The sequence below is a fragment of the Clarias gariepinus genome, chromosome 14 (genome assembly GCF_024256425.1).
Source record: "Clarias gariepinus isolate MV-2021 ecotype Netherlands chromosome 14, CGAR_prim_01v2, whole genome shotgun sequence".
Lineage (NCBI taxonomy): Eukaryota > Metazoa > Chordata > Actinopteri > Siluriformes > Clariidae > Clarias > Clarias gariepinus.
The window spans coordinates 15,534,397-15,774,619 of NC_071113.1; the positions used below are offsets into that span (position 1 = coordinate 15,534,397).

Genomic DNA, 240,223 nt, shown 5'->3' on the forward strand with positions numbered 1-240,223 from the left:
GCGCACCCAGTACGCGACACACTTAGGACCAGAGCTGATGATTCAGACGCAAAGTCACAACTTCCAGTGTATCTATATACTACCAGTAATCAGGCAACGGGAAACGCAGCGAGCAGCGAGACGTGCTGGGTGACGTCAGGAGGTGCGGTGCGGGGACGCGCATTTCTCACTCCCAGTCTGTGTCGCGCACCTGTCAAACTCACCTCGGCGTAACGGCGCCTGCACGCACAGGCGTGATGAATTTCAGCAGGTCTCTCTCTTTCGCAGGCACACCGAGGAACAGCAACGCGGGCTCCAGCGACGAGCTGGTGATCACCTCCACGTTTGGGACGCTGCTCTCGCTCGTGTACGTGGTTGGCGTCTCGGGAAACGTGTACACTCTGGTCGTGATGTGCCACTCGATTCGCTTCGCTACCTCCATGTACATCTCGATCATTAACTTGGCGCTGGCGGACTTGCTGTACCTCTCCACGATCCCTTTCGTGGTGTGCACGTACTTCCTCAAAGACTGGTACTTCGGGGACGTGGGGTGTCGCATACTGCTCAGTCTGGATCTCCTCACCATGCACGCGAGCATCTTCACGCTGACAGTGATGTGCTTGGAGCGCTACTTGGCCGTGACGAAGCCTCTGGACAACGTGAAGCGCTCCAAAAGCTATCGGAAAGCCATGGCGTGGGGGGTGTGGATACTTTCTCTGCTCTTAACTCTGCCTATGATCATCATGGTGAACCAGACGAGTAAAAAGGCCGCGGACGGAGGCGTGAAACGCATGTGCGCTCCGACTTGGGCTCCCCAAGCGTACAAGATTTATTTAACTGTCCTGTTTTGCACCAGTATTATGGCGCCTGGACTTATCATTGGCTACCTGTACACCAAATTAGCCAGGACGTACCTTGAGTCACAGAGAAGCTCTGCTTTAAATAAGGGCAATAAGAGATCACCTAAGCAGAAAGTGCTGATAATGATATTTACGATCGTGCTTGTGTTCTGGGCCTGCTTCTTGCCCTTTTGGATATGGCAGCTTCTGCCCCTCTACCACGAACCCCTGGCCCTGGCTCCTCATATACGCACGTGTATTAACTACCTGGTGGCGTGTCTGACCTACAGCAACAGCTGCATCAACCCGTTTCTGTACACACTGCTCACCAAGAACTACCGAGAGTATCTGAAAAACCGCCACAAGAGCTTCTACCGCTACACGTCGTCGTTTAAGAAGCGGCCGCCGAGCTTGTACTCGTGGGGAAAGTCCGCGTCGTCGAGCAATCAGTTCGAGTTCAACTCCGAGATGCTGGTCATGGCACAGCTGAAGGTGCAGTGAAGGGGTGAGGAAGAGGAAGACGACCACGAGACATGTGAGGAAAAACATGGCCATGACCAGGTAAATATTTTTAACCTGATCATTAATCTGAAACACCTCCTCTAACCTTGCTCCCTCATTCAGCAGCATACAGGGGAAGAACAAGTTCTGTAATAAATCTCCAACACATCCACAAACAAGTACTTAATACAAATGTAACATTGGTTATTTATATAAATGTGCCATATATTTCTTGTTATTAATAACGTAATTTGTATGCCCCTCCTCCCACCATGAACATGATAGTGTTAATTTATATCAAAGTTAAATACAACGAAAATGTATACACACAAAAGAGTTGAAGTAGAGATTTGTTAACATTTCTGGACTTACTGCATTAGCACCTTGAAAGATCTTGTTCCATCCATTTAGCTTTTTTTCCTTTCTATTATGACAGGTTGTCATGCATGTATTTTGTGAGATTTTTATCACAGTGATCAGTGTGTCATTAAAATATGATTTCACACTTCATTTCCTGGACACGACTGAAAAATTCCGGTTTTAACTCCCAGTGTGACGTGATCTCATTAGTGGAAATGCAGAGTGACACAAATGTGATGCTTTTCCCTGGAACTAGTGGAAATTGTGAATGTGGAATAGTTGAGGTGTTGAGGTCTATAACAATTTCTTCCTCCTAGGCTAACTTGTATCAATTAAATATAAGGTGAACTTGTCTCCTTTAACAAAGCATTTCACTGGATTGTGTGGGTACATCTGTAACTGTCACGTTTAAAACTCAGATTTCGCTTAAGCATGCATTAAAGCACTAGTACACATTCATTCATGTTTTCCATACAACACCAACATGAATGGATCAACATCTACTGAGCTTAGGTCTGTCTTTTAAAAATGCATAGACCAGAAGGGAAAACAGCATAAACAAGCTGGGCAGCATCATAAAACTCTGAATCAGAAAAACAAATCGAAATAATATCAAACATTTTGAGAGCTCAGTTGGAGTTGGCAAAATTATATCAATAAAACAGCGAACCACATCTGGTCATAAATGAACAGTTTTTGTGCACTTCAGTCTTAAAGCACATTTCTCTCAGTACTATCGAGAAAATAAATCTACTCTTTATTCTAGAATGTTCTTTTCTCGCAGATGATAAAAAGAATAGAGGGGGGAAAAGATTTCATCGTTCTCCAAGTCTCTTGAGATGGCAAAAGAACAAAAGCTTACAGCTAAAACCTGACACTTTCATGCAGCCATCAAAATTAAAATGGGATAAAACCTAGTCCAGGGTCAAAGTAATGATTTGGATTTAAAGCAGTGCTTGGTACTTGGCCTGTCACTAGCAGAGAGTTTAAGCATCATTTATTAATGCCAGGCTGGAAAGAAAGTGGAACATCTGAGTCAGACATACATGCTGAAAGTCAGCTTTTACAAAATCGCTCTCTTGGGAAGACTTATTAACTGCAGGTACATTTAATAATATATTAAATGGGCTGTAAAGGAGAGTATGTTGTGGAAATTGTCTTACTTTATTAATTTTTATATTATTTCACTCTTACAGTAACAGCCTCTTGGATATTCCTGGAATCTATTTTCTATGTTTTATTACTATTTCGAGCAGTAAGCACTTTTATAAACATGCCAGTGGGAAGCTTTGGTTACTTACTACCTCAGTGCAGCCATGTAACTACCAAGACAGCCATTAAGTCTGATTGCTGTTCAAGAATTACAGAATTTGTTTTCAATATTGGAGTACGTAACTCATATTTCTGAGTAACATAAATGATGTAAATATTTGATCCTGGCATTACTGACACTGTTCTCTTTCTGCACTGTTGTGCTATACAACACTAAATCAAATCTGGATATATGCATGAAAATCATGTATTTCAACTTAAACCCATACTCCAACAAACAACCTAGCAGTTAGCTAGTGATAGAAATTGTGATGCTATCTGCTGATGTCAATCCTGAATTACTACAGGGATGTACAGAGATTATTAGAAATCTGAATTAGAGTTTTTACTACTCAACAAGAGACAATGCCTAGAAATGCTTACTATCAAAGCCTGAATTGTGATGTTAGGACAATTTTTTACTAGGACGATTTTTACATCTCCATTCTTCCGTGACAGGATGCAGGAGCTGAAACTTTACCTCTTTAAAGATAAATAGTTTCATAATGGAAATTAAAGACCATGTTTTAACACGTATCCTCAAGTAAAGACCATAGCTGTACCCCCACCATATCATGTACATCCACATAAAGAACGTCTAGACAAGATTCCACCACCATTGTCACTACTTATCATCAACGTACAGTAAATAGTTATTTAATTTTAGTTTTTAACTTTTAATAGTTATTAATTCTACATTATTTACTGAATTATAGGACTGTTTATTAAGTAATATTACAGAACAGTGGAAACAGAACACCCTGGAGCTCAGTCCATATCCATCAAATAAATATAATAAAACCCAAGCAAATTGTACCTGCTTGCTACATTTTACATGGGTTGGTACAAATTGGTTTCATAAATAAAGTATGAATAATAAAGTAGTAATTAGTAAAGTAGAAACAGAACAAGAAACACGTGTCACCTGAATAAAACCACCATGATATTTGATGATGATAAACGCAAATAACACACAGTACAATACATTCATGCATAATCAATAGCTTCATTCAATCCAGAGTTAAGCAGAGCAAAATCTCACTAAATTATATCTAGCAGATATTAATTACTGGTTACATGTTTGCTTTTGAAGTTTAAAAAGGAAGTAATTATTTTACAGCATACCAGATGTAGCAGCATAACACTGTCATCATGCTAAAATAACTAACTTATATAATTCACTATATACCTACAGATGCTTTTTGTGTTGACTTAAAAGATAGGTATATGAAGCGGATACTAAGAATAAACTTTGGACAGATATGCTGCTATAGATCTAAGAGAAACCTTTAGATAATCCTCTATAAATAATTCAGATGTTTCCAGGGATAACCTTATATCAATTCAATCTAGTTGATGTATTTCTCACAGAACACTTTCCTCTCAGAATCTGACAGGCACAGCTCTGCTCCATCAACAGTAGAGAAAGCAAAGGCCTTGAGATCACTTCAGTTTTTTGAGTTTACCTTAACATTTCAATCATTCACTCAGCATGCTTTATCTCCATCAGCAAAGCCTGGGCTATAGTACTGGATTTATATCATTCTAACTGAAATCCACTGCTCGGTAATGGTGGAAAAAATGTTACTGTCAAAAAATCCCCTTCAATCCAAAAAAGAAAACAACTAAAGATTGCCTAAATTACTAGAATGGAGTTAAGAACTTTCTAATGCATTAATAAAACCTGTAGGGATAAACGGACTAATTCTAATGCATTAATAAAACCTGAAGGGATAAACGGCCAAAATAAATCATGACACCTGGTGAAGTTGCATTGTAATATATTTACAGTAGAAATCAATGCTATGGTGAAAATAAGAGCATTTCCATATAATCAATGTGATTAGAACTCAAGATTAGGTGAGTCACAAACATCTGTGTGGCCATAGAAATCCACTTGTAAGTGAGGGTAATGTAAAAAAGACCTTATTTTTGGTGGGAAGCATAAAGATTGAACTTTCATGTTGTCTGATGAATCCAGATTGGCCTTGTTCCAGGCCAATGGGTGTGTCGGAGTTAACACGAAAAATTTCATTTTAAAAATTTTGAAGTGATGCACCAATCATCCATAGTGCCCACTCTACGCACCTTTACAAGCAGTGTTATGGTCTATGTTTTCTTTGGTCAGGTATAGTATCATCAATATAATAGGAAAATAAAATAAAGTCAACTAGTGAGTTTAATCTACTGAATGGCCAAATTATCACATATATGCTTTTTTCCCCACAATCTCCCATGCATATTACAGAACAAACACTCGGAGTCACTAATTGTAAATTAGTGGTTCTGGGAGTATGAAGACTTTTTGGGGTGGTTCTCCCATTATTAATACAAGGTCTTGGCTAAAAATCAATGGAAATAAATCTTATGTTGTTGCATAACAATGTTAAAAGAACAATGCTATGGCAAATGTGTGCATAAATTCATCCAGAATAAAGCAGACAGAAATAGAGATAGATCCTTTATTGATCCCAGAGGAAATTCCAGAAATCTAACACACTATTAAATTATGCATTGACCTCAACCAAATGATCCACATGATGATCCACTGAGTTACACATGATAAAACCTGACTTTACGTACTGTAGTTTGTAACATATATGGGGATGACAGTTTAGCAAATCTGTCATTGAGTATCTGTGTTTTAAACCCTGACATGTGCCATGGTTCTCCTGATCCTACTGTATGTAGGGTTTCAAACGTTTTATATAAACCCATTCAAGTCAAACTGGGACTTGTGAAAAATCTTTCTTCCCTGATGCACTAGTGAAATGCTGGAATAAGTGCATTAGTGTAGCAGAGATTATGTAGAGAAATATAGGTATTGTTTTACTCTCATAACTGTGTTCTGTTATTCTGCACAATCAAAAATCCCAGTTTGACTTGAAATTTGAACACCCCTAGTATTTATGAGTATAAATCTGGGAGCTACATCTTAATCCTTTGGAGCAGATCTAAAAGGTTAAGAATAAATGTTGCACACAGTACCATAGAATAATCTAGGAAGATGATTATTTCCAAAAAAAGGCTAATATCTGGACAGCTTTAGCAATTTTCAGCCTTTTTTGTGGCCCAAGCATAGAGAATTACACAGTGGAGACTGTGTTTCTGTGCAAAGTCAAGCAATGGAAGAAAATTATTTTTTACAAAGAATCCTGTTGAAGTCTTGAACCTGATGTTTAATTTTCTAAACTGATGACGGCAATATAACAGTGTATTAAGGCATATCTCTGCTTAATTAAGCCTCAACTGCTGAGTTCAATAAATTACATTTATTGCAAAGACTATTTATCCATTATTTGAATGGACAGTATTAATTCAGCATCAAGACAGAGTTTTCAAGGAGGACACAAATTTATGTTTTTCATGCATGTCATGACATTTAAAGGTCTGGTTGGAATATTTTGCATTAATACAACTTTCTAGCTTGTTTAGCCCTTATGCTTTTGCTTTCGTAGAATGACTGTGATTGACAGTCAGATGCCGCAGTTCTACTCTAAGACAATTTTCTCAATTATTTAGATATGACATACTGTGGTGCCACTGTTCAGGCATTTTCACTCTAACAGACACAGTGCAATCTGGGAAAGGTATTGAAAGCTAAACCCTTTCAAGTGCATTTGAAAAGCTCCCTCAGTAGGCCATGAGCGATTTGATCTTTATGAGGAATTTCATTTATGCCACCTGCTGAGAATTTCTACTTGTGCTGTTTGGCCAATCTGTGATAACTGATTCAACTGTGACAAAAAGGGATACAGCCAAAAGACGCTTACATGCAAGAAAAAACGCAAGCAGAGATAGTTAATTGTCACACAGGGGATGAATGTATGTCCACATGAAATATTTTAACAGTGTAAAATTTTCTTTTCAACAAAATAAAGAACTCATGCAGGTCACTACGTCTGTTACATCTTCCCCAAATAATAAAAAAAAGGAATGTCAAACTCTTGATTTTCAATCAAACACTAAAAAGTTCTTCTCATCTTGTCATTTTCTCATGTATTTTTTTTTCTTTTGTCCCAGGGCTCCAGACATTATCTCCGGAGGACCCTATGGTAAGCTGGGATCAGCTATAGCATAATCGGGGTCACAAGTGAAGGACACAGTGATGGCGTAACGCGTGCCCCATGTCACCTTCTCCACACGGTGGAGGTTCTCTGAGCCTGAGGAAAAGAAAGAGACTCGCCCTGCAAAGAGAAAAAAAAAAGAGTGTGGAGTTTTAGATAATTCCAATATTCAACAGGGAGAAATGAATCGTACCTTGTTATAAGATTGTATTTAAACATACTGTATGTGGTGTGTTAAGCTTTAGTAGGCAACCAATCAGAAACTGTGCTTGTCATGACTCTGTTTTGAAGAGCAATGATAGAAATCCCCAGTGTGTCTCAGGACTGTATTCACACATTAAAATGCTGCTTGCTTACTGGCCACACTCGAGCATCCTCAGAACCAATTAGACAAGTGTGTGTCTGTTCAGGGAGAACTGTTCTATTTAAATAACATGATCTCTGGCACAAAAATAAGGCATTTACAAAAGTAACAATATATTTATGTAAATGGCCTCTGCTATATCTGCATGCCTTTAACCTTTGTACTCCGCTGTTCAGCATGGAAATAATTTTGAACCTTGTTTAAAAAAATTAAATGGAAAATGGAAAAAGTGGTTGTGCATTTACTGATTAACTGAGGAAACACAATTTTGTCTTTAATACTACAAAAAAAAAATTAAACGAATTGAGAGGAAATTTGTAGTCCAAATTGCATAAATTATTAACCTAGATTGTATTTTATGTGAGTAGCAGCAAGAAGCAACAACAAAACCCAATAGCCATTTCAGTACATAGAGGTTCTTGCTTAATGTTTAAAACCATAATCACCTGTTATATAGTGGGAAAACTAAAGATTTGTAATGCATTAATAGTATGAATAATGTAATCACATGCTTGATTTATACTGTGTGTTATGACCTTCATATGACTACATTATGAAGTAAATCAAATCGTAAAAAAAAAAACAGTAAAACTCACAGTTTTGTTTAATACTGAAAGTATTAATGAGTGTAGATTTACCCTGGTTCAGATTGATGGGTGCATCAGAGTAAGATGAGCATTGATCATGCCTACATAACCACCGTACAAGTCTGTGGGGGTATTGTAGAGTTCTGATCTGCGGTTGCTCTTGTCGGTCAGGTCTAGGTTCCTCAATCTTAAATGCCCCAAAAAATTAAGTCAGTTGTCTACCTTAATATACTAAATAAAATACTAAATAACTAAGTTTTACCATCAGTGGATTTATTTCTTCCCTGATGGCATGGACATATTTCAAGGTGCTGATGCCAGGATTCATTGGGCTCAAATTATAAAAGAGTAGCACAAGACGTTTTCACAAATGGATTAGCTACAACAGAATTCAGACCTTAACCCCATTGAGATTTTTTGGGATGTGCCAGAGAAGTCTTTATGCAGCTGTCAGACTCTCCCATCATCACTACAAAATCTTGGACAGAAAAAATGTGACTCTGGATGTAAATAAATGTTTTAACATTGCCTAAATGTAGTGTGTGTGTGTGTGTGTGTGTGTGTGTGTGTGTGTGTGTGTGTGTGTGTGTGTGTGTGAGCCATTCCATCATATCCAAAATGGACATAATATTTTCATGACCTCCTCTCTGCTTCATGTAACAGGCAGAAACACACTTTTCACTTCCTATAAACATAGTGAGTGATGAAGGAACGAGGTTTTCCATCAGGACGATGCCAGGTCGTCCCCTGCGGCGTCGGCTGTGATTCACCAATCTGCGAAAACAGCTGTTCTCCCGCCTGCATGCCTCCAGCACAATGTCCCAGTTTCCTTGCTGTGATCTGGCCTTTCATTTAACACTTTTAGTGGTTCCACTCCTGTTAGGCCTTTTATTTCACCTTCACATGACTTGTATCTACTTCATTCCTTGACCTACCGTATCACCCCTGAAGCACATATCTGTACCATCCTCCACCCACGTCCCGTTTTTCACTTGGTTTCTCAGCTGTCTTTAACGCCTGTCTTTTTTCCCTCCTCCTCCTCAGAGGGAGGCTGATTACCAGTCACACCATTGCTGAGTTTACTGCCAGGGTTGTAATTACCTTAGTGAAGTTCATAGGTTCATCATCTTCCCATGATTGCTAATTAACACAAAATGACTGTCTCAGCATAGCTGTGCACAAAACGGTGGCTCTTTCAAACCAACACTTTAACCCTGTTGTACAGCAAATTATACCTGTACAATAACCTGAATATAAGTGAACAGATAATGTTCAAAGTTCTTTCAAAACTGAATTGTTTGAAAAATATTACAGCATTTTATTTGCAAGTTTATCTGTTTTTCTGCACACTGAAGAACGCTTTGTGTGATTGCGAGAAAGGGTTAAGGAAAAACACCACCTAACCTGCATTCATCCATCTTCTCCAGTACCTGCGACTTTCCATGCACTCATTAAACTGTGAGTGACATAATACGTCTCCTTAGTTCTCTCCTGTGTAGTATGTGCAGAGCGAGATGCAGATTTTCTGCCAAAAGACACCTTGGTCTTTAAACATGTAGTTTCCATAAATAGAGCAGCTTTAGCACTCTAGCGAGTGAATGGCAGTCATTATCAGTACAGATTACATCAATGTTTGAAAAATAAAAAGCGCTTTTCCTAAAAGCATGCCTTTCTACATGGTCAGAATAATCAGCTGGCTATTTGTGGATCATGTCAACATGCTGGTTTAGTGAAAGCATATATACAAGAAAAGGTACAACCAATGAGTCATTCACATGGATTTGTTTCCACAACAATCAGTACTCCAAAGATTTATAAATGGTTCACAATAAAACTGGCGTATACTAGTAAGTATGACTAATATCCTTGTACAGTGCATCCGGAAAGTATTCACAGAGCTTCACATTTTTATGTTACAGCCTTATTCCAAAATAGAATAAATTCTTTATTTTGCTCTAAATTCTACAAAGAATACCCCATAATGACAATGTAAAAGAAGTTTGTTTAAAATATTTGTAATCAAAAAAAAAAAAAACAACATGTATTTAAGTATTCACAGCCTTTGCCATGACACTCAAAATTGAGCTCAGATGCATCCTGTTTCCACTGATCATCCTTGAGATGTTTCTACAACTCAACTGGAGTCCTCCTGTGGTAAATTCAGTTAATTGGACACGATTTGGAAAGCCACACACCTGTCTATATAAGGTCCCACAGTTAACAGTGCATGTCAGAGGACAAACCAAGCCATCAGAGAGACCATTGGGTTCTTGGACACCTCCCTGACTAAGGCCCTTCTCCCCCAGTCGCTCAATTTGGCCAGAAGGCCCGCTTTAGGAGGTTTCCTGGTCGTTTCAAACTTTAAAACACAAATAAATTTGCAAAGTCATACTACAAATTTTCAAACAAACTACTTTTATGTTTTCTATATGGTGTATTGTTTGTAGAAAATAATGAATTTAATCCATTTTGGAATAAGTCTGTAGCACACTGTGTGATACTTTCCGGATGCACTGTATATTAGTGTAAAATTACAAAAGCAAGATGACAACATTGTTTGTGGTTCCCAAATATTATTTGGATGAATGGATATTTTAATCCAGAATATTTTCATGATTAGTATAAGGGTACATTTAATGCTACTTATAAATATGGTAATTCATATACACAAAAGAATAAATTCGTTAAATTCGCTTGAAACAATTTAATAACCAGAAAACCAGAAAAAGGTCAAATAAGTAATCAAAATCTACTTCCAAAGTTTGGGCTTCTCAACATCAGATCCCTTGCACCTAAAGCACTTATTGTTAATGAAATGATCTCAGATTGTTGCTCTGACGCACTCACTCTGCCTCACTAAATGAGACTACTCTGTCAGGATATTTCTATAAGCACGAGCCCTGTCAAACTGGTCTTGGTTGTGGTGGCACAACTATCTACAATGATGTTCTCACTGTTACTCGGAAAACAAGCCCAGGTTTAACTCATTTGAAGTGCTTATCATTAATGTTGCACTCAGTGAAATACATAGTAAACCCTTGCTATATTTTAAAGAGTTTGGACAACTACTGTCAGACCTATTGAACTCTGACAAAGTGTTGATAACAGGATACTTTAACATTCATGTAGATAATGCTAATGACACATTAGCACTCACATTTATGGATTTGCAAAATTTCTTTGGGGTTAAACAAAATACAAAAGGAGCGATTCACCGCTTTAATCATACTCTCGATTTGATTATACTGTATCTTATGGTATAGATGTCTCTAATATAGAGATTTTACCACAAAGTGATGATATCACAGATCACCTCCTAATATATACTCTACCTGTAAAACAGATTAGCTGTGTCTCCCCACGTTATCAATTTGGTAGAAATATGAATCTGACTACTAAAGACAGATTCACAAGTAATCTGCCGGATCTGTCCCAATTTCTTATTAGACCCCTAAATGCAGACGATCTTGACGAAGTGACTTAAAGCATGGGCACTATTTTACCAGTACATTAAACACTGTTGCTCATATCAGATTTAAAAAAGTCAGAGATACAGTAAAAGAGATAAAAGACTTGCACCATGGTACATTCTCACGCCCTAAAGAGAGCAACCCGTAACCTCGAGCAAAAGTAGAGAAAAACTAAATTAGAAGTTATTTAAATTGCGTATAAAATAGTATGTGCAGCTATAGACAGGCTCTAAAAGCTGCTAGAGCCGAGCATCTGAGCCGACTGTTAGCAAGAAACCAAAACAATCCCAGGTTCTTATTTAGTAAAAACTAACTAAACCTATGATGTCTGCAGAGAGTATCCCATCACAGTTTAGAAGTGAAGAATTTATGGACTTCTTCAATAAAAAAATCGATAGTATCAGGAAGAAAATAACAAAGGTTCAACCTCTAATAGCATCTCATTATCCAGTCCAGTCTAAAGCTTCACATTTTGATTTTCAGTGCTTTACAGGTATAGGACTGGAAGAGCAGTATAAACTTATCACCTTGGCTAAATCAACAACGTGCTTGTTAGATCCAATCCCAACCAGATTTTTAAAATCCCAACCAGATTTTTAAAAGAAATGATGCATTTCTTTGCATTTCTTTTTGAGCCGCTTCTAAAAATGATAAATTCTTCATTATATCTAGGTCACGTCCCTAAACCTTTTAAGTTGGCAGTTCGTAAGCCTCTTCCTAAAAAATCTAATTTAGACCCAAATAAAATAACTATAATTACAGATCGATTTTTACAAATTACAAACCTTCCGTTTATATTATAAAAAAATAATAGAAAAGCTAGTATCAGCTCAAATATGCACATTCTTGCATGTAAACAATATCCTCAAAGAATTTCAGTCAGGTTTCAGGCCCCATTATAGTACAAAAACTGCACTAGGTAAAATTGCAAATGACTGGTTTTTAGCTTCGGACCCAGGCTGCATCTCAATACTAGTCTTACTTAATCTTAGTGCTGCATTTGACACTATAGTTCAAAATATTCTCATAGATCGCTTACAAAATCACATAGGTATTCAGGGACAGACATTAAAATGGTTTAGATCATACTTGTTTGATCGATACCATTTTGTAGATCTAAATGGAGAACAGTCTGGTGTAATGGCATTAAAATATGGGGTGCCACAAGGGTCAGTTTTAGGACCTCTGCTGTTCTCAATATACATGCTTCCCTTGGGTAACATCATTAGAAGACATGGGATTAGTTTCCATCGTTATGCTGATGATACCCAATTATATATCTCAACAAAACCAGACGAAATACCCAAGTTGTCTAGACTAACTGAGTGTGTCCAGGATATAAAAGATTGGATGACTAATAACTTTCTTTTACTAAATTCAGATAAGACAGTACACAACACCTTTCACAATTCAGCTTGCATTTAGAAGGATGTACTGTACTGTTATCACCAGCTCGACGGTGAAAGACCTAGGCGTAATATTAGACAGTAACTTGTCCTTTGAAAATCATACCTCCAATATCACAAAAACAGCCTTTTTCCAGCTTAGAAATATTGCCAAGCTTAGGAACATCTTATCCGTTTCTGATGCAGAAAAGCTAGTTTATGCATTCATGACCTCCAGACTGGACTATAATAATGCATTACTAGGTGGTTGTCCTGCATCCTCAATAAACAAGCTTCAGTTAGTCCAAAATGCAGCTGCTACAGGGTTCTCACTAGATCCAGAAAATATGATCATATAACCCCAATATTATCATCCCTGCACTGGATACCTATTCAGTTTAGAATTAATTACAAAATAGTATTACTTACATACAAGACTTTAAATGGTTTCGCTCTCACATATCTGGCCAGTCTTCTGATATGCTACAATCCACCACGCTCCTTAAGATCACAAAACCCCCAGGCTTCTGGTAGTTCCTAGAATATTAAAATCTACAACAGGGGGTAGGGCATTTTCATATTTAGTTCCAAAGCTTTGGAACAGCCTTGCAGACAATGTTCGGGGTTTAGACACAGATTCCCAGTTTAAAAGTAGACTCAAGACGCATCTCTTTAATCTGGCATATGTGTAACTCATCCCATAACTTCATAGTCCAGTTCACCTATCCTGAATGGAAACTACACTAATTCTCTCCTTCTGTTTTCTATTTTTCTACCCAATCCCGAGGCATCTGGAGATTGTGCCAACTTCAGTAGACAAAGGTCAACCCTGCAAAAATCCTGAGGCATCCAGAGAAGGACCAGCTCCAGCTGGATTTTGCTTTATGATGGTTTGGAGCTACACATGTTGCTCCTGTACTCCCAGTGATCCAGACCCAATCTGCCCTCTGCACCTGCTGACTCATCCCTGTGCTGAACTGGACTTCATGTTAATTTAAAGAACTTCTGAACTTTCAGCTGCATAACACACATGATGTTATATCATTTCTATCCGTTATAACCCAAATGGTAATGGGTTCCCTGTTGAGTTGCCATCTCGGGGAGTTTTTCCTTGCCACTGTCGCCTTCACCCTTGGCTTGCTCATTAGGGACAATCTCATTATAATCTAGACACATTGTTCTCGCACATACACACTTTCATTTTAGTGAAGCTGCTTTAAGACAATGACCATTATTAAAAGCGCTATATAAATAAAATTGAATTAAGCACTATACACACATTGCTAAATTGGTGCCAAAAGGAATAAGAATACTAAATGAGATCGAGGTATCCACACTGGCTTGTGTAGATATTGTTTTCTTTCTGACAAAAGCCACCACAAGTATAGCAAGATAATATTTCATCATGCATATCTGACAAATGTTAATACAGAAAATGCAGTTAATGTAGCTCTCAAGACAGGAAGCTAAGATAATCACCACTAATCACAAATAATTGACACCTCCTACAGACTCAATGGCTCACAAGTAATATAGCTCGGACCAATAATTACTACCTGTGCGAATACATTACTTGGAAACAAAGGAACCATGAATCTACTACTGTTTAAAAACTGCCAGGCAAAAAGCAGTGTCGGGAAAACTGTAAATATGCAACACTTTGATACGCAATATCAACCTAGTGTAAATGGTAGACACTTAAATTACAGGTTTCTTGATAACTGATCCATTATCCTGCATTACTGTCAAGATGTGAAGGACTAATTCACAATTAATCCACTTCCAAAATGATTTAACACACATTCCCATGTTTGACTTTACAATTCAACAAAATCATACAACACAATGGCATGTACTGTACCTGAGCGAGGCTCCACTGTTCGGTTGCTATTCGGGTCTATAAAGATAAATCGACCCCCTCCAAAATCCACGCCGTAGTCTGTTAGGTAGAGTAATGAAGTGTAGTCAAAGGACCCGTATGTCACCTGTAGAAACCATACATTTGCTAAATCAGTCTTTCTGACAGACACATTCCAAGTTTCTTTTTCCTCAAAAAAAATTTCAAGGTTAAATTGAATAAATTACACAGAATGATTTGCACTGTGGAACATTTTTTTCCTTAATCTAACATAAATACGTTCTCATTTTTCTTATCATGCACTGACAGTCTCCTGCTCTTCTGTGTCCCTGTGATTTTATTGGACAGGAATGTCCAGCCAATCCAAGGTGAATAACTCTCATATTTCTAGATGTTAGTTCAGGTTTAACTTTATTAAGAACTCCACATGGATAAGACCGGTCCTGCTTCAGCTGTTCCTAGAACATATTTAAGAAAATAGTAATAGTTGAAATCCCAGTCGAACAGTTTTTAATCATACTCCACAGTTAAAATGGTCTTCTCTAATCTTACAGAAGCAAATGGTGCAGCATATAAAACTGCTTCATGTTAACACCAGAATAGTGTCATAATTTTTATGTAAATGGAGGTCTGGGGCAGTTAGAACATTCGTGTCAGTAAACGACAGGTGATTGGAGAGAGAAATTTATGCAGTTGTGTCATGAATACACAATAGCCTGAAATATTAAAAGACAAAAATTGGGACCCTGTCACCTGTCCTTGTGGCCCTGTTTTCGTACATCCTAAACTAGTTGCATTACTCACGAAATAAACATCACATTTCAAGCATTATAAATACAGTACTGTACACACAGGTTGTTCAAGTCAAACCGAGACTTGTGATGAAATTTCTCCCGAATGAAGGCATTAAACTGATTGACATTTACAGTATAGACGAGTATTTGAGTAACTTAGACAAATAAACACACAAATTAACCGACTGTGTTGTAAACCTATTCATTACTGCTTACATTAAAGGGTTTAAGACGTAGCTGAGCTCATTTCTCCGGACCATGCTAAAGAGCATCCTGTATAAGCACTGAAGGAAACATCTGCTCACTACATCCATTAACATGATTTTCGCACAGACAGACTGTAGTGAGTTCTGGCAAAAACCCAATATAGTAAGAAATCATATATTACATCTAGAATGAGCCTTTAAAAATGTGAGAGGATTCAGTTATGAATGTTCACTTCAATAAACAGATTTTTTTTTTCTTTCGTGTGGCTCATCGACTGCTCTGATTATCTCTGGCGATGATGATGCTTTTGAAGTCAGGCCAGAAGTCAAGCAATCCTCATCGCCAATTAGAGTGGGAAAGAGAGAGAGAGAGAGAGAGAGAAAGAGAGAGAGAGCAAATTGCATGTCTACGAAAACACGCTCCGAGTTCATTCTAAGCTGTACAAGTCAAACAAATATCAGGGAATATTAAGACGCTGCATTTAAAGCACATAAGGAAAGATCACAAGAAAGGAGAGGCTATAGGATAAAAAAAAAATGGTCAAAACATTGGAAGGTTAATATGATGCTTCATTGACAGCAACATTATTAAAAACAAATCACTGTGTAAAGGTTTGAGGCAGAGCTGCTGTTCACAAATATTCTCATATCATGTGTATGAGTGACACTGAAATGCGACAGACGTAGTTATTATAGAATACATTATTAGTCCCCCCATGCTGCTGATGTTCCCGCTCTAAAACACCCATGTTGACTATAAAAGGAAGGTTTTATTTCATACATGTGAATCACTTGGATATACTTCCTTGAAAGCATGTTCAAACTGTCATGAAATGACATATCGCAGTGTTTGCAAATAAATTGCTAGAACGCAGCCAAGTTTACCGTTCTTACTGTTCTTACCTCATACAAAATGAAACTGCATAAAACTTCTCGTCACGGGTAACCTTCTCTCCAAAACTAATTAGTAATTGTTAGAACCACTTCTCCAACTGTGAGTGTATTCTTTACACAACATTTCCTGGTGATATGCCATGTAATTCTGTTCATCAAGTCTACTAGTTAACGGTGAGAATAGTGAGAGTGCTTTTCTCAGTTTTGGCTGCTGAATTCGATGGATTTCTGACTAATACACAAGATTTGCATTCATGCAGCCACTCTTTAAATTGTCTTGAAGTCAAACACAGGCTTTTGTATTGGCCAGAGCCTCAGTGTGTAAAGACGTTAGAGCAATAATTACAGTAAGCACAGGAAGTCAACATGTACTGTAGCTATTGAACACATTATAATGTTGCCATGGAAGCATATAACATATAATGGGTGTTGGTTGTGAGCTATCAGTCTTCACAAGTGCGGTGCATGTGATCATTACGCTCTCTATACTGTATATATTAACACTATGGATTGTGCAGATTCTGACCTCTAGTGTTCACACAGTGTAATTTCATTAAATGTATAATTAATACAACACCGGTTTGTGGATATACTATCTGATATCACCCAAATAAGAAAGAGTCTTCTGTTGAGTCTGGTTCCTCTAAAGATTTCTTCCTATTGTCATCTCGCTCGGGGAGTTTTTTTTCCCTGCCATAGTCATCCTCAACTTGCTTATCAGGGACAAATTGATAATTATTGTCTACATTTTTTTTTTGTTCTATTTCTAGTTCATTTCCCTTTTTTTTATTCTGTAATGATGCTTTAAGACAATGATCATTGTAAAAGCGCTATACAAATAAAAACGAACTGAACTTCCAGAAGTCAATCAGTGTGTGTGTGTGTGTGTGTGTGTCTGTGTGTGTGTGTGTGTGTGTCACCTTGTCAATATGTGGGTGCCAGTACTCATCATGAGTGGTCTTAGCACTGGTGCTGTTCATACGGGAGAAGAAGGTGGGTTTGGTAAGGTACAGTTTATTGAAGTCCAACCCAAAAGTTTCAGCAATCACCTTCTGAATTCTGCCACGCACAATCCTGATTTGGAGCAGGACACATTTATGAAGAACTCACAAGTATATTTCTATTTTTATGTACATCATATTTCTATTTTTATTTTTAGTTCTATTTTTCCTAGCACATTTCTATTTTTATTTTAGTTCTATTTTTCCTAGTCTAATTTAATTTTTCTATTTAATTTCTATCGTATTTCTTTTTATTCATATTTATTTCTTATTTGTAAACTTTAATTCTCTTTCAGGATCAATGGCAGTCGTATAAGCATTTCACTACATTTCGTACTGTGTATGACTGTGTATGTGACAAATAAAAATTGAATTTGAAGTTTTACAGGATAATTATTTTTTTTTTTTTTAAGTAAAAAAAAAATGCAAAAATTGCAAAAAGTGCAAAAATGATTGTGTAAACAATGCTTTTTCCCTTAGGAGAAAATTATGCTATTTTTTTTCTGCTAGTTTTTATTTTTTATCAGTATACAGTACTACTATATATATACTACTATATATATATATATATATACTACTATATATATATATATATATATATATAATAATATATATATATATATATATATATATATATAGAGAGAGAGAGAGAGAGAGAGAGAGAGAGAGAGAGTGTGTATTTCACTAATGTATTAATAGAATATGAAATGACAGTGATGAAGCAGCTTGCCCCATAATGCCCCACACTTTCCTTTCTGACGTTGGGTATAAATATGCCAGATTGCTTTGTTGACTTCCCTATTTGTTGTGACATATCTATTATAAATCTAACAAATGTTTATGATCTTTATCAGATTAAATGTTAGGACAAAAATTCTCTTTAATTCTCTTCTTTAATAGATTTTACCTCATGATTGATATATTTGCTATGCTGTAAAAATAACTAAAATGACTGTGAACCTGACACAAGCGTGAATGGCTAAATTAATAAAATTGGAGATATACAGTACTGTACCTGTAAAGCTCAAAATCGTCTTCAGTGAAGATATCTCTTATTTCGTTACTATAATACCTAGAGAAAAAAAGCAGATGAACCAAATAAAATGTATTGACCCTGACAGATCCTGTTATTTAAAGAAGACTGGTTATCATATGTAAGATCATAGGAGCATCCTGAACGCAACAACAATGGCCACATGGTGAAGTGAACAGTGTAAGGTTACAGAGTGACTCTGCAAAACAAGGGAAAATCCAGGTGTTACGAATAAAAGCAAGCACTTTCTAAAATAAAAGTATTACTCGGTTTTCCAATGAAAAAGGCAGAGATTAGACAGACTTTGATGTGCAGATGAAAGTCACAGTGAGATACCCTATGTTAGCTTGGAAATGTAATAAACTAGCCAAACAGACGTGAGCCACATGCACAAGTTTATGCCCCCCGACTTGTTTGCTCACCTGTAGATATTTACGAACTTTTTTCCCATCGACAAAGCTCCAGAGTGCAGATCCAGAATGGATGCCTACACGCGCGCACACACACACACAGAGTAGATCAAATAAACAGAAACAGACAGATTAAAATATTTTATAAAAGTAATATCCTCTGTTGAAAAACACAGAAGAGCAGAAAGGGCTTCTAAACGAACACTCCAGAAAAGAGAAGAGTTTTGGTAAGGCAGTGTACGGAGTTCAGCACTTCAGTGCGTTTAAGTCGTTTGCAATGGCTTGTCAGATGGGTGCATGGTAGCTGTGGGATTCTGTGCACTTATTCTCAGCACAGCACATTAATAAATCCCAATGTGCCTGGCTTGTTCCCAAACACACAGCACTGCTCCACCAACAGCTCCACACAATAACATTTTATAAAAAAGATAAGGCAGTGAAGATGGTTAGTGTCTTGAACCATAATCCTTCTGAAGAGCTGACAGGATTTTGTGCAGCCTAAAAAAAAAAATAATAATCGCTCCTACCGCAGGAATGCAATATTTCTGAAAGGTGCTCTGAAAGCTTTGGTACGAAATAAAATGTCAGAGAACTTTTGCTATTCTTCTACTATACCTCATTGATTTTTTAAAACACTTATCCCAAAGCTAGGATAAAAAAGATCTGCAGCTTTAATAGTGTTGCTTTAGCAGCAGGAAGAACCAGTTAATGCTTGTTTTATTACAGTGACAAGCTCACAAACGCCAAACATTTCCTTATCTCTTTGTAAAAGCAGCAGCCATGATGAATATCGGCAAAGACATTTCCAGACATTTCAAGTTTTAGACAGAGCAAATTTTGTGCCATTAATTCTGATCATATATATATATATAAACTGTATAAACTGTGTGTATATACTGTATATATGCATCTCAATAAATTTGAATGTCATTGAAAAATTTATGTATTTCAGTAATTCAATTCAAAAAGTGAAACTTCAAAGTGAAAATTTGAATACTGTAAAAAAGTTAAATATTGGAGACTCATGATGTCACACTCTAATCAGCTAATTACCTCAAAACACCTGCAAAGGTTTCCTTAGCCTTTAAATGCTCTTTTAGTCTGGTGGAGTAGGCTGGCTGTTCACAGAGTGCTGTATCCAAGCACATCAACGGAAAGCTGGATGAAAGAAAAAAAGTGGTAAAAAAAAAAAAAAAAGGACCAAAAGCAACAGGGAAAACCGCAGCCTTGGGAGGATTGTGAAATGACGCCGATTCAAGAATTTGGGAGGGATTTACAAGAAGTGGACTGTTGCTAGAGTCAGTGCTTTAAGAGCCACCACGCACAGATGTATCCAGGACATGGGCTAAAACTGTCACATTCCTTGTGTCAAGCCACTCTTAAACCAGAGACAACATAAGAGACGTCTTCCCTGAGCTAAGGACAAAAAGGACTGGACAGTCGCACAGTAGGCGAAATTCCTCTTTTCAGATGAAAGTAAATTTTGCATTCAATTTGAAAGTAAAGGTTCCAGAATCTGGAGGAAGACGGGAGAGGCACAGAATCCAAGTTTCTTGCGGTCCAGTGTAAAGTTTGCACAGTCAGTGGTGGTTTGGGGAGACATGTCATCTGCTGTTGTTGGTCCACTGTGTTTTATCAGATTCAAACTCAGCACAGCCCAACATGTCTTTGTTAAAAGTCTTCAATTAAATAGCTAAATTAAAATCAACTTTTTCGATAATGTTCTAATTTATTGAGATGCACCTACATGTACATACATGGTGTGTATACTTATATACGTATTTTAAATGCTATGGCTCATATCGCATTTTCTAGTACTTATATTTTAAAAGAGATCCTTTAAATCAGACGATTCGTGATTACAGAAACAACGTTGAGTCTAACAATCTAACATCTGACAGTCAGTCTGATTAACCAAGCGTTGCTTGTCAAATTAATTGCATTTTTAAGTGAATGGTCTAGTGGTATACTGCCCCCTTGTGTATTTTACAATGATGCACAGAACAGATCAGATTTCCGCTTCAGCTATCACAAGTCATGGTAAAATTAATCATGAAAATACAGAATAAATCTAGAACTAAAAAAAAAAAGAAAAAGCCTCTACTCACACCACCATCTGAACCACCGAGGGCCAGGCCCCTTTCTGCTAGCCTGTGGAATCCAAGAGAACATTTTATTAAAAACGTGTGTGCAGTTTTCTTGGATGTCTTTCATACTGAATGTGTGCGTGCATACACTTACCTCTTCAGTGTACGTGCCTCGTCTGTGGTTACAACACTGTCTAAAACCACGCGGCCACATTTGGTAGGTGTGCAGCCTGTAGACAGAACATCTTCCATACATTAACACATACATGTAAGAAGTAAATGAACTGTTCTGCTTTAAACTGAATTTTAATACTATAATGTGACAATTAAACAACATCTCAAATTAACATCCCTAACTTATTCTTTGTGTTTCCAGGCAATAAAGGATCTGGCCTGCAGTAGTTTCGCTTCTTCCAGCTCTTATCCACATGCTGATTTACAGCGTGGGGAAGATGCAGATGCTGAACTGGGCCGGGAAACTCTCGCTAACCGGAGGGTTTCCTTTGTTTGGGGTGCGTGAATCTTTCAGACGCCTTTGTCAAAGTCTGTAATGACTTCCACATGGAGCATTCTCAACTGAATGACATTCATAACCAAACTTACTTACTTCATATCTAAAGGGTGTGATCATATTTTATTTTTATCATTCAAATTTTATTCATCACATAAACAACCATAAACAGTATGATATGCAGTTAAATGATATAGAAAAGAAATTCACTACAAATGAAAAAATTGCACTATAGAATACAATAAAACTAAGATAGAATTTGCAATAAAATGCAAATTTAATCTGGGAATTAAATAATTAAATAAAATAGAAATATTAATTAAACAGAGTAAACGAAATTTAAGGGTAAACTGTGAAGTACAAAAATACAGGTATAATAATATACAAGTGTAAAAAAAGTGTGTGTGTGTGTGTGTGTGTGTGTGTGTGTGTGACAGCAGCAGTGTGACTGTCCATACCTAAAGTTAAAATCCTGATATTAAATTCAGCAGCCAGGAAAAAAATTTTATATCTTGCCAGAAATAAAAATAAGTGTTAGAAAATCATGCAGTAAAGAATATAAAGTAAATTGCTATGTCAGTCAAGCAAAACATTAAGTTATTTTATTAGGATGGGTGCTGGTCATGTGAAAGCAGTTTGTACAAATTCTATTTAAATTGAATAGTATTCTACATCAACTGCACACAACAAAACTAATAGAGTCGTACAGATTTATACAGCAATTTCACAAACTATAGGCTGGGTCAATAGAATCACTCTCGACTGCTTAATCCACAGTAGTCTTTTCTAAAACTTTTGTCCCCAGATCTACATCAGTCATCTTTGCCTACAGATTTTTTTTAGCATGTGTGTTATGTGGTAGGCATTTTGCACTAACAATTGCATTATTGTATATTACACCATATTTACTGCCAAAGTTATACTATTGTGAATCGCAATTAAGTTGACTTTAACTATAGATGCTTTTTCATTCATTCATTAATCTTTGATCAGGGCTGGCACGGAAACACGCGCAACAAGGCCGCCACGCATACCTATTAAAACTCATTCACGCCTATCCGCAATTTATAATCACTAATCCACCTATGAGCAGGCTTTTGAAAATTTTTTTGAGAGAGGAAACCCTGTGAACCTAAAAGAAACCCACAATATCACAGGGAGAACATACAGTACACACACCCACACAGAAACTAATCCAAGCCCAGGATCAAAGCAAGGATCCTGGAGCGGTAAGATGTCAACACAAGACTCCTGAGTTTGCTGAATTTAATTAGGGACAGCTTTAAATAATCATGCGTTTATAACATGGATCAGCGTAAACAAGACTAGACAGTTTTGAATCGCTGCCTAATAAGCGAGTAGGTTCAAGCCACACATGTTCCAGGAAGCTTTTAAAACTGGCACAATTATATACACATGTTGTAAAATCACCCTGACCCCGTTAAGAATCCTAAAAAATCTTCTTATAGAAAGGTATTTTTTTCCTTAAACATTTAAACACATTTTTAGAAGTTGTCCCTTCTGTCTCAATTCATCAAAACTCAAAACACAAAATCAAAAAAACTTATCTACTTTGTCAAACTCCACAAATCTCTTGCAAAATTATGTTCCATGCTCTCTCTTCTCAAAACTGATTTGTTTTACAAAAAACGATATGACGTACCCATGCTATCGTATGTTCATCTCTTAAATACAAACCATCAAATAAAAACTGATAAATGTGATCAATTTTAAACACTCGCAACATGCGTGTACATGTATATATTTGGGCTTCATGAGGCATATTCGAGTGTATACAAGTGTGTGGAAAAAGTTACATTGTAACATACAATAAATTACACTACAAAGAGAAATTAGCGCACAGATACAGAAAGGTAGCAAAATAAATATTTTTGCTTTCCCTGATGACATTGTTTTCCAAAACCAGAGGAATTATGGTCTCTTGCTCATTATTAAATTTCTGGCCTCAGCCACCTCTATCAGGGCGTCTTTCTGTGAGAAGCATACAGACACTTTATACTTTAATCTTACTATATATATATAAATGTGGAAAAAAAAAACATTGCACTATATGGTACATTTCTATGATCATTGTAGGCATGCAGTAATTACAGTGGAGGGTACTAAAAAAAACACTGAAAAAGTGGTTACTTGCCTTTTCTCTTCTCTAAAGGCCTAAATAACTTGCTGCTTCATCTTCTTGCCTAACACCTGTATAAATACCTCGAGGCCTCTTTTATGCTCTGACACAAGTGAAGTGTTCTTCCATTTGAGTTTTTACAGATGCGACGTGAGTGAGAATAATTAGTAATCAGGGTGTTGCATTTTGAAGGTCAGTGTGTCTAAGCGAACACAGTGCACTAAATGAGGCAATTTGTGTACAGCCTGTGATTTAAAATAATTTTAAGAATGATTTTGAGTGAGCTTAGCAGCTTTTATGTTGTTGATATAAAAGCAAACCTAACTCCAAGGTAGTGCTTTCTTTATAGCGCTACTCAAGACGTGGATTGCTCTTGTGCTGAAGTATGAATGAATGGATAAAATCCTATTTTCCTAGTTCTATACTCAAAACAAATATGGTTAGAAAATGATTTTTTTATTTCAAGTTCAATCATACAGTGGAAATAAAAGTTCTCAAAACAAAACCAAAAAATCTATTACGGCATTACTTCAAATGCTTCCCTTAGAATAGCTTTTGAAATGCTGGAGAAATAAACAGTGCTCCTTCTCTCTCCGTTCCTGCTCTCCAGCTGCTGATGATTGCGTGTCCCGATATATCTCCCCTTTCTCATCAGCATGAGAGCGCTCAATTACCTCAGAAAACACAATCCGGGTATTCTAATCAAATTTGCATGCATGGTCAGAGAACCACATTAATCCATGGAATGATCATTATTAGCAGATCTGGGTCGGTGCGTGTAATGCCACTTAGAGCAACATTTTAGTGTCAAGTGGCAAAACAATTAATAGAAGTCGAGGAAAGTACTCCTTCACTTAGGCCATGAATTAGGAGCAATTACCAGAAGCTCTTTAGGATCAAGAGTACTCTAAACAGCGTTTCAGGAGTGCCTTAAAGAGCAGCGGTGCTTTTATCGACACACAGCTGTGCTTTTACTTACAGATTTAATCAAATCAAAAACAAGCTATCTGGATAAATTCCATTTCAGACTTGGCACATTGGAATGCTCTGTTCATTTGATCTCAAGAATAAAACAGCACGAGACTGCAGTTTGTACATTGTGAATATAAATAAAAACACATTTCCATTATGAAATCCTTCAGGCCCAGTTATCCTGCATTTAGTCACATTCACCAACAATAACACTCATTTTAGCTCTTACACTATACTAATCAGCCATGAACAACTTATATTAAACTTTTAAACACTAAGCCTTTATTCTATATTTTGTTCTATTTTCTATTAACTTTGGTAACTAGTTCTCTAAATTACCCACAATGCTCTTTAAATGCATGCATATGGCAGGTGGTCATGTACAGTAGGAGTAACGGTGCAGTGCTTTAGTAGTCTGCCCAGCCTCCTAATCTGTACTCATCTGAGTTTAAACAGATCAGCTTCCAGAGTGTCAAATGTCATCAACACCATAATGCTGGTCATCTTATACAGCGGATCACTTGCGGAGACTCTGTCATAACTTGCGTCATATACTGATCAGCCATAACATTAACAACCCATAATATTGACACAACAACATTTATCACTAACTATTCACCAGCAAACTGGTGACAGGATCACAGGCATCCAAGGCTCAGCCATGCCCGCAGTGAACAAAGGCCAACCCATTCAGTTTGATCCCACAAAAAAGCCAATTCAGCAGAAATTAGCAGAAAAATCAGTCCCCAGCAGAATAGAAAGACAACCAGAGCAGTCCAGGCCACCGCGCAGGGCAAACAGTGCAAGACTACCGATCAGTCTCCAAACTACCCGGATCCCAAATCGAGCAAGCATCAATGGGATGCACCAGACAAACAAGTCCAATCCATAAAGGCCCCACCCTGCCACCCACATCACCCAAAGGATCCGCTGACAACCTCCTGGTGACAGACACCACAGTCATGCCCCAAGGAGCAACAAGGGAAACCCAAAACCTGTGTCTTATTAATGTTAATGTTTTTTAATGTTATAGAGGTTAGTGTAAACAACGGGTGCACTGCAGCCTGTTTTCAGTATTTTCAACTTTTATTTCAGTAAAAAGTGTCACCACCAGTTTAACTAAGCAAATAGCTTTCCATTAGATCATTACTGTGGTGATGATTAATATGGTTCAGCTGCACCAAGCTATTTAACCCTAACTGATGCAGTGAGTAGCTTCTCATTTCTTAAACAACCATGTCAGAAGACATATCCTGTGGTCACGGCAAACACGTTACTCAAATAATTGGTCAAGTAAGGTCAAATAACTGTCCTGCATTAAGAAAAGAAAACAACTATGGAGAATGAGAAGGAGATTAAGAACTGAAAAATGCATTATGAAAAAACGGAAGGATAGCGATGTACCAGCATGTTTGAGGACAAAATGTGCAATAGTTAGAAAATGAGCATGATGGGAGATAACCGCTTAGTAAAATCAAACCATAAAAACGGTGCACAATGCTGAGATAACTCAAGGGACTCAAACTAAACAGTTGGGTAGCTTAAAAAAATGGCTATGAGGCTATTCAGTAGAAGAGGCTCATAGCATAAATATGCTGGGAAGCATAAAGAATGGAGCGTGGAGCGTTAGATAAAGGGGTGGGCTGATGAGTCCAGATTTACCCAGTTCCAGAGTGATGAAACTCTGGGTAAGAAGAGAGGCAGTTGAAGTGGTGCATCCATCATGGCTAGTGCCTATAATACAAGTTTGTTGGTTTATGCCCCCAAAAAATAATATACTGAATCACCAGATTTTTCCATCAATTTATTTTTTCTTCCCTGATGACTCAGGCATATTTCAAGATGACCCTGCAGGATTTAAATTGTGAAGGAGTGGTTCAGAGTGGTCACATTCACACAGTGGCCTAATCAGCCAATCATGCTGTGTCCCAATGCATAATAATCCTGCGGATAAAAATCAAGAGCCCGAGCAAAGTGTCATATCAAATATCCGAACAGTGTGTGCTTTAATCAATGGGATGGATGTTGGTACCAGATTAATCTGTTTCAACAATTGAACAACTGAAGACTATAGGAGAGGAGGGGGAAAAAAACAGACTTAAACAGTCCTGAGATGATTTCCTGCTCACCACAGTTGTAAAGAGTGCATGTTTGAGTTAAAATCCTACACATACAGTGGTTTTAGAAACTGTTTCTTTAATATTTAGGTTAAACCCTCCCCGAAAAAAAACTTAGATGGTACTTAGTTAGTAAGCTAGTAACCCAGTGTAAAGATCTATCCAATAACAGAAGCTTCAGAGCACAGTCCTCTTGGTATGGGCATCGGCAAAATGCCTAAATATAAATGTTTTTGTTCACACATAGACTGTAGTGTGTGAAAATGCGAAGAGAGCAGCAATTACTAAACTGCTTAAACCATTCCATTTAACACCAACGACCATGCCACTGTCTCAGACCTTTCCCCCTTTTTTTATTACCATTAACAGAAGCTCTAACCTGGTATCTGCATCATTTTATTTTTTGCACAGAGAATGCTGCCACATGATTGGCTGATTGGATAATGGCATAATTTTGCAGTCGTCAGTGAGGGTTTCAATAAATTATAAAATATGAGACAAAACAATACAAACAGTTTAATTATCTTTAATCACCTCCACCCTCTCTATGAAACACTGTTTACTTGCCTAATCAGGTTGAACAAATTCACCCTCTTTTCTGATTTGATTTTTCTTTTACACTAGCTCAGCTTTTATTTGTATTTGGTGGAACATTTAGAAAAACACAGGACAAATGGATATCACCAGTTAGACAGACTAAGCCTTGCACATCTCTAGATTAAATATCCTCTGTAAAAGTGTCAGGTCTGTTATTGGTAATAATGTAGCGTATTACCTTTATTTATTTGTATTATTATTTTTATTATTATCACAGTTTAACACAGTTGAATATGTCTTGCTTATAGATTACCGCTTGTGCAGGTCTATTTACACATACCACAAATGTGGTGCTTTTTATTTTATTGATTTCTGAGATGAAATTTACTCCTAGAATGATCTATACAGGATAAAGGGGTATAGATAATGAGTGAGTGATTGAGTTTCACTCCTGGTTTTTAACCCCATTTTTCCTTTGTCTTAGTATACAGTATGTTTAAGAATATACAAATACTTATGCTGCATAATTTTATGTTGTACTGTGGTACTTCGGCATACACACCTCGGCATTACAAACTCGGCCTTGCGTATTTTTGCCTTAAAAAATATTTAGCTTTCTTTTTCTTTTTTTTTGCATGCAGAACTAAAAAGCTTCCAGCTCCATATGTATGTGTGTATATGTATGCATATGTATATATATATATGTATGTATGTGTATATATATGTATATATTTTTTCTATTTTTCTCCTGTTTTTTAGATGCCTGGCGTCTAGCCTTTCTTATACATGTAAAGCTGGCTTGGAGTCAGGGAGGGGTGGGGTGGGTGCTATAGGGTTTATAAGGGGGTCATAAAATCTATAGTATATTGAAACTTTACATGTTTACCCTGGTATATCCCTGTTTAAAATCAATAAAAATATTGTTGAGTCAAAAAAATATTTAGCAAAGTATTAGTCATGGAATGCAAATCTTTATTAAAACCCATTATGTGGCTGTGTTACATGATTTCAAGTGTAGGAGCAAGAAGAAAACAAAGCCACTTTCAGCAGCCAGTGGCAAAAGGAATCAGAAATCCGCTGATATGCAGATTAGGCTCACTGTAATTTGCAAATTGCCCGAAGTGTGTGTGTGTGCCCTGCAATGGATTGACACCCTGCCTTGTGTCTATTTATTTCATATTTAACTACATTTCCATGTTTTTAATGTTTTTTATATGCAAAAATTTAGTTATAGTGTTGTAAATTGGTAATATTGGCTAAATTCCTTTGGGTGGCTAGAAAGGATTATTTGCATTTACATTATTTCCTATGGAAAAATACAATACAAATTCTCGCCTTAAAAGCTCGCCTCTGAAACGGATTAAATTCATAAGCTGGTACCAATTTATTAGTAAAGTAATGCATGAATAGTGCAATCCAGGCCCCGTCCCTTCAGAAGACATTAATGGAGCTGGTCAAGTGTGTTAGAAAAGGGCTTGAGCAAAAATTGACAAAAAAGGCAAATAATATTAATAAAATAGATGCTTGCGATAATACCTGGGAAGTGCTTGTATTTTTTATAATCTTCAGAGCACTGGATCATGAACACTCTGGGCTCTGTAAGTACTTCCCCTCTGGAAACCATAGTGTGCGTGATGTCATTAGTCCAGATGGACCACAGCCAAGTCAGCAGGGCACATGTGCCAACCAGGGCCACCAGAACAGCAGCAAACCCTCTGTACGATGAAGCCTGTCTCTGTGCAATCCCCCTGTCCCAAAAAGATGCCACAATCTAATACACTGCTGATCTCTTCCACACACACACACACACACTGTATACACATCTGTTAGAGATGTAGAGCATATAAAACCCTTGCAATTATTTTTAAACAGTGTTATGCATAGTACAGGCACCCTTATGCAAACTACATGTAGGCTGGTGCACTAGTGCACTCCAGTGTGTAGGAAGCCATTCAGGACTGAACCCAAACTCCACACAGGTGAGGTTTAGCACAAAGGACTGTGTCACTCAATGATGCATGCTGCAGGAGGGGAAAGAAATTTATTACCTTTTAATTTTTTTCTCAATGCTACTTGTGTCTGCGGTTTTAACGTTTCCTCGGCGTTGCACTGCCATTGTGAACTTCTACTGCAATGACAGCGGAACACCTCTCTTCCACTTTAGTCTGATCCTCCGCGAGCAGGTTGAACACGGAGCACTAACTCTACTTCCGCCTCTGTATCACTTCAAAATAAAAGTCTCCAAACAATTATAGCGTTGATGAACAGAAAAGTATTGGCTTGAATGTTCAATCTTTAACACTAGTATTTCTACAGAAAATATAATTTAGGCTGACTTTAATTGTCATATTAAATCATTTATACACAAATACGAAGGCGAGTCAAAAAAAAATTCTGCACACTGGCTATAGAATTTATTAAAATTAATTAAATTAATTTAAATTAATTTATCTTCGTCCCTGGAGAAGATCCACTACTCAATCCGTTATTCAGACTTAAAATTCCAACCGGTGTGGGGGCCCTTCCTTCGCTTTTTTCATATACATTTATAGTTTGATTCCCTTTTTATTTAATCGTTTGTTTGTTTGTTTTCTTTTCCCTTTTTGTTGTTGTTGTACGCAAAACTTTCACCTCCAGGTCTTTTTTTCTTTTTTAGTTTCTCTCCTTTTTTGTTATGCCTGGCATCTACCCTTGCCTTATACTTGTAAAGCTGGCTTGGAGCTAGGGAGGGGTGGGGTGGGTGTTATAGGGATTTATAAGGAGGTTTTAAAATTCTGTATTAAAACATTACATGTCTACCCTGTAATATCCCTGTTTTAAAATCAATAAAAATATTGTTGAAAATAAATTAATTTATCTTCTTCGGAAACAGCTAAAAGTCCGATGGAGCAAGATCTGCAGCATAGGGATGCTTTAACACATTAAAACTGAGTTTTTTTTATCAGTCCTCTGCATCAAATCTGAAGTTCAGGCTTCAGCTCTCACTGTAAAAATTACTGTTGATTGTTGAACCTTTTTTCTGATAATGTTCCAATATTTGCCCTTGAGAATCCTAGGAAACTGTTAGCATCGATTTTCCAGCTGATGGTTGACTTTTGAATATGTTCTTGGTCTGCGATTGAGAAGGACGATTCTGTTCCATACTCTGCTGTTCAGTCTCAGGCTCATAGCGATGAATCCAGGGCATGCTGCTCTTCTTTCGTGCAAATCACAGTGAGGAAGGCACATTTGCTCACACTGCAGTTACAAATGAACTGATGTTACATGTTCACACCTGTACAGCAGTGACTGGAGAGACAGTGGCCTTGAACAGAAAGTTCTGATAGGACAACAGGATTTTGAATATAACTGGAGTGTAGATTATTTTAGACTCACCCTCGTGATATAGGTAAAGGATTTTGTGAAGAAAATCAGTTTGTTTCTTTAACATTTATCCAAAGTCTCTAGACTCAGCAAAATTAATTCCATGATTTTTTTTTTTTACTCATTTATCAAGAACATAAGTTGCCTTTTTTTTACTTTGTTTTATTGCCTTAAAGAGAGAACTGATTGTTTAAAGAAGCTTCTCTTAGTTAATGCTGGAACAAAATTGTCTCATGGATGTCGCTGATACAATAGCATTTTGAACGAAGAGAATACATATTGCATACACCCATTTGTCTATATTGCATAGACAAATTGATGTCACAGTATAAGTGGAATAAAACACTTAAGGACAACCAGCTTTTGAAAATTAGTCATTGTGTTACATGTTTATCATAAACATTTCCCCACATTTGTCCCAAACATTTTTATTGTGATGCATATTTTCATATTTTATTAAAAATGCTAAGAAAACACAGTATTGATCAGGACTGCTGGTTAATTCATGACATTTATGTGAAAAAAGGACACAAGTTATGACTTGGCTTGTTACGAAGCAATTCATTTCGATTTTCACTCAAGGCTTCATAAGAGTGGATTTTCCCCATTCAGAAAATGTTGTTAAAGAATTGCAAGAAGTTACACTTGATCCATTGCCTCTGCTGGACTGTTACACAAATTAGCAGTGACTGGACTAGGTCTAATGCTGAATACATACATTTATATGCTGAATAAAGTTTATCAACCCACACTACAGCAGAATGTGACATGCAGTCTCCAGGTACACATGAAAGTGAGGTTAACTACTAGACAAAAGATACTTAGATTAATCAAATGCTGCTTTATAAATACATATGTCTAGACACCATGGCCTAGACACACCGGGCCTTTCCCATTTGATTCAGATGTTTGTGACCAGCAATAGCTGATGTAATTTAAATTAATCTAAAACACTAGATGAATGTAGGTCAAAAAGAATCACTTAAATTTTATACTGATTTCATCATAGAACATATGTTTGAAAGGTGATCTGATTATAGATAACTGGTCTGCTCAGTGTTCTGTACAAAATAAGCATCTCTTCTGCTTTTCTAACCCTACGCTTTTTACTGTTGTTTCATTTAATAGGAATCAATGATAGCAATCAAAGCATGATATAGAAGCTGTATGCTTCAGTTCAAATTTCATCTATTCATCTACTGAATTTATCCTGTCTAACGCTCATGTTAAAGGCCTGTATTTTTGCTTACACTGTTTACCATGATGAAAAAAAAGCCCTCCACACAAAGATAAAATATTAATTGGTATATTGATCAGTAACCACATGTTTAGTAGTCATGTTTTTTTTTTCTTTACAAAAAAAAAAAATTAAAATGCACATCCCAATAGAGAGTGAGCAAAATGAGCAAATCAATTCCTAACACCTTAAAGTGAAACTTTTTTGGCGATTTGTATTCCAGGATATCTACAAGTATTCACGCACACCTTACCATTTTAGGTACAAAAGCAAGCATGAACTTCCGAAAGTATAAAATATTCAAATAAATCACATAAGACATGCAAGAAATCTTAACCTGGAAAAAAATCTGTAAAAATAACGTATTGTCTGGCCTGTGTCACTCCCACAACACAAAGAAAAAATCAAATGAGATCTGAGTTTTAACACATGGAAAAGAAATCTCAGAAAAATATGCAGATTCTGGTGAAAGTACACTCTGTTTAGAAGGAACTTTTATAATGGAGCTTTTAAAGTTCAGTGGAATAAAAAGAAATTTATTTCTACTGCAGTCAAACGTTAGCATTTGTAATGCTTTTTTTTTATATAACAGGACAACTCCAGGGCGCTTAATACAGCAGACATGTTTATAGATTTAAAGACAATGTGTATAATGAAAAGTATACTGCCAGAGCAAATGTTAAACTGTATAATACATAATCTGAACAAAATGGCTGTGACTGGTCTGACTGCTGGCAACTGTGCTTGCTACAGATCTATCTAAGGCCCTAACCATGCAAATGTAATAAATGCCTGGTTATGTCACTTCCTAATGGTATCTTTTCCTGTATGTAGGATAATAAATGTTCCCATAAGGACTAATGGAGACAGCCACAGTTACCCACAGTCCCCCCTTTACCCACAGTGAGGTCAGTATTGCACCTTAAGAGGCTGTAACTTAAACCGTAGAAGAGTTATACAATGCTATACGGTGACTTTATGAGACTTTATTGTAGTTGTACAATATTCCCTGATGGCCATGTTGGCCGATGAGAGATACATCGGGGAGGAAAAAAAACATCAAAATTAAGAAGAGAAGGATGAAATTGTCCATTGAAAGAGGAGTTAAAAACTCAGTTGGAACAAGTGAATCCCGTTGAAATTTGTGATTCTTACTCTATAATTGTCCCTTCTCGCCGTGACAAAAAAAAGGTTCCACATGTTGGCCACACACATGCAGACATACACTCACACACATCCATTCTGCAGAGCAGCATCCTTTTGTGTTTGTTCTGCAGGAGAGATAGAAGAATAAATTACTAAATCAAACTCCAGGTCAAAAGACAAATAAAGACTTATAACTTTACAATCATTATAAATCAGATATAATAGCACTGTAAGATTTTAGAAACAAACCTATGTCAACTTCTTAGCTTTGTTGTACAGCGAGTCCACAACTTTGCTCATGTTCTGGATGGTTTCGAGGGCTGCCTCATAGGTCTTATCAACAGGAGGCTCCTCAAATATGATCAGGACCCCTTCACCTTGGTCAAGAATTCCTGAAATAAAGAGAAACATATCCACAATGCTGGGGGGGTGGCGCCAAGTTACACTGTATGTTACAAATGTTTGTAGACATCTAAACATCACACCCATATATGTTTGGTTAGTATTTTTTAAAATTTCAGATTTGATCCTCCTTTTCTGATCTAACCTCCATTGGTTTGAAAAGACTTTGCACTAGATATTGCAGAGTGGCTGTGAGGATTTGCCAAGACCAGTAGTGAGATCAGTCACCGATGTTAGGTGAGGAGACCTGGGGTGCAGTTGGTGTTCTGAGGGCTCCTACTGCAGCAAATCCTGACTTTACAGAGTTAACTGCTTCTTCTTCTTCTTGGTGATTATTACTGGAGTTGGCATCAACCATGTTGCTCTACCACCACCTCCTGGTCTTCATCTCCCTTATCTTCCGCTCAGATTAAATCCTACTACTTAAATCGCCTACTTTCGCTATTTTCTAAAATACTTTTCACACTGTACTCAACTGTTTTAAATTCCCATTACTATCTGTTTTCTGCCGAAGTACAGCTCAGTTTAAATGCTTGTGCTGTGTGCAACCTCTAGTACTGCTATGTATGACTCCAAAGCTATGAAGCTTCTGTGCACAGGTGCACCGTCATACCTAATTAGGTTTAGGCCTCTCGGTCTCAGTGGGAAAACAGTTTGGGAAAAGACCCGAATACAAGTGTAATAGTCATGTGTCCAAAAGCTTGTGCATGTGCCAATAAAAACTTATTTTATAACAATAATTTAAAAAAACTGTAATTAATAATGTTGAATTAATAATTAATAATAAATAACTTGCTTAACTTATTTATTTAAGGAAAAAAACCCTAATTAGAATTTAATTGAAAGACTTACCATGAAACTTCTTATCCAGGATCATTTGCGACAGCTTTCTCTCAACATCACCCTAAAGGACAAAATAATTAAGCTCCCAGGTTTACAAGATCAAAAGGTTGTCACATGTCAACTTCTACTTTTTTTTAAAAAAGAAGATTCTCATTTCATATCAGTAACATACAAGTAATTTGTGAATTCATAAAAGCCTAATATGGCCTAAGCTAGATACATAACTTACCTTTGAGAGTTTGATGAGATCTGATATGTGTGTTATCTAAAAAGACATGTAACAAAATAATACCATCAGAGCCAGAAACCAATAAAACCAAACAAAACTAACAAAAACAGGATCCGAGTTGTGTTATAGCTTCAAGTTATGTCATATGCACCAACAACATTACTGCTGAAACCATTTAATTAATAAGCTTGTATAAACTGTTGATTATTTTGTAAATTTGTTATTTATTATGTGTGCACTACCTGTACTCTGGAGAAGGGCTCAATGACACGGATAAGATTCTGCTCCAACAGGTTGTCATAAAGTTTGGCCAAGTGTGTGTTAATGATGGGATCATTCCTCAGCTCTTTTGTGTACTCAGTCAGCGCCTTCATGTGTGGACGTGCACAAGAAACAAGCTTAGGCAATAAGCACAGAAAAAATGAATAAACAGTCCTGTCTATGCAAGCCATCAGCAAGTCTTACCTTTTCAAAGTCTGCTAATGATCTGTTCTTGCTGGCTTGCGCTACACACTTTAGTGCATCTGTCTGTTACAGATAAGGCAGAAAAGAAGCAATGCACATTCTGTCCAAATATAGGAAAACAATGCAACAAAGCACTTAAATATTGACATGAAACAAGGCTTACTTGTCTCCCAGCATAACGCAGGGCCAGTTTGCCACTGATCAAGGCTTGGACTTCCTCCGGCCTGAGAAAACAAAGTGAGATTTTCAGGAGTGTACTGACTTAGCCAACAGTATGATGCTACATTCACACGAAAAAGCAACAATTTGAAAAAAATAAAATAAAAATAAATAAATAAATCTTATTTGCAGCTTGTCTCTTATGAATGGTTAGCGCCATGTATAGGTGTCACTTGGGCCATGCACTGTTCAGACATTTTTGTGAAAAATGACAATTTAAAATATTTTACAACATAGTACCAGTTGTTTACATGTGACATGCAAGGCTTCTTAAACTGAGTAGCAATTTGACAAGCGAGGTGTATTGACTTGAGGCATTAAATATGCCATTATTCCATGCTCTTCTTTTCTTTATAATGTTTCCATACATTTAATGAAAGTTTGTGTATGACAGGATACTTTTTCTTAAATTTCTGCGAGTCAGAAAGTAAACTTGTAAGAGGAGAAGCACTACAAAACTTACATTGAGACAAAACATAAAATTTAGGCTTCCAAGAGGGCCTCAAGTATTTAAACATGCTTAAAAGAGGCTGCCCTTTTACTTACAAGTTGAGCATGATTTTGCACAGAAGCATGTATTTTAGCGCAGTGATGGCCCGGGGACTATCGATGGAATCATAGCCTTCAAAAGCCTCAAAGAAGTAGGAATACGCTGTCTTCCAATCCTTCTCTTCAGCAGCATGGATAATGCCTAGAAAAACATATATTAATACATTAATATTAGACATAATACAAATTCAAAGTATTTTTACATATTTTAATTCACACTGTTACTGTTTTGATTGAGACACTAGTGAAGAAGAATTTTTTTCTGGGTTTAAATTAATGAAGTGCAAAAACTATTATTTAAATAAAATTTGCTTGTAATAATCATAATTTAAAGAATTAAAACATTACTGTGAAAGTTTATCAAGACTGATGGGGCTTATGAATGCAGTCCAAAATCATAATATTTACAATGTTCAACCATGACCATGCAAACTTTAAGGTCCATGCAGTATGTGTTTAAGACTTGCCTGATTGCATGTCCAAAGCTGCTTGAAGTTTGGGTGGACAGTAGATGGCATTGGCTGTGGTCCTGGCAGAGGTAAGGGCAGCCCTGGCCTTGGGCAGGTTACTGAGTGCATGATAGGTTTTACTCTCAAGCAGCTGAACTTCCACCAGTAAAGCTTTGTCATCCATCTTTTTTAGCTCCTGGAGTAACTGGGAGCCTGAAAAACAATAAAATAGATTATTTAACAAATCTTTGCATTATTTAAAAAATGTTTTTTAATTTTCAATTCCTTAACACTCAAATGTAGCAAGGACTTACACTGCACTAGTTTCATGGTTCATAACTAATGTTTATTAACAAACTTGAATCATATAAGATGGAATAATGGGAAGACACAGAACTTGCCCAATTACAAAACCTACAAAATTCATGCGTTAATCAAGGTGCATTATAAGAAGAAAAAAAAAAAACTTTCTGTAACATTACTCACCCAACTGCAAAGCCTCCTGGTACCTCTTAGTGTCGAAATAAAGCGAGATCAAACGAGCCTATTGGACAAAAATGATAAATCATACTCGAGTCTTCTTATATCTTACAATACTGCTCAGCCTCTCTACATCAAAGTCAAAGTGTATATAGCAAACAGTTACCTCCAGAGCCTGTCGAAGGAATGTCCTCTTCTCTGCTTTGGCCCACTCGATGCACTCCAGACAAAGCTCAACCTCCTGTCCTGTGGCTGCCTCCATGTCCAGGAAAAGATCCAACAGAGAGCGCACCAATCGTGCTGCCTTAGCCTTGCTAATGGAGATCAGGAAAGGTCTAACAAACTTCAGGAGCCCTCCAAGCTCTGTAAAGACATACATAACATATATTATATTGATGTTTGATCAGAACACTCATATAACATATGGGGTCTTAATACTAACTTCCCAAATACTGAGACCGGCCTAAAACACTGAAGAGAATTAGACTGAACTCATCTCATCTGATCTACCAGAGTATTTTATGGCGTAAACACATATCAACTAACAACACAGATCTTGACAAAACTTGTCTCAAAGCAGTGCTGATGTTTTGCAAAAGCGTCGGGTAAGTTTCACTGACGGTGCCAGGATCAGTGACATGACACCAGTATCATAGTAAACGTGCACCCTTGCTGCTAAATCATGAAAAACAACCAACGAAAGAATTGATCTCCAAGGTTGTTGTAACAGAAGTGATGAAGACACGTGTTGATACCAGGGTGAAGAATCTTACCTGCGGCTTGTCCGGTCTTAGCCAGGAGAGTGCCAAGCTCCAGGATGCTCTGTTCTTTGACACGTACCGCCTCTTCATCATCCTGCTGAACATCTCGCCTGACTGTGGAAGCATCACGCAGAAGTTAGGTGATTGTTTATAGTGTAAGCATAACTGGAAGAATGAAATAAGCAAATAACAATAAACAATAATAACCTAACCCATACATGTGCAACTTTAAGCACACCGGAAACTCTGGCAGTTAAAAACACTAAAATAAGAGTACAGGTAAGACCGTGCTTAAAGTAATGGCACTAATTTTTTGTTTAGCTTATAAACAAAAACCTTAACTATGGAACTTTTTTGATTATTTCACCAATATCAGTACGTTGTGAATTTTGAATATAGAGATAGTCAAATCAGCAAGTGGTTATGCTCACGTTTAAGACGAGAAACTGTAACACAGCAACCATCTAGTGTATTAACGGTAGCTGTCGAGTTATTCAGCTAGCTAACTCATTTAGTGACATTAGCATTAGCTAGCTGACATTTACTTTACCGGCTTAATATTGTATATAGGAAACTAAAGTGGTGGCTTTTTTACAGAAAGTCAAAGTCTATGTACTGACATTATCAAGACAAAATATAAAGACAAGCAACAAATCTGACCATGCCTAACACAAGCGTTACTCAGCTAACGTTATAACCCTAATTAATGTTAAACTTTAACTAAACCGCGGACTCACGCTCCCTGTTTGAGTAGCGTTAGCACTAACCGCTGCTGTTGAGGTTTAGCGCAAATCTAAAATGGTAGCTCGGAAGCTAACTAGCTGACTAGCTAAATCAGAATGCAAGAGCATCCTCTGTCTTTCTCTAAAACCCGGTACAGTAGAAGTTAATTAACAATCGCAGCTGCTGTGGTGTAACTTAGACACTTAATCGGTCACAGGAACAGCCAAAATGTGAGAAAAGATTGATAATTACGTAACTAAACAGATAACGTTTGCTCTTTTGCGTTCACATTACACAGCGTTAGCTAAATATCATCTCTGTCATCGCGGCCTTGAGCAGTGCGCTGGTTAGCAGGCTAAGCTAACGTGGAGTACAGGGCTAGTCTGTTAGCATGATTACAGCGGCTACACAGTGCAGTGAGTCAGCACCGCCTCAGCCGGCTCGCGCCCGGGGAAAGACTACCACCCAATCGCAAATATAGCTGTAAATGAAAATACTGAATATTTACCAAATACCTACAACGACTTACCTATTGAATGTAAAATATCAATAGACGCGTCTCGGTCCGTACTAATAAGAGACTGAGCTCTCTGAAACTCAACCACTGCCGCGGCTGCCATCTTCCCTATTCAAAACCTGCCTACCCACAAGCCCTTGCGAAAAGAAGCACAAATATGTAATCAGGAGCGAGAGCATTCTGGAGGCTGTAGTGCCTCATGGTGTCCTCCTCTGGTCGTATAATAGTATTTCACAATACAAGTCGTGCAGATTGATTTGGCGTGTTTATTCCAGCCTTAAACGAACACTTTTCTTTTTCTTTTTTTTTTTTTTTTTTTAAATGTGAGCACATGATGGTCCATGGTGGTCACAACTAGTCTATATTAGATATTTACACATTTAGTGCAGGCAAGGCCTCCTATTATATGAATTTATTATATAAATTTATTATATGAACATAGTCCATCTATTTAATTATTAGGCTGATTAAATAAATATATACAGTGATCATTTTTTATCATGTTACTAAGACTATCTATCTATCTATCTATCTATCTATCTATCTATCTATACAGAGTCAGCCAAAATGTATACATATTTCATGAAAAGAAAAATAGAATGATGTATATTATATTAATACAATAGTAACAATATTACTATAATATCATCATAATATTATCATATAGATTTCAATAAATAACATAGCAAAATATTTAGTAATAGTATATATATATATATATATATATATATATATATATATATATATATATATATATATATATATATATATATATATAAAGAAATAATTTTGATGAGATTTACATTGTCATAATTTATAGACCAACTCAAAACTCAAAACTTAATATTGATATTAATATCTTCATCTTATATATATATATATATATATATATATATATATATATATATATATACTAAACAGTATATATATATTTTGAAATGCAAAATACAGATATATATATATATATATATATATATATATATATATATATATATATATATATATATATATATATCAGATGAAGATATCAATATCAATATTAAGTTTTGAGTTGGTTTATAAATTATGACAATGTAAATCTCATCAAATTTATTTTTTTATCATTTTATCTCTCTATCTCTGTATACATTGTACATTGTGAAAATAATCTAGCACCTTTCTTTTTGTACTTTTTATGTGTATATATAGGCCTATTTAGGTTTAGATTACACCAACTCAACACTTAATATTGATCTTGTGTATCTTCACCTGTATAACTATCAAAAATGTCCTTATTTTATGCATTTAAGTATTTTTACGGAGATCTTTAGCTTTATATAAATGTGATGTGCACCCTCTTTGTTTTTATTTTTTTGTGTGACACAAAAAAAACATATCCCACTTCAGCATCATTCACCATATAACTCTCCGTACATGACATAGAAATAACTGAATTAATTAGATTACTGAATCAAATAGTATTGATAACAGGGAATTTTTCCAGTGCAACAAAATAAAAATAAAAAATCTCACTTGAGAACTACAGACTTAAAAACCAGTCTTGAAAGGGAAAAAAGTAGAACATGGTGAAACCCATTAAAGATATTTATAGTTCACTATAATATACTTTTAGGGAACTACTTAAGAAAAGGTTTGTATTGTTAGAACCCTTAAGAAAGCCATAATAAATTCCTCATATGATATTTAAGTATGTACACAGTCTCTGACCTTATGATTAATCTCAACTGGAATGTTACACTTGCAATGTTATAGGAGAAACAATAGGTCCCAAGTTACATTTTAGAATCATATAGGCTTCACACGATTAATGTAATTTTTTTTTTTTTCAGATATGATTGCTTTCAAACGGATCATTTATTTTCACATTTGATTTTGTGATTTAAATTATGTGATTTTTAACTTTTTTTTTTTACATGTAAATTTCTCACACAAATAATTTATTTATTTTATTTATTTATTTTATGTGACTGCACAATTTGTTCATTTACACCTGTTTTTGTTTATTTGTTACATAATTTATTTATTTAAACATGTGATTCTTACAAAAATCTGTGATTTTTTAAAATCCACCCACCCAACAACAAACATAAATTCCAATTCCCCTGTCATTCGTTTCCATATGAGGGGCATTTTATTTACCATATTTATTTACACGCTATCACGTGTTTGATTGAGATCACGTGAGTTTGCTTGAGCTCAGAACCTGTGCTATACTATGTTGAAATTCACCTTCACATGATCACATATTAATCACAGGTCCAATCCCTATATATAAGATATGATATTTTTTCCATTATGGAGCAAACTGTTGAAATGCAAAATACAGCACGCATTGCATGGGGTCAGATGAGAATATTATTTGGTTTTGTTAAAGCTCTTTGTGGTGTGTGTGTGTGTGTGTGTGTGTGTGAGAGAGAGAGAGAGAGAGAGAGTGTGTGTGTGTGTGTGTGTGGGTGGAGCTGTGTGGAAGCAGGAGCAGGGACAGAGCACAGAGAGGCGCTCCATCACTGCAGTAAAGCACAAAGCTGAGGTGAAACTCGGACCAATAGCACTGCTTCATCCCTCCATCTCAGCATCTCTGATCGGAAGAGAGAGGGGGAGAGAGAGAGAGAGAGAGAGAGAAAGAGAGAGAGACCAGCATAAGCACCCGAGCACATCACTGACTGCATGCCCACACCTCTGGGAAGACTGTACGGATTCTCCTTGTTTTTATTTTTTTGTTGTTGTTAACGCCATTTTCTTTTTGGATTCGTTTTTTATTACATTATCCGTGTTTTTATTTATTTATTTATTTATTTAATAACGCATTCCTTGATATGGTTGTTCGAGTATTACCTTGATGCGCAGCATATTAAAGGATATACAGAAGCAGCCATTACTGCAGTTCTTGTTTTCTCACATTGTGGTGGGCAACATCGGGCGGTAAGTACTGAATATTCTTATAGATTACAGCTATAAACAGAAGGCTAAGATCAGCCAGATGTCGAATGAACTGTAAAAATGGAAGATCACAATCTGTTAGACTAATAGCCCGATTTATTTGAATGTGCCTCAGTTTGACTTTACTGCATTCACTGTAAACATTGGCTGCTAGAAATATTACCGAATACTGATGGTTGATGAGCTGTGAAGAAAAACATATAGCCTAGAAGGAAAGGGAATATCCGCAGGCCTACACCCATCAGAGGGTTTTATGAGCGCGGCACATTTTCAGAACCTTGGACAGCCGCAGCTCATCCCTCATCGCCCATCCGCAGGTCATCAGTTACTAATAAACATCACAAACCCGAATGTTTAGTGTAATGCAACGGATTAGCTCATACAATAGGATAAAGCCCGAGCTGCCTATTCCCGAGAGCAGACATAGATGATGCAGAACTGTTCGAATTATCACTTTTCCTCAGCTTAAACCCTTCCTCCAACATTAATATCAAATTAAATATTCTTATATTGCAGATTGTTTAGATGTCAACATAAAAATCAACAAAGTCTTTGTTCTCTAAAAAAAAACACAATTTTACAATTTTACAGTTATAAAACTGTACAATTACCAAATGGAAGTTAAGGTGTTGTATCGTATATAATTACTTATATTGTAAGCGTACAGTTATTATTGGTGAATTTTATGGCATGGCACAGGACATAAATTTTCTCTTAGACAGCAATCCCATATCTTTATAGGTTTATTTTAAAACCCCAGTGTTGAGGTACAGGGATTTGTTTTTTGGTGCAGATTTTAACAGAAATACCCAAATAACGAAATTTGCTGTACAATAATAAAAATGTATAATATTTTAAAAGCCATATACGAAGTCAGCAGTGAGTCAGCAATTATTAGATCCACTGTACTATTTAATGCCTTTTTATTCCGAGCATGATATCTAGATTCGGTATCTCTTACATATTAGGCCCAGTATTCTCAAAGACAAAAACAACCCAGTGATACCCTATACTTGCATCTTGCTCATATGTTAAGTGGTTGTCCATGTAATATCTTACCTTAGATCAATACCATTTATAACTAAAAATAGCTGTGTGTTTAGATATCACTACAAAAATTTTAAAAAAAAATCTGTAAGAATGATGATGTTCATTCATTGAAAATGTGAACACTTAATAAATTTTAAATGTAATTTCCTACAGGGAGTGGAGTAAAAGAATCCTGGAGGAGGAAAAGAGCTCCTTCAATCATTCTCCACCCAGACACTATTGTTGTCTAGGCTGAACACGAGATCATATTTTGATGCCGATCTTACACTAAGCCTGGTGTCTGGGTCCCCAATTTTGGAAGCATCAAGCTGAGATCCTCAGCTCCAGTCTCAGGCATATTCTGTGCATTTTCTGTGTGGACTGTGTGGCACATTTATCTTTGGCATCATGGGAACCGTCCTGTCGCTGTCTCCCAGCTATCGGAAGGCTGCCCTGTTTGAGGATGGCCCAGCCACAGTTGGTCCATACACTGCGGTTCAAAATAGCAAGAATGCCAAAGACAAGAATTTGAAGCGTCACTCACTCATAAATGTGTTACCGTGGAAGCGGATAGTAGCTGTTTCAACCAAGAAAAAGGGTTCTAAGAAGGTGCAACCCAACACAACATACCAGAACAATGTCACCCATCTGAACAATGAGAACCTAAAGAAGTCACAATCCTGTGCCAACCTTTCCACATTCACTCAGGAGCAGTCAAGCCCATCCAACCAAGGCTCTAAAAGCTCAAACAATGTGGTCTCATCTCTCAAGAAAGCACCTGTGTCCAACTCTAGTGTGGCTCCTGGTACACCCAAGAGGGTGATCGTTCAGGCCTCGACCAGCGAGCTGCTGCGCTGCCTTGGTGAATTCCTTTGTCGAAGATGCTACCGCCTCAAGCACCTTTCTCCTACTGACCCAGTGTTATGGTTGCGCAGTGTGGACCGTTCCCTGCTGCTGCAAGGCTGGCAGGACCAAGGTTTCATCACCCCAGCTAATGTTGTCTTTGTTTACATGCTCTGTCGAGATGTGGTCTCTTCAGAACTAGCCACAGAACACGAGCTGCAGGCAGTGCTTCTTACCTGTCTTTACTTGTCCTACTCCTACATGGGCAACGAAATCTCTTATCCTCTCAAGCCATTCCTGGTGGAAAGCTCGAAGGAGACCTTCTGGGACCGCTGCCTGTCCATAATCAACCTGATGAGTGCCAAGATGCTGCAGATCAACTCAGACCCACACTACTTCACCCAGGTGTTTGCAGACCTCAAGAACGAAAGCCAGAAGGAAGAGGAGAGGAGCCGTTTACTCATTGGGCTTGACCGGTGAGGGAATGCTGAAGAGTATAAAGCGGGCTTGCACCCTAGTCTGGCATTTTCAAACAGGATTCCAAAAGTTTTACTAGTCAGCAGTCTCTGTATTACCAGAATGCATTTTAAATCAGTACACATTTCCCATTAAGGAGGTATGAATGATCACTGGCATGATTTAGATGTTGACAAAGCTACTGAATTTTACCAATCTACTTTTCAAAGTTTCACCAGGATCGTATTTGGTGATGGTTTAGGGCAAATATGCCAGACTTGGGTGCACCCAAGTAGTCTTGTATAATTAATATTTAAATTCACCCACCAAAAAATCTAAAGACATCAAGAAGATCAAAATGGAAAAACACAGCAAGAAAAACAGTAGGAGTAGAAGCATCAATTTACAAGTATGAATGTGTATGAAGGCCTGTGTGGCCACAGACTACTGAAGATGTGCACTGCCTTTTGTGTAATGGTGTCTTACCATACTGGTTTGCTGCGGAAAGTGAGGACTAAAACCGTGACTACAAGGCAGAGGACATCAAAACCTACACTGCAGCCACTCTATTGGATGCTCATTAAATAAAACACACTTTGGCTTTAGTAGCATTGCATATAAATATGTCTTGTGATGACAGTAAGGAGAAGAGGAGCTCCAGTTATACATATATTTTATTGATGAATTTTGACAATGTGGCAGCACTGCACAGCAGGGTTTCAAAGACAACATGAGGTAAAAGGTGTTAGGCACACTGTTAAAGGCCTACTTTATTTTCATCAATATGGAATTAAGTTCCTCTGCAGTGCAACTCTGGGACTCTATTCATTACTTGTTTCTTTTTTACTCCGAAATGTAACCGAATGCATGTTAGCCATGCAATTTTGTATGGTTTTTGAAAGTAAAAACATTTTATTTATTTACTTCCATTCAATCTTCAGCACCAACTGCATCTGCGATTAGGGAATGCATTTTTTTTTTTCAACAAAATGTACGTTTATTTAGCTATGCTTGCTACAGTGAGCCATGATTGTACAAAGTATCTTCTGTTTTGTGTCCCATTGTTTCCCTGTCTAGTTGGGCAAGGATCCATATAGACAAAAAAAAAAAATCATAATGTAAATTTTGCATAACCAGTGCCATACCTTTGATGAAAATCATGTAGGTCTAAAAAATACACCAAAGGGGGCAATTAATGGTTCATTAATTCTAAGTAAGAATATCTATTCAGTCTTAATTTATTGTTGTTTATTTATTCTCTTAGCACATCCATTGTATTTAAAAGTTTATTACTGTATCGTGTAAATGACTAGTACAATGGCTACTTTTACATGATGTAGCATTTAGATGTAGGAGATTTGTGATAAACCTGGTTACCTTTGGTGGAAATGAAGATTGTGGTTGATGCATTTTGAAGGATTTACCTAGGGATATTCCATCTAAGAGCTTCATTTATAACTAATGACAAATCTGAGGATCACCAAGGGTATTCATATGTGCAACTAAGAGGCACTGTTGGTTTCAGTCTAAGGGAAATACAGTACCCGAAACCTTTCTTTCTCCAGATATTCCACATTTTTAGTCAAATAAAAGAAAGGTAGTAGAGATAATCATTCACAGGCAGTTTAGTTTTGGCATTTTATGTCATGTAAAATTACTGGAGATAATGAAAGCCTGAGAGGGAAATTGCATCATGCACACAAACCAAATATGAAGAAAATGATTAAAGCGTGAATGAGTTTTAATCCTCATCAAGAATTTTAGGAGAATTTTTGTTTTAAAAAATCTGATGTGGATCTTCAGGCATGATATGACAATGAAATGGTTGATCAGGGGAGAGACTCTATTCAGAGTGAATACTGAAATAATGTGATACTATTAATAATAAATTATGTCATGAATTAGTTCTAAATATGGATAACTGACATTGCCATCCTGTCAGTTTTTTTTATTAGGGCAGAAAAACCTTGCTGTAATTTTGAAACCTGCAATTGCATTATGAATATTAGACTGAAACCTCAAAGTTGATCTTTCTATACATCTCAGCAATGATAAATTACGCATGCTTTCTTTCAGTAGAATATTTCTTTACAGACATAGGAAAAGTGTTACTCATCATCTGTACAGTATGTTGTTCCATGTTGGCTATTTTCTCGTGATATGATGGTTGAAGGCTTTCCCAAACCACTTAACCACTGAGAACTGAAGATGAATGGATGGAAGGGGAACTGTATGAATACTTGCCCTTGCTGCTGCATTGCTGTGTGTGACAGAGGGCATAACGGAACCAAGAGGAGAATGTGACAAGTGGTTGTTAATGTGCAATGAGTTGACAGATATTACAGTCAAATAAGGACAATAAGGCCATAAGGACTTGCACTTTTCTCCAGATACTACTACTTTGGGAAAAATTGAAGGGGCTTTCAGAACCTGGGGACTAAAACAGAAGCGTTCCCTTCACTGCCTGCTTGCCATCACTTACCACTGATCACAATAATGTGCCATTTCCCCCCAATTACATTAATGGCTTGTCATTTGTTACAACTTTAAAAGAAAGAAATGAGAACATTTAATTTTTTTTCAGTATCTTGATATATTTCTTTGTAGATCAAAAAGAAACAGTGTTTCAAAACAAAAAAGGAAAGGCTCTCTCAATGACTGCATGTGTGCGTGAGAATGAGAGTTCATTTGTATAGAAGAGTGTGTACGGTATTTTTTCCTATGGGGGCTGGGGACAATGTAAGGCAATGCTTTTAAGATGAGAAACCAACATGGGCTGGTACTTGACACTTGGGTGGGCAGGGTATTAAACTGTTACAAGTACAAAACAAGCTGTTGCTGTAATAGATTTTTTCAGTTTAGTTTGGCTTATTTTTATTTATTTTTGTACTGTGATGGAAAAACATGCACTGATCGTTAAAGATGAACAACCGTGTGGCTGTCATTTTTTCATCAAAGTGTAAACCCTGTATTTATTGCCTCCTGAGTGGCACAGTGGAGAAGAGGTCGCACAATGGTTGGGAGATCACACGTTCAAATTCCATCAATGCCACAGCCTTCTCTGGGTGGGAGAGATGGCATCATAATTAGATCCATTGTAAATCAGTCTGGCAGATGTTGTATGGTGAGGGAGAGCTGGTGACTAAAATGAACCGTTGTATTTACAACCTATAGTTACAATTCGGAATAATAATTTGGAATTATTTTGTAGCATCATTTATGTCTCAAAAAGATAAGAACTACTATACTGAACTATTTTTTTTTCTTTCTTTTAGAAATGTAATGCATAAATAGGTCAGTGGAATAAGTTTGCGTTTCTAACTCAAATAAATATAATCTTGGTCTTAGTCGGTTATAAATCAGATCAGAACAAACAGAAACCTCAAAACGACTAAACTTTATAATATTTTGAAGAATGCAAATCAAATATAGTATAAGATTAATGCATCACAGTTCACTGAACAGGTTGTTCTTCAAGCCAGGACATGACTGAAGCTTAGCCTGGAAGCATTGTTTTAGCACTGAAACTGATCAAGTGTGTAATATCAATTTCTCTGCATCCAGTCTGAATCCAAAACTGGTAAAATGGTTGTTATTGTTGTGTGAGACGGTTCAGAGTAGCAGTATTAGAATAAGCTGCGTGACCTAAATGTACAATGAGACTAAATGATCAGCCAACGATAGTGCAGACATTCTGATTCATATTGTTTATATCCTGCAGCAGTTTTCCCATACAATATTTTACACCGAGAACAAAAAACATCACCGTATATCACTGGAGGTTTATTGAGCAGTGAGATTTGGTTTACAATATATCATATTCCCAATGGTTTACCGTTATCAAAATAAGGCAACAAAATAGCGCAGGTTACTCAGTTTTTTTAACCCATGTTGATTTTACAGTAAGAAATTATAAACTGAAAAATAAAATCTCTTTTCTTTAGTGTTTGGATGACAAAACTAAAACTGTCAGATACTTGAGCAAAAGATAACTAATATACAATTCAAAAAGCCCTAGTCAGTCCATTTACCAATAAAGCAGACAAAATGCACATTGATAATATTCTTCTTTCATTTGGTTCAATTACGTATAGCAAAATTAAGCAAGTACAGTAATTAATTAAATAAATGAAATATAAAATTAGGCACATACATTTTCTGCTGAAAGAGCAAAATTATACAGATCTGAACTAGAAACTAACATATTTGTCTATGCGGTATTTGAACCAAATCATGAAAATTCACAACAAGGAAGACCCCATAAAGATGACCTGAACAAAGAGAAGATGATGGCTATATTTAAAGACTAATAGTGTATATAACAAGATTTCAACAACTTTAAAAAGGGATTCGAAAGTGTTAAGCATGTAAAGTACAGTACTACTTTCTGAACACAGCCAAGAGTAATGAATATCAAATAAAACAAAGATTTCTTAATTGATATCCATACGGGGTCTACACAAAATGAAAAATCAAAAAAAAAAAAAAGGGAAAAAAACAAAAACAAATGAAATCAGGGACAAAATATACCACATTTTAATTCAGAATGCAGAAGGCAAAATGATGGGATGTTAAAATTAGTGTTAGATTATAAAGCTCTGGCTTGGATTTTCACTCCTGAGCAGAGGAAGTTGCTGGTGATTAGCACCTGGCTGATAAAGAATCTGCATGCTAGCAGAATGCTGTCTTTATACCAGATAGTGTGTGTGTGTGTCTGAGTTGACATTTATTAGGGATACTCTATGTGTACTGTATATACTGTGTCTGTCTTTGACAACATTAGAAATTAAAACAGATGATGATTAGATTATATTTGGATATCAACAAATCTCCTCTATATGCAAAGCTATCTAAGAAAAAGAAACCAATTAGATTGAATAGGCTGGAAAAAAAAAAAGAGCCAATGATGAAAATACATTAAACGCTACATGCTTTTTCTGTCTAAGCCACAGCAACTCACTTATAGCTGACGTATAAATGTTAACAATGTGACTGTTAGGCAGTAAAGTTAGTGCTGCTGAACAGTATACACAATTAGACCATATTAATATCAGCATAGTGAATATTATACTATAGACGTGTGCTGGCCCATCAATCCCCAGGAACTAAATGGTAATTATAAAACTGATTTATGCAGCTCTGCTTGAAATGACCAGCAGCACATTTCTTCAGTACTTTATCACTACTTTCCTCAGCCACTTTTCAATCGAGGGCAGACATCCTGGGATTTTCCACTAAAATACACACTCTGGATGCAGTTATTATGAATAACCAAAGGCTTTACATTAAGTATTGAAAGTTTAATGGAAAAAAACAGCAACTTTCTCGTCTTTGAAACTGTCTCTTTCCTTGGAAATGTAAAAATAAGCTTTAAACATCTTTGCTAGAAATTATTATTGCACAAGGAAGAAGTTATGATCATTAATATATTTTCAAGTATGAGCAGGTGCAGAACTGAAAAATGAACAGTCTGGCTTCCTTTAATTTCCCCCCAGAGCAGAGCTACACTTTAAGCTATGGATATAGCAAAAAAAAAAAAAAAAAACTCGTAAAAAAAAAATAAAAGAATAAAAAATGCCTATCTTGGCAGAATGTTACAAGTGACTTGGAATTTGTATATAAACAGTATATAATTTATATTAACTGTGTTTCACTATCTCCTCTATTTGCATCCACATACAACACCTGCAAGATATCCTGATATCCACATACAACACCTGAAAATATGCAGGAAAAGTATTTAAGTTATGAGAGATTTTAATGCTCCTCTCTGAGCACTCAGTAAGCTTCTGGATATGCTCAACACATCCTTCTACAAAACTTATGCTGAATATGTCTAAATATTTTCTATATGGCCACTATGATCTGTAATATTCATAAAGCTATACTCTAGCGACACTGGATCCCAAATGAGTGCTATATCAAAACAAAAATATTTTCTTTCCCCAACAAAAAACAAAACAAAAAACAAAACAACCCACTTTCCAGCATATCAAAATATTCCTTCTGTATTCCTAAGACTTGCATTTTATATCCTTTATAAATATGGCATATAGTTTTCCCTTCATTTGGCTGAAAGTGCAATTAAATAAATCTACCCTGGCATCATTGATTTTACTGATGCACTTTCCAAGGAGGTTTTTTTGTAATCACATAGAATTATTATTATTATTTTTAAAATCATTTATCCTGTGTTTCATGATTATACCAAGTGGAAATGTGAAATTTAGAGACATGGTGTTTACTCTCTAGATGTACAATTGTAGAGAAACTACTTTCTCTAACACATTCAGTATGGCTTACATTCAGTCAATTAATTGCCTGGCACTGCAAGTATGTAGCCTGAATGGCTCTTGGTAAAGTCAGGTTGTGATTGGTTGATCTTGGTCTCCACCACGATGGAACACTTTCGACCATTCATGCTGCACTGAATGGGGCTGACAATATTCACCTGGAGCTTCCTCTTCTCACTAGAAAAAAAATAAAAATAGATATTAGGACGAAGAAAACAGAAAACGCATCAATAGACTTGGTTATTCCAGTCAGTTGAGCCCACCAGTTAGTTTAAGAAAATATTTTTTACACCATTATGTCTCGCTCATCCTCTCAAGGCATGAAAAAAAAAAAATATTTGGGTGTTTTTCAGAGTGACATCAGGGGCTCACACATAATTGGAAGTATGGAAAATCACAGTTACAAACCCTGCAGCTTCAAGCAATAATCTTTCATAGCAGTACATCTCAAGTGCTTATAAAAGAGGTAATCAGATTTAATTAAATCCACTCAAGAGTAAAGCCATTAAATTGTGACTTCTTTTTAGACAAATACTAATAATATAAATTTATTCCAGATCACGTTATATAGAAAGCATGCTAAAATGAAGAAACACAACAGGAATGATAATAATGACAAACGCAATATTAGTAAATAAGACCAACAAGTTGAAAAATGCAGATGGACTAGTAAAAAAGGCTTGAGCTTTATAAACAGTACAAGATGATCTCTCAGGGCTGAGCTTCGCAACCTAGCATTCCTCTTGTAAAAAGAACCCCCCAACAATAAATCTGCCACTCCAGCTACATCTACCCAAGTTACAACACAAGCCAGGTTAATGTAGCACTTATCTCTCTGGCAACCCAATAAACACCTACTTTGTGTTATACTTGCTGCTGATAGACAACAAGATACTATCATCTGATAACTGTCTCCTCTTACAACAAACCATTCTTGTGCCACTTGCCATCTCATCACTTCATTTGGAAATTCTGAAAGGAAACAATCATCTATTATAAAATACGCTTAAGCGAGCCTCTTTGATGCACACAAACAGAATAAAAAGAAACTACAGACTTTACTGCTTAAAATGTCTGCAATCCTTGTTAAAATAAGCCATTTTTTTAGCAGCCTGACTTGTCACTGTAATACAATAATTTTATCCACAGCACAAATCTTTAATTTCTCCAAACAACAATAAAATATGGCATATAGTATTAGCTAGTTATTATGGATGCCAGTCCATCAGAGTACATCATACAGTAAGCACACAGACAAATGCATATTAAGGCAATTTAACGTAATCAAGCAACATTCAAGTTTAAAAGAGTTGGGAAGAAATCAGAGACAATTAAGGAAACCTAGTGCAGATTATTACCAAGTAAGACTACCTGCTGGGCCACCGTGCTGCCTTTGGTCATGATAATACGTACATTTTTAAACAGTAATGGATATACAGTATAAGAAGGTCCACATACTCAAGTCTATGAGTATGAGTATGTTCATGAATAGGTTAAAACATATACATTTTTAATTTCAAAATGCATAATATTCATAGTGTTAAACAGTCTGTAGCTGTAACCACCAACTACCCATAAAACAAATAAAGGTTTCATCCATTACCCCAAGGGATTTTTGATTTGTTCTCTATTAGATCGTTAATTTTTTTGGTATAACAGAAGCTTTCGAGTTCATACGAGCAGTGTTTTCCCACACATCGAGTATATTTGGGCTGGTTGCCGAGGTATATTAACAGCCAGCAAAGCATATTTGCTGACCCTTTTAAAAAAATCAGAACAGAGAACGATGCCATCTGCGATCAATTAATCAGGAGCGGATAGTACACAGCTAGAAGAATAAACAGGTACATGAGTGGTAGCGCAAGAGTGGTGTGAGAGTGTCCGCTACTAATGAATCGATTGCAGGTGGTAAAAAGAATAAGAAGGGTATATTGATGGTCATGCATGATCTGTAGTGATACACAGTTTGACACAGCCAATCAGGGGTGTCTGTGAGATCACGCAAGCGGAAGAAGCGGATAGCACTGTCCTCCAAATGTGTTAAGTTGCCTTTTATCGGTGCGTGAGTGAGCAGTTTGAAAAGATACGGTCGGCTGGTGTCACGTGATCCAGAGTGGTACTAGTAGCCTTAATGTGGAAGCCCCCTAGTGACTGGGAGAAATTGGACACCACTAAAGTAGAGAGAAAATCTGAGGGGAAAAAAAAAAAAAAAAAGAACAGTTGGACTCGATCAGAATGAAATTTCAACCAGAATAGTGGAGAGAAGTGGTGTGGACATCTGATAATCTATTTAATAGGTAAGCAATTACCATGTAAGTTCTTTTCCAACACAAGAAAACTGATCATATTCTTGTTATGAACATGTTGGGGTAACATTCGTTTTTGGAAAATTTTAACTTACTTTCATTCCTGATCGGTAAACACATGAAAACTACTTTCACTAGCCTTTACTTTCATCCACTTGGTCTTTGGCTAAGAGAGAGGAACTGATTGACCTGCATTTTACATGTAGGAAAGCATCTAACAAATCATAGATGAGGCTAAATTCTTTTAACCAATCATAACATCAACAAAGGCAGGATTTCTCAGAAAAAAAAGGAAGAAAGATCTTCCACGTAAACAAAGCCAGTGACATCCATTACTATTTAAACTCGTTAACCCAAATTCCTCAACTGATCAGCTGGACAGATAATTAGCAACAGGAACGTCTGCAAATCAAAGTGGAAGAAAGGCTGTGAACTGCCCACTCAAGAATCACTTCCTCTGTGCCAGACTTAGTCACTGATGAACAGGAGGACAGCACGCCACATGGCCCACTGCAAAATCAATTCTTTCCAGTTCTCTTTTTCTCCCAATGCCTGTGTCCTTCATTGGTTCAATAAGACCAAAAGTGGAAACAGCGGACAGAGAGAGAACGAAAGGGCATTGTATATCTTTTCATCAGCAGGGGGGTTATGGACGGTGCTACTCCAGGACACTTTAGATGAAAGTCAAAGAAAGAACCTCATACTGGCTCTTTGAGAAAGAGTCCTAAAAGCTGATTCCTATCCTTTCTGATTTCTATCTTTTACTAACACACCAGCATATGCTGCTGAGAATTAGACAGATCTAAAACACCACCCCCGTCTGATCAATACTTCCTGACTGTGCCTGTGGGTTATCGGCATCCAATCGGAGGGAGACCAGGTTTACTTTGGAAAAAGAGAGAAAATAGCGTAGACATGGGGAAAAGATAAATGCCCCCTCTCTGCTCCTTACTCTCCAAATATAACAGATATGCTTCAGGCTAATTTGCCCCTCTACTTTAAAAAGAAAAGTATGTGCTTCATGGGAGTTGGGGAGCAGCTACACAGCATCCTTTATTTTAAGATCCTTCAGGAGCGAAACTCCTGGCACAGAACTATCTCTTTGATGTGGTTTGGGTAGGGTATACTATATATTTTCCCCAATTCAGTCCTTGCATCAAAAGGTAATCAGTAATATTTTTTTATGGATTAATGTTTATGATATACTTTGTTGTGAGTTAGATTTATTTGTGGAATTTACAGCGATAGTATTTCAGATTTCATACTAAACTTAAGATTTCATATTAAGAAAATATAGAAAACCTGATATACAGCAACTGATAGTCAATGGATTATGTTAATGAGTGTACTAGATGTATGTATTACATGTAATTTTCAGATCGTGACAGCAGAAAGTCATTAGCACTGTAAATGATGTCAAACACAAATATAAGGAAACCCAATTCTGTCCCATGGTTTCCTTTGTTTAAAGCATGAAAATCTTTGACTTTCTACAGGTCCTAAGGCATACAACTTTAGGAAAAATCTCTCTCTCTCTCTGTCTCTCTCTCTGTCCCCGAAAAGAAGCAATAAGAGACATACTACTGTATAATTAAGAAGTAGGTCATTTATAGAGACATAGAGAAAACAGCTTAACAGCAAAAAGAACAAACAAAAGAAGAATTTTGAGAGAATGACTGTTACTGAGAAAACAGTGATAAAACTATATACACTCCTGCCTATAAGCCAAATTGAGTATGTGTGTTTTAAAGGGATAATTACTATGGCACATGGCACTGTGTAAGCACTGCTACATTTACTTAATAAGAAGGTACAGTATGGTGAATTATCTACACTTAAAGTTTGAAATACACATTGACTGCCAATTTGCTCTACATTTCCAGTAAATTCACTTACAGGTCTCTCATATTGTCAGCTTGCAGATTTAGATTTTTTTTTCACCCCCAAAACAAGTAGCACGTTATTCACAGCTGTGCACAAGACAATCTGTTCCTAACAGTTACTGCACAATGGGACAGATGACCCCGCCCCAAAATAAGCACACAAAACATAACCCTCAGTTGTAATTCCCTTCCTCAGCACAAAATGCTTTTAATTCCCTAAGTGTTTTTTTCCTAGGTACGGTTCAGTCATAATGATATTCATTAACAATCTGCATTAATAAAAGATTTACTCTACTCTAGAGGTCTTAGGATGAGATCGACACAATATGAGAGTGAGTTAAAAAAAAAAAACCTTTAAAGGGTCAATTGAATTTCTTTCTAGAGAAATCCAGAGACTTGTTAAATCCTAAAAAACTGGCGAAATTGACTGAAATAGATAAACAATGAAACATGAAACAAAAATGAAGCATAAAAAAATACATTTTATTTGATTTGAACTACCTTTATGAAATATTTAATTTTTATGTCGCCGATGTTAATGCATGCTGGAGCAAAAAATACCTTGAGCTGAAAAATTCATAAAAATAAAATAAAATAAAACTCCACTGTATACTCCACTATATATTTTTTCATAGAAACTTTATCTACTGCAAATATTTAAAATATTTTAATATATACTGCTCCTACTACCACTATTACTGCTGCCACTACTTCTACTGCTCCTACTACTTTTACCATCACTGCCACCATCACTACTTCCACTACCACTGCTACTACTACCTCTACTATTGTTATTACTTCTCCTACTACTACTACTACTGCTAATAATAATAATAATAATAATACTTTTTTTAAATGCCCAGACTATTTCACTTTCTTCATAAATCTCTTCAGCTTAGATATAGCTTTCCAGGTCTCTTTACTTTCCTCTCAAATTAACTGTTCCAACAGATTTTATGAACACAATGTAACAAAATGTACATGCTTGCCACAGCTGTATCAGATGCCAGTCCACTGCAGGACACCATGCACATTTAAACACTCACTCACATGCATTAGGAATGCAATGTGGCCAAGCCACCTACTGGCAGGTTTTTGAAAGGCAGGATGAAATTGGGAAGCCTGGAGGACATTCAATGAACTTGGTATTAAAAACAAGAGAACAGAATATCGTATCTGGAGTCTTATTGTTTACTGACTGCCACAACAACTGTGCTTAGACTTCTATTATGAATTGCATTAACAAACTGTATATATCTGATCTTACGTATATCAGTATAGTAAAAATGTCAAAATTATTATCCAAGGTAATCAAACCCTTACTAAATACAGTCGGGTAGACAGTGGTTAGGTTAAGAAATGCTTGTGAATTATATTATATGCTAAATGTTTGAAAAAAAAAAAAGAAGAAAAAAAATCAATAACATTAGAGGAGAGAGAACTGTCCATCACCAATTTGTTCTTAATTCATCCATGACTAACAGCTCAATCTCTCAATCTATTTCATCAGTTGACTAACGTCAGAATTCACTCCATCTATGTTAACGAGGCTCACCAGTGATTAATAGATGGTGGAATAAAATGCAGAAAGAAACAGAAAGAGAAGCAGTAATTAATGTCTGTATTTGTGTGAGGTACAGACGACTTATGGGGATATGAATAGGACAGAAGGTTAGTTATCCTGTAGCTGCAGTGTTAGAAACACACATACTAGGAAAGTATGAATGCATCTTGCATGAGCTCTAACTGCGTAGTGGGATAACAGTGCTGTGTTTCTCTCTTTGTCTCCGGTTTGCATGCAAGGCATGAGGGAGAAAGAAGCTGAGGTGTTCTAAAGCAGGGGTTAAAGTAAGTAGGTCATATTCAGACACTCATGTACATGTGTGCTAAACCCTCTACACTAATGCTTTATTGAGAAATCCCCTCCCTTATAAATCTACACACTTTTAAGAAATGAATACGCAGGAGTAAATAAATATACATGGGGAAATTGGCTGGGTAAACAAGGTGTGTATATATGTATATATATATGAACAGATTTTACAGACTGTGAAAGCAATGTAACAGAAGACTAATGCATTGTTCTGTAGCAATATGTTTGTACAGTAAGACCAGCTTGATGCAGAAAATACCACTCTGACCTAAATCAAGCCTTGTGTGAATTGCAGTACAAAAAACATTTAATTGTTCAAACGTGTATTCATATTAAGAGGCATGCATTTAACTGATTACTTGAACATGGAACTATTTAAAGAAAGTGCACACACACACACACACACACAATATGCCATTAGCATTCTTTGCCTGGATAGCTTACTAATGGACTAATATCAGCCGAGCATGGATTGACTGGTTGCTATGGGAACTGCATCTGCAGCAGAGATGGAGAGGTGGGGTGAGAGAGTGCAAGAGAGGAGGAGGGTGTGAGGTAGAAGAAGAAGAAACCAGGCAAAGAGAAGAGAGGAAACGGGGGAGGGGTGGTGAAATGGAAAGGATCAAAGAAGTGAGTGGAAGACTGGGGGGGAGGAAAAGGAAGAAAAGACAAGGGGGCAAGGATCGTAACTCTTTGGAGTCCATGTTTGGGATTCAGCACAACAAATGACCTTGCTGAAGGAAACCTGAGCTTAGGCCAGCATGCTGATGACACACTTTTACTGGCACGCACAACAGCATGGACGCATGGATGCGTGGACAAACACACACACGCACACACACATACATACATACATACATACACACACAGAGATCACACTACTGGAGTCATGTTAATACACATTCACTGAGGAATAAACACCATCACCATCGAAAGCTGCCACAGACAAGAATGTTGAGAAATAAAACGCTAGGTTCTTTCTAAAAGGCATCACTATGGATGTTTATAAAGCAATGCCAACTCACCTGCCACCTACTTCACATTTTTTATTACCTCTGCTCTGAAAAGAAACCTCAAGGACACGCTTATACCTTTCACTACAGTGTTTTTTTTTGTTGTGTAAAAAAAGGAACCAAACTTGATTTTTAAACTGCTAATGCATTTAAAAATGGGAGACAATATGCTACTGTAAACATTCACATTTTAATTACCTACAGAAATGGTAGAACAGTACAAAGTTGACATCATGAGCAGACTAAAGCAGCTATTTCTGTTTGCATGGTAATGTACAATGGTAATATTCTACGCAATTTATGAGTATGATCCATATAAATAAAAGAAAGACTTTGTCTGGAAATTGGTCAAAACTCTCTCTTAAAATGATATCTTAATGTTTCATACATTGGAAGTCACCAAACCAGTTTCCGAAAATTTCCGGTCTGTATTTTTGTCCAGGCAGATTTTCCCACAGCATCACGTAAAACTGACTGGTCAGATTTTTATGAAACTCTGGCAGTACTTTGGCATTTCCCTAAAGTTAAAGCTGCGCCATGAATGAAATCAAAATGTTTAGAAGAAGTAAAGGGTTGCTCCCCCCCCCCCCCCCCCTAATTTAAAGCTTTTTCCCAAATATCTATTATATTATAATTTTATCACATAAAACTGACTTGACAGAACTTAATGAAAATTTATTTAAATTGTGATATTTTTAATGTGAAAACTGGCCAAAAATTTGTGTATTAATTTAGCAAACTCAATTGTTATAGAGTTTTATTAGGAACTAGGGTAAACATTTTTTTTTAAATAAAATAAAAAATGCCACTGCCAAATGACTTGGTATGAAAGTATTGCTCGCACACTTTTGAATTGGATATCAATGCTATGTCTCCTAAATCTTGCAAAGCTATGAGGGAAGGTCTACCAACTACCAGGATTTTGTACAGTACAGTATATACATTATATGCTTATGAAATTGTCTTCTACCTTTACACTAACAAATATATTAGAACTTCTATTGAGCGCAAAACACTTGATTGTGGGGTTTTACATATGAAGGGCTCCAAGTACATTCCTTTTAAGGAGCTTAAAACATTTAAAAATTTACTTTTTTATTTTACTGTATCCTTTACCGAAAGTGACTGCAAATTTTAAAAAATTTCTTATAGCAGTGGTGGTAGTAGTAGAATGGGAGAAACATTCCCCTCTCTTTACTTATTAAAGAATAACTGAAAGCCCGTCTTGCTGTTAGGAAATACTAAATAAAGGCAACTGCAGACTAATCCTGAATAAGTCCAGGTCCAGCATTAGTGTGTCCAGGTTAGATCGAGCATGTGTGCTGAGAGTTTGAGGCAAAGGCTGCAATGTTCACATTCTGGGAAACAGAGTTCTGCGAAGATACTAGAGCTGATCTCACTGAAGCTAATGGCCTGTAGCTAACATCTGGCAGTTGTTTCTTCCCTTTAACATGGATAAGGATTGTTCATTAAATGCCTTAGTTCACAGAAAGGAGCCATCTGAAAGGCACTACATGTGACTAACCACAAATTAATGGATAGAAGGTTTCTATGCCAACCTGTAAAAAAAAAAAAAGGGTTTACAAAGATCTCTATGCACAATAATATAGCAGTACTGTACTCTTTGTTTTGTATATTTTTTTTCTCTCTCTATTATATTGTATATGTATGTATATACATATGTATGTGTGTATATATTTACGTATATACACACAAACACACACACACATACATATATATCATGGTAATTTGTAATTCTTATGACATTACCTGCTTACTGTATATTCCTTTCCTTTTCCACTTTATGCATTATGTATTTTGTAGTTACTGCATATACTCACTGCATAGCCATGTTGTACAGTATTTACTGAAATTTACTGCTGTGTTTGGTCTGTACATTGCTGAGGGATCAACCATCCATCTTCATAGTAGGCTAGGGATGCTAGGCATACTAGACAGATCCCGACTGTCTTCAATGACTACTTTGAGCTCTAACCAAATGTCCAGTCTCCTCATCCTACGGTATAAGACTGCATGTGCACAAAGAACCATTGGCTCAGCTGTGATCATGTGACGCTCGGCAGACAAAGAGCATGTGTGCTACTCCTATATCAAGACCTTGTTTGTTTATCAAGTTAAAAAAATTATCCTTTTTGCATCATCACTGACCAGGATAATGCAGTTATGGAATTAAGTTAAATGTTGATGAATAAATAAACATAGCGTCCGTTGAAAATCTTAGTGGTGTTGGCCGAATACACAGTGATGTGGATAATCCATGAAATTGCAACTGCTATTTATTTATTTATTATTTTAAAAGATAAGTGGGTGGAGTTTCCAAGGTTAAGATAACCCACTTGGTGGCCTGCAGGCTAGGATTTTAGTACTCCACCCAATTAAAGAATCCTAATGCCCTCTATTTCCCAAGATTAGGTAAAAAAAAATCTTCCATAATGCATGTGGATGACAAATGCGACTGGAAGACTGATAAACATGATTCATTACACCACAAAAGTGTTATAATAACAGACATATAATAAATTGACTTCTCAGCCTTTAGATTTGGTGCCAGATATCAATGGAGACAGGGTTCTTATTCAGCTGTCTGAGCGTGGGAGCTGAGATTAACAGAAACTGAAGAGCTTTGTGAACAGCCATGTTTAAATACACACTGAAACAGATTTAGTGCAGGTGGGATTTGACAGCAGGATTTTTTTCACACTGGAGAAATTTGCATGCAGATATTTTATTGACTGCAATATCAGTCAAAAGAGTAAAAAATGTTTTACCCCAGCTCAAAAGTCACAATTTTATATGGAAATAGTGTTACTTTACTTAGTATCTGACGTGTTATTCCAGTCCTACTTGAACAATGCGGTGTTGTTGAAGGTGTGTGTTAGCAGACTAGAAAAAATAATAAAAGGAAGAACATACAACGAAAAAGCAAGTAAGTAAGTAAGTAAGTAAGCCAATCTTATTTGGTGCACATCTCATCGCTGAGCATCTAGCTAAACATACTGTAGAGCTGCAACACCACTAAATAATTTATTTCCACCAGGAGGAAGAGGAGAGAAAGTAAAGGAAGTGCAAGAAGCAGAGAGTAAATGTGAGTATGGCGGCCAAAAAGGAAAACATTGAAAAGAAAAAGAGTTAGATGATGATCGTAATATAATCCATTATTTTTGTATAGAGCAGGGAGTGTTATCAGAGACGACAGTATATTATCACTAGAGGTAATAAAATTATGTTCTCACCAACATAAGTGTCTTTTATTCAGATTCATCAAAAATTAAAAACACAATTCAGTGTTTAAAATCCAGTTATAATTTTATAAGCTAAAATACAATCCAATCTGCTTAACTATAATAAGGAGCTACAATTAATCCTGGTACAAATTGAATACTAGGTGATATAACACAAAGGATACGTACGAAATATGAAGATGTATGTGGTGCGGTGTGCTACAGGGCCAGAGGCTGTAGCTGCCTTGCAGTCCCTGTTAAAGAGGCTGAAGCTGCAGTGATGCTGGTGAAGGAGACCTAAAGGTTAATTATGTATCTACAGAGAGCAGTGTGTAGTCTCTGCACAGAGTCTTTTGCTCAGCACATGTATCATCATTACTCAGATAGACACCACCACAGCGAGGGCATTTTACTGCTGGTCATTAGCACAGAGGTGTAATGAAGGTGTTTTCCACACAGCTGCTATTCAACCTGTATTTAAGACCGTGTAAGATTCAAGTTAAGATCATAGTAAAGGGTAACAATTTAAGTTTTTTTTTTTTATAAATTAATGAGCTTCATGGTTTTAAAGTGCATATAGTTATATTTTAAGCAGTTACTTTTAATGTTTTAGAAAATACGAAAGACAATACATGATCAAGATCTGTTTACATAAAGCATTCAATGTTGTTGTTGTTAATGAATTTTATATATAAAAGTATATTATTATATATTATATGAAATTATATTATTATATAATAGTTTATTATTTATAGGTATGAGGGGGATCATATGCCAGATGAGTTCTATTGAATAAATTAATACAAATTAATTAATATAATCTTAAAATGTATAGTTTCATAAAACAATTATATATTTTTGTTTTTTCCGCCTCCACCTTACTACTGCTTATGTAACCTGCTGCTGTGACACAGTATATATATACAGTATATATACTCAGCATAAAAAGAAACGTCCTCTGACTTTCAACTGTTTTTACTTTCAGTAAACTTAACGTGTAAATATTTGTATGAACACTAAAAGAGTCAACACCATAAGACATAAACTAAAAATGTTTCACAATGTGTCCCTGAATGAAGGGAGGCTCAAAATCAAAAGTACCAGTCAGTATCTGGTGTGGCCACCAGCTGCTTGAAGTACTGCAGTGCATCTCCTCCTCATGGACTGCCTATTGCGGACAGTCTGAGCACTGATGGAGGGATTGTGTGTTCCTGGTGTGACTCGGGCAGTTGTTGTGGTCATCCTGTACCTGTCACGCAGGTGTGATATTCGGATGTACCGATCCTGTGCAGGTGTTGTTACACGTGGTCTTCCACTGCGAGGATGATCAGCTGTCCTTCCTGTCTCCCTGTAGCGCTGTCTTAGGCGTCTCACAGTGCGGACATGGCAATTTATTGCCCTAGTCACCTCAGCAGTATATATATATACTGTATATACACACACTCACCTAAAGGATTATTAGGAACACCTGTTCAATTTCCCATTAATGCAATTATCTAATCAACCAATCACATGGCAGTTGCTTCAATGCATTTAGGGGTGTGGTCCTCGTCAAGACAATCTCCTGAACTCCAAACTGAATGTCAGAATGGGAAAGAAAGGTGATTTAAGCAATTTTGAGCGGGTATGGTTGTTGGTGCCAGACCGGCTTGTCTGAGTATTTCACAATCTGCTCAGTTACTGGGATTTTCACGCACAACCATTTCTAGGGTTTACAAAGAATGGTGTAAGAAGGGAAAAACATCCAGTATGCGGCAGTCCTGTGTGCGATGCCTTGTTAATGGTAGAGGTCAAAGGAGAATGGGCCGACTGATTCAAGCTGATAGAAAAGCAACTTTGACCGAAATAACCACTCGTTACAGTACAACCGAGGTATGCAGAAACGCATTTGTGAAGCCACAACACGCACAACCTTGAGGCGGATGGGCTACAACAGCAGAAGACCCCACTGGGTACCACTCATCTCCACTACAAATAGGAAAAAGAGGCTACAATTTGCACAAGCTCACCAAAATTGGACAGTTAACGACTTGAAAAATGTTGCCTGGTCTGATGAGTCTCGATTTCTGTTGAGACATTCAAATGGTAGAGTCAGAATTTGGCGTAAAGAGAATGAGAACATGGATCCATCATGCCTTGTTACCACTGTGCAGGCTGGTGGTGGTGGTGTAATGGTGTGGGGGATGTTTTCTTGGCACACTTTAGGCCCCATAGTGCCAAGGGACGACCTGAGAATTGTTTCTGACCATGTCCATCCCTTTATGACTACCATGTACCCATCCACCAAACATATACCCACATTTATAGTATATAGTGAAAAGCTATTATCAGAGTACGCTTGCCAGAGTTTTGAAATCAAGGCATGTACCTAATGCCAAGTAAATGTTGGGTAGGGATTGTAAAGACAAAACAAAGCTGCGATTTTATGTAATCATAGATAGAAAAAAAGAATGCTTGGAAAGAAAAAGTAATATACAGCACATGAATTTTCACAGGCTCACAAATTAGATAAAAGAATCCTTTAGAATACTACCATCAACATTATCATGAAATGATTTGTGAAATACAGCACTGAGCAAAAGTCATAGCTGGTGGAATAGTTCTCCAGGATTCCTGAAGGGCCTTTTTTTTGTGCCTCTTATTTTTGCCAAGTGTAACTTTTTCTGCATTTCAAAGATCCCAGCCCGATACAAAGCGATAAAAGCTTGTCTAAAAGAAAAAGGTTCATTCAGAACAGTGTGTTCATATACTGTTCTATACATGAAGAAGAAAAAAAAATAAATATGTCACACTCCTCCTCACACTGCCTCAGCAGAACATTACTGTAAGCACTAACTTTGTAAATCAGTGTGCACTTTAAGAATATGGGTGCAAAGAGGTCATGGCTATGGGAAAAGGCTGACAGTCTGATATGTGTGCCAGTGTGCACTGGTTTTGACCGAACTGGTACCTTTTGAAATGGCTGAGCAGGGTTCCAACCAGCTCGCCAATGCGGCTGTCGCCTACTGGCACCATGCCCTGCAGGCACACGATCAGGTCCCGGTTGTCCTTGGTGTGGAAGACCACCAGCTGGTCCTTCCCTGGGGACACACTTACGCCCGTCACCTGGGAAAACAAGAGCAGGGGGAGAGGGAGGGTGAAAATGGAGCACAGTCTAATGAGCTCTGCTGTTGTTTTCTCTGAACGTAGAAGTACAGGACCAGAGTCACACTGAACAGGGATAAAACACAAGACCTAAGAAATATTCATTCTAATATCAAGCCACTCCATATGTAGTTTATTAGTGATTAATACAGGCAATCTGACATTATTGCCTTTAACTGAGAAAGAAAAGAAAACTTATTGGTTTAAAACCTGCTACAGTGGGTGGTTACAGTAGTTTTTAAATATTAAATATATCAAAAAAAGTCACCACTTTATATTGTTTGTATGTACACATAAATTAAATATGCCTTTTTCAGTACATGAAAATTCTTGCTGGGTAATAGTTTATTACATACTGATACCTTTATTTTTTAAAACCTTTATAATTTTTTTTTAATGCATTATTTATCTTAAGATACATTATTACACTGTAATTACAGTAATGTATTTGGTAATTATAAAGAACAAAGCAGTCATCTTATACATTATCATGCATCATGGAACCTGAAAGTGTTGTGTAGAAAAAATGGCATAAGGCTTAAATATAAACTCTGAGATGATGGGCAGTGAAGCTGGTGAAGATGGGTTAGTGTTTGGTATCCTGTGAAGTGTTTAGCATAATTTATGTCATTCTTTATTCGACTATATCTCAAACTTAGCATAAAAAAAGTCCAGAGAACAGCTTAATGGACACTGCAGTGGATCAAAATCATTATGACTCAGCAAGAAGGAACAAGACACCACACTCTGAACACCATTTATCCTCTCTTTCAACTGAGACCAAACCGTTAGATGATATCAAACAGAGCAGTCGATATGGACGGTTTGTTAGTCCATGGATTAAAATGCTCATGCAGTGTATGTGGATACAAGATGGCTATTATGGCCAAACTGCATTCATAAAAGGATGTACAGTAGTCAAGATCGGAGGGACCTTATCCTGGATGTCAAACAAATCAATTCCAATGGAATGTTATAGGGTAAGGAGGAGCGGGAAGACCTGCTGAGCAGCCTGGACTATTCCTGTCCTGTACTGCCAGTAATAACGGTTGCAGTAATGGCAGTAAAGATCAGTAACCTCAATCTCCCTCCCTCCCTCATCCATTCTTGAGAAAATGTGTTACATAACAATTGACTCTCTCTCTCTCACTCTCTTCCTCTGTGTTTTTATGTGCAAGAGAAAAAGCAAGAGGAAGCAAAAATTATACTATGATGCTAAGCCTACTTTAACATCCTATACTATTCATTTTCATCGCAATAATACCAGTATTATTTCTAAAAACAATAATAAAACATGAAATATACAGTTATCAGTCTCAGTTGATGTTTATGATCTTTCTAAATTAAACAAACAATAATGTGAAGAAGAAAAAAAATTTAGAGTAAAATTTTAGCAGACACTATAATAAACTAAGAAGTCAAACAATGAGAAAGAGAAGACAAAGAGACAGATCTAAGAAAGAGCAGAAGGAAAACACAGAGGAGGCAAATCTGTGCACATGCCTGAACGCTACCAGACGTCAGCTGATTTCTCTTCCCACTCCGTCGTCATGACAACCTCATCTCCAGGGATGTTGGCATGACAACAGCAGAGAGGGAAAATGGATAGTGAGGAACAGGGTGGAATGTTGGAGGGTGAGGGGTAAGAGATGAATTAAAATCAAGATCGTTTTTAAAATCACTTTGCGTTTTGCTTTTTTTATGTTTCGTAATAGAATAAGAACTCTGTGACACAGAATCCTTCTGCATCGCAAATCACCACAAATCATCCTAAATCACTGGTACCATGACAGTATCATTGCACAGAGCCATGTTCCTCAGTGGAGCAATAAATAAATATGGGGTCAGAAAGGGGTTAGTTAGTGCAGAAGCATTTCCCTATTCAAGAGCCATTAAGTGATATACTTATTTGACTAATCTTTAATTATTAAACATGCATATATCATCCTGCTAACTACATCAATTATTTTTTCTTTACGACAGGCAACTCAGATTTTTACCATACTGATTATTTACTTATTCCTTGTTAAATTAATTTAATAATAAAAAACAAATACATGCACAATCTTGCCAATTTTTCCAAACAGGTCTGACGGATAATTTTGTAAGGATTTTCTACAGGATAGAAGGTCGAACACACAGCCTGTAGCCATACTTTGTGCTAAGAACAGGCGCCAACCCCCCTCCTTCACTGTCAGCCCAGTATTGTAGAGCTTTGCTAGAAATATGGCCTCAAGCCCACTGCAGCTCTGAGACAGCCACGCCACACACTACAGATGGATTAGAACTGCAGGTTACAGCTATTCCTATATCTCATCGGCTATAACTCAGGAAGGCAGATTGTCTGTGGTTGAATAATTGCATTTTTTTATTTGAAGTGGTGGAAAATGCTGTAGTGTGTAGGTCAATCTTCCAGGCTTAAGCCTGTTTAGTGACAGCTAATCTTCGAGACAGGTGAAGGGCACAACCCGAGTGCTCCTCTGAGAATTTAATACTGCACGAAGATGCACAATGTTATGCTAAACCTGTTATGCATGGTTTAAAAAAAGGTTATTTCAAAACTGTTCTTCCTTGCAAAAAGAGATAAAAATAGATGTACTGCAGGTACTGTAGAGATGTAGAAAAAAGTCTTATCCAAAGAATATATCTATACAAGCACAAAGACTGGTTTGAATGAACAAGGAAAACAGTGTGCAGATCCAGATCCAGTTGGTTTATAAAATGGGTATGGAGGGATTTGTTTATTGTCATTTATAATGTCTAATGCCTAGGGAAAGTTAAAACAGGAACTAACTTAGGTTATACCACCTACAAAAAAATCTTTTTTTTCTTCATCTTGAAAATTATTAGACACAAAAAAAGTTAATGATGAACTTGAAAGAACAAAGTACTCAGCCCTAAACACTTTTCTTAGGTTGAAAATCCAAATTTAAGTCAATTGATCTATTTTGGACCTGAAATGAATTGCACTAAGGCTAGAATTAATCACACTGAGGTTGAAATTAATCATATTAGAATACTACCAACTTGAAGTGTATCGATTCATTGTTTATCTGAATCGCTTGTATATGACACATGTCAGCAAGCTTACCAACTTATCTGGTAGGAAAGGATTAATCTCACATTTTGTATGTGAATGCATGTTGATACATATCAGGACTTTGTCAAGCAGTGTATGCAATAAAGTAAAAGAGGTTACTGTATGTTAGTAAACATGTACATTGTAGAGTGGGGTGCTCCTCATGGGCTTGTACTGTTTCATTGGGTCCATCTTGTAGAGGTGACGATCAGTGATTAGCAATGCCCGGTTCTCTGCTTTATTGAAGTGGTTGATCTACAGAAGCAGAATTAACATTCATTATAAATTATACAAGAATGGAGAAAAGACATCAATTATGACAGGCATTCAATTCAAACCAGGACTTTTGATGACTTCAAAATGACAAAACATAGTTATGAGAGTAAAAATACCATTAATTGTCCCTTAAAAACATATCCCCTGCTACACTAATGCACTTATCCCAGCATTTCACTAGTGCTTAGATACCACCAAGGTAGAACGTTTTCTCAGTATGTCTGAGCCATGATTGAACTGCCTGATGTCTGAAACGCTGGCCTTCCAGATATCCCTTTAATGGCAAACATGTGGAAATCACCAGGACTGTAAAGGGGATGTGCAGGTAACTCCCATCCAAGTTCCTTTAATGTGCAAGTGGTGTTTGTGAATGATTAAATGTGCAGTTTCCACAGAAAGATACGTCTTTTCTGCAAGTTGAAGACAAGTTATTTGCTGTTTTTTTAAGGAGTGTTCACGAGAATGACGGTGGGCTCCGAGCTACCTTAGCCAGGATTGCCATTCACAAATATTAAAGAAGGTAATTTTTTTAAATTTTAAATTTGCACCAAACATTTCAAATGTTTTACGGCAGCTAAGAGTCTCATCACTGTATTGTGCCTAAAGTCTTTTGTAAAATTCAATCAACTGTGTGACGCCATTTATTATCACAAGTCCTGATATGACTGAACACTCCCCATACAAATACATGATGAAAAGTATGTTGTACCTTACGAACGTTGCAGGAGAAGAGGACCCTCATGAACTTATCTCTTCTCTGCAGCTCACTGGACACCAAGGTGAAGGAAGATGCTGTCTCTGGACTATCCCGCTTCTGAGCGTCAATACACAGTGAAGAATAGTAAAGAACAAAATTAATTCACTATTTTAATACAATTTTTCTCTTTTATTATTAAATGCCTTCATTAATCCAACACTGACCAAGTAGTTGCCTTCCCAGGCTCTCTGCAGGCCAAGGTCTGCCCTTTGACCCTTCAGACACTCCAGCGTGGCCACTTTAGCCCTGACCTGTAGCATCTCCTCTGGAGACAGATTTTTAATTAGGGTCCAGGCCCACCACCTTCATAACATAGACACAAAAACATGGATTAAAAAAAAATTTACATTTCAATCTAAACAGACTTACAGGTCAGAATTACTCATGAAAGTCCATCAGGAGAAGGTTAAACCCCACTGTTTTTCTTAAATCATTTGCATGGAAACCTTCTACTTTATATATTAGCGTTTTTTATTTTTTTTTATTTAAATGTCATCATAATTGACACCCTTAAAGAACAAGTAAAATTAAAGCAAACAGACTGTCAAACTAGCTCATTATTTATATGCAAGCTTACAGAAACCCTATTGTTTGCTTTGACCAACTATAATGTTGTTCACTTATCAAATCCACACAAATTACAGGAAAACTAAAAAGCCCTCCAACAGAAAAATGAAAGCGTATGGCCAAAGATAATTTAATCTTGTAACACTTTACAGGAAGGAACATATTGCTGTTATCCAAGAGAAGCATTAACAAATCTCAACTGCGGAGGTGTAGCTAATTAGGCTTACATTGTTATGTACAAAATATTGTACTTAAAAGGTAGAAAAGCTAGAAGAAAAACTAATGTTGAATGTGATGCCTCATCTGCAAGCATGCTGCATCTTTTTCTGTAAAAAAATTATATGCCTCAAATACATTTAAACTATAAAAAGAAAGGAAGCTATTGAAGAAAAACTACTGTGGACATTTAACCTTGCTTTTATGTGGCATACTAAGCATAATCTGGCTGCTTTTACCATATAAAAAAAAAATATATATATAAAATATGTAATCATGTACATATCTATCTATCTATGTATCTGTCTATCTATCTGTCCTTCCGCAGAAACGTAAGAGAAATAAGCCTGGGGTCATTTTCTTTAAGAGCTAATGGATGACAGTGGTGGGTAACATATGACATCACAGGCCATGCTCTATGAGTCAAGTTATTACGAGAGTAGAGTAGGTTTTAACCATGAGCTAAAGTCATAATCAACTCCTACGTTACAGCAGAGCACTGACAGAAATTCAGCTCCTGAATTGTTGGCATCTGTGTGTTTTTGAGGCAATGGGATACAGAGTAAAACAGCTCATGTGTTCTGATGTGTACTATGGCTCTGACCTGTTGTAGATGTTTCTCATCGCTTCCTCAAACCTGCGCAGTACTTTGGGAGGTGTGGGCCACTTCACGTGCTTGCCATAGTCCTTCATGCTGCGTACGTTGTGGAAGCGCCGGTTTACCTCTCGGATATAGGACTTGACCTTGTAGCGCTGGTATGCACGCAGAATTATGAATGCAGCCCGCATGCGACGGTAACGCATCCTAGCAATAGTGCCACGCCAAACCTTTAAGAAAATCATAGGAAAAAATTAAAAGGACAACCAATTAATTTTTATAATAATCATAATAAAAGTTAAGATAATGAAAATTGTGCAAGTAAAATAACATACATGCTCACACACACATACACAAACAACAACAAAACAGAAATAAAACAAATTCTGATCTGTGAAGGCCAAACTGTCTAGTCCTTAACTTTAACCTTAACAGTGCAGGGTAATGGATCTTCAGGGAGCTGTTCAGGCTGCTGAGCTCTCAGTACCACTTGGTCCATTCTGTCCACAACCACTTACTCTCTTGCTTGCATGAATGTTTGTATAAAAAGAGACATATTGTTACTTTATTTTATTTTTGGATATTATTTTTTGCACAGCATGAAAAAGCAAGTATAATTGGATAGTCATATCTTGAAATTCTGCTAAAACTATTTACTTGTATTCCAGACTAGATTTCCCTTTCCTCTACTTTTTCAATAATGCAATCATTGATTCAAGCAGCTAAATGCATTTATCCTTGTTTGTATTGTGACCATGACAGAATTTAGGAGGTTAGGGAGTTCGTGCTAGGCCCAAAACTCATTTTTAAAAAGTATTTTAATACTAATGATATTTAAACAATACATGGAATGTAAGATACTAGAGTCCAAAATCATCCAATTACAAAAGTCTTTGCTTGATTTTGTTTTTAAAAGACATTAGTTATCCAAACTACTAATGTGGTGATTTTGCTGATTTCCTAAAGCGCTATAGCCCATGCCAAGCACTGAACTGCAATAGTATTTAAGAGACCATTATGAAATTGTCTTATTGGTGGTATATACAGTAAATATACTTGTTTAGTCTGATTTTTGGGCAGTTACTACAAAAATATTACATGTTTAATCTGATCTATGTTAAATCTATTACTATACTGAAGAAAACCATTTGCGGGTCCATGTATTTAAATTAATGCAAGAATTATTTATAATGCATCTTCATATATTAATATAATGTCAATGTTGCTACAAAAAGTTTGCAGGTATTCATATTTAATGATTTGTTTTTTTGGGTGCTTCCCACAAGGGGTTAACAGAGCAGACCCTTGGAGCCGCACACAACTTGGCACATGTTTTATGACAGATGCCCTTCCTGACACAACTCTCCCATTTTATCTGGGCTTGGGACCGGCACTGCATCCAGTGGCTGGGGTTTGGGCACTGACTGGGAATCGAATTCGGGCCTTCCGCATGGCAGAAATGGCACCTATCTTTGAGCCTCCAATGCCCAGTATTTGTATTTTATGTGTGTATTTTATATGCATATGCATGGCTGTAAAGAAAAAAAATATATATAGTACAAGACAGACCAGTTTTCAGATGGAACAAAAAAAAAAATCTAATGTACGCTTCTGGGATTTGCATAAAAATAGAAAGAAGCGAGGGTGACAAAATTACCAGAAGAACTCATTCTCCAGCAAGCTCAGTAAAACCTAACAACTATTTTACTTACAGTCTAATACTGTGCAAAAGTCTTGGGCACATACAAAAATATGGCATAAGCAAAAAATGCTTTTGAAAACATTTCTGCATAAAAGAAACTTTTATAAAAAGCCTTAAAGAGTAATAAAATAAACAGACAATATTTGGAGTGAAAACTCATTGCTTGAAATCAGGAATTTTAGACTGTACTATATTTTTTTCCTTTTCAGCCATGCATATATTCTCCTCTAATGTTATTTATGTATACATTTTTAAGTTATATATGGAAATATTGCATGATTTTGTACATAATTATGCGGACATGATAAATGTATATAACAAAATTGGTACAGCATATAATATGGTGCCCAAGACTTTTGCACAGTACTGTATTATGTGAGTTTTTTATAAACTTGTCATTATGTCCTTATTTACGTTATCCCATCTTTGGCAATAATATGTGATAAACACCTTTTTTACTTGTTTTGTCAAATGATTTTTCTCTGACACACAAGTTTGTATCAAAACATTTAATTTGAAAAACTGTATAAAACCTTATTTTATAACTTACATATAAAAAAACATGGACACATTTTTAAGAAAAAAAAATTAACAAGCCAATCACATCGCTTCATTCGGTCAAATGATTAGCAAAGCAGATGCTATTCTGACTTCACAGAATAGTGGCTGCTGTAAGTAAGGTAAAGACAAATATTAGGGAGCTGTTTAAAGTAAAATTAAAACTGGGAGAGGAGGAGGCAGATGATGCTGTGAACTGAGGTTTTTGTATTGTTTATAAATTTTTCATGATTTTTAACAATCTTTGTGAATAACAAGTTTTTTTTATGTGAACTTTTTTTTTTTTTGCCTTGATCTAATTTCTTGCCAGTACTTTATGTTTGTCTCACTACAAAATCACAATCAAAGCATGGGTTTGCTATATTTTGCAATTACAACTCAATCAACATATTATGCATACCAAGTTGCATATGTAAACAACCACAAACACAACTGCAAGCTAATTTATCCATTGTGCAAAAACTGTGGGAGATGAAGTTAACTTTTTGCAAAATCATACAAAATGTACACTGATGTAACCCAAACAAATTTAGCAAAATATTTTGCCATTTGGGCTTTTTAACACCCCTTTGACTCAGAAAAAACATGCTCAACATATTCTCTATTAAATTGCAATACTTCTTGCTTCTGTTGCAAAACAGTTTTTTCTTTTGCAAAAATTGCAAAAATATCTACTTCTCAGATTTACATATTTTGCTGCCTTTAATTCTGAATTCTGCCCTTAATTTAAACATGTTGATCCATTAAACATTTTGTTCAGTGTAACTGTATTACATTTCAACATTTTAAAGTACTGCATAAAAATATACATAAATACATAAAGAATAATGATTTCGAATATGCAAAGGCATTAGTACTCATTCCTGCAAAAAAAATGATTTCACCTTTCACTACCTAAATGAGTAGATTTGGAAGTCTCATGAGAAGGAAAGATTGCAAATAGGAAACTCTACTTGTCATCATTTCATTTAAAGCTCATCTTTTGTTTGTCCTATTACACAGAATTAGGCTTTTGTTGTAGAAACCAATCAGTACTCAAGTAATAACCCATTTGCATTGTTAAATTTAAATTTGAAAATAAAAGATCAAAACTGGTTGGTGGATCAATCATGCTTTGATTTCTAATATGTGAAACCATTTTTCCATGGGGAAAAAATAAAAACAGTCCTGCCACAGTACGGCATGCATGGGAGGCAAAAGTGTGTTACTGCTGTAACAAACAATTAGTCTAATTATTAACCAACCAATCGCTATGTGCTAAAAATGTGATCTATTTGTCATGATGCAGGTCAATGACAGCTAAATGCTGTTATGAGTTATGTTCTGCTTTGACAACTGAATGTAGTTCTAGATTTGCTTTTGACAAAAAAAGAGAATAATTAAAAACGTCAAAATAATCCATTGCTGCCATTAAAACTTACTTACTGGTTATTTACTTCTGTTTAAAAGAGCATTGTACAGTAGGTTTTCTTAGCAGTTGGATTGCATTTTGAAAATTATTCTCATCCTTTACATCTGCGTGCTAGTCTCAGTCAGTGCTAATATAACACCCATCTTTATGAGACTTCTATAAGGCCTATAATAAGATTAAATAGGCTAATAGAGATTGCAGAGAAAACTGCAATCTCTCTCTCTCTCTCTCTATGCCTCTCCTGTACGCGTGCCTCTCCCTCATCGGAGATCGGTGTGAGTCACTGCTCCACACAGTACAATCCAAACTGGTGACACAGTCACGCTACATCACATCTGTTCCTGACACTCCTGTCATAATATTTTCTGTTCAAATCTGATATACCGCGATACTCTTCTCATTTTAAATTGAAAGTTTCGAGCCGGATACTCGTTGCTTGAGCACCAAGTCTGTGTTGACAATCGAGGAGACATTTAAACAGGAGTGTATCCAGACGGGCTGCACCCAGGGGAATGTGGGTAAATTAGGCCAGGAGCAGCCCCGGTTCCCCCTCCCCTCCTATAAGCCAGTGAGACTGGTGTGTTAACTACTTGGACATACTGCTGCATTGCTTCTCTGTGCTTTTATGCTTCAAATTTACAGCAAGGCTGCAGAAGTCTCACAGCAATAATGTGTGACAGATTGCTATGCTAACTAGCTCTGGTGTGCTTCTTAATTGACTTATTGGCTGAGAAGACATAATAATAGCCAGTTAGCCTGTTGTTATACATCTGGTTGCATTCTTAGGAATCAATATAATTTCACAAAATTTTATGATTACAAATAACCACTGTAAATTTTTCTTTCTTGGTTCACAAAGGAACTGCGACTCTTAACATAAGCCTTTATGCGCTATGTGCTTTTTAAATTCAGGTGTCACTAGACAGTTACAGATGACTGAGAAAATGCATGCTGGCTTATCATTAATCAGCCGGACAGCCATGCAGTGCAGCAAAACCACCCCCACAATCAGGAGTCAAATCCAAGCACACAATTCCTACACGTGTGATACCTCCTGGGGAATAGCTGTGGTTCTCCGCAAAACACTTGATGCAAGGGTTTAGGCCTGATAGCATCACAATCTGACAGTGTGACATGGTTTAGTACAGTCACAACAGAATCCTAACCCTAATCACCAGAGACTCAGGAAAGAAAGGGGAAGAGCAGGAAAGAAATCGTTCTGTTTTCATAAATCAATATTGCAGGGCTGAGCTGCATGCAACTGTGAAGGAGACCACCGTTTTTTTTCCTGTGACCTCTAAACAGAATGCTGGCATGAGGTTTTGTGTGTGTGTGTTTGTGTGTGTGTGGGGGGGGGCTGTCATTACTGCAACAGCATGGCCACTGACGTAACTGTCACTGCCTCCACAGCCACCTAAACACTGTTCTCTCTCTTTTCTGACACAAATAGTAATTAGTCATATGCCCAATTGGAATCGGTGTACTTTCATTTTTGACAAATGTTAAAATCATAACCACTATTGGGTTTTTACTAAGAAGTCTTTATTTGTATTGTGTCATAAGATAGACATGACACTCAACATCCCATAAACTATAAAAGTCAATGTTTGATGCTGTTTGACAAAATATTTCACATAGAACTAAAATCAGAAAGTCACGAAGTGTTGATTAACTACTGACATTGAGCAACTGGCACTGAGCCTCAAGAGATCGCATTTAAAACTATTATTAAAAACTATTTTAATCTCTCAGTGGGTTATTCAGCAGACCTTGAGAGGTGCTCATTGAATAGGCTATTTCATTGATTAGGGTTAGCACCTTTTCTTTTTCGCTTATAGTCAGTCATGACAGACTGTGAAATTAGACACGGCGTACAGATTCAAAAGTGAGGGGGAGAAGTAAAAAACAAATAAAAAAGGGTAAATTATTTACCAGGGTAAATCATTTTAAATCTAAATTATTCATCATGGTAAATAATTTTATCTTCATATATTTAACAGACCCAAGTATTTAAAGTATACAATTCATTTTTATAAAGTACACTTAAGCATACTGCTAAATAAGCTGGACTATTCATTAAAAAATGAAGCTTCTATTATAATCTGCGACTTAAATATTCTCCTCTGAAAAAGTAAGGACCGGTCACTGGGGCAGGAACAGTATAAATGAAAAATGAATACAAAATAAATAAATAAAAATAATAATCTTCATAATTTCTTGGTGTGGCAATTCATGTATCGCCACGCTGACTGCAAAATTGACTTAATTTTTTTTTTTCTACGTTCCACTGCCCATGGTAAAATGCTGCAGTCGATATATAATCCTCAAGGTGGCGCACTTTTAATTGTTCAACCAATTGGCAATCAGCATAGCATCCTGTGTTCTACAAGCAAGTTTGTTTAAAACTGTAACTTCATCTTTGAAAAAGTTCTCAGTAGTGAAACACATCTAATTCTACAGAGACATAAATAAATGAATAATTAAAATGCCTGCACTTCAAACAGAGACTTAATCCTGTAGGGACACCAGTAAAATCTTGGGCAGAGAGCTTAATTAGTTGTGTTAAATTTTATTATTTGTTAACATCTTGTGTTTTGTTTTATGCCGCTAAGAACTTAAATTTGATCGTGTCAACGCTAGCATTATCAAGTTCTAATTGTTGTCCTTGTAATGAATGAATGTTTCAATCAATTGAAAATGGAAAGCCAATACAAACACATGTGCTTTAACAGAAATGTAAGATATCAAGCATGACATTGCATTTTAATGAATTTGCTTTATGTTCGTTGAGACCCCCCTATAGCCTAGCTACATAGATAGGAAGCTAATCTGTACACTTAGCAAACAGTATTATCAGTAAGACCTATAGACCTAGGGTAAATTTACCTGGGTTTTACTCCACTACTTGGCAACTGAAAGCAACTCTTTTGTGAGTACTTTAAATTAAATCCTAATCTTATCTGGCAATATCTGTTGGAGACCATTTTATTTTTAAGCTATTAACATCTGATTCTACAGCTGCAAGGCACCATTAACATCATGCGTCACTATATACAGTATATATATATATATACAGTATATATATATATATATATATATATATATATATATATATATATATATATTTGTATGCTACCCACTGCAATATTTTTTATTAAGTCTTCAAAAAGAAAATGTTTATTGAACATTTGTCCATCCAGGCTATAACTAAGCTATAAAAGTCATCTGACTTCATGTTATTGCGACATAATGCTGCTGAGCTCAGACCTGAGTGATCCAAACCTCCTGAGTGATACTCCCAGGGGACTCGGGGCAATAGGAGGGGAACATCCTGGACACCTTAATAATCTAGTGCAGAGCACACAACCATACACACACACACACACACACACACACACACTGTACATACGCACACACATACACACACACTACTGGCAATTTGAAAATGCGAATAAGCCTAATTTGCATGTTTTTGGACTGTATGAGAAAATCAGCGCACTCACACCTGAGATGGGGTTTAAATCCTTAACCTTGCTAGTGCAACCCCACAGTGCTCATCACTAGTCTCCTGGATAATACCCAACATGAAATATATTTATTATATTTCTTATTTTAATATATATATATATATATATATATATATATATATATATATATATATATATATATATTCTTATTTTAATATATTGAGTGGTGAGACCAGCGATAGTGGTGAGACCAGCAATGCTCTACGGCTTAGAGACAGTGGCGCTGAAGAAAAGACAGGAGGCAGAGTTGGAGGTAGCAGAGCTGAAGATGTTGAGGTTCTCTTTGGGAGTGACAAGAATGGATAGGATCAAGAGTTTATCAGAGGGACAACCCATGTTAGATGTTTTGGAGATAAAGTCAGAGAGGCCAGATTGAGGTGGTTTGGACATGTTCAGAGGAAAGATTGTGAATATATCGGTAGAAGGATGCTGAGGTTGGAACTGCCAGGCAGGAGGTCTAGAGGAAGACCAAAGAGGAGATTTATGGATGCAGTGAGAGAGGACATGAAGTTAGCTGGTGTGAGAGAAGAGGATGCAGAGGATAGAGTTAGATGGAGACAAATGGTTCGCCGTGGCGACCCCTGAAAGGGAACAGCCGAAAGACAAAGAAGAAGATGAAATATATTTAATAGTAATTTTACAAAGAAATGCTTCTTTAAATAAAGTTCTACAGATAAATTCGACAAGTAAGGGGCTTTTGGGTTTAAAATGTCATATTTAAAATCTTTGAAAAAAAAAGAAAAAAAAGAAAGCCTTCATAGGTTTCTGAATAAACAGAAAACAGATCAGGATGAGCCAATTTCTTCAGTCATGCTGCTCAGAGCATTTAGATTCAATATACATTGAGATATACCTATTTAACTTTAATTGTTGTATGGTAAATTTATGATATTGAACTATATATAATCTTGTATTTATGATCATTATTCATAAACCTCTATGCATAAACCTTTGTCACTGAAACAATCATTGTAACACAGAAGTTAATTAAAAGATTAGCATAAAAAAAAACAAAGCTTTTAGAGAACTACAGGCTGACATTCCATGTGATGTGGACAGCCAGCATAAACATATAAATGAATAATTTAAAATAGAAAAGGATTAATGAATAATGCAGATGATGTTTGTATTTGGTATCAACTAATCAATTTTGCTAATCAATTTTTTTTTTCTTTTTTCAAAACCATACAAGATGGGTATTAGTTTTGCGAGTCTTTGAGCATTGGGAGCAGAACAGAAGAGGAACAGCTCAGGGACGATTGGAATGGCACAGTAAAATATGCTGTGAAGAAGCAGTGAATTGAGACAAACTGAAGGTCAGAGCGAGGAGGATGTTTATGCAAATCACATCTCTTTTAGCTCAGAGCTCTCTTGCTTGGTTGTAGGACTGAGAATAGATGCAAGATCTAAATATCCTTGGGGGCTTATTCTTAATCAAAAGAGAAAAATCGATTTTTAACAAATGACAGCTACTCTGTGAGCCTGTATATTTTTGTCAGTGAGCTTGTTATGGGGGATGTGAGCTGTGGCACAGATTCTGCCAACACTAGTACTCCTGACATGGAGGATTTTAGTCTGGTACGTGTTAATAAAAGGACAGATGATCTCACACTGACAACACACAGAAAAAGACAGAGGAAGAAGCATAGAGAGACATCATGCAATGGCCTTTTGTGTAATTGTGTGTGTTCAGCACCTCAGTGCCCATCACTCAGCTCAGGCACCGATATTACACTCTGTTGAGATAGCTATTGCCTGGGGGTGAACAGCGTGCTTAATAAAGTGGCATTGTCCCTGAAGATGGGTCATTACCTTACGGGAGAAGGTAAAGCACAGCGATGTCAAGCCAATATCTTTGTTCGTGAGCCACAGCATTGTTGTGTCAATACAAAGGTCATACAATCAGTTTCAGATATTGGCAGAGGGCAGATTCAACATTTTGATGTCTGCTACTACAGGTTTATGGACAGCCATATTACAAAGTCATGTACAGGAAAACTAGGGAACTACCAGAGAAGATATATATATTAATAAAATGATAACCAGATGAAGATGCTCGGTTACAGACTCTGCATCTCAGTTGGATAAAGCAGGATAACAAGAGTAAAAGTGAAGTTTGCAATGTGTAATAATTATAGGGTGAAATTTGGAAAAGTGGAAGACTTTCTTTTACTTTACATGACACCTGCATAAAAAGCTTAAAATTTCCCTTGCAAAGATCAAAGGCAAAAAAAAAAAGAAATCACTGATTAATATACAAGTAAAAATACAGGCTCGATAAAAAGTGCCCTACTTTTACCAGTATTATCCCTACAAGTTTTAAAATATCACTGAAAGACAATGATGTGCAGTATTGTCATACAGTTACTAATGCTTTATGCTTCTGCTTACATTTCTGTTTAGGTCTCTGTTCTCATTTTCACTAGGTTAGATTTATACTTATTTTTAACTACGATTATGCAAGCAGCAGCATGGATTCAACTTTTTCAACTATTCAAGCATCTTCGTTAGGTTATGCTCTCACCTTCTGTAGAAAAAGGACAATCCTCTGCACCATCTGGGCTCTTCGCTCCTCCAGGCTAAAGATGGTGCGTGGTGTACGGATAAACACTTTGGTCTTGCCATAAGCCACATCATGCTCAAACCCACATCCTTGCAGCAAACGTCTCACTGCCTCCTGATCTGAGGGCAGGTCATGGTTCGGCCATGTGAACTCAGAGATCATCTTATACCTGAAAGAAAGGGATAGCAGTGAAAAGGTTAACCAATCAAATTATAGGCATCAAATATGCATCCACCTTCAAATATGAAATCTTTTGAAAAAGGATTTGTGGGGGCTAAAGCAGATATCAGCTTCAGTGCTTTATTCAATTAAATCATTTGCATGGGTGAAATGGCACTTAGAATCTTTGGGATGGCGGTTCCAATAATTATGCATGAACCAAAACCAATACAGGAGTGAATGTACCAGCGAGGGCCTAGACTTTAAACTCACTAAATGTCTGAGAGACCAGAAAACTGTCATTTGATATTCCACTGACATTGACATTTCACATGCTATTCTAAAGAGAATGAGACATTATATTACATAAGAGAAAAGGAATCGAATCCTGGTTGTACAAAGCTGTCTAAACTAAATAGGTCGAGGGTGCTTCTCAAATTGAGTTATAGGTCTAAACACTAAATTGACTTAGCCTATTATATTGATTCAGTTATTTATCCTTAATGTGCTGTATTTACAAAAATATTGAGAACTCATTTGGGAAAAAAACTAGATAGTGGTGATTCATAATAGAATAAAATCAGGATATTTTTTCACATAGCGGATGCTTACCTCTGTAAGAAGCGAGGGTACGTTTGACGGTTAGCAAAGCCAGCACGACGCACACGTACATTCTCCAGCAGGCCTAAATACTCTACTTGGTGCTTACAGCGTTCATACTCAAACAGCAGTGGGGACTTCATGTCATTAGGTTTGATGCATCGCACATAGTAGGGTTCCTGTAGACACCACCAAGTGGATGACAGACAAAGCATTAGTGTCCATGCATTCACTTCCTTAACAACCAAGCAGGTACAACCACTCTCTAAAGTCTGACCTTAGAGGCCAAGTTCTCCACCAGTGAGATCATTGAGCTCTTGAAGAGTGTGGCTGCGGTGAGAGGACGCTTGGTGACCTCCGTGATGCTCAACTTTCCTTCTGGCCACATGGCCTTCAGAACAGGGTTCGAGCTGCAGCACAAGTTATAACAGTCAAATGAAAGCAAAGCAGGCATCCTGGAAATGATTAACTGTGCAGACTGGTAAGGATATCGACCTGTTGTATAACAGCCGCTTGAAGTCCTGAAAAAGGGTGTCCTTGTTCTTGTCCATGAAGCCCACCACAGAGTAGCTGGCAAAGAAAGATTTAGAACACAGTGAGACATTAGTTTAAAAATTCTATAAATAGACGCACAAAATGAGAGCTTTTAAGCTTTCCCTTCAATGCAAAAACATTATAGACGTACAGTATCTGACGCCTAAGCTGAGAAAATGAAAGGAGCTGGGTGGCAGATTTATTTGCCACTCAATCTCAGAGTTCTAAGTGCTACACATTAAGTGTTTCAGACGCCTGAGAAGAGAACAGTATCATGCTGATGACTCACAGAGTGCTCTATTTTTCATGCACTTTCACTAAGAGAGGTATTTTTAGCACCATTTCTAATACACATGCAGTACACATTAAGTGCTAACTCGGCCAGGTATTGAAAAAGGCAAAATTATGAATACAGACAGCTTACAGTTTGGGTTCCTGAGACCTTGCCTTATGAAAAGAAAATCAAGACGGGTGCCAAATTAAAGAAAGAAACTGGAGGCCCATTGCCATTGATTTGGAATGACTTTAGTCTACTTGTCTCCTTAACTCTACCTACAACAGTGAAGGGAGTTTGGTAGAGCCGAAAAAACAGGGAAATGTGCAGGACAGGGCTACAGAGGGTATTCCAGGACCTGGGTCATAGGGTCGGTGCAAATTAATAGTTATTCCGACTGATAACCTGCATCTTACTTCTATCCTGATGGGAGTGCTCTAGATCTTAGCTCTAGATCTTTCATCCTTAGAAAACATGGGCTCACTGAATGATTTGATGAATATGCAAATGTTGTAAAGCATATGCTATAGCTCTCACAGTCACTCATGCAACTTTTTGTTTGTTGTGATGGCCGGATAACATCACTGTCCATCACCATCAACAAAACAGCAATTGAGGAAATACATTTTATATGAATTACAATAACTTTATTACTTTACCATGTCAGTGCACACTGGTTTTCCAGTCTGTATAATGTTACCATCCATCCCAACATTATTCATACTTTAGTGATTTTTTCTTTAGCAGTATTTAGTTAGTAATAACACTTAACTTGCCAATCCTCCTAGAGAAACTAGGAGGATAAGGCACTTAAGCTTTATTCATGTCTACTTACTCCACGTCACCAGCATAGTGGCGAATGCGAAAGTCTCGATCAAACTCGAGGCTCTTGTCGGTGGGAGTGAGCTGTAAAGAGACAAATTTAAAAGAAGGGATAAATATTGCTTTTCATTGTTTTATGACCATTAATTTTGTGCAAGATATGGTAAGACATACTGTAACATGACTTTAAGGTAGTGTATTAGTTAAAGGCACAAAAACACCTGAAGATCACAGTGCAAAAAGAAGAAAGCCACAGAGACTTGCATAGGAACAGAGGAAGTGATGATGAATCCCGAAGGCCTGAAAGAGAGGCCTGTAATTTTCATCATGGGTATACCTCAACATGATGGACAAAAAAAAAAGAAAAATAAATCGAGAAAATCACATGGTAGGACTTTTAATGAATTAATTTGCAAATTATGGTGGAAAATAAGAGATTCATGACACTGTCATTATGAGCTGAAAAGAGACTGTGTCTCTCTGTGTCATGAAACAAAATTTTATCTCAATACTTTGTTATATACCTTTGTTGGCAATAACAGGTCAACCGTTTTTAAAACATGATAAAAGTCTGCAATATGTGGCATTAAACAAACATGCTGAGAAGACGTCATACTGTATAAATATGCAAGAAAAATGGGTTTGAAAGGCAGAAAGGTATCCAAAAGATTAGTCTTAGCCCCAGTTAAACTTATGGATTATCTAATATCTTTTGTGCACTTTTCTGTCGACAGGTTCCAGAATCCTGAGAATCCTGCTGTATTGTAGTGTATGCTGGTTCTAAAGAGAAGATTATTGAATGTGTTTTGATTGAAACAGAAGCAAGTAAACATTGCCGGTCTGTTGTGAGTAACAGAGTCTTGTTTAGTGATGAAGCATACAAACCTTTCTAGCAAACTGTCAACACAATTATAAATTACTGTAAGAAATAGTATATAAAAGGGAATAGCTAAACGGCTTGATAAAATAGCAGTAGACTCTATAATACAAACAAAATAAGGCATTAAATAAGTGCTCCTTCACTAAGAGGAACATTGCATGTTATATACACTGATGGGGTTCCTTAAGGGTTTTTCCCTCCTTAAGGATGACATCAGGGAGGAGTGGCTTGGCAGGTGGGACTACAGGGAGGACACACAGCCATTCACACAACTCTCAACATTAAAAGATGAAACACGGTTTTTGGCAATGACACAGCTATATTTGCAATTTTTTTATTTATTTTTTTTAATATCACCAATTGCTATTTGCTTTTTCTGCCAGTACTGTAGCTTAAGTGTCCTTTACTAAAGTGGATTGTAAGTTCAGTGTTATTTGGAAAATATCACTGCTCTTGACCCACCAGGAAATTGCACTGCACAATAAATTTTGATAAAATTGAATTTATGACAAGCACTGCATCTTATGCAACAGCAATGCCATCCTCCTCCTAAATACAACAAAACGGGAGCAAAGCAGAACAAAGAGTGAAGATGCAGAAGGTGTTGTAGGTTTATATATACATCATTCTTTTTCTCAGTCCTAGCATATTCCTTGCTGCTGTCTTGTTCTGCTGCAAAGCATCACTGGCACACGTCTGGTGTCTGTTTGGCCAAACCGCAGCAGACTGTAAGCTTATTTCTGAGGGTGCAGAGCAAGCTCTCATCAGAAGCAGTGGCACTACTTTTCAGAGCACTTCACAGAAAGTGGGACAATCAAGGAGCTGAGTAAAGTCCAATATATAAACACCAATGGGAAGGATACCAAAAGACAGATTTTCAATGAAATTTTCAATGAAAATAAGAAGCCTTGTGGATTATTTATATGTCTGAAGGCCAGAGCCAGATCACATTTCTTTTCTTTGCCCTCCCATCCCATCTGCCTGCACGGCTCAGACAACTTCACGGCTGGCCAGCAAAGGCCAGGCTTCAGCTGGATCAGACAGAGCTTTCTGAGCAACCTGCTGAGGTTCCTTCCTCGCCAAATCTATCTCAGTCACAATCTGACATGCATGCATGCATGCACGCACACACGCACACATGTACACGTACACACACACACACAGTATATAAACAAAGAACATCAAAGTTTATGAGTACAGTGCAGATGCACAATGCCAGACAAAAAAGAATGAGAGGACACTGATAGAGTTAAGTCAAACAGTGTAAACAGGGAAACGTGAAAAAGGAGAAGAAAGGTTTTGCACTTCATCTAAATGTAAACAGCATCCTTAACACAATGCCTCCAAGCCACTAACACACCCTGTTTTTTGTCAATTCAAAAAGAATATACAAGTGACATGTAACAGCTGAGTGAGAGAAGAATACTTCCCAAGTACACGGCTATATTAAAAATCAGAAAAAACATTTTACATGATATTTTATGTATTCAGCATTCCGGTTATTTTTATTTTTTTTATGTCAGAGTTTGTGTAGTGTAAAAATCAAATACGTGAATTATGTTCAGCAGACATGTTTTCCTAAATTGCAAAAAAAAAAAAAAAGTGAGCACAGCTTTAAGGTTGTGTCTTAAAGGATCAGCCAGGCCCAGCAATTCCCCCACCCCCTCCAGCTCCACTGCCACCCCCAACAGTGTGCCATTCTGCCCACCACCTGTGCGTTTTTCAGCAGCAGGATGATTACGATGGCACCAGAATATATTCAGAACCTTCAGAACTCAAAACCTTCAATACAAATAATCATCTGATTACAGACATGATGCTTGTTTTAATTCCAGTTCTCAACTAGAAAAAGCAAATCTCTCTAGCTAGGGTAGGACCAATCAAAACAACCATTTTATCTGAACCACAAAGCAGATGCCAAATCAGTTTGAAAAACATACTATCTCACATACATATTATCTCAGAATTAGAATCTCGGTTACTTGCTTCTCTGCAGATTTTGTGATTTTAGTGCTTTTAACAATAAGAATTATCACAAAGCAGCTTTAAAGAAATTCATATATTTCATTTAATATCATCACTAATGAGCAAGGCTACAGTGGCAGGGAAATACTCTAAAACCACAAGTAATAACTATCCATGTACACTGCCCCATCACCACCTGGATTTAACAAAGCAAATAAATAAGATCAATTCATTGGATAATTATTAAATGATTAATATGTCAGAAGACATATCCCCTGGGCATGGCAAAAATGTTTCTCGGTTTCAGAAGGGTCAAAGTATTGGTCTGCATCAAGCAAAGAAAACAACTAAGGATATTTAATTAAACATTTGGTGAAATCAAATCAAAAACAAAACAACAGTCGAACTCACTATGTTTAATAGCAAATATAAGAGGATTTCCACATGCACAATGTGAAGAGAACTCAAGGGACTGGGACTAAACAGCTGTGCAGCTTTAAGAAAATCACTTATCAGTGAGGCTGGAAAAAAATGGAAAAAAAGGCCTCAATTCAGGAGCATAAGAATTAAAAAAAAAGAAAAAAGATCCTGTGGTCCAATAAGTCCAGATTTACCTTTAATGACCTAGTTCATATCCTATAATCCTGAAGGGAGCAGTATTATGATGTGGGGTTACTTCTGCAGATGAGGTCATTAGAGCATGGATTTTTTTCCTTCCCTGATGACACAGGCATATTCCAAGGTGACGATGCCAGGATTTATCGAGCTAAAATTGTGAAAGAGTGGTTCAGGGAGACTAAGACATCATTTATGTTTTTCTGTAAAATCCTTTCCATTGCTGTGAGACTGCAGTCTCAATAGATCCCATTGGTTGGCAGTGAGATCAGTATAGAGCCAGATACAAGGGGGTCTTCCAATGATTATTTTCACATATGAATTGTCCATCACAGAGTCCATACAGTAACTTAACCCCTTTGAGACTGAATGGGATGTGCTGGGGAAGGCTTTTACATAGGACTTTGACTCTTCCATTATCAATACAAGATCTTTAAAAGATAAATTAATGTGACTCTGGATGGAAGTAGGTATATGGATAGGAACATGGTGAAAGAGGTTCACCTGTAAATGCATTACTAGATCCACCAGCAGAGGCCAGTACAGTTAGTGTAGCAGACATTTTTACTGTTAAAAATAACAAGGATAATATGACTAGCTCCTACATACACTTACCCAACCCATTTAGTGTCTGAACGTCCTTTCCATAAAAACATTTGTTTGAATACACAGCAGTTATCACTCACTTATCTTTTTTTGGCATTATTATGTAAATACACAAATCAGGAAAGCCATAATAAAACTGGGCAAAAAAATCCTTAACCTATTAGACATTAAAAACGTGTACTAAGTGGCTACTACATTTTGAACCGCTCTCTAAATTTATAATTAAAAAACCCATTAATCCTCAAAATGTGTGATTAATGAAGTAAGATGTTTTTACAGATGGTAAATCTTTCCCCAAAACACAAAGACACATTAGCACATCCATGTGTCTAGTTCCATAGAACAAACATTAAAAATCTGTTGCAAAGAGTCATTAAAATCATGTTCTGCAACACAGTGAAAGCATATGTTTTCACACCCCACATAGTAAACAGCAATACTATTTTCCCATGATTTAGTGGTTTAATAAGTGGTTCTCTGGTGGCTCTATCATACCCAATGCAGCTCAGAAATCAGCCACTAATGGGCTTCACTGGGCTGCCCTGTCTAATTAAAGCTTTGTGAGTTAATGAGCATGCTCTCGCTTCCATCCAGCCATCTGCAACGGTAGACCCTGTCACACGCCTGCACCTTCACTCACCATGTCCTCAGGGAAAGGAAAAAAGAACAGAGCAACATGGAAACGCATGGGAGGACTGATGCCCACCCACCTTTCCGCAAATATAGAATCCTTGCGTGAACGTCTGTGTCAGCAAATCACTATAATTAAGAGCTGCTGGGAAGCAAGGCATTAAAATAACGCACATCTGGGATGATCAAAGCTAATGTGGAGGGTCAGAGTAAGACTGTGGGAGACACTGAGAACATGGTGAACATTTTTAAAAGAAAAAAAAACAGAGTACTGTATTTCAGCTCAATAAGGATTAGAAAAACAGGCTATTGTGACCGAGTACATATCTAATGTATTTAACATTACATACAGTTCGCATGCTTAGTGCCTACGGTACAATATCACTAGCATAAACACAGTTTCAACAAGTCAGAAATAGATTGGACTATATTGAAATCAGGTATAAATCACACCTCTGAAATGTGACTTTGAACACGGGATGAAGAGGAGAATGGGCAGACAGAATTTCTAAATGCACAACATATCGGGCTACAGCAGCAAAAGAAATTCAGCATTATTTACACATTAGCTACAGCCTACCTGCGTATTGTTGCTAAACATGTCCATCCGTGTGGTCCATGACCACAGGATAACACACCATGTCACAAAGCTAAAATCATCTTAAACTGGTTTCTTGACCTTGACAATGACTTCACTGCACTCGAATGACCTCCTCAGTCACCAAATTTTAAACCAATTTGTGGTGGAACGTGAAAGTCGCATCATGGATGTGCGGCCGAGAAATCTGCAGCAACTGCCTGATGCTATCATGTCAACAGGGAGCCAATAGTTGAACCTATGCCACGAGGAATTAAGTAGACAAAAACGAGGACCAACCAAGTACTGACAAGGTGTACCTGATGGAGTGGCCAGCGTGTAATTGTATTATTTAAAAAGTCGCACAATAAAAAAAAAAATCTATACCTGCTGGTATTTCAATTTTCTTAATAAGATCCTGTAAAGTATTTTTAGAGAGTGGTTACTGTGGTAACCGCAGCACTTCAGTCTCGTAGCAGCGTCACTTGCAATATGATTCTATGTTAATTAATTCCACCTCTGTTGACAAATTGCTTAGGTTGCCAGGAAGCTGACACGGACAATCGTTCTAAGAAAAGGAATGCCCACACAGTTTTAAGCAGTAGGAGTTTCTTTGTTGAGGTTCTAACCTCTTACACTCACAGCATCTGTCAGAGAGTTCAGATATTATCACTTATGCAACTACAAATCTTTCCTATTAGTGTCATTGCAGTTAGTGATAATATATAAGTAAGTATATTAAGTAAGTTAGTATATTTCTAAAATACTTGACAGGTTTTTACATATTTGAAAGCTTGTTGACTAAAGATTCCCAAAAGCACAACACATATACTGTAATTATCGGTGCTGTGAGCAAGGTGCATGTCAGTATGTATGTCTTAACTCATATTAAATAGGAACTTCCTGGTAATAGGCTTTCCCTGATGATTTTTCATGAAAACAAATGAGGATACCACAATACCTCTTGACAGTCGTAAAAAGGCCATTAAAAGTGGTTTCACTTGCTATTATGAAAATAGGACGACCAGCAAAAAAAAAAGCTTTAAAAGCAAGGAGGAGGCATTTAAGTAGTGCTCCAGGCTACAGATAATGCAGGTTAAAACAGTGTGAATTCTCTTAAATGTACACACACTCAAAGGCATAGACTAAGCATCTGTGATGTACCTTTCCCTTGCTCACTTTCTTCTCTTGATTTCATTCCCTGAGCGCACACATTTTCCAATTAATGGAAAAAAAAATCAGTGCTTTAATAGAAAGGCCTAAAATCATCCAGTGTGCAATGCCTTAGCACATTTAGAACCAGTGAAGTATGTGATTGTCCTGTAGGAGGCAGACTGCAAAGAAAATGTAATGAGCAAAACAAGAAGGGGGAAAAAAATCAAATCCTCTATAGATTTGACTGTAGCCTTTTAAGGAGTGTCCTTTAATTATGCCAGGGTTAAATCATGAACAGTTTAAGGAAATTAAACACATAAAATTACACGGTATGTGAGGCAAGAATGAAAAAAAGGGTAGTGTGATATGGTCTTAATGTCAGTATCAGAGTACGTTTATCAGCAGGTCTGTTTTTTCACTTTTTACAAACACCACTCTATTGGTCTTGGAGGAGATGAAGTGACAATTTTAACAATGAATGTATTTAAATAAAATATGCAATCTTTACATCCAACACCCACATGCATACACATCACCGGAAGAAGTGAATCACTTCCTCTCTCTTGATTGATGTAGCTGCAGTAGGCACTTCTACAGTGGGTAGTAATCCTCTGCATTAAAAATGAGTAGTCTTGGCCAGTTGCTCAACACACAGCTAGGTTTATATATATATATATATATATATATATATATATATACATAATTTTAATAGTATAACAGCATGGTCATGTTCCAATTCTACTTGCAGACAGACATCACTGCAAACATGGATGAACTTTGTCAACCAAAACCGGCATCAGAACTGGTCAATCCTACATGTAACTAAAAACTAATTTCTACAGTGTTCTAGTTTTACTATTTAGAGCCAAGTAAATCTGAATCTCTATCTCTGTTTTTCTGTAAAATCCTTTCCAAGGCCGTGAGACTGCAGTCTCAATAGATCCCATTGGTTGGCAGTGACATCACCCAGAGCTCAATATAGAGCCAGATACAAGGGGGTCTTCCAATGATCACTGATGCCCTCTTCTGTCCATTCAGGGTAACATACTGTACTGCCATGGACAGAACAAAGTATGTTTAACCAGGGATTAGACATTAAAACATCTCCAAAATTTTAATTGTACATTTTCTATTACTCAATAAGTTGACGTGCTTAGTAACGCAGATGAGGGAAAAATGGCTTGTGAGGGCACTGTAGCTTATAACTGTGATAAAGTGAACGCTTTTGCATATAAAAACGCTTTTGTCAAGATTTCCTTGATTCGAAACTAAATCCCTGTGTGATGAATCTAGAAACTAGTTCTATCCTAAGCCATACCTTGCGGCTGGTGTAATGGGCATGCTTGGCCAGCTTGCTGTTGAGCGCTTGCAGGAACACCTCATCAGTCACCTTCCCAACATTCATACATGCCTCGTCCAACACGGCAAAGATCCCCTTATGCTGCTGCTCCACTAGGTCCACAATGATCTGATTATTGAAGTACTCAATCTGTCCAAAAAATACAGAGACAAGGTATAAATTTATAATGTCATCATACAATCTTAGCAAACTTATACAAAGGGTGTTGAAGTAAAACAAATATTTTTTATTGTGCAGAATGACAGAACACCTGTTATAAGAGTTAAAACTCCCTTTAATACTCAATATAATCCCCTGCTACACTAATGTACTTATTACAGTGTTTCGCTACTGCTTGGATACCATAAAAGCTGAAAACTTAAACTCTGATTGTACGCCAAAGCTATGATCAGACTACCTTCTTCATGTATGAAACGCTCATCTCCCATGAACTCCTTTAATATCCCAAACATGTGGAAATCTCTTATTGTGAGGTCAGGATTGCACAGGAAACGTAGCAATAACTCCTAGGCGAGTTCCTGTAATGTTCATGAATGATTGTGTGTGTACAGTTTCCACAAACAGATGCGTCTCTTCCGCGAGTTGGTGACAAGTTATCCATTGATTTTAAACGATCAGGTGTTCCACTCGCTGAATGCCACCTTGGCCAGGATTGACACTTACAAACATACAATCTTATTTAATATATTTGCATCATTCAAATGTTTTACTGAGGCTAAGAATTTCATCATCATACTGTGCTGGAAGTCTTTCGAAAATGTCAGTTTCTTTTACACGCTCATTCGGGGGGAAATTTCATCACAAGTCCAGTTTCACATAAACACCCCTTATACAATCGCATTATACACAAATGTAAGATATAATTAGTCACAGCCATACATGTTTCCATGGAATGCCCTCTCGCAGGTACTCCTCCTGCTCTTGCTTGAGCACCAGCTGGATGAAGAGCTGCTGAAGTTTTTCATTGCAGTAATTTATACAGAACTGCTCAAAACTGGAGAATGTAAATAACAAAGAAATAGAAAGAAAAATGTCAGAAGCAGCATTATATCAGAAAAGTCAAAGTCATTATGTGGAGATTATAGTTATAACACACACCTGTTGTTTTGAAAGATCTCAAAGCCATAGATGTCTAGCACACCAATCACTGTGTTCTTCCCATGGATCTTGGCATCATAGTTCTTTACTTCAATAACGTCATTAATTCTTCCCACAATCCAGCAGAAGAGGCGCTCATAAATGGCCTGGGTGGAACACAACAAAGGTCAAAACTAGATTGGTCAATGTAATCATTAATTCTTAATTCTTAATATGATATATATAACATATAAAACTCACAGGTTTAGTAGGAACTTATTCATAATATTCTCTGGCACAGTACTGTATCATTTGGAATTTTTAAAAATTCATGATTCTGGTAATATGCTTCTGTTTCTATCTTCTTTACTACAATTCCCAGCATGCATTGTGCAAATGCGTAATTAGGTATCCTCGGTACAAGCAGGTAGTCAGTATTCACATAGACTTTGTGAAAGTGTTAAAAGGAAAAATTAGGCAATTGTAGTACAGGAGGTGCGATAAACCCTGAAGTTATACATGAATTTCTAAAAATAATAATCATCAGGGTGTTTATTTTGAAGTTTTTAGACCAAACAGTTTGGTTTTAGAGACTGCTTTACAAGTGGGAATGTGTACAAAATTTGCGTTGATTAAACTGTTCATTGTTCAGTGTGTCCGTTAAAACAAGCATTTTACCAATAGAAAATTAATCTATTAAAGTTATTATATGTATCTAAAAGGTACTCAAGTATCTAAATGTATCTAAGAGGTACTCAAGAAGCATGATGGGCTAGAGCAGTTGACACTGTAGTTTTACACTGCAGTTTATTTTATAATATGCCAAGACCACATATTTAAATTTTTCTTCTAATTAACATTATGATTTAATGTTCACAGCATATAGAAAGTGTAAATGTGTTCAAGACATATTAATAGACTTAAGTAAAACTTAAGTTATATGCTTATAATATAAATTTTACATATTTATGCAACTTATCGTATAAATGTCACTATTAAGCCACAAAGACCTGTGACAAAATGCTAAATAGGTCTCTACGCCAATAAAAGACTCATTAAATGTAAATGAATGCATGTGCTATAGTTAATTTTACAGTTACTTAAAACTGCATTTTGCTTACAAATTCTGAAACACATTGCATAAACACACTTGTGGTGGCTAATTTAAGTATATATAACAACTGAGCTACAAAATAAACCCATTGGTAAACGATAAACTCAACCAATCCATCAATCAGGTTGCTCCCTGAGGAAGATGGTTAAAGCAGGTTTGGCTGTACCTTGGCCAGAGCGTCCCGGCCGTAACTGGCCTCTTTGTCTGTGTGTTGCTTGTCAATGACATCACGACCGGTTGACACAGTGCGGTAAAGCAGTGCCTTTTCCACGTTCTCCTCTTTAGTTGACAGCAGATTCCCAATCACGGCAACTAACTTTGAGTTCTCAATCAAAGTCACATCACCATCACTTCCAAACTTCAAGTTGCCCTATGAGGAAAAAACAAACATAATATCCAGCAATAAGAAAGCACCATATTTAACAGGATTAACTTGTTCCTGAACATTTGGGTGTGAAAATAACAAAGGCTTATGTTTATTCAAGACTTTAAATAACATGAGTACCAGGTGCAGGATAGTAGCAAGGATCTTGTAGACAGTCTGGAGCTCATCAGTGGTGAATCCTATCAATTTCATTGCATCTGCTACAGCTTTGAAATCCGCACTGTCATTGATGGAGGACTACAAAAGTAGCACAAAAAATGGATGAAGGCGCAAATCACAAATCACACCTGTACAGGACCAGTATGTGCAGAATGATAAAACACCTGTTATAAGAGTTAAAACTCCCTTTAATACTCTATGTAATGCCTTGCTACATCAAACGTTTTGGCGTTTTTGCCTGATTTCTATTTCCTTCTACGTTGTAAAACAATGCTATAGACATCAAAATTATGCAATAATCTTATTTGAAGAGTTGATATTTAGATGTATCTGCTACGTTTGCTCTGTAAAACCTTCATAACAGCTCAAATTTGAGGTGCTATAAATTGGTGATCTTTGAGGGTAATAACTACTAAGGATGAGTAAATCTTAGGTTTGGTCTTGTTTCCAGAGACAGCATTCAGTTTCATATTGATGCTTTTGCAAATGCACTTAGCAATACTGTTCTTGTAAGAACTATTCCAGAACAAAAATCAAAAAATAAAATGTCTTAAAATAATGTGTTTAATTTAAATTCAATTTTATTTATATAGCGCTTTTAACAGTGGTCACTGTCTCAAAGCAGCTTCACAAAATTAAAGATTATGTAAAGCAATAATCGTAGGAGCAAGTAAAAATGTTTATAGGTTATAATGATCAGATTGACCCTGATGAGCAAGCCAAGGGCGACGGCAGCGGTTGGTGTCTTTACTTAATAACCTTATTTTATATGTATCATTTTATAGTTTTGAAATCTCCAGTATTGTTCTAGAATGTAGAAAATATCATGGAATTAGAATGTGTGTCTGGTACTACAGTATGTATTATATATAATGACCTCAATCAAGAATCAATGTAATGTACAGAATCAATAATTAAACATGTACAACAGAATAGACCAAACATTTCTCAGTTATACATACTGTATGTATATCTACTCTTTATTTTTTATGTCGAAATTCTATGCATATATGCCAAATAGACATTCAAAACACTTTTGGCATTAAATAATAAATACGAGTCCCCGGTAATTCTCCTTTGCTTGTTTTTATTCATTTTAGATTAATGATAAAGCTTAAGTAACAGACCAGTTTAAATGGCTCAGGTGTGCGAGGCCAGACGAGTACAATAAATATTGTTGATAGTACTGATTGTGCCAATGTGTATTATGTGATTTTTAAAAAGAAGCAGAGTAATGTTAGATGAGCAATTTTAAATGATGATAATAAAAAAGAAAAACGTTTCCATGTGCAGCACATAAAACCTCGATTTCTAGTGTGCCAGGTAGAGACAACTTGAATTTTTCCATTATTATTTTATATAAAAAAGTAATTACTCTTATTTTAAGATGTTTAAAAAAAACTAACAAAACCCAAAACCAAAACTCATGAAAAAAGGCATGCAACATATACTGTACAACACTCTCTTATACAGAAGTTTTTTTTTCTAATTAAACTTGCTTTCTATTAATTGTACTGTAGCCATTGTAGCAATAGTTACTGAATATCATTTTAGGGAAATAACCAAACAATAGCTGAAATTTTAGAGTGTAGGTGTTTTTAACATTAAATATTAAGTTTTTGTTTTTTCCCCCCCGTGTAACAGAGCATACAGTGGTATCTCACATACAAACGACCCACCTTGCAAATTTTTAAGAAATAAAATTTAGCAGGAAATTTGCCTCTGCATGAGAAGCATTTTTGGTATTTCTGACATTTTATTACATTACAATTTATTATTATTATTTTTTTTACATGTCTTTTCTAAATGTGTTGACTGTTTTTACATGTAAAAATGTAATTACTGTATAGTATTGGAAATTGGTGATATCTGTAATATTTTGAGTGACTGGAACAGATAATTTGAATTTACTTTATTTTCTATTGTAAAATGTGTTTTGCGATACAAAATTCCGCCTTAAGAACTGTGTATTTATCCTGTTACTTACAGTGCTGCTTTTGTGCTAAGAAACTGATTTACATGATATATAACTGATGTGTTACATTTATAGCACATTTATAGCACCACAATTAAAGACAGAGAATCGCTGATGTAGAAACTAATTTCCCCATCTCCCCATGTCTCAGAGAACAACAACTCTAGACTTTCTAATTGTTCTGTTCCTCTGGTGGCTAATGTTTCCTGCAGTCTGGAGTTTATTTTCAACAGGAAATAACCCTGGAAACCACAATCCTTTTGGATACAGAGGGAAGCTTGACCCAAAAGTGTTCCTATTTAGAAATAAAAATAAAAGTTTAAAACCACCTCAGTGTGTGCCACAGCTCTTTTAACCACACAACCCAATATGTTCCATGATGTCAGATTGTTTGTTGCCATAAATTTGTTTTTGTTCTCTCCCATTAAACGCTCATGTGGAGACAGCTGAGCCACCTCCTGTTATTCTACTACAGTACATACTCATCTTGAGAGAGCCATGAAAGGCTTAACCGTCATGTAATAACTATGACACATAAAAACAGTTTGAACACTGATTGTTTAAAGCTACAAAAATATTTAAAAAAAATAATAAAAATTAAGACACTTGATTAACCTGGGAAATATGCATTGCAATACCTTTATATGTCCTCCAACTTTAATGTAATTATACGCTATTGGGTCTTTCTGGATGTGCAGGGATCGCAGCAGAGTCTCAGGAGCTCCTTTCACCAGCTGGAGCAAGTAAAGAACACAGAGGTCAAACACCAAGATGACAAAGTATGCTTCTGTTTGTGCTCATTTCTTGGAACCTTTCACAAATTTGTCCACTATGACAAATGGAAACACTTTCCTCACCTTTTATTGTTCAGGATACTATGTAATAACTAAGTATTGTATGGAAAGCTTGTGCAAGCTTGTAAACACTTCAAAAACAGCATTTCATTCATGAGAAAACAGTAATTTCCTTATGGTAGCGTAAGACAGAGTAATGGGTTATTTTTAGTAGATCATGACTTTGGAATTATAAATATACGTTTGGTAGCATCTGGCTAGAGTGAGTCATCCCATCCCCTTCTACAAAGACAAAAACAACCCTATTCGTTTTTTTTTTGTTTTTTTTTAACGGCTCATGACTTACCTGGTAAAAGGAATGAAAACTTCTTTCCCCTTCTTGCTGGAAGATCACTCTAGACTAGGAGCAAAAGGTTTGGCTGACATGAAATACATATAATAAAAATATGAATTACCCAACAAGATCATGATTAAAATGATGACTCCCTTGTCTTGCTTGACATGGAGCTGCACAGAAAAAAAGTCTGGTAAGAAAAAGGTGTAAGCAAGAAGGTGGAATAACTTAGCAAAGATGTACCTGTGGCAATGAAGGTTTTCACCCAGTTAAAAGCCACCTAAATCTAAACACCTTATAAGGACTTCACTGACATACTACAAGCATGGTGCAGATGGGATTGGCTGGCGTTCTGACTCAGATGTCATTCGGATGTCACTGCGTTTTGCTACGTTTTTGCTACCTTTTCAGATTTGTGTTACGACAATTCCACACTGTACAAGACACCATGTTATAAGCATAAGACGTTCTCCTAGTGCTTACAATGTTTACCGTGCACATGCAGCAGGTTATCATCGCATCTTTATCAAAATAAAAGATTAAACTCCTCACACCGGTGCAGAAAAGCTCTATTTACACCCATCCACCATGCACAATGACAACATAGTAAGCTCACAATAAGGCCCTGGCACTGACACATGGAAAACCTGACAGGAACATGTCTAGGATGTTTATGGTGATGTTTAGGATGATCTCTATAAATGCAATATTTATCAATAATATCTTGATATTTTTAGGATGCCTTGGGAACTTTGTTGGAGTGTGATGGCCCCTTAATATAAGATGGTTATTTTAAATATTAACACAATAACATAAAAACACTGATTTCTTATGTCTTTAATATTTAGTGTGTTTCCTGTCTGTCACATTTAAGTATTCTTGGTTCTTGATGGTAGAAAATTATTAAATATCTGACAGAATATCAGCTTAACTACTTTCAAATCTCATAATTCAAAACCAAATTGATTCCAATCATAACTGTTATCACCATACATTACACCAAGGTGTTTGCCAAATTCTCCCACTTGCACATCTGATTTGGTTAAACGGCGATAGTAATGAAATTAAATCTGATGTGGCAGGTGCCTGAATCCCAACAAACATGTGGCTTAATTGCCTTGAGGAAATATTTGGGAAATAATTACACTGCCTGGCCCCCTGACCCCTTTTCCCCCCAATTAACCTTACTAACAAGCCTTTTGACCACGCAGCTGTTTAGTTACAATCATGTGAATTCACGTTGCAGCAGGGTGCTGCATAAAATCTGAGTTTTAGCACAACTTTCATATTTGGCAAACATATCATATCAGTATTCGAAATCAATACTCGAAAATGTGATCTCAGTGAACCAAACTGTGGCATGGTTGTTTGTGATCTCAGTGAACATGAGCTTTTTTTAAACTCTCTTGATCTTTATGCACAGAAATCTCTAGAGTTTATATAAAACTGTGCAAAAACAAAAACTATACAGTAAGCAGCAGTTCTGTGGGTGGAAACACCTTGCTACAACAGAGAAAAGGGTCAGAGGAGAATGGCTAGGCTGCATCGAGCTTAAATGGAGGCTTTAATAACTCAAATTACTGTTCTTTACAAAAGTGCTAAGCTAAAAAGAATCTCGGAACGTATAACACATCACACGTTGAACAGACAAAAGCCCATTGGGTTGGAGTCCAGTCAGCCTAAAGCAGAAATCTGAGGCTACAGCGGGCACAGGTTCACCAGTACTGGACAACTGAAGATGGGCCAATCTTCCTGTCCATTTACTGTGATCCCGTGCCCACTGTGGCCTCAGATTTCTGCTTTTGGCTGACCGGTCTCCAATTCAATGTGCTTTTGTAGCTTTTGTCTGCTTTGTCTACTTCCCTTTTCAAAGCAGTGGAACCCAATGCGATCCATTCCTATCCACTTTTCCCCCTATTTTGCCGCTGGATGTGAAGCTCTCTTTGCATGATTTTATGCATTGAACAGCTGCCACATTATTGGATGACTGAATAATGTTATGGGTAAGCTGGGCTACAGGTGTTTCTAATGAAAATAATCAGTGAGTATACTGTATAACGGTATATTACAGTTATTAAAGTTGATATAACTTCTAAAAAAAAAAGTCTAAACCATTTCTTGGCCTTTTCTGCTTTAACAATTATAATTTTCCTTACCTTCTCTAGCAGGTAATTATTGATATGGCCACCAATGGGGTCTCCTTTAAAGTCAAAGTTGATATCCATGTATTTTCCAAAGCGGCTAGAGTTATCGTTGCGGTTGGTCTTGGCGTTTCCAAAAGCCTCCAGGACACAGTTGGATTTCAGCAGCATGTTTTTTACTCTGCAAAAACACACAAAGTTTTAAAAAAAATTCTGCAGCTTTTATTAGTCTCTTGTGGATTACTTAACCACTCACTGGGCCACAGTTGTTTCAGTATGGGCTAAAAGATCTGACTGTTGGCTACATCCTAGTCTTAGCCACTATGGACAGGTACCCATGTGTCCAGGACCGTATATGCCTGAAATATCACTATCATATTCAAGTGCTGTTCCAAATAATGGAGCACAGTGAAAATGAGTACAGTGAGTGCTGTTCGGGGTGGAAAATGTGCTCTGCTATAAGCTTTATGGGTCAAACCACAGTCTACATATCACCGCCATGACCTGTATGAACTCCACCTTAAAACACACACAGGAAACATCCACCTGGAAATTTCAACTAAGGCCTGGGTGAATCCTGTGTCGTCAAACTTTATTATAAATGTAAAAGCAAGGCTCATGTACTAGTCGAAAACCTGATCTTTTTTTTAAACTGACTTTGTAGTGCAAACCTACTTATATTATAACCACATATACACATATAATAACAGTAGAGTTATCAGAATATTCATGCGCCCAATCCACCATTCTCAAACTGTACAGAAACTAAACTTAAATTATACATTTGAGTAAAACTAGTGCTTGGTACAGCATTTTGCCCTGTTTTTTTTTAGCCTAGGCATATTTTCACTGTGTTCTATTTTTCACTTCCATGAAAACCCCTTTTTTTAGGCCAAAGCTAATGTATTATTTACTTCTGAGCTTGAGCAACATTTTTCACTTCAAAAGATTCAATCTGAGACTAATCCTCCTCCAAAACAGCTAATGTAGTAGTGCTTAGATTATTGTTAATGCAGTACCTACAAATAGATGCATGTCCACAAATAAATTATTATTACATAATAATGCTGTCATAATGATGCATTTCCTTATCTGCTAATAATTCACACATGTATTCTCTCGTCTGTAAAAAACCCTGTAGATAATCTTCCTTAGTTAGTTAGTTTCTGTTAATTTATTCTGTAATTTATGTTAGGTCAATATGTCTTGTCTCTGCTAGCCAGCTAACTAGGCCTTTTAGTGGGCTAGTTTAGTTTTTTGTTAATTTATGTTGTAATTTTATGTTTAGATGTAGAATTTTAGAATTTTATGTTGCATGTAGCACCTTGGTCCTGGAGGAACGTTGTTTCGTTTCACTGTGCACTAACTGTATATGGTTGAAGTGACCATAAAGCCTACTTGAACTTGAAATCAGTATGATAGCATTATTTATTAAATACCTGCTTTTTTTGGACCTTGTAGTAAATTTAGTTGCTATTATTAAAAGCTATTACACCATAAACTAGAGATATGGCAAAATGAGTAACTCACCTCTCCACCTCTGCTCTTTGGCTAGGATTTGTAATAGCAGCAATATATTGCATTATGTATTTACTGGCTTCTGTTTTTCCGGCTCCACTCTCCCCTGCAAATTGAGAATAGCACCACAGAAGATCCAAACATTTGATTAGTAGACTCTGTGGAATGAGCAAACACTTTAATTCACTTATGCATTAGAGGCATTGCCCAGCATTCACAGAATATTCAAGTCATGACTCATATGATAATGCTTAATTGCAAAACTAAACAATCCAATACCTCCTCTGACCACTAGATGACACTAAATAGCTCAAATATTTTTGCAATGCAGTCACAAACTGTGGTTACTCTGAATCATCAGTGTTTTATCAGTGTTTTATATAAACAATGTGTTATTTAAAGCTGCTCCTTCGTATCCCCTGAGATATGCGTCCCACCTCAGAAAACTTTCCACAACCAAAAATAAATATGTACAAATGAATCACTGAGACAGTTCTGTGGAAGACCCACAAACACTCTGAGTCACACAAAAGGACAGTTTATGAAGGAATCCAATCTGCTCTGCGTGCGTTTTGGATTTTGAGGGACATCATTTTGTTGTTGGTGAGGAGCCAGTACTACACCAGCGCTGAGTAATTCTGCTCTAACCATAGCTCTAATCACTCCATAATGCCATCATACAAGCATACATACATCATGGACTCTGCTCCCAAGAAAACAGACTAAAATACGGTGTATTGTGAGTAACTTGGTCTGTGAGCGTTTTGCAAGACGAGTGAAATTTGACAATAAATTTTAACTTGATAAACAAGTGAGGTCTTGACCTACGAGTAGTATGCATGCGCTTTGTCTGCCAAGCATCACGGGATCACAAATAAGCCTATGGTTTTTCTCTCTTGCACGCTGCTGAATTATGGCTAATTGTCTCTCATGCTCTCATGTCTCAGTCTGCACGCGTGCAAAGCATTATTTTTATTTTGCGTAGTGTAGGGACTGTTCCTTAGTAACCGTACTGCAACAACAGCCCCCGTGAAGAAAAAGGTTAAAATGTCTGTAGCAGTGCAGGAAATTAATCTGTTTAACGACAATACATCACATTTACAGGGAATTCCTAAAAGAAGGCGAAAGCAAGTGTCATTAGAGAGAGGTTCGTTACTAAAGAAGTTTCCCGACAGAGCAATGTTTTTGTGTGTAAGAAAGTTGTCATATGCAGAAGCCCCACTCCCTCCTCCTCTCCTCTCTCTTTTACTTCAACCATCATTCTTTTCAAAAATAAAGTGCAGGTTAATTTGTTTTATTTTGACTTCATATTTTGTATTTATTATTTTTATATGAATATTTTTGGGTTGTGGAACAAATCACCAGATTTCTATTATTTTTCATTAGGACATTTGATATTTGATATATGAGCGAATTATGCTTGCAATCCAAGGTTTAACTGTACAACTCTGAACAAAATAGGTAGCAACAAGATGACAGGCACTTAAGAGATAAAATTAGATAATCTATATTTATTTAATTAATAACTTACCAACCCTGGGCAATGCCAATAGATTTTATTTTCTTTAACAATGTAAGTGTATCGAACCTGAGATAACAATGCAGGTGTCTTTATTTCGTCTCTTCATGGCTTTGTACGCGGCATCGGCTATTGCGAAGAGATGAGGTGGGCGTTCATACAGTTCTCGGCCCTTGTACTGCTCGACCATGTCCCGACCATAGATGTTCATGGCACGGTAAGGATTCACGGATACGACTACCTCACCGATGTAGCTGTAGATGCGACCCTTTTCAAACCTACAGTGGAGAAAAACCTGGTAAGTAACTGGATCTGATTGTTACTGTAAAATAAAACATTCCCACAGTTTGTGTTTAATTACACTGAATTGTATTTTTTTTTTAAAGAGCATTGTACATTTGCACATAATCTAAACAGGTCTTTGTCTTCATTATGTTTTAAGAGTGTAGAGATTTATTTATAGTTGAATAAAAAAAAAACATTGCCATTAACTCTATGGCCCTATCCAGAGATACAAATCCTTTGTAAACACAGAATGCCATCAAAGAAAGGTTTTCTAATAGGGCACACAAACCTATGTATATTTATCATTGCGAGCCCTATTGCAATTGTGCATTGTACTCAATGTTTGGTGATAGCAAACTATATCACACAGCAAGCCACCAGCTCCCAGTCCAGCTGTAGCGCGTGAAGAAGTATTGGTTAGAAATCGCCCTGTCTAGCTGGAGCAGGCTGTTTTGGGCTCAGGCCCCTGAAGAATGAAAGCCTCACTTCCTTCCTCCACTGAGAAGCCCTGGGTCATGCTCAGTATAAAGCGTTCTTTCTTCTCTACCAGCACCTTTGCCAAGCTCTCTCTGCCCCATCAGGATGTGCAGTGGTTTAAGGCATCACAAGCTCTGTTTATCCAGGCATGATGATTGCCTTACTGCACATTTACAGAATGCTGCATATTTATTTGATCTTAGATCATTTTCAAGCCAGGTTTGTTGGAGTTTAGGTTTAAAACAATCCTTAACCTGTTACATTGATCCAGTGTTGTTACAGTACCAATGGTGCTGATATGGATAAAAAAGAAACTGTAAAAAAAAATATTCTTATTTAGTCACACAAAATAAATCACCAATTACATCTCATGTTTTATTTATATTAATCAAGAGTTAAGCTGGAATTTAAGATAAGAGAAAGCCCTACTTTCTACTACACCAGGAATGCCATACCTATACAATACCGCTATTAAATTAAATATTATCTGCACTTCTCAACAATAAAATGTCTGATTCTGCCTTCAGAGTATTACTGAACTAAATACAATTTAGTAGTGCAACTACATATAATCGCCAGACATCATGTTTTCAGCAATACATCATCTTACATAAAGCAGTGTGAAACAGAATAACATTATACAGTATTACAATTTCAAAAGAATATTATTAATATTATACCACGCTTTCATTACTACTTGCATTGAATTACAGAAAGAAAGCAGACAGCACTCAGCTAAACATTGGGAGTAAATCAGTTAGGTCAGCGGATTTATGACTTTTTAACGTAACATGTTTTAATACTTTTTATTCAGAAAAGTTAAGTGCTGCACAATTAACTGCATACAAATCTAAATTGCAATATTTAACCACAAAAATTCACAATTTACAGGTAATATAAGCACAGTCAGGAATTTATATGAAGATTGTTCATTTTTTTTATTATTTTGAGTTAATAAATAAAAAAATTGCAAATCTCCATCTTTTACGATAATTTTTAATGCAAAGTGGTACATTTAATAGTTAAATATGGCAGTTTATGTGATATTTGTCAATATGTGTCAAAATAATCGTAATGTAATTTTATTTTTATTTTTTATTTTTTTATTAAATCACACAGCTGTAGCCCTGATGTTATAAGATGCCACTAGGGAAACATACAGCACTGTACAATCCGCAGAACTAATATCTTGCACTTGCCCAAATCTGAGTTGTAAGGTACAGTGGCATTTACTGTAAATGCAAAACACAAGGAATACACATACAAAATCAAACTGAAGTGCAAAAAGTAAAAACAAAAAAAAAAACATGAAACAAATTTTAAGCACTAAAGTGTGTTTTTTTTGTGTAAGTGCAAAAAAAATACAAAAAAAGGAAAAACAACAACAAACAAACATGACACCAAAAACCAACAGTCCAAAAATGCAGCTTAATAATTATGGAAATATGTCAAGACTAACGCTATCAGACATCCATCTATTATTTTTCAGAGGATTGAGAGAACTTTAAGGTGGTGCCATTTTGCTTTAGTAAGTTCTTTTTTAAAGACATTTTTAAATCATAATTTTAGTCAGTAAAGTCTTTGTTGTTTTGCAGTGTAGTAAACAATGGATGGATGTGGTTGATGACATCGGTCATGACTGTAGTTTTATAATTATCAGGCAGGACCTCAGAACTCCTGGTTTTTGGCGTCATGCTTTTTTTCATGTTTTTGGGTTTTGCACTTCAGGGTTGAGAATTTTGTTTTTTGTTGTGTGTGTTTGTGTTTTAGACTTCGATGTCACAGTATCAAAGTAATCTCGAATAGACTTGCATCCGTTGTTGTAGCATGACAATTCTTCAAAGTATAAATTGTTTATAAAAAAAACTATAAATAATATCACCATGACAATGATTACTTCCTTTGTTTTACTCTGCTCAAGTCTCACACACAATTTAGAAAGCCTGGTGGAAGGTGGAACTGTAATTTGAATATGTAAAACATGGAAATATTTTGTTTCCTAATGCTCCCACAGAATTATTTAATTTATTTTGAGGCTATTATGTTATTATTGTGACATGTGTCTTGCATTTAGAAGCCCTGATCAACAAATCACAGGCTCCGATAATAATCATAAGCTTCATAACCCAGTTTGTTAGCTTGATTATGAACTTGATCCAAATCAAACCATGCCTGCTCAGTTCCAATATGATATTATTTAACTCTTGGTGTAATTAATTTGGTTATGTGTACACAATGACATAAACTAAACTCATACTGACAAACAAACTGCAATATCAAATTTTTTTTTTTATGCAAACTAAATAATGCAGATGTAAAAGTACACCTGTAGTCACAGTATACTTTAATTTGCCTACAGTTTGAATAAGTTGTATTCTTTCTAAATTCTTTTCTATTTCTTTCTAACAAATCCCCTCAATAACATTAAGAGATAATCCTAAAAATTTCCCAGTGCTTAACAAAAAAAATATGCATAGTCATAGGTTTAGGCATCAAGTTAGCTAGAAAGTGCAGAATGGCTTGTGTGTGCTGGTGAAGCACGGAGGGGCAATCAGTGGGCAAGGCTTTGTGGCCTGATGCTTAGAAGACTGGTTAGATTTGTGGTACTTTACACTTTTGCTTCTACCAAGGTGCTTTAAGTTAATTTCTTCGCTTTGAGCTTCACAGCTATATAAACAGAACAAGGGAAGCGTACACACTCCTATAGGAGGGCAATGTGCTATTTGCAGGTCTAAATCCTTACACACCCGCCTACACGTGAGCTTTTATGGAATCTCAAACAGACTAGCTTTAATTTTTCTTTGTCAAATAATCAACAGCACACTTCACTTCCCAGCACTCACAAATATGGCCATGTAGAACTATACTCCCAAATACCAGTGACCACTGTTACATCATCATTTAACTGATTACTGATCACCCACACCTACAATACACTCAAGCTCCTGCACACAGTATAGAAGAACATCATAATGCAGGGAGGAAATTCACTTGACAGAGTTTTTGAACATGCACCAGAGATTAAAGAACAGGGGACCAGCTACTCACCCTGTCCCAAGGTCAACACAGAATGTCCAAATGCCCTGAGCCCATCCACATGACTCCCCATGGTAAGTCCATGGTAAATATGTTCTCACCAGTCCTCCTTGCCTGTTATTATTACAAATTCAGGTAGGGTTTCTGGTTTGATATTGCTTGACTCACTCAAGAGCAGCTGGTAACTTTACTGAACACATCAATGCAGAGAAACTGAACATTCCCACACAATCGCTATCTCAACCTCCATGTCTTCATATCATTGATGGGTGCCCAGGGAGAAACTATGATATGGGAAACCATGAGCTGCTGGCAATCAACCTAACCTTGACACTAGCTAGAAAACTAATCACCTAATTACTATTTTTACTGACCATAAAAACTTGGAATATCCAAGTCAGCAAAATGAATTATCTCCAATCTACCTTACCAATCTCCCAGTGACTCCTGACATGCATCAGAGTAGACTTCATTTCTGACCTACTGTAATCTAACAGAACACTGTTATTATGGTAATTATTGACAGGTGGTAAAATTTCTATAACTAGTGGGAGAAAGCAATCAACCAACTCTATTTTAGTGGGAAGTAAACACCACAGTCATTATCTAACAACGAGTGCTTTAAGTAGAACAACAGGTGTGGAGAACACACAATGATTCCCAGAGCCCATGCCAATAAAAAGCAAGTAAACAAATATTAGGAAGAAACACATTGCTACAGTACCTATCAGGTGAGGTGACCGAGTATGGGCCAACAAAAGAACTTTGTAACCCCCAGGGCTATAAAAAGCCTAACGCTATGTACACTGGTCAATTCAAGATGATCAAACAGATCAACAATGTGACCCATTAGCTCAACTTATTGTATCACTGCAAGTTAGCAACCTCCTTCCATGCATCTTAGCTTATGCTGAGCTAACAGGACCATAAGTCAATTATACTCCACAAAACTACAAGGTGGTCCTTTGTAGTGATTCACCTGCATCACATAGAGACTTCACTTCCCAGCACACACTTCAGCATACAAATATAGTAGTCAAGAACTACACTTCCCAATATCCACAAACACTATTAATGAGCAGCTCTTTTCTTCTGTTTTATTGTTTGACTGATTATGTACCTGCACTAAATTTAAGTCTTAGTGTAAATTATATGATTATGCATAAACAAACTGAACTCACACTAACAAACATATGAACTATTACTGTACATCTGCAAACCAAATAATGCAGATGTAAAAGTTCACCTAGAGAGGTAGTATATTTTAATTTGCTTAATGTTTGAATAGGCAAAATGCTACCTAATGCTTTACAAATGGTTCCAAGGGACGATTTGAATGAGCTTTAAACATTTGATGAGCTTCAGGATTTCTCAATGCTTAGGGTTCATTATTGCTTAACAGTTACAATCTTTATAGTTGTTCATTAGTGTTTAAACATTGAATAAAGTGCATGTAGAAAGACTGTATGCTGCTACAGAAGGGAGGAGCTAGCAGTGGGTTGCGTGGCAGTGCTGAGATGCTGGCACTGTACTGACTAATGCTCGGGAGGCTGGCAGTCGTTCAGAGAGAGTTAAAGGTTCTTTTGTGTCTGTGCCCTACTCCATTGTATTCCTGTCAAAGCAATGTCTGTCCGTAAAGTGGCTTAGGTCAGCCCTACACAACAACCCACCACAAGCCCTATGGTTGAGCATTAGTGTGCCATTGTGCACCAAGGCTATGGAAAGTATACAGAATTGTAGCTATTGAGTGAAAAAGCAGGGTGCTGTATGTGTATGTATGTATGTATGTAAACATTGTATTACTATATCACTTCTACAAACATTTGTAAAAGAGTGAGTCACTCTCAGGAGCTCAGCGTGATACCATGATAGGATGCCACCTGTGGAATAAGTCCAGTCATTAAATTTCCTCGCTACTAAATATTACATAGCCAACTGTTAGTGGTATTATGACAAAGTGGAAACGACTGGGAAGGACAGCCACTCAGCCATTAAGTGGTAGGCCATGTAAAATCATAAAGCACGATCAGCGGATCCCATAAGCCTAGTGCAAAGAGGTTGCCATCTTCAGAGTCAATAGCTGCAGACTTCCAAACTTTATGTGGCCTTAAGAGTAGATAAAGAACAGTGCAAAGAGAGCTTCATGGTATGGGTTTTCATGGCCGAGCAGCCGCATACAAGCTTACATCACCAAGTGCAATACAAAGTATCGGATATAGTGGTGTAAAGCCCGCAACCGCCACAGGACTCTAGTGTCTGGGTTAGAGTCTGGGTTTGGCGGTTGCCAGGAGAATGGTACTTGTCTGACTGCATTGTGCCAAGTATAAATTTTGGTACAGGGGTGATTATAATGTGGGGTTCAGTGAAAGGAACTCTTAATGCCTTAGCATAATGAGCCATTTTGGACAACTTCATGCCCCCAACTTCATATACATGTGAAGGCAGAAGTGCTTTTATTAAACAGAATGTGAACAATTAATCGCTGGCAGCATTCACACAACACACATACAATTCATACAGTATCCCTAAGTTGCCATATACTTTATGTATAATGAGACTCTTAGACTAATAGGCTTCAAACTGTATAATTGGGATCAGTTAATGCAAATGTTTATATGGATTGTTCTGTGAAAATTAAAAATAGATTTATCATATTTCTATATCATACAAATGAAATAAAAGCATTTTTTAATAACACATTAAGAAAAGTGACGATTTCCTGCAAAAAAAAAAGAATAATTACTGTTGTCTACAATAATTGACATATAAGAGTGGAGGCAGAAGCACTCAGGTCGACTACATCTTGTGTCGACGTTGTAACCTGAAAGAGATCAGTGACTGCAAAGTGTTGGTAGGGGAGAGTGTAGCCAGACAACACAGAATGGTTGTGTGTAAAATAACCCTGGTGGTGAGGAAGGCAAAGAGGACAAAGGCAGAGCAGAGGACAAAGTGGTGGAAGCTGAGAAAGGAAGAATGTTGTGAAGTCTTTAGGGAGGAGTTGAGACAGGCTATGGGTGGTCAGGAGGTGCTTTCAGTTGACTGGACAACTACAGCCAATGTGATCAGGGAGACAGGTAGGAGGGTACTTGGTGTATCATCAGGTAAGGGGAAAGTGGACAAGGAGACTTGGTGGTGGAATGAGGAAGTCCAGGAGTGTATACAGGGAAAGAGGCTAGCTAAGAAGAAGTGGGACACTGAGAGGACTGAAGAGAGTAGACAGGAGTACAGGGAGATGCAGAGTAAGGTGAAGGTAGAGGTGGCAAAGGCCAAACAAAGAGCATATGAGGACTTGTATGCTAGGCTAGACAGTAAGGAGGGAGAGGGGGATCTGTACAGGTTGGCAAGGCAAAGAGATAGAGATGGGAAGGATGTGCAGCAGGTTAGAGTGATTAAAGATAGAGATGGAAATGTACTGACAGATGCCAGGAGGGTGATGGGAAGATGGAAGGAGTACTTTAAGGAGTTGATGAATGAGGAAAACGAAAGAGAACAAAGAGTAGAAGAGGTGACTGTTGTGGAACAGGAAGTAGCAAATATTGGTAGAAGTGAGGTGAGAAGGGCGTTGAAGAGGATGAAGAGTGGAAAGGCTGTTGGTCCTGATGACATACCTGTGGAGGTATGGAAGTGCTTAGGAGAGGTGGCAGTAGAGTTTTTGACAAGTTTGTTTAACAGGATCTTGGAGAGTGAGAGGATTCCAGAGGAATGGAGGAGAAGTGTATTGGTGCCAATTTTTAAGAACAAGGGAGATGTGCAAAGCTGTGGCAATTATAGAGGTATAAAGCTAATGAGCCAGACAATGAAGCTGTGGGAAAGAGTAGTGGAAGCTAGGTTAAGGGCAGAGGTAAGCATTTGTGAGCAGCAATATGGTTTTATGCCTAGAAAGAGTACATCAGATGCAGTATTTGCTTTGAGGATGCTGGCGGAGAAGTACAGAGAAGGTAACAGGGAGTTGCATTGTGTCTTTTTAGATTTAGAGAAAGCGTATGACAGGGTGCCAAGAGAGGAGCTGTGGTATTGTATGAGGAAGTCTGGAGTGGCAGAGAAGTATGTTAGAGTGGTGCAGGACATGTATGAGAGCTGTAAGACAGTGGTAAGATGTGCTGTAGGTGTGACAGAAGAGTTTAAGGTGGAGGTGGGTCTGCATCAAGGATCAGCTCTAAGCCCCTTTTTGTTTGCTCTGGTGATGGACAGGATGACAGATGAGGTAAGACAGGAGTCCCCATGGACTATGATGTTTGCAGATGACATTGTGCTCTGTAGCGAGAGCAGGGAACAGGTGGAGGAAAATTTGGAGAGGTGGAGGTATGCTCTGGAAAGCAGAGGAATGAAGGTTAGCCGCAGCAAGACGGAATACATGTGTGTAAATGAGAGTGACCCAGGAGGATCGGTGAGGCTACAGGGAGCAGAGGTAAAGAAGGTGCAGGATTTTAAGTACTTGGGGTCAACGGTCCAGAGCAACGGGGAGTGTGGAAAGGAGGTGAAGAGGCGGGTACAGGCAGGTTGGAATGGGTGGAGAAAAGTGTCAGGTGTGTTGTGCGATAAAAGAGTATCAGCGAGAATGAAAGGAAAGGTGTACAGGACAGTGGTGAGACCAGCGATGCTCTACGGCTTAGAGACAGTGGCGCTGAAGAAAAGACAGGAGGCAGAGTTGGAGGTAGCAGAGCTAAAGATGTTGAGGTTCTCTTTGGAAGTGACAAGGATGGATAGGATTAAGAATGAGTTTATCAGAGGGACAACCCACGTTAGATGTTTTGGAGATAAAGTCAGGGAGGCCAGATTGAGGTGGTTTGGGCATGTTCAGAGGAGAGATTGTGAATATATCGGTAGAAGGATGCTGAGGTTAGAACTGCCAGGCAGGAGGTCTAGAGGAAGACCAAAGAGGAGATTTATGGATGCAGTGAGAGAGGACATGAAGTTAGTTGGTGTGAGAGAAGAGGATGCAGAGGATAGGGTTAGATGGAGGCAAATGATTCGCTGTGGCGACCCCTGAAAGGGAACAGCCGAAAGACAAAGAAGAAGAAGAAGAAGAAGTCTACAATAAACAACCCACTACAATAGCTATGCTATTACAATTTTGTGCACTACAATTGCAGTTTAGTAGTTTTTTCTACCGTCCCAGCTCTGTGAGCTTTGCCCTTTATAGAGTTTTGTGCTGTCAGTAAATGCAAATCAGAAAAGATTTACACACACTTTGCTAAACAATTTATAAATGAGGCTCAAGCTATGCAAAACCTGCTAGGGAAAGTTTAGAGCACTGTTTTTATGTGTAGCCGGTGTATCTCAGTGTTGTGTTAAATATTTGCCTTGAAAAATGTAATGTTACACTACAAGTCCTTCATTATAAAACTCCTCTAAAAAAAAGTTCCTGTAAGCTTGAATATGCACTTTAAGCCCTTTATTTGAGATTAAGATCAATAAGCAATCACACTATTAAGATACTGCAAGTTAAAGGTCAAGCTGTCATGAAATCCCTTGGTTTCGGCAATATGCCAAAGACATCCTGGTTGCACAGGACATAGCGGAATATGGAACCAGTTCCATGGCTTTAATCCATTGTTTCCTTCTTCTATTCATCTGCATAAAATGTCAGAAGTATCAGGTGACTGAATCACGCCTAAGTAAATAGTGGCAATAATCCAACCCTTTAAATGACATCCTAACTTTCCAACAGCACAACAACAATGGGAAAACTGCACCTGCTTTTATAACATTAGAGCATCCTGTCTAAAATATAATTAGGTGTCGAAAGATAAATCCTGTACATTAATCCTGTTGATGCCATGGTGTAAAAATAGTCATCATTAATTTCCAAGCTCTTCACCACTACCTCATTTAAGAAGGCAGGAAGCCAATGCAGGACTAACTGTACAGGAAAAAATGATGATAAAACATACCTGCTTAATCTCAAAGATATTCAATGCATAATAAAAACAACAGATTTGAAATAAAATATAAACTAACATCACAAAAAGTGCTGGGTGCTAAGCAATATTTTACATGCTACTGCAAAAATGAAAGAAATGATATGAAATAGAATATACCCAAGATAAAAGTGGTGCAAGTTGTGTTACACTGGAGAAGTGAAAAAGGGGGATTAAAGTAGTGCATCATCCACCCTTCTCATGGTACTGTTTTTCAACAGGCTTTGGAGTGGCTGCTGTGGGTATGCATTTTTTTTTTTTTTTTGAACAGCTAACGCTTTAGCCACTGCTCACCTACAGTAGGATCAGGGGCAAAATCCCCATTGCAGGCCATGTGAGAGGCATTCTGTTTTTAGAGTGGAATTACAGGCCAGGCTGAAGATAACTACTGCTTGCTGCCTTGTTTGGGTGGGTCTCTTTTGTGGTTATTTGTCCATCGTTATAAAGGGTGGAGAACAACCAACATTCTGTGACATGAGTTAAACTCCAGCAAAAATGGAAGCAGTGGGAAAGTGGTGCGTGTGTGTGTGCGCATGTGTGCGCGTGTGTGTGTGCGCGTATGCGTGTTTGACTTTACAACAATAGAATGCCATGGGTTATGAACTCTCAAGCTTTAGCATGTTCTGTGGTAACGTCAAATATCAAATTGTTGTTTTAAGAATCTAAATCATATGATATAATGTGGCCTGAGGTTTACACCCTGAGCTAGAAATATTTAAACAGTAGGAGAAAATAACTTAAACTGCACAAGCTTTATATTGTCCCATCATTTTTAAAACCATGACTTAAGACACAACAGGATTCTTTGCTGAATGAAAAATTATATATATATATATATATATATATATATATATATATATATATATTTTTTTTTTTTTTTTTTTTTTTTTTCCAATAGTATTCTTGGGAAGAATTAATAGGCTTATTTGAATGAACACATATTAAATAATCTTACAATCATGTTAGGTTTAATAATCCAAACCAATGAAGGATTGATGCATGTTTTACACCCTTATCAGGCAACACACAAAGATCTTCTTTAATCTTAACTGTATCAACACTTTTCTAATCTTTCTCTTATGACCCTAAGCAAAGTGCATGACGGGTCTTGACCTGATAATAAGTCCGCCTCTGTACTGTAGCCAGATTTAAATGACATTTATGGTTTCCTGTATTTAAGGATTAATCATTAGCAGAGTTACTGCTTTGTCTTTATTTAATTGAGTGATGACTGCACGTATGACCAGACAGTCTTAAGCGTCATAGTATTTTTAGCACAAAATTTGTAATACATGTTTTGAATAAAACTATGCACTACTTGAAAAATACATTTTAAAATAAACAAAAAAAAAATTCATAAATAACATTACAGAAAAATGCAACATAATACACTAGTTTTTAGATAAATAAAGGTTTCAGGTAAATAAAAAACCTCAAGTTGTCTACTGGGTTTTCCATGAAAACATGAAGTAAGTGTGACTAGGTTTATTCTAGTACTTTTTATTGCTCTTTATTAATGCTGCAACTAATGATTATTTTGATAATTACTCAATAGCTATTAGCTTCGCTAGCAATTAGCTATCAGCGTTTAAATTTAGCTTGGGGTTGTTTTGTGCATGTGGTAACTAACAAATCAAGATAATAAAGATGAATAATTCATTTAAAATGTATTTTAATTAACTTTCCTGATTAAACAAACTCTAAAACCAAGGAAAGGCACAGTAGATGCAATGAAATATTAATATTGATTAAAGTTTAAAGATGGAGAATGGTAATTATGAGGGTTAGGTTGAAATGTTAGGAAGACTGAGATTAAGTCTAAGTGAATGGGCGCGGTCAAGTGAAGTAAAGTGTAAAGGACAGAAGGGCAGAAAAGTGAGCCAAGTGTGAAAAGACACATCTAAGGAAAAAAATTGCTAATTGGTGTTTGTGCATGTATGTGTGCGTGTGGGTGTGAATTTAACTTGAAAAACTTAATTAAGGAGAACTGGAAATGAAAATTCTGACTCACAGAAACACGCAGTTACCAATTCTTAATGTTATCTTCAGGTGTGAATCGTTTTCCCCTAACCTTACTCTCTCGTCCCTCACAAAATGGCCACGCCCCAGCTAGAGATTTTCCCTCAAATTTGGCAGCTGTTTTGCTCAGGAAATTTTCACACTGGGGATTTTTGTTCGTGAAGGTGTTTTCTATCGCATTGTTACTGATTTTTCTTCAGTAACCTTGTCACAGTGTTCACAGTTTGCGCAAGAATCAAGTGTGAAGATTTTTATTATGTTATTTTAGTTGATCACGTTGATTAATCGTTGCACCCCTACTCTTTATAGAAGCTTAGTTTTGTAGAAATTTTTTAAAGGCATATTTGCTTTTTTTGTTTCGCACAGAAATAAATGTTGTGACATTGCAGAAGCTTACTGAAACGATGCCATGGCCGTGATAAAAGCAGAGGAAATCCAATAAAATATTAGAGCAACTTCTTTTTGGGCCAGGCTTACACAGACACACACACACACACACACAGGTGCACATTACCATACAGTATGTGCGCAATAGCATAACATGCAAAATTTCAGCTAAAAGCTAATCACAGGCAATGCACTGTTACTGGCTTTAAAAAGAACAAAAAAATCTCTTTTTACTCATATTCTCTACATGAGTGATAAAAAAGTGGATAGTCTATTGTTTATTTATTTTTTATAAGTTTATTTGCTGTGGAAATGTTCCAAAGGTTTTCTTAAGAGTGTGTGCAATTTCCAAAGTTTTAGATGTGTGTGCCAAACATTTTACATCAACTTTATCAATCAGCAAGGGACAGTTCAAAGTAGGGGTAGATGATAAGGAACAAAATAGTTTTCCACTGTTCTCAACAGGGGTGGCACTTTGGTGTAGTGGTTAGCACTGTCGCCTTGCACCTCCAGGGTCTGAGTTTAATTCCCGGACAGGTTTGATTCCTGTCTCTGTGTGCATGGAGTTTGTATGTTTTCCCTGTGCGTTGTGGGTTTCCTCCCACAGTCCAAAGACATATATATTAGGCTAACTGGCGTTCCCAAATTGCCCGTAGTGTGTGAGTGTATGCGCGTGTGCCCTGCAATGGATTGTCACCCTGTCCAGTACCCACCTCATGCCCTAAGCCTCCTGGGATAGGCTCCAGGTCCCAGCGATCCTAAATACAGGAATAAGCGGTATAGAAGAAGTGAGTAAATGTTCTCAACAACAACGGATTGGTTCTAATGCAACAATAAAAATGTATATAGAATTAAAATACCAATAGACCTTATAGCGCTGATGAAGTAGTTTCCTGAAGATTATGTACAAAAGACGGTTTCTTGACTACTGCCTTCTTCACCATTATCTAACAGTCTTCTATTGGGTTTGGGTCTGGAGATGGCCCAGGCCATTGCTCCAGAAGCTGAATGTCATTGTCACAGAGACAGTTTTTCCACAAGTTTTTCAGTGAATTTTCACTACTCTGGTGAAAACTAATTAGTGACATCACCTGCTTTGTGCACAGGGAGAACTTGAATACATAGCATGAGTTGTCTTAATATTTTTGGCCACCATTCTAAACTGTATAGATAATACAGAAAATGATTTATTTATTTAGCCTTTATGTATTGGCTTTCACTAATTAGATTTTATTTCAGTGCGCAATATGGAGACATACACATGGTAGACAAGCGGTATTCTACTTTTACTGCCACGCCTCACAGCGACAGCATTTGGGTTTGTGCGTTTGCTGGCTTTTGCCGCTGAGTGGCGCTATATAACTCTAGACTGAGGGCTCAGGCTATAGTTCATTCTCTCCAGGATTCATAAGCCGCAGCTCGTCTAGAGCTGCACGTAGTCACAGATAAAATCAAGTGAAACATTGTAATTAAACAAATTCATAATCATAATGCTAAAATTACAGTACATATTTAGAATTTTAATTAAATTTAATCTTTTCAAGATCGAATTTAAGCAACGTAAACATTAGCCTCACCCTTACAGTGAGCCTTAGATTTTATTATGTGTAGTTAAAAAAGCTACGCGTTGGGTCTCGTGTCATCTATTTTGTGTTCTTTAAATTTGTAGTAGATTTATTAACTGAAATAAATGAAACTAAATAACCATAAAATTAAAACATTGTCAGGACGGGCTACTGAGTCCGCAGATGTTGCTGTCATTCAGCCCCGCTTGTGTTTTTGTGTTATTATAAGAACTCCCCCTCCCATTGCGCTGTACCACCACTGGCAAAACCCTATGAAATACAAGTCACTGTACTAAAATTAAGAGTACAAATTTAGAATTTAAATGAAATATAGGCGTTTCTTATTTGCATTAAATTTAAGCAAAGTAAATATATACCTTTATATCTAGCTTTTAGATTATATCATGTGTAACACTAGCATATAGCCAGAAAACCGACTATGGGTGTGCATCAGAAAAAGTTTGCCAGATTAATATGCAAAAACTATATAGTAAAACTACATAAGCAACATAGCCTTTATGAGGCTCTACTTTTATATAAGTGCACTCACAATGACAAAAAAAACGGAAAAAAACGACAAGATGACATGATCATCTTCATCACAGCCGATACCAAAGAAATGACCGATTTATCAATGAATTATTAAAATGGTCAGATTCAGTTTCCTTGCTGTTTTTCCGCCCCTTCCGTTTTTTAACTTTGTGCGTGCGGCTGAGCGCTGATTAGACTACGTAGGAAGTTAAAGAGGAGGATCACGATTCCAGATCAATAGATCCAGATCACATTTAGAAAACATTTAGAAATTCTTTCCGAGATGAGGCTGCGTTGGGCGGTGTTATGCGCAGAGCGCCAGGAGATTTTCTGAAGCTCAAACCTCTGAAATCATTGGGACATTTTTTCTAAATAGATGCCATCTTTAATAAACGATTGATGTTTTGAGCTGTACACACATGCATTCTCGCCTAAACAACTCTTAAAACTGCATTTGTAACACAATAACAGTAATATTTCAAACATTTTACAGGCTGCCATTTGGAGAAACCGAAGAATAAAGAATAAACTAGTTGTTGGCTCAAAATAACCCAACCAGGTGTTCATTTGTAAATGACTCACTACATCTCATTTGACCCAACATGAGCAACACAATGTGTTTAAAGTACCCAAAATAACCTTTTTTACTATCCATGATCACTACATGGCTTTGTAGTATACATGATATTTTAAACAAACTTTCTTTGAGCTCAGACAGTTTTTCAGGCACAAAGTCACTTTTTGTCCTGCTGTTTACGGCCCTGATAATCCTCTCCTGAAAAATATACTAATCATCATAACTACTATCACAACTTTTTACTAATACTATCGGTTCGCATTTGCACGATAGGTTATTTCAACAAGGCTGCACAAATCATGACTGGGTTTACACACAGTTGCAGTGGGGGAGTAAGAGCAGGGTTGTGTGAGGATTGTGAGAAAAGAGATCCAAACACTGGCACAGCTTCACGCTAAATATATTGATAAAACCTAAAAAAATCTATACACTGCCCAGCACTAGTTCAAAGCTGGATTCATTTAAATGCTCAAGAGTGGATTTATTCCAACTCTCTATGACTCAGCTTTAAATCCTGAAGCTGTTAATGTTGCTATTTAAGGTTTAGCATGTTAGTTTGTTAAACAGGCACACTGTGTAATGTTGCTAACAGTAGCTTGTAAAGCACCCTAAATAGTATAAATGTGACATGGAATTTGTGTGTAACTTTTTAAGCTAAGTTGCATTCAGGCCAATTTATTATATCAATTCTAGTAACTAATATGAAAACATTTGGGGAACAGATAAAGGTTTCCAGTAGCAACAGATCTATTGATTGTGTATATTATATATGGTCTAAATGTTAATTTGTGATGACATCCCTGATGTTAATCATACGACACTGTTCAGACAACTGTTTAAACTGTTGGTTTCAGTTTATGCTAAAAAGAACATTTTACTTTACTGCATGTACAGCAGCTTCAACACAGAATAAGGGATAAGTGGTATTTTGTTCTGCACTTATTGTTTCTTGAATTTTTTTTAGCCAGAAAAAATGCATTCCTGCAAAGGAGCATGAGATGAAGCGACAAGCTTGCATTCTAAGGCTACAGGCACTAAAATGAAATCAAAAGTGAAACAGACGGAATTTTAGGGATGCAGAATGAACCTGTATTTCAGCTTGAGCATTAAATAAGACATTTTAAAAACCTCTAAGTCTTGTGTTCACTCATTTAGGTATAATATGTAATCTTTAAATGGATTAAAAAGACATCCTATTATTACATTATTTCTGTATGTATGCAAAATTTTATCATTAAAATAATTTATTTCTGAACAATAAATGAGGAGGCATTTCTCATCTTTAAATAAAATTCAATTAAAATACACAGGTGTGATGTGACAGATCAATCCTAATATTCAGGTTAAATAACTGCAATCTTTAATGAGTCTTTCAAGAAGTTCAACTCTTTTCCAATGTGTAATGCAGAGTCACTGCATTATACTCAACCTGACCTTAGACAACTCTTTTTCTTGGCCTTGGAATGTGATTTCAGTACCAGTCTCCTACACCCATTTTCTGTCATCAGCCCTGTTTCTCTGACACATCTGGGAGTCACATTAGTAGCAGGTCTGCCAGGTTAACACCCACTTAGTGCTAAACAGCAGCTCCCTCACTACTGACTGCTACAGCAGAAAAAAAATCCCACCACTGACCAACTCAGACAAATCAATCTCTTATGAGTTCTTATGAGTCTTATGCCTTCCTGCTAGTCTAGACTCATTTAATCAGGCACACTCCTGACTTAGTGTTCTCCTTTTCTGAGACATCGATGTAGACACATCACAATAGGCCAGTGGTTGGGATAAAAGGGTCTGCTTTTCTCTTGGATGAGCTAAGGAAAAAAAGGGTCATGCTTTGAAATGCAAATTACTATTTTAAGAACTAATAGTAAAAATACACAAATTAGTCACCGGTGTGTTTCACAGTGTTTGGGATTAAAACTTTATTAACGCTATATTGATAGTTCAGAAATTTTATCCTGTTGTACCTTTGAGCCAACTATTTGAAATTTTTTGCTTTGGCCAGAGCCTTCTTCTGTAGAGCTGAGATCAGAGCTGCTTTTGTTCTTCTGTCTGCCTAACAATGATCAGAAAAGGGGCAGGTTTCGGGGATCTAGTTTCAGAAGTAAGTAATAAAGTGACCTGAGTAGATCTGGTGGTAGCATTTGGACACAGGCCAACTTCTCTTTAGCACACAGGTTTGCTCCTGACCCAATGTAAGTAGAAATAGGTGTAGATGGGGCAAAAGCCAAAGAGGAAAAAAAGGGGGGGACAAAAAGATGAGAGGCCTTCCAGCAAACTCAGACATTACTTAGCATGTTATTTCAAGAGAGCTCAAGAATTTTGATCATGGTAAAATGAAAGATGAGAGAAAAAAAACAGCAAAGGCATAGAAAGAGAGATGAAAGGAAAAAAATAAAAAAAAGAGAGAAAGAAGCTTTAGAATGGTATCAATTCAACCCAATACTGTAAATAAATAACTAAAGAAAAGGGTAGAGAAGCAAAGTGGTCTTAAAATGTAATAAGTTTGAGTCAAATCCAGAATACTGCACTCAACCTGGCTGTAATACAATATCACCACTCTGCCAGCAAAGCTCAGCATCAACAGGTAGACAGGCAGCCACTCAAGAATGACGTAACCTGGTTCCGCATTAGCAACATCTCACAATAACACATCATACTTCTCCATGCCCTATTCCTAAACATTCTCCTTAACCAAATTAAAGGCTCACTTTTCAACATATAGTCAGTGCAACCACAAGGCCTTAATATCCAATTCAAATAACATAGGGGGAAGAAATTACTAGAAAAGTATAGCCATAATGTCATACATCAGTGGTACGTAAATAAATTCTCTAAAAATGGAACTGGCCAAATCACACACACACACACAAACACACACACACACACACACACACACAGACAAGCCCAGCCAAAAAAAAAACAATCACACACACTAATATGGACCACCTTTTGCTTTGATTACGGTGGCATGCTTTTTATAAACTTATGCAAACCATACAGAGTCATATTAAATTTCTCTCCAGGATCCTGTATTGATGATTCAGACTGATTGAGAGTCAGACTGCTATGTAAAGTCTTCTCCAGCACATCCCAAATATTCTCAACGGGGTTAAGGCCTGAACTCTGTGGTGGCCAATCCATGTGTGAAAATGATGTCTCATGCTTCCTTAACCACCTCTTTACAATTTGAGCCAGATGAATCCTGGCATCGTTATTTTAATATATACTCGTTTCCTCAATTTAAAAAAAAGTAAGTGGTGGAAACACCTGATAATTCATATTATATATCAATTAAAGAAACAAATAGTTGATCACTATTGCATGTGTCAGTATAACAACAGTCTATTCCTCAGTACAAACCTGCAACAACTTAGAAACTTGAGAAAGGAAAACAGATACCAAGGAAGTGAAGAATCAGCTGCCACCCTAAAAATAGTGAAACCATAAACACAAAGGAACAAAGAAAGGGAAAGGGGAAAAGAAAAGAGAGCATCTCACTACCCATCTGCCAAAGCTTGTAATCCACAAATGAGACGTCTGTGTGTCTTAAATCATATTTTGAAAAGAAATAAGGGCCAAAATGCACATGCCTGTTTATGTAAGGGCAGTAATGTGTTTCAGATTATTAGGGGTGTATGGAAATTCTTGTGGTGAGACTAACCCTTTTCTTAGCTTGAGAGTGAGAGAAAGGGGCCTGTTTTTTAAAAAAAAAAAAAAAAAAAAAAAAACAGCCCCTAATCTGGCCTTTCAGGAAAAGAGAAATATTTTCACCATTACAGGGCAGTCACGTTGCTTTTTTTTAACTTTTAGAGTGAAGAAATTGGTTACGGTAAAAATACCAGAGTTGCACATGTGAAAGTGATGGGAAAGAGAGTAATCAAAATCACATCAGTCTTTGTTCTAATATCTGTAGTACAGCTGTGGCAAAAATGCCCCTACATAATCAGAGCTTTAATATGGGTTGATATTGTGTTCAAAATGCAAGTAATGAAAAAACCTATAGGTACTGACAATTATGACTTTTTTATCAAAATAAATTGTTACAACGTACACATACGTTTTTTGTTTTAGTAATTTATTTATTTATGCAAGCTTCAGCACTGCAATGGACATTGTGTTCTTTATCTGTCTGAGTTTATTGCTGTAAGAAACAAAGAAGGGACTATGGGAGATTTGGCCAATGAAGAAGCCTTCATTTGGGCAAACATGCCACTGCTCCAGACTCTAGAGAGTAGATAGATCTCTGGGCCAAGGATCTTAATGTGTGAGGGCAAGAGGTGAATCCCTCGGGCTTTTAGCAAAGTCTGTGGACAATATTCCTTTAGTGCTTCTTTCAATCTATTTTTAAAATTGTCTTAACAAATAACATCGTATGAAGTTCAACAAAAATTCCCACTCTTCTAATGACCATATTTTGTCTCCCCATGCTGAAAGAGAAAGGAAAGCCTTTAACTGTTACAAGCCTAGATAACTGCACCTGAGCTCCAAGGAGACTTTGATCCGTGCGCCTGCTCAACAGAGATGGAATCAGGTTGCCATGTGTCACAGCTGGGATCCACGCAGAAAGAGTCTGCTGTTAAGGCAACAAGTGAATTGTTATGCCCCTGATATGGGAGAGGCGCAGTGCCTGTTTGTTCTTTGGTTCATCATTGTATAGAAAATAAATACTTAAGATGTCTAACAACCAGTTGATCAGGTCCTAGTGGCATTCCAGTCCTGAATGGGCACCACAATGACTGCTTGTGTTCATTTGATACACATTGAGATTCAACCTTTTGCTGCCACAGACACCACATTCTCCATTAGTTATAGACAAAGATCAGGCAAAGACAAGGATCAGGCACACAGGAACCAGATCAGATGGCAGACTAACGTTTTCTTTCACAGTGTTCTATAGTCATTATTCTTGCAGTCATGTTGGTTAGTTGCAGTATTGGTTAGAATGCTGAGTCAACAATTATCTGTTAATGTGTGCTAATGTTTAAAGATTAGTAGCCAGGTTTTATATACAGAGCCAGGGGTAGCTCAGTGGTTAAGGCATTGGACTACGGTTCGAAAGATCCCAGGTTCAAACCCCACAACCACCAAGTTGCCACTGTTGGGCCCTTGAGCAAGGCCCTTAACCCTCAACTGCTCAGATGTGTAATGAGATAAAAATGTAAGTCGCTCTGGATAAGAGCGTCTGCCAGATGCCTAAATGTAAATGTAAATGTAGTTCAGTGGTTAAGGTGTTAATTGGAAAGTCCTGTCAAACCGCAGCACCACTACATTGCCACTGTTGGGCACTTGAGCAAGGTGCAACTGTTCAAATGTAAAATAGTAGCTCTGGATAGGGGCATCTGCCAATAAATTCCATAAATGTAACAGACGCTGCCAATAATAGAGAGTGACTGTAAAATTGTCCTTAAAAATAATCTAGGGATAAAGGATGTGGCTATATGGTTAATGAGCTTTTGTATGTTCCTACATAAAGAAAATGCAATTCATATATATTTTTTTCTTTACAGAGTGTCTCCGAATGTGTGCGAAACAGAGAGGCAGCAAAGGAAGATGAAGTCATGCTGCCGACATGGCGTAGTGGTTATCAGCTATTTCATCTGTATTATCAGGGGCGCTGCCGGGAAAAATGCAGAAAATGTCCCCGGCAGCCCTCAGAATTGTTTTTGGAAATGTGCAGAAGTTTCCCAAGATCCTCGAGGCAGACAAAACAATGCCATATAAAGGCAGGCAGTAAGGGCACATCAATTGCATACTGCTCAAGGGGTACCCAACAACATCTTGCTCAACATGTGAAACTTGTGTAAACAGCAACTGGAACACATGTGAAACATAAAACACCATGCAATACTGTACTGACATTTGTTTACTGTACATGCCACTTTGTGAAGCGTAAGTGGTCTCGGACATCTGAGTGGGAGATTCAGTCTTGTAGGAAAACTCCCTTAAAAGGAGGCTTTCTCATAAAATGCCTCCTACCTTATTCCTAAGAAGATGATTTAATCCCAACTGTTATACATTTAGCCTGTTGTTTTCTGATGGAACGTCTGCTATCAAATGCTGGACAGATCTTTATAAACACATCTAACAGAATATCTATTATGAAGAATCGATGCAAAAAAGCTAAGTATTTCCCTTACAGTATGTCTTTCCCTTAGCAAACTGTAAAGCCTCACATTACTTGCATGAATTACAAATTATTTAAGTGCGGCTTCATGATTTTTTTTTAGCCATCCCCCTGCTGTGTCTGTTGTACATGAAGCTCCAGACAGAGATGTGGAGAGGTAGAGGGGAAGTAGCAGGAAGCATGTCTGGTCACACCCTCTGCAAATAACAAAGTGCACACGCCATCTCCGGCTTGCAGAATGTCAAACACTCACAGTCCAGAACGCTGAAGTAGCTATAAGAACTAGGACACTACGTAATCCTGCTGTCATTTAGATCAAACTTTTTAAACAGTCCCCAAAACAAACACCACAAACAATCATCCCATGATATTAGAGTAAATAATCTTTCTGATGACATCAGTACCAGGCTTTGAGCCACAATGCAAATCAAGAGAACAAATACAAACTAATTAACATTAACATGTGTCAATATTGGAACTTTCATTAAATTGCTGACCGATGAAAAATAGCACTTTAGTTACTGTGAAGTTGACAGAGACATTAAAGATGGTACGAGAATTTCCATGATTCACACCCTCCAACCCTAACACTGCACCCAACCTGAACAGGTGCAGTCTGTGGTTAATGCAATCATTGTGCAGGATGTGTACAGAAGCATGACAAATGTATTTATACAAGAAAGCAGTAAAAAAAAAAAACTCTTTCATTTTGCCTGTGTATGACACAATGGCAAAAATATTGCTGTAAGTATTTTGTGATCAGGTGTACAGTACAGTGCTGTGTTTTTTTTATTAGAAAAAATATTATGGCGATAAAATTGAAAGTCCTTCTATTAATTGCATACATTAATTTGTTTTTAATCATTATTGAAATTTTTATAGACATCTCTTTAAACAACCACCAAAGATCTTCCTTTAATCTAGCAAATTTGTTTAACTGCACTTATATACATGTAAAAATTCTATATCAAAGTCAGACTTGATTTGTAGATCAAAACTTGGATAAAACTTCTTTGTGCTTGCAACATTAACATCAATTCGTGCCACATTATTCTTTGTAAAAGTGTTTTATATCAACGCACATTATTACCAATATCTAAAGTAAGCTAATCTATATGTATAGGAAATGTATATATATTGCTGATAAGTAAAAATAAAAGTATAAAACACATCAGTTTTTGCTGATAAGTGAAACAGAAACCTCTCAACATAAGCAGCAAACTGAATGAATTAACTGAGAAACAGTTTGACAGCCAAGAAAATGAGAGAGAGAGAGATGACCACCAAATTATTCCCAAAGCAGGGTGAAAACCGGTTACCTACACGGAACTTTCTACATATGCCTTAGTGTTTCGAAGATAAACATCGGCTGAGGTTAGAGCCCGACCCCAGTGAAGGGGAAAGACCGTCCTGCTTCTGCTTACCTGAGTTTAAGGTTGGCCAGAAACTCTTCCAAAGACACATTGTCCAGAAGAACAAAATCCGCCTTTCCAAACTCCAAACTTTCGTGTTCGGCCATACTTCGCTTTGTTTTTTATATATATTAATGTATATAAAAACAACAACAGCAGCAAAAACAAAAACTCCCTCCAGAAACAAACTGTAGCGCCGTTGAACGCAGCACAGTGCACCCAGCTGAGCTATAAAAGTGACAATGAGACGAAAGCTAAATTATAAATTATGATCCGTAAGCAAGCCTTATATCTAAAATTCATTAACTTTCAGCACGTTTCTTTAAGAGAGAGAGAGAGAGCGAGGAGGAAAAAAAAGAAGAAAATTAACTGATTTGGTAATTTTCCGTAATCCAGCGCAAACCGCGGTTTGTCCTTTAAATCATTTTGGGCGACTTGTTGCCGCTGTGTTGTGTTTAGTGTTGTCCCAGTTAAAGTGAATGCAGCTCCATGCCTCGGTGTGTGTGAGTGAGTGAGTGAGTGAGTGAAGTTCACTCAGCTCTTCTGACACACGCACACACACACTGTAAGAGCTGCTCCTCCTCTTCAAGGGCCAGACCTAAACCTCGTTGGGAGAGAGAGAGTGTGTGTGTGAGTGAGAGAGACAGAGAGCGAAAACCACATGTCTGGGGCACTGGTTTTATAGATGAATCACCAAAATAATCACAGAATTTTAACAATGTAAGGCACTCATGATGTCATTTGTTGAATAATGTACAGAGTGTGTTCTAGTTGTCCTTCAAAACATTTCTATCTGATAGGGAAGTGCAAAGGTCATTCACTAGGTGGAGTTTGGCACTACCTGCGTAATCCCTTAAGCAAGAATGTTAGAGAGAATTTTAGACACGAGATACAAGAAGATTACTAGAAAGAAAGGCTTCTTGATAGGTGTGTGTGTGTGTGTTACCTGTTGTTCATGGGCCATCTTGTACAGTATGTTCAGACTGTTACACACAGAAGTAACTTTACTGCCCCACTATGTTCATAACAGGGAATCACAATCATACAATCAATCTAGTCTACTACACACAGTACAGTATTAGGCATATAAGTCAGGGAAAAAATAGAAAAAAGCCAGGTTTTTTTTATTATTTCTTTTTAGCCTTGAATGTCACAGGAGAAAATAATCATTAATATGGATGAGAAATGGGCAAAAATAAAACAAAGCAGAACAATATTTAAACAAGTTTTTGCAGGTTTTAAAAAAGCATGTAAACACATGCGCACACACACACACACACACACACGCACATCAATCTGGCTTGATTTAAATTACACATAATTTCCTAGGCCCCATATAGATAACAAAGACTGAAAAGATCTAACATTTTGTAAATTGAGGCCTTATTAATAATAATAATAATTATATATATATATATATATATATATATATATATATATATATATATATATACACTGTATGAACATGTTCAGGTGTTAGCTAAATCTCTTTGTTGTACATAAAGAAGTGAACCTCCAAAAACAATGGTGTTGGATGCAGAGTTAGCCCAGGACTTGCCACAGTTATGGGTCACATACACTTTACCACCTTTGCGCAGAGTAGTCATGTATGTTGAAAGGTTTCCTACTGTGTTTGAGGCACTGACATGAGTACGAGACACAGCAATCCAATAACCATTCACGACAAGCCACAGATCAGTCTTTTGCCCGGAACTTGCAGCCTGAGTGGAAAAGAAGAACTGATAGACTCCCGCGACTGGAGCTGTGAACACACCTGTGCCACTGTTAAAGGCCCTGCCCACATTCACATACACCTTTTTGTACTGGATGTGGTTCACTTTACCAGACAGTGAGCCAGGGTAGGCAGCGAAGAAGTGCACTTTGGCTTTCACTGTAATGGAAAGAGAACAGTTGTAGTGAGGGTACAATAAAATGAAAAACCCCTTAAAATATATCCCACTCACTCACTCATCGTCTATACCGCTTTATTCTGTACACAGGGTTGCAGGTGTACTAAAGCCTATCCCAGAAGACTTAGGGCATGAGGCAGGATCCACCCTGTATACAGTGCCAATCTATCGCAGGACACACACACACACACACACACACACACACACACACACTTACTCCCTTCTTCCCTCATTACGTGCAATTTAAGAACAATTATCTTGTCAATTAGCATGTGTTTGGACTATGGGAGAAAACCGGAGTACCCTGAAGGAAACCCACCAGGCACGGGGAGAATATGAAAACTCCACGCAAGCACTTGAGGCAGGAATTGAACCCAGACCCTGGAGGTGTAAGGTGACAGCTAACCACTAAGCCATTGTGCCGCCTCTAGCTATAAATCTCACTCACTCACTCACTCACTCACTCACTCATCTTCTATACCACTTTATCCTGTATTCAGGGTCGCGGGGACCTGGAGCCTATCCCAGGAGGCTTAGGGCACGAGACAGGATACACCCTGGACAGGGTGCCAATCCATCGCAGGGCACACGCATACACACACTCACACACTATGGTCAATTTGGGAACGTCAATTAGCCTAACCTGCATATCTTTGGACTGTGGGAGGAAACCGGAGTACCCAGAAGAAACCCACCAAGCACGGGGAGAACATGCAATCTCCATGCACACAGAGACAGGAATCGAGCCTGGCCGGAAATCAAACCCAGACCCTGGAGGTGCAAGGCGACAGCTATCACTAAGCCATTGTGCCGCCTCTAGCCATAAATCTAAATCTAAATATTTAGCTAATCAATTTATACAGAAAAAAGTTTGTCTTTACTGTTCCTGAATTTGTGCATTAATTAATCTAAACTTAGATGTCCAAAATCGAGAAAAACCTTTATACTTGCCTCTTCTTTTAGTTTTCTTACAAAACCAGGTGATCTTGTCTCTGCTGGTACAAATTTCATTGTTCCTACATCTCCCACAAACAAGAGTGTTTACATCTGAAACAAGGTTTACATAATAATTAATTTTTATTGCTGAAATGTTAAATAACATTTTAGCGAAACTGTGTTTGAAGTAGGGAAATCACATTTGAGCTTTCACCTGCACAGTAGGCCAGATGACAGGTTGGTGGCTGGACAAACTTGTAGACATAGTAATTGCCCCGGCATGCTTTCACTTGAATGGGAGGAGATTTGAAGGCGCAGCAGTTATTGTTCCAATGGCCGCACACTTTGCGTGTGACAATGCCATCACGCTTGCGTGGGTGGCCCCCTACTAACCACAGCGGGGCGTGTGTACCACAACGTTCCCTCTTCACGCATAGCTCAGGCATTTGGATGCTTTTTCCCCTGTAGAACATGCGGTACCAGCCATTCCACCGCACATTTCGATCACAGGAAACACTCTTGGTGGTGTAGTTGGTGGCTCTCCAGTCCTGGTTGAGCGACTTGTAGTTCTTACAGGGGTCATGGCCTTCATCACTGTCATCATCCTCCTCCTCTTGGGGAGAGGAGTACAGCATAGAGGTACTGTCTGGACAAGAGAAAAAAACATCATGAATCAATGACACGATTCATGTAATTTTCCATTTTTTTCATGATGCTGTATGTTTGAATGAATGTTTTTGCTTTCACAATAAAATCCCCAAATCTGTGTGTATTTTAGGAGATAAAGACATACTAACCTTTACCCAGAGAAGTTGTATTCACCTCCTTATCTGTGTATGTTTGCATTTGTGTACAATGCATGACCACCTACACAAATATGTACAAACTTTCATTTAAATCTGTCATGTTTTTTAGCAATATGTTTTTTACATCATGGAGTTAGGTGAAAATGTAGATAATTTTACCTGTGTCATTTCTTCTTGTTTCTGTTTCATCAAACTTTGATCATGCCTCAGGCCCTCTATCTCCTGAAAACCAAATTTCAAGGATTTTATTGATGAGACGCTTAGTTTATGATAAGCTGTATTAGTTATGAGAAGACATTGCGTGGTTCTTACTTTATACATTAAAGTGAATTGCTCTCGAAGAGCCTGGTCTCCCTCGCTCCACATTTTCAGTGCATACTAAAACACAATGTTATTGTAGTCATCCAAAGCTATGCATATTATATTATAGCTTTATAATATAATACATAATATATTAGTTGTATAAACCATTTTTAGAATGTTTAATTCATGCTTACTGATCCATCACTTTGCTTTGTACTGGCCACACAAACCAACAGCACCGCCAGCATCTGAATGCTTGAGGCACCCATCTGCAAGTAACAATTACTTGTAAAACTATATATTTATACTGTATGCACATGCATTTCTGGATAAATAGATGTTTTCCTTATATAGAATGATTTCTATAATTATTTCTTTTTAAGAAAAATTTCTCTGTTTTTATTTCAGACAGATAATGTCTTTAAAACTAAGAATAAAATGTACACAACACAGGATTCTTTACATCCTGCTAGAAGTTTACATTTACTTTTTTGCCTATGGACATTTAGGTTTACCTATATAATAAAGTTTTTTGGTTAGTGCTAAACAATTTTAAAAAATTGCTTACAATTCATTAATTTATAATTTTTATAATAATAATTTATAATCTTTAGATGATTTTTAAAAATTAAATTTACATTGTTCTTAATCTTTATATAATGTTGGCATTAATTATTATTATTAATCTTGTTGTTATTGTTGTTGTTATTATTATTATTATTATTACTATTTTTTATTATTATTATGCAGTTTATTTCTTACCTTGCCATCCAGGGTCAGATCACTGACAATGAAAACCCGAAAGACTGCGTGCTAAGTTTATATACCAGACCAAAGCAAGGGGTGCTGCAGCAGGCATTAGTAAGGAAGTTAGACTTTCACACCAGTGTCCTTTGTCTTTTTCATGTGAAATGGCTAACTACTGCTGATGAGATCAGCAAAAAGAAATAAATTATATATATATATATATATATATATATATATATATATATATATATATATATATATATATCTTTAATTACTAATATATGACTTTGAACATAGATCTTACATATTTTCTGTATATATATATATATATATGTAAGATCTATGTTTAAAGTCATATAATAGTAATTTAAAACCAATATCATAACTAACTAACTAACTAACTAACTAACAAGCATACTAGCTACATAAATAAATAAATAAACTGCTCAATCGGTGAATTGAATAACTCTGACTACAAATTATATGCCACTAAATTAGTATTAAATGGATCAGGGACACCTAAATGTCTGTTAAATGTCTAGTAAAAGGACACCTAATGTCTGTGGGGATCAAAGCCTGTGTGAAATGTTAATGTAGCACAAAACCCATGGGTATACAAAAACCAAGGTGATTTTTAATGTTATGGCTAATTGGTGTTAATAAAGAAATAAATTGATAAAAAGATATCTATTATTTACGGTGTATATTAAAATAAAACACACAAAGACAAAATAGATTATGCCGTCTGGGCAATAATAAATATGATTCAGCAATCTATTGTATGTTAAGCACATAGTTGCTTGTTTAAAACTACTTCTGCATGGAAACTTTCTACTTTATCATTATTTAATAACTATTTTGCTCCTTTATTGGTGCTTTTTATGCTTAACATTATATCTTGACCAGTTACAGTTGATTATTTTAATGTTAAACACTCTTTTATGAGCATTGACTTGCATGTGTTATTAAAAAGTAAAATAAATTGTATTTTGTTTGTAAAAAGGAAAATCAATCACGAATCTAATTTAAAATCCATATTTTTATATTTTTAATGTTCTTTAAGGCAGTTTGTCTTTTCAAGGATACAGCATTGCAAAATGGGTTTTTGTGGCGCGCTTTTGGACTGACTTTTTTTGACTGTTACAGATTTTGCCTATGTAAGTATCAGGCAGAAACCACATGTGCTCAGTTATTGGTTAGACTAAGTGAAATATTCTAACACTATCAGCAAAAAGTAGATGGGTGAGATCCTTAAATAACACCATTAATATTCTGTAGTGTCATGTTTGACCTTCTTACTACATGCAAACCTTATATAAATATTGTAAAACTAGACTTTCTAAAGTTATATATCATGTACAAAGCATGCAGTACTACTGTACAATAAAAAGGACTGTTTGACCTAACAAGTCAGTGGTAAAATATTTTGATGACCTACTTTAAATGTGTATAGGAGACATAACAAAGCCTAAAGCTGTGTGTATATTAGCATGGCATGTGCAGGCAGGTTGGAACAGGTAGAGAAAAGTGTGTCAGGTGTCTTGTGTGATAAAAGTGTATCAGCCCAAGTGAACGAAAAGGTGAGACCAGTGATGCACTATGGTATAGATACAGTGGAACTGAAGAAAAGACAGGAGGCAGAGCTGGAGGTAGCAGAGATGAAGATGTTCAGGTTCTTTTTGGGAGTGACAAGAATGGATAGGATCAAGAATGAGTCTATCAAAGGGACAACCCATGTTAGATGTTTTGGAGATAAATTCAGAAAGACCAGATTGAGGTGGTTTGGACATGTTCAGAGTAGAGATTGTAAATAAGCCAAGCAGGAGGTCTAAAGGAAGACCAAAGAGGAGATTAATGAATCCAGTGAAAGGAGACATTAAGTTAGTTGGTGTAAGAGAAGAGGACGCAGATGATAGGGTTAGATGAAGGCAGATAATAAAGAAGAAGAAGTATTTGACTTGAATTAATGAACAATAGTTTTAGGTTTAATAAGTACAGCAAAGTAAAAGGAGTGCATCAAGAATGCACTGCAGACTTAAGCAGGATAACATGTTGTAGTAACAAAAGAAGAACACAGGATGGCAATAGTGAGATTTGTTCTAAATGGGAGTATCACACAGGTGCAATTGGAATCTACTACAGAATGTCTGCAGGGGCCAGTGGTGACTCAATTGGTTAAGACTGTGGGTTACTGGGATCCTGATCGGAAGGTTGGGGGTTCATGCCCCAGCATCACCACGCTTCCATTGCTGAGTCCTTAAACAAGGCTCTTAACTCTATCTGCTCTAGGGGTGCTGTATCCTGGCTGACCCCAGCTTCCTGACTGAGATATGTGAAAAAAAATAGACTTCACAGTGCTGTAAGATGCATGAGACAAATAATTGAATTGTTTACTTATTTGTTGATTTTTGAAATTTATTATAACATATATTTAGTTGAAATTGTACAGTACTGACATTTGATCTATGATGCTCAGATTTTTTTCCTTACTAGTTTGAATACCCAAAGCCTATTGCCATGTATTTCATCTATATACAAAATTAATGTTACACATGTATGTAATAATGCAGATAATGTGGAGGTTGTCAAGTTTCTCACTTGGCAACACTTGACACCCTCCAGGTCAGTAAACTAGTCAAAAAAAAATGTGACCAGGCAGTAATGTGACAGAGATAACATGAGGATGAGAGCACCATCAGCAGCAGTCCTCATGAGCGGAGTAAACAGAGCAGAACTATGCCAGGCATGGCACACAGAAAGAACATGACAAATGGATTAGACGCAGCTGCAGGGAGCGCACGTCTGACCCATCTCCACTTTCCACTGCACACTCTGCTGTTTACGGCGATGAGCTGTTTTTCCTCTGAAGATTTCCTGGAACTCACTCCGTGCAGCAGTTCTCTTATGTACTTGCACATCTCTGCCATTTTCACACCAGCGTGCTTTTGGAGGAAGAAACACACAAAGGCCCTCTGCTGGAAATAAAAATCTACAGAGCTCCATGTTACTTACAGTATGACAGTCTCCTTATGGCTTTTATTATCTGTATAGATAGTCTGCACGAAAGAAAAGAATAAAAAAAGTTACTATAGTACGTTAGTGTCTGCTGTAACTATAAACTTCAAGCCCTTTTGATTAGACCACTGTAAACCTTTCCAGCTAGCCAGCCTTATATAGACGACTGGTATGGATATATAGATATATATGCCATATACTGTACATTCAGCAGAGCTTATTTTACAGCACAGAAAGGAAAGGGAAAATATAGGCTCTCTTGTTTACAATACCAGAGTGTTTTTTTTTCACGATCGAATTGCATTTATCCTGTATTGAAACATTTCTGTCTTCCAGAATGAATGTGTCCTAATCTACAGAGAATGAGAGAAATCGTATGTTATGCCCTTCACGGTCTGTGCAACCCATATCTTCTAATCAAACTACAGTACTGCTTTTGTGCTGTTTTGAACAAAATGGTGGCCTGTACAATTTCAGAGATTTTTAAAGTCTAGTAAAATCTTACCCAGCAAACAGCACAGGTGGAAGGCCCAGAATTCACTTCCCAATGCCAATGCCCCAAACCCAACCAGTGAAGTTGCAGGGCACCCTTAGTAATGATTTCGAACTGAAAAAAAAAAATCAAATATGTGGATGGGATTATAAACAACCAGCAGTGGCAACTCCTTCAATGGGAGCAGCTGAAAAAACAAAAACAACATTCCTGCAGTATGTGTAAATATGATTCCTTTCCTGCCTTTTGTGACTGTTGTCTTCTAAACATGCTTGTGGAAAAAATCTAAAGTAAAGTAGAAATACAATTCTAATATTCAAAATTGTTATTCAGAATAACAGATCGTCAAGACTGAGGTCAAAAAACTAAAAAACAAAACAAAACAAACACTCTTGGGATATTCTCTTTATTGATTTCATTATGTTGCAATTTTATTCATATTTTGCTTTTTCTCTCTCTAACCAAGACATTTCACAAGAATTGGTTTAAAAAATCAACTCTTTTAGACCTACTAGATCCTCAATATGAATGTCGCTTTTTTTTATCCTTATCAATGTTTTTTTCCATTCTGTCTCTCCAGATAAAGATGTCATCACATTTTCTCTCTGGGTGTTGTAACCTTTCACAAGATGTTTACTGCACAAGTCCATAACCTTTGGCTGAGTGGGCAAATGGCCAGTATGTGACATCTTAACACAAGTTACTATTATAATTTTTTTTTTTTTTAACAGAAGCACTTGATACCTAGACCTTGCTTGATACAACTACATACTGCTTGGCACCAGGCCAACCAGTAGTACATTAGGATAGGCTACATCTATACTTCAAAGCAAAACTAATTATACATCAAGGGATATGATATGAAATGTCATCTTTATTTTTATTATATTTATATTTATTATGGGTACAGTTGATAATCGATTTTATCACAAAATACAACTCATTCAGACATGAAGAACTTAAAAGAATCATACAAAAAAGATGATATACATAAGAGAGAATACTTAAGGGCTGCATGGTTCAAGTTCAAAACAGCTGGTTCATTTAATACAATATAATTACATTTCCAGAAAAGGAGGCACTGAAAATGTTAAAAGGATCTCATAGTTTACTGGCCTTACATTCAACAATTAAGAATACAGTATAGCAATATAAGAGAATTGAGAATGCATATGAATAGTAATTGCATGTTGCACAATCAACCACTGCATTACCCTAAATGGCCTTCTATTAGCTTTCCATTTAAACACTGTTACATCAATGTTATTTTGTCTGACTTTGTAATACACTCATGTTTCATCACTGAAGTGATTCATGAACCAGAGGTTTCTCTAAATATAGTCTTAATGTTTTCCTTCAATCACAGTGGACGAATTCACAACGTCTCTGACTTGGAAGATGAATGTTCTACACAATAATTTCAGGATCAACTCCATTAACCAACGATGATGTTATTACTCCATACAGAGATCTTCTGATGCACTCTTTTAGAGTCACTGTATTATTCATATTCTACTTTCGGTAAGAACTCATTCTGGGCCTTTAGATCATGGTTCTCATGAAGTTGCTCTGCTTAGGCCTTATACTACACACCAACTCCACCATATGGCCTGGAAGATCATGCTGCCCTCCACCTACGCACTACCAAAATAAGCAGCTCAGGCTCTCCTACATTGTAATACTCCACCTTTCATAAGAAAGTGCTGTAATCTCCAACTGACCATTTGGCTTTTTTCTGACACTCTCACTCTGCATGCTTGGTCTACAGATAATACTGTTGAAAAAATAACCACAAAAAACTACTTGTGTTGATTATGGTGAGGATCAAAAGCCATTACATGCATTAACTAGTGATGAGAGATACCATAAGGCTTTATGTTGAGTGTCTGGTTTTAGGCAGACACCGTATTGCTCTTGCTGGTCCCCATGTGAGATCCCTAATGTTAGGACCGTCTTTATGTTGAGCCAAGAGACCTCAGACAAACAGAAGGTCTTCATTTGGCCAGCCGGAATACTGCCAGGTCCAATGGCTCTTTGCTTGGCACACACCAATCGTCTGCTTCCTGGCTCACTTTGTAGTTCCGTAAAGCCGTCTTGTTATACACAGGAAGCCTTTCCACAGAGTCAGTGGACAAAGCCTGAAGAAAAAACAAACAAACATGTTATTTATACATAAATTTTACATAGGGAGGAAGGATAGTGTAATTATTATCAGTATATCTTTGGGATTTTATTCCTTTCTCAATCTGTCAGAAAGGTTATGCTGAATTTTACCATCTATAAAATAAGCAATTAAAAAATACCTAACCCGTATAGTAATACTGTAGATATCCTCCCTAAGCTGACATGTTGACAATGATTCAATAATTTTTAAAGATCTTATATTTGTATATATAGAGACAGTCATGTGCTTTGTCCTGTTGCTCTTTAATGAAACCAAACTGAAACCAGGGTTGGGATGAGTTTCAAAACCTGAACAACAACATACAGACTCAATTCAAAAGGCCTTCAAGTGAAGCAATGCTTCTGGCAGCTTTAAGTAAGTTACCGTCATGCCCCTGTAACTTTCGATTCATCAAAGCTCAACGTGTACCAACATGCTCGCTAAGACAAGCGCCTTGTAATAAACTCTCACTTTCACTTATTCTTTGTACCACTTAAAAGAATTAATTAGGAATTAGAAACAACTAAGTTGCATTTAATGGGTAATTAAATGTAGCTTAGTCTTCTCACTTAAAAACCAAGGGCAGCATTTTAAACAATATAAATGAAATAAAATAAATTTCAAATACAAGAGATTAATATTAGATTAGAAATTAAACTAAACAAAAAAAGCTATATTTTATCTCATTTCCCATAATTATTATTTCTAAAAATTCTTCTTTCCTACCACATGGAATAAAATAGTTTAGTGTCCCACCAGTAGGATTATAAAGAAACTGTGATGTTTTGCCACCTCAAATGCCTCCAAAGTCTTAAAATCCATTTGACAGTGAGTGCACCTGTTAAGTAGCTATAAGCATGTGTAATGAGTGGGTTTTAAGATCAGAGGGTTTTAACGTGTGTGATTTTAGATATTGTAATGTCATAAAAAATGAGTTTCTGCACCACTCGGACGTTTGTGTGTTTAGTACAGAATCGATTATATTAAATCACCAGTCATGGCAGATCGAGCTGAAATCCAGCCAATTCTGGTCCCTGCTTAATTGACCGGTAATTTTAAAATTACATTTTTTAAATGTCAAATACACAACCATACACAGTAGGATACGCAGTGAATAGCTTATTGGATTGTGACCTTGAAAAAAAAATAAGTAAGGAGGCATAATCACTAATAAGAAAGAATAAAAAATATTAAATCTATTTAGTTACAATAAAATAAAATAGAATAAAATAAAGTGTAAAGTAGAAATATGTAAAGTATGTTAAAATATAAGACTGTAAGAAAGTTAAAACTTTATAAATAAACTGTGTTAAGTATGAAATGTACAATGTGTAAGCAATGAGCCTTAATGATATTGACCAAAGTGCGAAGTGCAAAAGTCCTTTTATATGTGAACATAAACCAGAATCTGCAAACTTATGTGTTTGTGTGTTCAGTCTTTCATCCTGTGCAAATGTTTAGTGGTTGGTTTGGTTTCTATTATAAATGAAAAAAAAAAAAAAAACATTTTTGACGATGTATGAACCAGCGAGACCACAGGGGTAACCACTATACCACTATGGGGTGGCTTATAATACAGAAAAGTAAAAAAAACAAGCTTGAATTAAAATATATTTGTGTAGGCTTACAGTAAAACTTGCAAAGGGTTAGACTGTGCATACTTTATGTTTCTACTATGTATTTTTAGTGAATTTATATCAAGTAATGTAACAAAGATACAGGTCTATATACAGGTCTTTCCCGTCCAAATAATACTTCCAATAACCTCGTTAATGTTTTAAATCCTTGCTTTGATTTACAAAATATCTCTAAATTAAATTAAAGCACTAGGTACTGTAATTAATACACTAGTACCCTAGAATGGCCCCATACAATTGATCAAGGAGCACAACTTGCATTAAATAAATGAAACTTACAGAGCTAATCCCAGATCACAAACCAGCTTTATACTATCAATCCAAGTGGAATTTCAGTGTAACAAAAATGAAAAAAGAAGCAAAATCAGAACACTTTCGATCCATGAGTCAAGCAAAGAATCAAGGTCATCTCATAGGGGAACAGTTTGTTCCAACTGCCAGCCAACAAATGTACAGACAAAAGGATGTGAAATTTTTTATTTTATTTTTAAATGTACAAAAAAGACATACCTTCAGGTGAATAACAGCATCAGTGCCATAGGTCTCCATAGAGTAGAGCTGGAGGTCTCCCTGGAAATACCTTGCATAGAGCCGAGTGATTGGCAGCCCATAACCAAAGCCAGCCTGTTGACAAAACATAAGCAGAATTCAGTGTCGTACACCAAACACTAATTCACCCTGTGCTGTAAATAACATAATAGAGTGCTGAAGGAAGATAAAAACGTCATTTGCTATACTGATTTCCCCTCCCTATTAATCATAGCCTGTCTGCTAGTGTTTTAAGACACTGTAAAAGGAAAACTTCAGAAAAGAGACTGTCTCACTAGAGGAGTTCTCTGCTGGCCAATCTGAGGAGTCGGGGCTGTCGAATACATGTAGCTGAAAAGATTTTCCATCTTCCTGAAAGGGACGCCACCACCCCTATCACTCATCTGTAGACACAGAGGGGAAAAAGGATCATATATAGGAACAAATAAAAAATAAAAAAAGGTAAACTGACAGCTATATTTATAAAAAACAACACAAAAAGGCCATGAAGTGTAAGTTGAAGGGTGCAGCAATCTGCCACAACATTGCCACAAAACTGCTTTAATGCAATCTGGGTTCAAATTACATTCAGTTACTTACTATAATGAACAAACAAGAGGCAGCAGCAGGTAAAAAAAGTCCTTGAGACAAAACCTTGAGAGGAACCAGACTCATGAGGAAACCTATCTGGATCATTGTTTTGCTATAACTGTATAACTATTCATCATGGTGTTTCTGATTAGAGGAACAGTTCTTACTGGACTGTACTAGTTCTTCTGTCCCCACAAACCTACAATGTCTATTAGGGATGGGGAGATCAGTTTTTTAATTGATACGATTTGATACAATATTTAAAACTGTGATGCAATACAACTGAACGTTTTTGAACAACGTTGTTTTAGTCCCATTTTCCTAGCACTGGTTTGACTGAATATGTAGAGCATATTTGCAAACAATATTTGCAAATCCTACGATGAATGTAATGTAATATAAAAACATGATAACATAAATTATTTCTATATTGTGGAGCTTTAGATTTGCTTTTGAATGCCATGTTCTGCACTACTGAATATAAACTTCCAAATCTCTGCAGTAATTTCTTTTGCCTGGATTGAATCAGTGAAGAATCGCCAACAGAGTTAATTGCACACGTGTGTGCATGGCCACATGATGTGTGAACAAAATTCTACAAAATTAAATGTTTCAGGTCCACAAGACTTGCCTTCTATTATCTTAGTTGCAAAAATAAATAATGCATAATGTCCTTGTAAAACTATCCACTGATGAAAGGGTAAAAAGAGACAGTTTGTGGAAAAGTGCAAATCTATATGGTATTTATGTGGGACAATCCACAGCAGCAACGAGCATGTCGCAAATGCAGAAGCTCAAAGCAAAATAAGTATTTGGATAAATCAGGCAGATCGACAAGGTGAGAGGGACCTGACCAATGTGTCAATGTGCATCAGTACTATTGTAGTAACTGAAGAGCCACTTAGAGAAGGCACGGGTAACTGAGCCACTGAGTTAATGGTCTCTTAAAATTAAATAACACAATGCCTAATTGTATGTAAGAATAATAACCAGAGTTTGAGTGCATTAAATTCTCTGGTAAAAAATTATGGAATCAGCATATTTAGAGGATGTTCTTAAAGGATTGTTATACTTCGTAGTAAATACACAAATCAAAGACATGACACAAAACAATATTTGTTTAATGGCTGAACAGTCTTGCTTCATGAAACAAACCTTAGACAAAATCACATTATTTTATTAATTAAAAGAAACGGGGGGAGATCCCTTTATGTTGAGGAAAAATTTGAGTGTAGGTATGGAGACCCAGGAGACTTAGGCCACAAGACAGGGTACACCATGGCCAGGACATACACTGCAATGGATTGGGACCCTGTCCATCACAGGGTGTGCTCTGCAACGAACAGGGTGTCAATCCATCACACGGAATGCACTCAGTTACACAATAACATGCCATTGTGTTATGTTTGTCATTTGTTTATTTGCTATAAAATAATAAGCTGAATAATGTGAATTATGTGTGATAATGTTCAAGTGTGTTGATTCCCTCATTTTTAGATTAGGGGTTGTAATGAAAAGAACATTTATTTGAGACTTACTGGCAATAAAGAGAAGAAAAACCTAGCACATTTTTATTTATAACCCATCAGAGTCAACTGACCTTGATGGAGAGGTCCTCTCCACCAATAGCCACCATAACTTCAATAGGTGGGAGACTGGTGCCTTCACTGTGGTTTTCAATAGTTGCCCTCATAGCATTCTATGGAAAGAAAAATATTGTCATGGCAACACTGAGCTCTTGTTATGCCAATGATGTAGCGGTGGAGATTAGTATGAGTAAAGGTCACACTCACCTTGAATAATTCAAACAACATATGGTAGAGATGGGAAGGCACATACACTATGCTAATAAGCTGGTTAATGTTGTTACCTGAAAGATAAGAATGGAACATGTAGTAAGCATTATCCTTTTTAAATGTGTTAAAGTTTATTTGCAGTGTAAATATTGTTTAAGGCACTCAACCATATCCTGTGAAATACGACAGGCTTCAGATATTTGAGCAATTATTTAAAAATTCAGTAAGTATATATATGTGAGTTTAAATGAGCAGAACTGGTTGAGCGAGAAAAAAAAAAATTGGAACTTATTGGCCTGGTTATGTAACCTGTGGAGAACAATTATGTAATGGTCAGATGCTGGTGCTTAACAGATTGTAATCCCTCACTCACTGTTGTGTTCTCGCAGCACCAGGTCAGGTGAGCTAAGGTAGTACTGGTCACAAAGCATCTTGGCACTTTCATAGGCATCTGAATAGAATGAAGCATTGAAAAAGGTTTTTTTAAAAATACTAATCTAAAACATTTAATACATTTTATCCACTGTCACATCGAGAACATATGTATACTTCACCTTTGACAACATCTGATACTTTGCAGTGAGGATCAATGCTTCCAATTGTGTTGGGATGAACAGGATTTGTAGCACCATCAAAGATCAGGGCTATAAACAGATTATTAGAGCAGAACATTAGAACAATTCACATGCAGTCTTTTTCTAAGAAAACAAACCCGGTTGGCTGAAAGCTGATCAAAGCTATGTTCACATCATCAGCGTGACTTAAAGTGACTCAATTAGGATTTTTGCCCTAATGTGGCAAAAATCTAATTGGTTTACCACTCTCTCTGCACGTACAAATTTGATGATCTGAGTCACCTTCATATGTGGTCCTATATCGGATACATATCTAATATGTGGTTAATGCGACTTAAAATGAGAACAATCAGATCGGAATCCATGCGTCTTTTTGCCTTTGACTCTAATGTGTGTGCGGGGAGCTTGCTAATGTTAGTCAGCACTGGCAGTAAAGAGATTTCATAACAGTGCTACAGTAGCAGGAGATGAGAAAGCAGCTTAAGCGAGGTGCCTGGCTTCCTTCCTTCTCAACGAATACAGACAAAAACCTTCTTGTCATCCCCCAGAGCAATACCCCAAGCATAGTTCTTGCTAAAATCATATCCATTGTTTTAAATAAAATTTTAAATTAAAAACAAAATTAGTGTCTTATTTTAACCCAGACTACAAGTGCTATTTCAGAGGACAGACACATCCACACAGTCAGATAAAAGTCACTTGCAATTGTGAATGTAAACCCTCATGACTCGCAAATCTGATCTGGTCAAAAACATTGGAATTGAGCAGGTGGCTTGTAATGTGACCATAGCTCAAATTTTGGACCAACAAGAAAAAAAATGTTTTTGTGTTCACATTGTGAGTTGATTTGAAAGTGGCCTCAGTTCTCTTTATGTTCACACTATAGTTCCTCTGGAGCTCTAAGATCTTTACTGCAATGTAATGCAGCTTATGGACCAGTTCTGTCCATTTGGTTTTTTGAGCATCCCAGTGCAAGCAACATTGGACACAAGATTAGAAAGTCTCAAGTTTAAATCCCAGCACAGCTTAGGTGTCAATGTTGGGTCCTTGAACAAGGCCTTTAACTCTCAACTGCTTAGATGTACAATGAGATAAATGTAAATCTGAACAAAGATGTCTGGCAAATGGCTTAAATACACATGTCTACGGCAAGCCAAGAGAGATAAAATACAATGCAAAGGTGTGGTTTGTGTGGCTGAAACCATGGGGAAAACAACCCAAAATTAAAAATAAGCAACTTTGTAACCCTGATCAGGATTTTTATGGTACCATACCTTTCTTAGTCTCATAGCCAGCAGATAGGCTAATACAAGTGTTGTTAACATTTACTATATTAAATCTATATAAAAAGATACAGTGGGGCAAAAAAGTATTTAGTCAGCAACCAATTGTGCAAATTCTTCCACCTAAAAAGATGAGAGAGGCCTGGAATTTTCATCATAGGTATACCTCGAATATGAGAAACAAAATAAGAAAAATAAATTCCAGACAAATCACACTGTAGGATTTTTAAAGACTTTATTTGCAAATTATGGTGGACAATAAGTATTTGGTCAATAACAAAATTCCATCTCAATACTTTACTCTTTATCCATACCCTTTGTTGGCAATGACAGATGTCAAAAGTTTTCTGTAAGTCTTCACAATGTTTCCACCCCCATGCTTCACAGTAGGTATGGTGTTCTTTGGATGGAACTCTACAATCTTTCTCCTCCAAACACGACAAGTTGTTCTACAATGTGATTTTCTGGATTTTTTTTTCTTATTTTGTCTCTCATAGTTGAGGTATACCTATGAAGAAAATTACAGGCCTCTCTCATCTTTTTAAGTAGGAGAATTTGCACAATTGGTGGCTGACTAAATACTGTTTGCCCTACTGTAAGTGTAAACTTTTAACACATTAGAACTGTTAAACAATAATGCGAAAAAATTAAGAGTCTATCAGTTTGATGTAGTTTGACTCTAACAACAGCGTGAGAGAAATAAAACGTATACGAAAGGTCGGTTACTTACTGTGCTGGTTGATAAGCATACGGATGGATATTCGGCTCGTGAAGAATCGGTCTAAGAAGTACTGGATGTTTTGATTATCTTGACCAAAAGCTTCTTTGTACTCAATCACACCTTGGGCCATTGTAGGAACAACATCATTATGTCTATTTCTGATATTCACCAGAGTTTCCACAAAGCTGTGGGTTAAAACAAGGATATAAGAGCATGGAAAATGGACTTAGCCCTTTATAGAAAATCCACTGAAATACGTGGAAATAGAAAAAAATTCTAGACTTTTTCCATGTCTTTTTTTTCTCCAAAAATGTTTCATTGTTACTATTTTTATATTGCAAATCAAGGTCAGTGAAGTTATCCATATATGGTTCCTCATGTGGTAATACTTTAAGGTCTGTATTGTGTGTGTGCGCGCATATATATATATATAATATATAAAAATAATTAAATAAAACACAAAAACATACAAATTATATGGTAACATCACTGACCTTGAAATTGTTTTTGAGGAAAAAAAGACTTGAATTTTTTTTCAATTCCCATGTATTTCAATGAGTCACATATAAAGGCTTAAAATACAAAGCATAATCATATAATTGAAGTTCAAGTAATATTAAACTTACTCTTCTAGAACTTTGTGGTCAGTGGGACTTTTATCCAAAAACTCCAGGATCTCCATTAAACTCTGAGCATACCTGAGAGCATAACAGAAGGGGGACAGGGTATGACAGGGTAAGCAACTTGTTTTCTTTTAAAAATATACTAATGATGGACTTTTTACTTAGAGGTTCATATTTTTCTTACACACATCTTGGATTACTTATAACTTATTTATTATTGACAACTTCTAAACATTCAACTTAAATGATGGTAACCAGTGAAAGTGGGCATGTGCTGTGAGACAAAATAGCAGCAAAGTAAGAATGAGGTAGTGAAAATAGAACAAAGTGTACAAAGACCCTCTTGGAGGAGCTGCATAGCCCAGCCTTCCACGGCACACAAACTAGAGCAAAGTTCACACACATGCATGACGTGACCAAGCATTGGGCGTGTTTCCACAGACTGTTTACTACAGTACAAACGTAAAACCTTCTGCTATAAATAACAAAGGCAGCTGTCAAGTTTTACACTATATTAAAATATTAATAATAAAAAATAATAAGAAAGCTATATCTACAAACTGTACGATAGAAATTCTAAACATGCAGTTATTTTGCAAATTTATGACTTGTGACTTACCAGCTATGGACCATCTGAACCGACGGAGTAGTTAGCAATCTGTCTGGGAGTAGGTTGATTTCTTTCATGATGTTGGACAGACGCACTGGGAGTTCTTGCCTCAGGAAGACAAATGAAGTTTTTTCACATGCATTTGTTGAACCTAGCAGGAAAAAGAGGCATTGTAGATAAAAAAAAAAGCTAGATAGCTGAGACTCTAAGGCAACTGTTAAAAGGGACATGTTTTTCTCGGATATTACATCTTCGGATTTACACCACACTAAATGAAAACACATTAGTAAACGATTTAATGTGACATTTAATGACTGGATGGTGTGATTTGTTGCACATTTGTGATCTTACAGACATTAACAGTTGGATTATGCATATTTAATATACCAATGGTAGAGACACGCTAGATTAGGATTTACCAACTAGAGTTAGAGGGCAAGTCGTTTGGAGGCGCGCGCTTCTGCAATATCAGTAGAGCCAATGTGAACGATTCGATTAATGGTACAGACCGAACCGACCAGCTAATAAACATGATGCAATCCCTGCTGCAGCGGCCTCACGGAATCGGTGTATTTGGAAATCTGTAATCACGCCTTGAAAATTGTATTGTAAAAAAAAAAGAAAAAGAAAAGAACTTACACCATCTGCCACACAAACACCACCTAAAACCGACAACTTGTTCCCTATTAAGCCCTATTCATGCGGCTAGGATCACACTATTGTGCTATTCTAATACTCATGCTCCTGGAATAGCAATGTATATAAATCACACACGATGCACATCTCAGAATGCATGCAAACAAACAAAGACACATACAACTCACCGAAATCGAGAAACTGTTTCATGGACAGAGGAGATGGTGAGAATTTCGAGAAGTGCTCGATGTGTTTAGGCACGCTGGCCAAAGCTGCATTCTTCATAATAAACCTCACGAACTTCATTGTGAAATGTTGGCTAGCCTGGTGAAAAAGATTCGACTTAACGTTAATTCAGGTTTCTGCTGTTTATAAGCACACAATCTCTAAAAAGCGAAAGAAGACTGGACACGTTTGCCCTGAAAAGGCGAATACTGAATGTAAGAGCTCAACCAATCAGAGCCCTCGGTTTAAATTTCCTGTTCAGCTCTGGCCAATCAGACACGTAGGCGGGACGTTGTGAAATGAATGTTTACGTTATGTATAGCTCCTTGGAGCAGCAGAGGGTAAACATGGCTGTTTGGAGCAGCAGTCTCTGCCAGGTTTTCAGACGTCACTAGACGTGAGACAGCGTTATATACACATCAGCTGTAACGTGGAAATAGGACAGCTGGTCTGGTGCACAGGACGAGCTGTTATAGCCTACTGATAAACACCGAGAACGTATAAATATCTGAAATTTAGTTAGTCAATATAATAAGCCGTACAATTACACTGTTATTAGACTTATAATAATGTCATACTCATACACAAGTGATATACTAACATTTATAAGACTATAAATAATGATGCTTGCAGAAAATTTTCTTTTTTATTCATTTACATTTTTATTTCTATATTTCATTTGTTTACTTATAAATAATAATAGTTTTTGTTGTTACAGATAATAAAAGTTGTTTTATTTATTATTTTTTTTATTTAATTAAATCATTCAATAATAATAATAATAATAATAATAATAATAATAATAATAGTTATGGTTACATAAAATGAAAGGAAAGTACAAGTGTCAATATCTGCAGTGTTGACCCTTCTTTTAAAAAACGTCTGCAATTTGGTCCGGCATTTTGTTAAACAATGCTACCATCAGTCTTGTCATGCTAATAGTAAGGCATCCTGGGACCATTCATGTCTGGGATTGCTTCTTAGCCAAGAAAGTGGGTTCACTTACAATTTTGTCTAAGAACACCGCCATGAATAAAGAATAGTACAAAAACATCCTTTGATAGCAACATCACCCAGCCATCCAAAAACAGTTGGGTGCCTTTTCCAGCATAATGAAGCACCCTGACATAAGGCAAAAGTGCTAACGAACTGGCTCAAAGAACAAACCCTTGACCAGGAATATTCCAGACCTTAATCCCAGGGCAAATTGCACAGATCTTGAAAAAGAAGGGTCAACACCGCAAATATTGTATCTTTACAAAACTTAATGTGATTGTCGATAAAAGACTTTGATACTTATGAAATGCTTGTATTTATACCTCAGTATACCATATAACGTCTGAAAAAAATATAAAAAAAACACTGAAGCAGAAGACTTCAAAAATCTGACTTCAGAAGTGAAAATTAATATTTGTGTCACTCTCAGGACCTTTGGCCACTGTACATGATATCCGTGTTTGTCTCAGTCATTCTCCACTTAAAAGTAAAAGTGCGCCACTGTGTGGTCAGTGTGGGAACATCAATCTGACCCAATATATTACGCTAAGCGCGGGTCCATTGTGACTTGTCTTAAAACTGAGTGGCATGTCAAAGGGATATTTAGTTCTGCCTGTTTGTTTGTTTTTTAACTTATGTTACATACATTTTATGGGTGTACTTACTTTCCTTGAAACATGAAATGTCTTTAGTAGGATTTAGTCTTGGTATTCGTAACACACAATAAATTGATCAAATATGCCTAAAAACTCTCCCAAATGTCAATTATGCCTGAAAATAACTTTCAAATATCTATTACCGTAGACTCTGACTCAAATTTTCCCGTACGTTTTTGTATATTTAATCGGGGTCTGTCTTTAGGTCATATATTTAAATGTATTGTGTTTGTGTCTAAAAATTGCAAGCAGCAAGACTATAAAAGTCCTTTTGTCTAATAGGTCATACTGTCAGAACGATCATACCGTGCATTTTGATTATTTTACCTAATATAGCCTATTTTTGTCACCTTTCAACCTTCCAACTATATCAATTACAGAAAATGGAACAGATTTCGTGGAAATATTCTTGTGTTTCAATCCAGGCCAAGATGCCCTGATTTGCTCTAGGGCAGTATTTATGCTAGAACAGCAACATACCTTCAAATTTCTCTCTCTCTCTCTCTCTCTCTCTGTCTGTCTCTTACGTGTTTATATATAAGAGTAGCTATACAACTGGATGTTATGTCAAATGCATTTTTTTGGTGTTCATTTTCCTGCTCCTTTAATCACAGTAAGACAGCACCCAACTCTTCACATATAGGTCTAACTCGAGAGACTGGCGTGTGTGCTGAAGCCCTTAACACAACTACAATCGTGCGTTTTCATTTCAAATCACTATTTTTTCTGTTGAAACAGAAGGAAACTGTATGCTCAACTGGGTTTTTCTCAGAAACAGTGACGCGGATTTTGAGGCATCTCCACGCAGGAGCCTCTTATCTCCCCTCCTTTGGGCAGCGCAGTGAAGGAGAGAGAGAGAGAGAGAGAGAGAGAGCTGCTCTACACACAGCAGCATCATCAGCATCAGCACCATCAGCATCAGCAGCAGGCATCAAAACGAGCTCTTGTCGGGCTGCTTTACCCCCTACATAAGACATGGCGTCTGAAGATCGATCGATGACAGACCGTGAGTATTTCATCCTCTTCTGATTTCTTGAGACTTCGATCAGGTCTGAATGATCGCCCTCATCATCCTGCTCATGTGCGCGCAGGAGGTGTACGGTGGCGGGCAGCGCGCGCACAGCCATGTTTAACACGCCGCGATCATGGAAACGCAAAAAACGCGACATCCGTGTTTCTTAGATGGAAGCGAAAGCGCACGCTTTCATTCACCATTCACTGATCGGTATAATGAGTTAGTTTGAATAAAACCCGACGGATCCAGTCAAACGCACCGCAGACGGGTTAAGTAACAGCGTCTCAGTAGAGTAGTTCAGCAGATATAATAACATGAAGGAAAACTGAAGGGATTTAAAAAAAAATCTTCATCAGCTCTCAAGGTGACGCCTTGGAATGAGGCTCTGTTGTAACAGGGCAGTGATCTAGGCTGTGCTATTGTAAAATAAATAAATAAAAAATGTGAGGACTATTTGTGGTAAACATAAGCTAAGTTTTTGATATATCATGAGGAGGATATACTGGGTACATGTTCTGGCTTTTGTTTAGAAAATAAAAGCCTAACATGAAAGCTTTAGGTGTAGAGGTGCCAATAATTAAGCTCCAATGTGCAACCTCGGCATTCCACTTGTGTTGCTCTATGGCTTTACCTTTGAGTTTGTTGTGCTCTCTCTCTCTCTCTCTTTCTGTCGAAATAAAAAACCGTTATTGGAGGAAAAGTGCGGGAAAAGCGCGTGCATGAGGGCTCCATTTCCTGTCTGTCAGTCAGCTGACAGGAAATCATAAATCACCACACATTGCTCTGTACTAATGCCAGCATATTTCACAAACCTTAGCAAAATGACAAACAGAACCTGACAGCAACTGTCAAGTGTGGCAGCTGAATAAGGACTATTTCCCTAAAAAAAAAACATAAGACTCACCAAAAGTCAGATCTTTCTGTGTTAGCTGTCTAAAATAGGTGTGCATAAATTCAGGCATAGAAGACTTTGTTGTGTAATGCATAGTGTCTGAGGATATGTGACCTTTAATTCATTGACATAGCGCTGGTTGTCCAAACTAAGGTTTAAATCACAAAGTATAAATCATGAGTGCATCTTCTCTTGGTCCTGTTTGTAGGCGGATTTTGCTGCAGAAACCTGTGTTGTAAAAAAAATTCATGAACTTCAGTTCATTCCTTCTGATTTCAATGTGCCTTATTTTATATATATTATAACAGTTAGTCATTTAATCTGAGAGGCAGTCTATGAGTACCAATATAAAGCATAGCAGCACTAGTTCGTATAACTATACTTTACATCACAGGTGTTTTAATAATTGTTGATTACATCAACTGCCAGCATGTGTGAAAGTAGGTCAGTATGGTTTGCGGTACTGGAAAGTATAAAGAGCAGCTGCCTGCCAAACCCCACATTTAAAACCTTTCACAGACGAACTTTGAGCCAGAAAACACAATAATGTCATCTTAGAAACACTTTGTCTCCTTAGTACTTGCTTTTAAGATGTTTCAACGTGCCTCTGAACCACTCATGTTGTTTTATTCATGACTAATGAGAGCTACAGAACCAACTAGCTTCTAACACAAGGCTGAACATTAAAACCTTCTCCAACACCTGACAAAAGCACTGATTGGTGTATGAAACATGAGACTGTAAACCCTATATAGGGCACTAGCATATCATTTTACACTAATTGCAATACAACCCTGGAACAACAGATATTAGCTGATATTCTAAAGCAAAATAAGTGGAATTGTACAAAATTTACACTATTTAACTGGTTAAATAAACAACCAAATCATAACCTGTTGATAATAAATGGCATTTCTAGAAGTCTTGTATAAAAACAATATCATGCTCAAGGCTGCTGTTGTACTGAATATCAGCACAGTTGTGTTATCTGTGGCACTTATGCGACTGCATCACAGCTGTGCTAATATTCAGTACAACAGCACTCCTTCACATGTGATACTGCTTAATCTTAATTGCAGCTAGTAACAAAAGTTCTGTAGCTAGGAGGAGTATGGCAGATTATTACACACACAAATGATAATCTAAATTTACTATCTTACAGACTGAACGCTAGTACAAATATTGTTTTCCTCTTTTTTTTTTTTTAAGATTATAAAAGTGCTGTACAGTATATCTTTAAAGAATTGGCCAAGCCTGTATGTTGCAGATTATCTTTAACTAGCATTCTAATTAGGTAACCTTCCTAAACTCACCTCACTACTTTAAATATTCTTATTCAAGGATGCCTTGATGCTGCTATTAATTATACCACCAGGCAAAATGGCTACACTGACTATGCTATTTTAGTTGAGAGAGATGCTTCAGTGTGATTGTGTAAAGGGAAACAGAGATGGCCATTTGTGTCTGAGGGAGTTTGGACTTGGAAGTGGAATGTTTCCTCACATTAAGTGGATTGTGAGAGCTGCTGACACAATCCAGGCAGAGTCACTTCTTTTTTATTAAAATCTCAGTGCAATCGATGATCTGGCTCATCTAAAAAGTGGAAGGGCAGTGTAGGATTACACAAAAGTCACAGGACAACTACAGATACAGTAGCAGCAATGGCGAAATAAAAAAATGCGAATGGACAGAACATTTTGTTTTATATAACCATTTTCAGCATTAGCCTGGATTGCACTGACTGGTGATATATGCAGAATGTAGTCCTTTTGTTTACTACACAATCCTTCATTTACAATCTTTATCGTATAGTTTGACATGCAGAACATGTTGAACCGTCTGCCAGAAATCAACAATGGTTTTATTGGACATTTTGTGCAGTGCAACAAGTCATTTTCTTAAAAGATAGCCTTAATTACACAGTTTAAATTTTCGCTTAAAATTTTGCTTGTTGCTTCTGGCCTTGTTTTTTTGTAGGGTATGCTAAAACAGCTGAAAAGCTGTCTCTATGACTGATAAGTGTTATTCAAATTATGTGTTAAGCTATTGCTCATTGGTGAGTTAAAACGTACTGTAATAAAGCTATTGCCGTCACCCTAATTTGACTGCATAGTTCAGTCAGATTTCATGAGAGGTTTGTGTAATTGTAAGCAAGCGATTGTTGTTGGATCCTGTTCACTTTTATATATAATTGAAACATTTGTAACTTTCTGTACAAATCGATTCATGCATTTGTTACATATTTACATGAGATCCTGTTTCTTCAGGAGCTTATTGCTTTATAACGCCAAACAGGTATGTATTTTTTTCTTTTGTTGAGGCTTCACCACATTTGTGGTGCTGTTGTCAAGTTGACTGTGGAAAACTGCCTGCACGAGCTAATTTAAGTGCGTGACGTTGACAGGTGAATCGTGATGTTTGCCCTGAAGCTAATCTGAGCAAAGTGGCGTGTTTGGTTGCATTTAAATTTTTATGCTTTATTGCTTCTTGACACCTGTAAAATTCATGGCACTATAAAGTTTGTAGGTATAAAGTTAACCTTTGCCATGCATACAAATAATAGAATTTAAAAACCACCTTATATCAGAGAATTTAGGCATGCCAAGCCAAGCCATGCATTTTATAAACATTTTATTGCAGTTAACTATTTTTTGTCAAAATAGTTTGATGGGTGTGTTCAGTAACCTTATTTTTAAATGCAGATAGCAGATGGAGAAATTATTCTTGGTATCGAAATAAATATCTTGGTGTTCATAAATATCTTACCCTGTTCCGCGTTTATTAATCTATGCCTTGGGCCTCGTAGCACTGCTTCATTATGGAGCTCTGCTTTATCATTTATGCATTACGTTCCACGTCTGTACTCATTGTATATCAAGTTTGATTCATATTATGATTTGACTCTACATTCAGATAACGGATATTAAATTAAGCTTGATCCTTGATTGATTGATTGATTAAAGCCTTAGTTAAGATTTTGCTGTTTGTTTTTATAATGCACTGCATGGTCTGGCTCTACAGTATATCATCGATATGATTAGTCCTTATATTTAAGGCAGGGCACTTCGATTTAAATATAAATGACTCATATTCATGATTAATACACAAGGGCAGGCTTTTGCATTAGTGCCCTAAAAGAGCACCCTTCGTTGAACGTGCTCATGAGCGGTGAACTGTGTAGGTCAGTTTGCAAAAAAAAAAATGTAAATATGTCGTTAACATGCAGGTTGGTGAACATAAGCATCGAAGGCTTCATAAAACAGTGCGTGTCCTGCTCGGGTGCATAGTGCTATTTACAGCAATGTTATTTTGCAATTATGGCAAATGCAAGCGGCAGGCAACATGGCTACTGGTACTGCTGAAGCCTGTTCATAGGAAAGCAAATCAGTACAAATTCTGCCAGAAAAGAAAATACAAATTGAGCGTGCCAGGTCTTAAAAACATAAGTCATGTTAAGGCATAAGGCATGTTAGCCTCGTCTATAACAAATTTTGGACTTACAAATAACAAAAAATTGACTTAAAGCATCCAGTCAAATCATTAATAAAAAGTAAAGCTAGCTAACAGCTGAAAAGCTCCACCACCCAAGGCAAACTAGTAAATGGACCTTACGTTTTCCAACAGCAAATTAACAGACCTGTACTGCATTGCAATAGTAAATAAAAGACAATACAAAACGCTGCCTAGGTTTGCCAAAGCTGTGTTAAATGAAGCCTAAAAAGATCTAATTTTGTGGAGGAAAATCTTGGGATTGTCTTTATATTGCCAAATGACACACAATGGAACTCAGTGTTCTTTGCTATGCAGCAACTGTCTCACAAATAAATTATAACTCCCAAGCATATACCAAAGCAGATGATGCTACTGCATATGAGAATATTTTTCTGCACAGTGTCTGTAATGAAATTGGCTTTTGTCAAGAGGAAACTGACTTCTATGCATTCGCACTGAACATCATCTAAAGGTAGAAGAACAACTTCTTTGAGTACTTGGCTCCAACCATTGTGTAACTGAAATGTGGCACGTACAGTAAATGGCCTTTTGGGTAACTGCACAAAGCCCTTCAAACAGAACACTCAGTTGTATTTCAAGCAGTCACTGGAAACATGGCTGGGAGGTATGCTTAACAAGAGGAAACACATATTTGCAGATGTAGTGCTACCATAAGTCAAGTATTGTACTAAGTGATGTTAAAACCAAACTTTTTATCTTTATTTTAAAGAAGCTCTAATCAATCGCAGTCCATTAGTGAATTTGCCATCATTCGTCAAATTTAACTGAAACCCATAGAAACAGAAAAAAGTAGACAAGTGTTTGGATCAACCAAAAACAGATAGGTTATGCTCTTACCCAAGCTCAAAAAGTCATTCATAAAGTACAATACTGTATTCCTGTTTTAGTGGAGAGGCTCTTTAGAATTGGTGGTCAGATATTTAGGCTTAAAACTGCTCTTGAAGATGCCTTGTTTATGCTTAGTTGGACTTCTTTTTGTCATCAGCCAAATACACTCCGGTAATCGGAGAGTACATTAAAAATGAGAAATCGAAAAAAAAAGGGAAGATATTTCAGCTGTGAAAATATTAACTAATCACATTAGCTTTACTAATTTATATCAATTGGTGCAAATGTCTGGTGAGTAAGTAGCTTATTAGTAGCTTATTTTATAGTAAATTATTAACTGCTATCGCTTTTACTCAACATTTTGATTTTAGTGCAAAACACTCCAAAACACCTCACCTCAGACTACTTGGATATTTTTGCTCTAACAACCCTTGTTCGATCTCATAGTGTTACTTCACATTAGTGCTTATTATCGGCGCCACGGTTTCGGAACATATAAAGCAAACTGGTTTTAAACTTCCCGCAAGAAGAATAAACATACACCATTCATCTATGAGGTTCCGTTTTTATTGTCTACTTGCCTTTTTTTTTTTGGAGTAAGCCATGCTTTGTCACATGGTTCGTCTGTGTTTTGTTCAGTGTCTTCTGTATACTCTGTGTATATATGGTAAACTATCGTGTTGATTGGCTCTGTTAAGTGACGCATATAGACACGCCCACCTTGAGGGAAGAAGTTATATTCATCCAAAAAAGTGCTGCATGCTGTGACATAATCTAGCACATAACTGCTCCTAATGCCCGTTTTTCTCAACACAGGTTTAACATTAGGCAAATACTAAAGGGCTGGCAAAGTTTCATTAAGCTCTGTCCAGTTGTTGTGATAAAAACCCACTGGATAGACATACAGACAGACAGATATACAGACAAAAAAAGACTGGTTTTGGGTCCTCCAATGTATGAAATGTAAAGATATTGAAAGAGCAAGTTCTGACTATTGAACAGACAAAAATTCTTTGTTAGTTTATATACTGTAGATCGGGCTGGTAGTATCTACTGTTGTGAAGTCTTAGTGGGGCTATAGAAGGTAAAGATTGGCAGTTGTGCTAGAATATGAAGAGGGTTTTCAGATGACCCCCCCCCCCCTTTTATTTTTGTTTACTTAAAGTTAACTTATTATAAGGATATATTGATATCCCAACAACGGACTGGAATTCAAAATATCAACTGCTGAGATAATAATATATCTGGATATATGTGGATTCCAGTCCGTTGTTGGGATATCAATAGAATAATTTTACAATTCTACTTAATGTAAGTATAGTGCTTCAGTAGTTAATTCCCTCCACTGGATTTTATGAATATACAATTATACAAGGGGCGGCGACTGGAGGCTGGGGAAGGTTGTTAAGGAGGTGGTTTTACTGTGAAAAAACTTTCAATTTTTTGAGGCCTGTGAACTTCGTCCAAAATTAAAAATGGTAAACTTTTAATGTGTGTAAACTGAAGTTTCTGCTAGGTCTCATAAAATGTGAACTTGCCCAACACTGCACAACCGTGCATTCTCGATTTATTATTTAATATTTTGTGCCTTGTCAGTAGCTGCCCCTAGACTACCCTTTAAAGTAAGATCTGCTTCAACTATTCCCCCTGGCATATGAATAAATCTAACCCTCGGTTTTTATGTCACGGGTCTACTTCATTATTGAAACAAGGGGATTTATACTTTTAATCTTTTGCTCATCACTTTGTTTTGTGCTGCCATTATGATCTCATTATAACCCCACCTTGTACCCTGAGTTCCCTGTGATAGACTCCAGATCCCATGCAACCCCACACAGGATGAGTGTTATACAGTAGATGATGCATGGATTTTCACTGTAGTTTCAGACCATGACATTCATATTAGGTGTGGTTCCAAGCCTAATAGGGGAATAAAATATTCCATCTATTTTTTTCTATGTAAAAGTAATGAAGCATTTTATAGCGTTGTTTAAGCGTATGGTATTTTACAGTGATTTGAATAAATGTTTCTTATGTACAATGAATCTGTAGGCCTATGTATTAGCAACAATGGCCTATAATACACTTACAAAGCACTTTTGTTTATCTCATGGCTCACTAAGAGTCACATGCTGAAACTGCTGAATGTGAAAAGAAAACATTGTTTTCTTGGCTTTGCTCGATATGCCCCATACCTCACATCCAAAATTGTTTTTTGTAAGACATTTTTAATAACAAAGGTGTTTGTGTGTGACAACCAAGAAATTCCTGCAAGGCTTTTTATTGCTCTGGAATATTCATGCACGTCTGGGCAGGTCACAAAGGCTGCTTGGAGAGCAGAGAAGGAGAAAAGTAGATATGGGTAGAGGAGAGCAGTGATTTGAGCAGACAAAGAACATTTCAAGTAGTGCACAGCTTTAGAGCGTTTTTTCCCCTGTCGGAATATTCATCAGTCCACTTCATAGCTCATGCTTCTTTTTGTCTTCGACCTGGTTTGAGCCAGCGCAGAACAAACGGGAAATTGTCCTTTCCGATCCTATCTACCCTTGCTGAGTTATCCTGTTTCCTGAGGCTACATAAAAAATACTGCTGTGGTTTTGAAACGCTGTTGTTGAAGATATATACAGAGCCTAAAGTGCGCAAATGCTTTGTTTTCTCATCTGCCCCCGAGTGATATACAATCTAGAGCCATTTCAAATTCAAATTTATGGGGATTACTGATAAAAAGCTTGACGCTATGTCTAAAAAGAAAAAGAAATAAGCGAAGAAAATTGATCTCTGACAGAAATATTGACTGCGTCATGTCAGACACAGGGATATAAAAGTAGTTTACACTTGCCTGTGTGAGTAAGACCATTTTGGATAGGATCTGAAATACTTTTACTAAAACAGATAGATAATCCTACAGTACTGTATATGGAGTTGTGACAGGAAGCATTTTAGAATATCTAATAGTAAAATCATAGCATACATTAGGGATGGGAATCATCAGGGACCACCTGATACAATTTCGTCACAAAATGTTAAGTTTTAAAAAAGTATTATAAATTTATGATGTCCCGAATCAACATTTTTTTTCTTAGATTTTGTTACAATTCAAAACAAACTTTGCAAATAATTTCCTCCTACAGCACAGTATGCATGACTGCCTGCCAACGTGTGAATTGTTGGATTATAGAGGAACATTTCACCCCCTGAAATACAAAAATACATACAGTACCAGTCAAAAGTTTAAACACACATTCTAATGACATTGTTTTGTTACATTCTAGAATAATACAGAAAATTTCAAACCTATGAAATAGGTTAGTTGCATTAGAACAACCCATCAAGCACCATGATGAAACTGGCTCTCATCAAGACCATCCCAGGAGACAAAGACCAAAACCTACATCTGCTGCAGAGAGGTTTTACGAGTTACCAGCCTCCAAAATCACCAAGTAACAGCACTTTAGAGTAGAGGTGCTATGAGGGCTTCACAGAGCATAAGTAACAGATATAACTCCATATCAACTGTTTATAGGAGATTACTGCAGTGCAGAAACAAATAAAATCAGGATTAGAAGGTGCGTCCAAACGTTTAACCGATAATAAACTATTTATTTTTAAAAACGTGATTTTGGAATCATTGTGGTGATACATGAATATATGTACAATATATAATACGATATGTAAGGGAATACATTTATTATCTCTGTTGAACATAGTATATTTTAGCCATTTCAATTACTTTTTATAACATGAAAAATACAAATGGAAATGTTTTATATTTATCTGTTATCTGATATACAATGTGTTAAAAATATAACCTATCCATGTTTCAGTTTGAATGTGGTGTTTAAAATTAGAAAAACAACTTCTTATTAGAGTCGAGTAGTTGAATGTACACGTTTGTCTATCCAGCGTTTTCTTGGTTCAGCTTTAGTTGTTATTTATTAGTTGCTGTAGTTTACAAGCTAAAAAGTGCTCGCAATCAAGGGAATGATCTGTGATGGACTGTAATCAACTGTATTTGTGATGTACTGGGTTTGACTGTGACCCTTCTTAGTGTTTAACTAAGGTTAAACTAGGTTTTTTTTTTTACAGCTTTGAAATGATCTTAAATATTTGTTTAGAAATACTGTATGCGGTTATGTGTTATTTTTTTCAAGAATAAAAATAAGATATTATGGAATATATATATATATATATATATATATATATATATATATATATATATTTTATACTATATACAGTATATATGTACAGTATGTGTGTGTGTATGTGTGTGTGTGTATGTGTGTGCGTGTGTGTTCACATAATGTCCAAATTCCATAATATCTTATTTTACTGTGTATATACATGTATATATATATATATATATACACATGTATATAGTTAGTTAAGCTATATGGGATATTTTAGTTGACGTATAAATCAATATTTTTCTTTTGCCTCTTGCTGCTGCTATCACTAACGCTGGTTTTGCTTCATTCGGTAGCCACGATGTACTTCACCATAAAATTCTTTAAGCAAATAAGCTTATGGACCGACAGACATATAATTAAACATATGGTAAAATTAGCATATACTGCATTCTTCCTAGATGAAAATACGATAAACTTTAACTTTAAACATTAAAAGCATCTGAAATATTTTGCACATATTCTCTACCATCACGCTTCTGTTTTTTTAAACAGATATCAGGAATAATGCTAAAACACTCACTGCACAAAAGCCCCAGTAAGTACAAGAGCCTTGCATCATGAACTTTCAGGGTTTCACCAGCCAGCGGAATGAAATAATTTTCTGGGTTTTACATCTATATTTATTTCCTCCCTGTTCTCAAATTTTGTCCCAAAAAAAAAAGTTCAAGTAATTGTATGACCAGCTATTCCTCAAAGGTGACATTTTTATCCACCTCCTGTCCTTATGCAGTTGGCATTGATCACTGTGACACTAGTGTTACAGTCCTCTGTAAACACACTGAATGCAGATCAATATGAAGGCTGCAGGCATCTGACTGCAGTTCCACATAAGAGCACAACATGAATCATGAGTCATGTCGGAGAAACTGCGGCAGGTTTGCATTCTCTGCACCATTTCCCTGGTTTAAACTTCATCACAAGGACTACTTTGGCAAGCCTTGAACATTCATGGGTTTTCAGAACAGGAGAATGATCTTAGCTGTCTATCAGAGAACAGGTGGGTAGTAAACAACGCACAGAAATATGTGACAGCACATGTTATTGTTCAAATGACATAGAGAACAATGTGTACCTCTCACTATGGAAATGCAGTTTTACAGACACCTTCATCATTCATAATGCTGGTTTGTGATAAAGTAAATGTTTAAGGAATGGTATAGAACTCCCACCAGTTTCTACCCTTTTGCCCCACCATTTCGCAGACAATAATGCTAATTGATTTAAGAAAGGTGTTATTAATTAGTCCCTGATCACTCATATTGTCTTATTATATTATATTGTCTCATATATTTTTTTCTATCTTCCTTTTTGCTATATTTGTTTCCGTATCACTAGAGGTGCTTACCTGCAGATTCCTTAGTGCAGTCTTCTCAGTCTAATGGGAAGCTTTAGTCAGGAGCAAGCCGTGGGGGCTACTCCTGCTCTTCTGTTTGGTCGCCTCATTGGCTGTGTTCTGTGCCCATAATTAACATTACACATTTACATTGTTAACCTTCACCCTGTTTAGATAAATACTAAATGATTTTGCTGCCTGGAAACACTACTGACTAGTTTAAACTGTGGTAGCTAATCATTGTGTAAGTGTTATTATTGTGTGTTAACAGAATCTGTGAAATGCATATGACATCACTGTCATCTTCAAACAAAGTTGTTGTTTTTTTATCCATGTTCCAGTTATCAGATATGGTGTTGTGTCTTTGTTTTGCATGGAAAAGCTGTAATTTTACAAGTTCAAAACGTTTTGCTTGGTTTTGTTAGTGGTTTAACTAAAGATGATCACTGACTGGCCACTCACTCTCGGTTATAACTGATATAAAAGATGAGCTGATCATGGACGAGCTCCTGAGCTCAATACAAAAGTCCTATCATTCAATCAAGAATTCGAATCCCATCTGATGCTACTTCCATTCATGGGTTAAGGAGACTCTGGAGCAGGTTGACTGTGTTCTCAGTAAGGAGGGGTGACATACTGTACCTGTACAACACTAGCCAGTTTAAAAAATCTTGGCCGTGCATGTCTTGGCGGATGCATGTGATATCCTTCTCCTTCCAATGCTTGGTAGCTGTTGCTGCATTTCAGTTGGATTTTTTTAGTACTTTTGTATTTTGAGATTTGTGTGAGTGAGAGAAGAAAAACCTGAAACCTGGTGCAATTTTGTAAGAACTAAAAAAAATGTTATTTTATAGTTGCCATGGATATAGATGATTCGCAGACACAGCGTAAGTGCAGATTGATGACATTTATTAAGGAATAGAGGAAAATAACCCAAAACAATACCAGGATCAGGAACAGGATATCAACATCAGCAGAAACAGCAATAAACAAAACAGCGGATATATCAGGCCGAGAGAACAGCAATACTCAAAACAGTCAAATGAACACATGCAAGGACAGCTATACTGTACATGGGGGCTTGAAAATAATATTAATAAACTGATTCAATAAAACAAACCTGTAAGTCAACTATGGAGCATGAGACAGTAAAACAAGCTATCAAAAAGCAAAAATCCAAAGGGTGTACCTGCAGTAGGTCGCCACTAGGGGGTAACCCTGACCATGGTCGGTGTTTTACTATGAACATACAATAAAATTTTACATTAAAAAAATGTACAAAAACTCTGTGTATGCGTCAGGTTACGGTTACTAGAATGAAAGAAAATAATAATCAGACACGGCATGTCAGACTCTTTAAATAGTTAAATTAGCCAAGAAAATTGCATCAGAGCATTTGGAGTTTCTACATAAATCTACACGGTGTTTCTAATGCTAAAAATATTGGGTCTCATCCGTTCAAATAAAGTCACATAGTATAAGCGTTCTACCGGCAGCGATTGAGCCTGTGCAGGTGTGTGTAGTGCAGTAGATGGCGGGATTGAGGAGGAATAGCGTGCACACGCTATGGTTGCAGTATGGACGGCCGTCACACTGCTGTGAAAAGCATTAAGTTTAATTGAGTTATCAATCTCAAATGATAACTTTTCCTTTGATAAAGTGAATAAAGAGTTGAGTGTTTGCTTTTTCTCTTTGTTAAACCTACATGTCCGCGTGCTTAAAAATCCTGTAGTCTGAAATATGAAATATGCCTGTCCTGGGTGTCTGTGTTTACCCTTTATTATACAGTGGTGCTGTATGCAGGGATAAAAAGATTCGCTCAGTGTTTTTTAGTAAGTACCGTTTATGTTGTCTACTACAACTAAGTATATACACAAACAATTAACCTCAGGGCTGTAATCAACAGGATCAGAGTCGAACCTGAATATACAGGAACGTTTATCTATTAACAAAAGAGAAGAGATAAAGAATTGTGGTATAGAACAGACTGCGACCACGTGTTAAGGATTTACTGAAAGTGTAGTCTTTCTTAGAGGGTTGCGCAGTCAGGGAAAACCAGGTTACCCACTTGTCTTGCACTCAGTGCTGGACCTCTACAATTCCCATGGGTTACCCTAAAAATAACCAACTTTGCCTGTACAACTCATTCTCTTTGCTCTTTTTTTCCATCTATCCCTCTAGCTTGTCTATTCACTCATGTCTGGTTTCTTCCCCTCGGTCTGTTGTTACTGTGTCTATTGTTGAATCAACAGTGCTGCTATCAGATAGATCATGAGTTTTGTTAATATGCCTGACATTTTTACCAATAAACTAACATGGCCTATTTTCCATTATTCTATAATGGGAGGAAAAAAGATGAACATGTTATCAGACTGCAGCATCAGATAGCTCCCTCTTCTTCTTGTCTGCTCAGATGAGACTGACGCAGTGGGAAATTGCCTTAGCATGACAAAGGTGCCTCTGTGTGTGTGTGTGTGTGTGTGTGTGTGTGTGTGTGTGTGTAAAACCTTGCTTTGGCGACAGACCACAGATTTCCAGTGGAAGGAGCCATAAAGAAGAATGTATAGGAGAAAGGACAACTTATGCCCTTAGATATAACAACAACATTAACAAAAAAGCAAAGGCAAGTATGTGTGTGGGTGTATATGCTCACTCATATACGTACTTTGCTTTTTTTCTCAGAATGATAGAAGAACTATGTCTGATCTGTGCACTTTTATGAGCAGAACAAACAAACAACAAAGTTAACATTATCAATTATACACTAGTAAACCGCTGACAGTATCATGAGGGCCCAAAGCTCACCCATGCCCACAGAGACCAAAAGCAAACCTGTCTGGTCTAATCCCACAGAAAAACTAATGCAGCACCACTAGAAAAAAAATAATAAGTTGCTGATCATGATCGAAAGGCAAGCCCAAAGTATCTAGTGCCAGACACAATAACACACCCCCATAGATCTTGTGGAGCCATGCCCCAAAGGGTCAGTGGTGCCCAGGCAGCACAAAGGGAACCTACAAGGAACCTAAAATGGTATAGGTATACCTTAACTATGATAAACAAAATGAGAAAAGAAAATCCAGAAAATCACATCTTAGGATTTTTAAAAAATATAGGAGGATAGTGTTTGTAAACGCGTGTGTACAGCGCGCATGTACTGTTTTTTATAACACACGTGTGTGCGTGTGCGTGTAAAGCAAAAGAAAGTCTCATTAGAAGGTTAAAAATCCATTTTCTTCCTCAGCCTGTCGTTATGTGTGTGTGTGCGTGTAATTTGACACCGTGCCAGTTCACACTCTCTCTCTCTCTCTCTCTCTCTCTCTCTCTTGGCTTTAGTGCGTGTGCATTTGTGAACCAGCACGGTGTCAAATTATGCCTACTTCCGGAACGAATTATACTCGTAATCCAAGGTCCCACTGTAAGACTCCCACAGTTGATTTCTTCACACCAAGCTGCTTACCTATTGCAGATTCAGTCTTCCCAGCCTGGTGCAGGTCTACAATTTAGTTTCTGGTGTCCTTTGACAGCTCTTTGGTCTTTCTTGCCCATAGTGGAGTTTGGAGTGTGACTGTTTGAGGTTGTGGACAGGTGTCTTTTATACTGATAACAGATGCCATTAAAACAGGTAACGAGTGGAGGACAGAGGAGCCTCTTAAAGAAGAAGTTAGAGGTCTGTGAGAGCCAGAAATCTTGCTTGTTTGTGGGTGACCAAATACTTATTTTCTAACAGAATTTGCAAATAAATTCTTAAAAGGATGTTTTTTTGTTTCTTATTTTGTCTCTCGTAGTTGAGGTTCACCTATGATGAAAAAATACAGGCCTCTCTCACCTTTTTAAGTGGGAGAACTTGCACAATTGGTGGCTGACTAAATACTTTTTTGCCCTAATGTATCTGAGAAGAAGGAGTAAAGCCCATTTTTACACAAGATGGGGAAAATGGGTCAAGAACAAGAGCACCATGCAGTGGCCACTACAAACCTATGTTTATCTGTGTGGTTTTTCTTTGTCCTTTGATTTTCCCACATGGTGACCTGCTGCTCAGATAAGAGCAATAAATCCTTGCTTCCCCAGCTTGTCTACTGGGTCTCATAGGATACACACCATTTCGATTGTGTTTATTAGCTGCTCGATTTGCACAAAAGAAGCCCTTTCACACTGTTATCATGTTTGGAACAAACAGGCTTGAATACACAAATAGTTTCCATATCCAAGAACATCGTTCATTATGCTGGTGAATCATTAATACTTTGATGGTGGTTCGTGCTTTTGTAATGATTTAGTGCATCATTAACTTAACTAAGTAGCAGAAGTACAAGGCCTGGTAGCCTTAACAAGGAACTCAACAAGAAGAGTTGGCTATTTAACCAAAATAATGACTCTTAACATTTTTCAACCTTTAAACAGAAGTGGAAGCCAAAAATATCATTGCCTTGCATGTCAGTCTCTATTGTAAGATTGTGGTCTTAATTACAGGCGCTTGACTGAAGGTTCCCTGCCTCGTCCTGGTTTTCCCTACTATAAACAGATCCTAATCAGCTAATGAGCGCCTGTAATTTTCCAACCCTCCTTCATCTAAGATTTGACTTCAATGTAAATTTACCTTTAATTAATTGAAAACTGGAGTTATAATATTATATGACAGGTGTGATTTCATTAACTCATCCTAATTTGATTTTGCCATTTACATATGTATCTCATCCACTCTGTTTCCTTTCATTTCCTTTTCTTTTTCCCCCCACTTTCTGTATCCATCACATCCTCATTTCCTCTTTCCTTCTTCTCCCCTTATCCTCTCCTCTCCTCTCATCTCCTCTTGCTGCTTAATTTATCTCTCGTTCCATCTTTGGTTGAAGAGTGTTGTGTGATGAACCATTTTCTGTCTCCTCCTTTATAATATTCTCTGCCTTGGCTGCTGCACATCACTCCCTTTCTTGTCATGTTCCTCTCCCTGCTCCCTCCCTTCCTCCCTCCCTCCCTCTCTCTCTCTCCTTTTTCACTCTGCCTACCTCTGCCTCTCATCCCTAATTATTTCAGGACTGTTGGGATGGCATAGAAATCACTGGTGTGCACATGAGGTTGAAACATTCACTTCTTTTTTCATTTATATTATACCAGAATGACAGAGTAAAATGTCTTTATCTCTCTCTTAATCTTTTTTTTTTTTATCTTTAAATTACTTTCTAAAGGTTGGAGTGACAGGAGTTCTTTTGGCAGTTCTAAATGTGCCTACCAAGGACACTTCAGTTCTTTCATTTGAGTAATGGAGCAATGGATCAAAGCTTATGTATATACAATGTCTCTCTCTCTGTCTCTCTCTCTTTCTCTCATACACTTTTACTTGCATATATTCACACACAGCAGGGAAACTCAAACTGGCATTTCCATTTAAACTGGTTTCCTTCCTGAATCACCCATATGTGACAATAATAAATTAACACATCCACTGAATTTCATTTAGAAGCTTTAAATAAATTCATATTCACAAATTTGTGGTTGAATGTGAACGAACCTTTAAATGATGAAGGCCTGTATGAAGCACTTTTCGTATGTATATTCTGTTCCAAGTAATGTGTGTGTGTAGAATACTCTGTTAAACACTTCACCCTCAACCTCACACTTTCTTGGAGGCACCAGCAGCAGTGAGCTCAACTGAATTTATGAGGACATGATTATTGTGCGGGGGTACAAGTGTGACTGTCTGTGGTTGGATGTGTGACTTTTGCCATTCAATGAGATTGCATAAATTGGGTGACTTTGAAAGTCTCATCCTTCCTTCTCATCCATCAAAGAACAGTTTGGTGATGAACAATGCCTTTTCCAGCTTGATGGAGCACTTTGCCATGAGGCAAAAGTGATAACTAATTGGCTCGGGAAACTAAAAAAGTTTATGTTCATGGCAAGGAAACTCTCCGGGATCGAATCCCCTTGAGAACTTGTAGTCAATCCTCAAGAGACAGATGGACAAACAAAACCCACAAATTCTGACAAACACCAAGCACTGATTATCCAAGAATCGTCCATCAGCCAGGATGTGGCCCAGAAGTTGATTGGCAGCATTCTTGTAAAAGAAAGGTCTTCTCCAATTCAATTTTATTTGTATAGCGCTTTTAACAATGGACATTGTCGCAAAGCAGCTTTACACAATCAAAACATCCCTGATGAGCAGGCTGAGGACGACGGCGACAGTGGCAAGGAAAAACTCCCTGAGATGGTAATATGAAGAAACCTTGAGAGGAACCAGACTCAACAGGGAACCCATCCTCATTTGGGTGAAACAGATAGCAGGGATTGATCTGCATCATTCTGTGTGAGAGTGGAAGTTCAGTATAACAGGAGATGTGTTTAAGCTAAAATTGAGTCTAGTTTGTTATTGGACGCTCAAAACTATTGAGCAACTGAAGTCACAAGTCACTGTCTGCATCAGCCGAAAAGTGGAAACTGTCCCCAGTCACCACATACATCCCAGGCAGACAACACGGGGCATCCTTGCGACGAGATCTCCAACCAGAGGTGGTTTGGCTTACTGGCAACTCAGGAGCGACATGTATAGCTCGACAGAGAGACAGATAGAGGGAAAGAGAGAGAGGAAGAGAGAGGAGAAGAGAGAGAAGAGGAGAGAGTAGAAGAGAGGTAGAGATGGCAGTTAGGTATGGTATATAAATGTATATTTAGTGCACAGTGCAAACAGGGACTCCGGCAGGACTAACTATGACAGCATAACTAAAAGGGGGAGCCAAAAGGGAAACATAGACATGAGGGCTCCCTGAGATGTAAAGCAACCAATCGCTTCATCGTCAACAAACCTGAGTGATCAATGAGAGTGGGGAAGACAGCATCTAAACATACCAGTTCACTATAATACTCTGAGCCCCCCAGATCGATAGATTGTGTTGTGCAGTGGATGTGATGGATTGTCCATGATTGACAGGAGCCTGTTCAGTGCCTGGCACTCTGCCACAGATGTTGGTCTTTCCAGCTCTGTACCCACCACTGAGCCTGCCTTCAGTCTGGTAAGACATTGTCATCAGTTTTTTGTACAGAGCATCTGTGTTCGCAGTCCAGTCCAGTTTGTCATCCAGCTGCACCCACAGGTATTTGTATGTTCTCACAAGATCCACACAGTCACCTTTGATAGTCACAGGTTCTAGTTAAGGCATGGGACTCCTGAAGTCCATCACCATCTCCCGGGTTAAGGTGCAGGTTGTTCAGGTTACACCATGCAAAGTCCTGGATCAGTTTTCTGTATTCCTCCTCCTTTCCATTCCTAATACAGCCTACAGTACGATCGCAGTGTCATCTGCAAACTTTTGTGCATGGCAGGTCTAACGTGTACAGGGTGAACAAGACTAGAGAAAGCCTGTGTCTGTGTGAGAAAGCCTGTGATCACTGTGTCCAACCTGCATTGCCCCAGCCACACATACTGAGGCCTGCCTGTCAAGTAGTCTGTGATCCAGGCTACCAGCTGTGAGCTCACTCCCATCTCTGTCAATTAGTCTTTGAGGAGCAGCAGCTAGATGGTGTTTAAGGCACTGGAGAAGTCTAGGAATGTAATCCTCACAGCGCCACTGCCCCGATCCAGGTGAGACAGAGATCTCTGGATCATGTAGGTGATGGCACCCTCCATGTCCACCTTCTCCTGGTATGCAAACTTTAGGGTTCAAGAGCATGACTGACCTGTGTTCTCAGGTGATGCATTAGTGTCCACTCCATGGTCTTCATAATGTGTGATGTCAGAGCGACTGGTCTGTGATCGTTCGTCTCCCCAGGGTGGTACTGGGATGATGCAGGATGTTTTCCACAGCCGAGGGACCTTCTTCTGTCCCAGGTTTAGGTTGAAGATGTGCTGAAGAGGCTCCCAGTTTCAACACACAGGCCTTCAGTAGTCCAGGTGACACTCCATGTGGGCTGGCTGGAGTCTCTTCAGCTCTCTACACACCTGGGCTGTTGTGATTTCAGGTGGAGGGACAGTTTCCTTTTTTCTATATTCTAAGCTGAAGAGCATGGAGTTAGAAGGAGGGGCAGTGGGGTTTGCATTGTTCTGAGTTGCAAATGGGTTGGGATTGGGAGAGAGGGAGGCGTGCATGCAGGAGGGGGTTGGAGGTACAGTGCTCTGAGTTGTGAATGAGATGGAATGGTCAAACCTATTGAGCTGCTAGAAGTGCTGCCACTCTCGGAGGCAGCGCACAAAAACACACCAGATCTGTTCCTTTACCTAGGGCAAATCTATTAACAAAAATGCCCTGCTAAATAAATATGGTTTTAGCCTAGACTTAAACAATGACACTGTGTCTGAGTCCCGAACTTTTTCCAAGACCTCTTTTCTTGCAAATATTGACTTTTTGTATAAACTTAAAGTAATTGTTAATAAAAGCCTTCACACTCAGTATACCGTAGTAACATTTGACAAAAAGGTCAACAAAAAAAACTCAAGCAGGAGAAAAATTGAAATGTAATATAAATATTAAATTTATAGTTGTGTAATTCTCAGGGAGCATATTCTTTTATTGTGAACAGTTTAAATTTACATTAAAAGTAAAGCCACAAAATTTTACCAACATATTAAGGATGGCATACACTGGCTTTGCTATGGTCTAATGCTATGTTAATTTATTTACTGGTAGCTGGCAAAAAGCATGTAGCGCTCTATTGTTGAGGACATTTTAGATGATTCTCATGTTTAATTCCATCATTATTTTCCTTATTTAGATGCAGAGAAATAGAAATAAACATTATTAAGCAATAATAAGTAAGCAAAAAAATTATCAGGATGTTTAATACTACTGTAGTTTTGGAAAAAGGATCCGCATCTTTAGAGAAAAGTGTTTAGAGTGTGGTGCAGGAGCAGATAGATGGGTGAGTAGGAGGTAGGACCAGGGTAGGATGATGAAGTGAACAAAAAGAAGAAAGTAAGTAAGTAAGAAAGTCAGTCTGTTGGTCAGTAAGTAAGCAAGAAAGAAAATCTTTTTGTACAGCTGCTTCTTCGTTTGATCCTGAGCTCAGGTTGGGTTTTCTCCAGGTTCTCCAGTTTTATTCTACTTCCCAATAACCTGCCAGTAGGTGAACTGCCCCCCTAAGCAATAATGAGTAAGTAAATGCTATGCCATCCAGGATATCTGGTATCATCCTATGCTGCTAGTGTTAATGAGATAGGCTCTGAAACCCACAACTTTAAGAAAAATACAGTGGTTACTGAAAACGAATGAATGCAGATTATAATGAGTAACAGTGGCCCCTAATGATACCCATGACATTTGAAAAGTGGTCCATGGTGTTAATATATTGTAATATCATATCATGATGCGGTACAGTTCAAAACTTCATTTGACAGTGTTATGGAACGGGGCCGTGGATCTGCTAGGGGAGAACTCCAAGTTTGGGCTATATGCAGGAATCATTGAAATGTAGGGCGGAGATGGCAAAGTGATGGATGCAGAAAAACTTCATGAGAAGGAACGAAAGCAGACATGGTGATACATAGAGAGTTGACTCAGAGGAAGGCGGTGTTTCAGGTATATTCTTTCTCTCAAACTTCATTATTTTAAGTCTAAATCAGATTTATTTCCAGCCAAATGTTTTATCCTGGTGGACTTAGGCACATTGTGTATTTACAAAGAAGAAATTTCCTCTGCTGATGGCTAATGCTTTGACCATGTGAGAACATGAGCTCTGAAGCTCTGGTGGTAGGAGAAGGCAGCTGTAGTAGCAGTGCCTGCGTGACTCCCACTCGGTGGTAAAAATACTCAAACATGCCCAACAGACTCAGCTCTCTCTCACTCGCACTGCTCGGTGCGGTGTGTCTCTGCTTAGCCAGCCTGTGCAGGACCGTCCTCCTACACACTCCACTGAACAGGGTGGAAAACACAGAAGGAATAGATCTGTCAAGGTCAAAACAAACACCGCATTCACAGAGGGGTTTTAATTGCCTATTGACTTTGATATGAGATAATGCCCAACTTTATGTGCAGTGGTTCTGATGTGATAAACTCAAAACACAAATAATATACTGTACAGTGAATGTTACAAATTTGATAGCAGGTTATATTTGATTTAATCTAACTGTGCTGCTTGCATGACCATGATCAGTTGATTACAGTGCACACTCTTTGCTCTGATGTTTTCTTGAGCTGTTTACAGTCCTGTAGCACAGTGTGTTGCAGTGGTTAAAAATGCTTAGTCTAATACTTAGGGGCCCTGAAAACTGTCTTTATTGAGTCTCTGTGCATGTTCACTCCACGTCTGCCTGGATTTCCTTCAGGTCCTTCAATTTCCACTACCTTTCAAGAAACATGCTGATACGGTGGAGCCTTGGATTGCAAGTAAATTAGTCTGTCAGCGTTTTGCAAGACGAGCAAAATGTTCTAATACATTTTCACTTAATAAATAAGCAAGGTCTTGACACACTTTGTCTGGTAAGCCTCACAGGTTTAAAACTGGGCCACGGTTCTTCTTTCTTTCTCTTGCTATGGGATTGTGGGTAATCGTCTCCCAAGCTCAGTCTCAGTGCGCTGCGTTACTCGTATAGTCAACATTCCGTTTATTATGACATTGTGACCACGTGTGCGTGCAACATAAAGCATTTTTTTTATTTTGTGTCCAAGTGTAGTGACTGTTCTTTAGTAACTGTACTGCAACAAGAGCCCCGTGAAGAAAAAAGTTTGAAAAAGACTGTAGCAGTGCGAGAGATGAATCTGTTTAATGATAATTCAACATCACATTTCTACGAAATCCTCAAAATTAAGCAAACGCAAGAGTCATTAGAGAGGTTCCTTGTTAAAGAAGATTTCCATGTGTGTGAAAGTTGTCCTACACAGTAGCCGCCTCACTCCTTCTCTCCTCTCTTGTCTTTTCATTCTTTTCAAAGGTAAAGTGCAGGTTAATAAGTTTTATTTTTACTTTATATTTTGTATTATTTTTTATATGAACATTTTTGGGTTGTGTAACCACACAAAATGCTAATGCTGAGTTAGCATGATTTCTTATGGAAAAATTCGCTTTCATATCCAAGCATGCCAAAGTGCTTTCATATCCAAGCGCGCTTCTGGAATGAATTATGCTCGCAATACATTGTTTAACTGTAGGTTCTTGATTTACTGAGCACCAAGGTCTGTGCATATTGCCCATTCAGGCAATATTCCTATCTTATACTTAATGCTTCTAGACTAGTCTCTGGCTCCACCGCAACCCTTACCAGGGTAATGCATTAACTGAGATAAAATAACCATATGCAGAAGATCTTTCTAAAACAAATATATGGTGACTATGGCTACCTAATGACTATAGCTACCTATCTAATGACTATTAGTAATAGTAGAATAATCTGTTGATTTTTAAAATGACATGAATTACACAATTATTCAATGTCTCTTATTAAGTAGTAAAAGAGGATAAAACTGTATTTATGGATTTTGTTCCAGTTTCAATAAATACACAGGTCTTTTCTCCAAATTTTTGTACCATATTCTACTTAGAACACTATGAAAAACACTGTCAATTTTTAAAGAATTATACGTTTACAATGTGAAATTAGTTCTTACTTTGATAACCAGCATTATCCTAATCAGTCTCTGTCTCATAACCTGAGCTAAATGCCACTCGCTCTATTTAAATGTGAACCTCATCACTTTCTCTTCACTCCACTGATCTCTGTTATTGCTAAAATCATTTCTATTAATTTACTTTCATACATTTTCATTTAACATTTTCATCTGCACAGATAATTTGACAGTCTGTATCTGATCAATAATATTAAAATCAATTTGGCCTTTGTTGCTATGACATTTTAGGGATACAAGAATTTATTGAGAAGAAATATTAAATCATGTGTAAGTAGTAAATTATGTGAGGTGATTGTATAGACAATGTTTTTGCCTATATTTTCTTAAAGGATTAATAATTAATAAGAAATAATCCTCCAGTTGACTTTAAATAAAATAAAGATGTTTATGAGTCCAATATATTTCTGATGTGGGATGCCTGGTGGGCCACACGTCAAGAAACTGAGACTGTGTTGCCGTGCTTAAAGCCTACATTAATATGACATTCCCCAGAGTCTGATTACGAAGGTTGCTCACACTTGTTTAATGACAAAATGCAAACTGATGTTATTTTCATGTTTTTGTGCAGGCCTTATGGGACATTTTTTCTCACTCATATACAGGGTCTCTAAATGTAAACCAACTTGTAGAATATTGTGTTGTGTTTGTTTTATAATGATTTGGGGATCAATATGTAATTCTATTTTCAATTAATTAACATCAATGTCATGAACAATTTTTTTGGCTCATTAAGTCAGTGTGCATACCTGTAGCTTGAACACTTTATCACTGCCTGTGAAGTCACACCTTGTGTGTCGGACTGTTAATGGACATCTCAGGATCTTCTATCACCTGTGTGTGTGTGTGTAGGTGAGAGAGAGAGAGAGAGAGAGAGAGAGAGAGATTGGGGCTCCCTATATACCATCAGTGTGTAACTCTTTTAAATCAATACCATACATGTAATGAACAGGAGAAGAGCAGTGGAGGTGATAAATGAGCTACCATGGCAGGGCTTCTGTGCAAAGATTATATATTGTAGGGGAGGTTAATGAGACCAGGTGTATATGATTGTGCAGTTATTACTGTCAAAGAGACAGGTGTATGTGGGAGAAATCAGCAGTGATATGACCATTGTTATTATGGTCACTGGTGCACATATGTATCTCTCATTATCTGGCCTGAAATGTATTGAACCACTCAGGGGTAAAATTCCATTGCAAACATCCCATAGAAATGATGAACTAAATACAAATAAAGTCATGTATTGTTTAAACATTATTTTCAGTTTAAATAAGTACACCATAATGTTATTTTTTTTTAAATACACCAGGCAGCTAAAAATGGTACACCTTGACCATAACTCTCATATGCACATACTGAACATCCCGTTCCTGATTTTCTCCCCCATAGCTGTTATGTTAGGATCCACTCTTCTAGCAAGGCTTTCCAATAGATTTTACAGTGGGTGGGCTACCCACAGGGGCATTGTCATGCTGTCATGTTTGGGACACTTATTTCAAGTAAAGGGAAACTGCAATGTTACATCAAACAAAGATATTCTCAACAATATTGCGCTTCCTACAGAGCACCCATGGGTCACATGGTGAAAAAGTCTGAGTAGATGTGATGGTCAGGTGTCCACATACTGTTGTTCATATATACAGTGTGCTTTACTTATCTGTTTACCTTTTTTACACTATTTATCCTGGTGAAGATCAGAATCTTATAAATACAGTTAATGAGACAAGGACAAGGTGCTTCAAAGGCACCATGTATCCATATACGTTCCAACATTTCACATCCAGTAAGAACTAATTTATACCTACAGGCCTATACCCAGTCCAGCTACTGAAATGCTTTTGGGACGTGGACGGAAACCAGAGAATTTGGAACAAACAACTCCTGTGGCATGACCTCCAATGCGGCTGGATTCTGCAAAGAAAAGTGGGCCAAAATTCCTCCACAGCAATGTGAAAGACTCATTGCCAGTTTTAGGAAATGTTTAATTTCAGTGGTTAGCAATGATTTAGGGGACATTTCCTTTAGAGGACTGGCCAGGCACGTTTGGGCAGATTTTTGTCCCTTAATAAATAAAATTATTATTTTAAAAAATCCATTTTGTATTTAAAATGTTTTGATTAAATATCAAAATTTGTTTAATCATCTGTATTTGTTTGATCATCTGAATCATTTACATATGAGAATTTTAAAACAGGAGAGAGTAAATACTTTTCATGGCACTTATTTCTTTTTTTTTTTTTTTTTGCATGTTTGTCACACTTGAATGTTTCAGATCATCAAACTAATTTAAATATTAGTCAAAGACAACACAAGTAAACACATCATGCATTTTTTAAAAGAAGGTTTTTATTATTAGGGAAGAACAAAATAGCCCTGTGTGAAAAAGTGTTTGATGGTCTGGAGCAGTTTTGCTGCTTCAGGCCCGAGAAGACTTGCTGTGATAAATGGAACCATAAATTCTGCTGTGTACCAAAATATTCTAAAGGAGAATGTCTGGCCATCTTTTTGTGTCCTTAAGCTGAAGCAAACTTGGGTTTTACAGCAGAACAATGATCCAAAGCACACTAGCAAGTCCACTTCTGAAGGGCTGAAGAAAAACAAAATGAAGACTTTGAAGTGGCCTAGTCAAAGTCCTGACCTGAACGCTTGATTGCAATTGTTGCTTCTAAGGGTGGCCCAACCAAATTAAAATAAACATTTTATTTGTCACATACACAGTCATACACAGTACGATATGCAGTGAAATGCTTAGACAACTGCTCGTGACCTTAAAATAAAAGACTACAAATAGGAAATAAATATGAAAAAGAAAATAGAAGGTAAATTTAACTTTAAAAAAAATAATAATATAAAATTTAAATATAATAACTTTACAGTACAAAATATGCAATGTAAGAAAATATATGTAAAAATATAGAAGAATAAGAAAAACAGCTATACAATGTAAAAATATAGAATTTATGGAATTTTTGTGTGGGAATGAAATTGAATATAAATTGAAATAAAAATGAAAATGTCCAGGGGCTGTGCAAATGTGCCTGGAAGAGTAATAATTCACATATCCACATATTTAAAGTGTCTTGTGCATCAGGACGTCCAGGGGGTGTGCAAATATGCTTGAAAGTGATTTATTTAAGGTGACTTGTGATAGAGTGATTTAACTAATGTCCACAATCTGTTTGAGTGCAGTTGTGGAGTGGCCACTAGTGTAAATGAATGTCCAGAATGTCCAGAGTAAGTGCAAAAACCATATGTGTGGATGTGCTAAATGGATCAGCAGTGTGTGGTGTACTGATAAACAGACCGTATAGCCTGCAGGAAGAAGCTCCTCCTCAGTCTCTCTGTGTTGGTCTTCAGGGAGCGGAATCGCTTTCCTGACCTCAACAGAGTGAACAGTCCATTGTTGGAATGGCTGAGGTCCTTCACGATCTTCCTGGATTTGGTCCAATACCGCTTGCTGTAGATCGAGTGCAGGTCAGGGAGCTCGGTGCGGATGGTGCGCTTAGCTGATCGCACCACCCTCTGTAGAGCTCGTCTGTCCTGCATGGTGCAGCGTCCAGATATTAGGTTTAGGGGGCAAACACTTTTTCACACATTAGGCCAATGTAGTTTTGGTATTTAGTTTTTCCTCATTAATAAAAACCTTTATTAATATATATATATATATATATATATATATATATATACAGTATATATATATATATATATATATATATATATATATATATATATATATAAAAATTGCATAATGTGTTTACGTGTGTTATCTTTGACTAATATTTAAATTTGTTTGACGACCTGAAACATTAAAGTGAGACAAACATGCAAAAAAATAAGAAATCAGCAATGGGGAAAACACTTTGTCACACCACTGTAGTGTTCAGAGGAGTTATGTGTAACAACCATCAAGCTGTGAGGTGACAACACTCCACATTGTGACACATTTTCAGTGGCTCATGTTTAGCAAAGGGCAATGGCAGAACGTAGTCCTCATGTTCCTCTCTCAAATTCTCCCACCTCTGCCTGTAATCAACATAAGTCACAGGATGTACCTTGAGGTTGAAGCTTACAAAAATCTAACAAATAGTTGTGTAAAACTTTACTCTACTGTTATAGAACACTGTTTTTATATGCTTAGACAAATTCATCAGATATTATGCAATTTACAACAAAGAATATACAGAACTGTAGTAAGGTGTTGGTGATAGTCTGTTAGATAACAACTAACTTGACAGAATGTTTGAGTGAATTATACATCAGAATCAGGATTATTATTGTTTATATTACTGTTGTGTCTCAGCGCTTAACATATGATCAGAAGGTTGCAAGTTTGAGCCCAGACTCATAGTAACAACCTTAGGCAAGTTACACGTAGTTATTTCACCAAGCAGTATGATTTAGTACCAGCTGCAAGGCTGCAAGTTAAACAGACATGTTGTCTTAGACCTTTTTTGGGGGTAAGCCAACATGTGTCTTCCACATATTTGTGTATTTACTGTAAACTATCGCATTTGATTGGTCTTGTTGAGTGACGCGAATAGCTACACCTACTTTGAGGGCAAAAGCGCTATATTCATCCAAATAAGCGTTGGCTGCTATGAGGTAATCTGGCAGAAAACTACTCATAACATTTTGATTTAATACCTTTAGGCAAACACCGGATTGGCAAATTTTAATTTCATTCTGCCAAGCCAGTTTTGCATGATGTTGTGGCAAAAATCAGCTGGACAGACATACAGATATACAGACATACAGACAGAAATTTTCTAAGACTGGTTGCGGGTTCTCCAATATATGAAACAATATCATTAAAAAAAACAAGTTGTAACCAATATACAGACAAAACCTTTCTTTTATTTATACAAATTTGCATCTCTGTTTACAGACATGTGAGTAATCAGATCTCAGTGTAAAGTTTCATGAAGCCAGATAAAACAAAACCATAATCTACAAACCCCCAACTTATAAATAATAAATATGCAGAACCAGATAACAATCAAAGAACAAAGGCCGAAACTGTCCAAAAAAAGGCCAAATCTGACTGTCCAGTCCAAAAGGGTGGCAAAAACAGACTGTAGTTTAATGAAAAGGATAAACAGGACTATGAGTTACAGTATATTATGTACTGCGAGACTACATAAGAAGCAAATAAATCATGCATGCAGAAACAAAAATGTGTGGTCCTAGTGTGGACAGAAGGCTAAGGAAGACGTGTGTAAATAGTCGTTTCTGGAGGAGGGGGTGATTCGTTTTGTGTGAGGGTTTAGTCGGAGGCCCAGATTGTATGGACACTTGCTCATTTCAGTTCTAACACATTGCAAGCAATCACTACACTAGCTGTGATATTTTGTTTTGTTCCGAGCCAAGCACATATAGATTCAGTTAGGACTGCACTTTCCCACACACACACACACACACACACAATCTGCTGCCATTAACATATGCATCACACAGTACTAACCCAAAACACGGCACATACTGTATTATCACAGCTTAAATTAAGATACCCAGCCAACGTTTCTCTTTAGTCAGACAGAAGTGTCCAATATAATAAATAATTTCTAATATACTGCCTCTTTTAAATCATTTGTAATTTTTTGGTTACTTTTGAAAGATTATATTAGATGCTTGTTATATACAGTACACATAAGAAATTGGTGGTAAGATGTTGTGGGACTGATATTTTATGTCATATTAGTACTGTACTAAAGTATTATTGCTCGGGCTCTGAAAGCAATAAGCTGAAGAGCATGTGGATTAAGCTGTATATATTTTTGTGTATTTCCTGTATATTTCTGCAGTGTACAGTATATTGATCCATTGATTTATGATTTATAATAATAATCCTGCTATGCAGAACCAAAACATCCTTGCTTTATCAGACAATGGCTAATTTTAAATTGAAAGAATTTGATTAAAACATCAAACAATAAGACACAAATGGTATGGTTTCTCTCATGCATCTTATATTTGATTGCAAAACAATTCTATAAAAATAATAACACTGCCAGTATTTTATCATTCTGTAATCTTAAGATATGAAAGGTTTAATCACCTGATTCTAATAAATTTGTTTACTATAAGATTAGCTGAATACAAATTACAGGCATAGATTTTATTTAGCCAGTGCCACATATCACTGTTGCGAAACATTGATTTCGCACATGATGTTCTTTTCAATTTCTCAAATTGCCAAGATGGTAATTTATCATCAAAGTTTCTTTTAGGATATTCTTACTTTGTAAAATAGTTTATAAGCTTGTATAAGCTTTGTCTGCTTCTTAGGCTAAATGCTGTACGTGTGCATGTGTGTGTGTGTGTGTGTGGTTACTTTCAATATCTGGCAGTTTAAAATGAGATGCTTTTATACTTGAAAGATTTAATATCCACAGGTTATCCTTTGCCCAGTGCTTTTAAATGAGAACACTTTGTAATATTTGATTTTCTCCTAACATCCTGCCAGCCAGCTGTCAATGAAATGTCTCTTCCAGTCTTGCCATGCCATGAAAACAACAGAACAGAGCAGCAGTGATGAACAAGAGGGGAAAAAATCAAGAGATAAGGACTAATATGGTTTCATCGGAATAAGTGGTGCTTGTACTTGGCTGTCGATCATTCCTTTATTCCAGGTCTATAGATTGTCCTAGGACAATTAGTCCATAGGCATAATTTACAACCAAGGGTCAGCCTCTGATTCTGAGAAATGAGTCCAATTCAGAAGTCAAAAACACGCAGTTCTTCAAATGACCACTGGGGGTCTGTCACTCATGTTAAAATGCACAATTCATCCATAAATCTATCTAGCAACCTCTGTAGTCCAACAAGGGACCACGAAGGCCAATGAAGACCATAGTATTTATTCCCAAAATCCTTTGCAGCCTGGTACAAAAAGGTTTTGGTCTCAATAGCTAGTATGAGGTGATTTTTAAAAAAATGCAACAGTTAAAATTATATTATGCCGTAATGCGATGCATAATTAGGGGCATAGCTAATTTGAGCTAAGCTTGCTAGCTTGTGTGTGGTGGCTAAGTTAAGTAGGTGGGGAAACAACAGACAGGCTCGGTTTTCTTCAGAGTTTGCATGTTTTCTCCGGGGACTCCGTTTTTTCCCCCACAGTCCAAAGACATGCAGAATAGGCTAACTGGCGTTTCCAAATTGACCATAGTGTGTGAATGAGTGTATTTATGTGTGTGTGCCCTGCGATGGATTGGCACCCTGTCCAGGGTGTACCTTGCCTCGTGCTCTAAGCCTCCTGGGATAGGCTCCAGGCCCTCTGTGGCCAGAGGCTTCCACTTTTAAGCTTCACAACCGCTATTCAGAAAATGGGTGTTTATATGGAGGGTTTGTCCAGTATTTTTTATACAGTTAACACCCCAGTAAGTGGCAAGCAAAGAATAACTTTTAGGTTGCATCCTAGAGACTTTTGGGTTGCATCCTAGAGACCCATCCTTCACATCTTCTCAAGCATGCAGCAGTAACAGCAGGCTAAAGCAATACAATGAAGCACATACACAATGAAATGACCACACAAAACTTTGACACCATCTACTGTACATGGGTGGAGATCTCAATCCCCCAAATCTGAACCGAAAGTTATGCTCCCTGCATTAGTCCACTAAACGGCGCCATGTGCACACACACACACACACATTCACACACTCATTCACACACTCATTCACACCTAGCGGCTATTTAGAATAGCCCGTCCACCTTCTGGCAAGTTTTTGTAAGAAGGGATACCAAGAGAACTGAAAACCAACAAAGACACAGGGAGAGCACATATAGAAACTCCAGTGCCTCAAGCTTATTATCTAACCGGAGATCCCAGCGCTGCAACACTACCTGCTACAAAAAGTGTGATCTGCCTGTCAGTCATTTTGGTGTCACTCTGCCTTTTACACTAGGATTTAAGTGTTTTAGTCATGGAGGTGTGTATATGTGTTTGGATATAAAAGATCCTTAATGTTGTTGTGTAGAGCTAAAGCAGATACTAATCTGGATAAAGATTGATATCTATCATACTATCTATATCATCATATTAATGCCCCGACAGTCCAATTTTATTCCCTTCTATTGCTAGAATTTCAAGCCTTAACATGATTTTTCTTTTTTGATCACCATGCTTTTAGACATGACAGTAGTGGTGGATGAATAGGTATTTCTGAATCATCTTCTTCCTGTAGCTTTTTAGACCACACATATGGTAATTGATAAAATAAAATGGCAGGCCCAGCATCAGCCATGCACCTGGCTCTTACAGAAATAGAAGCTCAGGGCAAGCTTCAGGACATGAATACATTGATATCAAGGTTTCAAATGCCTGGAAATTACTTTACTGTCCTCCACCAACACACATTCGTTTGCATCAGAGAAGCAATCTCTCCCTTCCTCCTTCTGTGTACATGCTGCTTACCCATGCCTGAGCAAATGCATCAGTGTGTGTGGGTGTTCTTTTGGATTACCCCTAAAGGAGAGAAAAGAAGAAGAAAAATGGAGAGAGTGGAGGCGCCTAGCCAAGATTTCTTTTCCTTTTTTTTGTACATATACAGTATAATACACACACAAGAGACTGAAAATAGTTCAATAAGTATGGTGTGGCTGACTCATATGGTGTGCGGTGAATTCTCCTCACAATTCTCATCAGGTTGGTAGCCATGTTTTGGCAGTGGTGTCTCATTAAGTCTCATGGTGAGTCTGATGGATCAACTTAACGCAACACAAACTCAAGAGTGCAAAGTCATCACATCAGATCACTGACATATAATTCAGTCGACTTTTCGATTAATGACAACATCAGCAACGATTAACTGACTCTACAAGGAGTGTTTTATATTAGTAATAGACTTATTCAGTAGTCAGGTAACTGCATCAGCAGTCCACACATAATTGAAATTGTGTTGATGTGCTTCCTTTCTTCATTGATTTTTTAACAGGGAGCAACTGTAAGGAGAAGTAATTTTACTCTGGTATAAATGAAGTTCTTTGAATTTTGGATATGCAATCTTGAATCTTTAGTGACGAGACCTATCTTGAATTATTTTAAATGGATTGGCATCAGATTCAGGAAAGCCAAAATTGAAAAAAATGGTAGTTTGTTAAGCAGTCACACAGTTCTTAAATTTACCTTTATTATATTGATATTTATTCTAAATGGCTTTCGGCATCACTTTTTGATGATATGTTCCCTCAGATCCCATGCAGTGCTGGTGTAAAAACGTTTGTAATGTCCCCGGTGTTCTCTAATCATCATTTTTTATTCTTATTTTTTTGTATTACCATGAAAGGTCAAATGTTTGCCAATTATGATGCTACCTACAATATAGCCCTATACAGTGTACTATTGATGCACACCACAGTCATAATAAGTATATATAATAATGAAAACCATTTCTTTTTTCAGTTTTTAAGTTCACTTGTCAGGATTGTCAGGCTGAGGGTGAAGGAGGAACTGCCATCCCTATTTTCGAGGAGTATCCACCTAGTGTCTAATAAACCACCTAGTGTCTATCACCTAAAAATTGTAGTGGATTTCTCTTGAGCTTGAAAAGGGCCTCTTCTGCACATTCGTTTCAGTGAAGGTGAAGCTTTGAGGAAGTTAGGGTCCCGAGGGGAGCTGCTTCTGTAGTTTCTTAAGAATGGCTGATAGAAATAGGCAAAACCAAGGAAGCGCAGATCACATCTAGAAGTAGGGGTTGGCCAATCTGTGACGGGCTTCAGCTTGACAGGCTCCATCTGGATCTTGGACAGCGAGATGAAGCCTAGGAAAGAAATTGAGTCATGGTGAAATAGTTATTTTTTTACTTTATTTTCAAAAAGTCTTTGTAGCACCAGATGTACATGTGGCGTTACAGTGGCAGTCTCCCCCCTGATAAAAAAAAAACCCCAGTACCTGCCATGGAGGAAAATGGCCTGTGATGTAACAGTGCATGGCTTGTCTATTGGGTCATAAGGTCTATGGGGAGGAAGTGAAAGGGGTCATGCTTTGCTGAATACCAGCTTGAGGTCTGAGTAATCTGACAGATCATTAGACGAATTAAGATGTTCATAGTGTAGGCATGACGCTAGGCAAGACAAGCTCTATACCCAGTTGATGTGTGGATAATGGAGGGTAAACCAGGGGTATGAGAACTGTCAGTGATAGAAATAAATGTTCTCTCTTCCTACCAGAGACATGTAGAATAAAAGGTATGGTCTGAGTGATGAGACGTACTGTAATCAATAAGTCTTAGTATCTTTTCTGCAGCTTTACGGACAGCGGACGAGCAGTCAAAGAGTCTCTTCATCTCCTTAGAAAACTTATCAAAACTGGTGCAGCAGAGCTCATAGGCATCCCATACTGCCATTCCCCAAGAGGGTAATCATATAAGCCACCTTTGAATGTTGAGTATCAAAGGTACAGTAGAGGTCTGCAGTTTTAGAACTGGGAGAGGCGGGAACAGCAGGTCCCTGGCTCACCATCATAAATCTGAGAGGGAGTAAGATGAGGTTCCCGTTCTGGAGCTGTGGCAGAGACTGGAAGAAGGGCAGCTTGGAGTTGCTGCACTTGAACCATGAGGTAAACAAGAAACTTTGCAACAGATGCTCATGTCTGACTATGTGGAGATCAGACAGGACCCAAGAGCATACCGTCTAAGGTGAGGGAAACCAAAGAGACTGAATGTGTGAGCAGTTTTGTTACAAATGTGACTGAGGCGAAGATTAGAATCAAAATCTCAATGTGTCCTAGTGTTGGAAAAATTTGTATATGTGAGCAACTTTAGTTGAATGCAAATTAGTGATCAAAGAGAAAGAGGTGCAATTCAAAGTCAATATCTCCATAATATCCAGAAGCAAAGGTGAAAGTAAAAAAGCTTTATGGAGCACAGATTAGTGATCAAAGAGAGAGAGATCAGAGTCAATATCTCCATAACGTCTCCGTGCTGTAAAATCTGTAAGTGGAGGTGAATGTGAACAACGTTTAAAGAACGCAGGTTTGTGATCAAAGGTGGAAAGAGACGGGGATCAATCCAAGAGCGATGAAACGTAACAAAATCGAGGCAGCAAAGCGTAGATCACAATCCATGAAGTTGTCAGGAACCAGGTCAAACTAAAAAGCCAAATCAAGAGACTAAGTACGAAAAATCCGAAAACAAGAAAATGAGGTCAATATACACATGAGACGGGAACAAAGAAAACCCAAGAAAACTGGGCTGTAAGTCTAGGTGAGCCCTATAAAGAGTGTCTAATGATGAAGTGATATCAGGTGTGTGGAGAATTAGCAGGAGCAGAGATAGTGAAGCTCTTGATTGGAATATGGGAACGGAAGGTCAGGAGAACACTAGGAAGTGGAAGTAGTTAGGTGGATCATGGCGAGGATGAATATCAAAGTGGCCATTTTTGTATAGGAAATGGCTTTTATGTTTATTAAAAAATACTTCCTTCACAATACAGTACAACCGATTTGTCTTATTTGATTAACAGAGCTTTTAATATTTTTCTATCAAACTTAAATAGCTGTCTAATATTGACTGAAAAAAAACCTAACATAACTGCACACCACTGCACAAAACAAGGTCTATTTGGTGAATTAGAGCGGAGACTCCATGGTGCCAGGCCTTATCATCAAACATCAGTGTCTGACCTTACAAATCTGATTCTGGAATATTGGTCAAAAATTACCATGAATACACTTCTAAACTTTGTAGAAAGCCTTCCCAAAAGAGTTGAAGCTGTTATAGCTGCAAAGGGTGGGCCAACATCATATTAAACCCTATGGATTAAGAATTGGATGTTACTCAAGTTCATATGCAAGTGAAGGCAGACAAGTGAATACTTTTGGCAATATAGTGTATAAAGCCACAAGGATTGCCAATGTCTCCTTATCTTATAAATACCGAATGTTACAGTTGTAATCTTGTTCAAAAATGCTTGTTTTTTGTGCTGTTTTAAAAGATAAGGATTTTTATTTTTATATACTTAATGAATATTTAATAAACCGCCTAGTGTCTATCCACAGCCTAGTCCTAGTGCCTAGTCCAGCCGCCTGGTGTCTATCCACCCCCTTTTTTTTTTTTTTTACAACATCTATACAATCGGAAGAGCCTGCAGATTTCGCCAACTCCCTAGGGAAAGTTCTGTGTAACACTGGGTATTGGGTTGCATGGACAGCACCTTAGCCACTCATGCTAATCAAGTGAGACCAAAATGTGTGCAGTCAAGCCAGAGATAGGAACTTACAATACATATAAATCTATTTCTGTATCTCTGTCCCAGGCTGAGGAAGAGGAGTGAGTGATGGAGTCTCTGTTCGGGGGGGAGCTGGGATTGCTAGGAGGAAATGAGGGACTGAAAGAGGATGGCTGCTGGGCGGGATCACCCTTACCAGAGGACATGTACTCGGCCTCCCACTTCGCCCTCATCAGCGCTTACCAGGACATCAAGACCCGACTGGCCGGCCTGGAGAGGGAGAACACCGACATCAAAAGGAAGCTGAAGCTATATGAGATAAAGGTAATGTAGCCTCGGGGGGCAAATCTGCCACAAGAGATGAGGCATCAAATTGGAAGCTTATCAGGCATTAGCTTCATGTGCAGTCTCACCCGGTGGAGCAGCTGTGATCAGTGAACACTTTGATTGTCTATATAATTGAAAAGCCTCATTGTTACTGAGAAGTTGATCTCTTTGGAAGACATTAATAATCACAAAGTGAGCTTCCCGAAGAGTATTGCTTAGACGCAGATGTGCTGTATAAAAGATCTTTATTTATAACCCAGCTGGACTGCGAGCTTGGCAGAATAAAATTTTACCATCTGTAATATTGCAGGTGTAGGAATGTTTACAATAATAAATATTGAGTGGAAATAGATTACAAAATAGATTACAAAAAGAGGTTTATGGAATACAGTGACAATGCTTGCAGTATACGCTATTCTGTTTTTGTATGGGACACTCCATCCATACAGTAAATGCATACATACATGCATACATTCATACATACATAAAACACACAGGCCTGTCTTAATTTCTGTGAGAAAACATTTGACTGACTTAATTAAATGCAGCTACGTCAAACTAACCATAACCTTAATCTCAGTAACTTCTTTTTAGGACATTTGATCCTCAGCAAGATATGAAACCATGCCTGGACAAACACTATAAGACTTATTAATGCAATACAATGAAAACACAGGAGTGTATTACTAATATGAAAATGATTAATATTAATGGCAAAGTTTAGGTGTGAACATTTATTGATGAGCCTATAATTACAAGAACTCAGCATGATCTTTGTGTATCATTTTAGATCATCCTCATCCTGTGCACCCAATAGAATGTGGCCTCTTTCTTGCTGTCTGTAATTGCATCATTAATCTTCCCGGTGCTGTTGTAGCACACGGCTGAGCGATATTGCTGCACTAAGCTCTTCCCTGAAACAGATCCTATGCTAGGCCAGACTGGGTGAGGCTACACTAGATGCTAACAACTTCCCAGATGGACATTTAAGAGCATATGGACCAGAGCAGTTTATATGTGATAGTATATGTGCTAAAGGAACTCTGCTGTTTGTGCTATGCAGGTCAAAATGAGAGAGTGCTCCATTTATAGCACTTTGAGTCACTCCTGCCTCAGCAGGTGTACGTAGGTGTGACAGCAGGGCTAGGTGGTGAACAGCAGCTGTTTTCAGGGACATGGTGCTCAGCACAGACCTCAGAGCACTCAGTTCACGGAGAAACACTCAATCAAATTCACACGCTCCACTCTTTAAAGCTCCTAATGCAATTTGTGTGAAGGTGAAGTGTGCGAGGTATAATGGGTGTGTTGTATTTGAGTTGCAATAACTTGTTATGTAAAAACTTAGTCATCTCCTTGCCAGCACTCGGATTTTCTGAGCTGACACACAGCCCTAATTCATAAGCATAAAAAGAAGGTTATTTTTTTTATTTCTTGGCTTGCTAGTGTGGGACAAATGAGAAGCTTTTTTTGTTTCCCTGATTGACACCCTGTAGTTACAACGCACAATCCCAGGAATGAGGAATTTCTCCAATGCATGAATGTATTGTAGCTAATATGACATTCAGATATTCACAGTATTTATCTCATCATTAGCTGTGCAATTAACTAGCCAGCAAAATATCACCTGCCATTTAAAAACATGAGCTGAATATTCATACAAAATCATTATCTGGAACTGGTAATGCATTTTTGCTAATATTGTCATCGGAAATACGCAGTAAATAACACTGTAATTAGTAATAACAGTGATGTGTGACAGGCCAATTCTTACACACACAGCTTTCTTCTTCTTGTTACTCTGTTCTGTGTGTCTTCATCTTTTATGTGTCTTGTAATGAATACATTTGCATTCTTCCCCTCTCTAACAACTTTAATATTGTGGAATTTCTTCTGAAAGTTCATAAAAGCATATACTGTATTTCCAATTCATTACACTTAAAGTTAAATATTTCAAGCTTTTTTTGTTTATTTTGATGATTAGTCCTGCACTGTATCTTCCAAAATTTCATGAGATCATTCAAAATATTAAAAAAAAATTATAATGCACAAATGTACAAATTCTGACAAGTTTGATTATTTGTCCACTGAATATATGGTTGCAGCATGGCTTGGTTGCCACGTGCAGTGCAGAAAAGGGGAAAGAACAACATAATTGGAGATCACTTAAACACATGATGAAACTGCATCATGTGAAAAAAAAAATCAGTAGTAGGTTTCACAGCTTAACACCATTTCCACACATACAATGTGAAAAGAAATTGCAGGACTGGGGCTAAACTGCTGTGTGGCAGTAAGAAAGTCACTTGTTAGTGGGGTTAATTGTAAAAACATGCTAAGAAACAGAAAGATATTATAAAGTCATTCGGACTTGAGATTGAGAGTTCAGATTTGCCCTATGCCAGAGCCATGGGTGCATCAGGATAAGAAGGGAAATGTATGAACCAATGCACACATCATGCATAGTGGCCAATGTACAAATCTCAATGTTATGGTCTGGAGTTGCATTAGTTGGTCAGGTCTAACCTTAGAAATATTGTGAGGAAATATTTACATTTGTGGCATTTGGCAAACACCCTTATCCAAAGCAATGAAAATGGTCTAATACCAGGGCATAACACAATTTATGCCACATCTCACAGTTGAGAGACAGCAGCATGAAAAATACGAGACTGGAAATATCCTTCTCTCAGCAGAGTTGGAGGTCTTAGGCACAACCTACTATTTTCTCAAGTCTCCTTTTTCATGCTGCCCTTTCATCCTTCCCCAGCAAGATCAAGACCTCTTTACAGGTCCACCAGGAAAGCCACACTTAAGGACTCTCTCTCTCTCTCCCCCTAAGCTCTCTCTATTGCTATTTCTTCTTAACAATCCTGCCCCCCCACCCCAACTCTTACTCCTACTCTCACCTTCTCCATTGTTCACGTTACAAGCATTTTGAGACAGGACCTTTTTGACCCTGGAGGATACAAATATAAGGAATTTGCCAATTTTCCTCAGACCGCAGAAGCTACTTGGATGAGGAGTGAAACGTTTCTACATACTGTATGTAAGTAAGAAGTAAGAAGTCAAGTTGATATGACTCAATCTCCGGATAAAGTTCCAAGACAGCTTGAACGTTTCCAGTATTGCTTTAGAACTTTCATCAACAAGGGAGTGTCTTCAGGAACCAACATGACAGAATTGATAGTGTCTAAACTCATATAGCTAGAGATTTTACAAAGTATAACATGGACTCATTTCAGCACTAGAATCATTGCAAGCCTGCAGAACTCCAGGAACAGAGGCATTGCTTTTAGTAATATGATATTGGGTTTTATTATCCGATCAGAGATTGCATAAGAAGAGATGCAAAATAAAATTGCGTATTCTGCCTACATTTAAGAACACTCTGTTCTAGCTTTGGTACGGAATGGCTAAATAAATGTGTACTCCATAGTTACAAAAGACTTTCATCCGTTATTACTGTATAAAACCTGCCACTTCTTTATGTACTGCATATAGAGTTGAAATTTCTATTATGTGCTTCTGAGTTTTGTTATGAATTACTTCATAACACAAAAATAAAAATAATCTCAGATGTTCTGCATCCTGGGTGGTTTGTTGTTTGTTCATCCGAATCAGTGTAATAATCTTATCCCACCAGAGAGTGTTGCATTCTCGGCAATAGCACATTTATACCATATTATGGGAAGGATTTAATTATGAGACATTTATACAATAGCATGACGTAAAAAATGCGCCCGAATGGTCTTTTGTGTGCAGTTTCCTATGATCAATGACTTTGGCGAAGACAGGAACTCCTACTGCTCCTTCGAGCCCAAAGATACAGCCCTGCTTCAGTCTGAGAATGGCAATCTTCAGCAGAGAATCAACATCCTCACTCACGAGGTGAGAGTTTATGATGCAATACAACACAATTTGGTTTAGCTGTTTATCTTCCTTCTGGCAGAGCCAGTGAGTGTAGAACTAGCTTTGTGATTTTAATCAGATTTCTATGCGTCACTCTTGGTGAGGCAAGTATAAGCTTTTTCCTATAGCAGTTGTGTAAAGACAAAAAAAAAAATCACCCTTTTTTTTAACTGAGTCTAATTCTGATGCCTCTTATTGCTTGTTACATGCTAATTAATAAAAGCTGCTTTCACCCAGGAGCCTCTGATGTTTCTCTGATGTACATTATTGTATGACTGCATCCCTTATCGCTCACCTCTCTCCCTGCCTTGCTATGCAGCAGTGACCTTCATCTTTTATTTCAGTCTTAACCATTTCTTTTTTCTATTCCTTTTTGTTTATTTGCTCTTGCTTAGACCCAGAGATTTACGGCAAGCTAGACCTGGGTCCTGGTATTAAAGCCCTTTAAAATAAATTGCCTTTACCCAGTTTAATGGAGCCTGATACAAACCACCATTATCTGTAAGAGCAGGAGATTAGAGTTGAGAGGTTTAGAATAGGATAATCACTGAAGCTGGCAACACAAGGCTGACTATCATTTGAGATTGTTTTTTTTTCTTTTAATGCTACTGTATGTTTAGTTTTACATGGGAAACTTTGAGATCTAGACTTATTTCATTTAAAAAGTTTTTATTGTATTTTATTGTTGCATCTGGTGTCCAGCTTCAAAAGAGTAAGGAGCGGGAAGAGCAGCTGGAAGATGTCATTCAGGCTTATGAGAAGATACACATGGAAAAGACTAATCTCCAAAGAGACCTGGACAAGATGGTGAGACTGAGCACTGGTACTCACTAAAACATTCATACAAATCCCTGATAGCCATGCTTTCTAACTTTGGCTCCAGACACCACTGGCAAAAATTATAAGTAGCCCTGACATCTGCTCTAATCCTTTATTTAACCAGGTGTCTGCTTGATAAATCGCCACTATGCTCACCTCCTAACAGGGCACAGGCCCGAAAGGTGGCAAATGATTTTGTTCTCAAGGTTGCAGTGTATTAAGTCCTATTTCTAAATTCTGAAGAGCCTCAATTGTATAACTATGATAATACTATCAATATTATTCAACCATTCCAAATGGCTTAATGTTAGGCTTTGGACAAAGGGCCAGCTTTGTAAATTACATGATTCAAGTGTCAGAGCATCTGTGCCTCTCACCACACTCACACACTCAGTTAGCCAGTCAGCTGTTGCATTTGCACAATCTCATCTTTTGTTATTAGTGTAAAGGAATAAATCTGAAGAACAATGGCCATACTCTGTTCCTTTTCTTAGTCGGTCTTCATTTTTTTGACGTTGACTTTTATTACATGTCTCTGTATGTTAAATACTGTGCATTGTCTGTGTCAAAGACATCTTTGGTGGAGAAACATGTGGAGCGCATCCACAATCTGGAGGCTGCACTGAGACAGCGAGACAGCTCTCTACACAAATTCAACACACAACTGCACAGCAAAGACATGCAGTACCTGCAGCTACATGCCAGTCCTGATACTCACAGTGAGTCCTTCTTAGCTGTACAGTATGTGTGTGCTTGAGTCATTGTTCATGCACATACACATTTTTCATCTTCATGTATCACATCCTAAGACACAAATGACTATAAATACAGAATCAATACCATGCATCTTAATGCAGTGCTCCACCTGCAAATGTACGATTATCGCATTTGGTATTTTCAACTATAGTAACATAGAAATAAAAGTCATTAACGTCTTCTGTTGTTGAGTCACCTTCTTAGCATTTTTTGAAACTTTGTTCTATTTGATACCCTACTCTTTAACTTCTGGAGTAGGGCTATAACAAAATATGACGATATCATTTGTATTAAACCAAGTGTGCATTACGTGTTACGTTTCACGCATTTGATTCTTGCCAGAAGTGTTCACACTACATCTGGTTGGGATTAGAGGTGTGCCTCAGGACTAGGTTTTCTTGCAGATGAAATATATGAACAGCTGCTCAGCAGTAACATCCTGTTCTGGTTAACATTGTTTAAATTAGGCTTGTAGCTCATTTATATTTTGAAAAACAGAACCAACTAAATTTTGTTAGAGAACATTACAAGCAGGTACAAACAAAAATATTAAGCATGCAAGTGGGATTAAAAATAATTCTGCAGACCAAGTGATAAGAGGTTGAGGTGCTGTCAAAAACAGAATCCACAGTGACAACACTGACAGTGCTGGCAGAGTGTCAGAGGGTTTGGGTGTATTTTTAAAAATTAATAAATAACCTTTCTGGTTTAAGTCACTTCAGGTTGCAGATAGAGAGTATTTAGTGCACTAATTACAGTAGATGCAGATCAACATGCAGATAAAGTGGCATTGCATTATACTCCTACACTGCAAAAAGCCATGAAAGTAATGAAAACATCTTGAATCTAGTCGAATATATCGAAAATAATGTTTTTAATAAAAAAAATGTTTTAAAAAAATGTTTTAAATATAATTTGTACAATGTTACATAATGTTTTTAAGTTTAGTTTAACGAGTAACTTCTCGTTTTATTGGCAGACAATTTTGCTTCTTTGAAGAAATAAATGCTTAAAACTATCAAAATTACACAATTTAGGTTAACAAGAAGCCAAAAGATAGAAGAACTTTACAGATCAGCACAACTCCAGTGGTCATAAACATGGCTCTGTCCCTCGTCTTGTACATGGGAAAAGTCTTTCAAAAGCTGACTCATGTAGTGAAATCGAGAAATGCAAGATGTATTTTTGCATCCACTTCAACTAATTTGTATAATGCAACAAAAAACAGTTTCTGCAAGAGATAAGAAAACAGTTCTTGGCTGCAAGCGTATGAACTGATGGCCAGAGTGTAAGAGAAAAACTGTGGTAATGTAGGCGTGCACGTGGGTGTGTGGTAGTTCATGTTCACTGATTGCTGAACCATCACAATAGGTGCTTGCTCAAGGACTGTTTCTTTCTGAGCTGCTGAATCATAGCACCCACGCTGGAGGAGAAGTGCGGGATGCGCCTGAGTCCCCCATCCTCCATCATCATCACCACGCCGTCATGCTTGGCATGATGAAACGAGGAGGCCTCGCTGGCCCGCTGCCCTGTGCATGGCACATGCATTTAGCTCTGCGGCAGCTACTGCGTTTTCATCAAAGACATTAGATATAATTGAATTTATTAATCACCGAGTTATTTTTTGTTGTTTTTTTTGGTTATCAAATGCTTCTTAAAAAAGGTATCAGCATGTCCGGTGTATTGCCATTGGTTTGCGGAATTGATAAAACATGTTTTTGATGTAGGCTGTGAGCTGAAAAAGGATCAAAGCCTGTTTGGACATCAAACATGAGATTATAGGCTGTCACACAACAGCAGCTTTGAGTATCAGCTCTGTATTTGTTGTATGCCGAGTGCACATTTGTGTTCATAATTCTGTCCATGAAGTAAATTTGACATGGATTTAAAATATCCAGTTGATGCCTGTTGATGAGAAAGTATGGTTTAAGCCTAGACATGTTTCACGCTTGGGTCCATAAGTATTTGGACAGTTGTGGGGTTTTTTGGTTTTGATTTTTTTTCCCTCTGTATGCCATAACATTGGATTTGAAATGAAGTAGCCAAGATGTGACTGAAATGTAGACTTTCAGCTTTAGAGCTTTCTAAAGGGGTTTTCTAGAGGTTTAACAACACATTACATTAATCGTTTAGGGCCTCCATTTTTATCTCCATTTTACCTATGTCACCAATAAATGGAGTTTCCTCCCTTGAGTCAGGCCTTTCCTGCAGCCACGATCATTCCATAACATTGCATTTCTTCGCCTTAAGAAGCTCTTGGGCTGCTTTAATTGTAAAGTGACAGTGCCCTAATACCTGTAGTTCTGCAGCATTTGACTAAATCTGAACAGAAAGTACATCTTTATAAACTTCAGAATTCATCCTGCTACTTCTATCAGCAGTCACATCATTAATAAAAATCATTGAGCCATACATGCCCATGACATAACACTGCCTCCACCATTTTTGACAGATGATGGGTTAAGCTTTGGATCATGAGCCCTTTCTTTCCTTCTCAATACTCCTCTTTTCACATTATTACATTCATAATAAAAAAAAGCAATAACAACAACAACAAAAAAAAAAAAAAAAAAAAAAAAAATCCTGCTTAGACATCCAAACATACACTATATTTCCAAAAGTATTTACTCGTCTGCCCTCACAGGCATATGAACTTGAGTAACAAGGGTTAATTTTGACCCTCACTTTTTGTATGTTTTGTGCTTCTCTACACCAGGGCTTGACTGCCCAGCTTTGACCCTCCAGAGCTCCCGCAGTCTAGATACTCTCTCAGACCTAAAACTCCAGCGGCTGGAGGCAGAGCTAGAAGGGGCACGGCATGAGGCCCAAGGGGCATGTCAGAGGGAGGAGGAGCTAAAGGCTGAATGTGAAAGACTGCAAGAAGAGTTAAGAGAGCTTCAGAACAACCAGAGACAACAGGTCAGTACACTGGCAGTCTTAGGACCGAGTAGGTTTAAGAGAAGTTTAAGAGAAGTTAAAGAAAACCAGAAAAGAAATGTTTCAATTCCAGCAGCTGATTATAACAAAAAATAAAAGGCCAGAGACAAAATCTTCCTTGTTTAATTTATCTAACTTTTCTCTTCTTTTATAATAATTATTATAATAATAATACAGTAATAATAATAATTATTATTATTATTATAATTATTATAATAATAATAATAATTATTATTATTATATTTTGGGGGTGGTTTTTGGTGGAAAAGTACAGAATACAGTAAAAAAATTATAGTTGTTTACACCGTACTAAAGATATATTTATGATAATATTACACTGGAATCTGTTTATTGGTGCTTCCTGTTATTCTTGGCATGCCTCTGGATCTATGCTTTCAAGAAAGTAGCTATTATCACTTCACTCATATCACTTTTGTTAATCAGTAGTCAAACTGCTTTATTCTGGTGCAGTGTGAGGTATCCTTTCACTAATTTTGCAGAATTATAATTCACTCCTAACTTCTGCTAAAATCACTGAGTATATCTCCAGGGTGTGTGGCATGGTGGCTCAGTGGCCGGCACTGTTGCCCCAAACCTCCAGGGTTGAGGGTTTGAATCTTGCCTTTGGTCTATATGCACTTGCAGTTTGCATTTGCTTTGGAGGTTTCCTCCAGGTATTCTGGTTCCCCCTTAGCCACCTGCGTTGTTGGCTAAGTGGTGCTGTCTAAACACCAATTTTGTTTGACTGAGTGTGTGACTCCAGTACCCCCCCCCCCTCCACCCTCTGCATAGTTCAGGAAATATAGTCAATGAATGCATAAATGGCTAGTAATATGTTGTTTATGTAAAGAATGATAACTCACAGATCATTATGATTTTTTTGTTAAACAATGAAAGTCTAGAAGATTATAGGCATACAGTTACCATGCAAGGCTTTCTGCTTTTGCCACCTTCCAACAGCATTGTATGAGAACACATACTCACACCTTACATTAAGGAACTGCTTTAGTGACCAACAGCTCATTCTGAATCACTCAATACTTCCCAACATTTCTCCTGTTCTTTTTGGGGTTTTCACTCCTGTTTAAGTCTTTGGATTGTATGCTTCACTGGAAAAGCTCAGCACCAAAGCTCTTGCAGTCATGTGATCCACAATCAGAACATTCCCCATTCTGTCTGGCAGTCATGCGTGCCACAGATAATACCGCCAAGCCAAATACTGTAATGATGAATCATTGGCTAAATTTACCTACACGGGTTTTACTGAACCCATCATTTGGTAATATCTAATCATTTTTTAAGGAGAATATCAGTATAGTTTACATTCTGTTATTAAACACACCAGTTTTTGTCCCTACCTTGCTGTCCTCCTGTCACTCTGCTATCTGTGCTCTATTTGTCTGGTGCATATGCTAAAAGCAGTGTTTTGAAAAAATTGTTTGGAAAAGTATCCACCTATTTTAAGATTCAAAATTCAATTAAAAATCGAGCAAATGCTAAATGAATACTCTGAGAAGCTCATTAACACTAATGAAAACATTGCAACAGTCCCAGCTCAATTTAGCCCTTGCATATACTTAAATACACTCATGTGTAATTGATATTTACTGTGTTAAATTTACCAGTTATTTGCTTCATGATGAGATATATGAGGTAAATTGGTCACTACACAAGCACCTGGGACATCAACAGGGGCTCGTCTTTAATCAGGATTGGCCTCATCTCACTGCTGGATGGCTGATTCCACACATTTTGTTTTTCGGCAATGGGAAACTGATAAAACCATCTTCCAGGTTTTTGACCTCGCATTTTTTGCGGCATTCCCTACGCACAACAACTGTCCTGCATGGTAAATCCACAGACAGATGGGCGAACAAAATGGCAGCTAGTTTGGTTTTATATCCGGCTTGATGTCACACACAAGAGTTCTATAAAAAAATTAATAAACCACAAAGTGTAACTTGTTACATTACTGAGACGTCGCAAAGTAAAACATCATCTGGAGACATGCTAACAGCAGTGTAATAACTGTAATTCTCTAACAGAAAAGTACTGTACTGTTCCTCTACAGCCGTATCAAATCAATTATCGTTGGCTACTCTATGTTACCTAAATCTTACATACAGCAATAAATTGTAATCAATCACATTTTATGGTGCCATACTGGTAAGTCATATGTAGCATTTATAATTTTTAGCATTGCATATAACAAGAATGACGTGAGCATAAATTCGATAACTGTAATACATATCCACAATGCTGCACAATCATTTTAATGTTTTTAAAATGTAGTTTTACTAAAGCTCATACTAGAACCGAAACTTTTGTCCTCTGGTTTAAAATTGTATTTAGCGCTTTTGACAAATGTTATACGTTCATAGCTCCTATCAAGCTTTCATTAGAGTGCCTTAAAATATTGATATCCTTCCTCATGTTTTGCATAAATGCTAAAACCAGACAAAACTTCTGCTTTAGTTGATGTTCTTCTGCTTTTTTTCTGAGTTGTTTCCTCTTCACTTCTATAATAGTCAAAAGGTCCTTCTTCAAAATAGTTTATACCACAGTGCTGTTGATTTCTTAGATCTCATTAGACATTCATTCTCGATAACAGCACAGCTTTCCCAGCAGACCCTTCATTGAAACAAAGACTAATAATTAACATATAAAAAGTTTTGTAACTGCTGATATGGTGAAGCTTTCTTATATACAGTATATATATATATATAACAATTATGAAAGGAGTCTCCAGTTTCAGCTCTTTGTGACAGTAAAATATTCACCATGGAATGCTTTTAAGGAGAGACAATTTTTTTCGAGAACATAACAAGGTTTTTATATCATTAACTAGGCGGGATGGAGGGGAATTGGGAAAAGAGAAGTTGTATGATGTAATTGCTAGCACTGACAAAATCCTTGACCTATTCCTATTAAAAAATAATCCCCTTCAGGCTGGTAAGTGTGACTCCATCTTGTATCAGACTATGACACACCACCCCAACAGTGATTATTTTCCTATAAGAATGTGTCCTGTCATGCTTTATTTCTAAGTTAAGACACAAAAGAAACACACAAAATGGGCAACGTTTGTGAGAGGTTTGTGCAGCATTTACAAAGTATTTACAGTGGAACCCCGGTTCACAAACTTAATTTGTTCCTATGTTCTGGTCATAACTCGATTAAGTCGTAGACGGAATCCTTTGGTTCATACTGTATGTGGCACCACGTTATCGTTATAAGGCGTAGTACTCTACAGAGTTTTGTTCAGATGATTCTTCTCTGCAAAGGCTTGGATATCACTTCACTTTGCACAAAATAATTTTATTATGTGTGCGATTCATGATCGTGGACTGATCAAAACTGATGCTGGGTGACGCACTCATGTCCTTGTTCAGCTGATAGCGGCAGCTTGGGATGGCGGGTTCTGGGTCGTATTCCAGGGAGGTGTTCGTGAACAGAGATAGAGAAATTTTAGGCTAATCTTCTAATCGATTTCGTCGTACCCTGGGCCGTTCGTGAACTGAGGTTCCACTGTATGTCATTCTCTCAGTTTTATCCAAACAGGCTCTTTGCCCCCTGTGTGTTTTACATGTGCGTTTGTTGCACATGAGGCTGTGATGTGCGTTTTTTGTGTTTGCATGTGTTGCAGGACGTGAGCTCCACTTGTGCCCAGTGTGACATGGAATGGATAAAGAAGGTGGGAGATGAACAGTAAGTAATTATGTATACCATCCTTATTTCAAAGCAGTTACAGTAATACAAACTGCAGTTAACAAGCTTTACCACATTTTCTCCAAATTGAGGATTTGAAGTTTTAGAAGCAGTTCAGTGCCTTCAGTGTCGTGCTAATCATACACAGTTTGTCAGAGTATCTGCGTCACCCAGTAAGTGTTATTTCAAGCAGTAGAGGGCACTATGGTTTCTGACAAAGATAGTACCTTAAAAACCACAAAGCCCCTGTCACGGTTTTGTAGCAGTGGCTTAAAACGTTCATATCCTTCCTCAAGATTTACATACAGGCTTTAAAAAAAGCCTTTAGTTCCACTGTGAGAGTTGTTCTTCTCTCTGTTTTCCTCTCCCTAAACAGCTTGGCATTTGCTGGATGACGGAGAAAATATGAAAAAATTGAAAGTACGCATTTGACAGAGATGTGTAGTTAGAAACCCACTCCTTTTCCACCTCGCTCACCTCAAAATTTTGCAGCGGCTTCCCCTTTCTCTTCGTCTTCTCTGTCTGAATCGCAAAGCCAGTTCTTGTAAGTGCTGGCATTTAATGTAAATGGTCAGAGCTGGTGACAAGATTTTTTTTTTCTAATTTTTCTTGAAATGTTTTTTCTGTGGTTTGTGGTTGGTGATTTTTTTTTATTATTATTCAAAAAAAAAAGACATTCTTAACAGAAATGGGCATTTTCCTGTAAATCTGCTAAATTTTGGTGAATTTTTCTCAAACCACATGCAGATTAACGGAATAAATCACAGCAAGCAGTCCTAACATTTTTCGCAGAACAATTTTTATCACCATTTTTTGAGAATAGAATTAGAAACACAGGTTACCCCTCAACTTTAGAATATATTTTATTATAGGTTGATTTTAGGTATTGTATTTTTTTTTTTACAAAATGCACACTGTAATAAAACTAAAATATATATATATAATTAAGTTTGAGATTTTGTGTACTTCCTGACCTGATGCATTCTGATCTTTTGTTTTTTTTTTCTGAACGGAAACTCTTTGTGCTTGTAAAAAGATGTAAAAAGAGACATGTTTATAATAATGCAACTACCAGGTGATTCCAACAGCAGATGTATACATGGCATCACAGCACGTCATTACATTTCACATGATATTGACTTACACAGCAAATGCATTCTTCATAGAAAGTCTTCTCCTTGGCACTATAAAATCCTTTACTGATTGTAAAGACAATAGGTTCTTATTTGAATATTTTCACACACACACACAGTTTGGGTATAATTTATCATCCAAATGTTCTGTTCTGTTTGTATTTGTTCTTTCTCCAGTATGAGATAATAACAGCTAGGCTGTCACAAGTGCTTGATTTCGGTGTGTGAATAGATTGTAGGCAACGGAGTGTGGGCTGTGCTAACTGAGATTGTTGGACCAATTTGATATTCATGTTTTATTCAGGAATGCAAGATATACAGCTTGTGAGGCAACATCTGTCAGTGTCAAGTAAACAAAATTTAAACTTCTCGATTAAGAGCAAAGGTCATATACTGTACAGCTCAGGCGGCCCTCTCAAATCAGCTTCCCACACGCATACATTCCTAGTCTCGTCCATATCATTTCAAAGGTTCCACAACGCATAAGCATGCATGCCCACACAAACCAGCACCGGTATACGCACACTCGCACTCACATGCAGAAACATGAAGAGTCATGATTCTGCATGTGAGTGCGAGTCTGCGTACCGGTCCTGGTTTGTGTGGGCATGCATGCTTATGCGTTGTGGAACCTCCTATAGATGATCTATAAAGTGACTGAGTACAGAAACATGACTCTTCATTTTATAGATCATCTATAGAAGTTGTAAAACATACTTTATACCCACTAGTTTTAGGCTGACAGACAAGGTGTGATGGCACGAACTTTCTCTGCAATGCAGCAATTCACACATTTATCAGAGAGAGTTCACACTTTCAGAGACTTCCAGGTGCGCTAACCTGGTGGTGAAGTAAAAGACTGTCAGTAAATGCTTGTGTCTGCGTATGTGTGTGTGTGTCTGTGTGTATGTGTGTGTGTCTGTGTGTGCGCGTGTGCACACGTGTCAAAGTGTGAAAAGTCACACTTTGTCTAAAACATTAAGCAATAAGCTTCACAGATCCTTTGAGTGTCTCTCTATAGACAGTTTGATGACAGAATGAGGAGAGACTCAGAGCCCTGATCATTCCCGTTTAGCGTGAGTGTGTAGACTGGCATGTGGGTTGCCCAGATGGCCAGGGCAGCAGTGCTGGGACACGATGAGCACTACGGTAAGAGTAAGGTTCTAATGTACAGCTTACAGAACAACAGCAGAGTAGCTTGCATGATGCATCTTTTTGCTTGTATGACTAATAGCATTAATCTGTGTAATATTCACTGCGCAGAGTAAGGCAGTAAACTCTACGCAGTTCAGCTTGTTGCAATAGCTATAGGTTGGCTCTGATTCTGCGCTGACCTGCACGCACTCCTGACATTTAGCTTTAGCAAGTTTTTGCATGCACCGAATAAGACTTCCTCATTGAATATTAAATGTCTGTTTGCCTGAGAAGTGTGTTGCCTGGGTTTCTCCTTCACAAAGCTGTTTCAGGTTATCTGTTTTTTTATGCCCGAATGTAATCTATTAGTTATTGCAAAGAAAGTTTGTAGGTAATTAGTATTTTAAAGTCACTAAGCACAAAGGAAAATGCAATAAATCATATAGTCCTTAATTCTATTTTACATATATAGCTTTTATTAACTCCCTGTTTTATATTTTTTTTATTGCATGTGACTATTACTGGGAGTGAGAACACTGATGGATACTGTTTTTGCAGTGCTTAGTTTGTTAAAGACTAGCCCTCAGTAACTGAGGTGAATGCTCTGTAGAAGAACGTTAGTTGTCAACAATAATGAATCGTTTGTCAACTACGCTAATTAACCTCCTGTGAGAATACAAGGTTGAAAATGGGGAAAAAAGAGCATGCTGTTTTGCTTGCTTGCACTTGCTTACATGCCAAGTCAGACTGAATTCTCCCCACAGCATCTTATCTGACACCATCGGAGGAGCTATGAGTAGAGAACTGCCTTTTTATTGCAAACCTCTGGTGGTTTGTGTGAAATTGGTTTAAAAATGATCAGATAAAAGTGATCTGATGACAGATGGAATTTCAGTCTAGTGCAATCTTCATACCTATCTCCCCCTCTCTTATTTTTATTTTCTTTAATGACAAGTCATCTCAACCCTAATCTTTGATGCATCTTTAGGTTAGACTAGAAGTGAGATAATGATTCATTTGCATACACACTGTACTAAGCGGTTAATTGGCAACAACTATCTGAGTGTTTTTTGTTTTTTGTGTATTTTTTTTTTTAACCGCAAAAGGGTAGCAGGGTTGCATCTGGTTTTAGATGTTTATAAAATGACTAATGTTTCAGATTCTAATAAAAGGATCACAGAGTGCAAATGGACAAGAAGATTGTAATCTAAATGATGTGGTGGAGTGCAGTTTGCTCCGCTGCTGTATTGATGATAACAGAGATGTTGAGCAAATTGACAATGGTTGTGCTGCTGCTTGGTTGCCATGGTGAAGGAAGTTGGCATCATACTGATTTGAAAAAGTGTGCGTGTGTAGCTGTAATTCAATTGCTATTCTTACCAGACTCCTGTAATTTACCGCTATGTACGAAACAAACTTATGCTATTTTTTTCTATGTAAAAATTTCATTTCAGCACTACTTCACCTATGTTTCTATGGTTTGGATGGCGAGTTCTCAGTTTTTCTGTGGAGTGTAAATATGATCTCTAGCAGTCACAAAGTTCAACCATATACGCCCCCATTTCTCTGTTTCAGAGTGAATCTGGCTCTAGCCTACACTGAGCTGACTGAGGAGCTTAGCAGACTGCAGGCACTGACAACGAAACAGACCGAGATCCTGAGGAAAGCCTCACAGGACGACACTAGCCCAGGTACCAAATACTCATCAAGACTCATTAGTATTCTAGGCTTAATCTCCGCGGGCGCCGGGTGAGACAATGCAAGAGCGGATGATGCTCGTTGTGACTCATTCAAATGGCTTATGGCGTACCGTGCCGCGTATTTCCATCATCACTGTGCTCATAATGAGCATCCCTAACAGAGAATTATGTAAATTCATCCAAATAGAAATTCACATCCAGATTTCTCTGAAACTGTTGTTGTTGCTATAAAAATAAAAATGTAATTCATGCGAATTCAATAAATTGTGGTACTCCCATGGAGGTGAAGTATTGTAAGCGCATTCTGTAATAGCTGGTTTAAGATTGTATATTTCTATAGACTGTTTAGTGTTTGCTGTAAAAGCCTCCTCCTGAAAGCATAAACAACTGACTCCTTATCTGTTTAAACTTCTGCACCCAACCGCACAACCAAAAATGCTGTTTCCCCTTTGATAAAGGAAACCAGACCAAAAGCAGAAGCAAAGATAGTGAAAAACTGCTACAGATTCAAAGTTGGTGGTGATGCTCTCTGTCAATAAATGATTGCTATCTCTCTTGCAGGAAGCTCTGCGTATGCTATTAGTAGCCTCTGGTTCAATTGTCACATCTCTGTCAGATCGAAATAAATTTCATCGATTATGTATTTTCCATGCGAGTTAAACTGACTCTTGTTTTACTGCCAGTTGCAGCCAGATGTGTAAAGGTTATTCAAAGAAAATCAAAGAAATTGTTGGCTGAGATGAAGCTCACCCACACATGATTTGGAAAAATGATGAAAGCTAAAAAAAGAAACACAGGAGAAAGGGGAAGTCATTTAGAGTGCTGTGTGTGCTTCTATGAGTCATTCTAATGAAACATTACACATTCGTAAGTGCACAGGTTTTTATTAAGTTCCAGTCCTGATATTTTGAAACATTAACTGGTTTGAGTAGTAAAACAATGAGCATACTTTCAGTACCTTGAGTTTTTCTTCCGCACTTGTACATTACTATGGTGAATAATTAACTAAATACAGTCGTGCGAATGGAAGATTTTTTTTTCGCACTTACTAAAATTACTAAACACCTGAGTTGGAAGCTCATGGAACAAAGGAAGTGGTTATTTAAAAATCAGTGTTTTTGCTCCTGTAGCTCAGTCTGATCACAGACTTACTTTTCTCCAAAATAAAACTCTATTTCCATAACACTTTTACTGAAACTAGGCTCCATTTCACATAGGAAACCTGCTTGTATTTATTGAGTCTCTGCTGGTGTCCTCAAAATCATTCAATTAATTAAATAAATATTAAGATATCCATTCATTACAATTAACTGCAAATTTAAAAGAATATTTCTTTATTCTTATTAAAAAGAATCTTTCTGGAAAATCATACAGATGTTATAATGAAACACAATTCGTAATGCAATGAAATGCAACAATATATTACAGAGGTGAAAAAAAAAGACGTTTATTAAACATTTGTGTTACTTTTTTTTCTTTTATGTTTAGTTCAACGTCATTCTCCTGTACCTCATCAGAGGCACTCACCTGTTCCACAACGCCACTCCCCCATCCAGCAACGCCACTCCCCCATCCAACAGCGTCATTCCCCGATTCAGCAGCACCATTCCCCGATTCAGCAGCGTCGTTCTCCAGTGCTGCAGCGTCTCTCTCCGGACATGCACCGCCGCTCACCCCTTCCCGAACTTAACGATGGTCCGGCTTCCTACACCTGCAGACCCCCCACTCAGCACCTGAGGGCCAGTTTTCAAGGACGCCGCAGTTACTCAGAAGTTGCAGACCCTTCAGCCTATCAACGTCCACCACGATTCACCCTTGACCCAGTCTCCACTTTGCCTAAGCCTCGTCCTTATGTTGAGAGCTACCATAAACAGCAGCAGCAACAGCAACAACAGCAGCAGCATGGCCATATGCTGGCCCAAAGGCGAAGCTCCCAGCCTGGGATTCAGACCATGGGAGGGGAAGGAGGTATGGCTGAATCCCCTAGACATACCAGAGAGCTTTCTTTCCAGCATGCAGAATTGTCACATCTGCATTATGAGTCGCAACCATCTCCTGCAACACTACATACCTCTGCCCAGCCACCACACTCTTCAGAGGATGAGGAAGAGTGGACCTGCCCTCACCCCATCAGTCCCCCACGAACACTGGGGACTTCTGGACCAACCGCCAGCATGAGAGGCCCTGCTTCCTGTTCAGCTTTTCCTATTCCAGCTCGCCCCAACACCTTAAGCTGCCACTCCCCTGGATACCTGCATGCAGAACATGCCCAGTCCTGGCCTTCCATTAATGTAAGTAGGCAACAAATCTCTGTTTGATAACTGGAAAAAAATGTGGTTAAGTATTTAACCTTTGGAACCAGCAGAACCAGTCACCACTAATGTTCAATTCAATTCAATTCAATTTTATTTATATAGCGCTTTCAACAATGGTCATAGTCTCAAAGCAGCTTCACAAAAATAAAAGAAATTCATTAAAAAATAATAATAAAAAAAATTAGAATGATGGTATTATATCATCTTTATATAATTATAATGATGATAATGAATTGTGTGAGAAAAATGTGTCTAGATAATAATGAGATGAATGAATAAAATGTCTCTGATGAGCACCAAGGGTGACGGCGACAGTGGCAAGGAAAAACTCCCTGAGATGGCAATAGGAAGAAACCTTGAGAGGAACCAGACTCAATCAGGGTGATAACAGATAGAAATGATATAACATCATGTGTGTTATGCAGCTGAAAGTACAATATAACAGAAATTATTTAAACTAACATGAAGTCCAACCCCGTGGTTGAAATGCAACCACGGGGGGGCGCAATCCAGTGTCTTCTTGTGCCAGTCCCAAGTCTGGATAAATGCAGAGGGTTGTGTCAGGAAGGGCATCCGACGTAAAACATTTGCCAAATCAATGATGCGAATCAAGAATATAATTCCCATACCGGATCGGTCGTGGCCCGGGTTAACAACGACCGCCACTGGTGCTGTTGACCTACAGGGTGCTGGTGGAAATTGGGCTACTGTTGGTCGAAGAAGAAGAGGAGGAAGGCGTGTTCGTAAGCAGAGAGAGAAGAGGAAAGGCAAGAGTTTAGGAGTGATAGTGGGGACTTTGAATGTTGGGACCATGACAGGGAAGGGAAGAGAGTTGGTTGATATGATGCAGAGAAGAAAGGTGGATATACTGTGTGTACAGGAGACCAGGTGGAAAGGGAGCAAGGCTAGAAGCTTAGGATCAGGGTTCAAATTGTTTTACCATGGTGTGGATAGGAAAAGAAATGGAGTAGGAGTTATTCTAAAAGAGGAGTTTGTAAGGAATGTTCTAGAGGTGAAGAGAGTATCAGATAGGGTGATGAGTCTGAAGCTGGAAATTGAAGGGATAATGTTCAATGTTGTTAGTGGTTATGCCCCACAGGTAGGATGTGAGTTAAAAGAGAAGGAGAAATTCTGGAGTGAGTTAGATGAAGTGATGCAGAGCATCCCCAGAGGGGAGAGAGTGGTGATTGGTGCAGACTTCAATGGACATGTTGGGGAAGGGAACAGAGGTGATGAAAATGTGATGGGCAGGTTTGGTCTTCAGGACAGGAATGTAGAAGGACAGATGGTGGTGGACTTTGCAAAGAGGATGGAAATGGCAGTGGTAAATACTTTCTTCCAGAAGAGGCAGGAACATAGGGTGACATATAAGAGTGGAGGCAGAAGCACTCAGGTCGACTACATCTTGTGTCGACGTTGTAACCTGAAAGAGATCAGTGACTGCAAAGTGTTGGTAGGGGAGAGTGTAGCCAGACAACACAGAATGGTGGTGTGCAAAATAACCCTGGTGGTGAGGAAGGCGAAGAGGACAAAGGCAGAGCAGAGGACAAAGTGGTGGAAGCTGAAAAAGGAAGAATGTTGTGAAGTCTTTAGGGAGGAGTTGAGACAGGCTATGGGTGGTCAGGAGGTGCTTTCAGTTGACTGGACAACTACAGCCAATGTGATCAGGGAGACAGGTAGGAGGGTACTTGGTGTATCATCAGGTAAGGGGAAAGTGGACAAGGAGACTTGGTGGTGGAATGAGGAAGTCCAGGAGTGTATACAGGGAAAGAGGCTAGCTAAGAAGAAGTGGGACACTGAGAGGACTGAAGAGAGTAGACAGAAGTACAGGGAGATGCAGAGTAAGGTGAAGGTAGAGGTGGCAAAGGCCAAACAAAGAGCATATGAGGACTTGTATGCTAGGCTAGACAGTAAGGAGGGAGAGGGGGATCTGTACAGGTTGGCAAGGCAGAGAGATAGAGATGGGAAGGATGTGCAGCAGGTTAGAGTGATTAAAGATAGAGATGGAAATGTACTGACAGATGCCAGGAGGGTGATGGGAAGATGGAAGGAGTACTTTAAGGAGTTGATGAATGAGGAAAACGAAAGAGAACAAAGAGTAGAAGAGGTGACTGTTGGGGAACAGGAAGTAGCAAATATTGGTAGAAGTGAGGTGAGAAGGGCGTTGAAGAGGATGAAGAGTGGAAAGGCTGTTGGTCCTGATGACATACCTGTGGAGGTATGGAAGTGCTTGGGAGAGGTGGCAGTAGAGTTTTTGACAAGTTTGTTTAACAAGATCTTGGAGAGTGAGAGGATTCCAGAGGAATGGAGGAGAAGTGTATTGGTGCCAATTTTTAAGAACAAGGGAGATGTGCAAAGCTGTGGCAATTATAGAGGTATAAAGCTAATGAGCCAGACAATGAAGCTGTGGGAAAGAGTAGTGGAAGCTAGGTTAAGGGCAGAGGTGAGCATTTGTGAGCAGCAATATGGTTTTATGCCTAGAAAGAGTACATCAGATGCAGTATTTGCTTTGAGGATGCTGGCGGAGAAGTACAGAGAAGGTAACAGGGAGTTGCATTGTGTCTTTTTAGATTTAGAGAAAGTGTATGACAGGGTGCCAAGAGAGGAGCTGTGGTATTGTATGAGGAAGTCTGGAGTGGCAGAGAAGTATGTTAGAGTGGTGCAGGACATGTATGAGAGCTGTAAGACAGTGGTAAGATGTCTAAACTCTTCTGTAGGTGTGACAGAAGAGTTTAAGGTGGAGGTGGGTCTGCATCAAGGATCAGCTCTAAGCCCCTTTTTGTTTGCTCTGGTGATGGACAGGATGACAGATGAGGTAAGACAGGAGTCCCCATGGACTATGATGTTTGCAGATGACATTGTGCTCTGTAGCGAGAGCAGGGAACAGGTGGAGGAAAATTTGGAGAGGTGGAGGTATGCTCTGGAAAGCAGAGGAATGAAGGTTAGCCGCAGCAAGACGGAATACATGTGTGTAAATGAGAGTGACCCAGGAGGATCGGTGAGGCTACAGGGAGCAGAGGTAAAGAAGGTGCAGGATTTTAAGTACTTGGGGTCAACGGTCCAGAGCAACGGGGAGTGTGGAAAGGAGGTGAAGAGGCGGGTACAGGCAGGTTGGAATGGGTGGAGAAAAGTGTCAGGTGTGTTGTGCGATAAAAGAGTATCAGCGAGAATGAAAGGAAAGGTGCACAGGACAGTGGTGAGACCAGCGATGCTCTACGGCTTAGAGACAGTGGCGCTGAAGAAAAGACAGGAGGCAGAGTTGGAGGTAGCAGAGCTAAAGATGTTGAGGTTCTCTTTGGGAGTGACAAGGATGGATAGGATTAAGAATGAGTTTATCAGAGGGACAACCCACGTTAGATGTTTTGGAGATAAAGTCAGAGAGGCCAGATTGAGGTGGTTTGGGCATGTTCAGAGGAGAGATTGTGAATATATTGGTAGAAGGATGCTGAGGTTGGAACTGCCAGGCAGGAGGTCTAGAGGAAGACCAAAGAGGAGATTTATGGATGCAGTGAGAGAGGACATGAAGTTAGTTGGTGTGAGAAAAGAGGATGCAGAGGATAGGGTTAGATGGAGGCAGATGATTCGCTGTGGCGACCCCTGAAAGGGAACAGCCGAAAGACAAAGAAGAAGAAGAAGAAGTCCAGTTCAGCACAGGGATGAGTCAGCAGGTGCAGGGGGCAGATTGGGTCTGGAGCACTGGGAGCACAGGAGCAGCATGTGTAGCTCCAAACCATCATAAAGCAGAATCCAGCTGGAGCTGGTCCTTCTCTGGATGCCTCAGGATCCTCGCAGGGTTGGCCTTTGTCTACTGAAGCTGGCACAATCTCCAGGTGTCTCAGGATGGGTAGAAAAATACAGAACAGATGGAGAGAATTAGCGTAGTTGCCATTCAGGATAGGTGAACTGGAGTATGAGATTATGGGATGAGTTACGCGTATGCCAGATTAAAGAGATGCGTCTTGAGTCTACTTTTAGACTGGGAAACTGTGTCTGAGCCCCGAACATTGTCTGGAAGGCTGTTCCAAAGTTTTGGAGCTAAATATGAAAAAGCCCTACCCCCTTTTGTAGATTTTGAAATTCTGGGAACTACCAGAAGTCCAGAGTTTTGTGATCTTAAGGAGCGTGGTGGATTATAGCGTATCAGAAGACTGGTTAGGTATGTGGGAGCTAAACCATTTAAGGTTATAAGGTTTAAGTAATACTATTTTGTAATTCATTCTAAACTAAACAGGTAGCCAGTGCAGGGATGATAATATTGGGGTTATATGATCATATTTTCTGGATCTAGTGAGAACCCTGGCGGCTGCATTTTGGACTAACTAAAGCTTGTTTATTGAGGATGCAGGACAACCACCCAGTAATGCATTACAATAGTCCAGTCTGGAGGTCATGAATGCATAAACTAGCTTTTCTGCATCAGATACGGATAGGATGCTCCTAAGTTTGGCGATATTTCTAAGATGGAAAAAGGCTGTTTTTGTGATATTGGAAATATGATTTTCAAAGGACATGTTACTGTCTAATATCACGCCCAGGTCTTTTACTGTTGAGCTAGGAGTAACAGTACATCCTTCTAATGTGCATTGTATATAAAAAAACAGAATCAGGATTATTGTATTTATAAAATTATAAAGTGTTTTTAAACACATATGTAATTTGATTTTGACTGTTGGTGACTCTCAAAACTAAAGACATACATAATAAGACTGTCCATTTTGTTTATAGACGAGGCACTACCCACAGGAAGTACGCAATGTTCAAGAACTATACAGATTAAATAAAGACCGCATTTACCGTAAAATACAGTATGTTTGATAGCAGTGTACTTCCACTTTCAGAGTTAATCATGGCATATGTACTGTCACTCACAGTCAAGTTCCATACCCCAAAGGTTGTTATACCCTTTGTGCCTGGCAGGGACTCTCCGAAAAGTTTGCAACCTTTTACGTAAACATCTAGATGATTATCAAATATCATTAAATTCCCGACCTATTTACAGTACATGCTAGGAATGACATGTTTATTCCTTTGGTTCATTCACAGTCAAGACATACAAAAATACTGCACAGTGTTTCACCTGGAGAGCTCTCTGCCAAAGTGTTGTTGATTCCAAAATTCAAAATCCAAAAATTTCTCATGACAATAAATACAAAAGCTGTCGATCATGTGACTAAGTTTTATACAAAGAGAAAATGTACACAGACCCGTGTTTGGGAGCCAGGAGCCAGGATAAAGCTAGTATAAAAAGAATACTAACTATCTTTATACCATCTACTGGCAGGAATTATGTTGCGTTTGTCTTTATTTTTGCTGTTCCTAACAACTATTTGTATCTGAAATGTCAGGTCATTTCTCATAGAATCTTATATGAGCAATATTGTTGTTCTTTATTGTGTATTCGCTTTGTTTTTTTGCCCTCCACCTCCCACACAAATAGATGGATAATAAACTGGGTTCATGGATCCCAGGGGATGTTACACTATACTTTATGATTCAGCACTGAGAAATTCAAACAAGCTTCAAATAATGGCTTAAAATATTACTTCCAATCACACACAAAAGAGGAACTCAAGTTGCTGGATCTTGTACATAAGAAAAACAGTCATCACTGAAGTATAGAGCTAGTAGTTACTGAGTTAGGAGGTGTAGTCCCTGAATGTGGGGACTGGGGCTGGGGCGGGGACTAAAATTGGGTAGTTTGCTCTCGGCTTAAGCTGCCTGCACTGTTTATTATTATTATTATTATTATTATTATTATTATTATTATTATTATTATTATTTCCTTTGGCTCAGTGCTCCACATTTCATTGCAGTGACTCTTTTTTAAGTGATACTGTCAGCATGCTAAAATCCTGGCAATGTCAAAGATTTTTTGGAAAAGTAATTCTCTAAATAAATACACAGCCTGGTATTAAAAATGTCTTGACAAGTATCTTGTTGGGCTGCTTTTATCTTTGATTATAGCGCACCTTCACCATGGCATGGTTTCAACAACCTTATTTAATGTCACAATATTTATTTCCTTTCAGAAATTTTGGCTTAGTGCTTTTATTGATGACAGGGAGGTCAAACCACTCCATCTTTCACTGGCATTAGGATCAGGACTCTGTCACAGCCAGTTAATGTGTGAAAATTATTCCCTATACTCCCTATAAACACAACGAATCTTGGCGATTATCAGGTTTTGTTAGATTGTTATGATTCTTAGACTTGATATCATGAAACTAGGATACATTTAGTCCAGGTTATTATACTTTACAAATTGAAACACCCCAGCATAAACGAATAAAAGTTTTAAATATACTTAAAATGTATTTTAAAGACTATAAAAGGTTTATGTAAGGTATAATATGATTATGTGTGCAGTGGATTTATAATCAAAAGTATTATCTCTGCTCTGTCTGTAGCTGTGGATAGAGACTGAGGAGGAGAGTGAAGTGAGGAGCTGCCCACTCTGTCAACTCATCTTTCCTGTTGGTTACCCAGATGATGCCCTGATCAAGCACATTGACTCACACTTGGAGAACAGCAAAATCTGAGACCACAATTACCACACTTTACCTTAAACCCACTTTAACACTCATTCAAAATTTGAATTTTAAAATGAAACTTTTTTCAATTCTGCCCACTAAGGATAAGCAGAATTGTATGGGATGTAATGCCTGCGATTATAATTAGAAACGGCACTACAACAACTTACAACACCTTCCTTACAACACCTTCCAAACATAATGTTGGCTTAAATAAATTCTTTTAACTACTATCTATTTGAACGCCAAATCTCAGACATCCCAAGCCGACTGTCCTTAGTAGACATTAAAACAGTCACAAACCGATAACCCGCAATAACCACATTGTTTCTCTGGCTCCAGCCAGACATATAAAAACCATGAGGCATTTTATTTGAATAATTAATTTCAGTTATTTATTTATTTAATTTTTTGCTGTGTTTGCTCATTCTGTTATTTGAAACTGTAATTTCCCGTTCAGGTGCATCCAAAAGACACACAAACAGTTAAACTTCATAATGACTGAATAAAGTCTGTGTAAATTTAGTGAAGACGGCGTCCTGCAGGGCAGGACATCACGGCCTTTTAAGAAAGTGTCAATATATTCTTCAGGCCGATGACTACATTTGTATGTAAGTCTAAATTTCAGCACTTTATATAAACTCTTCATTTTCAATTTAAATATTACTAACACTAAGGCAAAAACATACAGTATAGATTTTATTTATTTTTAATATTCTTAAAAACTCTCTTAATTACACCTTGGACTGACAGAATGTCCCTTTAACAAAAATAGACATATTGATGTATGTAGTACATTATATAAAAACGCATAATATGTCAACTTGGAACTGCATCCATTGTTTGTCTTCCTGTATACAAAGTTCTATAATAAAGAAATTAAAGTAAAAAAAAAAAAAGAATACTAACAGAACATAAAATCCATGATTCTAACAATTCCAAGCAAACAACAGCTGCTGATACCTAACTAAAGAGCAATGAATATCACTCATACTGCATCATATTAATCATACTTGGATGAAGGACTTGAAGGGTGGTTTGAAGGGTTTTACGTTCCTAGACGTAACAAGACTAAAAATGATGATGTTTAATGCAGCATTAATATGACTTTCATGGTTATTCCACTTACTGCACAAACATCGTCTTTTTCCTAAAGAGTCAGCACCCTGAAGCTGACTCATTTTCCAGTGAATTAATCAGTTATTAGTATGGATGCATCTAAGATGTACTTGACGAAATAAGGATCCTTTTTTTGACCAAATTTCAGAGCTGTTGTATCGAAATGCTTTATGTACTATAAATGTACTTGATCTGTATTTAAAACTATTTAAGTGTATTAAATTGTAAAATTTCTTATGTATATAGATAGACATATTGCAAGCCCGAGGTGGAGGAAATAGCTTCTGAACAGCAAAAAGAAAGTTTGCTACAGGAACCATGAATTACATGCCAAGGCAAAGACAAGGATGCAGTTAATTATTTCCATCTCTGGATGCTCTGTCTAGAATGGGTCCCTTTTTGTGCAGTTCAATTACCAGTGTGAGTAAATGCCAGTAGACATAACTGCTAAAGAGACAAAGGACAGGGTGTCCCAAAATTCAAAATACATAGAGGAAATGAACAACTTTTACCAAACTGAATATTATTATTTTTTTAATGACAAAAGAAGATGGCAGTGTATTAATTTTCATGGCCATAGTGTACAAGGACAAGATACAGAACAGAGATCAAGTATAGAAGCGCATCAAAAGTGAAATCATAACTCCGGACGTGTTAACACAAGTTTGTCACAATTGAGAGAAATGACTGTGTGTTTCAACACAGAAATGGCAATCATGTAGAGGGTGATTCGAAGGGGAAAAAAATCAAAATTTCCTATGTATAGAGACTTTTGGGACACCCTGTAGAACATTGTAATCACATCTGTAAAGCCTAATTCACACACCCAGATATAGATATAAGCAGACTCCGGCTGTCACATGGCAAGGAAAGACCGCTGGTCTAAATGCACTGGCACACTTATAAAAAGAAAATTATGAAAGACAGTTTAGTAGCCCCATGGCGGAGAAATACACTGTTTATCATGTTTTATTAAGATGACGAGTTAGTGTGGTGATATGAACATTCAAGAAACAGTACGCAGTGATCGTCAACGAAATAGATCGAGGAAAAATAGGTTTATATCTTGACTAAAAACTATGACCAACTTCCAATCAAGCATATCATCTTCATATTGGGTAAAGTGCAAAACCTAATGTTTTTATCTTGTGGCTAGGTTGTGCAGACCGGTGCATGTGCAGGGTGACTGCTATACAATCACACAACACCACATACAATTCTCACAAATTTTTAAAGCTCAGAGTCCAACAGTGTAGAAACAAAGCAAATTGTAAGCCATTATTCACAAGAGTTAACTCGGGAGTTATTTAAAGAGCTATTGCTGATGTTTCTCATCCTTAAACCTTACTTCTCAGTTAAAAAAAAATAAAAATGCAAGTCCTCTCTGGATCTTCTTCTCTTCTAGCCCTGTCGTTTGGTGTGTGACTACTTTGTGATATTTTTAAATAACTCAGGGGACAAGACTTTGTGAATATGGCTTCTGTTATCATGTACTGCAAAATATCATTCACAGGAACAGAGCGATCAGTCGCCAAATCTGTGAGAGCAGAGAGAGCACTAAAGAGTTAGATAGTCATAGACATATTTTTGTGATAGAAAGGATTGACCTCAAGAATTCTATAAAAATAAATATTTAAAATAAATGTATAATGTGGCATATTTTATTGTTTCTGTAAATAAAATGGTAAATAAAATGGAACATGCACTCATTTTGCTTTTGGTTGTCATTTTTTATTACAAAAGAAACAATCCATCTATTTATAGAGTATTTACTAGATATACTATACAGTATATGGTTAATGTTCTTACCAGTATTAATAAGCCAGAAATTCCAGTTTAGTGTCAAATTCCTAGTTTTGGCTTCAAGGAGTGGACAGGTTTGATCTCTCTGCTTTTCGAGATTCTTTTCTGATGATACTTTTGTAAATGAATTTAACATGTACTGTATGTCACTTTGAACCACTCTGCAATTCTCATCTGACCAACAATTTTATTCTCAAGAGTCAGTCAAAAGTGACTGTAATCACAGTTTGACTGAAGCTTTTGTCCCATACTTTTTTTTCTTCTTTTTATTCTATGGACTGTTCATTTACATGACTGAATCATATTTTATACATTGGCTGCATGAGTTGGCAAGCGTACAGATATTTCTGTATAATAAACTGGTTGGTAGGTGGGTGCATATGTATATACTCCTATCTATATAAAAAGAGAGTGCACTCTTTTTCTTCCAAAATAGTGCATGTTGCAAAGCGTTCTTTACCAGAGCTGTGCCTCTGAGTCTTGGGAGGTGAAATCAGCTGATATTGTTCTTACAATTCTACACTTGTGTCAGAAAGTCATACACTTCTATATTACTGTCAGGTTTGGTTCAATCACTTTTCAGTAGAAGTTCAAAGTATGCTGTGTATGGAAAGATCACTAGTCACACACTGCTCACCCACCTTTTTTCTGCCAGTAACTTTATGGATAAGATACTGGAGTGTGAAATAATAAAACCTCCAGATATAGAAGCAGTTTCTTTCCCTAAGATGTAGCTGTGCTAAATAAAGAACAAGACAAACTTATTTTGCAAACACCTGCACTGAGTAAATACTAGTCATAGATCTGCACATAACAACATGTTTTATTGATGCTACTATTTATTACTTCTTTATACAGTATTATTGGCTTCTAATTTTACATTTCTATAAAGTAAAAATACATGTTAAGTTGACTGATTTGCTATTGTAAACTATCACTGTTAATGTTTTTGTCACCAAACAGCCAAATCTTTAATTAAATGTTGCTCCTTTAAATCCTCCCCCCATTCCCCCACCCCCCACTTCCACCTACTGATGTTTTACTTTTCGTCCTGTGTCTCTATTTTACTGGCAGACACATACATGCACATGGTTATATGCTCTATACAGGATGACCCGCCCATCCGCTAGTCAAAACCACATTTTCTGTGCATGCGCTTGCTCCCCCCCGTCTCTTTCTCTCACACGCCAAGTATCAATTACAAACTTGCACACACCCAAACCCAGCAGTCGGTCAAACAGCAGAAAAAATGAGCTCATGAGACCATAAATAAGATAAAAAGGTTTTACTTTCAAAGAAAAGCGGAAATAAAGCCTCCGCTGATCCCCACCCTTTTACCTCTGCGACTACAGAATTACAAAAAAACAATTAAAAAAACATAAATTCCTGCTAATATAATATACTGTTAGTGTAAATAATGTGATGTTTTTTGAATTGCTTATTTTTGTTAATTTATAAGAATTTATAACACATACATAGGACATAACATATTAGGATGCTCTTCTGGGTCAACGTTCCTTTGTTTTTACTATATTTATAGAAACTTGCTTTGTAGCCACAACACATGTTTAGTCAGATCAACTTTCTCAAATGAATACATTATACATCTCTTACAGCCTCAGTGTTTCAGGTGATTCCATGATTGTTTTTATATTTAGCCTTAATTTAACTTGGCATATAGAGTACTAACAGAAGGACATTAAGAAAATAATGTTACATTTTTATTTCTAAGTTATCATTTACTTTCATTTGGGCAACAGAATGACATCTTCTCATTCATCGTTATTTTTAAAAAGATCATTTTAAAATGAGATATTAAGATTCATTTATACAATATATACTATATATGTTATATAACATATATGACATTATTTTTATCTTTGTGAAATTTGTGAATGTGGTTTACGTAAATATTGTGGAGAAACTAAAATTTTTATTTATCATAAACTATAACGGATGAGTCATAAAAAAGTTTATTTCCACAATGAGCTGGTAATTAGATTCACACATAAAAAAAAGTCTTGTTTTAGCAATTCTTATGATCATATTGCAAGCTACAGTGTCATCATAGTGGGCTTTCACAGCTAAAATCTTATCTTTGAAATGCTGCAGCTAGACTTTTTTTTAATCCTTATGTTATATACTCAAAAGATGTAAAAGGACAATATATTTATACCGATTTTTATAAAATATTTCACCTTTCATTAACATCAATGCTTTTTAAATGACATTTCGAGAAACTCTTCATTTGTTATGACAAGTTGCGGCTTACTGGGGTATTCCTGATTTAGATCATAGCTACCTCAGTAAAATCTGTCTCTCTAATGTAGGATTATAGAGGTTCAGCTAGTTCAAAAACAAATTGTATAAATAAATGTATATAAATGAAATTGAATAAAAAAAAAACATGGGATCACCATCAATACAAAAAAAACAACATAAAGGCAAAGAACAATAACCAAGTTTATTTAATGAAAAGAGCTTCTATTATTCAAATATACCCTAGCTACTATACATGTAATAATAATAAAAAAATAAAAAAATAAATAAACTGATGATGTGATTCTTTCACATCATCACATTACATCGTGAAATTACAACCCAAGACTGCGTTTGTATTTTCAAAATGTCTTTGACAAACTTTTGCTTTATATTCCGGGAATAAATATTTTTCATGTCAAATGAATAAAGAAATATACAAAGTGTTAAAGCATTTAACACCTCCTGTTTCCTGTTTTGTGGTTTTCTTCACACATTCATTCAGGGCCAAATTTCCCAAAAGCACTTTAAAGTTAAGTTCTTCTTTACTGGTCGAGAGAGCATTCAGGGTGCTTCCTCTACCGTTTGCCAATAATCTTTCTACCTTAATGCTTTAAGTGAGCTTGAACCAATTCACATAAAACCATTATGTAAGTAAGTACACAATAAATAAACCATTGTATTGGTGTATTATGTTTTTATATTTGCAAACAAATCATTCAAAAGTGACGCGGCAATGAAGTAAACAAAATAGTCTATTAATCTTCTGAAAACTTTGTGTTCCATTACTTTATCTTGGTACTTCTTCTTTAGAGTCCAGTCAGACCTTGAATTAGGCCTCAATGAAAGTCACACCATCAATTTTTACAACTCAGAATGTTCCTTTATAACATCTCACCTTTGCTGTGAAATTATATGTTAGCCTAATGATCTAAAAATTGAACAGTACCTATGAAGTGTAGACCTCTGCATAAGTTTATGAGATGTTAAAAATGACTGTTGATCACATTTAATAAATGTTAAACCCAATTGTTTTTGGATGATTGATATTAAAGTAATACAAGCTAATGTTCTGATAACTATATTTTACTGACCAACAGGGAATGTTATAATTTTAAAGCTTATTTTGTAACCCACCAGGTCATTTTGTACCACCAAAATTAAAACATGAAGCTAAAATGTTATTCAGAACAGTGGACACAGCCTCCGCCATTGCTTTCTATAATGTTGCACTTTTTATAATCTTTGCCCACATGCCGATGTAAAGCTTCTGCGAATAAAGTGAACCGAAACATTTAATCTGGTAGCACAGTATTGTTCATATTTTCCCTTCATTGTTCCCTGTATATCCCAAAAACTCCACTAGATGGCCAGACAGACCACAAGAACATCCACTCTCAACATCCCACTCACAGAGAAGGACAGCTCTCTACCACTGCACATGCAACACACATATTAACACAGCACAAACTAAGTATAAAAATCTAATCCAACTTTAACTATAAGATTGACTTTAAAATATGTTAATGCCAATATTAAATGTTTTGTTTTCCTACTAACAAAAAGATAGAATGGAATAATTATTATAAGTGCTTATGACTGCCTATCTGACAAATACAGGTCAAGTTCATCACTGGCAGCTTACACTGTAAATTTGTTCATCGTTTAATGGATAAAACTGGTTGCTAATTTTAAAAATACTATTCTACTCAATAAGCTATAGTTTATATACAATTCGTAGCCATATATGTTATGCCTTTTTTATTTTATCAGCCAGCTTATTTTATAGCTAAATATGTCAGTGCTGTAAGTATTTGCAGTTCTCACCTTGAGGTATGAATAATAAGGCCAAATGTTGCTAAATAAACCCTGATGTTGGTGAAAGAAAAAAAAGCACCGCTTGGCCAATAATACATAAGGAAATCCACTATTACACTACTAACATTTTGGTTGATTTTGACTTAACATGAATTTAAAAGAAAACATCCAAATGCCTTTTCTCATATTAACTAATTAAGACAGTTATTAAGAAACCTTTTGTGTGTAAGCCTATGTTAAAAAGACATTATGCACAAACAGCAGTGTAAAGAAGTTAAAACACATAATTATTAGTAGATGTCATGCACATTCGGCTCACTCACACATGTACACACACATACACACACGCACCCACACTTATGCCCTGTCCTTGCGGCACTGAAGTGCTGGCTGTTTGATCAGATAACACAGAAAAAAACAAGATATTTAACATATTACTCTTTTAAATTTATTTTAAAATACAGTTGCAAAGTATTTTAGTGACGGGCTAAAAATATATTTAAAAAATGTTTGCTTGGCAATAAGGTTAATTTTAAGCCCTGAAAATAAAAATCTATGTCTGCTTATCACTCAGACAAACATTCACACCTTCAGCTATGCTTTATCAGAATCAGAATCGGGTTTTATTCGGCAGGTATGTTGACACACACGAGGAATTTGATTCTGGCTGTTTGTGGCTCTCAAGTACAGACTATCATAAAACGCTGTACATTCATTGTAGACAAGACAGATTATACACAGTAATTACACAGCATTCGATAATAAGACAGATTTGTTTTACTATCCTTTTCATTTACATGTCTTTTATTGGGAAATTTGAATTTTAGTGAACAGGTCAGATTACATATCTAAAAACGCTTTAATTAGTCATAGTTTCACAATCAGTCGCTACTGCTAGTGTAACTTGTTTGTAACAACATGCAACACCATAGCCATGGCAGCAGTCAAGATAGCAGTTGCAATACATTTCATTTCCTGGATTGCTTTACAATAATCATTTATCTGAACAAAACTGTGTCGCTCTTTGGTGTTAGTGTATTGGATTGGCCTTGTGCCCCTGCCTGTGTCTATTGCATGTTAATCACAGCGAGGTTGGGAGCATGGTGAAGGCCAATCACAGAGAGCACAAAGCTGTGACCTGTATTTGAACTGCCAACCTGTGTAACTCACCCCTACTGATGGCAGGACGTGTACTCACTCACTCACTCACTCACTCACAGCAGAGCTCTTCTCCAAGCGCAGCAAGCCCTCAGGCGGGAAAGCTGCAAGGGCAGAGGGGAGGAGGCAGCAGGCAGAGCAGTGCCAGGCAGAGGGAGTAGAGTGCAGAGTTGAAGCAAAGTTTATTTGGTAAGATTTTGGATCAGAATAATTACTGGGAATGGAAGAGGAGAAAAAGACCATCAAAAAACAAACATCAGGCTGTGCCTTAAGGCCAGCTTTAGTGAGTATAAACTCAATAGGCTCAGAGTTTAAACCCTGCCCTAACCTAAGGGAGCCTAAAAGTGCACACATTTCTCCACACATTTTAAAAACTTGTTGGAACTTTTATTGATCCTTCCGGTCTAAACTTTTTTCTAAGTAGTAATGTATCCAGGTCTCATTTGTTTTCCAGACCTCAATCACACAGCTCAAATCTGATGGCTTGAGTTGAAATGTCTGCTTTTACCTTAAACAAAGTGCTTTTTTTTCTACTTACAGTACATACATAATGAGAGCAAAAGTAGTAGTGTCTTAACAGCCAACAAGCGATAAATGTCTACAGTGTTGCTTACGCACAGCACTATGCTTTGTAGCTACAATGTTGTGGTATCGGTTTGTTTTTTGTGGCCTACAGGATTTTCATGCAAAACTTGTGACTCACTCTCTCTGTACTCAGAAACGTCAAGAAAAGTTCTGATTTTATTTGGCCTTGAAATTACTAATGCATTCTTTTTTTGGTCTTAGTCACAGATAGAGATTTTTGACATAAAAATAACAGGTAAATACACAAAGAAAAAAATAATAAAGCAAGGTCATGGAAATATAGTTTCTTAAATCTCATGTGTGCTTACAAGGACCGAAAATACTGACATTTTTCTTTATCATACAGAATAGCTAAAATTCTTTCAGTAGCATGTATAATGTATTTTGTAATGATTAAAATTCTATTAGGAATCGCACATGTGGTCCCCTTTACAAAATCATGCTCCGGTTGACTGCCGTGTGACACAGCATAGTGTAGCAGATTCATCATTATCCAAGGCCACATGGCAAATAGGTGCAGCAGCCATTTTTTGCGCACAGCAATATCACAGTCCCGATCTGTCACCCTTCACTTGCCGTAATGTGAGAAAGCAAGACGTGTTGCGCCTATTATCACTTCCTGGCAAGGCTGGCACACTGATCCCCCTTCCCCAGGGAGTCAAGCAATATGGTGGCGTACGCTCACAGCTTACCAGCTAGGGCACCCGCTGTCACAACACATCAGTGCTATGTCCACCATCCGGTCAAAGGAAAACACACACCCACACACACACACACACACACAAGCACATGCACTTCATAGATACTGAACAACAAATAAATATAAAATAGCATTAAAAAAAAAAACATTTTAAATGAGTAGCATCTTTTATTCTACTGTTTTTGGCAACAAGTGCTAGCAATCAAAAGGAGCTGTTTTTTTTTTTTTTATGAAACTCGAATACATAGGTACAATTAGATAGAACAGTTAGATAGCAGATTATTTTGATTATGTATAGCCATATGTATGGAGCTAATTTCTTGTCCTTTGATTCAAGCTGCTTACATTATTATTCTGTTCTTTAAAGGTACAATAAAAAAACATATTCTCCAATTAGCAATATCACAAAAACTATTTAATTTGTTTTCTGATTTGCGTCACTCTAGGAACAGCTGTATACAAACAGATAATTAATTCCAGTATTTCATTTGTCCAAGAGAACAATCGGCTAAAATTTAAAACAAATGTTTTAAACATTCTAACTAGAATATATATATAGCGATTAGCCATTACATTACAACGCAAAATATTTTGCCCAGTGTTGTGTAGGCACCCCTCAGGGCATGACTCTGCACTAGGACAGTAGTGTTGGTTGTGGGGTGGGTCATCCATGAATCACACTTGTCTGTCTGGTGCATCCCGTGGATGCTCAATTAGATTAGGACCTGGGCGGTTTTAAGGCTGAGTCAACAGCTGAACCCCGTGCACAGCAGGCTGTGGTGCACTGGATGTTCGGGTGCCGTTCTGTCGTAGCCAGTATAAAAAAAGAAATTTCCAATGATTTGGGCTGCATCGGCTTTCCTGTGGGGTCGGAAAAGGCAGGCTGGCCTTTGATCCCTATAGGCATGGATGAGCCTCGGGTGCCCATGATCCTGTCGACAGGTTTACTGGTATATAATAAATAACCAATGTTAATGTGTTAATGTAATTGCTGAATGGTGTATACAGCAATTATTGTTGGGTTCTGTGCTGGGATTTTAGAATTGCAGTATAAGTGCATATGTTAAAATAGTGCAAAAATCAAGCATATTTCAAAATACTGCTACATTATTGATTCATTCCTTTCCTTTTTATAAATTGCTAATAGTTTTTTTTTTATACTTTCAATATTTTTCAAAACTCTTCACACAGATAGCACAACAATATTCTATGTAGACTAAATGGTGGAATAGTTTTTTGTTTTCAGACAAAATGCATTAATTGACAACATCTTTCAAAAATCCCTCATTCTTCTTAAACTCTATTTGTAGACAGCACATTTTTATGTAAAAAATAAAAATATATATATGTTTTGCATATTTTAACATACTGTTTTCAAAACTATTACACCTGAGACCAAATCATTTGGACATTTATTTGATACATTGAAATATTATATTCAAAATCTAAAAACCCATATAGGAAAGGAAGTGGGAGAAGTGGTTGTTGGGGTAGTGGAAGACCACAGAAACAGAGTCTAAGATCAGTAGTATCTAATGAGGTTAAGACCAGTATAATTGATCATATGATAAATCATGGTCTCTTTATGATAAGGACTGGAATAAAGCTGTAGCCAAATCTGCCATGCTCAACAGCGGCATCTGTTGTACAGATATTCCATCAAACCAACAGGTAAGATTTGGCACTCTGCAAGGGACCCTAAATAAAAGTACTTTGCAGCGGTATTGTAAATACTTCTTGTGTGTCTGATTCTGTATTTCTTCTTTAGAAACAAAAGGGTATCTTCCACAGGGGGGAAAGATAGTGTTTTCCCCAGTTAGCAGGAAAGTGCAATTGCTTGGACAATGCCATAAAACTCTGAGAGATTTGTTAGCAAGTCTTAGCAGACAAGGCTACATTTTCGAACGTCCACAATCTTACAGAGGCTACATTCCATTTATGGATGGCTTCTGGTGACGGCTCCTCCCAGGTGAGGAAAGGGGGCAAGGGAGAAGAAATGTGAGAACATTTATAACTGTATGGGAAAATGTGGAATTTAATCCTGCCATGTCCTCACAGAGTGGTTTGAGGGCCATCTGAGTGATCAGATGTCCCCTCTGGATGGAATGAATGCTGTATGGCAGGAAATATCTGCGGAAGATTGCCAGGGATGGGTAAGGCATTCTAACCAGATTTTCCCAGGTGTATGCCAAAATAGAATATAAGATGTGATATTGATGAAGATTTGTTGCCCAATCAAGAGAACCACACGGACTAGCAATGGTGTATTTGTTTATCAGTGAGTATGTTTGTTGTAATACTACAGTAGAGGAAACACTTTAATTTTATGTTGGCTTTTGTTGTCTGAGTAAAATTAAGCATGTGCAGTGATGATTTATCATATCCATTCTTATGATAGGAATTCAGACCTTCTGGAATATCTATGAATTTATTAATAACAGAATCTATTTATTTATTTATTTATTTATTGTTCTTTAAAGTGCACAAAAATATGCACCCATGGTATCAACTCTGAATTCCTGCCCCTGTGCCCGAAAGTAAGTAACTGGGTAAATTATAAATGTAGACACATAAAGAGACACGTTCCTGCAGTTGTTATAAGCCTGTTCTGTTTGACTGCAATACAACGTCTACTAAAAGTATAAAGTAGGAAGTTTATCACAAGTTCATGCATGCCAAAATATGACAAGATTAACTGTTCCAGCACACTTTCTACTAGACATCTGCTAGATCTGTCTGCACAGAACTTGTTCAGCTTCTGCGCAAAGGTCAAGAGGGAAAAAAAAGTGTCAAGTGGAATCTTCTGCAAAAACTGGGTGAGCTGCTATACCAGCAGTCACCTTTTAAAGGTTGGTTGTCTCTGTAGACAATACTGAATGCGTTGTTTCCCTATTGATTTCAATTAATGCATTTTGGCATCTTTAAAAAAAAATTCATGGCAGTAAAAACACAGATTTTTTTGGGAAGAACCTCAGAATCTGACTACGAAGACCTAGGGAGAAGGTAGGATGTGAGATATTTTATAGCACTGTATAACAATTCAGAAAGTTTAGACATGAAGCTGATATAATGGCACCTGAGACGGTATGGAGAGTGTAGGATTTTAAGCATGCAGTGTGGGTGAGACAGAAAGAATAAAAGGTATGGTTAGCAATTTATTGAAACATCACAGTGCCCATATTTTACTGCTAAAACTCCTTATTACTAGTGATAGGACAAAGGGATGACACAACCTCCCCACAGGGCCCAGTGCAGATTCATGTACACACGAATGAACACCCTATGCTTACCCACACAGGCAGACCTAGACAATCACCTGCCCACTGACATAACTTTTTGTTTGTTAAAAAACGGAGCTGAAGCTCTTAGAAACCTTGGACCAGGTACATTATCCATTTTGTATCACTGTTGTTATTCTCCTTCTACATTGTTTAATATTTAAATACATATATATTTGTTTGTGATGCCAGGTTATTACTGTACTTATTAAACCACACACATTCAGTAGATATCACACCTCGGGTTTATTTGTTTTTAATCAGGAAAACATTAGTATTCAGTTCATGCACAAAATTTACAGCTTTTCTGCAGAGGAAAAAACATAAGGCTAGGCTATGACCACATGGGGAAGTGTATAGACACACACATACACAGGCATCGCCATGATCTGCGAACAGCTTGCCTGATGGATAGGGAGTGGCAGAAAGCAATGCCAGAGCATGACAAGATTTAACTTTGGGACATCTCTCCACCCGACAGCTTAAACAAGCAAAGGGCAGCAGGCGGTCACCAGGGGCATGATTGAGGTTGCTGAGGTATAGCATGGTATCAGAGGGAGCAGAAAGGGAAAGAAATACAGGGGGTTGGGGGGTGGTGGAGACATATGTGGTGTCACAGCATCTCTGTAATGTCAGCCATGTCATTTGTAATCAGCATTGGCTGTAATTTTCTGAGCAATTAGAGCGCTTATATTGAGAGAGCAGGCTGACAAACAAGGCCCTCTTGCAAGCATGCAGACAGTCACACATCTACATGGCCAATCTCTCTCTCCGACACACACACACACACACACACATACACACACAGCCTCCGGTGTGGCCTGCTACAGCTACTTTTTTCTCAAATATATTTTTACACCCTCCTCCTCTTGATTCCTGTCAGCTACGATGCACTCTTGCAGTGTGCCACACACCACCTTGTCTTTACCTAATATTAAATTCTGTCCTATTCATGCATTTTTCTGACTGCTACATTTTTATCTTGTTGCCATAATTTTAACATTCAAGATTTTGTTTACCATTTTGGAATTCAAACAAAAATGTAAAAAAGTAAATAAAAAAAGGTTTATTCTTTTCATCATGGGTGTAAAATAGAAAAGGTAGGCCTAATTTAATTTAATGAGTATAATTAAGCATAAATTTGGCATATCTTTATTTTACTGGAGTTTTTTTTTTTTTATTAAATGCTTTAAGGACCCTCCGCAAAAAAAAAAAATCTAATTTTACTTATTACATTTTTTATTTAGAACTTTAATGTACTTGTTACAACTCACAATTGTTTCTTTTTATCTTAACCACTCAATGACTATATGCTGTACTCTATATCCATTAAATGAATGAAGTTATTTTAGTAGGGCATTTGATCAAGTTCATTAAAGGGAGAAAGAAATAAGAATCATGCAATTAAAGTGGAAAATAAAAAGTCTAAACACTCCTGTTAAAACTGTAGGGTTTTGTGATACTTATAAAAACATTTTTTAACCAAAATAAATTATATTGGATCTTTTGCCACCTGTGATATGATGGACCAAATTCAAGTATAAAAATATACTTGATATATATAAGAAATATTTACGGATGAAAATAAACAGAAAATTACTTCTAAACTTCCTTTTCGTATAGTGTGCATGTGACTGTTCTCAGAATTAACCCATTACATTCAAAATCATGGCAAATGAAAGCACACAGTCTTTGAATCCTTTCTTTGCATTTATAGGTTTTTGGAACAATTGTTGTGAATTTGGTTCCCCAGTTACTTACATTGAACTTGTGTTTTTGGTGACAGTCTTCATGGTTGGAATGCAGAGCAGGGAACATTTTAACAAATTTCTAATGTACTTAGATGCACCTCAATTCAGATTTTTTTGCCTTTAAAAGACTTGAAAAAAAACTAACATTTTTTTTTTTAAGAAGCATTGTTTCGTGTGGGGCGGCATGGTGGTGTAGCACAGGCTCGATTCCCATCTCTGTGTGCATGGAGTTTGCATGTTCTCCCCGTGCTTGGTGGGTTTCTTCTGGGTACTCCGGTTTTCTCCCACAGTCTAAAGATATGCAGGTTAGGCTAATTGGCGTTCCCAAATTGCCCATAGTGTGTGATTGAGTGTGTGAGTGTGTGTATGTGTGAGTGCCCTTTGGCACTCTGTCCAGGGTGTACCCTACCTCGTGCCCTAAGCCTCCTGGGATAGGCTCCAGGTCCCTGCGACCCTGAATACAGGATAAAGCGGTATAGAAGATGAGTGAGTGAGTGAGTGAGTGAGTGTTCCGTGTGGTTAAATCAATTATTAATGATTGATTAAGAAATGGATACTGACTCCCACCACTAGTCCTCACCAATGACTATAAGCAAAAAAAAAATAACTGCAAAAACAAATTTCAATAAGCTGTTATTTTTTCAAAAAAAGTAAGCCATTATTCAGAAACCACGCAGGGAAAAATTTGTACACTCTATAATTTAGTATCATGTTCATTTCACACTGTCAAATGTTTAGTAACAGCCTTATTAAACAATAACTTTAAATAAATGTTTTCCGCAGCTTAGCAGCCTCTCACAAAAAAAATTCTGCACTAATGCTTATGGCATTGCTTTAGTTCTTCAAGGTTTGAGGGTTTAAAGGAATTTGTTTATCCACAGCTTACTTAAAAACCTAACATAACATCTGAATGAAGTTTAAGGCTGCTTTTAAAATTGTGCCAAATTATCTTGCAAAATTGCAGCACAACTAACACATCTTAGGGACTTCTGACTGTGCTGTTGCCATGTCAATGCAGTTATCACAGCGACCCCTTCAGGCTTGAGCTATGACTATGGTGGAACCATGCCACATTGTAGAAGAACACATTACGTTTTTATTGCATTCCTCTGGTGCTCACAATGTTTCTGCACGCAGCAGGATATCAGCATGTCTATATCACATTCAAAGAATCAATATAAATAAAAGAAATGTTTAGTCTGTACATTGGTCAGAACTCTCTCTTTCAATGATATGTTTCATACATCAGAAAAATTACTGGCTGTATATCTGTATTTCGTCACAGCATCACGCAAAACTGGCTGGACAAAATGTAATGAAACTTTGCCAGTTCTTCAGTACCTGTCTGAATAAATGAAATCAAAACGTTGTGTAGAAAGGACGCTATGAGCAGTTATGCACCAGATTATGTCACACCATTCAGTGATCTTTTCTGATTTAGCGCTTTTTCCCCTTAAAGTGGGTGTGGCTATACGCATTACTCAACAGAGACAACCATCAGAGCCAGATAAAGTGGTATTAATGAATTTTAACACTCTGAAGCCATTTTAAGACAAAACTTACTCTTTATTACATTACCAAAATAGGGAGTGTACTGTATTTGGTTTAAACAATTTAGGCATAAATACTCAACCTTACAAAATTTTATTTCTTTGTATTAATAAGTTAGGCAGAAAGTTCTGCTATACAGAAAGACAGGCAAACATGTATGTGGGTTTCAAACCTAAATCACAATATCACTGATTATATTAAAGCTGATCAGCTTATATTCAGCTTTAACCTTGTAACTCTTTCTACAAACTCTTTAACGTTAATGACAGGTACTGACGCGAGTTTAGTATAAATACAGGATCCAATTCCTCACACCGTCCCTCTGTGTTGAAAAGCGCTATATGTGTGACACTGTATTTTTACCAACCCACCGGACACAATGACATCATAGTAAGTGCATGATAAGCACCTGATAAGAGCGTGGTGTGATCTGATCGGACATAGTAATAACTTGGTTTGGTCTTATTAGACCTGGTGAGCGCATGATCTTGTGCGTGATAGGAAATTAGTGACAACATGACAGATGCATTGGGAACCTGATAGGGACTGGGCTAGGAAGTAGAATGAATTTGATATTGTAAAAGCACATTTTTCCATTTTAACCCCGTTCTCTCTGCATTCTTTGATATTTTTAGGACACCCTGGGAACTTCATGGTCTTTGCTGCAGTATGACGAGGGTTTTAACAGTTGGCACAAGGTGTTTTCAGTGATACGCTGTGTGTGGTTTTAGGACGCTGTGCATGATTTCCACTTTTGTTTTATCAGTACAGATAATATTGCTCCAGAACATTTTGGTGTGTTCAGATGCAATTTTGACCAAATAATTTGTGTGGTATATTATTTTTGTAGGAGGTATTTTTCTAGCCATCCTTCCATAAAAAGCATGTGCATGCTTGTTTTAGTCTTTTCCTGACTTCTTAACCTTATAAATAAACATTTAATGTACTTGTAAAGGCCTGTACTGTATGTCTAATAAGGCAGCTCTTGGTTATTTTTCTTTATTCGTCTTAGCATTTAATTGTCTGGTAGAATGATGGTTCATTTCAACTGGTTTGGAAATAGCTTAATGACATTTCTGAGACTCATGAGCAGTAGTGGATAGTTCTCTGATTTCATGGCTGATGTCTTTTCTACCTCAAGTAATACAGACTCCAGAATACCAAACTACAACAAAAGGTTTATAGATGTAGTCACACTTCTTAATAATTAACTAATCCTTCAAATTTCATTAGCAACACCTGGCTACTAATTATTATGTCAGCTATGGCGGAGGGCAGGGTATACTCGTTTTTTTTCCTATTGGTCAATGAATCTTTGTTTACTTTTTTTGGGGGAAAAACTACATATTGAAATCTGTTTCTTACATTTAGGCATTTGGCAGACACTCATATCCAGAGCGACTTACATTTTTTTAATTTATTTTTTTTATCTCATTACACATCTGAGCAGTTGAGGGTTAAGGGCCTTGCTCAAGGGCCCAACAGTGGCAACTTGGTGGTTGTGGGGTTTGAACCTGGGATCTTCCGAACCGTAGTCCAATGCCTTAACCACTGAGCTACCCCTGACCCCGGTTTCTTGCTGTTATTGTTGTTACCTGAGGTTATTTGTTTGTTTATAGAATTTAATAAGACCACATTTTTTATTCAGACTCTGATGAATAAAAAAAAACTAAAGGAAGACTTGCATTCTTTTTCCACTGTAATTATCATACACTTGTTATCAAGTCATTTTTCAGCAAAAAAAGAAACGTCCTCTGACTTTCAACTGTTTTTACTTTCAGTAAACTTAACGTGTAAATATTTGTATGAACACTAAAAGAGTCAACACCATAAGACATAAACTAAAAATGTTTCACAATGTGTCCCTGAATGAAGGGAGGCTTAAAATCAAAAGTACCAGTCAGTATCTGGTGTGGCCATCAGCTGCTTGAAGTACTGCAGTGCATCTCCTCCTCATGGACTGCCTATTGCGGACAGTCTGAGCACTGATGGAGGGATTGTGTGTTCCTGGTGTGACTCGGGCAGTTGTTGTGGCCATCCTGTACCTGTCACGCAGGTGTGATATTCGGATGTACCGATCCTGTGCTGGTGTTGTTCCACTGCGAGGATGATCAGCTGTCCTTCCTGTCTCCCTGTAGCGCTGTCTTAGGCGTCTCACAGTGCGGACATGGCAATTTATTGCCCTAGCCACATCAGCGGTCCTCATGCCTCCCTGCAGCATGCCTAATGCACGTTCACGCAGATGAGCAGGGACCCTGGGCATCTTTCTTTGGGTGTTTTTCACAGTCGGTAGACAAGTCTCTTTAGTGTCCTGCGTTTTTAGAACTGTGACCTTAAATGCCTACTTTCTGTAAGCTGTTAAGGTCTTAACAACCATTCCACAGGTGCATGTTAATTAATTGATTATGGTTAATTGAACATGCATGAAAAACATTGTTTAAACCCTTTACAATGAAGATCTGTAAAGTTATTTGGATTTTTACAACATTATTGTTGAAATACACAGTCCTGAAAATGGGACGTTTCTTTTTTTGCTGAGTATATATATTGGAAAAAAAAACTTATTTTTCATCATAGGTATACCTCAACTATGAGAGACAAAATAATAAAAATAAATAAAAGATTTTTAATGAATTAATTGGTAAATTCCTCTGTAAATTATGTATTTGGTCACCTACAAACAAGCAAGATTTCTGGCTCTCACAGACCTCTAACTTCTTCTTTAAGAGGCTCCTCTGTCCTCCACTCGTTACCTGTATTAATGGCATCTGTTTGAACTCATTATCATAACACATAACCTCAAACAGTCACCAGAAACAAAATTGTAGACCTGCACCAGGCTGGAAAGCCTGAATCTGCGACTGTGGGAGCAATTATTAGAAAATGGAAAACATACAAGACTACTGATAATCTCCCTCGATCTGGGGCTCCAGGTCAAAATGACACAAGATCATCAAGTGAGCAAAAATTCCAAAACCACATGTGGGGACCTAGTGAATGACCTGCAGAGAGCTGGGACCAAAGTAACAAAGGCTATCATCAGTAACACACTGCGCCACCAGGGACTCAAATCCTGCAGTGCCAGACGTGTCCCCCTGCTTAAGTTCATATCCAGGCTTGTCTGAAGTTTGCTAGAGAGCATTTGGATGATCCAGAAGAGGATTGGGAGGATATGGTCAGATGAAACTAAAATAGAACTTTTTTGAGAAAGAAGAAAGGAGAAAGAATGCGGAGTTGCATCCAAAGAACACCATACCCACTGTGAAGCATGGTGGTGGAAACATCATGATTTGGGGCTGTTTTTCTGAAAAGGGACCTGGGCGACTGATCCGTGTAAAGGAAAAAAAGAATGGGACCATTTATCATGAGATTTTGAGTGAAAACCTCCTTTTATTAGCAAGGGCACTGAAGATGAAACGTGACTGGGTCTTTCAGCATGACAATGATCCCAAACACACCGCCCAGGCAACAAAGGAGTGGCTTCATAAGAAGCATTTCAAGGTCCAGCCAGTCTACAGATCTCAACTCCATAAAAAAATTTGGGAATGAGTTTTGGAAGGTCCGTGTTGCTCAGTGACAGCCCCAAAACATCATTGCTTTAGAGGAGATCTGCATGGAGGAATGGGCCAAAATACCAGCAACAGTGTGTGAAAACCTTCTGACTTACAGAAAAAAAACAGCAAAAATAGGACAACTTGTCTCCCAAACAACACCACCCTACTGGGCTGGACTCTCTTGTGCTCTGATATATGGAATCATGTATAGCTCCAAATCTCAATCAGTTTTGCCACACAACCCACTGCAGGGATCTAGATAGCTGGAGAAAATGTTCACTTCAATGAGTCTGTTTGATGGACTATAATAATAATAATAATAATAATAATAATAATATACAACCACAACTGAGACATTCTAAAACAACAATATAAAATGATAACTTTGTATTTAATCTAAATGTCAACTCTCTTGAGTGCCATAAAGATTAAATGAATCACTGCTGGGGTAGGAGTGTGTGGAAAGAGTGAGTAAAGTTGAGACCATTTTTGGGGGGGGCAGAGGTGTTAGTATTAATAGAGGTGTTTGATATCTTTCCTGCCACTGAGGGGCTACAGAGGGACAGGACCTCTCACCACTGCAGTGCAGCTTCCTGCCCACAGCATTTTCAGTAAGGCAAATCATCACTAACAATGATGAGGCTCAACATTCACGCTTCAACACATATCACATGGTCTTGCAGACCACTAAAAGAAATGGTTAGGTAAATTATATTCGAATTCTATGAAGCTATATATACACTACTTTAGGCACATGGTAATATATGCTGTGTGCATTTTTATAAGAAATTAGCTACTACGTTTTACTGAGCATCCAGCAGAATCACCTACAGTTTTTCTGAGCAGCCTTTTTTTTTTTTGTCTAAAAAGTGGTAACTTGCATAATATTCTGCTTTATTTTTGTGGCATACAAAATGTTTCTCACTTACTCACATCACTTTATCCTGTATAAAGGGCCATAGGGGGTCTGGAGCCTATCCCAGGAGACTTTGGGCACCATGAGTGTTTGGGTACACCATGGACGGGGTGCCAATCCATCGCAGGGCACATACACACTGGGCAATTTGGGAACACCAATTAGCCTACTCTGCATGTCTTTGGACTGTGGGAAGAAACCAGAGTACCTGGAGGAAGCTGACCAAGCACAGGAAGAACATGCAAACTCCACACACACACAAACATATATCCAAGAGGTGCAAGGCCACAGTTCTAACCACTAAGCCACTGTGCCTTAAACTAACTTTGAATTTTGTGGTGGATTTACAAAAATACAGAGCGCTTAAGACTTTGGCATAGTACTGTAAATAAAGTCAGGTGCAGAGCAAAGTGGACAGTGAAAGAGCAGATCAGAATACCTTAAAAGCTGTGAATTTGTTGCCCTGGCCTACCCTGACTTCATTAGAACAACCTAACAAAAAAAAGCTGCTGCACCTGTGCCACCTCCTGAACACCTGTTACTAATTAATATTCTTTGCACACAGTTGTATAAATAGCCCAGAACATTCCTTCTGTCTTTGGGTAGTCTTCCATAACATTATTCAACCCTTCATGCCAACATTTGTAAGTGAGTAGAGCTTTGGTTGTTCTCTTCTTTGAAAAGTCCCTAAGCAGCCTCTCTAGGTAGGCAGGTCTAGGTCTAGGTCTCTATGTACTGATAATGGTATACTAATACTCTTTAATTTAAATTTAAATAATTTAAAACATTGCTTAAGACATTAATTTTAAAAAATTCCTTTGAATGTTCATATGACAAAATGATTAAGAAAACCGCATAATTAATCAACTGGAATAATTATTGGAGAATCTTGTTACAATATATATTTTAAACGTGTTTTCAACATTTTCTACTTTCATAATAGTAACGTCAAAATAGACAGGTGTTTACAATTATATCTGTCAAAGTTTCCCCACAAAACACACAAAATACTGTATCAGGGTTATATGTTGTGTTTAAGGCAGTAGTTAAAATACACTTTGAAAACACTCTTTCACTAAAAGAGTATAGATTCATGAGTCAGCATGTTGTGTTTTATTTTTCTAAATTAAAAAAAGTTTACCTTTTTCTCAAATAGTGATCAAGGTGGTTGTTCAATAATTTAAAAATAATCAAATGAAATGTGCATAATTATATTGCACAAAAACCACAGTGGACGCTTTTGGCATTTTTTCTTTAAAAAATCTAAACTATAAATGACTGCTTATTAATCATTATAAGGCTATTTAAGACATATTTGGAGAGGAAGCAATCAATAATTCTTATAATGAAATATCACTCACCTGTCTGCAAAACATCTTAATCAATTTGGGGAAAAGTTGAGTAAAATGGGTTAAGAAACTGAAACTCAAGCTGCAACACAAACTTTTGAGACTTCAGAGAGACCTCCACTGAGGAAAGCCTTAAGACAAATGCTTGAAGCTGTATGTAATTGAGGTTTTTGCTAATGAAATAAAAATAGAATTCACACATATGATTCCTCAGTTAATATCTTACTGAGGAATCATAAGTGTAAAATAACTTTTTTTTTTTTTTTTTAGCAAATAGCCATAGCAGACCATATAAGAAGAACAAAAACAGGAGTTTGTAATATGTAGGTGAGAGGCTGGTGTAAAAAAAAGGGATAAAGACATTGTATGACTTCTTAAGAAGGATGGCGGGTGATTGTTTTCATAACGGGTGATTATGGCGGGTGATTGTTTTCATTGGTGTTGCCATCAAAGCCAGCTCATGAGTCAAAAGACAGCAGCAGAAGCAGATATTGAGATGCCCTCAACAACATTAGTCTGATCACCAACACCAGACCTCTCACCCCACCTCCACATTCTTTCCATACAGGCTCAAACCTTCACAACCACTTAGCATCTGCCTGTTCAGGGTGTCCGATCTTGTCTCCCTTTTTATTACTGACACATGTCTGTTCCAAGCCTGAGCACATTTCCCCTCTACTGTCACTGTCTCCTCACGTTGGCGCTGCCCGCTTCAGCACCCAAACTGCCGTCCAGCCCATTGACATTCCTCTCAGCCACATGGGTTTGTCACACATGGATCTAACACTCTGTTACACAGCATAGCAAAGATGAGATGACACAAGCAAGTTATTGCCATGGAAATGAGTAGAGTAGTGGCCAATCCATGTCAAGAAGAAACCAATGAAATAAGAGATGATTAAAAAAAAGAGAAGTTAAGTATTGGTTTAAAGTATTTGCTTAATCCTATCTAGAGATTTTTTTTTTTTACAAAATCTTTTTCTTTTCTTTTTTTTTTATTTTTTATCCCTAATCATTTTTACAACATCATGACCAGTTTTTCAAGTCATAAATGTTGAGTTATCCATTACAGGATAGTTGATAGTAAAGAAAATAGATTTCAGAGAAACTAAGTCAACGTTTTTTGTTTTTAAGTAAATTGATGATTTAGTTATGACTATTCCACAGCACACATTTGGTGCACACTAGGTTAACTGATGCTTCAGTACAAATCTTCAGATACCAAATGAAGACAACACAGTCTTACAAATTTGCAAGAATCTGAATGACTCAATATTTATGAAAAGCTGTAAGGATTAAGGTTAAGGTTAGGGGATGGGTGAGTGATGTTACACTACCCAAAACTTCATATGTATGAAATAATACAATGTCTGACCATGTTGCCCTCTCTTATTTCAAATCTTATAAATTTTTATGAAGAGGTACATCACAATTTAAAAAATGGCTAAAAATTACACTATGAAACTTTGAACTCTTAGCTTTAACTTTTCAATGTTTGACCTGCTGGATTTGAGACTTATACTAGATGAGCTTTTTGATATTTGATAAATACATGCACAGTACTTACAGTTTAGGTTTGAATAATAATTAAATGTAAAACATTGCTTCCATTCTGTCTGTCTCTCTCTCTCTTTCTTTCTCTCTCTCTCTCTCTCTCTCTCTCTCACTATCTCTCTCCCACACACACACACACTCTCTCTCTCTCCCTCTCTGACTGATAATCGGGGTTGTGATGGATGAAGCAGAAGGTACCGCCTGGGTCCGGTGTCATTCTGGTCTCATCCATGTGTGTGCCATAGGTGTTTAAAGTATAAATATGACTAGCCCTGTGGCTGTGGTCAGCCCAGCAGGACCCTCTGTGTCCCCTCCTGTCTGCTACCTCCCTCTAGACCTCTCTGTATCTAATTAGGATCTTAAGCTCGTTAGGGCCTGAGACCCCCAGGGTCACTGACACAAAGCTGATTCCATCTGACGTAACAAGTCAGTGCCAAGGGGATGGATATTAATTTTAATTAACAAAATGTAAGGGTCAGTCTTTGATTTTGGCTAAGAGGGATAAGATCAAATTAGCTGTGCTGGAAAGGAAACACCAGCAGGAAAGTCCAGAGGTACAACCATCAATGTTCCAAAATCGTGCCGTTTCAAAAAAGCAATATATTTGGAAATATATTGTGTCTGGCGTGTCTGTTCTTCCTTTCTTTTAATGTCATTTTTTTTCTCTTAACATTATGGAGTGACTGGTGTTTCACAGAATGCATTTTTATCATATATTCAGCACATGTGACCTGTAGCTCCTGCATATGAGTTAGTATTCAAGCCTTTGTGTATTGGCTGTGGAAGCAGCTGTGTCCCAGCTGTGGCATCTACTTGTGTCCTGCTGGACTGTAGAATGCCAAATAGCACATTCACTGATCACTGTTTTGTAGTCCTCAGTTAGTAGAAGCCAGCTGGAAAGACAAAGGAGCCCACTCTATCACCTCTTAACTCTCCTTCTTCTCCACCTGTACAAATTTTTGTCAATCTGCTAAACATTTTGTTTTATTATAGAGTCCACCTTGATCATCCCCTTTCACATCATCTCATTTCACTCCTCCATCTTTCCCTCCCCCACTTTCTCCTGACCTACTTTTGACCCACTTGTTCTAGCCTGACTGGAAGTTAACCCCCAGAGGGAGCACCCTGTCAGCCTTGCACCATGTCAGTTGCCACACAAAAGGCACCCGTCGTCACTTTACATTTTCCTGGTCTCCTCTCATGTGCCAGGTTGCGTATTGGTTTTATTCTAGGGTACTCCTGTTCATGAAGCCTACACCCCAGGTATTTCTACTTTAAAAAGACACATTTGAACATGTTAACATGTAATATTAATATGAATCCAAAAGCAAAATTAGCACTGCTGTCTGGTGAGATCGAGTAGAGTTCATAGTGGAGGACTGACAGGAAAAGCACCTTATCGAAGCAAGTGTGATGCCTAACTTATCTTTCCGTCTCCTCCACGGGCAAGACTATCCAGGGCTGCTGGTAAAAAGAAAGAAGCAGAAGAAGCTTTGTGCTGCCTCCAAGCGTCACCACCACCCCAAGAAAAAGCATCCTCACACACATGAGGCAGATCACTTAAAAAGGTATGTTTTTAAAACAGCAGAAAAAAGCCTTCTGTCTAAAACTGTTGGAGTCAGGTGAAAGACATAGAGGAAGCGCCTGAAGATGCCGGTCTCCCCAGTCACACATCATACTTCCTCATCGGCAGTGGGCTCCTCTATTTGCACACGAAGAAGGGGCCCCCGAGTGCCAGCAAACAGCACCTAGGAAGCCAGCTCCCGCTCCGCTCATCCTACTGCCATCATTAGCATACAATTTGAGCGCATTGGGATGGACCTGGTCAGTCTGCTCTGGAAAGTCAGCGAGGGGCCACAAATATATCCTGGTCATGGTAGATCACACAAAACAATATCCCAAGGCCATCCCACTCTAAAACGTAAATTTCAAACGCATCGCTAGGGGGCTGGTTCTTTTCATCAGCATTGTCAGTCTACCCAAGGAAATCCGGTGAAACCGGTACCAGCTACTGCTGCATGTGCTCTTTGGCTTTATGCTTTTACCAGCTATTTGGGAGGAGGCCATGAGGGCTGCTTCATATAGTGAAAGAGGCAGGAAAATAGGGGCCGTCTCCATTCTGCTCTGTAGTGTAGTATGTAAGACGTGCAGGACAAGATACTTAGTATTGCCTATTTATTTTTGTTAAAATAAATAAATTATATATATATGAAATAATACTTAATTATGAATACTTTTTCCTCTGTCAAGAGACCCATTTCCAACAAGAACTGCACAATGCAACTTCCTTTTCACTACTGGAAAGACGTGCGGCTGGAGTTGTGCCTCGCTGAATAAAGATTTTTTCAGTATAAAATGTATAAAGTAATGTATATACTGTATACATACAACAGACACAGTCAAAAGAATGGTTTTATTTTCTACATTCTAGAACCATACTGGATTTTCAAAATTATGAAATAACAAATATGACATTATGCAAAATTAAGTAACAACAATAACAAGTCATAGTTATGTTAAGTGAAGTTACTTTAAGACATGATGGCTGTTCTGGAATAGGTCTTGCAAGAACAGTATTTTCAAGTGCATTTGCAAAAACGTATCAAGCACTATGACAAAACTGCCTCTTTTCTCTTATTCCAGAAAAGCAAGATGAAAACTTACCTCTGCTGCAGAGGAGACGTTCATTTAGAGTTACCAGCCTCAAAAATCACCAATTTAACAGCACCTCAGATTAGAGCCATTATGAAGGCTTTAAGAAGCATAAGTAGCAGATACACCTAAATTTTAACTGTTCAAATAAGATTATTGCGTATTTTGGATGCCTTTAGCATTGTTTTACAATGTAAAAAGAAATACAAATCAGAAAAAAAACATCGAATTAGAAGGTGTGTCCAAACTTTTGACTGTGTGTGTGTGTCCACATACATATACAAAAACCTTCAGTTGTTGTATATAAAGAAGTCTAAAAAGTGCAAATACACTCATAGAACTGAGTGCACATATGCATGAATGCAAGCAAATACAACTGACCTCAAGACAAGAAGCGGAAAGCACATATTCACACAGGATTTCACACCCGCATACTTACCCAGAATCTGTTCCTTACACACAAATATGTCCAGACAAACTTGTGCTCTCTACCAAGACCTCGTGTCTGCAGTATATTTTCACTCAGTTTAACTGCTGTATTAGGACATACAAAATACAATCTTTTACTTGAACATTTATTTTAAATGATTTTACTTTATCTGTAATATATATCAATCCCATAGAGTCTTTTGTTTCCTCTTCTAACTTACAAAGTTCAACATAAAGTAGTAAGGTATTTGGTTAATGAGTCAAATGGTTAATGAGATTGATGCTGCTTTAATGTAGGCAAGGGATCAGCCAATCTAGACATAATAGCTGACTTTATATTTTTATATTTATAATATTTTACTTAATATTTGTTTGTGCTTAACAGTTTTATTACACTGCAACAGTAGCAGTATCTGCAGGTTGGAATGGAAAGCTTTATGCAATAACAATTAACTATGAACGAAGTTGGTTAAAGATTCTTTAAATTCTTGTTAATTACCTGCTTGTCATGCTCAACTCCCTTATGTTTATCACTTCTGTATTGGTATACATTGAAATCATGAGGGGTTTGGGGATTTTTCACGTATATTATTTCATTATTGCTTTCTTTTAAAGAAGCATTTGCTACAGTTTACAGTTAAAACATCACAGCATGGACAAAAATAACAGTGTCTATATTATTTACTACTAAGTTAAGATGGGAAAAGGTGTGACCTTATTATAGCCCTGCATGATTAACTGTGAGTTTTTCTGCACATTTGTTACTTATGTAATTAGAACGGCAAACTTTCCTGCTTTTCGTAGTAGTCCCACGTACTATAGAAGTGGGCTTTTCATATAGGGTATGTGCAATATGTATAAACAGACATAGACTACAAAAAAACTTAGACAAATTATATACACTGCGATATTTTAAGATTAATTAAAAGTTTATGAAATTAAGTGATTACATTAAATGTCAGGAACACAGAGTAAAATATTCTACGTAATACCAGAATACCAGTAGCAGCAACAAGCTACGAAATCATAAACCGGACATATGTGTGTATGTGTGTGTGTGTGTGTGTGTGTGTGTGTGTGTGTGTGTGTGGTCAACGACCCGTCTAAGATGATTACCAGACAAATCTTTGGCTCTGGATGAAGTAGGTGTGAGAGTTCTTTATCTTTCTATTAGGATGCAGGTACACAAGAATGAGCACTCAATGGACCAACACAGAGCAAAACCAGAGCCGATTTAATTTACTGCCAGTGCAGTGCCTATAGAGCACGAGAGCAGCACATTGCTGCTGGACTTCGTGATGTTGTCATGGGGTCCCGACCCTCTTAATTTACAACTGCTCCAAAACAGTCTGCTGGCTGCAAGCAGTTTAACCTGATGAACTTTGTGGCTTCCTCTCAAAAAGTAAAAATTTCATTGAGCTTTTCCCTGTGTAACAATCACAAGAAGGATTATTGTTAAGGCAAATGTTTAAACATGATCCACAAACATACAGTATACAAATTCCTAATAATGGCAATAGGCAAAACTTGCCTAAGATAGCGATAGTTAGAGTGTACAAAGTGAGCGTAATGGAATGGTAGTGAAGTGACACTGAAGGTGGTCTCTAGAGAGGAAAAATGAGAGGAGCCAAGATATGGGGGCAGTAAGGGACAGCAAATAGGCAGACCAGGACCCCCTCCTGATAGGGTGAAAGGAAACACCGTGGTGTTGATCTCAAGGAATGCAGCAACCCAGAGGCCTAGCTCTGCTGGCACCACACACAAATACCATGCCCACCCTTCTTCCTGTCTCTGTCCTGTCTCTTCCTCATTTATCCAGAATGCATCTGTTCCCCTACCAGTGGCAGCCATCGTGGTGAAATGGGAGAGCCCCCTTCTCCACTTCCTCTGTCAGACTGAGTGCCTGTAACAACCCTGCCTATGAAGAATTCCTGCTCTGACGTTGCTGTTGCTGTCCGACTGTCACAAATGACCGGCCAGAATAGCTGTGTGACGTCTGCTGAGTTACTAGAAAATTGAACTCTCCCGAGAACCCCAGGAACAGGGAAATGGAAACAAAATACATCCCCTGCCCTTGTGGTCTGTGTTGTGCCTGCCATGGTCAGACCTGCCAGGGTGCACTCGCATGGAAACATCACACACATCATCATTACAGATCATTATCCCTGATAGCCTTTTTACTCCTTATCTAATTAACCCACTAACAAAAAAAGTCATTGACAATAACAGTAGCGAAAGGGTATTTTTATTAAAAACTATTTTTTAATAAACTATTTTCAGGAAACTATTAAACTATTTTTATTTGTTTGTTTTTTTGGACTGGTTACGTCAGTTTCCCTGTTCAAAAAATACGACAGACAGGCTATATAAAAAAGAAAGGTTTTGTCTGTACATTGTTCAGAACTCGCTCTTTTAATAATATCTTTACATTTCATTCATTGGAATTAGGAGGACCCAAAACTAGTCTCTAGAAAAAATTCTGTCTGTATGTCTGTCTCTAAACTGACTAAACAGAATTAAATGAAACTTTGCTAGCAGTTAGGTATTAAACCTTCCCCGTAAATTAAATCAAAATGTAGAAGGGTAGTTATGAGCAGTTATGTGCCAGATTATGTCATGGCATCACGCGAATCTGGCTGGACAGAATTTAATTAAACTTTTGCAGTACTTAGATATATGCCTAAAGTTTAACCTGCAGAAGTGAAATCTAAATAAAAGTGACAATATGAACAGTTAGTGCCGGATTTAATAATCTTCTTTAAAGTAAGCTACTAATAAGCTACTTGCTCAATGTAAACAAAATACCTACAACAATAGTCATTAAATATTTTTACTATAATTAGTTAATATCTTCACCACAGAAATAACAGCACTGAAGTGATATAACATGCTAGAGTTGTTTTAAGGTAAAACCTAATCCTTATCTGATTTACTCTTTATTTGTAGACATTTTTAGTACTGTTTGTGTTCACTCTTAAATTTCCTAACTGTGATTCAATTACTGAACAGAGAGTGTTTTTTACCCTATTACCCTGTATTAATAGAGGAAATTGGGGAAAAAGACAGGCAGAGCTGTATGTGGGCTTCACCCTGAAATAATAATATCACTGATTACATTAAAGCTGATCAGCTTATTTTTAGCTTTAACCTTTTAACTATTTCACCAATGAGTACTTACACTAGTGGATATATTCATCTTTTACAATACAATAATGCAATAATTAATTTCTTTAATTGTATAAATTTTTTACATAAAATTAAGCAGGTGATAGTAATCCAGTGCTAAACACAAGAAATTCAAATGTGAAATTACTTACATGGGAACAACCATTTACAAAATAAAAGTGAATGTTTAACTTGAATTAAAACAGATATAGTAGAATCCAGAAAGTTTGCTATTGCAATCTTAGAAGCATCTTTTTTTTCTTAAACTGTAAATATTTAGTGGTTGACAACTTCTACACTTTTTGATATTTAATCAGAAGGCTGCTAACACGTTCTGCTTTTCCAATACCATGGTTAATGTAGAAAACATACAAACATGTTACCTGAACAAGGATTGTTATAGCTGAGCGCATACAGTATTTGATCCATGCATGTTTTTTTTTTTCCTGCCCTATTTCCAAATGTATCTGGGCTAGTCGGTCACAGATATCTGCATGTCCGATCCCCATTTTTTTAATGTAGCACGCAAGTATTTTGGTGGATGCCCATCCTGATAACTCTCCCCAATTTTTCCAAGCTTGAGAATTACTGACTGTGACACTGACATGTCCACATTTAAGAGAATCCCTGATTAAGAATCAAACACAGGCTGCATGCCAGTCACTAGTGCACTGGCTTAAAAAAAGGGTGATACAGAGCGCTTCAAAAAGTAAAAGTGAGCAACAGTCACCAAATTTTTGTTACTGTGTTAACATGTTGCACTAATTCACTTTAACAGGGGTGTAGATTGATAGCCTTCTAAAACTCTGAACAAGTTGCAGTATAGCCTACAAAGCTCTTCTTTGAGCAGCGCTGGATAAAGTGTCTGCCAAATGCTGTGAATGTAAATGACAGTGACTCACCACATTAAAAAAGAAATTCTGTTTGCCAAAAATTACTGAACCAAATAATGCAAAGTAATGATGACTGTATAACAAACAGGTCACAGAAAGTAAGGTCTGATGCTGAGGCTCTTTAAGAACAATCATGCCACATTGTCAACTTTGACTGAGGCAAGTAATGCATGTTGACTGCAGGCCTGCATGAGTCAGAGGAGGTGTCTGCTGGAAAAGTGCCAAGGTCCTAAGATTGACACTCATTAGTAGACTGCTAGGAGCCAGAACCTAATGATGCGTTTTGAAGGCCATATCTCACTAAAAATAAATTATTTAAATGATTAAGACTAAAAGAGCTAGATGGATTTAAAAAAGTCTTCAGTCAGACTGCTGGTTGGCAAGCTGTTGTCAGATGTAACAACACTTAAGGCCACCACAACACCCGCCACCCCAAGCTTCTTTGTACTGGTGCTGCCCAGCCTCAAGCTGAGGCCTTTCTCAAAGCTGTCATTCATAGAAACCACAAATACACTAGGCACGTAAACACAACCATAGACACACACATCAGTGTCTGCTTCATGCCACAGCTTAAAAGCAGTATGGGTGAGCAAAGCTAGAACCTACGGGCAAACTGAGACATATACACAAACAAACATAAAGGCAATCTGCCCTGGCTTTAATTCTTTGATCCTTTTCATATGGTTTCAAAGCGAGAAATGAAGCTGTCTATCATGTCATTTGTTTTCATCATACAAATAAAATTATTCATCCTGTCAATCATTCAATCAAACGCAGGCTCATCACTCTAATTGTAGAATTAACATGCCAATTAAAAAACTAAGTTTGAGACGGTAAACCTTTATTTTGCTCAGGTCTTTATAATTCTATAATACTGATTTTTTTTTTTTTTTTTTGAGAGAGAGAAAAGGAACCTGTCCTTTTTCAGTGACACTATATCATTAAAGAGTGATCAGTAAGACAGTACTCTTTAGTAATCCAATGTTACTGAAAAAAGGACAGGTTCCTTTTTTCTCAAAGTTTTATCCAAAGTTCATTAAACTGAGCAGCAACAACTATTCAACATTACTTAAACAAGATGACATGTATTTAAAAACATCTCATTTTATTTTTATTGAATTAAACTGATTTCATTTTTATTTCAATTTACATATGTGTTAACACCTTGGACTTTTTTACTGAGTGTTTATGATAATTAATATACCTTCAATTCACAGTATCACAACATAATCTCCTTATTAATGTGTGTGGGGGGGAAAGGGCAGTGTAGTGTAGGAAACATTAGTTTTGTTGTTATATCAAACTCATATGCTACTAACATTTCCTACATGATTAAATAATCAGTATGTGGCATGTGTTGATTCTAAAGTTATGCTGTTTGCTTTTCTCAAGTATATTTTAGTTTTTGTATTTTAAGGGGTACTCTCAGTGTTCATTGTCACATGCTCTATTGATAAGTTGCATGGGATTCCTTCAGGTACTCCAGATCCACCTCCAAAACATGCTGGTTTTCTTGTTCTAATTTCTTTCTGGCAGTGGTCAATACCATAAATGTCACCCACGTGCTCATTAGTGCTTTAGTACATTAGTGACATTTAGTACATATAAAAAGCTAGACGCTCAATTATATTTAATAGATCATAAAACTGACCTCATCTGAACACAGAAAAAAAGTGGAAGAAACTTCTGTGGGTAAAATAAGAGACAGGTATCATTACAGGATGTCTTCCCCCTTTCTTAGCCTACTGCTCTCCTGTGCTGTTTTCCCACAGTGGTCCTTCCTGATGAGAGACTAAATATACTTCCCACCAGTAGGTGCTTTCATCAGGCTGAGAGAGGCAGGCCAAGCTTCTGTGCCAAGTGTGTCATCGCCTAGGATGGAGCACCAGAATTACTGAAACAGGAAAAAAAAAAACTTAAGCAAATTTATCAGTCTAACTTCAATGGGGAGATCGATGGGGATGGGTTTCTAGGTTATAAAAAAGTGAGATGTTTCGTTATATTGTCTAATTTACTTGTATACTTTAGTCAAAACCTGTTCTGAAGACCTTTTACTTAATGCTGCACTAAAGCATTCTGAATGTACGTCCAAGTCTACACAAACACACACACACACACACACACACACACTCTGTCTTCCATATAATATCTGTCTTCCTTATAATAACCATACATTCTGCATATATCCCATTTTATTTTAGTCTCAGGTCAATGAGATAAATAAGATGCTAAAAGCTCAGCAAAATCTAACTATAAAAGAAATTTTAAAATTTGTTTATGAAGTTAAACAGAATAGCTAAACTTTTTTTATATAAAGCTTAAGAAAAACATGCACCTTCATTCAGGACTTAATACAAAAAAATGTGCACATCAGTATTCAGCAGACCTCAGATACAGCTACAGACTTATGCACTACAAGGACAGTTGTATGAGAGCTGTCTGCAGGGAGGCATTTATTTGTTTGTCCAAAGGCTGAGGAGTGTCTTAGTTATGATTGAATCTGTCCTTCAACTTAAGGTGATTTTTCTTGTGCGATTTCATCTTAAGTGAAGAGAGATTTGAGCTCCAGCTTAATTCATTATAACCACAACATGTCAGACTGAAATTTTTGCTGTTATAAATGCACTCAAAAAGACTATGGAACTATTAAATCTATGGGACGAAAGCACAATAATATTTAATTTTTTGATTATTATTATCTGAAAAATCAATTAGAAAAAAAATTGCATGTCATTCTTGCTTAAAGTAAGCTGTAACCATATTAAGTGAATAACTGCACAAGTTGGCTATGATTTCTAGTGCAGTTATCCAGTTCCAGTTCCACTGTTCCAGTGTTTTTTATGCTCATTAAATATCACCCAACTGCTGTCATCCTTGAACCTGGGAGGCTTAGTTTTACATTGCGCTTAAACATGAAACACAGATGGTGAACTCAGAGTCTGACAATCTCGTTTTACAAAATATTATTCAAAAAAACATTAAATAGTATTGAGTAAAATAAAGTTTGCCTCTTTACTGTAACAACAATTTGCAAACATATTGTAACCAACTTGAAATACCGTGAAATAAGAAATAATAATGAAGCTGAGTTATAATGCATTCCAGGTTGTCAACAAAGAGACTGAAATACTATATTCACTGCTATGTAAGAACTGGTCTAATTACACTCTGAATATACTGTCTGTGTTTAACTGAATCAAAAGCGACTGGACTCTTAAATTTCATTAAATACTTTAAACCTTATGTAAACAAGGAAGCCACTTTCCTGGAAGCCACTACAGTAGGTAAATCTGAATTAGGAAGTGAAAAGTATTTCTAATGTTTTTAGGAAGTGGCTGCTATTCTTCACTGAAGCGAGCATGCATTAACTTGTGAACTTAAAGGGAATTGAAAAAAATGACTAAGTCAGACTTTTCTTAGGCAGATTTACAGAGGTAATTATCTTCAACACTAGACATGCTCACCCTGCAGATACATAACGTCTTTATAAAACCACATGCCTCTCATCACTATGTTACTGGTGTCTTTTTCCACATCATCTGTTCACATGTTCTAGTCTGCTCTCAACTGTTTTTGTGTATTAAAAAGTTCTCATATAGCCTTGTTAGTACATATATAAAGGTAGATTCATGACTCGCTAACATAGATGAGCCTTGACACCTGGCCAAGTGGTTTTTCCAGGCCATGGGCCAACAGATACACTCTCTCTCATTCATAATTTCACTCTGAGCAGACAGACTGGGGCAACACAAGTCTGTGCTTTGCTACAAAAGTCTTTAAGATTTGCCTTGGTGTTGCAGCCAGAGACAAGCAGGAATTGATGAAATATTATGGCATCTTGCCACTCTAAGAAAGCCTAGGTTTTGTAGGGAATCATTTAGGCCAGGGGAGCAAGCCACAAGAATGCAAGTGAGAGCACAGCTGCCCTTTTCTGTCAAATGTAGGCACTGTGCTGTCTGAGCAACTCAGCAAGCCCAGCAAAGCATTTAATGTCCAAGACACCCCCACACACAACGTGCCACAATTCTACTGCCACACCAAGCGCTGCTTATATACCCCCCGCCCCTGCATTTCTGGTGTACTTCCAATTCTTCTGCATTAACAGACATTAAAAGACATGTTAAGCAAGCACATCAATTGTAGTATTGCATCAGGTTTTGTGGGGAAAAAAATCGTAATTATGATTATTGCGAAATGTCTCTTACTGATAGGATCAGCAACATGTCATGTCTTCATTTTGGCTGTCTGCAGTCGCTCGTGTGCACCCTCACCTGTTTATGGATTGATGCATGGTTTTAAAAAAATCTTCAGAGAAGGTTTACCATGCCCGTAAACTGCATAACACTGACAGAAACAAAGTAATTAGAATGTCATGGGATGTTGTCATTGTGTTTCCCTACGGGAACATTTTTTAATGTCTATTATACTTGGTACTGTTTCAGGCAAATGACACATTTTTTATAATTGTACTTTACTCTGAGACTGTTGTGTCAATCTAAATTCATTGTTAGAAATTATGTTACTGTCAGCACTCTTAGGAAATTCAAACGGTTCTCACTCTACAAAGTGATAAATCCTAATTGCACTTTGCTCAAGGAGCTCTGCTCCCAGTGCTTCCATGCAGCCCCCAGTAAGTAGGGTTAAAGTCTTCTCTCCAAGAGACTTAGCATTGATTACCAGCTAATTATAAACTAAGGAAGTGGCAGTCTCTTTTTTGAGGTTGCAATGGAATACATTTACACTTCTCCAAGAGTTCATGTGTTATTGGGTGCAAATTCCATGGAGCACTAAGTGCTACCTTCTCCTCTCCTCTCTCGTCATGTTGTCTCTCTCTCTCTCTTTCTCTCTCTCTCTTTCTCTCTCTCTCAGCCTCTGTTACTTGCTTTCTCCACCTCTTAATTCAACTGCTTCTTTTCACAGCCCCGAACTCACACACTGCGTTCACAGCCTCTGTAGGTGGTACCTCCCCAAAGCCTACTTTCACACCCGACATGGGGATTCAAATAAACATATGTTGTGTTAATTAGGTCCCTATGCCTCTGTATACTCAGACAGAAAGGCCTAGTG

General features: G+C 37.3%; 8 protein-coding genes across 10 annotated transcripts; 3 read left to right on the top strand and 5 right to left on the bottom strand.

Moving 5' to 3' along the window:
• Positions 1-236: 236 nt before the first annotated feature.
• On the top strand, positions 237-7,178 carry LOC128541568 (urotensin-2 receptor). The gene is made up of 2 exons (XM_053512046.1): positions 237-1,379; positions 7,014-7,178. Exon 1 carries the CDS (start codon positions 237-239, stop codon positions 1,317-1,319), a length of 1,083 nt encoding a protein of 360 aa, XP_053368021.1. The 3' UTR covers positions 1,320-1,379; positions 7,014-7,178.
• Positions 6,982-29,601, bottom strand: uts2r2 (urotensin-2 receptor 2). 2 transcript variants are annotated; one of them, XM_053512048.1, is made up of 9 exons: positions 29,472-29,601; positions 28,960-29,171; positions 21,301-21,376; positions 21,168-21,210; positions 19,072-19,136; positions 18,632-18,688; positions 17,536-17,587; positions 14,725-14,848; positions 6,982-7,177 (listed from the first exon to the last, which is right to left on the bottom strand). In XM_053512048.1, the coding sequence occupies exons 1-9, from the start codon at positions 29,537-29,539 to the stop codon at positions 7,041-7,043; spliced, it is 834 nt and encodes a 277-aa protein (XP_053368023.1). In that variant the 5' UTR covers positions 29,540-29,601; the 3' UTR covers positions 6,982-7,040. The 2 variants fall into 2 exon arrangements, with proteins under 2 accessions (XP_053368023.1, XP_053368022.1); XM_053512047.1 differs by having other exon boundaries at positions 17,536-17,689.
• Positions 29,602-32,538: 2,937 nt separating this feature from the next.
• On the bottom strand, positions 32,539-38,959 carry psmd11b (proteasome 26S subunit, non-ATPase 11b). Its single transcript, XM_053512035.1, has 13 exons — positions 38,819-38,959; positions 37,579-37,680; positions 36,972-37,168; positions 36,812-36,869; positions 36,344-36,538; positions 35,874-36,018; positions 35,272-35,332; positions 35,109-35,171; positions 34,886-35,011; positions 34,644-34,679; positions 34,424-34,475; positions 33,419-33,561; positions 32,539-33,294 (listed from the first exon to the last, which is right to left on the bottom strand). Exons 1-12 carry the CDS (start codon positions 38,907-38,909, stop codon positions 33,419-33,421), a joined length of 1,269 nt encoding a protein of 422 aa, XP_053368010.1. The 5' UTR covers positions 38,910-38,959; the 3' UTR covers positions 32,539-33,294.
• A 2,491-nt stretch (positions 38,960-41,450) lies between these two features.
• Positions 41,451-46,980, top strand: cdk5r1b (cyclin-dependent kinase 5, regulatory subunit 1b (p35)). The gene is made up of 2 exons (XM_053510911.1): positions 41,451-41,728; positions 42,950-46,980. The coding sequence occupies exon 2, from the start codon at positions 43,184-43,186 to the stop codon at positions 44,096-44,098; it is 915 nt and encodes a 304-aa protein (XP_053366886.1). The 5' UTR covers positions 41,451-41,728; positions 42,950-43,183; the 3' UTR covers positions 44,099-46,980.
• Positions 46,981-49,359: 2,379 nt separating this feature from the next.
• myo1d (myosin 1D) lies at positions 49,360-123,123 on the bottom strand. The gene is made up of 22 exons (XM_053511618.1): positions 122,628-123,123; positions 100,345-100,553; positions 98,769-98,862; positions 97,254-97,419; positions 95,110-95,163; positions 94,608-94,703; positions 91,956-92,072; positions 91,617-91,820; positions 90,358-90,503; positions 90,139-90,253; positions 89,218-89,388; positions 81,485-81,555; positions 80,337-80,411; positions 80,119-80,251; positions 79,854-80,020; positions 79,044-79,251; positions 69,328-69,551; positions 68,105-68,243; positions 67,893-67,997; positions 67,049-67,162; positions 63,635-63,789; positions 49,360-50,544 (listed from the first exon to the last, which is right to left on the bottom strand). The coding sequence occupies exons 1-22, from the start codon at positions 122,720-122,722 to the stop codon at positions 50,388-50,390; spliced, it is 3,015 nt and encodes a 1,004-aa protein (XP_053367593.1). The 5' UTR covers positions 122,723-123,123; the 3' UTR covers positions 49,360-50,387.
• Positions 123,124-123,279: 156 nt separating this feature from the next.
• LOC128541272 (uncharacterized) lies at positions 123,280-127,408 on the bottom strand. The gene is made up of 8 exons (XM_053511620.1): positions 127,333-127,408; positions 126,765-126,839; positions 126,580-126,645; positions 126,427-126,489; positions 126,259-126,328; positions 125,676-126,107; positions 125,477-125,572; positions 123,280-124,506 (listed from the first exon to the last, which is right to left on the bottom strand). Exons 2-8 carry the CDS (start codon positions 126,837-126,839, stop codon positions 124,085-124,087), a joined length of 1,224 nt encoding a protein of 407 aa, XP_053367595.1. The 5' UTR covers positions 127,333-127,408; the 3' UTR covers positions 123,280-124,084.
• Positions 127,409-131,679: 4,271 nt separating this feature from the next.
• Positions 131,680-142,430, bottom strand: pdk2a (pyruvate dehydrogenase kinase 2a). The gene is made up of 11 exons (XM_053511622.1): positions 142,178-142,430; positions 141,363-141,504; positions 140,747-140,818; positions 140,130-140,305; positions 138,096-138,185; positions 137,915-137,992; positions 137,539-137,615; positions 137,346-137,444; positions 135,451-135,558; positions 135,137-135,250; positions 131,680-132,963 (listed from the first exon to the last, which is right to left on the bottom strand). The coding sequence occupies exons 1-11, from the start codon at positions 142,293-142,295 to the stop codon at positions 132,820-132,822; spliced, it is 1,218 nt and encodes a 405-aa protein (XP_053367597.1). The 5' UTR covers positions 142,296-142,430; the 3' UTR covers positions 131,680-132,819.
• A 2,337-nt stretch (positions 142,431-144,767) lies between these two features.
• On the top strand, positions 144,768-207,450 carry tbkbp1 (TBK1 binding protein 1). Of its 2 annotated transcripts, XR_008365626.1 has the most exons (11): positions 144,768-144,872; positions 179,442-179,678; positions 183,444-183,569; positions 184,293-184,397; positions 184,981-185,128; positions 187,882-188,084; positions 191,749-191,810; positions 195,653-195,768; positions 197,266-198,068; positions 204,500-205,233; positions 205,988-207,450. XR_008365626.1 is itself a non-coding variant. In XM_053511619.1 (10 exons), exons 2-10 carry the CDS (start codon positions 179,463-179,465, stop codon positions 204,629-204,631), a joined length of 1,911 nt encoding a protein of 636 aa, XP_053367594.1. In that variant the 5' UTR covers positions 144,768-144,872; positions 179,442-179,462; the 3' UTR covers positions 204,632-207,450. The 2 variants fall into 2 exon arrangements, 1 of the variants encoding a protein (XP_053367594.1); XM_053511619.1 differs by having other exon boundaries at positions 204,500-207,450.
• The last annotated feature ends 32,773 nt before the right edge of the window (positions 207,451-240,223 follow it).

Excerpts from the sequence above, each read along its gene's own strand:
- LOC128541568 (XM_053512046.1), top strand. The coding sequence starts at position 237 with ATGAATTTCAGCAGGTCTCTCTCTTTCGCAGGCACACCGAGGAACAGC.
- LOC128541272 (XM_053511620.1), bottom strand. The coding sequence starts at position 126,839 with ATGGGTGCCTCAAGCATTCAGATGCTGGCGGTGCTGTTGGTTTGTGTG. Across the intron at positions 126,646-126,764 it reads CAAAGCAAAGTGATGGATCA|TATGCACTGAAAATGTGGAG; the intron begins GTAAGCATGAAT and ends ATTGTGTTTTAG. Across the intron at positions 126,329-126,426 it reads AACAAGAAGAAATGACACAG|GTGGTCATGCATTGTACACA; the intron begins GTAAAATTATCT and ends ATATTTGTGTAG.
- myo1d (XM_053511618.1), bottom strand. The coding sequence starts at position 122,722 with ATGGCCGAACACGAAAGTTTGGAGTTTGGAAAGGCGGATTTTGTTCTT. Across the intron at positions 80,252-80,336 it reads AAGCGGCTGTTATACAACAG|CTCGAACCCTGTTCTGAAGG; the intron begins GTCGATATCCTT and ends CTTGTGCTGCAG. Across the intron at positions 69,552-79,043 it reads TTGTCCTTTTTCTACAGAAG|GTTTGGCGTGGCACTATTGC; the intron begins GTGAGAGCATAA and ends ATTTTCTTAAAG.
- pdk2a (XM_053511622.1), bottom strand. The coding sequence starts at position 142,295 with ATGAAGTTCGTGAGGTTTATTATGAAGAATGCAGCTTTGGCCAGCGTG. Across the intron at positions 138,186-140,129 it reads TATGCTTATCAACCAGCACA|CCCTGATCTTTGATGGTGCT; the intron begins GTAAGTAACCGA and ends ATCTGTTTATAG. Across the intron at positions 137,616-137,914 it reads GGTGCTGCGAGAACACAACA|GTAACAACATTAACCAGCTT; the intron begins GTGAGTGAGGGA and ends CTTATCTTTCAG.
- psmd11b (XM_053512035.1), bottom strand. The coding sequence starts at position 38,909 with ATGGCAGCCGCGGCAGTGGTTGAGTTTCAGAGAGCTCAGTCTCTTATT. Across the intron at positions 35,333-35,873 it reads TGCAAAATCATGCTCAACTT|GCCGGAGGAAGTCCAAGCCT; the intron begins GTAAGTAAAAGG and ends TTGTTTTCTCAG. Across the intron at positions 35,012-35,108 it reads CATTAGCAGACTTTGAAAAG|GCGCTGACTGAGTACACAAA; the intron begins GTAAGACTTGCT and ends CCACACATGAAG.
- uts2r2 (XM_053512047.1), bottom strand. The coding sequence starts at position 29,539 with ATGGCAGTGCAACGCCGAGGAAACGTTAAAACCGCAGACACAAGTAGC. Across the intron at positions 21,211-21,300 it reads GAGGCACGTACACTGAAGAG|GCTAGCAGAAAGGGGCCTGG; the intron begins GTAAGTGTATGC and ends TGGATTCCACAG. Across the intron at positions 18,689-19,071 it reads AAGTTCGTAAATATCTACAG|GTATTATAGTAACGAAATAA; the intron begins GTGAGCAAACAA and ends TTTTTTCTCTAG.
- tbkbp1 (XM_053511619.1), top strand. The coding sequence starts at position 179,463 with ATGGAGTCTCTGTTCGGGGGGGAGCTGGGATTGCTAGGAGGAAATGAG. Across the intron at positions 179,679-183,443 it reads TGAAGCTATATGAGATAAAG|TTTCCTATGATCAATGACTT; the intron begins GTAATGTAGCCT and ends TTTTGTGTGCAG. Across the intron at positions 191,811-195,652 it reads AAGAAGGTGGGAGATGAACA|AGTGAATCTGGCTCTAGCCT; the intron begins GTAAGTAATTAT and ends TCTCTGTTTCAG.
- cdk5r1b (XM_053510911.1), top strand. The coding sequence starts at position 43,184 with ATGGGAACCGTCCTGTCGCTGTCTCCCAGCTATCGGAAGGCTGCCCTG.